The sequence below is a fragment of the Carcharhinus amblyrhynchos genome, chromosome 11, assembly GCF_965287045.1.
Source record: "Carcharhinus amblyrhynchos chromosome 11, sCarAmb.v2.hapA, whole genome shotgun sequence".
Taxonomy (NCBI): Eukaryota; Metazoa; Chordata; class Chondrichthyes; order Carcharhiniformes; family Carcharhinidae; genus Carcharhinus; species Carcharhinus amblyrhynchos.
The window spans coordinates 87,273,343-87,557,071 of NC_137334.1; the positions used below are offsets into that span (position 1 = coordinate 87,273,343).

The following is a 283,729-nucleotide window of genomic DNA, read 5'->3' on the forward strand; positions in this document are numbered from 1 at the left end:
AGGTCTGACAGCAAGTGTGGAGTCAGAATAGACCCAATGTTTCGAGTTTGGAATACCCTTCTTCAGAACACAGTCTACAGCTGTTGTGACAGCATCGCCCTTTAAAGGGACAGTTGGTCATGGATCACATGACACTCCCAGGGCCTATTAGATTCAAAATAAGGGGGGGGGTCAGTTTAGATCAGAGTTGAGGAGGAACTTCTTCACTCAAAGGGTGGTGAATCTCTGGAATTCTCTGCCCACTGAAGTGGTGGAGGCTACCTCGTTGAATATGTTTAAGTCACGGGTAGATAGGTTTTTGGTAGGCAAGGGAATTAAGGGTTATGGGGAGCAGGCGGGAAAGTGGAACTGATCCACTTCAGATCAGCCATGATCTTATTGAATGGCGGGGCAGGCTCGAAGGGCTAGATGGCCTACTTCTGCTCCTATTTCTTATGTAGATTGAAGTGTGCAAACATTCTGTTGGGTGCAAGATCAGGAACCCCAAGGTATATGATGAAAGCAGATTAGGCCCCAAATATTTGATATTTTGGCATTAATGTGAGGATAATCTTGCCATCCGTTCATGCTCACGCTGCAGTGAAGATGGAAGGGTGGCATGGTGGCACAGTGGTTAGCGCTGCTGCCTCACTTGCTGGAGACCTGGATTCGATTCCTGGATTGGGTCACTGTCAGTGCAGAGTCTGCACGTTCTCCCTGTGTCTGCGTGGGTTTCCTCTGGTTTCCTCCCACAGTCTGAAAGACTTGCTGGTTGGGTGCATTTGGCCATGCAAAATTCTCCGTCAGTGTGCCCGAACAGGCACTATAGTGTGGCGACTAGGGGATTTTCACAGTAACTTCATTGCAGTGTTGATGTAAGCCTACTTGTGACACTAATAAATAAACTTTGCTTTGACGACAAACTAAATCTCTGTTCACTGCAGTGGGATGGGAAAATTGCACTGGCGTGAACAGTCAGAAAACTGCGGCCTACATTTTCACTCCAGGTGTGATTCCAATGACACACTGGGAACCTTTATCAAAACAAACTTTATCTAGCAACGCCGTTTACTCTTACAGATTGTTGCAGGATGAGATCATGAGCGTTAGGTTTTGGTTGACGCTTAAAAAATATAGATACAGACCAAACTGTCCCAAAACTGCGTGGCACAGTGGTTAGCACTGCTGACTCACAGTGCTAGGGTCCCGGGTTCGAATCCCAACTTGGGTCACTGCCTGCGTGGAGTTTGCACATTCTCTCCGCAGGTTTCTTCTGGGAGCTCCAGTTTCTTCCCTCATTCTAAAAGACGTGCTGGTTAGGTGCACTGGCCATGCTAAGTTTCTCCATAGTGTCAGGGGGGGGGCTAGCTAGGGTAAATGCACGGGGTTATGGGGATAGGGCCTGGGTGGGATTGTGGTCAGTGCAGACTCCATGGGCTGAATGATCCCCTTCTGCACTGTAGGGATTCTATGATTCTATGAAAATAGCTTCAGTCCCCTGACTGGATCAGTCTTGTGAAAATTTCCTGAGGGGAGAAGGTGGAGGGAAATCTTACCAAGTACCAGACAAAATGGGGGAAACCGTCAAAGTGACCAAGCAAAGCAAATTCCAGAAATAAACGGATCTTCAATTTGAAAATTAAACTATCAAAGATGTTGAGTAACTTTGTTGATGAGGTTTGAACACAGGGTTAAGTTTTTATAAGTGTATTCTTTGACAGGATGTGGGCACCACTGGCAAGGCCAGCGTTTGATGCCCATCCCTAATGGCTCCTTGATCTTAGTGGCTTGCTCAGCCCCTTCAGAGGACAGTTAAGAGGCAACCACAGCTGCTGTGGGTCTGGAGTCACATGTAGGCCGGACCAGGTGAGGATGGCAGATTTCCTTCCCTAAAGGGCATTAGTGAACCAGATGAGTTTGTGCAACAATTAATCGCTATCTTGCTCACCATAACTGAGACAACTCAATTCCAGATTTAATTACTGAAATTCCACGGGTTGCCATGGTGATATTTGAACCCACGTCTGCAGGGCCTCTGGTTTGCTGGTCAAGTGATATGCCATGATGTGGAGATGCCGGCATTGGACTGGAGTGGGCACAGTAAGTAATCTCACAACACCGGGTTAGAGTCCAACAGGTTTATTTGGAATCAGGAGCTTTCGGAGCGCTGCTCCTTCATCAGGTGAGTGGGATGAAGTGACATGACCACACCTCCACAATCTTCCCAGGCTTCAAGCAAAGGGCTCCAGACAAACAATTGGTCACTAGTTTTGGTGAGAAAAGGGGACAGAACAGGAATGTGTGCCTCCCTCTGCACCTTAATAGCATTCTGACTATCGCTGATCTGGAGTTTAGTTCCAATTATCCGCCTGAGCTCGGTATCCATAGAACCATAGAACCCTTACAGTGCAAAAGGAGGCCATTTGGCCCACCAACTCTCTGGCAGCATATCTTACCCAGGACCACACCCCTCCCTCTCCTTGGAACTCTGGCTAATCCATCTAAACTATGCATCTTTGAACAATAGGGAGCAATTTCATGTGGCCAATCTACCTGAGCTGTATATGTCTGGACTCTGGAAGAAAACCAGAACACCCAAAGAAAATCCATACTAACCACTTAATGGGGTGTTGGGGGGTGATCTATTGGTATTATCGCTGGATTATTAATCCAAAAACTCAGCTACTGAATCAGGTCAAATCTCACCACGGCAAATTGTGGAATTTGAATTCAATAAACAATGTCTGGAGTTAAGAATCGACTAAAGTCCATGAAGCCATTGTCGGAAAAATTCATTTAGTTCACTAATGTCCTTTAGGGAAGGAAATCTGCCGTCCTTACCCGGTTTGGCCTACTTGTGACTCCAGAGTAATGCGGTTGGTTGACTCTCAACTGCTCTCTGAAAAGAACCATCAAGCCACTCAGTAAGGGCAACGAGAGATGGGCAATAAATGCTGGCCAGCCACGAATAAATAAAAAAAAACTCTACAAAGCCTCTACCATCCCTTCACCTCTCCACCCGACATCCTCCGCCTCATGAGCCATACAGGAAAGAAAATTCCAGACTTCTGCCACACTTTCTAACTTCCCTCCTGAATGGTCTGCCTACTAAAATTGAGATTATGTCCCCTGATCCAGACCTAACCCTTTCGAAGGAATAATTGCTTTTTTGTTTTTATCTGGAGTAACAAAGGCAGTGACGCACTATTTTTTTTGCTGTGGTATGTAATTTTCCTGAGTGCAGTTCTGTTGTTCTCCATTCCGCTTTCGCATTCATTCGTAATAATTGCACAAATCTTTTGCCGGTGATCCAGTTTGCTGGGGTGGAAACTATTAATATGATTCATCGCACCAAACAACACACGCGCGCTCGCTGAAGTAATAGGCAGTGCACTTCTACTGCCATTCGATACTTAAAGGAAATTATTGACAAGAAATAAAGCGTACATTTAATTTAATTCACTGGTGGCTGCTGTTGAGAAATAGTCATTACTGTAGGCATTGTGTGCAGAGCTTGTTACCACTGTAAAGCTAACGGAATGGAATCTAATCAAAAAGGAATTTAGGGTTTTCAGTGTAAACCTTCAGAAAGTAGTTTGTTTTATATCACAAGCTGGCTGTATCTGTGCAAGGTAATGGAATCCTTGGCAGGATCGTCACGTCGTTCCTGTCAGTGGGATATTGTGGTCCCACTCAAGGTTCCCCCACAAACCACATAGGAACTAAGGAATTAAGAGCAGAATTTAGCAAATTCAGCCATTTGAGCCTGCCTCACCGTACAATCAGATTATGGCTATTTTTAAAAATGTCTACCTTGATCATGTATTCGTAATGACTTTAATCAGCCAATTGAGGAGGGCCTGTTAGAATATGAGCTCCCTGATTGAGGGCCGTATTGATGGGCCGATCAGGGATCCCCTTGCTTTTTCCTTAACCAGGCGTGTCAGTTCCTCTGGGGCTCCTAGTCTAGACGGCACACTCTGCATGCAGTGGTCAGACTTGTCAATAAAGGGATTTTGGTGAAGGGTTTCTGCCTCTGAAGGCTTATTACAGTGTTGTAAAGCAATGCATCTCTGTATGATTAGTCACAAGGATGCTGTGACGTCAGCAAAGGCATTTGCGGTGTTGATCACTCTTCCAATCAGGTAATACAATGAAACATAAGAATTAGGAGCAAAAGTCGGTAAATTTTGCCCTTCGAGCCTGCTCTGCCATTCAATCAGATCATGGCTGATCTCTCCCTGGTCTCAAATCCACCTCCGCGCCTGTTCCCCATATTCCTTTCACGCAGTTTTAAGAATCAGAAATGTATCTATCTCTTTTTTGACTCCATTGCGCAGCAAGTTCCACAACTTCACCACCCTCTGCAAGAAGTAGTTCCTCCCCATCTCAGTGTTAAATCTACCACCTCTCAAGCCATACTGAGACCTCTTGTTTGAGACTGCCCCACAAGTTGGTCTTACTTTATCAATCCCTTTTAGTACTTTGTGTACCCCGAACAGATCCCCAGTCGTCTGTCCAAACTCCACCGTGTATCAACCCAGACTGTTTAACCTCTCCTCGCAAAGGCTTCAGCGGGACTGGAAGATACCGCCGGCAGCCAAGGGCGAGCCGCTTCCACCGCGAGGAACCACAACACAGGGGCAGGGCGTGGTGTGGGAGTGGGGTGAAAGATCCCAGCCGTAGATTTTTTAGAAAAACAATATATCCTCATCAGATATTTGACAAGCGGTGTCAAACTATTGTCACTTCTGATGTCAAAGGGCATGGGTTCAACTCATTGAATACAAAATTCAAGGCTGGTATTCCGGGGAGTGCTGCACTGTCAGAGGTTTATTATCGTCACATATATTAGTACACAGTGAAAAGTGTTGTTTTCTTGAGCACTGTGGTGACAAAGCATACCGTTCCTAGAGAAGAAAATGAGAGAGTGCTGAATATCGTGTTACAGTCGCAGCTAGGGTTTAGAGAAAGATCAACTTTGTGCGAGGTAGGTCCATTCAAAAGTCTGACAGCAGCAGAGAAGAAGCTGTTCTTGAGTTTGCTGGTATGTGACCTCAGACTTTTGTACCCTTTTCCTGACGGAAGAAGGTGGAAGAGAGAATGTCCGGTACGCGTGGGGTCCTTGATTATGCTGGCTGCTTTTCCAAGGCAGCAGGAAGTGTAGACAGAGTCAATGGATGGGAGGTTGGTTCGCGTGATGGATTGAGCTACAGTCAGAACATTTTGTAGTTCCTTGTGGTCTTGGGCAGAGCAGGAGCCATACCAAGCTGTGATACAACCAGAAAGAATGTTCTCTGTGGCGCATCTGTAAAGAAACCCTCCCCCTCTTTGGGTTTCCTATGGCCTGATTGAGTTGATATTCAACACCGCGACTGCAGTTGATTCTGCAACTTTCAAACTATCAGCAGCACAGAGCCTACTGCTGGGAAAATCTGATATGAATTCCCATTATCGAAGTGAAGGGAAGGAAACGCATCATTCCATTACAGCGAATCCCGCAGCACCGACTGCTCTCGTTCCCCAGCCTCGTAAATAATTCCAGCAATATTTTCTTTCTCCGCAGTGCAGTTTAATGTTCCTCAACTTGCTCTCCACCACACGGTCTCAGAAACATCCACTCCAGCTGCGTGATCATTTTTATTCCATATTCTAAGTTTAACATTTATTTATCAGTGTCACAAGTAGGCTTACATTAACACTGCAATGAAGTTACTGTCAAAATCTCCTAGTCGCCACACTCCGGCACCTGTTCGGGTACACTGAAGGAGGATTTAGCACAGCCAATGCACCTAACCAGCACGGCTCTCAGACTGTGGGAGGAAACCGGAGCACCCAGAGGAAACCCACGGAGATATGGGCAGAACATGCAGTTTCCACACGGACAGTGACCCGAGGCCGGGAATCGAACCCAGGTCCCTGGCGCTAAGGCAGCAGTGCTAACCACTGATGCAACCATGCAGTTGATAATCAGAAGAAAGGCCAGCTGAGCCAAGATCCAGGATTGCGATAAACAATAGAGACGCTATCAGGAGTAGCCCTGGGGCGGACAGTGGGTGTAAGGATGGTGGAGGAGATGAGATGGGGTAGAGGGTGGGGTAGGGCAGGTGTGTTGGTGTGGAACAACGCTCCATGAAGCAACATCTCCCAGCATGGAAGCCCTGCCCCTGCAAAATCAACTCCGACAGACAGGCAATCATTGCATTCGGATGCCTGGAAACCACCTCCCTCGGATAGTTCCCTTCTCCCAGCTCCCCAAAACTCTAAGTGTGGCCAGACGAAAAGGTATAAGGATACGCTCAAGTCCACCCGAAAGCACGGAGGCATTAACGCCACTGACTGGAAGGACAAGGCTGTAGACTGCTCCATAAGGCTCCAAGGCACGGTGGCACAGTGGTTAGCATTGCTGCCTCACAACTCCAGGGACCAGGGTTCAATCCCAGCTTGGGGCACTGGCTGTGTGGAATGGTTTGAGAGATTAGCGGGTAAATATGTGAGATTACACCTGGGTAGGATGTCTCAGTAGAGACTTGATGGGCCAATTGGCCTCCTTCTGCACCATAGGGATTCTACGATTCTACAATTCTACGATCTGGTCCATCAAGGTGAAAGCTGCTTCAAGGCTCATGGTGAATGGTGGCGGCGGAGGAAGGAGAGGGGAGCCAATCCGAGGCTGTGAATTCCATCTGACCCCCCTCCTCCAATCACCTGCACAACAGCATCGCGGATGAACCTGTGGCTCCACATTCAAGCCCCTCAGTCATCCGAGGACTCATCAAGCCTGATGGACGTCATCCTGGATCTTGAGGGACTGCTGCTGATGTTGTATTGCCGATCTCTAATTACCCCTTAGAAGATGGCAGCAGGCCAACTCCTTGAATCACTGCAGTCCATCTGGTGTAAGCACCTTCTGCACGATCCTAAACTAAATCTTTCAGCCTCTGAAGAAAGAACAAAGAAAATTGTAGCGCAGGAATAGGCCCTTCGGCCCTCCAAGCCTGCACTGACCGTACTGTCTCTCTGAACTAAAACCTCCTACCCTTCTGAGGACCATATGCCCCCAATCCTATCATGCATTTGTCAAGACGCCTCTTAAAACTCTCTATCGTATCTGCTTCCACAACTTCCCCTGGCAGCAAGTTCCAAGCACCCACCACCCTCTGCATAAAAAAAATGCCTCGTACATCTCCTTTAAACATTACCCCTCGCACCCTAGACCCGTGCCCCCCTAGTAATTGACCCTTCTATCCAGGGAAAAAGCTTCTGACTATCCACTCTCTCCACGCCCCTCATAATCCTGCAGGCTTCTATCAGTGCTGCCTCTCCCTTTCACTTTTAAACGACCCTTGAAAGCTACCTGATGTAACTCGGTGTCAAATTTTATTTAATCTGAAGCGCCTTGGGATGTTTTACTGTGTTGGAGTTGTTCAATAAATGCAAATTACTGATTCACTTTTTGCTCTGAATACATTTGTGTTTGTTGAAGAGTGTTAATGATAATGAGGGGGCTGGCTGCCTTCCGCTTGACAAAATGATTGCGATCCCATGCTTAAAATCTAATTACACCATTGCTGAAGCTCTTTAAAATGCTCAGAGTAACGCAAGCATGAAGGTAATCTTCGAAAATAATCCCCCCAAAAAAACCAAGAGTATTCTTCCATTGTCCACCTCAATCCTTGCACTGATCTGATAACACTTTGCTTTTTATCTTCCTAACTTGTTACAGTTTTAAAGTTTGAAGTTTATTAGTGTCACAAGTTGGCTTACATTAACACTGCAATGAAGTTACTGTGAAAATCCCCGAGACGCCACACTCCAGCCCCTGTTCAGGTACACTTAGCATGGCCAATGCGCCTAACCAGCACGTCTTTCGGACTGTGGGAGGAAACCGGAGGACCCCCACACAGACATGGGGAGAACATTCAAACTCCACACAGACGGTGACCCAAGCCGGGAATCGAACCCGGGTCCCTGGCGCTGTGAGGCAGCAGTGCTCACCACTGTGCCACCATGCCATAAACTTCCTGAATTCACCATTTAAAGTGTTCTTTCTTGCCTCTAGAACCTGATTAAGATGGTTTGGGGAGAGGGGTTATTGTAAACAAGTGATCCCCATAAATATTAATTAAGGTAAATGAAAAATCTTATACCATTACAAACGATTTTCCCCTTTCTACCTTAACTTTAGTACCTGGCAGGCAACATAACCTTCAGGACTGTCATCCTTGGCTGCAGAGAATCACTAACTATACTGTCCCCGAGTACAACAATCTTCTTCTCCCGACTTGAAGGGCTCTCTGCATCATTGTCCAACGCTCATTTTGTGCATCCTCCACATAGCCCCTGTTTTCATTCACAAAAGCTGCAAGATTCCTAATGATGTTGGACAATAGCAGAGTATCTACTCCTCTATCATAGAATCATAGAACCCCCATGGTGCAGAAAGAGGCCATTTGGCCCATCGAGTCTGCCCCGACCACAATCCCACCCAGGCCCTATCCCTGTAACCCATGTATTTACCATGCGAGTCCCCCTGACTCTAAGGGGCAATGTAGCATGGCCAATCAACCAACACCGCACATCTTTGGATTGTGGGAGGAAACCGGAGCACCCGGAGGAAACCCATGCAGGCACGGAGAGAACGTGTAAACTCCACACAGACAGTGACCAAGTCTGGAATTGAACCTGGATCCCTGGCGCTGTGAGGCAGCAGTGCTAACCCACTGTGCCACCGTGCCGCCACCCTCTGGTTTGCCATCCTGCCTCATTCGCAAATGCATCCTTCTATCCCTGACCAAGGACCAGATAAGAAATGTCTAGTCTCAGAGGTGTGATTGACTTCTGGAACAAAGTAGACCCCTCTCTCCCTGAGGCATTGCAGCCATTTTGTCACCTCCACTGAAGTCATCATCATTAACGTTAATCCTTTACTCTACACCATGTTGCCCTCATATTATCAACAAAGGACTTACGTTGAATTGTGAATAATTTTCAGCCATACATTGACCATTGGGTTAAGTATCCAGTTATTTGTATCTGTTGTGTATTTAGTTTGTATTTTTTCATGGGATGGCGGCATCTCTGGCCTATCCCTAATTTCCCATCCCTAATTGTCCTTGTACTGATTGGCTTGCTAGGCTGTTTCCCAGGGCAATTAAGAGTCAACCATATTGCTATGGGTCTGGAGTCACATGTAAACCAGGCCAGGTGAGGATGACAGACTTCCTTCCCTGAACAAGATAGGTTTTCGTGACAATTGATGTTAGCGTTATGGTCACCATTACTGAGACTAGTTTTATATTCCAGATTGATTTAAGTTCGCCCAGCTGCAGTAGTGGGATATAGCATAATGGATTGACTTGAGACTGCCCGTAATCCAGAGTTCAGATGGTTAGGACACATCTGGAATAATGAATGAAGGTTTCAGAGCGGGAGCAGAGAGTGGAGAGAGTGAGGGCTGAGCGTTGTGAAGCACAGACACCAACTCGGGAAATCTACGCAGAAGAGGTGCTGCTTTTTATACCTTTTTCAGCCTCTAGTAGATGGTGAGTTTTCACAGACATGAATTAGATGAACAATCAGGTGATTGGGTGGCTAGTTTCAAGATTGGTGGCACAGTGGTTGGCACCAGGGACCCAGATTCAATTCCAGCCTTAGATCACTGTCTGTGTGGAGTTTGCACATTCTCCCTGTGTCTGTGTGGGGTCCCCTCTGGGTGCCCCGGTTTCCTCCCACACTCCAAAGATGTGCGGGTTAGGTGGATTGGCCATGCTATGTTGCGTCCTCGTGTCAGAGGGACTAGCTAGGGTAAATGCATGTGGTTATGGGGATAGGGTTTGAGTGGGATTGTGGTCAGTGCCGACACGATGGGCCAAATGGCCCCCTTCTGCACTGTAAGTTTCTATGATTTTATCCTTCTAAAGTGGGAGTGGGAAGTAAATTGAGGGCATATAAAAGTATTGTATTATATTATAGCTTAATTAGTTAAACTACATAATAATAAATGTAGTTAACAGTTGAGTGATATTTCTAAAGGTGGTAGGGTTGGTGATGTGTTGCAGCTGTAGTATGTGGGATGGCATGCGCATCACATCTGAAATAAGTGGCTGAAGGTCCAGGGACTTTAATGAGCTGGAATCCAAACCTCTGCAGGGATAATTCACCTCGCACCATTTGCTCACCTTCTCCCCGTACCCCCGCACATTTTTCATTTTCAGATAATGCTCCAATTCCCTCTTGAATGTTTCGATTGACCCTGCCTCCACCACACTCTCAGGCAGCACATTCCAAAACCTAGCCACTCGTTGCACAAGAAAGTTTTCCTCGTGTCGCCATTGCTTCTTTTGTCCATGACCTTAAATCCACGGCCTCTGGTTTTCAATCCTTCCACCAACGGAAACAATTCTCCCCTATTTACACTGGCCAGGATTCTCTGACCTCACCCACGGCTGGGATTCTCCGCTGATCCTGCAGTGAATGGGGTTTTGTCTGACATAAGTGTCTTTGTTATCCAGGTGTTCCAGGGTTGAGTGTAGGGCCAAGGAAATGGTGTCTGCTGTGGACCTGTTGCAGCGGTAGACAAATTGTAGTGGATCCAGGCAGTCTGGGAGGCCGGGATTGATTCATGACATGGCTAACCTTTCAAAGCATTTCATAATGATGGATGCCAACGTCACCAGACGAAAGTCATTCAGGCAGACTGCGGGGACTTTCTTTGATATCAGGATAATGGACATCCTCTTGAAGCAGATAGGGACCTCAGTTTGTTGTAAAGAAAGATTAAAGATGTGTGCGAATACCCCGCATGCAGGATCTGAGTGCACGTCCAGGTACCCCATCTGGGCCGGTCTCTTTCCGTGGATTGACTTTCGAGAAGGCTACTCTGACATCTGCAATGGTGACCTTGGATACAAGTTCGCCCAAGGTTTATGGGTGGAGGGTGTGCTCTCACTGACCTCTTACTCAAAATGAGCATAGAATGCGTTGAGCTCATTGGGGAGGGATGAACTGGAGCCAGCGATTTTACACACACACTTTCATATCCTACCTAAAGAACAGTGCCCAGAGCTGGATACAATGCTGAGAACACAGCAGTGTTTTATACAAGCTTATAATTGATGTTTTTGCACTCTATGCCCCTATCTATGAAGCCCAGAGTGCAGATTCCATTATAAACCACTCTCTCAGTCTGTCCTGCCATCTTCAATGATTTATGCACACATACATCTCAGTTCCTCTGCCCTGCACCTCATCAACACTCGCATCAACCCTCTCTATACCTCATCAAAAAACTCAGGCAGCTTAGTTAAACGATGCTTTTTCCCTTAACAAATCGCTGTTGAATTTCTCCAGTTAACCCACATTTTCCCAAATGACTATTAATTTTTACCCAAATGATTGCTTTTAAAATTTTCCCATCACCGAGATTAAACTGGTTGGCTGGGCTTGTCTTTAAACCCTGAACAAGGGTGTGACATGTGCAATACTCCAGTCACCCTGCAATTATTGTGGCCACTCATAGAATCCCTACAGTGCAGAAGGAGTCCATTCAGCCCATCGATCACATCCCACCCAGGCCCAATTCCCATAACTCTGCACGTTTACTCTGCTAACTCCCCTCACACTACAGTCAATTTAGCATGGCCAATCAACTTAACCCGCACATTTTTGGACTGTGGGAGGAAGCCAGAGCACCCGGAGGAAACCCACGCAGACATGGGGAGAAAGTGCAAACTCCACACAGACAGTCACCCGAGGCCGGAATTGAACCGGCGCTGCAAGGCAACAGCGCTAACCGCGAGCCACTGTGCCCACCCGACATTCATTCAGTAGCAGTCAACTTATGGGCCAGCAGTTAAGGTTGGCAACCTTCCAGGAATGGCTAGAATTAACTGGATTTGCCATCATAGAGTCTTACAACATAGAAAGAGGCCCTTCGGTCCACCGTGTCTGTGCTGGCCATCAAAAACCTATCTATTCTAATCCCATTTTCCAGTACTCAATCCATAGCCTTGTCACGTCATTCCAAGTGCACATCTCAATGTTTCTTAAATGTAGTGAGGGTTCCCACCTCTACCACCCTTTCAGGCAGTGAGTTCCAGACTCCCATCTTCCCCTGGGTGAAAAAGTGTTTCCTGAAATCTCTAAATCTCCTGAACTTTAATTTGAATCTCTGCCTCTTGGTTATTGAAGCCTCGACTAGGGGGAGATGTTGCTTCCCATCTACTCCACCTACATCCCTCATAATTTTTCACACCTCAATCAGATCCCCCCTCAGCCTTCTCTGTTCTAAGGAAAGTAACCCCAGCCTAACCAGCCTCTCTTCCTAACAGCCCAGGCAACATCCTGGTGAACCTCCTCTGCACCCTCTCTGGTGCAATCAAATGTTTCCTATAATGTGGTGACCAGAACTGTACACAGTACTCTAGCTCTGGCCTAACAAGCATTTTGTCCAGCTACAGCACAACCACCCTCCTCTTATATTCCATGCCTTGACTAATAAAGGCAAATATCCCATATGCCTTCTTAACCACCTTATCTTCCTGTCCTCTTGGGATCTATAAGCATGCACCCCAAGGTCCATCTGATCTTCTCCAGTGGCTTTTGAAAGCTATTTTGGAGATGCTAAAAGGCAGACGGTTAATTTTCACCCCTCTTTGTACTTGTTGCCAGGAAAAGAATGAACAGTTTGATGATACAACTGTGTTGGTTCACTTGTGTCCCTGTGTTACCGGGGGCAAGACACGCATTGCTGAAATAAGATCATTCACTTCTTTCAGATGCTCAGAAAATCTCAGGCCAGTAATTTATTTTTCATTCATTCATGGATCATGGGCATCGCTGACTGGGCCAGCATTTATTGCCCATCCCTAGTTATCCTTGAGAAGGTGGTGGTGGTGAGCTGCCTCCTTGAATCGCTGCAGTCCATATTCTGTGGGTTGATCCACAATGCCATTAGGGAGGGAATTGCAGGATTTTGACCCAGCGATTACAAAGGAACAGCAGCGATATATTTCCAAGCCAGGACAGTGAGTAGCTTGGAGGGGAACTTGCAGGTGGTGGTGATCCCATGTGTCTACCGCCCTTGTCCTTCTAGTTGGAAGTGGTCATGGGTTTGGAAGGTGTTGTCTAAGGAACTTTGATGAATAGCTGCATCTTGTAGACAGTAAACACTGCTGCTACAGAGTATCGATGGTGGAGAGACTGAATATTTGTGGATATGGTGCCAGTCAAGCAGGCTGTTTTGTCCTAGATGGTGTCAAGCTTCTTGAGTGTTGTTGGAGCTGCACCCATCCAAGCAAGTACCCTCCTGACTTGGGCCTTGTACATGGTGGGTAGGCTTTGGGGAATCAGGAGGTGAGTTACTTGCCACACTATTCCTAACCTCTGACCTGCTCTTGTAGCCATTGTGTTTATGTGGTGAGTCCAGTTGAGTTTCTGGTCAATGGTAACCCCAAGGATGTGGGGGAGTCAGTAATGGTTACACCATTGAATATCAAGGGGCAATGACTAGAGTGTCTCTTATTGATGATGGTCACTGCCTGGTATTTGTGTGGCACGAATGTTACTTGCCAATTGTCAGCTCAAGCCTGGATATTGTCCAGATCTTGTTGCATTTGAACACGGACTGCTTCAGTATCTGACGACTTGCAAATAGTGCTGAACATTGTGCAATCATCAGTGAACACCCCCAGATTTGACCTTATGACAGAGGGAAGGTCATTGATGAAGCAACTGAAGATTTTGGGCCGAGGACACTCCCCTGAGAGATTCCTGTAGAGATGTCCCGGAGCTGAGGTGACTGATCCTCCACAACCCCAACAATGTGACCGATATTTGTGGTTGCATTTTGGCAGAGAGTCCGATACCAATACCAATAACGACAGGGGCCTAGGCTGACAGGGCTGAAGCAAAGCTCTGAGCTACTGCTGCAACGTGGACTCAGGACAAGCACTGAACACTCATGGGTTGTGAGAATGGATTTGGGATGGAGCTCATGGCTTAGCCACTTCGTGCCATGAGCAAAAGGTGATTAAAGATGAAAACAATTAAATATCGACATTTCCAACACAGCTCAGATTGAGTCGATCTGACAGAAGTGAGATAGAGAGATTGGATCCATGCTGAGACCTGCCTGCCTCAGTTAAAGACTCTCTTCAACTTATTCATATCACTGAACTGAGGGGGCAATCGAGGACATTATAAAGTTTTATATCACATCGGTCCAAAGTTAGGTGGATTTGTCACGTTAAATTGTCCTCAAGCATCCAAAGATGTGCAATTTAGGTGGATTGGCTGTGCTAAATTGCCCCTTAGCGTCGGAGAGGAGGCATTAGCTAGAGTAAATGCATGGGGTTATGGGGATAGGGCATAGGTGGAATTGTGGTCAGTAGACTCGATGGGGCGAATGGCCTCCTTCTGCACTGTCAGGATTCTATGATTCTACGAATTGCAGTTGTAGCCAAATTCGATGCAGTCAGTGCAACCCTCGGTGTTGTTTTAGTTTATTCTCTTCTCACCTTGAAATAACGAAACAACTCACGTTGGAAGGCGGAATTAAACATTTGTAACACCCTGATCTTGTTATTACGGGGCAGAGAAAGAAGAATCCAAACAGGGGAATAAATATCGAGTAAACTGAACCTGGGACAGTGACCGAGTGAAGTAGGGTGAGGTGGGTGAGGAATTCGCCGGCCAGCTATCTGTGAAGTTTTAAGTTTGTTTATTTATTAGTGTCACAGCTAGGTTTACATTAACACTTCAATGAGGTTACTGTGAAAATCCCCTAGTCACCACATTCCTTTGAAAAAAGCAGAGAGAGGGAGAGACATTAATTTCACACACTGGCAGACACAAAGGCTTTGCGAAAGACTTTTCCAGAGAGAGAAAAACAAGTGATAACATGTCTTTCGATCCTTAAAAACCCTCAGACAAAATGGTCGAACAGTGAGAGGGACAATGGTTAGGTTATTCTAAAGGCCACACATTTTCTTTTAAAATAGACTTAGCAAGGGAGAAGAAGTCAGTGAGATTTGCACAACTATCAGTGAAGCAAGACCTTATATAATTTCCTCTCCATCTGAGACAAAGTCAGCAGAAAACTACGCTTTAGACTTTTGATTGTGATTATGAAAAAGTAAGTTATTATTTGTTTGGATATCTTATTTTTACTCTGTAAGTGGCTTTGAATCCTTCATTTACTTTTAAGTACATTTACACTTTGTACTTAGATAGATGAATTGGTTTGTTTTGCATTTATATGCTGCAATATTTAAAACAATACAATAATGTAATCCAAGCTATAAACTTCCAATGAAGTACTGTTAAGTAACCATCATTAAAAAGTTATAGACTCACTCAATAAAAGTCATGGACCCTAATGAGTTCTACCTTAAGGATTCTACGTTCTGAGGTAAACTCTTCAGTGAATTATTTTCTGTTATAACCTACCTGTGAAGTGTATGCTTCATTCTGAGGTTTAGTCTAAATACTCCTGGGAGAGAGGGCGTTTTCTCACTCGAGTATAACAAGGGCTGCTGGATCTTCATGAATACTATTGTATTGTTCTGTTAATTTAATGCCTGTAAGGCATTGGGCAGGATTTTCCCATCCTGTCCGCAGCCGGGATTTTCCCATCCCACCGAGAGTCAATGGACTTTTTGGCTCCCTCTCCAGATTTTCCATTCCTGCCCGTGATGGTTCCCACAGCGGCAAGATCCTGGCCAGTGTGTTCTTTTAAACTTCAAAATGGATGAAGGGTGTAGCTGAGATGAGTCTATCGCATTGATCCCACAGCACAGAGACAGGCCATTCAGCCCAAAGGGCCTTTGCTGGCTTTTATGCTCCAAAGAAGCCTTCTCCTTCGTTGTTTCATCCTACTCCATCAGCCTATCCTTCTATTTCTTGCCACCTCCTGTGTTTATCTGGCTTAGCTTTAAATGTGCCCGTAATTTTATGCCAGCAGTTACTTGTGATAGTGGGTTCCATGTTCTACCCATATAAAGAATTTTGTCCTGAATTCTCCACTTTTTTATTCGTGACTATCTTATATTTATGACCCCCTAGCTTTGGATTTCCCTGTGACACAGGAAAGATGTGCGGGTTAGGTTGATTGACCGTGCTAAATTGGCCCTTAGTGTCAGGGGGACAAGGAGGGTAAATATGTGGGGTTATGGGGATAGGACCTGGGTAAGATTGTTGTCAGTGCAGGCTTGATGGGCCGAATGGCCTCCTTATGCACTGTAGATTCTATGATAAGAACCTAAGAAATAGGAGCAGGAGTAGGCCATCTAGCTCTTCGAGCCTGCCCCGCCATTCAATAAGATCATGGCTAATCTAAAGTGGATCAGTTCTACTTTCCTGCTTTCTCCCCAGAACCCTTAATTCCCCTGTCTATCAGAAACCTATCTACCCGTGACTTAAATATATTCAGCGAGGTAGCCTCCACCACTTCAATGGGCAGAGAATTCCAGAGACTCACCACCCTTTGAGTGAAGAAGTTCCTCCTCAACTCCGACCTAAACAGCTCTCCCCCGTTATTTTGGGACTGTGCCCTCTAGTTCTGCTATCCTTTCTAAGCGGGAAAAATCTCCCTACCTTTACCCTATCTATCCCCTTCATTATCTCTATAAGATCCCCCCTCCAACGAGTACAGACCCAGTCTATTCAACCTCTAATATGATTCTATAAATATATGAATTAGGAGCAGAAATCGGCAAATTCAACCCTTCAAACCTGCACCGCCGTTCAACCAGATCATGGCTGATCGCTCCCTGCTCTCAAACCCATCTCCCCACCTGTTCCCCATATCCCCTTATCCTTTTTTATAATTAGAAATTTATCTATCTCCTTCTTGGAACCATTCTACAATTCAGACTCCACCGCGCTATGGGGCAGCAAGTTCCACAAATCTACCAGCAAGAAGTAGTTCCTCCTCACCTCAGAAACATTTTCTCTCTACCCTATCAAGCCCTTTATCATTTTAAAGACCTCTGCGGCGTCAGCCTCCAACCCCTGCTTCTCAAGAGAAACGAGCCCCAGCCTTCCCTGTGTCCATATTCCATTATCCTACCTAAATAAGGTGAGCAGTCTATATCTTGGTGATGAATGACTTTCTCAGCCCTCTCCCATTCTGCATCATTTGCCAGGCAGATTACCAACCCAAGCGGCCACAGGGTATTGCAAAATACACGGGGAACCGTTAATTTTACAGAACGCGGCTGAAATGAGCAGTCGTTGAGGTGACCATTGGAGCGTCATTTTTCAATCCAACTGTCGCCATGCAGAATGATGCGATTAGCAATTGCCAAGCGAGGACAGAATTACAACTGGAGCGAAGGCAAAACATCGACATCCACCCTGTGTAACAGGTTTCAGATTCATCGGTAAAAAGCAGCACTTTCTGGAGCCGGTTTAAAGTTAAAAGTTTATTTATTAGTCACAAGTAGGCTTACACTTGACTAGTTAGACATGGAACCATTGGACCAGGAATAGCCCAGATCCAATTCCCAATTCCTCAAGCTACAGAGCTTGAGGGAGATACAATTAGTCAGAGTGATCTTGAACTGATAAGGATGAGAAAATATCTAGCAAGACTTCACTTTTTGCTATCGACTGAGCCTCAATATCCTTTAGGATATCGAGACTCAGTGATATTTTAAGTCACAGATAGACAGGTTTTTGACCAGTAAGGGAATTAAGGGTTATGGGGAGTAGGCGGGTAAGTGGAACTGAACCACTATCAGATCAGCCATGATCTTATTGAATGGCGGAGCAGGCTTGAGGGGCTAGATGGCCTACTCCTGCTCCTATTTCTTATGTTCTTATCCTTTCAAAGCGATCTTTCACAGCGTTCAGTGAAAGTATATACCAGTGATAAGGAAGGGCTACAGAGAAAGAGATAACCAGCCATGGATATCTAAGGAAATAAAGGAGGGTATCAAATTGAAAGAAAATACATACAAAGCGAGAAAGATTAATGGGAACCTCGAGGATTGGGAAATCTTTAAAGATCAGCAGAAAGCCACGAAAAAGCAAGAAGAGAAATATGATGAATTATGAGAGTAAACTAGCTCAGAGTATAAAAATAGACAGCAAAAGTTTCTACAACTATATAAAATGAAAAACTAAAAACTTTGTCCTTTAGAGGATGAGAAGGAGGATGTGATAACTGGAAATTAGAAAATGGCTGAGGCATTGAACAGATATTCACAGTGGAAGACACAAATAACATGCCAAAAATTGATGACAGAAGGTTATGGCAGGTGAGAACGTCAAAACTAATATTATCACAAAAGAGGTAGTGTTGGGCTAAAGGTAGACAAGTCTCCTGGTCCTGATGGAGTGCGGGAGAAACAGAAAATACACTAGTGGTAATTTGCCAAAATTCGCTGGACTCTGGGGTAGTTCCTGCAGATTGGAAAACAGCAAATGTGACGCCACTGTTTAAAAAAGGAGATAGACAAAAGGCAGGTAACTTTAGGCTGGTTAACTTAACTTCTATAGTAGGTCTGTAGTAGCTTGAATCTATCATCAAGGAAGAAATAGTGAGACTTCTAGATATAAATTGTCTCATTGGTAAGATGCAGCATGGGTTCATGAAGGACAGGTCGTGTTTGACTAATTTGGTGGAATCTTTGAGAACATTACATGTGCAGTGGACAATGGGGAGCCTGTGGATGTGGTGTATCTAGATTTTTAGAAGGCATTTGACAAGGTGTTGCACCAAAGACTGCTACGTATGATAAAGGTGCAGTGTTACGGGTAATGTATTAGCATGGATAGAGGATTGGTTAACTAACAGAAAGCAAAGATCAGGAAGTAAAGGGGTGTTTTTTTGGTTGGCGATCTGTGACTAGTGGTGTGCCTCAGGGATCAGAGTTGGGACTTCAATTGTTTACGATTTACACAGATGATTTGGAATTGGGGACCAAGTGTAGTGTGTCAAAATTCACAGATGACAGTAAGATGAGTGGCAGAGCAAACTGCGCAAAGGATGCAGAAAGTCTGCAAAGGGATATAGATAGTCTAAGTCAGTGGCAAGGGTTTGGCAGATGGAGTACAATGTTGGTAAATGTGAGGTCATCCATTTTGGTAGGAATAACAGCAAAATGGATTATTATTTAAATGGTAAAAAATTGCAGCATGCTGCTGTGCAGAGGGACCTGGATGTCCTCGTGCAGGAATCTCAAGGAGTTGGTTTACAAGTGCAGCAGGTAATTAAGAAGGCGAATGGAATTTTGTCCTTCATTGCTAGAGGGATGGAATTTAAAAACAGGGAGGTTCTGTTGCAGCTGTATAAGGTGCTGGTGAGGCCACACCTGGAGTACTGTGTGCAGTTTTGGTCTCCTTACTTGAGAAAGGATATACTGACACTGGAGGGGGTGCAGAGGAGATTCATTAGGTTGATTCCAGAGTTGAGAGGGTTGGCTTATGAGGAGAAACTGAGTAGACTAAAGCTATACTCATTGGAATTCAGAAGAATGAGGGGAAATCTTATAGAAACATATAAGATTATGAAGGGAATAGATAAGATAAAAGCAGGCAAGTTGTTTCCACTGGCAAGTGAAACTAGAACTAGGGGGCATAGATTCAAAATAAGGGGAAGCAGATTTGGGACTGAGTTGAGGAGGAACTTCTTCACACAAAGGGTTGTGAATCTGTGGAATTCCTGCCCAGTGAAGCAGTTGAGGCTTCCTCATTGAATGTTTTTAAGGCAAGGATAGATAAATTTTTGGACAGTAAAGGAATTAAGGGTTATGGTGATCGGGCAGGTAAGTAGAGCTGAGTCCACAAGAAGATCAGTCATGATCTTATTGAAAAGCAGAGCAGGCTCGAGGGGCCAGATGGCCCGCTCCTGCTCCTAATTCTTATGTTCTTATGTTCTATTGATATTCAGGTCCACCTGTGAGTGTCAGGCACGGTTCAAAGATTCAAAGTAAAAAGTTTATTTATTAGTCACAAGTGGTCTTACATTCACGCTGCAATGAAGTTACAGTGACAATCCCCTCATTGCCACACTCCGATGCCTGTTCAGCTACACTGAGAGAGAATTTAGCATAGCCAATTTACCTAACCTGCACATCTTTGGACTGTGGGAGGAAACCAGAGCACCCAAAGGGAACACAACCAGGCACAGGAAGGATTTGCAGACTGTACACAGACAGTGACCTAAGCCGGGAATCGAACCCCGGGCCCCTGGCACTGTGAGGCAGCAATGCTAACCACTGTTACTCTGTGCCGCTCCAGCAATTCGGTCCAGTCCAGTCCAAATTACAGTCCAGCAATTTTGTTTTAGAATTTATCTTGGAAAAAAAAGTGTCCTGAAACACTAAGCATCAGAATATAAATGTCTGATTTTTTAAAATTCATTTGTGGGACATGGGCATCACTGGGTGCCCATCCCTAGTTGCCCATGGAGAGCAGTTGAGAGTTAACCACATTGCTGTGTCCCTGGAGTCACATGTGGGCCAGACCAGGTAAGGACGGCAGATTTCCTTCCCTAAAGGACATCAACGAACCAGATGTGTTTTTCTGACAATCGACAATGGTTTCCTGGTCATCTTAATTCCAGATATTTTTTATTGAACTTAAATTCCACTGTCTGCATTGGCGGGATTTGATGCCGGGTCCCCAGAACATTAGCTGAGTTTCTTTAACAGTCTAGCAATAAAACCACTAGGCCATCACCTCCCCTTAATGATGAGGAAATGTTTGATCTCTCCATCCAAACACCGGATCGTAGCCACTTGCGAGTGGGAGAATATCTACCAGCTTCCAGGTCTTTCCATGATCAAAACCCTGGACCGAATTTCCCGGAACCTTAAAATTCCACCCGAGGTCAACGGATCTTCCCATTGTCCGCCCCTCGCCCACTCTGCTTCCTGTGGCGGGCGGGCGGTAAAATTCCGAGCCATTGCTTTCACATTTTACCAAACTATGGCGGGATTTTCCAGCTGCGCTCGCCCCTAGATCGGAAAATCCCACCTGAGGTCAACCTTTGCTTGGTCCACCCCCGGCCTGCTATGATTTCTGTGGCGGACAGTAAGGGAAAATTCTGCCCATAGAATCCCTACAGTGCAGAGGGAGGTCAAATACAGCCCTTCAGGTCAAATTTAAATTCACTCAAAGAGTGGTGAGCCTGTGGAATTCATTACCACAGGAAGTAGTTGATGCCAAAGCATTGAATGCAGTCAAGAGGTGGCTGGATATTATATTTGGAGTGAATGGGATCAAAGGTTATGGGGAGAAAGCAAGATTAGACTACGGAGTTGGATGACTGGCCATGATCATGATGAATGGCAGAGCAGGCTCGAAGGGCTAAATGGCCTCCTCCTGCTCCTATGTCATTTGGCCCAGTGAGACAACAATCCCATCCTGGCTCTATCCCCATAACCCCCATGTATTTACCCTAGCTAATTCCCTCTGACACTAAGGGCCATTTTATCATGGCCAATCCACCTAACCCGCACATCTTTGGAGTGTGGGAGCACCCGGAGGAAACCTACGCAGACACAGGGGAAGAACGTGCAAACTCCTCAGAGGCAGTGACCCGAGGCCGGAATTGAACCCGGGTCCCTGGCGCTGCGAGGCAGCAGAGCTAAACCACTGTGCCATTGTGCCATCCACAATTCTTCCCTAAGCTACACTGCTTTTGCCCAAAGGGGTATGTTTTAATGAAAAGTGGAAAAGCAAGTAGCGAGGCAGAAAGATTTAGTGCGGGAAGGGTGGAGCCCAAGGCCTTGGGAAGCTGAAGCCATGGTGGTCAGTGATGGAGCGATGGAAATGGGATTGCGCATAAGAACGGAATTAAAGGATTGCAGATCTCCGGTGGATTTGGCGAGGTTACTGAGAAAGGAAGCATCAGGACCTGGGGATTTGTAAACAAGTGCAAGAGTTTGAAATTGAGGCATTGATGGACTGAGAGCCAATGTCAGTCAACAGGTAGAGGAGAGATTTAAGATTAAGAGACTGATTATTTCCCAAAGCAAATCTTGGTTTTGACCGACTATGCTTTTTGAGTTGACCACAAGTTCCGCTCCCACATTATATGATCTGTAACTGGTGATACTAAATGAATTTTAAAAGCACAAGTGCAGAAATGGAGAGGAGGAAGTCAGATGGGTTCACTCTGTTAACTAACAATGCAAGGCATTTTACGGGTATGTTGATTTTATGATTCCAAGACTGGTTATGCTTGTTTCTCTTCCTTCTGATTCATGGTCTTCCTGCATCAAACATTGTTAACATTGAAACACTCCCTTGAAAAGATTGACTCATGTTCAGAAGAAGTCCATGTCCAAATGCATCAAAATCTAGACAGTAACCAGGCTTGGTCTTGCCAGATCATTGACACGGATGCCATCATCTCACGTGAGAACACCATCCACCAGATACATACTCTTGCAACTCAGCCTGATTGTCTACCTGATTAGCTGCAGGAAAGGATGTCCCCAGGCTTGGTACATTGGGGAGACCATGCAGACGCTACGACAACAGATGAATGAACATCGTTCAACAATCACCAGGCAAGAGTGTTCTCTTCTGTTGGGGAACACTTCAGCGGTCACAGGCATTTGGCCTCTGATCTTCAGCCAAGCATTCTCCAAGGCGGCCTTCACAACACACATCAACTCAGAGTTGCTGAGCAGAGACTGATAGCCAAGTTCCGCACACGTGAGGATGGCCTCAACCGGGATCTTGGGTTCAAATCACATTGTTTGTAACCCCCACGATTTGCCTGGGCTTGCAAAATTTCACTAACTGTCCTGTCTGGAGACAATACACATCTCTTTAACCTGTGCTTAATGCTCTCTCCACTCACATTGTCTGTACCCTTAAGAATTGATGACCTATAAAGACTCACATTCCAACCATTACTTTGTAAATTGAGTTTGTGTCTTTAAATGCCCTGTTTGTGAACAGAACTCCCACTTACCTGATGAAGGGGCAGCACTCCGAAAGCTAGTGGCTTTTGCTACCAAATAAACCTGTTGGGTTTTAACCTGGTGTTGTGAGACTTCTTAGTGTGTTTACCCCAGTCCAACGCCGGCATCTCCACATTGTGATCAGGGACCAGACAGGGTAAGGACAGTAATTGTATTTATATAGCACAATTAGCATCAAATTAAACTGATCTTTCTCTATACTCTAGCTATGACTTTAACACTATATTCTGCACTCTCTATTTTCCTTCTCCACTATATACTCACTTGATGAAGGAGCAGTGCTCTGAAAGCTCGTGATTCCGCATAAACCTGTTGGACTTCAACCTGGTGATGTGAGACTTCCTACTGTGCCCACTCCAGTCCAACACCAGCATCTCCATATTATATATGCTCTATGAATGGTATGCTTTGCCAGTTCGCATGAAACAATACTTTTCACTGTATTCCAGTACATGTGACAATAATAAATTAATTCAATTCAATTCAATATTGGGTAGGATTTTCCACACATCCCATCACTTATTACCCAGCAGAGGAGGTGGCCAGCCATTATTTGATTTGATTTGATTTATTATTGTCACATGTATTAGCATACAGTGAAAAGTATCAATTCTTGCGCACTCTACAGACAAAACATACCGTTCATAGAGAAGGAAATGAGAGAGTGCGGCGTGTAATGAGTTAGAATGAAGTTTTAGAAGCACAGAACCAGAGTAAAAGATAGAATTAGAAGGTATGCTGGGCACACCTTACAAGGAATCGCCTCACTCTGGCGCCATCTTGGAAATAGCCCATAGCGGGATCTTCCTGTCCTGCCATTGTCAAAGGGGTTGAACGTACCCCACACCGCATGGAAACACGCAGCAAGGGTGCACCGACGGCGGGACTGGAAGACCCTGCCGATGCGAACTGCCGGAAAATTCCAGCCATTTTCTTCTACGACACTCCTGTGAACTCCCTTCATTACGGTAACGACACCACAACAATGTCGGCTGCCGCTTCCCGGATTGTGATTCAAGTGAGGTCGATTCGTTTTGATTTGAATATTCTGCTGGAAATGAATAACTCATTTTCCAATTAATGTCAGGCTCAGCTCAGGAATTTTATTAACAGCAGATGCAAAATAGACCATTTACAAGTCTTTGTCTCACAGACCTGAAGTTATTTCATTCAGCAACTCCGGGAGTCCAACTACACAAATCATTAAAAGCTAGCAGACAGGTACAAAAAGCAATCAAAGGGGCTAATGAAATGTTGGCCTTTAGCTCAGAGGACATGAATACAAATGAGAGGAAGTTATGCCTCAGCGTACAGGAGTCGTGATCAGATCCCACCTGGGGTGCTGTGTTTGTTTTTTGACACCGCACCTCAAGCTATCGTTCATTTTTGTTTGTATTTGCACTTGGGATGTGAGTGTCACTAGCAGAGTCAGCATTACTCATCCCTGGAGAAGGTGGCGATGGCTGAGCTGTCTTTTTGAACCTCTGCAGGTTAATTGGTGCAGATACACCCTCAGCACTTTTTCAGGTTTTCAGCCAGGGGACAATGAAGGAAGTTTGGCTTTGGTGGGCTGATGGCAGAGGTGTGGAGAAACCTGTGGCGTTGGAATCGCTCACGTTAAGCAGAGATCTCGGCCGAGATTTTTGGGACTCCCTGCAGGGAGCGTGGGGGGGGGGGGGTGGTACGGGGATGCAGTGGGCCAGCCGTAGCCCCGCAGCAGGATGGGGGGCTGGATTAGGGGCTGGAGAATCCTGACCCTTAAGTGGAGATTTGATGATGAAAAGTAAATAGGTAGAAAATAGTTTCCACTGGCAAGTGAGTTGATAACAAAAGGATTTTGTGGGTGGCACTGCTGCTTCACAGTGCCTTGGCCCCGGGTTCAGTTCCAGGCTTGAATCACTGTCTGTGGGTTTCTCCCCGTGGGTTTCCTCTGGGTGCTCTTGCAGTCCAAAAGATGTGCTTACTAGGCACTAAAATTGGAGGGGTATGTTCCAAGTGCAGGTCAGTGGGACTAGGCAAAAAATGGTTCGACACAGACAAAAAGGGCCAAAAGGCCTGTTTCTGAGCTGTAATTTTCTATAGTTCTAATTCTCTCGCAATGTAACCGAACAGGCATTGGAGTGTGGCGACTAGGGGATTTTCACAGTAACTTCATTGCAGTGTTAATGTAAGCCTATTTGTGACACTAATAAATAAACTTTAGAACTGATTGGAAGGAAGTGAAGAGGAAGTTCAATTTTACCTTGGGCACCCTGACTCAATATTATTACAATTACACTGTTCTTCCTTGAGTTCTTTTTTTGCCTGGTTGTTGCCGTGCAACTGCGAAGCTGGAAGAAATACAATGTTTTATTGAGAGCTCCCATCTGAGGGATCCTGAGTGTGTGTGGCCTGTCTGCTTCAGTCGATGCAAAGACTTCATTTTAAGATATTCCTGCCAATGCACAATTACATTTAAATGCTAGACCACAGGGATTAGCTAACTCTGCTAAGTTGAACAATTGTAGCTAGCTTGACAACATGACTATATGTGGAATCAGAAGGCACGATGGGTTAGTGAAAAATTGACTGCATTCCTGAAGGGTACACAGTGCAGGCAAACAACAGCAGCTGCAGGGATTGTCTTTCCCAGATGGAGACAGCCTGAAAAAAAACATTTCCAATAACAAAATAAGGGTTGGAGACAGCATGTGAAGAACACTTCCAATAACGAGATAAGGGTTGAAATATATTTTTGATTTTGGACTGTGTGTGTTCAGTTTTGTGATCGAGTTCAGTTTAGTTCAGCACAGTTCAAGGGCTTGGCTGAGAAGCCAGTCCCCAAGTTCACTTTTTGGCTTCTATCATGTTAACTTTTTAAAGTTATTTTCAATAAAAGGAAACCATTTTTAAAACTCTGCATTATCAGTGCTGTCCTGTCAGCTCTTCAAATGAATGAATGAACCCAACACATCTCACCGAGGAGGCAACCTGTCTCTCAATGCTCACGTTCAACTGTTTAAAAGGTTCCAGGATCTGGATCGCATCTTGCCAGAAACAGATCATTTCTTCCATGAGCTTTGCCCTATCTGTGTACTAAGTTCTGCTGAAATCCATTCATTAGTTTTCACACTGTGGACAGACAAACAGGAACAAAGAAGTAATTTTCAGTGGCAGGTGTACCAGTTGACAAAACAATCAAAGAGGAGATGAGATTTTTTTCATGCAATGAGTGGTCATGAGCTGGAATGTCCTGTCCTAAACAGTAGTGGAATGAGAGAGCCAGATTCTCCGACCTTGCCCCCAGCTGGGATTCCCCAGTCCCACTGCAACGAACGGGTATTTGGCTGAGTGCCAAAATTTTCCACTCTCACTGGCAGCGGTGGCCAGAGTTGAGAGTAAAAGCAGCCAGCCTAATCAATGACCCCACGCAACCTGGCATTCTCTCTTCCACCTTCTTCCATCGGGAAAAAGACACAAAGGTCAGAGGTCACATACCAACCAACTCAAGAACAGCTTCTTCCCTGCTGCTGTCAGTCTTTTGAATGGACCTAAGTTGATTTTTTTTTCTACACCCTAGCGATGATTGTAACATTACATTTTCTCCTTTCCTTCTCTATGAACAGTATACTTTGTCTGTACAGAGTACAAGAAATAACACTTTTCACCAGATACTAATACATTTGACAATAATAAATCAAATCAAATCAAAAGGGAAGTGTATAACATACTTGTAAAGACAAAATTTGCAAGGCTATGGGGAAAAGGGAGGGAGAGAGGGACTAATTAGACAGATCTTTCAAAGAGTTGTCATAGGGACAAGGGACTGAATAACATCTTTCCATTTCATTCAAATCTATGATGTATTCAAAAGCATTGTATTTAATCAAACTGAATCAACATCTCTGATCCCACAATCTCACAGTGAGACTATCTCGAAGAATGTAAACTCATATTTAAAAGGAACCTCTGCTGGCATTGAGGCATCGCTCCCGGAAACACAATTGGCAGAACGGTGTGGAATTTATGTGTCTCCTGGCGTGGAAGCTGACACATTAAATTAATGTCGGAAATATAAAGAGAATTGTGAATGGCTCCAGATAACACGCTATCAAGGGGACGGCGCAGAAAATGAAAAGGAAACTTCTCCAAATCAGCCACATCGTAAAAAAAAATAACATTAGATAAAAGAGAGGAGAACCGTACATGAAAGCGGAATCTTTTATGAGGTATTGTTGCCTAAGTGCGGCTCGTCTTCCCGGAGCCTCTTGATAAATGGTTCAGCAAAGCAAGTGAACAAGGCCCATTGTAATCTCTCAAAGGAGAACTGTGATGACAGGCCAAGCTATTCATTGTGAGTTGTGAACAAAGTAAAATGGAAATCAGATGGGAAACTTGGGAAGTGCGGTAATGGAGGGGAGGGGGGTCGTTGGGGTTGGGGGGGGGTGGGGGGGGGGGCAGTGATGGGGGTGGTGGAGATAAAAGCAATCACAAAGATGATGCATAGAATATCCTTACTTGAAGATCTCGTGTCTTAACGGCAGAATGAACATTAGGGACTGGAGCAGGTCGTTGGGTCCCTCGGCTCTGCGCCACCATTTGGGGGAGGCGGTGGCCTAGTGGTATTATCACTAGAATATTAATCCAGAAACACAGCTAATGTTCTGGGGACTTGGGTTCGAATCCCGCCACGGCAGCTGATGGAATTTGAATTCAATTAAAAAATCTGGAATTAAGAATCTACTCATGACCATGAAACCATTGTTGGAAAAACCCATCTGATTCACTAACGCCCTTAAGGGAAGGAAATCTGCCGTCCTTACCCAGTCTGGCCTACATGTAACTCTAGAGCCACAGCAATGTGGTTGACTCTTAACTGCTCTCCAAGGGTAACTAGGGATGGGCAATAAATGCTGGCCAGCCAGCGACACCCATGTCCAATGAATAAAAAAAATTTCAAACAGATTGCTTGACCTGGGCCTCAGCCCCAGTTACCTGCCTAAGCTTCATCGCTCTTAATGCCCTCATCCAATAAAAAGAATCTATCCATTGTGAAAGTTAATTGCCCCATCTGCAAACTTTTGAGGGAAAGAATTCTACTTTTCTGTGAAAAAGTATTTGCTTTTGTTCAACGTTAAAGACTTGGTGCTCATTTTATGCGTGTGTGTCCTTGCTCATAATTCTCCCACCGGATCAACTGGATTCTCTTTATCTATCCCATCAAATCATTCTTGCCTCAGAGCCTTTAAAAACTGGCCTGGGCGAACCCTTGGGATGTCATAACGTTCAAGGCTGAGTCCTAGTAAATGGGATTAGGTGGGAGATCAGGTGTTTCTCCTGTGTCAGGGCATAGACTTGAAGGGCCAAAGGGCCTCTTCTGCAATGTAGGAGTCTATGATTTTGAACACCTTGATCAGATCATGCCTCGATCTCAGATACTCAAGCCAAGCCTTTGGGTGGAATTCCCCGATCTCTTTTGCCCTGCCCCCGCGCCCAGCGAGAACGGAAAATTTGGCACTCAGCCAAAACTCCATTCACTGCAGCGGGGCTGGAGAATCCCAGCCGCGGGCCAGGCTAGAGGTTTTCAGTCAAATCTACAACAGGATAGTAACTTTCAATTTCTTTGTGGGATCTGAGCACCGCTGGCAAGGCCAGCATTAGATTAGCATTCGTTGCCCATCCCTAATTGCTCTTGAGTGAGTCCAGAGGGGCAATGTTTTCACACAGAGGGTGGTGAGTGTCTGCAACAAGCTGCCAGAGGTAATAGTGGAGGTGGATACAATTTTGTCTTTTAATAAGCGTTAAGACAGTTGTAGAGGGATTTGGCCAAATGTGGGCAATTGGGACTAGCTTAGCTCTTTAAAGAAAAAGGGCAGCATGGACAATTTGGGCTGAAGGGCCTGTTTCCATGCTGTAAACCTCTATGACTCTGTGAGCGGATGAGAATGAGCTGCCTTCCTGGGCCACTGCACTTGACGTGGTGAAGGTACATCCACAGTGCTGGGAGATTTGATTTGATTTTTATTGTCACATGTGTTACTATGCAGTGAAAAGTATTGTTTCTTGTACGTTATAGACAAAGCATAACCTTCATTGAGTACTTAAGGGAGAAGGAAAGGAGAGGGTGCAGAATGTAGTGTTACAGTCATAGCTAGGGTGTAGAGAAAGATCAACTTAATCTACGAAATGTCCATTCAAAAGTCTGATGGCAACAGGGAAGAGGCTGTTCTTGAGTTGGTTGGCACGCGACCTCAGGCTTTTGTATCTTTTTCCCAGAGGAAGAATTCGGAAGAGAGTATGTCTGAGGTGCGTGGGGTCCTTGATTATGCTGGCTGCTTTTCTGAGGCAGCGGGAAGTGTAGACAGAGCCAATGGATGGGAGACTGGTTTGCGTGATGGGTAAAAAGCAGGTTTGAGGAGTTCGACCCAGCAGCGGTGAAAATTGTGACTCACGGGCTCCAGAGATAAGAAATGACAGAAAGGATGCAGGGTATGTTCAAATTAAATTTGAGTTGAGTGGACCCAACCATCCAGAGGGAGGGAGAAGCCATTACACTGTGACGAGGGACTAGAAATTCAGGCAGCACTGAGGAATCTGCTTGGAGACTGTTGACAGGAAATGTGAATGAGTGATGGACATGGAGTGGCTGCAGAGCTGAAGTAGATGATTGAGATGTGTAGAACAGGCAGCCTTATTTAAAGCGAAGGTTTAGAGAAATAAAAGCATAATGTTGAATCCTCCCCACATAGCCAGTGCATGAAGGCACCATTTAAACATTTAAACAAAAACAAACCATTTTTCAGGATTCTTAACCAACCCTTGTTTACAAATAGTCTTCAAACCGCTAACCAAGATAAGATCATGCGGTTCTATATCCCTTCAAAATTCAATACAGAATGTACAGGCCCCCTGTACACCAGCTGATGAAGAACAAAGAATCGTCGACATTGCAGATCATTATACAGTTGATTAACTTATTGTGATTAACTTATCGCAAATTTCTTCATGTTCCACTTACCTCTTAATTTTCCGCATAGCCAACCAAGCAGGGATACCCTGAAATTATGTCTGTTCTTCTCCTCGATTCTGCTGAGCTAAGGCAGGACAAGTACACATCTCCCGTGATTGGAAAATGTGTTCACTGGAACTCAACCGTGCAACCCACTGCGTGGAGCTCCCTCTTCGCAGTGTTGGAAGGTGGTGAGGCTCTTTCTCCCGCAGCCGTACCCCCCCAACCCAGACCAGTAATCCAAAGGCCCAGGTTAATGCTTCAAGGTCGTGGGTTCAAATCCCAACACGGCATTTGAATTCAGTTAATAAATCTCAAATTGAAAGCGAGACTTGGTGACCATGACAACTATTGTTGAGTGTCGTTAAGAAAAAGTCAATTCCCTTAAGGAAGGAAACAAGGAAAATCGTTCCTACTTACCATTGGGCCTATGTGTGACTCCAGACCTCACAACAATGTGATTGCCTCTTAACTGCCCTCTGAAACGGCCAAAGGCAATTAGGGAGAGGCAACAAATGCCCACTGGGTGGCATGGTACCACTCACAGAGCCAGGGACCCGGGTTTGATTCGCAACTTGGATCATTGTCTGCGTGGAGTTTGCACATTTTCCCTGTGTCTGCGAGGGTTTCCTCCGGGTGCTCCGGTTTTATAAGAACATAAGAACATAAGAAATAGGAGCAGGAGTAGGCCATCTAGCCCTTCGAGCCTGCCCCGCCATTCAATAAGATCATGGCTGATCTGTCGTGGCTCAGTTCCACTTTCCGGCCCTCTCCCCATAACCCTTAATCCCCTCTCTTATCAAAAACCCATCAACCCGCGTCTTAAAAATATTTAGCGAGGCAGCCTCCACCACTTCAACGGGCAGAGAATTCCAGAGATTCACCACCCTTTGAGTGAAGAAGTTCCTCCTCAACTCCGTTCTAAACCGCCCCCCCTTTATCATGAGGCTGTGCCCCCTAGTCCTACTGTCCTTTCTGAGCGGGAAGAGTCTCTCCACCTCTATCCTATCCATCCCATTCATCATCTTATACGTCTCAATGAGATCTCCCCTCATTCTTCATGGACCATGCTAAATTCTCCCTCAGTGTACCCGAACAGTGTAGCAACTAGGTGATTTTCACAGTAACTTCACTACATCTTAACACCACCAGTCCCCCCCTCCACCCATGACCCTTATCTAATGTTTTATGGCCATCCACATTGAGGGAAACTAATTTAGGGACAATTTATTACTGCCAATCAGCCTAACAACACATCTTTGGGGTGTGGGAGGAAACCAGAGCACCCGGAGAAAACCCACGCAAGCACGGGGAGAATGCACAAACTCCCACAGAGACCGGCCCAATCCATGTGTCTGCACAGCAAACAGTGATAGTCACTGAGCCGTCGTCTTGCCCAGTATCTGGTCCAGTTTAGGCACACACTAACGACATGAAGCACTAGGCCAATCTCGAACAACCAAGAGCAGCCCAAGTACGACCCATCGCGTGTATGCCCCTCGTTGGACACAAGGCGGACCGACTTAAAACCTGTGAATGAAAAGAGAAAAAAAAACATTATTGTACTGTATTCACTTGCCTTACCAGGGACGCCCCAATGCTAATGACCCTTATTTAAAACAATCCCCTATATCCACCCATCTCCAACCCAGTCATGTGCCTGTCTAAGTTACTCTTAAATGACTCTAGCGTGTTTGCCTCCACCACCTTACTTGGCAGAGCATTCCATACCCCCACTACCCTCTGTGTGAAAAACCATTGTGCCACTATGATAACCATGCACGATGCTGTAAAAACTCTCTGTTACTAACAGCACCCGCCACCCGCTCTTTGGTTAAAATAAATTCCCCTTTAATCCTTCAACATATCACTTTTAATCTAAGCCCCCTAGTGACTCACTGGGGTGGCATGGTGGCACAGTGGTTAGCACTGTGGCCTCAGAGAGCCAAGGATCTGGGGCTCAGTTCCCAGCTCGGGTCACTGTCTGTGCAGAGTCTGCACATTCTCCCCATGTCTGCGTGAGTTTCCTCCGGGTGCTCCGATTTCCTCCCACAGTCTGAAAGATGTGCTGGTTAGGTGCATTGATCCGAAGAGGCACTGGAGTGTGGCGACTAGGGGATTTTCACAGTAGCTTCATTGCAGTGCTAATGTAAGCCTTGCTTGTGACTAATCAGTAAACTTTAAGCTTTAGACTCTGCTTTTAGAAGTTGGCCTTTCCCAGTTAGTGTTTCCTTAGCCTCCTCTACCCTAAAGACAAAACTCCAGCCCACACAATTCTGAAGCGCGGCAGAGTTATAGAAGAAACAGTCAGAGAAAAAAGCAGGAACATGAAGCTTCTGGCTTCAGTGACAAGTTTTCAGGACAGGAAAGTGAGTCAGTGTGAAAAAAGGCTGATATTGGAAAAGCTTACATACTTTCTAAGGACAGTCAGAGACTTGAAAAAATAACGCAGCGTTGAAAAGATGAGGCCAGACAGATAAGGTGCAGTAAAAAGAGGAAGCTCTTCAGACTTAGTGTAGTGGGAACTGATCGATGGGCGGAGTGAGCTGGCAAAACCGTGCGAGAACCGAGTAATCAGGATCGCATCTGATTTCCCCGTTCTCGCATCTTACAAGAGCTGGATTTCCCGCGGGGTCCACCTCTCACCAGAAATCAGAGAGAAGCTGAATAAATTATTTCAGTGCAATATAATGCCGATTTACGAGGCATCAGCGAGCCTAATCGTCCGGGCTCACTTGTCTTCATGGTCTCACTGGAAGAGATTCTCTCCAGCAAGGAAAATACTGGCTCCCAATGAATGGGGAATATTGGTGTTGGCCTTGCTGGTGGAACCGGAGCCATTGAGGCCTCCTAGGGAGGCCAGTGGCAAGGAGGATGCTCCTTGAGCAGTACCATCCTAGCACCCTGACACCTTGGCACTGCCACACTGGCACCTTGGCAATGCCCCCCAGGCAAAGATGGATCCTAGAGGGGCAGGAGTGGGGCCTATAGAGGCTGGGGCAGAGGTGGGGCTTGTGGGACATGGCCCATACAGGATGGGGACAATTGTGGTGGGGACGAAGGGGCAGGGCCTTTAGGGGCTATGGAGACGGGGTATATAGGGCTAGGGCTTGAAGGGGCAGCCAAATCAGGGAGGGAGGGGAGTCTGCTGCGCATTTTGCCTGCATTTGGACCGGGGTTGGGGGGGGGTGGAATCTGCTGTGGCTCTGTGTGTGATCGGATGAGGAGTAAAGGGGGGGGAAGTGATTGGTCTGGGTGCTCTGGTTTCCTCCCACACTCCAAAGACGTGTGGGTTAGGTTCACTTGCCATGCTAAATTGACCCCAGTGTACCCAAACAGGCACCAAAGTGTGGCGATAAGGGAACTTTCACAATAACTTCATTGCAGTGTTAATGCAATGTTAAAAAAATGCAGTCTGGGAGTATGGCTCCCATTTTGGATGTTTGAGTTACCAAGTCACAATATCCCTTTCCTAGGCTATGAGTGTCAAACTAAAATTATCTTCTGAAACCACATTTTTGTCATAAGTTCATTTGTTTGAGTGTGCTGAAATAAGGCAATATCAAATCTCTCTCAAGGTAGGTTTTCGGGAGAGGCAGCTAATCATTACAAGCACCACTGGATAAAGCAAATCAGAAATTCTCTCAAGTCTTTGAAATGTTAAATGAATGACAAAGTTGCCAGATACCTGTAGTGCACTCAAAGTTAGTTCTCATTTGATATGTCACTTGGGTATTGGATAGAAACAGACAACCGAGAGGTTGTTCTTCACACTTGCTGAACCCAAAAGTTAAAATTAATTAATAACATGCTTGCCTGTCTTTTGGGAAAGTACTGGCTTGATCTGGGAAATTCTGCAAAGAAGCTGTCATTCACTTCAAAGAAAACAATGAGTATTTTTTCCCTCGCTGACAAGGCCAGCATTTATTGCCCATTTCCGCTCAGTGGCTCCAGACTTCCAATCATCTACCCAAATCGACTTGGATCGAATTTATTTCAATGACAATGCCTTTAGAACATAAGAAATAGGAGCAGGAGTAGGCCATCTAGCCCTTCGAGCCTGCCCCGCCTTTCAATAAGGTCATGGCTGATCTGAAGTGGATCAGTTCCACTTTCCTGCCTGTTCCCCATAACCCTTAATTCCCTTAGCTATCAGAAATCTATCTACACGTGACTTAAACATACTCAACGAGGTAGCCTCCACCACTTCAACGGGCAGAGAATTCCAGAGACTCACCACCTTCTGAATGAAGAAGTTTCTCCTCAACTCTGTTCTCAACTGCCCCCACCCCCCCACCCCTTATTTTGAGGCTGTGCCCTCTAGTTCTGGTTTCCTTTCTAAGTGGAAAGAATCGCTCTACCTCTATCCTATCTAGCCCCTTCATTATCTTATAAGTCTCTATAAGATCACACCTCAGCCTTCTAAACTCCAACGAGTACAGGCCCAGTCTATTCAATCTCTCCTCATAAGCTAATCCCCTATGATTCAGAGTCATAGAATCCCTATAGTGTAGAAGGAGGACATTCAGCCCATCGAGTCTGCACCAATCGCAATCCCACCCAGGCCTTATCCCCATAATCCCATGTATTTACCCTAGCTCGCCCCCCGTGACATTAAGGGGCAATTTTGCATGGCCAATCCACCTAGCCCGCACATCATTCGGACTGTGGGAGGGAACCGGAATGCCCAGCAGAAACCCATGCAGACATGGGGAGAATGTGCAAACTCGGCACAGACAGTGACCCGGGCCAGGAATCGAACCCGCATCCCTGGCATTGTGAAGCAGCAGTGCTAATGACTGTGCTACCAGGCCACCCCACGTTTTGAAGGAAGTTAGCTAAGGTTGAATCGCATGAAACCGAAGGTAAACTATTGTCCCAGTTGGGAAATTGGTTAAGTGTCAGGAGATAAAGAGATTGGTTATTGGCCAGGTAATCTAATTGGCAAGATGCGAATAGTGGTGACAGAACCTCAACTATTCACCGTATTTATTAACAACTGAAGGTGGTAGGACCAGCGGTAGGACAATCTCACAGTGCCAGGGACCCAAGTTCAATCCCATGTATCCAAATTTGCCATGACATAAAGATAGGTGGCATTGCAAGCAGTAAAGATGGAAACATAAAATTACAATGTGGTATTTGTCAGTTAAGGAGTTTTTGGGGTGCAGTGGGTAGAATGTCTACCTCACAATCAGAACCTCCAGATTCAAGTCCTGCTTCTGGACTTGATGACTATAATCTCCTAACTATGTTAGGGGTTGCTGGTTTTGAGAGGAAAAGGGAAGATATGGTTTGCACATGTTTTATTAAAAGAGATGCTCTCTGCACTGCGGCAAGTACGAAACTGAAAGTAAAACAGCCAACCTGTGCAAACACCCTAATGATATCACCATCAAATCATGTGGTCAACTCTTAAAGCAATCTGCAACCCTTTTAAATATATAACAATGGCCAAGGAAGGTGCAATCATAATGTGAACAGGAAAATTGAGCATCAACCCAGAAATCCTTCCAACACAGGCCAATAGCAGGCAGTGAGAGTGGGAGAGGTTCCTGGTGAATCACGTAATGGAAAAGAAATTGGAGCCTCTGCCATCTCCACGCTACAACATACCTGTGTCTTGTTACCACAGCAACTCAGATTCCTTGGGGGGCAATTGGCTGTATGGCTAGCACAGATCAAATTGGTGTCAATAGGACAAGGTTCATTCCCCATCCTGGCTGGGGTGGATTTGGTCTCTGTGGGTCGGACCTTGGGAATGCAAGAAGAGATGAGTAGGTTGTGAACTGCCAGTAATATAGAAAATGGATTTCAATGAAGGAAAATGTGAGGTCATCCACTTTGGACCTAAAAGGAGAGAATGGAGTACTTTCTCAATGATGAAAAGTTTATAAAGTTTATTTATTTATCAATCACAAATAAGGCTTACATTAACACTGCAATGAAGTTACTATGAAATATCCCAATTGCCACAGTACGGCATCTGTTTGGGTAAATGCACCTAACCAGCATGTCTTTTAGAGTGTGGGAGGAAACCGGAGTACCCAGGGGAAACGCACGCAGATACAAGGAGAATATGCAAACTCCACGTACACAGTGACCCAAGAGGGGAATCAAATCTGGGTCCCTGGCGCTATGAAGCAGCTGTGTTAACCACTGTACCACTGTGCCAAAAGTTAAGAACAGTGGAGGTCCAAAGAGTTTGGAGGATTCAGATACATAGATCATTGTCTATCTTTTGTAGCCATACATTTTACTTCTACACTTATAAGGGAAGTGGTGGCATTGTGATACTGACAATGGAATAGTAATCCAGAGACACAGGGTAATGTTCTGGGGACCTGGATTCGAATCCTGCCATAGCAGATGGTGAAATTTGAATTCAATAAAAAATCTGGAATTAAAGATCTAATGATGACTATAAAACCATTGCCGATTGTTGTAAAAGTCCATCTGGTTCACTACTATCCTTGAGGGAAGGGAATCTGCTGTCCTGGTCTGGCCTATATGAGACTCTTGATCTGCAACAATGTAGTTGACTCTGAACTGCCCTCTGAAATGGCCTAGCAAACCATTCAGTTCATCAGGGATAAGCAACAATAGCTGGTCCAGCCAGCTTTGCCCATATCCCATGACTGAATACAAAAAAGAAAAAAATATTCTTTCTCTGATTACAGGAGACGAAAGGAAGGGAACTGAGGGGAACCCTGCCGTCATGGGCACCTTGGCTGCTATGAAGAAGGAGGAGGCATAGGACATCAGCAAGTTCACACAGTCAATGAAGATATGGGGTTTCCCAGAGGTCTGGTGGCAGATTCAGATACCACACTGCCACTTGGCACATTCATGTTGTATTGCTGTCACCACCAGCTCAATACAGAATCTGAGCATTTTAAACACATCAGTTCATGTCTTTAATCTCACGCACTTCCTTCAAGTATGATGAAGGGGATGAAACAGAAGGTGTTGTGTTGTTATAATGATTTAATGGCACCAATCTTTCATAAGAGATTGGATAAACATGCTGTAGGTTCATATATAGAGACCAGGCACATGGGAACAGATATATGTGGATATAAAGCTTAAAGACACCAGCAATTGAGTTGACTGTCATGTGCTCTGCTGAATGCACAAATGAAACTAAGACTGGATCGCACGACACATTTCCTTTCTAGTGGTGTTATGCTGCAATCCTTTAAAGGCAAATTACAACAGGATGAAGCCAAGGACTTCACCGGAGGTTGTGTGCTCTGAAGGGACATCATCGTACAGCTCATGCATTCTATACCAGCTCAAAAAGATACATCTTAGTGAAAAACCCAATAAAAATAAGCAGGGTGGTCACAGGGTGAGCAGCATGCCACAGGTTAACAGGAGTGGGTGTGCGAGACAGCAATAGAAAGTCTCTGTTGTATGGCGGAGACACTTCAAGGTCTACAGAGGATAAAACTCTTAGATTGTCAACAGATCGTCAGTAAACCAAAGAAGATATTCATCGACTTCAGAAAGCAGAGTGGAGGACATGCTCCTGTCTATATCATTGGGGATAAAGTGAAAATAGTCAAGAACTTCAAATTTCTAGGTGTCTAGATCATTAACAACCTGTTCTGGTCTAGCCACGCCAATGCTATAGTTAAAAAACGGTAAGAAATCTCACAACACCAGATTAAAGTCCGACAGGTTTATTTGGTATCACGAACTTTCAGAGTGCTTTTCCTTCATCAACCTGGTATTGTGAGACTTCTTACTGTTCCCAACCCAGTCCAATGCCGGCATCTCCACTTCATCGTTAAGAAAGCCTCTACTTTCTCAGGAGACAAAGGAAATTTGGCACGTCAGCTTCAACTCTCACCAATTCTTACAGATGCACCATAGAAAGCTTTCTTTCTGGTTATATCACAGGTTGGTATGGCTCCTGCTCTGACCAAAACCACAAGAAACTTCAAAGGGTCATGAACGAAGCCCATCACACAAATCAGCTTCCCATCCATTGATTCTGTCTACACTTCCCGCTGCCTCGGAAAAGCAGCCCAGCATAACCAAGGACTCCACACTCCATACTCTCTTCCACCTTCTTCCGAGGGGAAAAAGATACAAAAATCTGAGATCATGTGCCAACCAACTCATGAATAGCTTCTTCCCTGCTGCCATCAGACTCTTGAATGGACCTACCATATACTAAATTGGTCTTTCTCTACACCTTAGCTGTGGCTGTAACACTACTTTCTGCACCCTCTCTCTCCTTTCCTTCTTCCCTATGTACTCTATGAGTGGTATGATCAAAGAAGAAAGAACATTACAGCACAGGAACAGGCCGTTCGGCCTTCCAAGCCTGCACCGACCTTGCTGCCCATGTGAACTAAAACCCCTATCCTTCTGGGGACCGTATCCCTCTATTCCCATCCGATTCATGTGTGTTTTGTCTGTATAACAGGCAAGAAGTAATGCTTTTCGCTGTATGCCAATACATGTGACAATAATAAATCAAATCAAATCAAATCAGAGGGGATATATCTGGAGCAGCAACGGGAAACATGTGAGGCTCTGTTCGTATTCCATGGCGCTGCACAAGGCAGGAGCGAGATCGGAAGACTTTGTCTCCGCAATGAGTGCCATGATTAAAGAGAATTGAGAGAAAGCTCAGATCTTGACCGCACTCCTTAAAGGCATTCGAGATCACAGTCAGATGCCTATCTAGTCTGCCCTTATTAGTCTACCAGGAACACAGGCACTTTGATGTGACTCTTGTTGACTGAATCATACAAGGGAGGCTATAAAAACTTCTTTAATGGAAACGTGTTGGAATACGTTGATTTTCTGCCACAAGTTGTCACTGAGGCAATGTCACAACTTTCTTTCAAAGAGAATTAAACAGTTGATTCAAAAATGGGCAGGGTCATTAAATAGTAAAGTGGCTGGATTGGAGAGTGAGATTAGACTGTATGCTTCATGAACAAGTACTTTGACACTAACTTCCTCTTATACAAGTGTCTGTATGTACGCACATTATACACGGAGAACATTAGCAGCATAATTATATGATAGCTAGTCTCTACCAATAGCGCAATTAAAACCCAGAGAACCATGCAGCATGGAAATAGACCATTCAGCCCTTTATTGTTGCGCTAGCTATTTCAGATTCCATCAGTTGTCCAACGAGGGGCATACACGCGACGGGTCGTACTAGAGCTGCCCTTGGATGTTCGAGAATAGCCTGGTGCTTCATGTCGTTAGTGTGTGCTTAAACTGGACCAGATGCTGGGCAAGACGACAGCTCAGTGACTATTACTGTTTGCTGTGCAGACACATGGATATGGGTCAGTGTTTGTGGGGGTTTGCGCATTCTCCCCGTGCCTGCGTGGGTTTTCTCCGGGTGCTCCGGGTTCCTCCCACACCCCAAAGATGTGCTATTAGGCTGATTGGAGGTAATAAATCGTCCCTAAATTAGTTTCCCTCAATGTGGAATGCCATAAGCGTAGATAAGGGTCATGGGTGGAGGGGGGACTGGTGATGTTAAAATGGCGGTGCAGGCTCGTTGGGCCGAAGGGCCTGTTTCCCGGGCTGTTTTTGTTCTTTGTTCTTTTAGTTCTTTTTGTTATTCCTTCCTGGGGTGTGGGTATCACTGGTTAAGTAAGCATTTATTGCCCATCTCTTATTACAGCTCCTTGACAAGGTGGTGGTGAGCTGCCTTCTCAAACCACAGCAGTCCCGGAGGAGTAGGCACACCCAGAGTGCTGTTAGGGAGGCTACTCCAGGGTTTTGACACAGTGATCATGAGGGGATGGAAATATCTTTCTAAGTCAGGATGTTGAGTGACTTGGAGGTAAATTTGGAGGTGGAGGTTTCCTCTTGCCCTTCCAGGTGGTGGAGGTTATGGATTTGCAAGCAGCATTTGAAGGAATCTTGGCAGGTTTCTGCAGCGTATCTTGCATTGAATACATTCCGCTGTCACTGTGCACCACTGCTGAAGAGAGTGAAAGTTTAAAATGTGGCAGCTTCGTCCTGGATGGTGTCAAACTTCTTGAGTGTTGTTGAGCTGCACTCACGTGTAACTCCCGACCCACAGAAACGTAGTTGACTCCGAACTGCACCGACCACAATCTCACCCAGGCCCTCCTCCCCATATCCCTACATATTTACCCATTAACACACTCATCTCAGGACACTAGGGGCAATTTTAGCATGGCCAATCAACCTAACCCGCACATCTTTGGACTGTGGGAGGAAACCGGAGCACCCAGACAAAACCCACGCAGACAATGTGCAAATGCCACACAGACAGTGACCCGAGCTGAGAATCGAACCCAGGTCCCTGGAGCTGTGAAGCAACAGTGCTAACCACTATACTACCATGCCACCCCAGTTATTTGTGATATATTTCTGTTGTCGCTACTCTTGATGAATACTTGATGAAGACATGAAGCAGTCTTGTATAAATTACAAGGAAGTCTTTATTAGCAATCCTTAACCATATATATATATTTACAGTAGATTTGGAGAGATCTCCGTAGTAGACCCTTACACATTGCTACCCATCCCTAGACAAGCCTTCGTTCTAGTTTATGTGTCCTCTTATATCACCATGTGAGTGGTACTATGCTCATGTTAACCCTTGAAGTACCAGACCTTTCTACTACACAAGTACAATTGCAGCAAGACATCATGTATTGAAGTATGGATTTTGCAGAGTGGGGCTTGATTGGGGTCATTGGCAGGTATGGTCATATGACTGAGTACAGCTAGGTTTACGCAACATATACAAGCTTGGCTGCTGCTTTTGGAGTTGAGAGAGAGAGCAGTGTCTCTTTTCTCCCCTCTCTGAAGTTGGAGACTGGGATCTGGCAGGAGATTTTTTTTTGAGATTCTGCGGAATGAATGTACATCTTTCTGAAAAAGTTACTGTTTTGGAAGCTGCAGAGAGAGAGAGGGAGAGAGAATCTGTCTCTGGAGTCTGGAGACCGGGAGCTGCTGGAGGCTCCATTTGTTTCTCTGAGGCTTTACTGTCTTTAGGATCTATTCTTCTCTGCAAACTGCAGATGGGATCGCTGTCCAAAAAGTGTTAAAAATATGAAAATTGGCATCGCACAAGCATACTTGTTTTTGTGTTAACTAATTCTGAAAAAGGGTGTATATCGCTAGGGTTTTGTTTTAAATTGGAACAACAGAGATAGCTAGCTGTTAAACATTAAACTTTGCCATGTCTAAGTATTTTAATTGGTAAAAGTTATACTAATTCTTTTTGTTATATTCCAACTGTGTTCTTAAATAGAGTTTATTTTGATAAAAACTTCCTAGTGGATAACTTGAAACATATGTGGAGTGAGACACCTTAGGCTCACCCTAATGCTAAAATCAACTGTAAGTGTTGAGGTTAATCCTAACTGCATAATATAGCGGGTGGCACGGTCGCACAGTGGTTAGCACTGCTGCCTCACAGCGCCAGGTTCGATTCCCGGCTTGGGTCACTGTCTGTGGGGAATTTGCACATTCTCCCCGTGTCTGCATGCGTTTCCTCTGGATGCTCTGGTTTCCTCCCACACTCAGAAAGACTTGCTCATTCAATGCATTGACCTGAACAGGCACCGGAGTGTGGGCGACTAGGGGAATTTCACAGTAACTTCATTGCAGTGTTAATGTAAGCCTTACTTGTGATTTAAAAAAATGTTAACTTTAGAATAGAATCCCTACAGTGCAGAAGGAGGCCATTAGGCCCATCGAGCCTGTACTTGCTCTCCTAGAGAGCATTTTACCCAGGCTCTATGCCCACATATTTACCCTTCTTACTCCCCCTAACCTGTACACAAAGGGGCAATTTAACATGGCCAATCCACCTACCCTGCACAACTTTGAATATCCCTTGGAGTTTCTGGTCTAGATCTTAACAGCTAACGGCGCTACTGAATAAGCTGTGTTGACAGGACTGGGAGGGAGTGGCTGTGACGTTCTCCGTTGCCCACCAACAACCAGTATCTCCACTCACAGACAGAGGCCACTTGCTAAGCAATGGCAACAATAGTGGATTTGTCCTTTACCATTAATCAGTAGAGGAGACGGAAGAATTACGGATAATTGGGGAGAAACTTGTACCTGAGATTCTTCAGGTTTACAAAGAAAATAGGTCTCTGGACAGGACAGAACCTTAATCCACTGAGTCAGGCTCATTAAAGGTGACAGGGATGATGCTTGGTTTGCCGTAAGCCAGTCTGATTGGAGCTGCTTGCGATGTGTTCTTGGTCTGGCTGCCAACTTACAGAGGGTAATAAATTGATCCAACAGTGCTAACGTACTTAGCCAAGGTAGCTCCGAGCTCTTAAAATCAATATGTACGCAACATGATTTATCATAGATCAAAGCAAATGTGCACTTTATGTGAAAGTATGTCATCCACTCATTAATGATTCCAGATAGTGTTCCTCATCGCCTGTGATTGGGCCTTACTGAGTTCAAACCCAGCGACAGGCAACAGAGAATAACATACTTTTAATTCAAGTTGCGGATCCTCGAGAGTGTTGAACAAGAATTAAGTCTCATTTTAAGGGCGCCACAGTGCAGATATAAGGGACCTCGGGGCTTGTTCATCAAGTTACCCAATCACTGCACAGCAGAAATCAATATCGAAAGTAGGGCGCTGAGTAAGAGAGATGTGAATTTCTACAGCACAGTTCACTAATGCCATTAACAGGGAGATGATGGCCTAGTGGTATTACCACTAGACTATTAATCCGGAAACTCAGCTAATGTCCTGGGGACCTGGGTTCGAATCTCAACGCAGCAGATGGTGGAATTTGAATTCAATAAAAAATAGCAGGAATTAAGAATCTACTCATGACCATGAAACCATTGTCGATTGTCGGAAAAATCCACTTGGTTCACTGATGCCTTTTAGGGAAGGAAATCTGCCGTCCTTACCTGGTCTGGCCTACATGTGACCCCAGAGCCACAACAATGTGGTTGACTCTCAACTGCCCTCCAAGGGCATCTAGGGGATGGACAATAAATGCTGGCCAACCAGTGATGCCTACGTGTTACAAATGAATTTTAAAAACTCAGGATGTCTCAAAGCACTTTGTAACCAATGACGTCCAAAGATGTACAGTTTAGGCCGTGTTAAATTACCCCTAAGATGTGTGGGTTAGGTGGATTGGCCATGCTAAATCGCCCCTTAATGTCCAAAGAAGTGCAGGTCAGGTGGACTGGCCATAGTGAATTGCCCCTTAGTTTCCAAAGATGTGGAGGTTAGGGGCATGGTAAATGTATGGGTTTGCAGGGATGGTGAGGAGGGGGGAGGTGGCCGTGGTGTAAACTCGATGAGCCAAATGGCTTCCTTCTGCACTGTAGGGATTCTATGATTCTATGATTTTATGAAATACGTACCTTCTTAACCAGTACTCATTGGTGAAATACAGGACAGAGAAATAGAACATAGAACATAGAACATAGAACATTACAGCGCAGAACAGGCCCTTCGGCCCACGATGTTGCGCCGACCAGTTACAAAACAATGACCCACTAGCCTAAACCAATCCCTTCTCGTCCATAAACCTATCCACGGATCTCTTAAACGCCCCCAAACTAGGCGCATTTACAACTGCAGCAGGCAGGGCATTCCAATCCCTCACCACCCTCTGGGTAAAGAACCTACCCCTGACATCCGTCCTATAACTACCGCCCCTTAATTTAAAGCCATGCCCCCTCGTGCTAGATTTCTCCAATCATGTTTAATCCAGCCATGTTCCACTGATGGCTGATGTCCCAGCTTGCATTGCAGTGTCGGCATCATCCAACAAAGGTCTGAGTATAAATGGGAGTCAGACTAGTTCCTAGACTGCAGCCAATATGGTGCAGCTGCCGTGTGGGTCACCACCAGACCAACAATTTGCCCTCTGACAGATTGCTACGATGGTGGAGACATCAACTCATGAAGCTGTGATCCTCCCTCAGGTTGACAGGGTTCAGCCTCCTGTTGCTGTGACCCACCACCAGTGTTTGCCCGTCAGCTAACCACCCCAGCCTGCAGCTGCAGCAGCCAGACCCGGAGCGGCTCCAGGGTGTTCTACAAGGCCATCTATAAGACCATAAGACATAGAACAGAATTAGGCCACTCGGCCCATCAAGTCTGCTCCGTCATTCAATCATGGCTGATATTTTTCTCATCCCCATTCTCCTGCCTTTTCCCCATAACCCCTGATCCCCTTATGAATCAAGAACCTACCTATCTCCGTTTTAAAGACATGCAATAAGATGGCCTCCACAGCCTTCTGCAGCAAAGGGCTCCACAGATTCACCACTCCCTGGCTGAAGAAACTCCTCCTCATCTCTGTTTTAAAGGATCATCCTTTCACCTGAGATTATGCCCTCTGGTTCTAGTTTTTCCTACTGAACATGGAAATATCCTCTCCATGTCCACTCTATCCAGGGTTTTCTCCAGATGCTCCGGTTGCCTCCCACAGTCCAAAGACATTGATTGATAATTGGCTATGCTAAAATTACCCCTTAGTGTCCTGAGATGTGTAGGTTAGAGGGATTAGCGGGTAAATGTGTTGGGATCTGGAGGTAGGTCCTGGGTGGGATTGTGGTCAGTGCAGACTCGATGGGCCGAATGGCCTCCTTCTGTACTGTAGGGTCTCTATGACATCTATGAGGCCTCGCAGTATCCTGTAAGTTTCAATAAGATGCCCCCTCATCCTTCTAAACTCCAACGAGTACAGACCCAGAGTTCTCAACTGTTCCTCACACAACAAGCACCCGGTAAACAACAGCCTTCCGGCTGCCCACACCTGACCTGTAGTCACTGCAAGGGGAGCATTAGATCAGCTAAAGTCACAGGGAAGAAGTAGAATACCTACTGTGCAGAAGGAGTCCATTCGGCCCATCGAGTCTGTGCTAGCCACAATCACTCCTACCCTATTCCTGCAACCCGACACGAAGGGTCAATATAATGTGGCTAATTAAACTAACCTGCACATCTTTGGAATGTGGGAGGAAACTGGAGCACCCAAAGTAAACCCATGCAGAGATGGGGAGAATAAGCAAACTTCACACAGACAGTCACCCGAGGCCAGAATTGAACCTGGGCCCCTGATGCTGTGAGGCAGAAATACTAAACACTGTGCTTCCCTAGTCAGCTGTCCTCCCTCAAAGGAGAAGGCAGCCTATGGAGCTCTGGTGACGTTCCATTCTCTTCTAGTGCTCCTCCTCATCAAGTTCCCTCATGATAGTGAGGGTGTGCAGCATGGAGCTACCCGCCACAGATACTGAGATCCACACGGGCCTCTGTAAGGCGGGGCTTGTAAATCGGGGAATCAATTCTTTAGGACACGAAATGGTCGGCTCTGACACATTGCTTGTAGCAGTAGCAAGGATCTCAAAGCATGCTTACTCGTAATTACTTTACTCAAACAATACTTCCTGGCTTAACCCTTCAGATCTTCTTTGAAGAGCATTAACATTTTCTGTTTTTAGTTGAGGTTTCCAGCGTCCAGTTCACCTGCTTTTCGATCTCCTGCTATTTGAAAGTTTGACTATTTTAATACTTGTTTGCGCAAAGTTCCCTCTGGGAGACACAGGCTCAGATCCAAACAGGAGGGCAAGGTTTTAATAGAATAAATAGGATTAAATAGAATAGAACACTGTCAATGGGTGGGAGCCTGGTTTGAGTGATGGACTGGGCTTCATTCATGACTCTTTGTAGTTTCTTGCAGTCTTAGGCAGAGCAGGAGACATAGCAAGAATTCTGGTTGCATTCTTTCCTTACAACCAGAAAGAATGTTTTCTATGGCGCATCTGTAGAAGTTGGTGAGAGTCACAATAGACAAATTCCCTTCGTCTTCTGAGAAAGGTTTGGTGGTCTTTCTTAACTATAGTGTCGGCATGGGGGGGACCAGGACAGGTTGTTGGTGATCTGGACACCTAAAATATTGAAGCACTTGACCATTTCTACTTTGTCCCCATTGATATAGACAGGGGATATGTTCTCCACTAAGCTTCTTGAAGTCGATGAGTATCTCCTTCGTTTTGTTGACATTGAGGGAAAGATTATTCTCATCGCACCAGTTCACCAGATTCTCTATCTCATTCCAGTACCCCATTACTTACATTATTTTTTACATGACTAGTTAATGGATCATTCTACCTGTAACTCTAACACCAGAGTTATATCTCGAGGTCATCATCATGACCATCACTTATTCCATCAACGGGGAGGCATTTCTTGCCTCAGAGGGTCATTAATCTTTGGAATCCAATGCCCCAGAGGAGGCTGTGGGTCATTGAATATATTCAAGACTCCGTTAGACGGATTTTTAAGTGACCAGGGCTTAACGGGCGACAGGCGGTAAAGTGTACTGAGGCCACAATCAGCTCAACCACCATCTTATTGAATGGTGGAGGATGCTCGAGGGCACAAATGGCCTATTCCCGCTCTTACTTCTTATGTCCTTAAGCTTCTCACTCAAGCTAATTTGGTGTCAGAAGCCAAGCTCTTTGCGACATTTCGAAACCATCCTAATTATATAGAAGAGCCAGGCACTTGGAACAGAAAGAGAAAGTGGTGGGAAGACTCAGCAGGTTATAATGGTGGCTGTGGAGAGAGAAACCAGAGCTTCTGAAGCATTCTAGTCAAAGGTTGCAGACCTGGAACGTTAACTCTGTTACTCTCTCCACAGGCCCTGCTGAGTGTTTCCAGCATTTTCTGTTTTTAGTTGAGGTTTCCAGCATCCAGTTCAACTGCTTTTCGATCTCCTGCTATTTGAAAGTTTGGCTATTTTAATACTTGTCTGCGCAAAGTTCCCTCTGGGAGACACAGGCTCAGATCCAAACAGGAGGGCAAGGTTTTAATAGAATAAATAGGATTAAATAGAATAGAATAGAATCCTACAGAGCAGAAGGAGGCCATTTGGCCCATCAAGTCTGTACCAACTGCAATCCCACCCAGGCCCTATCCCCACAACCCCATGCAATTACCCTAGCTAGTCCTCCTGACACTAAGGAGCAATTTAGCCTGGTCAAATCAGCTAACCCGCACACCTTTGGACTGTGGTAGGAACAGTTAGAAGTTTCACAACACCAAGTCCATCAGGTTTATTCGGCAGCACTAGCTTTTGGAGTCTCAAGCTCCTTCATCAGGTGGGTGAGGACTTGTCAGGTGAGGGACAACACAAGTTCTCACTCACCCGATGAAGCAGCTTGAGACTCGAAAGCCTGTGCTGCCGAATAAACCTGTTGGTCTTTAACCTGGTCTTGTGAGACTTCTTACTGTGCTTACCCCGAGTCCAACGCCGGCATCTCCACATCTGTGGGAGGAAACCATAGGGAAACCCGCACAGACACGGGGAGAATGTGCAAACTCCGCACAGACGGTGACCCAAGCCGGGAATCGAACCCGAGTCCCTGGCGCGGTGAGGCAGCAGTGCTCACCGCTGTGCCACCGTGCCGGAGAAAGGGGATGTTGACAGGGTGAGATGAAGAGGGGCAGCAGGAGGCTAGACAGAAGCTCACACACGAGCGATACACTAGATGGGCCGAACAGACTCCTGCTGTGCTGTGGAAATTCTGTCAGTCGTTCTGATCCGGAATGTCCCCGCCTGGAAGCAGCTCTGATGGTAACTTTCAAAAAGGAATTGGATAAATATTTAGGAGTTTATTTGCAGGGCTATGGGGAACGAGAAAAGAGTGGAGCTAATTGGATTGACAGCGTAGATTTTCCCAGTGGGAAAACGATCCCGTAGTCTTTCTGACTCAGGGGCAAAAGCGAGCTCTGGCAGACGCACCACACAGCTGTCTGCAACTGCATCCCAGTTTGGGAAGGAAAAGACAGCCTCAGGCACCTCCTATTGGTCACCCTGACCGAGGCGTGTGAACAAGCTGCGAACCTGTTTACCATCCACAATAAGAACATAAGAACATAAGAAATAGGAGCAGGAGTAGGCCATCCAGCCCTTCGAGCCTGCCCCGCCATTCAATAAGATCATGGCTGATCTGTCGTGGCTCAGTTCCACTTTCTCGCTTTCTCCCCATAACCCTTAATCCCCTCTCTTATCAAAAACCCATCAACCCGCGTCTTAAAAATATTTAGCGAGGCAGCCTCCACCACTTCAACGGGCAGAGAATTCCAGAGATTCACCACCCTTTGAGTGAAGAAGTTCCTCCTCAACTCCGTTCTAAACCGCCCCCCTTTTATCTTGAGGCTGTGCCCCCTAGTCCTACTGTCTTTTTTGAGCGGGAAGAGTCTCTCAACCTCTATCCTATCCATCCCATTCATCATCTTATACGTCTCAATGAGATCTCCCCTCATTCTTCTAAACTCTAACGAGTACAAGCCCAGTTTATTCAGCCTCTCCTCATAGCTCAACCCCCTCAACTCCAGTATCAGCCTAGTAAACCTCCTCTGCACTCCCTCCAGGGCCAAAATATCCTTGCGCAGGTGCGGCACCCAAAACTGCACACAGTACTCCAGCTGCGGCCTCACCAATGCCCTATACAGCTGCAGCAAGACCTCCCTACTTTTATATTCAATCCCCCTCGCTATGAAGGCCAGCATCCCATTCACCTTCCTGACCACCTGCTGCACCTGCAAGCTGGGTTTTTGCAACTCATGCACAAGGACCCCGAGGTCCCTCTGCACCATCGCCTGCTGCAGTTTTTCGCCCCGTAAGTAATAGTCCTTCCTACCATTCTTCCTACCAAAGTGGACCACCTCACACTTGTTCTCCCAGTCCTGAATATGGACTGAAGATGGAATACAATCCTAATGAGTATGAGGTGATGCATTTTGGGATAAGGGTAAGATATAGATAATGAACGGTAGGTCCCTCAGATGTACTGAGGAACTAAGGGAACTTGCTGAACAAGCCCATAGATCCTTGAAGGTGACAGCATGGGTAGATAGGGTGGTGAAGAAGGCATAGGGAATGTTTCATTAGCTGGGGCATAGAACATAAGAATCGGGAGGGCTGGGTGCAACTTTATAAAATATTAGTTAGGCCACTGATGGAATATTCTGTGCAGTTTCTGATCACCACACTATCAGAAAGACATGATTGCACTGGAGAGGGTACAGAGAGGGTACAGAGGAGATTCACCAGGGTTGCCTGTTGCTTCAGAAGGATCTCTTCAAATGCAGACAATAAAAATAAAACAAAACTTACTCCAACTTATAAATCAAAGGAAGGGTTTAATAAAGAAACTTCATTACTCCAAACGTGGGGCCTCCCCTTAGGCCAATCCAAGCTTCCCACAATTCCAAACAGGTTCTTATTTATAGTGAGTCAGCTGGTCAGCTGACTATTACATAATTCTGTAATTTGTTCCTGGGTCAGCTGACCCTTGCAGCTTATTACCATTGGCCACATTACGTCCAATACAAATTTGTCACCGGTTACATTCTATTATCGAATAGGATGGCAAGTTTCAGCTTTGAGGACAGGCTGAGGTTGTTTTCCCTGGAGCAGGGGCGGCTGGAGGAGGACCCCTTAGAGGTGTACAAAATTACGAGAGGCATGGACAGGGTAGATCTTAATCATTTTCTTCGCCATGGCAGAGGCGTCTAAAATCAGAGGGCATCGGCTGAAGGTGAGGAGTAAATGGTTCAGAGGGGATCTGAGGAAAAGTTTTTTCACCCACAGAGTAGTAGAAATATGAAACATGCTATGTGAGAGGGTGGTAGGGGCAGGGACTCTCATAACATTTAAGAAGTATCATGACAAGCATAAATTGATATTTGATGGTTGGCTTTGATATGTTGAGCCGAAGGTCCTGGACTGTATGAGTCACTGACTGTATGATGCTGTCATCTCTCATTCTTCTAAACTGAAGAGAGTATACCCAAACCCAGTCTCCTTAACTAAATCTCCCATCATAGGAAGAAGTCCATTGAATTCTTATTGTATCATCTCTTCTAAGGACAGATTATTTGATCACTATCATATTACAGTTTGTGGAACCCACCAATGTGAAAATTTGTGTCCTACTTTCCTAGATTACACACTTCCAAAGGTCTTTGTAGCTGCGTAAAGCTTAGCTGAGAAGATCAAAGGTGCACACACTACGCCAAGTGTGACAGGTCTCTATTTTATATCCGGGCTCCACGCAGAGATGACACCAGTGCGTGTAACAGTTTTTATTTGCAATGCTTTGAAACGTCTGTCCCGCGCTTCAGCTATAGTTTCCTGCTCTTTTTACAGCTTTGTTGATTTTTCTGAGCTCACACCCAGGCTGAGCCAATCGAGCACAGTGAGCATCAGGCTCACGTAATCAAGGACACAGCAGTTGAATACTCGAGTGGCCTCCATAAACGCCTTCTTTATTTTTATACACCAACTCCCTTACAATAAATCTTTACATACTATTTGTTTTCCTAATGGTTGCTGTACCTGCATCTTAACTTTCTGCGATTTGCACAGCAGCGCACCCCCCTGCATTCTAACTCGGAGGCAGAGCAGGGGCAGGTTCACCCGCACATTTTGCATTTTGTTTGACATTGTTTACGAGCGCCTCTCTCAGCAACTCAGCGACCGGCACGTTCTAGAATCAACATCGAGTAGCAACCTGAACATCTCGCCAACATAAAGCCAGGCTAATTAGTTTTCCATGAAGCGCGCTGACACCATCTCAGTGAGTGGTGCCCAGCTCCGGGGAAAGGACACGTAATTTTCCCCAACTCGCAGCCACATAAATCAACCGAAAGAGTTAGGAGTTGAATCTTAAGCGCCACGCGTTAAGCATTAAGCATGTTGAAAGCAGCTGTTTGGTATTTAAACAGTGTCACGATAATTAAATACTGGAGTGTGACTGTAGCAATCCGTTTGAATTATTTGTTGCTAAGGTGATAACAATTTGTCTTCTTTTGTTCCATTTAATTGTGTTGCTGTTATCTGTTACAATTATAAATGTTGCCCATCATCACCGTGCATTTGGGCAGAGGATACAACTAATAGAATCATTTGCACGTATAATTTGAGTCTCTGATCAGCTCCCTGAGTCTGTATATAGGACACCAGACCCAATGCAGCTGTATCCATTTGGACTGTTTGCAAAACAAGCTGAGTCTGGCAGTGGTACAGTCGCTTTTCATTTTGAACATCAGCGGTTCAAGTCCCACCTCAGATACTTGAGCGTAGAGTTTCAGCTGGGCCTTCCTGTCCAGTCCTGAGGGAGTGGTGCATTGTCTGTGGCACCACCTCGATGAGATGTCAAACCGGAAGCCCCACCTTGTCTCTCGGGTAGCACGGTGGCACAGTGGTTAGCACTGCTGCCTCACAGCGTCTGGGACCTGGGTTCAATTCCCAGCTTGGGTCACAGTCTGTACGGAGTTTGCACATTCTCCTTGTGTCTGCGTGGGTTTACAAACAGCATAATTAAGGACCCCACGCACCCCGGATATCCCCTCTTTCACCTTCTACCATTGGGAAAAAGATACAAAAGTCTGCGATTACGTACCAACCGACTCAAGAACAGCTTCTTCCTTACTGCCATCAGGCGTTTGAATGGCGCTAAGCTGATCTTTCTCTACACTTTAGCTATAACCATAACACTATAATCCTGCACTCTCTCCTTTCCTTCTCTATGAACGGTATGCCTTGTTTGTGTCAGAGAAGGACGGGAAATGAGGCGAGCTGTTTTTGGTGAAGGGATACATGTTGAGCAAACACCAGAGAACGCCTCCCCCCCTCACACCTCCCCCCCGACCCCCCACCAGCCCCTCCATCCCCCCCCCCCGCTGTTCTTTGCAACTGTACATAGCATTGCAAGAAACAATACTTTTCACTGTTTACTATGTGACAACAATAAATCAAATCAAATCAAAATCAAAACTAAATCCTCCGTGTGCTCTGCTTTCTTCCCACAGTCTGAAAGACGTGCTAGTTAGATGCTAAATTCTCCCTCAGTGTAGCTGAACAGGCGTGAGGTGTGGCGACTAGTGGAGTTTCACTGTAATTTCATTGCAGTGTTAATGTTAGCCTATTTGTGACACTGTTGCAAAGATCAGCCGGGGGGGTGGGGGGGGCTGGTGGGGGGTCGGGGAGGGGGGCTGGGGGTGGGGTGAGAGGTGAGTGGGGGGGGAGGCGTTCTCTGGTGTTTGCTCAACATGTATCCCTCCACCAAAAACAGCTCGCCGCATTTGCTGTGTTTCTCTTATTCATTCACAGAATGTGGTGTCGCTATTAAGCTTTATAAATATTTCCCATTGTTTAGTTGTCACTGAGAAGGTGGTGGTGAGCTGCCTTCCTGAATACAGCTGAGTGGTTTGCTGGACCATTGTCAGAGGGCAGTTAAGAGCCACGTTGCTGCAGGTCTGGAGTCACATGTAGGCCAGGCCAAGTAAGGACAGCAGATTTCCTTCCCTGAAGTACGTTGGTGAACATTCTCTCTTCCACCTTCCTCTGTCAGGAGAAAGATACAAAAGTCTGAGGTCACATACCAACCGACTCAAGAACAGCTTCTTCTCTGCTGCTGTCAGACTTTTAAATGGACCTACCTTGCATTAGGATCTTTCTCTACACCCTAGCTATGGCTAACACTACGTTCTGCACTGTCTCTTCTCTATGAACAGTATGCTTTTTCTGTGTGGTGCACAAGAAACAATACCTCTCACTGTATGTTAATACATATGATAATAATAAATCAAATTACAATCTAGTATTTTTGTGATTACCATTACGAACACTAGCTTTTTTGTAAATTCCATTCATCAATTGAATTGAAATCCCCTGGTTGCCACAGTGGGATTTGAATTCTTAACCCTGGATCATTAATTCAGTTCTTCAGATCACTAGCATTCAGATTGAGCCACCGTGCCCCCAACTTTCTGTGAATTCCAGCTGTACACTAATTGCTGTCGCATTTCAGGTGTTACAACAATGAAGGCACCTTGGTGACTGGGAAGAGTTGAAAGGCACTATATCAACGCAAGGGTCTTCTTATTGCAACAAGAAGTATTTTACCACCAACGGGTTTTGTCTCCTGTTCTGTCACTGCTGGAGTTCAGCAAATGCAGCATCTAATCTTCACTCAGCAAGATACTGCAAAGAGAAAATAAATGAAAGAAGTGTGTACATACAGGAACCTGCATGTAGGGACAAGCACAGAGCATCAATGCTGACACCGGTTGAAGAGAGGACAGAGGGATTAATGGAGAAGCGAAGAGATGATCCAGTCTTGGGTTTTAACCCAAGAAGGAAAGGTAGCAAGGTGGAAAGGTAGAGCCAGGGAAAGGTTTCTTATCTCAAAGGTGTTGTGGTGAGGAGTTAGATCAGTAATGGACAACCTGCAGCCCGGGGGTCACATGCAGCCCATCTGGGTCCTGAGTGCGGCCCATGAGACATTTTATTGTCTGCTGGCCACGCATGGGCCTGTCACATTCCACTGGCTTCTGCCCATGTAATATTTTTCCTACTGGTGTGACTGGAGTGATTCACACGTAAAGCAAAGACAAGTGAAGTGAGATGTGCGCTGATTGTTCGCAACATTTTGATTTGATTTGATTTACTATTGTCGGATGTATTAATATATAGTGCAAGTATAGTTTCTTGCTATACAAAGCATACCGTTCATAGAGAAGGAAAGGAGAGGGTGCAGAATGTGGTGTTACAGTCATAGCTAGGGTGTAGAGAAAGATCAACTTAATGTTAGAAATGTCCATTCAAAAGTCTGATGGCAGCAGGGAAGAATATGTTCTTGAGTCGGTTGATGCCTGACCTGAGACTTCTGTATCTTTTTCCCGAAGGAAGGTGGAAGAGAGAATGTCCAGGGTGCAGGGGATCCTTAATTATGCTGGCTGCTTTGTCGAGGTAGTTGAAAGTGTAGACAGAGTCAATGGACAGGAGGCTGGTTTGCGAGATGGATTGGGCTACGTTCACAATCTTTTGTAGTTTCTTGCAGTCTTGTGCAGAGCAGGTGAAGTGCAGAGAAAGATCAACTTAGTGCGAGGTTGGTCCATTCAAAGTCTGATGGCAGCAGGGAAGAAGCTGTTCTTGAGTCGACTGGTACGTGACCTCAGACTTTTGTACCTTTTTCCTGGCGGAAGAAGGTGGAAGAGAGAATGTCCAGGGTGCGTGTGAGGTCCTTAGTTATGCTGGTTGCTTTTCCCAAGGCAGCAGGAAGTGTAGACAGAGTCAATGGATGGGAGGCTGGTTTGCGTGATAGATTGGGCTACATTCTTCATTTTTCGTTGTAGTTTCTTGCGGTTTTGGGCTGAGCAGGAGCCATAACAAACTATGGTATAACTAAAAAGAAAACTTTCTATGACGTATCGGTAATAGTTGGTGAGATCACAGCACCATGCGCTCCCCCTGCAGCTGAAGCTTAATTATTTCTTTTGTTTTTACCTCTTGAAGTTAGTTCTACTAATACATAAATGATGAAACATTTTCTATAACTCGTTTTGAAATGTTTGATGTGTATAAATGTGTTTAATCTTATTCATGCGCTCATGATTAGTGAACAAGCCTGATTTCAATCTTGCAACCCGCTGAGATGAAGGCGGGCCACTCATGTGACCCACTCACTAGTCTAGGTTACCTGGGTTAGATGGTCTGTAGGAGGGGCCTCATTGCATTACAGTGTGGATGTAGAAACCAGAAAAAGAGCATCTTACCCATGCCCACCCTATCCGCATAACTCCACACATTTACCATGGCTAATCCACCTAACCTGAACACTTTGGGTACTAAGGGAAATTTAGTGTGGCCAATCCACCTAACCTGCACATCATCAGCTACTAAGGGCCACTTTAGCATGGTCAGTCTAAAAGTGCGAAGGATGGAATGTCTGGAACTGCAGAGGAACAAGAGTGGGCACAGTGGGGATCTGCCCATAGTACGAATGATCAAACATAGAGAGAGTGGGCAGCTTCACAGCTCCAGGGCCCTGGGTTCGATTCCCTGCTCAGGTCACTGTCTGTGTGGAGTTTGCACATTCTCCACATGTCTGCATGTGTTACCTCCGGGTGCTCCGGTTTCCTCCCACAGCCCAAAGATGTGCAGGTTAGATTGACTGGCTATGCTAAGAAATTGTCCCTTAGCATCCAAGGATGCGTAGGTTAGAGGGATTAGTGGGTATAGTATGTGGGGGTAGGGCCTGGGTGGGATTGTGTTCAGTGCAGACTCGATGGGCTGAAGGGCCTCTTTCTGCACTGAAGGGTTCTATGATTCTATGATAAGTTGAAAGGGGAGAAAGAACAAGATTGAGGGCATCAGACAAACATTTTCCTGTCAAGTTTTCCTGGCACATTTCACCAGTAATATAATGCATGAATAAATAATCTCCCTCCAATTCTCCCGGGATTCTCAATCTAACACATTAACTGAGGCTCCTCTGACTTACTGGAGGTGACTTAATAAATTTGCAACCACATCGATTTGGAAATGAATCATCAGGCATCTCTCTCGATCGCTCTGTAAGTGATCAGCAGAAATCTGGATCAACTGATTACCCTCTGTTCCCCCTCAGTTGATGAAACATTCATTCCTGAGGCTCCTCCCAAATTCTCTCCAGTATTTATAGCTCCATTCACCCACACCCTCCTGCTCCGGTATAACAACACCCCCCCCACCCCCCCCACGCCCACTCCCCCTTTTAGTTCAGTTCTGGTGCATTCACTCAAATCAGAAGCTGGATAAATGACTGCTGCTTGGTTTGACACAATAAAGAATTAGTTTTACCTCCATGACGTAAAGTCAATGAATACTTGAACTTCAATTGTAACCTTGCACTCCAGTCGGGACACGATAATTTATTAAATATAAAAATGTTTGTCTTGCGGCTAAAAAGTAAATGACTGCCGAGTATAAATTAATTTCACTGTTTTCTGTCTATTAGTCAACTCACATCCCAACCTCCGTATTCATTTGCTTCTTTTTTCATAACTGCTATGACCTCATCCTCTCTCTCTTTTTCCTTTCAGGTTCCTGTGCGTTGCTCTCGAGGTTGTTTAGTTTCCTCTTATCACCTCTGCTGCTCCACCTGACATTCATTACTATTGTTGTTGCTTCCTCTGACACCTCCAATTCATCCTTCCCAGCTCTGTGTCCTTCAGCCTGATCTATCTCTGCACTAAATCCTCCCGCCGTTTACAAGGCATTCGGACCCTGTTTTCCGACCAATCATGACTTTTGCTCGAAAGGGGAAGAGCGATGGCCTAGTGGTGTTATCACTAGACTGTTAACCCAGAGGCTCGGCTAATAGAAGCATAGGAACTAGAAGCAAGAGCAGGCCATTCGGCCCTTTGAGCTTGCTCTACCATTAATTTTCATCATGACTAGTCATTGAATTCAATATCTTGATCCTTCCTTCCCCCATGTCCTTTGATCCCCTTAGCTCCAAGAACTATATCTAATTTCCTCTGGAAATCAGACAACATTTTGGCTTCAACTACATTCTGTGGGAGTGAATTCCACACATTCACCACCGTCTGGGTGAAGAATTTCCCCTCACTTCAGTTCTAAAAGATTTACCCCTTATCCTCAAACTATGTTTGGGACTCCCCCACTATTGGGAACATTCTTTCTGAATTTACCCTGTCTAACCCTGTTAGAATTTTATAAGTGTCTATGAGATCCCCTCTCACTCTTCTAAACTCCAGTGAATATAATCCTAACTGACTTAGTTTCTCCTCATATTACAGACCTGCCATCCCAGGAATTGGCCTTATAAACTTTCGCTGTACTCCCTCTATAGCAAGGACATCTTTCCTCAGATAAGGACACCAAAACTGCGCACAATAATGTTCTGGGGACCCGGGTTCCAATCCCACCACGGCAGATGATAGAATTTGAATTCCATTTAAAAAATCTGGAATTAAGAATCTACTGATGACCATGAAACCATTGGCAGGAAAAACCCATCTGGTTCACTAATGTCCCTTAGGGAAGGAAATCTACCGTCCTGTCTGGCCTACATTTGACTCCAGAACCATAGTAACATGGTTGACTCTCAACTTCCCTCGAGCAACCAGAGATGGGCAATAAATGCTGGCCAGCCAGTGGCGACCATGTTCCACGAATGAATAACAAAAAACTGCTAATCATTCACTACCTCACAGCATGTATCTTCAGCCATTCCCTTGGATCCACAACTGAGAGGTCAAGGATATTACGTTGCTAATAGTTGAGCTGCTCAGATGGCGAATTAGCCAATCGTGGTCAGTCAGCAATCTTGCTTGCATCTCAGCCTTGCTTAAATGTCACTTCCAAGAAAACAGCACCTCCGACAGTGTGGTACTCCATCCTACTGCACCCGTGTGTCCGGCTTGACTTTGTGCTTAAGTCTCTGGCTTTTTGGCTAAGATCAATCATTGGATCGAACCAGAGAGCAGGTGTAATCCATGTTCTTGTCAGTTTGGATCTAGTGTGTCTCTTTAATGAGGATCACGAATTGGATTCAGTTTGGATTTGGTTTTTGGAGCAAGCAAGGAGATGGGTAAAGGAATTTGCCATGTCCATTCCGCACACCGGCTTTGTAAACTCTGAGAAAGGGATAACATTTCTTTTTAAACGTCTCTGGCTTGGGCTTTGAACTCACGACCTTCCAACTCAACAGACAGCTGGCTGAATGGCCTGCAAGAAACCAGTTCCAAAGAAAAGAGTGACCTGAAGGGAGACTGAGCAATGAGCTTGCTGACTAACATGGTTCTCACTGTGGGGAATGGAAGCAAGACATGCGACAGAAGTCTTGGTGATCGGAAGAAAAGAGCAAAGAGAAATATATCACAGTGAGAGACAGAAAGGCTGCAGAGGAGGGAAACATCGCAAAGAAGCATTACCTATCAAAACAGAATATTTTTATTCTGGAAAAGCAAGAGATTTTGAAGAGTGTTCATGAATACTAAAACAATCTGTAAGTCACTCTCATCTTTTCTGGGTGAAATTTCCAATTTTCTTACATTGATAATTCCTTTCTTTGTTCTGTACAGATTTTATTATCGTTTAACTTAATGTCAAAACTTCAGTGAAACGAAACTCGTTATGTTTCCCCTGCACGTGACCTGATTTATCCAGCTTTTGGAATCTCCTCCCTCCATTGTTTCCTCCCGTGTCCAGTTCCTCGCAGTTCTTATATCATCGCCCTTTCTCTCCAGGCACAAGCCCCTTTCACACATCTTGTTTCTCACAACCCTGCAATTCAGAGAAATAGTGAGAGGTGGTGCAAATACCGGGGGCGGCACGGTGGCACAGTGGTTAGCGCTGCTGCCTCACAGTGCCAGGGACCCGTGTTCAATTCCTGATTCGGGTCACAGTCTGTGTGGCGATTGCACGTTCTCACCATGTCAGCGTGGGTTTCCTCCAGGTGCTCCAGTTTCCTCCCACAGTCCAAAGATATGCGGGTTAGGTTGATTGGCCATGCTAAATTGTCCCCTGCTGTCAGGGGGACTAGCAGGGTAAATATGTGGGGTTACAGGAATAGGGCCTGGGTGGGATTGTGGTCAATACAGATATGATGGGCTGAATAACCTCCTTCTGCACTATAGGGATGCTATGATAAAGGGCAACTTCTACAGTTTTACAATTTTATAGTATTTGATGAGACCACAGCTTGAGTAGTTTTGGCGTCTATGTTTATGGAAGGATATATCTGTATTGGAGTCGGTACAAGGAAAATTCATTGGGTTAGTTCCTGGGGGTGAGAAGTTTGACTTTGTAGAGTGATTGAGAAAGTTGGTTCTATATTCTTTGGGGTTTAGAAGAGTGAGGGACAGTCTCATTGAAAGATAGAAGATTCCAAAGTGGTTTGTCAAGGTGAACACTGAGAGATTCTTTCCAGTGACTGGTAACCTGGAACACAGGGAGAGATTTATCCTTTAGGATGGCGATGAGGTGGAATTTCTTCATCTGGAAGGTTGGAAATCTTTGGAATTCTCTACTTCAGAAGAGAGTGGATTCTCCATGGTCAAACACATCCGAGGCTGAAAGAGAATGGGATTTGATCTTTCAGAGACTCAGGGAATTATAGAATCCCTACAGTACAGAAGGAGGCCATTCAGCCCATTGAGTCTGCACCAACAACAATCCCACCCTGGCTCTATCCCTGCAAGTCCTCGTATTTACTTCACTAATCTCTCTAACCTAGGCATCCCTACCCACTGAGGGGCAATTTGGCACGGCCAATCAACCTAACCCGCACATCTTTGGACTGTGGGAGAAATCCGGAGCGCCCGGAGGAAATCCACGCAGACAAGGGGGAAAATGTGCAAAAGCCACACAGACAGTGACCCAAGCCGGGGATCGAACCCGGGTCCCTGGAGCTGTGAGGCAGTGGTGAGCAGTGCTAACCATTGTGCCACTGTGCTGCCCCAGAATGTTGGGCAGGAAGGTGAAGTTAAAGGAGGGGAGATTATCATATTGAATGGCAAAGCAGGTTCAAGGGGCTTATGATCACTGCTCCTATTAATGTCCCCATGTTCTGTAAGAGTTAATCAAATAGAGTTAATGATGCTGCCATAGACTTCTCCTCATTCAGCTGATTAACTGCTTTCACTAATTCAGTGACCCTCTCAAATAGAGGCAGCACTTGGATGACAGAGTGTGATGCAGGTGGTGTCTTATGGGCATTTACAGCTCCTCAAATGTAGTTGACAGTGTTTTATAAAGTATTGTACAACAACCAGAATTAAACTAATCGGCCCTTACTTTAAAAAGTTAAAAAAAAAAGTTTATCTATTAGGCACAGGTGGGCTTACCTTAACATTGCAATGAAGTTACTGTGGAAACCCCCTAGTCGCCGCACTCTGATGCCTGTTCGGGTACACTGAGGGAGACCTTATTCATAGAATCCCTGCAATGCAGAAAGAAATGGCCCATTGAGTTTGCACCAGCCACAATCCCATCCAGATCCGATTCCCATAACCCCACATCTTTACCCTGTTGGGCCCCCGATACTAGATTCCTGATTTATAACTGCCTCTGAGATGTTACTTGTATCCTCTATAGTGAAGACTGATGTAAAATACATGTTCAATTCAACTGTCATCTCCATACTTTCCATTATTAATTCCCCAGACTCACTTTCTATAAAACCAACAGTCACTTTGTTAACTCTTCTTTAAATATTTATAGAAACTTTTACCATCTGTTTTTATATTTCTGGCTATCTTTCTCTTATACTCTAAATTTTCCCTCCTTACTAACCTTTTAGTCATCCTTTGCAATGCCTTTTATGTTCTGTTGAATCTTCTAACCTGTCTTTATACAATGATATGTTTTTTTCTTTAACTTTGATGCTGTCTTTAACCTATGGAAAGGGTTAAGCAGCCAGCATTGTTGCATCCACAAACTACAAATAACTATTTCTCAGATGGCACTATAACAGTCACACCCCAGGTGGTATCACTCCAAGGTTACAACAACCATATGAGAATTGATAACACTTATCAAGGCTCCAAAAGGAACAGTTGTGCCTCTGAAAACTTAATCAAATATCCAGGGGATGGGACAGTTAACACGCCATCAAGATCAGTTTGACAAGCATGACACTTAGATATTGTAAACAGGTAGACAGGAGATGCCCAGAAAACCATTAAAAACTAAAGCACACAAGACAATGGAACCACATAATGTCATCAAAAACAGAACTGTAACTAATTCAACGTAACAATATGATGATCTGCTGTAGATGTAATGTTTTGCTATGTAAATAAAGGGAAATCTGTAAGAGCCAATGTTCAATAGAATAGCTCAGAAACAAGCTGTAGTTCTGCTCTCCCTTATGCATGTGGAATAAAATCATTTTTTGTTGAAGTTCTACACGATCTCGGAAGAATCAGTTCGTTCATTCCCTCCTACAGTAGGGAATGTCCCTTGGACTTTTTCCTAACTCCTTGGAATATAAACAGAACAAGGATAAACAGCAGATGACTTATTACTTTATGGTTCTGCAATTAGGCAACACTTATTAAACAATCCTGATTGTGGTAAGAATTATACCAATTTAAGATTATCAGCCAAGTTTGTAGTCTATTTCACTTACATTGCTAGAAGCTACATACATTCACGTACTTTGCAAACAGAAAGAATATGTCCACACATTGCACCTTTTTCAACAAACCAAAACACTGGTAAATAACCATTCCCTATTTCACTCCTCATAGCAATGCCTTAGCCAATCAGAGTCCACCTACCTGGTTTAACTTTAAACAAAAACTTGGCAGTTAACTATTCCCTAGTGCATTCTCTACAGCAATGCCTCTGCCAAACAGAGTGCTCTTGCCAACCAATCAGCACTCTCTCCTCATGCCCTATAAATTGTTGGATATTCTTGTGAATCTTTCTGATGAGAGTGAGGCAAAAACCTTCAACAACATATCCCCATGTACAGTACTCCAGTTCTGTACGACCAAGTGACTTTTTTTTATTAGTGTCACAAGTAGGATTAACACTGCAATGAAGTTACTGTGAAAATTCTCTAGTTGCCACACTCCAGTGCCTGTTCGGGTACACTGAGGGAGAATTTAGCATGGCCAATGCACCCAACCAGCATTTTCAGACTGTGAGAGGAAACTGGAGTAACCAGAGGAATCCCACATGGACTCGAGAAGAAAGTGTAGACTCCACACAGTCAGTAACCCAAGCTAGGAATCGAACCCAATCCCTGATGCTGTGAGGCAGCAGTGCTAACCACTGTGCCACCGTGCCACCAGGCTACAAAATGTTTTTTGGAAAACAATAGTTCTTGTGCTCAGGTTATGGTTCTATAAAATGTGTGTAGCACGGTGGTTAGCACTGCTGCCTCCCGGCACCAGGGGCCTGGGTTCGATTCCTGCCTGCAGGGATTCTACCTGTGACAGATCAGAAGGGATTGGCATTGATTGGAGGAGTTGGGTTTACATTCTGATATTTTTCATAATTATTTTGGAGGTTAGTGAGCAAGTGTATCATTGTATCTTCTTGGAGGTTTTGACTTTAGTCAATTGTCCCCACCTCGGATATTGTAGGGATTAGAGAAAGTCTAGAGCCTGTGGAGGGGGCAGAGCTGATTGGTTGAAAGTAGTTGGGTTAAGTGCTTTTTAGTCCGTATTTTAGATTAGCTCAGTGAATGTGTTGGCGAAGCAAGCACATTAATCTTCTAAAGAAGATGGATGATCTTAGGATCTGCGGCAAATTACTTGTCTGATTGAACATCAGTTAGCAAGCAGAGTAAGATAGGAATGGATCGGCCTTAGAACCAGTAGATTTCCATGATCTGTGTTTTCCCAATGCAAAGATTCACACTATCAAAGTTGACAATCAGTGCCAAGTGAGGATGTCTGGTGACCAGTGGAAGAAAAATGTTACGTTCAGTGGGCAGATTGACTGGATGAAATAGTAGAGCTCGTCAGGGACTTGGAATTGTAAAGCAGTACACACTGAAACGGAATCTCTGGAATGTGTGTTCGCAGTCCCTGGGGGTCGACTGGCCAAAGTCGCAAGATAAAATTATCAAGCGTGCATACTTAATACTGAAAGTCCCTGTGTCAGGCTATTGTTCCCAAGGTTAATCAGTGCAAATATGACTCCCAGAGGACACTTAATTACAAGTCAAACCAGGTTCATTTAACCTCCCATGACTCCATATTCCAAAATGTGCCAATGTCACATTTAAGATGATCTTCAGTTTGAGGTATCACATCTTTGAGTGGATATTGATCGCCTGTAAGCAGGACAGAGGGATGGAGAAGGTTGGTGCTGAATCTTAATGTTCTTCATAATTAGACAGACCTGTGTTTACAGAACGTATTATCAGATTTCTCAGAAATACTTCAGAGTATTTAATGCGCTATGAATTATCATCATAGAATCCCTACGGTGCAGGAAGAAGTCACTCGGCTCATCGAACCAGCACCAACAACAATCCCAATCAGGTTCTATCCCCATAACCCCATGTATTTACTCTGCTAGTCCTCCTGACACTAAGGGGCAATTTAGCATGGCCAATCCACCTAACCCGTGTATCTTTGGACTGTGAGAGGAAACCGGAGCACCAGGAGGAAACTCACGCAGACACAGAAAGAACGTACAAACTCCACACAGCCAGTCACCCGAAGCTGGAATTGAACCCAGATCCCTGACGCTGTGAGGTAGCAGAGCTAACCACGGTGCCACCATGCCACCCAATTACCGTATTCAGAAGAACAGTGACTGCTGCTTTGTAGGCAAACGTGCAGCCGTTCTATGCACAGGAAGATCCCACTAACAAATTAATGACACCGTACTTACACAGCACAGAAACAGGCCATTCAGCCCAACATGTCTGTACCTGGTGTTTATGCTCCACATCAGCCCCACTCCCGTATGTCAACTCCATGTCCCACATGCTAATCACTGGCCGATTAAAGATGTTTCTCCTGAATTCCTTGTCGGATTTATTAGTAACTAATATTTATGGTATCTGGCTTTGAGCTTCCCAGAAAGTGGAAACTTGTTCTCGACGTCTAACCCATCATTACTTACAGACCTCGGTCAGGACATTCTATCATGGTATACACGGGGTTAGATAGAATTACACGCAGTCAGCAACACAGAAATAACAACACTTCACAGGAGCCCACGCCTCCCCCAACCTTCATCTAAACCCATGACGATAGCTTTCATTCTTAACTCTGCTATGTGCACCTATGCAAATCACTTCAACTACCACTGATGGTGGTAGCAAGTTGCACATTCTTACCACTTTCCAGGTAAAGATGGTTCTCCTAATTGGATTCATGAGTGGCTATTGTATACGGTTTCTGGTTTTCATAGAATCATCGAACCCTACAATGCAGAAAGAGGCCCTTCGGCCCATCGAGTCTGCACTGAACACAATCCCACCCAGACCCTACCCCCGTATCCCTGCATATTGTGCCCACTAATCCCTCTAACCTACGTATCCCTAGACACTAAGGGTCAATTTCTTAACATGGCCAATCAACCTAACCCGCACATCTTTGGAAAGTGGGAGGGAACCACAGTACCCGGAGGAAACCCACGCAGACACGAGGAGAATGTGCAAACTCCACACAGACAGTGACCCGAGCCAGGAATCGAACCCAGGACCTTGGAGCTGTGAAGCAGCAGTGCTAACCACTGTGCTACTGTGCTGCATGCCACACAAGTGCCACACAAGTGGAACTGATGTCAACGCTGCCAATGTCTTCCAGAAGCTTTACAGCCTCTGTCAGGTCACCTCCCAGTCTCCCCACTCCGAGTGGAAAGTGCCCAGTCTATTCCAAATTTACTGATAGTCACAGCCTCCCAACTCTGGCCTCATCCTTGCCCATCTGCATCCTCTGCGGGCTGGCCCTACATCCTTTCTCTAACACAGAAGAGAGATTTGTACACGCTATTCCAGATGTAGTCTAACCAAAGTCTGAATAATTCATTTCTGATGGTTCTGGTTAAGTGTCCAGTACAGGGAAGGCGGAGTACTGAGAGAAACGTGGCTAAGTACATTCTCCCCATGTCTGCGGGGGTTTACTCCCACACTCCAAAGATGTGCTGGTTAGGTGGTTGGCCATGCTAAATTGCCCCTTAGTGTCAGGGGATTAGCAGGGTAAATACAATCGGTTATGGAGATAGGGCCTGGGTGGGATAGTTGTAGGTGTGCAGAGTGAGATGGAGTGAATGGCCTCCTTCTGTACTAGAGAGATTCCATACTTTGATTTTGATTTGACTTGATTTGATTTATTATTGTCAGATTATTAACATATAGTGAAAAGTATTGTTTCTTGCATGCTATACCGACAAAGCATGCCGTTCATAGAGAAGGAAAGGAGATCGTGAAGGCAGGCACAGCGAATGGAGTAAATCAGACAGAAAGTGAATGACTCTGTCTCTCTGAAAGTAACCCTCCTGGAACCCCAGGGAACAGGGGTAATTAACAAGCCTCAATATTCCCCATTCCGTGACTTTTCCAGTTATTTTTATGAGTGGTTCGCTAGCACAGCAGCCAAAGAGAGAGAGTAGGATTATCTTGGTCTCTCTCTCTTCCATCCCTGTGAATCTCAGGCTACAAATAAAAAACTGGGGAAAATCAATATTTAATTTGCAGATTTGAGCGCAGTAGCAGAGCCACCTGTTAATAAGCAGAGCATATGCCATCTGAGTGTTCATTCACCCTGTGCAGCCCTCACTCCCAAGTCAAACGGACAAACTTAACCTGCTGATCCGTCCTGCAATATTATTAAAATTCGCTCCCCTAAACCCCTCGGTTAATTAAAACGCTGTAATAAATAACTCTCGCAGGCCTTCTTGAGACGTTTTCCATAATGCTCATTAAATTGCCAATGTTATCTTTTGTGGGCACTGCTCAATTTAACCGTTCGCTTGGCACAATAGTGTGGTCCTGAATTTCTCCATGAGGAGCAGGGTACCTGAGGGGAGGGGTAAGGGGATGGTGGGCGGGGGGGGGGGGGAGGAGCGGTTTGAGGATGATGGCAGACCAAACTTTTCAAGAACGCCATGGAGGTATACAGCACAGAAACAGGCCCAACTCGTCCATATCGATCAGGTTTCCTGAACTGAACTAATCCCATTGGCTTGTGTTTGGCTCACATCCCCCTTAACCCTTCCCATCCATGTACCTGTCCAAGTGTCTTTTAAATGTTAATAAGAACATAAGAACCAGGAGCAGGAGTGGGCCATCTGGCCCCTCGAGCCTGCTCCGCCATTCAATAAAATCATGGCTTATCTTTTCGCGCACTCAGCCCCACTTACCCGCCCACTCACCATAACCCTTAATTCCTTTACTGTTCAAAACTTTATCCGTTCTTGCTGTAAAAAAACATTCAATGAGGTAGCCTCAACTGCTACACTGGGCAGGGAATTCCACAGGTTCACAACCCTTTGGGTGAAGAAGTTCCTCCTCAACTCAGTCCTAAATCTACTCCCCCTTATTTTGAGATCATGCCCCTTAGTTCCAGTTTCACCCACCTGTGGAAACAACCTCCCTGCTTCTATCTTATCTACTCCCCTCATAATCTTATATGTTTCTATAAGATTTCCCCTCATTTTTCTGAATTCCAGTGAGTATAACCCCAGTCTGCTCAATCTCTCCTCATAAACCAACCCTCTCAACTCCGGAATCTCTAATGTTGTAATTGTACTGGCCTCTACCACCTCCCCTGACAGCTCATTCCACACACGCACCACGCTCTGTGTGAAAAAGTTGACCTTCAGGTCTCTTTTAAATCTTTCCCTTCTCCACTTAGACCTATGCCCTCTAGTTTTGGACTCCCCCACCCTGGGGAAAAAGATCCCAGCTTATTAATGCCCCCCACGACTTTATAAACCTCTGCAAGGTCATCCCTCAGCCTCCTTGAAAAAAAAATGCCACCTCCCCAACGATTTGTGGGACTGTCTTGCTCAAGGCTGTCCGAACTGGAAAAGAAGCTTCGGTGAACGTGCAGAACATTTGGAGCCTCTCCGACAGACCCCGGGCAAAGGGCAAACGCAAACAGCGGACCAAAGTCCGAGACCCACCCAACCACCGCCACATCAAACACTACTTGCCCCGTCTGTGGCAGAGTCTGCCTGTGGGTCCAGCATTGGGCCTTCCAGTCATCTCGGAACCCACAGTCCAGGATTGGAAGAAAATCACCGTTCCTCTACTTTCTCAGGAGGCAAAGGAAATTTGGCATGTCAGCTACAACTCCCATCAACTTCTACAGACACAGAAAGCATTCTTTCTGGTTGTATCACAGCTTGGTATGGGCTCCTGCTCTGCCCAAGACCATAAGAAACAGCAAAGTTTTGTGAACTTAGCCCAGTCCATCACACAAACCACCCTCCCATCCATTGACTCTGTCTACACTTCCCACTGCCTCAGAAAAGTAGCCAGTATAATCAGGGACGCCACACAGCACAGACATCCTCTCTTCCATCTAATTCCATGGGGAAAAGGATACAAAAGTCTGAGGTTACGTACCAACTAACTCAAGAACAGCTTCTTTCCTGCTACTATAAGACTTTTGAATGGACCGACTTCCCACTTAGTGGGATCTTTCTCTACGCCCTTGCTATGACTGTAACATTACATTCTGCACTCTTTCCTCTCTATGAATGGCATGTGCAACAACCAATACTTTTCACAGTATATTAATACATGTGACAATAATAAATCAAATCAAATCAAAGTCCCCAGAGACTGCCTAAGCAGTAGAAGCACCGCCAAGGTTGAAACTTCAAAGCAGGCTTTAGAATTTCACACAGAAGGGGCAGGCATGGTGGCACAGTGGTTAGCACTGCTGCCTCACAGTGCCAGGATCCAGGTTCGATCCCCGGCTTGGGTCACTGTCTGTGTGGAGTCTGCACATTCTCCCCGTGTCTGCATGAGTTTCCTCCGGGTGCTCTGCTTTCCTCCCACACTCCAAAGATGTGTGTGTTAGGTGGATTGGCCATGCTAAATTGCCCCTTAGTGTCAAGGGGACTAGGTGTGGTGGATATATGGTGTTGTGGGGATAGGGTCTGGGTGGGATTGTGGTCGGTGCAGACCTGATGGGCTGAATGGCCTCCTTCTGCACTGTAAGGATTCTATGGTACAGGCCCTTAGGCCCAGAAGCCTAAGTTGGAGTTTGTGCTCCATCTTTCACTCTGATTTGTCCTCTGAACTTCCCCTCAGGTTGGGGTTGCGAACTGCGACCAAATGTAATCCTGGGGGTTTGTCACACACAACCTGCCTCCGTGACCCAATCATTAATCAGTCAACACACCCACCCCCATGGTATAATGTCTGTCTACACCAATCAGAAAGCAAATAGACCCAATTAGATGATATTTACCAGTCAGCCCTTTTCCCCCATTTGCTATCTTTTTTATATCTGGGACAGGGAAACGCCGGAAGAAAATTACGGACAAAAGCGATCCTTTTTAATGATTTTCTTTCTCCAGGGCCGCCCACAGCAGTGCCCTGCAGTCTGCTCTTCAATTCCAGGAGACCCCAGGCCGTTCCTGGAGGGTCGGTGACCCTGAGTCAACCACAGCCGGGGTTTCTCCCATGTCTCTGCCCCACATCGCCTGACAGCGAGAACGGAGAATCTGGCGCTCGGCCAAATCTCCATTCGCTGCAGCGGGACTGGAGAATCCCAGCCGCGAGAGAGATGGGAGAATTCTGGCCAACCTCCACGCTAAGCAGCTGCGCTATTCCTTGAGGTAGTGAGTTCCACATTCCACCAATTCCCTGGGCAAGAGACAACTTCCAGGATTCCTTCTTGCGTCAATAAACGACTATCTCATACTCACAATGAAGCTTTGATTTTATCCATTGGTTTTGGTCTTTTATCCGTTGGCTCGGCTTTGTCCGGTTGAGTGCTGATCCCACGGTTTAGCGTTCGCTTTGCTTCACCAGCTTAAGGGTTTTGAGGGAAGGATGGTGGGGAGGGGTGCATGGCTGACACGGGTGAATACTGCAAGTGGGAGAGGGAGGGTGGGGGGGGGGGGTGGTGAGCACTCTCAGTGTGGGAGGGGTGAACGCTCAGTGTGGGGATGGGGTGAGGGAGTAAACACTCTCAGTTGGGGGGGGGGGGGCGAACGCTGTCAGTGGGGGGTGGGAGGGTGGTCTGGGGGTGAGGCTCTGCAGCCGTGGAAGCTGACCGCCCCGTTCAAAACAATATCAATGACCCGGAAACAGGACCTTCCAAAGGCCCGACTGCCCCACAATCACACGGGACTGCGTTTCCCCCCTTCCTGGAGCCCCCTCGGGAAGGTGCAGAGGCTCCAGGCTGGCATGGCAAATGGGCAGTCTAAATCCGAGTCAGGGCGGGGCACACCCTCAACCTCACCCCCACCCCCACCCAGAACATCGGTGCCAACGCCGTCAACCCCCCCCCAAGAGGCTGCAGTTCCGCCCAACCTCCTGCTGATGGTGCTGCTGAGACCAGTGAGCCCACCGGGGGGGACAGCAGCGCCACTGCCAGGATGGTGGAGCTATTGCAGCTACCAGGATGGAGACCAAGGGTGAGGTTGTCTTGCCAGGAAGGAATTAAGCTGGCTGCAATATCTCAGAGATTCCTCATGACAGGAAACCATTGGAAAGACATTAATTGCCCGTGTAACCACCCCATAGCCTGGAGGAGAATTCAGGTGGGATCATTTAGTCACTAACTCAATGGTGGTGGCCATCCAGCCTGAATCATTGCTATTAATGAGAAGTTAACAGTTTAATGTTATGGGCAAATCATGACTCATATCCCGGCTAATAATTCAACTACATTCATAATGGTGGCAGCTGCGATCATTGGTGTTTATTCAGTCTGACTGTAGAAACAAGATCAAGTAGTAATTATTCCCAGAGATAAATGTGTTGCCTAATGAACGCGTTTCGAAACCTGCAGTGAATTTATGTTGACTTAAGATGTTTACTGAGCTGCCTGAGGGGGAGATGTCTCCAGAATTATTCTGTGTATCGTAACAAAGGATATTATTGATGGGATCTTTACAGGTTTCCACAGGGAGAGAGAATGGGAGAAACACTAGCGAGCTTCCATCCCCGTTTCCCACTGCTCATTTGCTTCCCGTGATTCTGATCCATGATAATTATCACCTAAATATTCCACTGGGGGGGTGGGGAGAAGAAAAATATATTTGCATGGGAGAGGATCCCACGCCGCTTAATTTATGATATGGAGATGCAGACGTTAGACTGGGGTGGGCACAGTATGAAGGGGCGGCATGGTGGCACAGTGGTTAGCACTGCTGCCTCACAGCGCCAGGGACCCCGATTTGATTCCCAGCTCGGGCCACTGTCTGTGTGGAGTTTACACGTTCTCCCTGCGTCTGCGTGGGTTTCCTCCGGGGGCTCCGGTTTCCTCCCACAGTCCAAACGTGTGCGGGTTAGGTGGACTGGCCATGCTAAGTTGCCCCTTAGTGTCAGGGGGATTAGCTAGAGCACGGGGTTTATGGGATAGGGCCTGGGTGGCATTGTGGTCGGTGAAAACCCGATGGGCCGAATGACCTCCTTCTGCACTGTAGGGACTCTACGATTCTATTCTATGAAGTCTCGCAATACCAGGTTAAAGTCCAACAGATTTATCTGGTATCACGAGTTTTCGGAGCGTTGTTCCTTCGTCAGGTGAGTGGAGTGGATAGTCATCGACGTCAGGAAGCGTAGTGGTGGACAGGCTCCTGTCCATATCAATGGGGATAAAGTGAAAATAGTCAAGAAATTCAAATTTCTAGGTGTGCAGATCACCAACAACCTATCCTGGTCCCTCCACACCGATGCTATAGTTAAGTAACAGTAAGAAGTCTCGCAGCATTAGACGTGAACAGAAGACTCGCCTGATGAAACAGCAGCACTCGGAAAGCACCAAATAGACCTGTTGGACTTTAACCTGATGTTGTGCCACTTCTTACTGCTTAATTTACCATCCCATAATGTACGGGACTTGACTGTAGGGTGGAAGTCACTGACCTGAGACATTAGTTCTGCTTTTCTCGCCACTAATCTTGCCAAAGCTGCTGAGATTTTCTGTTATATTTCTTACTGAGATTTGCACCACCCACAGTTCCCCTTGTACTTGTGTTTTCATCCTGCTTCCCTGTGTGCTGTAATTAGAACTCTGCCCTAGGGAAGGTGGTGGTGTAGAGGTATTGTCACCAGATTAATAATGCAGAGACCCAGCGTAATGTCCGGGGGGCCTGCGTTCGAATCCCACCACAGCAGATGGTGAAATTTAAATTCAATGTATCAAAACACGAACACGGAACCATTGACGTAATAAACCTATCCGGTTCACTGACATCTCACGACACCAGGTTAAAGTCCAACAGGTTTATTTGTAGTAAATGCCACTAGTTTTCGGAACTGGCTGTTCCTTCGTCAGGTGGGTGGAAATTCTGACGAAGGAACAGCCAGTTCCGAAAGCTAGTGGCGCTTGTTACAAATAAACCTGTTGGATTTTAACCTGATGCTGTGAGATTTCTTACTGTGTCTGCCCCAGATTAACGCCGGCATCTCCACACCATCACTGACATCCTTCAGGGAAGGAAATCCGCCATTATTACTCGGTCTGACCCACACGTGACTCCAGAACCACAGCAATATGATTGACTCTTACATACCCTCTGAACAAGGGCAATTAGGGTTGGATAATAAATGCTGGCCTCGCCAGCAACACCCACATCCCATGAATGAATAACAAGGAAATATGAGTACGATTGATGTCTGCATGGTTACTCAGTGCTCTCACAGAGAGGGGGAAGGCGGGTTCAATTTAAACTGCCCTGAATTTTCCACTCTTATTTTTAATTCATGGATCTGGCCGTCACTGGCTGACCAGCATTTATTGCCCACCCCTAGTTGCCCTTGAAACTGAGTGTCTCAATAGCCCATTTCAGAGGGCAGTTGAGAGTCAACCACATTGCTGTGGCTTTGGAGTCACACGTAGGCCAGACCAGGTAAAGACGGCAGATTTCCTTCCCTAAAGGACATTAGTGAACCAGATGAGTTTTTCCAACAGTGGTTTCATGGTTATCAGTGAATTCTTAATTCCAGATTTTTCTTTCTATTGAATTTAAATTCCACTGCCTGCCGTGGCGGGATTCGAACCCAGGTCCCCAGAACGTTAGCTGGGTTTTCTGGATTAATAGTCTAGTGGTAATACCACTAGGCCATCGCTCACCACCCACTGGTAAACACAAAGGTGTTCATTTTTACCCTGACTTTCCCTTTGATAAAAGGTGATGTATTTTCCCCCACATTTAAATTTCGGAATGTTCTCAGCTAAACTCTCGGTGAGCAACTTGCAAACTCGAGGGAAGGTGAAATAAAAAGTGCTGGTTTTATTTTCACACATAAATGTGCGAGAGAGGGTTTTGCAACACCCACTCCCTTCTACAAACGAGGGAATAAGGGAAAAGGGAGAGGGTTCAGAGCACGATCAAGATAAAATACAATGAGGGATTCACGCGTCCAGAGTCCAGAATCAGAAATCAACCAAAGTGTTCCTGCTGAGGAGAAGGTAACTGATTGTAGAGTGATCTTTCTTCCCAGAGTGAGATTGCCATGGCGGGAGAAGATATGCAGAATGAGCTAATCCAGAGGCACAAGTTCCAAGGCTCCTGCAGTCGGCAGAGCTGATGAAATAAGAAGTCTCACAACGCCAGGTTAAAGTCCAACAGGTTTATTTGGTAGCAAACGCCACTAGCTTTTGGAACGCAGCTCCTTCATCAGGTGAATGGGAGTTCCCATTCACTGGTTTGAGGTTAACTCCCATTCACCTGATGAAGGAGCTGGGTTCCAAAAGCTAGTGGTGTTTGCTACCAAATAAACCTGTTGGACTTTAACCTAGTGTTGTGAGACTTCTTATTGTGTTTACCCCAGTCTAATGCCAGCATCTCCACATCAGAGCCGATGAAGGCCAGAGTTCTTTTTCCTGCCACTGGCTTGATGGTAGACGGCTGTTGCCTGGACTTCTACTGAGGTTGGAAGTCAAACAACGGCTGCCTGAGTTCTGTTCCACCGGACAATAAGACAGTGCAGCTTGGGAGAGGTTATGGGGCGTACCTCCTCAATGCTGGACAAAGGACAGCTGGAATCTTCAAGTGTTTAATTGGAGCCAGAGGATTGCCTTTTGTTCTCAGAGACACTGGTATGAGGCTAACTAAATGAAGCCCTCCTGACAAAACTGTTGTGTCAGAACAACTAACGCTAGCACCGTGATGGGGATTACTGAGACTTGCTAAAGATTGTCTTTGTCCAAAGCTGGCTGGAACAGAACCATCGTCCATGGGGCTATTGTTGCCTTGAAACTGCTGGAAGGCATCATGTGACCAGCAGGAGACACCTTGCCAGCTCAGCAATTTCCATTTTGAAAAGCACAAAAAGACAAGACTTTATAAAAGAGTCCAGCTGATGAATTATATATACCTTTAATCACTCAATCGTGACAGCGGGGAGACAGCCCCCTTCACTGATGGGAGTTGACAAAACATTGACAGAAGTGTGTCAGCAATTGAAAGAAAAGTTTGGTTAAAGTTCCGCATTCCAGTATCCTGAGATAAGCCAAAGGAACAAAGGCTTGCATTTGTGTAGCACCTCTCGCAATCTCAGGGCATCCCAAGGCGCCGTCCAGTCGATAAATACTCTTTGGGCGCATGGTGACAGTAGTTAACTTGCAAGTACAATTAACTTGCAACAAGCTCTCCCAGACAGCAATCCGACAACAAGGGGGTGATCTGTTTGGTTTATGGGACAAATATTGACAGGAGAATGATTTTCCTGCCCCTGCGCTCGAGTCCTCACGCTATGAAGGCCAACATACCATCTGCCTATTTTACTGCCTGCTGAACCTTCAGTGACTGGTGTACGAGGACAGTAGAAAGATCACGCATATCGAGACTTCTTACTGTGCTTACCCCAGTCCAACGCCGGCATCTCCACATCATGGGCACGGGGACACCCAGGTCGCATTGCACATTCTCCTCTCTCCTAATTTATGGCCAGATGCTAACCTGCCTTCCTGTTTTTGCTACTGAAGTGGATAACCTCACATTTATCCACATTATACTGCATCTGCCATTCACTCACCTCGTCCAAATCACACTGAAGCATCTCTGAGTCCTCCTCACAGCTCTTCACCCACCCATCTTTGTGTCACCTGCAAATTTGGAGATTGAATTAATTCATTTAAATCATTTATTTTTATATATGCAGTTGGGATTCTAACTATTCACTATTACAATATATATGTTATATATGGTGAATAGCTGGAATCCCAACTGCAGTATCCCACTAGTCACTGCTTGTCTATTGGAAAAAGATCGGTTCATTCTTACTCTTTGTTTCCTCTCTGCCAACCAATTTTCTATCCACCTCAATACACAACCCCCAATCCCGTCTGCCTTAATGTTACACGCTAATATCTAATGTCGGACCTTGTTGAAAGCCTCCTGAAAGTCCGAATAAATCAACATCAACTGGTTTCCCCTCATCAACTCTACTAGTTACATCCAGTAAATTTGTCAAGCATGATTCCCTTTTTGTAAATCCATACTGACTCTGTCCAATCCAACTGTGATGCTTTTAAATCTTTGATAATAGATTCTAGGATTTTCCCCACTACTGACACTGGGCTGACTAGTCTACAATTCTCTATTTTCTCTCTATCTCCCTTTTTAAATAGGGTTACATTAGCTACCCTCCAAGCTATGGGAGCTGTTCTAGAGTCTATCGGATCTTAGAAGATGATCACCAACGCATCCACTATTTCTTGGGCCAGTTCCTTAATAACTCTGGGATGTAGATGGTCAAGCCCTGGGGATTTGTCCACCTTCAATCCCATTTCTTTCCCCCAAACCATTTCCCTGCTAACACTGATTTCCTTCAGTTCCTTCCTCTCACTAAATCCCTACTGGAGAAAAGAGAGAAATGGAGGGGCTTGGGAAGGAAGTTCCATTGCTTAGGGTCTAGATGGTGGAAGGGACAGCACTAATGGGGTGCAGATTGTTGGAGCAATGTCTTCTATTGATCTTTGTAAATATTGCATTGGTCTAGATTAAAAATAACAGTAATTGCAGAGGTAATCACAGTGCACTGATACAGGCACATTACAGTGAGGCAGGAAGCTATCTGGCACCCTCTAGTGGCTGCCACAGATATGTTCAGGGAACAAATCCTGACATCCCCGAACCAAGTGAAAAAAAATCCCTTCTTGCAGCTTTTGCATTGCGGCTTACTGAAAACGGGGAAGCGAACATGGAAAGTGCCCAATCTCCCATCACTAAACTTACAGTAACGTACAGCCATTCATCCCAGTGCGTCTGTGTTAGCCCTTTGTAAGATCAAGGACCCCACGTCCCCCAGACATTCTCTCTTCCGCCTTCTTCCGTCATGGAAAAAGACACAAAACTCTGAGGACACGTACCAACTGACTCAAGAACAACAACTTTGCTGCTGCATTAATTTGATCTTTCTCTACACCCTGCCTACAACACTACATTCTGCACCCTCTCCCTTCCTTCTCTACGAATGGTAAGAAGTCTCACAGCACCAGGTTAAAGTCCAACAGGTTTATTTGGTAGCACGAGCTTTCAGAGCACTGCCCCTTCATCAAGCGAGTTACCTGATGAAGGGGCAGCGCTCCGGAAGTTCGTGCTACCAAATGAACCTGTTGGGCTTTAACCTAGTATTGAGACTTTTTACTGTGCCCAACCCAGTCCAAAGCTGGCAACTCCACATCTTCTCTATGAATGGTATGCTTTGTCCGTATAGCACATAAGAAACAATACCTTTCACTATATCCCAATACGTGACAATAACAAATCAAATTGAAAAATTCAAATGACAATCCTATTAACCCCACTCTCATCTGTCTTCCCCGGACCCTCCACACTGCCCTTTAAAGGAAAATGAGGGTGCCACAGTGGTTAGCACTGCTGCCTCACGGCGTCAAGGACCCAGGTTCAATTCCAGCCTCGGGTGACTGTGCAGAGTTTGGACAATCCCCCCATGTCTGCGTGGGTTTCATCCGGGTGCTCCAATTCTCTCTCACATTCAAAGATGTGTGGGTTAGTTTGATTGGCTATGCTAAATTGCCCCTTAGTGTCATGGCGATTAGCAAGGTAAATACGTGGTAAATATGCGGATAGAGCCTGGGTGGGATTGTTGCTGGTGCGGACTTAATGGGCTGAATGGCCTCCTTCTGCACTGTAGGGATTCAATATCAAATTTTGTTACCTCGATTAAACTCCGGCTCAATTTCCTTGCTGGCGACTTTTGCCTATCCTGTGTAAGCACAATTTAATAAGATGTAAACGGTTGGAAGAATTTAATGATTTGGGCCTGACAACACAATGATCTATGGATTTGAATATAAAATGCAGAGTGTAGTAAATCTCTCGTTTTTGTTTTGTAAATTAAGGAGAACTGCAATTTGTGGCCTATTGTAGCTATTTGTATTGCTTAAATGTTTGTGATTGCGCAAAACTTTCATTAGTTTGTACTTTAATTTTATTTCAATCATTGTCCTTAATTACGTTATAAATTATGATTACTCATTTTATTTGTGGCAGCTGTTGCCATGATGATTTTTCAATAAACCAACCAATTATATCAGGCTGGACCTGCATCCACTGCTGGTTAAAATTGCCGCTTAGTCTTCTAGAGTCACAGGGCAAACAGAACAGACACAGGACCTTTGGCCCAACCAGTCCATGCTGACCATTATGCCCTCCCAGCTTGTCCCAATTGCATTTGACCCATATCCCACAAATCCTTTCCCATCCACCTACTTATCCAAATGCTTTTTAAATGTTCCTATCGCACCCGCCTCAACCACTTTCTCTGGCAACTCATTCCATTCACGCACCACCCTCTGTGTGGAGAAGTTGCCCCTCAGGTTCCTGTCAACTCTTTCCCCTCTCGCCTTAGTTTTCAATTCCCCTACTTTGGGAAAAAGACTTTAGGCAGGATTTTCCGACCTCGCTCACCCCAAAACTGGAAAATCCTGCCCGAGCTTAACGGACCTTTCCATGGTCCGTCCCCCTCCCACTCCAATTACCACGGCGGGCGGGACTGTAAAATTCGCCCCCATGTGCATTCATCCTATCAATCCCCTTATAATTTTATACGCCTCAGTAAAATCATCCCTCATTCTCTTATGTTCCCTTGCCTAGCCAATCACTCCCTATAATTCAGGTCCACTAGTCCTGGCAACATCCTTGTAAACCTTCTTTGTACACTCCTCAATTTATCAAAGTCATTCCTACACTTAGAGTATTGTCCACAATACGCCAACTGCGCCCTCACCAACGACTTATGCAACTGTAACATAATGTCCCAACTCTCACTAACTGATAAAGGCCAGTGTGCTAAACACCTTCTTCACCACCCTGTCTAACTGTGACACCATTTCCAACAAACTACAGACTTGTACTCATAGAAACATAGCAGACAGGAGCAGGAGGAGATCATTTGGCCCTTCGAACCTGCTCCACCATTCATCACAATCATAGCTGATCATCCAACTCAATAGCCTAAATCCTGCTTTCTCCCCATAGCCCATTCACTCCAAATGCTGTATCTAGCCACCTCATTCAATGTTTTGACATTAACCACTTCTTGTGTAATGAACTCCACAGGCTCACCACTCTTTGGGTGAAGAAATGTCTTCTCGTTTCCTTCCTAAATGGTCTACCCTGAATCCTCAGACTGTGACCCCTGGTTCTAGACTCACCCACCACTGGGAACATCCTCCCTGCATCTACCCTGTCTAGTCCTGTTAGAATTTTATAAGTCTCTATGAGATCCTCTCTCATTCGTCTGAACTCCAGCAAAAACAGTCCTAACCTAGTCAATCTCTCCTCATACATCAGTCCCGCCATCCCAGGAATCAGCCTGGTAAACCTTCGCTGCACTCCCTCGAGAGCAAGGACATCCTTCCTCAGAAAAAGAGACCAAAACTGCACACAATAATCCAGGTGTGGCCTCACCAAGGCCCTGTATAATTGCAACAATACATCTCTGCTCCAATACTCAAAACCTCTCACAATGAAGGCCAACATACATTTGCCTTCTTCACTGCCTGTTGCACCTGCATGCTTACCTTCAGCGACTGATGCACAAGGACAGCCAGGTCCTCTCCCAATTTACAGCTATTCAGGTCCCTCTGTTCCTCAACGTTCCTATGGCCCTACTATTCACTGTACAAATCATGCCCTGATTTGACTTTCCAAAATGCAACACCTCACACTTATTTCTATTGAAATCTATTTGCCAATTCTCTGCCCATTTCTCTAACTGATCAAGATCACCCTGTAAGTTTTGATAACCTTTTGCTATCAACGATGCCTCCTGATTTAGTATTGTCCACAAACTGACTCACCATGTACCTTCACATCCACATCATTTATATAAATAACAAATAACAAGGGTTCCAACACTGACTCCTGAGGCACACCACTAGTCACAGGCATCCAGTCCAAAAAACAACCATCACCCTCTGCTTTCCACCATTGAGACAATTTTCAATCCAATTTGTTAGCTCTCCCTGGATCCCATGCAACCTGGCCTTCCAGACTAGGCTGCCACTTGGAACCTCGTCAAAGGCCTTGTTAAACCCACATAGACATGGGGAGAACATGCAGCTGCTGCACTCAGTAACCCAAGCCGGGAATCGAACCCGGGTCCCTGGTGCTGTGAGACAGCAGTGCTAACCACTGTGCCACCCCATAGGCAGAATGTAGAGTTGAGCCACAATCAGGCCAGTCATCATAGCAGATCGTGTTTGACGGGTCAAATAGCCTGCTCTAATTCAAATGTATTTATGTTTAACAGGATTAGAAAAATGATCATCAGATTTACAACTGCAATTTATCTTAGAAAATGATCAACTGAAAGAATGCTTGTGTATTTTTTTTTTTACGCACCTTATTTCCCTTCTGCATTTCCCACCTGATGTAGCCAAATGGATACAAAATTGGCTTGATGACAAAAGATAGAGGGTTGTTTTTCCAAACTGGAGGCCTGTGACCAGCAATGTGTCTCAGGGATCAGTGCTGGGCCCACTGTTATTTGTCATTTATATTAATGATTTGAATGAGAATATAGGAAGCATGGTTAGTAAGTCTGCAGATGACAAGATTGATGGTATAGTGGACAGTGAAGGTGGTTATCTGGGATTGCAATGGGACCTTGATTAATTGGGCCAGTGGACTGACGAATGGCAGATGGAGTTTAATTTAGATAAATGCGAGGTGATGCATTTTGATAGATTGAACCAGGGCTGGACTTACTCAATTAATGGTAGGACATTGGGGTGAGTTACAGAACGGAGAGATCTAGGGGTACAGGTTCATAGCTCCTTGGAAGTGGAGTCACAAGTGGATAGAGTGGTGAAGAAGGCATTCAGCATGCTGGGTTTCATTGGTCAGAACATTGAATACAGGAGTTGGGATGTCTTATTGAAGTTTGTACAAGATATTGGTAAGGTCACACTTGGAATGCTGTGTACAGTTATGGTCCACTCTATTATCGAAAGAATATTAAATTCGAAAGCATGCATAAAAAATTTACTAGGATGCTAACGGAACTTGATGGATTGAGTTACAAGGAGAGGCTGAATAGACTGGGACTTTTTCTCTGGAGCGAAGGAGGTGGAGGGGTGACCTTATAGAGGTCTGTAAAATGAGTGGCATAGATCAGCCAGATGGTCAAGATCTTTTCCCAAAGGTAAGGGAGTCTAAAACTAGAGGGCATAGGTTTAAGGTGAGAAGGGAGGAATACAAAAGGATTCAGAGGGGCAATTTTTTTCATGCAGAAGGTGGTGTGTGTCTGGAACAAGCTGCCAGAGGTAGTAGTGGAGGTGGGTACAATTCTGTCTTTTAAAAAGCACTTAGATAGTTACATGGGTAAGATGGGTATAAAGGGATATGGGGCAAACGCAGGCAATTGGGACTAGCTTACCGGTTTAAAAAAGGGACAGCATGGACAAGTTGGGCCAAAGGGCCTGTTTCAATGCTGTAAACCTCTATGACTGTGACATTTTAAGAGTAGATAGTTCAAGGCTCAGTCTTAAGTGGCGACTGCACAGCAACTCACCAGCACCTGTTAGTCTACATTGCAAAGTTCTAAACAAGGGAGTTAGAATCACAGAATCCATACAGTGCAGAAGGAGGCCAATCAAGTCCGCACTGGCCTCAATTCCACCCAGACCCTATTTCTGTAACCCCTCATATTTACCCCTGGCACGAAAGGGCAATTTAGCATGGCCAATCCACCTAATCCACACATCCTTGGAGTGCGGGAGGAAATCGGAGCACTCAGAGAAAAACCATACAGACACGGGGAGAATGTGCAAACTCCACACAGTTGTAGTGATATAGGATGCACTGATGGTCATTTTCCAAAGTTCCCTAAGTTCTATCGTGGAGCCCCCATGGATTGGAAATCAGTAAATGCAACCAGGAGTAAACAGGGGCATACAGGACAGTTAGTCTGATAAGTCAGTGGGAAGGTGCAGTTATTATGAAGAAAGTCTCAACAACGCAATCCCAGTGTAAATCATTAAGATCAGATAAGGTCAAAACAGTTTTATGCAAGGGGAAAAAAAAATCACCTGACAAATATATTAGGCTTTTTTTTGAGAATGTAATTAACAGCATAAATAAAGGGGAACCAGTACGTGGGATATCTGGATTTTCAGAAGGCATTTAACAAGGTGCCACACAAAAGGCTTTCGCACAAAAGGACCTAGAAGATTGGCGGTAATATATTAGCGTGAGCTGAGGATTGGTTAGCAAAAAAAAGCGGCATTTTCAAGCTGGGAGGATATAACCATTTGTTTACCGCAGGGATCAATACTTGGGCCTCAGCTACTCATCATCTACATTATTCCTCTTCATCTAAGTCAGCAATGTAAACAAGTTTGCAGACATTACAATACCAGATAGGACAGTAAACTGCCAGAACTTTGACAGAGCAGCAGAGGAATTCTCCTCAGTGTTCTGATCAATATTTATCCCACACTTCAACAAAACCAATTAATTGCTCATCACATTGCCATTTCCTACATGGCACAGAGTGGCACAATAACATGAAGGTGGCACAATGCTGCCTCAGTGCCAGGGATGAAAGTTTGATTCCAGTCTTGGGTGACTGTCTGGGTGAAGTTTGTATGTTCTCCCCGTGTCTGTGAGATTTCCTCCCGCTGCTCCAGTTTCCGCCCACACTTCAAGGATTTGCAGGTTGGGGGGGATTAGCCAAGGTGTGTGGGGAGTTACATGGATAGGACCTGGGTAAGACACTTGGTCGAAGAGCCAGTGTAGACACAATGGGCTGAATGGCCTCCTTCTGCACTGTAGCGATTCTATGTTTATTTACTAGTGTCACAAGTAGGCTTATATCACTGCAACAAAGTTAGTGTGAAAATGTCCTAGTTGACACACTCCAGTATCCGTTTGGTACACAGAGGGAGAAGTTAGGATGTAGGGATTCTACATTAAAGACACCTACATCTCAAAGTATTTCACTGGCTGTAAAGTGAGGCGTGACATCCCAGGGTTGTGAAAGATCAGAATGTAGGAACAGATACAGGCCATCCACCCACTGAGTCTGTGCCGCTATTCAATGAGATCACAGCTGGTCTAATCCTCAACTTCACTCTCCCACCTAATCCCCATCACCCTCGATTCCCTTACTAAAAATCTGTCCATCTCTGCCATTAACCATCATCAACAACCCCAGCATCCAGAGGTGCTCTGTAAATGCAAGTATCCTTTTTCATAGTTACATTTATATCCCTTTCCATCTGTCCCGTTTGTGTTAAACCGGCTGCAGAAATTGGGAATGAAGTCAGGGGTGAACATTGAGGGAAGTTGCCAGTGCTGTGAAGGAAGAGCGGGATAGTGAAGAACAAGAAAGGAGAAATAAAGGACCAGCAACATTACCCACCTCCTTTTGTGAAATTGCTTCACCTGAGAAGTTGCTTTCGAAAGGTAGGCTTGCGTTTCTGTAGCATCTTTCTCGACACCAGGATTTCCCAAGATACTTTACAATGAAGCACTTTGCAATGTTTAGTTATTGATATAGCATAACCACTTGGCTCACAGCAAGGTCTAAACAACCACTTGGCTCACAGCAATGTCTAAACAATGAGCTAACCACCAGATTTGAAAGGGGAAATGTAACAAATAAAACAGGAAGAGGATTTATTAAATTTAATCAGTGTCCTCAAAATGGAGGAAAGTTACTTGAAACAGATGGCAGATGACCACAAGGTCCCGAGTCTGTGTTTTGGGGATGAACTTGATCTTCACTAGGGATCACTGGAGCAGCCAGTTTAAATGAAGGACAAAGGACCTGGACACTGACCGTGCAGGGAGACAGGTGTATTCACAATGGTCCCATGATTGAAATAATTTACAAGGGCGGTCTGTGGTTGATTTATGTAACACAACGCCATTTAAAATAACCCATGGAACAATGATCAGAGAGCTCACGTCTCAGCAAGTGTGGTTCCCTTTGCTCATGCCTAAATGAACAGCTGAAAAGGTGCTATAGAAATGCAACAGCTGTGATCAGGAGATTTGATTTCTACCAAATTGATAGTCAGTTTTTAAGTTGATTGATCAGTGTCACAAGTCGACTTACATTAACACTGCAATGAAGTTACTGTGAAAACCCCGAGTTGCCACACTCTCACGCCTGCTCAGGTTCACTGAGGGAGAATTTAGCACGGTTGAGGCACCTAACCAGCACATCTTTCGGACTGAGTGGGAGAAACCGGAACACCCGGAGGGGACAGGCAGAATGTGCAGACTCCACACAGTCACCCAAGCCAGGAACTGAACCCATGTACCTGGTACTGAGAGGCAGCAGTGCTGCAATAGTGTCACAAAAAATTAAGCAAGCCCAAATTCATCTGTTAAACTATTAACTTGTCTTATGTCATTACGCACACTGGTGCGCTATATCAGGTTCTCACCCAGTCTTTAGACAGAGGGTGCCAGTGCGTGTGAATCTGGGACCCTGAGTGGTAATGGAAAGAGTAAATGAAGTGACTAGTTCAAATATACTGGCCCCGGAGGGAGTGCAGAGGAGGTTTACTAGGCTGATACCGGAGTTGAGGGGATTGAGCTATGAGGAGAGGCTGAATAAACTAGGCTTGTACTCGTTAGAGTTTAGAAGAATGAGGGGAGATCTCATTGAGACGTATAAGATGATGAATGGGATGGATAGGATAGAGGTGGAGAGACTCTTCCCGCTCAAAAAAGACAGTAGGACTAGGGGGCACAGCCTCAAGATAAAGGGGAGGCGGTTTAGAACGGAGTTGAGGAGGAACTTCTTCACTCAAAGGGTGGTGAATCTCTGGAATTCTCTGCCCATTGAAGTGGTGGAGGCTGCCTCGCTAAATATTTTTAAGAAGCGGGTTGATGGGTTCTTGATAAGACAGGGGATTAAGGGTTATGGGGAGAGGGCGGGAAAGTGGAACTGAGCCACAACAGATCAGCCATGATCTTATTGAATGGCGGGGCAGGCTCGAAGGGCTAGATAAGAACATAAGAACATAAGAAATAGGAGCAGGAGTAGGCCATCTAGCCCTTCGAGCCTGCCCCGCCATTCAATAAGATCATGGCTGATCTGTTGTGGCTCAGTTCCACTTTCCCGCCCTCTCCCCATAACCCTTAATCCCCTCTCTTATCAAGAACCCATCAACCCGCTTCTTAAAAATATTTAGCGAGGCAGCCTCCACCACTTCAACGGGCAGAGAATTCCAGAGATTCACCACCCTTTGAGTGAAGAAGTTCCTCCTCAACTCCGTTCTAAACCGCCTCCCCTTTATCTTGAGGCTGTGCCCCCTAGTCCTACTGTCTTTTTTGAGCGGGAAGAGTCTCTCCACCTCTATCCTATCCATCCCATTCATCATCTTATACGTCTCAATGGCCTACTCCTGCTCCTATTTCTTATGTTCTTATGTTCTTAACTAAACTGCACTTAGAATTTCTGCCTTCGACCCTTCCCCATAGCAGTATTCAATCTTCACCCGTGGGATTACCAGCGAACTTGAATCACCTCACATTGATTGCCTTTCTCTCTCCTCTGGGTGGAAAGTGTGAAGACCCCACTCCAGCCCAACAATTTCAGTGGGAGTTGGAGGAAGTGCTACGCAGGCCTGACCTGGGGTCTTACAGTTGACACTTTGGGATCCTGTAAATCCAGCTCAGTTCAAAGTATGACGTACATTTTTTTATTGCAGGGTTGTCACGCATGTATTTATCACTAGCTTGGCTGGTCTTTCATCTCCCCTTACAATTTGCACTAGCTAGTGACAACACATCAAGGAGGACTACATAGGGCTGAAGAGCACTTGGGGCATCCTAAATTGCTCTACATTAACAAAAAATTTTCCCCCACCCCTTCAAATTTTACTTATGGACTCCTGCGGCTGGGCTGGCGGAGCCATTTAGCAGAGCGGCCTGTGAACATTTTTGAAACAAGCCCCATTTAGAAGCAAAAATAAAAGGGAAGACAAGTGACCAGAGACCAGTTTTATTTCTTTGCGCATTAGCTATGAACAGAGCAATTCCAACTGCATTGCATACATCACTGGGGATGAGCGATTTCACAGGGCTGCAACACCACACAGAAATGAACATCAGGGCTGCTGGCGAGTGAACCAAATATTCAAGACAGCGGATGCTCGTGGAAGACACCATGAAATAATTCACCAACAGAAAGCTCATCAATTAACTAACCAATGTTCCAGTATTGGGATTTTAGCCATACCTCTTTTAAATAATGCAATACTGAAACTAACCACTTCAAAAATGATCAGACTATTGGGAAACTATTATATTTACATACACACATACAGATGGCAGTGCTGACTTGCATATTAAACATAATCGACTCGAGCCAAGGTGAAGTACACAGATGGCTAATTTAAAAGAAAACCCTCGATTGCAAGGTCAACTAATATCTCACTCAAGAATACATGGTCGTAGGATTTACAATAATTAAAATACTGCTACGTCAGGTCCTAATAGTTGGAGACTGACCAGCTGAGGCTACGACAGCATTTAAAAAAAAACTAAAAGATGATCAACATCTTAATTCAGACCGCTTGCAATGATCAGGGCAGGTTTATAATTATTTTGACAAGAGCTCAAATAGGGCTGATGGGTGCATTTGGCATCAGTTGTCCCTGGGTTAGGGGCCGAGGGGTAGAATTAAAGTGCAGACGAGAGTCCTCAATCCAGATTGTTAACCCCATGACCCTGCTGGATATGTGCATAATGTAGGGACATCAAAGATTAGCTAGCTCCACCATCACGTTCACCTCCCATCCCCCATGAACATGCTTGAAAAAGCCTGCAGTTCCTCACTACCAAGGTTCATCTTCAATAGACCTCTTGGCCAGGCTGCAGTGCTGGCAGCAATTGTGGAACCATCTCTTGCTTTACCTTTATGGGAATGAGTGCGCAAGGCAGAGGAAAGAGAGAGGGGAAAAGACACCAAAAGGTATGCTGTGTGCCATGCTTAGAGAATGAGTCATCAATGCTCCACGTAAAACAGATTGCAGCCAGGGTTAGTAAACCAGCCAATTTTTCAATCTTAACTGACAACAAATTAGTCGTGACAAAGACTGAATGATTGATGGCAATTTGGTTTCACCCAGACTGTCAACATTCCCGATTACTCTGCGGTCTCCAGGAACTGAAGAATAATCACCTGACAGAGAAGAAAAAATAATTTCCTTTCAACACTTGATGGTTTAGTTATTAAAAAAGATTTTGGAATTGGGAAGGGGAAGTCTGTTTGTGCAACAGTCAAGGATCAGTCCAATTGAGTAATGAAGAACCTCCTTACTTTCCCCATCAGTCAGGGGAAGGCATAGCAGTGCAGGGATGAACGTGCTGAATGGCCAATGGGAGGGAAGTCAGATGAAGAAGCAGCCAGGGATGGCAATCCTTCCTAGACAGCAGCTGCAGACTAATCTCTACCACTGCTCCAGCCCACAAGAAACGCCCACAGAAAAAGAAATGGAGAGTCTGAACACCATCAGAATTCTCAATGGTGATCAGTCTTCCTGCCCTGTGACAAAGACTACCAATGAAGGTTATGACTTCCTTCAACTCACTGGTTATAGCGACCCATCTACTACAGTAACCCAATGTTTCTTTTATGGATTCACTTCTAGCTTTCTAGTGACAGGACTGCCTGTGAAAATAATGAATGGTTAATAAGCCAGAAGGCATTCCTTTTTAAGAAATTGCACAAAAGCAAATTTAAAATAAAGTAGGAGAACCAAATCCAAAATAGCTTCATACGATTCGGTTCTCAACTGCCCATCCCAACGCCATCAGACTAATCAACCCAAACAATAGTCAAGATCGAAATTGGCCATTTTCCAAAAAAGGTCACACATAACTGCATCGCATAAAATGACACTGCAGCGTCAAGATTACCGCTTGACCTGTGGAAGCATTCTGAAGGTCGGCTCAAAAGGACCCCTAAAAGCATCACCAGTAGCTTTAAAGATGTCAATCGCCCTTCGCCCACTCTAACCTTGATATCACATAATACCATTGGATATATCTGACCTTCCTGTACGCTCAAATTGCCACAACAGAATTTCATGCAATGTAAAAACTAAATTGCTGTTTCAATAGTAGAACTGCTTGTTCCAGGGACCAGCTGCACTTTTTTTTTAAAAAAACTAACATTCAAAGCACCATAACCAGAATAGGTAAACATGAACCACAAGTTGAAATGTTTCACATTTACAATGGCAACTTCTGCATTGCGGTTGAGTGTTTGAGGAAATTGCACTGGTGCGGGTCTTCCACCTCAGGCCTCAGGCGCCTCCTCCCCACCTCGCTGGTCTCCCGTTTCCAACCCAATTATTGAACACGCTCGGTAAAGTTCTCTGGGAACACACTCCTGGCGGACTTCAGATCTTTCCGTTGGATCCAGTCGATCTCCTTTATACCCATTAGCCAGCCCTCATCCTGTGAGGAAATTACAAATAAAAAAAAAAGTGACCTAACATTAGTAAAAGCCAGCCTTGCCACTTAGTTTGAGCTGGAAATCAATTTGTACTTGGCAAAGAGCATTAAACATGGGAGCGTGGTCATTTGGGACCTCAAGGAGTGGTCATCCCAGTCCTTAGGCAAATTTCCCCAGATCCAGTAAGAGTACTGTGCTCAGTGGTCAACAACGCAATCAGCAAATTGTCACTGGTATTGGCTGAAGAGCTAAAACAAGGGACATTAGCTGCCAACAGGCGAAGGAGGATCCTTCAAGGAGGGGACCAGAGTTTCCTCTGAGCACATGAAGGCAATGGGAAACCACCTCTCATTCTTTTGCTGTATCACATTGTCCGTTGAAATTGAGAGTACAGAGGTTGATTCTATGAGCAGGTTCCTATAAGCACCAAAGAACAAGGCCACACAGGTTGGAGGAATGATAAGCTCTACCCTTGGTCAGATAGATTACTACTGCAACAGAAAGTATTAGATATGTCGCTTGAAATACAACATTCAGACCATTTATTACAGAGTTGGCTTCCAATTTGTGTTTTAAAAAACTTTCAAATTGGGTTTCAGGTGGCAATCCAATATGGTTTAGGGATATAGGGATGCACCAACTGGGGAACCTTCTGACAGGACCTAAAATGTTAAAATTACTGTACACTTAAAGGAAAACCAGTTGCATTTATACAGAACCTTTCACAACCTCAGGGTGTTAAAACTTATTTCCATTCGATGTTCCATCGGCTGCAGGAGATGACCGATGTATGGAGAGAAATCGACAAAGGACAGGAATATTTTAAAATTAATTTGTTGGAATTTGGATAGTTCAGTGAGACAACAAAAAGGATTGTGGGGATTAATAAGGAGGACAAATCTAACACTGCAGTCTAAGTGATTAGAGAAGAACTGGACAGCGGCTTTGTGAATATTCATCTCTCAAACACCATCACTAAAAAAAAACTCTTGTAGAGGCACTATAAAAATGAAAATCTTTCCTCCTCTTTCTTCCATCACTGCACAATATTCCAGACCCAACAGAACATGCATCGCTAACCACAACTAGAAAGACAAAACTCCTTACTTGTTCCTCGGGGTTTTCATGGGCAACGACAAAAATGACATCGCCTGCTTTAAGACTTAGCTCATCAGTGTCTGTTGCATTGTAATCGTGAAGAGCTCGAACCTGAGACAACAGCAGCAGAAAGCGTATTAATGGAACAGTGCATCATACTCAATGAGTTACTGCAGTTTTATTTCTACATGAACTTATCCTCTTAACTCAGCAACTAATCCTCATCAATCCTGAACACCAATATTATCATCGTGTGAGCATCAGCAGTCTCAAGGAGTATACATTCTACATTAAAAAGTGATCCTTCAGGTGGAGATGCATAGAGATATTTGAAAATAATGACTGCCAAATTTTAAACTGAGGTGCCCTCAGACTAGGAGCCAATGTCAGCGGATATTAAACACTGCAATACTGGTTTCAGTAGAGTTGAAATAAGCTATGTTGTTTGCACCCACCCCACTTTCTAGTCTGGCATGGTTTTCAACACCAGTCAAAATTGGAATTACTAAATCCGGTTACAGCTCAAGACCAGAGGAAAATGTAGGGGTTTTTAAACAGGTGGCAAAAAAAAAATCAGTCATCTTTTGCTAGGACGTTGAGAGGTCACAGCACCTGGTGGTGGCTACAGTTCATCATATGAAAGGTGCCCAAACCCCTCCAATGCTGAAGGGGTCAAACAGCAGCCCTTGGGGTCTTGCTAATAAAACCCATGAACCCAGGGCACTGAATTCCATATTCATTAGTTTGCCAGATTTCAATTCCACCAGTCTTTAGCAGAACAATTCTTGGTTCCAGAGCAGTGCCATTAGTTCAAGTTAGCGCTGGCATTATTAGATGGTTATTGTGCCACTCTCTGCCCATCATTATTGGTACACACTCAAAATGAGGAGGATGCTTGCCATGGAGCACACTTGCCATGCAGCACAGCCCGGGGCAACAGCCTACATAACATAAGAACATAAGAAATAGGAGCAGGAGTAGGCCATCTAGCCCTTTGAGCCTGCCCCGCCATTCAATAAGATCATGGCTGATCTGTCGTGGCTCAGTTCCACATTCCCGCCCACTCCCCATAACCCTCAATCCCCTCTCTTATCAAAAACCCATCAACCCGCGTCTTAAAAATATTTAGCGAGGTAGCCTCCACCACTTCAATGGGCAGAGAATTCCAGAGATTCACCACCCTTTGAGTGAAGAAATTCTTCCTCAACTCCGTTCTAAACCGCCCCCCCTTTATCTTGAGGCTGTGCCCCCTAGTCCTACTGTCCTTTCTGAGCAGGAAGAGTCTCTCCACCTCTATCCTATCCATCCCATTCATCATCTTATACGTCTCAATGAGATCTCCCCTCATTCTTCTAAACTCTAACGAGTACAAGCCTAGTTTATTCAGCCTCTCCTCATAGCTCAACCCCCTCAACTCCGGCATCAGCCTAGTAAACCTCCTCTGCACTCCCTCCAAGGCTAAAATATCCTTGCGTAAGTACGGCGCCCAAAACTGCACACAGTACTCCAGCTGCGGCCTCACCAATGCCCTATACAGCCACAGCAAGACCTCCCTACTTTTATATTCAAACCCCCTCGCTATGAAGGCCAGCATCCCATTCACCTTCCTGACCACCTGCTGCACCTGCAGGCTGGGTTTTTGCGACTCATGCACAAGGACCCCGAGGTCCCTCTGCACCGTCGCCTGCTGCAGTTTTTCGCCACGTAAGTAATAGTCCTTCCTACCATTATTCCTACCAAAGTGGACCACCTCGCACTTGCCAACATTAAATTCCATTTGCCATTTCCTGGTGTTTAATGTGGGGAAATCTGTTGTCTTGTAGCTACTGCACACTTCTGGCTGACCAGAATACTCTCCCATTCTTATTGCCTGGCAGAGTTTTATCAGAAGGATTTACAGATTGATCCTCAACTCCCTAGGCAATGTTATGAAAATGCCTTCCTTGCCCATCAAGTCCTAGAGTGGGACTTGAACACAGAAGTCCTGGCCCAGATGCAGGGATACTGCCCACCCTGCCACAAGATCTCTGGGCCAAGAACATAGGACTGTATTGTTGGAATGGGTCTAGACAAAACAAACAACAGTTATTCATCCTAGCCAGATTTTTAAAAAAAAATCCCGATTATACATTAGCTGGCAGATTTTGTGTTTTTTTTGGTTAGTCTTGACAGAAGTTTGATAGTAGCTGCTTCAATTCATTGCTATTAAAATAACCAACCTAACACCCACCTTAAACTGAAATCCAGGGGGCATTTCAATCTCCTCAGAAGGGACGGTATCATACAAGGCTCCATTGGTGGTTGCTGGAAGCGTCTCCATTACCACAGCTGGCAAAACATCCTTCGGCTTGAAATGCAAGATGGCATAATGTCAGCGAAACTGTGGTGGTGTTGAAAAATCAAAATATAACACTCCACTACTCCTGTCTGCATTTACATTACCAATGTTCCAAGGCAATAGGAGAATTTGGCACAATTATATATGCAGGTACTGGAGATGCCCAAAAAGTTTGGTCAGAGAGGTGAGTTTTAAGCAGCACATTAAAGCAGCATTAGGGTGGCACAGTGTTAGCACTGCTGCCTCTCAGCACCAGGGATCCAGGTTCAATTCTCAGCTTGGCTCACTGTCTGTGTGGAGTCTGCACATTCTCTGTGTCTGCATAAGTTTCCTCCGGGTGCTCCAGCTTCCTCCCACAGTCCGAAAGACATGTTGGTTAGATGCATTGGCCATGCTAAATCCTCCCTCAGTGTAGCTGAACAGTTACCAGAGTGTGGCAGCTAGGGGATTTTCACAATAACTTCATTGCAGTGTTATTGTAAGCCACTTGCAACACTAATAAATAAACTTGAACTTAAGGGAGGGCCATGTGCACAGGCCCATGAGGACGAGCTTTTATGGAGGGGATTCCAGAGCTTGGGGCTCAGGCATCTGAAGGCACAGCCTTCAATGGTGGAGATATATAAAATCAAGGATGCCGAAGAGGTCCGATTTGCGGAAGTGCTGATATCCCAGAGCTGTGCAGAGCTGGAGAAGGTTGAGAGGTAGGAGACAGAGCAAAGGGAGCAATTCAGAAACTAATTTTTAAGATAAGGCATTGCTGGACCAGGAGCCAATTTAGACTACAAGCACACGGGCATTGGGAGATTGCGAGTTGGAGTTAGCAAAGGGTGAGCAGAATCTCGGATGACTCTAAGCTCATGAGAGTTCAGCCACACTCATGTCATGAAGCCCTGGGATTAAAACCCACTTCAGAAGCTAAGCACGTACCCGAACTAGCACATCAGTAAGTTACCAAGAGAAATGATGTCGCTGTTCAGAGGAGACATTAAACTCACACTTAGTCAGTAAAAGGAAATCCCACTGCACTACCCCATGATAATAGGAGTTCTCCTGGTATATTCTAATCAACAATGATCCTCCAATCACTCAATCAGCATCAAATCAGATTAACTAGGCCTGCATCTCATTTTCCAATTGTGGGATCTTGCTGTGTGCAAAATGGCTGCCATATTTTCCTACAAAACAATAGTGACCATACTATATTAGGCACAAAGCTCTTTGGGAAATTTGGAGGATGTTAAAAGGTGCTATACAAGTTCTACCCCACCCCCACCCACATTTAACTCCTCCTCCTCTCTGCCCTGCCATTAAATGCCTTAAAAAAGGCAGATTGAACCGGGCACTAACCTAAAGCACAGAGTCTAAATCAATGGGGAAGTAAAAAAAAGGGCTGGTGCAAATGAGCCAGAGGGATGACACATGGTTTTTGAGCATTGTAGAACTGGGGGATGGTTAGAAGTAGCAAGGCCTTAGAGGGATTTAAGCACAAGAATGTCCTTTTTATTTAAAAATATTGAGATGGGAGACCAAGGACCCCAAATGTTGGGCAATGAGAGCAAATCGCACTCTTAAAAATGGCTCCCTCCTGGTGAATCCTGCCAAAGATTAGTAAGCCTTCAGTTCTGTCAAATGTCAACAGACTTTTTTTTAAAGCACTTACATTTTTTAACAAAACTTCAGATTGGGTTACTTTCTCCTGGGGGAATGGAATGGAGATAATAGCACAATGAGAACAATCACAGGGCATGATTTCATACAGCTGTTGCCAGCTGTGTGGAGGAACATTTGAAAATGTTAGACAGGAGAGAGAAAAACCAGCTGGGATGAGCAAGAGACAAGCTGGACCAGCATCTTCAATCCAATTTCCTGGAAACACAACAGTTTATTAAGAATGCTATTAAGCCTTGCAGAACCAAGACAGGTAGATGGACAAGAGGACTGATCAGCCACGATGTAATTGACGTTCAAGGCTGAATGCCTTGATAGAAGTGAACTATTCAACTTACTGTAGCAATGTCAATTCCAGTCTCATTTTCCAAAACTACTTCCTTTCGTTCCTGTTGTCCCTCTGACTGAAATTCAGGGAAATATTTGATTAGATAGAAGACTGGTATCTAGAGATGGTGGTTAATGATATACAGAATCCCTACAGTGCAGAAGGAGACCATTCAGCCCATCAATTCTGAACCAACCACAATCCCACCCAGGTTTTATTCCTGTAACCCTTCATATTTACTCTGCTAATCCCCCTGAAACTAAGGTTAATTTAACATGGCCAATCAACCCAACCCATACATCGTTGGATTGTGGGAGGAAACGGGAGCACCCAGAGGAAACCCACACAGACAGTGACCTGAGGCCAGATTTGAACCCAGGTCCCTGGCGCTGTGAGACAGCAGTACTAACCACTGTGCCACCCAAATTTATAAACAAACATAGTATTAATGTTTTGGTTACTCCAGTATGGTGGCATAGCAGTAATATTACTGCACTAGCAATCCAGAGGTTTAGACGCATGCTCCAGACGCACAATTCAGTTCTTAGCTGGGGGAATTTAAATTCAGCTGATCTGGAATAAAAGGCTACTCTCAATAATAAGTCAGAATAATTCATCTGGTTCACTAAATACCTTTCATAGGTGGAAACTCAAAGGTTCACTAGGCTGATACCGGAGATGAGGGGGTTGAACTATGAAGAGAGGCTGGATAGACTGGGTTTGTACTCGTTGGAGTTTAGAAGGATGAGGGGGGATCTTATAGAGACGTATAAGATAATGAAGGGGATGGATAGGGTAGAGGTAGAGAGGTTCTTCCCGCTCTGAAAGGACAGCAGGACTAGAGGGCACAGCCTCAAGATAAGAGGGGGGGGCAGTTTAGAACGGAGTTGAGGAGGAACTTCTTCACTCAAAGGGTGGTGAATCTCTGGAATTCTCTGCCCGTTGATGTGGTGGAGGCTACCTCGCTAAATATATTTAAGACACGGGTAGATAGGTTTTTGGTAAGCAAAGGAATTGAGGGTTATGGGGAGAGGGCGGGAAAGTGGAACTGAGCCACTTCAGATCAGCCATGATCTTATTGAATGGCGGGGCAGGCTCGAGAGGCCAGATGGCCTACTCCTGCTCCTATTTCTTATGTTCTTAAATATTGATTAATAGAAGACCAGTATCGAGAGATGGTGGTTAATGATATATCCTCTGCTGGTCTGGCCTAATGCAACTCCATCACTCGCAACGTGCTTGATTCTTAACGCCCTCTGGAAGTGGTCACGGTAAACCACCCAGTTACATCAAACTGCTACAGAAAAAATAAAGAACTGTGGGTGTACCTACATCACACATGCTGCAGGAGACCAAGGCAGGGCTCATCCTCACCTTCGCTGGGACAATTAGGAATGGACAATAAATGCTGGCCTTGTCAGTGATGCTTATGCTTCCAGAGAAAACAAGTTTTTTTTAAAACTTGTGTTCCTTGGTCTATCTGCCCTACATGCAAAAATATCTGCTCTCTCAAAGTATAAGCAGGTTTAAGACTGAATTGAGGAGGAACTTCTTCACACAAAGGGTTGTGAATCTGTGGAATTCCCTGCCCAGTGAAGCAGTTGAGGCTACCTCATTGAATGTTTTTATGGCAAAGATAGATAAATTTTTGAACAGTAAAGGAATTAAGGGTTATGGTGAGCAGATGGGTAAGTGGAGCTGACTCCACCAAAAGATCAGCCATGATCTTATTGAATGGCAAAGTAGGCTCAAGGGGCTAGATGGCCTACTCCTGCTCCTAGTTCATATGTTCTTATAAATGTACCACAGTTCAGACAGAATCACACTTAACAGGGGTGACTGCAGACTTTATTCTAGTTCAGGCATCTGATCATAGCCACAATATCAACTCTCCAATTAGCCTCAAAATCCATGGGGGGGGTGGTTAGAGTTAGGGTCAAGGCTCCTGACTGCTGCTCAGAGCATATCACTCTCACCAGAATCAACATTTCAAGGCCCACTAGAGACTGGAGTACATAAACTAGGTTGACACTCCAGTGTAGTGAGGTGCGTGCTTTCTGTTGAATTTGAGATTTAAGCCTCATGTGGGCATAAAATACCTCATAGCCCTAATATGAAGACAAACAATGGAGATCACCCCAGTGTCTTGAGTAATTCAACCAATAATCCCTAAAACACTAAGCCCTCACATAAAAATGACTCAAATGACTATGTACAAATTGGCTGGATCCTACAACACTACCCAAGTGGTTCATTGGACACAAAACATTTTCTGTGTCCAGGAAACCCAGTGTTAAACTGTATAACCAGTAAAGCTGCCAAAGAGCCAGCACAGGCATGATGGACAGAGTGGTCACCATCTATATAGCGTCAATTCATTGTGTCTGCACCAACAATAATAACAAGCAAAGGCACACTAATCTCTCAAGATTCAATGATCAAGCTCATCTGTACCAACTTGTACTCAGGTACTGGTCTACATGATATTTTTTATTCTTTCATGGGATGTGCATGTGACTTGGCTGGATCAGCATGTGTTGCCTATTCCTAATTGCCCTTGAACTGAGTGGCTTGCAAGGTTACTGCAGTGGATCTGAAGTCACATGTAGGCCAGACCTGGTCAGGACAACAGATTTCCTTTCTTAAAAAGGACATGAATGAACCAGATGGGTTATTACGACAATTGTTTCATGTTAACCTTTAGGCTTTTAATTGCAGATTTTTATTGAATTCAAATTTCACCATCTGCCATGGTGGGATTTGAACAGAGATTGGGTCTATGGATTACTAAGTGAAGGTAACTCTGCCACCACCTCCTTCATTAGCAGTACCTTCAGTGCAAGAGGTGAGAGGAAAAAAAATTCTCTATGTCTGGAAACTCTCAAATAATAATCACCTCTCAAGTCTTGGGAATTAACATCAGAGTTGCTGGTGTTGGGGGGCGGGTGGTGAAAGAACTGGAAGACCTTTTGAAGCTCTACTCTCAACAACTAGCCTTCAAAAATGTTCACTATCTAAAAGGAGGAATAATCCCTCAACCTTCTCATATCTTTGCCATGACCCAACATGTGCCCTCCATTCTTTTCAATGAATCAGCAACTTAAAAAGAAAGCTGATCAGCAGTGTAATGTAAGCAATCTTACGTTTGGCTGCAAAATCTCCAACATTGCAGCCTCTGCTTTCTACTTTACATTATTTGGCATATTATTATTGTCAGTCAATGGACAAACACAGATCCAATGTCTGCAATGCTAGCCATGAGTTTGTACAGTAACAGACTCTGCTTAACTCAAATGCTTAATTACAAGGATGATCAAAGTGCCTGATAAGTCTATCAGCGAAGAAATCCATTCTTCAAACTGCTCGCCTTAATAGTTCTGGCCCTAAGTTAGTCCAACTTACTCCTCATTTAAAGAGGAGCACAAGCAATTCCGATAACAGATATTACAAAAGTCAGGCACAAAACAAAATGATTGATTAAGAGTTGCCAAGATCCATCCCCACAACATCAGACCAACATCAGACCAATTAAAAAAATAATCCTGGTTCCTACAGTAGCAGATGCTGCTTTATCTTCAGCTGGTTTCTCTGTAGCAGCACTGCTGGCGTTTTCTTGTTGCACTGCCTGCAAGACAATAAAGTATAAAGACCCCTCAGTTAAAAATCAGAACTATACTGCTACCATTGGAGATCAATGCTATCAACAACTTGTCTTTATACAGTGCCATTAAATACAATGAAACAACCCAGGGTGATTCATAGGAGCATCATAAAACAAAGCGAGACACCAAGCCATGCAAGGAGATACAAGTCAGGTGACCATAGGTTTAGTCAAACAGGTAGGTTTTACAAAGTGTCTGAGGAGGAAAGTGAGGTGGAAAGGCTTCAAAAAAAAAGGTACCGTTAAATCCTTATAATTGGGAACAGATTGCATACTTCCATCTGAGCTAGCCCTAAATAGGCAGCTCGGTGGTGCAGAGATTAGCGCTGCTGCTTCTCAGTTTTAGGGACCATGTTTGATTCCTGGCTTGGGTCGCTGTCTGCGTGGAGTTTGCACATTCTCCATGTGTCTACATGGGTTTCCTCCGGGTACTCCAGTTTCCTCCCAGTCTGAAAGACGTGCTGGTTAGGGTGCATTGACCCAAACAGGTGCAAGACTGTGGCGACTAGGGGAATTTCACACCAACTTCACCGCAATGTTAATATAAGCCTTACTTGTGACTAATAAGTAAACTTTACTTTTATTTTACTTTATATTAAGGGCAAGAGAAGTCACATTTTACCCTCTGCCATCCAAAATATTCTGAGAGAGTTTTCTAGACTTTACAAGAGACTTGAGTTGCAAATGTAGACTTCCACATTCTCTTTTCAAAAGAGTCTTACTGCATTCCTTGGGAGAGATTTGGATGCGTACGGGCAATGAAAGTCCAGAAACACTCAAGTCACAGCTAATACCCAGGTTCATTGTGGGGGAGTGGCAGAATTCACATAATTGGAATAAAACCATGAAATGATCACAATTCGCCCTAAGGTCCCCACCTCTGTAGCACCCAAGTGAAAGCCCACCAACCTCAACTTTCTCAGGAGCTAAGGAAATTTGGCATGTCAGCTATGACTCTCACCAACTTTCACAGATGCGTCGTAGAAAGTACTCTCTCTGGTTGTATCGCAGGTTGATATGGCTCCTGTTTTGCTCAAGACCACAAGAAGCTACTAAGGGTCGCAAATTAAGCCCAACCCATCATGCAAACCAGCCTCCCATCCACTGACTCTGTCTACAGTTTCTGCTGCCTCGGAAAAGCAGCCAGCATAATTAATGACTCCACACAACCCGGACATTCTCTCTTCCGCCTTCTTCTGCCAGGAAAAAAGATACAAACGTCTGAGGTCACATACCAACCGACTCAAGAATAGCTTCTTCCTTGTTGTCATTAGACTTTTGAACAGACCTACCTTGCACTAAGTTGATTTTTCTCTACACCCTAGCTGTAACTGTAACACTACATTCTGCACTCTTATTTCCTTCTCTATGAACGATATGCTTTCTTACAGCATGCAAAAATAATACTTTTCACTGTATACTAATACATGTGACAATAAATCAAATCAAACGTGGCTCTCAAACAATTCCAGGATTTTCTCAAGAATCCACTGAGAACACTAAATTGTTAACCACCAGTTTAATTGGATAGTTCTTTCTTCTAATTAATTTTCTGGATTGAGCTTTCGGATACTATTTGCAATTTTGTTCAATCTGCCTTTGAATGAAATATTGGGAAGATGACAAGCCCACGTTTCTCCAACCTTTGGTAACTGGGAACACCTTTGTTACTATTCTCTGCAATGTCTTCAGCGCTCGAATGTCTCTTGCGTGTCTCAGGTGATCAAAAGCAGACAATACTCCATCTTCTGGCACTGACTCAGATCAGTAATATACCCCAGGGATCAACACAACTGGCACAACAGCTAACTGCAGCCACTTACAAGACAAACTTCTTCAATCCTGGCACTGGGGCAAGAAATTACGTACTCATTGACACCAACCACCACACCCAGGACACAAAAATCACAGTCCGTGTCATGTGTATAGAAATCTGCCAAATCCATTGCACCAAATCACGAGAATTAAGCAAACTAGGTAGTTTTCAGCCCGAGTCAGATGGTTATTGTAACTCCAAATAACAGCCAATTCTGCAGCCCCCCAAATCAGTTGCAAATGGCATTTTCCTTTTACAGGCGAGACTGGATATCAGGTTAAAATTCAGGTAAATATCAAAAGCCCAGATTAGGAGACCCATGCACACAGAACACAGCTAGACCACAGGGATGAAAAGATCTCCTTTCTACTTGCAAACAGTTCCAGGAACGAGATGACACTGCCGCACAAGGCCACTTTATCAACCTGCATTAGAGGGCAATTGCACAGTACATGCAGTAAATCAGAGGACAGCCGAGGCAAATTATTCGGATACGACATCTGGGAGTGTTGAAGAGGGAACAGTTTCTAAATTAGAATTGTATTCACGTCAATGAAAGAAGAAAGCAAAAAGAAAATCTATGATAATACTTGCACGGTCTCCCCGTGTCTGCATGGGTTTCCTCCAAGTGCTTGGGTTTCCTCAGATGTGCAGGTTAGGTGGACTGGCCATGCTAAATTGCCCCTTAAGTGTCAGGGGGATTAGCAGGGTAGATATGTGGAGTTACAAGGATAGGGCCTGGGTGGAATTGTACAGACTCAATGGGCCAAATGGGCCTCTTTCTGCACTGTAGGGATTCTAATGTTCAGTATGAACAGCCAGATTAGGTATTATACAAGGTTGAAGACAGAGAGGCAGACAGTAAATAATGATGCAAATTTGTGCTCAGTAGCAGAGTGCAAAAACCTATCCTACTTCAGGAATGTCGACAGAAGCTGATTCCAATACAAACACTAGACAGATATGCTGCATACTGGGTGAATACTATTCCGTGCATCATTCAAGATATGGATTTTACCAGACTCTAGATGGCACTGCAGAGCAAATGTCAAAACATTCACAAAAATAACTGCAAAAGATGCAAGCTAGTGCATGCACATCAGCATTAAACAAACCGATCTTAGCATTATATTCAAAGTAAATAACTTGCAAGCAACATGGGGAATGGCAGTGTAGCGGACCACAAGTCTGGAAAGACTAGTGCAATTCCTAGTATAGCAGCTGGTGAATTTAAAATTCAGGCACTTAAATTAGCTTTAAGGCCTGCATCAGGAAGAGATCAAAATTTAAAACCCATCCGGTTAGCTAATGCCTTGTATGGAAGGAAATCTGCTATCCTTATTTCGTCTGGTCTATGTGCAATTCCAGGCCACAGCAAACACTACACTCTGAAACAGTCTATCAAGCCAGTCAGAGATGGACAATAAACGCAGGCCTCACCGGTTACGCTTACAGCCAGTGAATGATTAAAATAATGAAATGTCAAGTGGACATTCACCTCTTTAAATGTCTGGATCTATCCAAACTCTTTCACCTCTTCCAGCCTTTTTTTTTAATGCCCTCATTTCCATAAAGCAATGCGTTGGACAAGTGACAGTATAGTAATTCCCCCCTTAATACTCTGGTTGCATTCCTGAAAAATGCAACTGTTGAATGAAGCAACTTAAAGTGAATCGGATTTTCTTATCACAACTACGTAAAAGCTTTAGTGAGGTGCTATCCAAATCTTAAGTCAAAAAGAACACCATTAAAACATTATCTGTGCAAGTTGAAATGTTCCAATTCCCAAGGAGTAGGGGCAAGAGATCAAATTTGGGAAGATGCAGTGAATCAAAAAGCAGAGACAAGGCAAAAAAGTGGCAAAAAAGTTCCCAAAAAGTGGCGTCACAGGTAGATAGGGTCGTAAAGGGTGTTTTTGGAACATTGGCCTTTATAAATCAAAGTATTGAGTATAAGAGTTGGAATGTTATGGTGAGGTTATATAAGACATTGGTGAGACCAAATTTAGAGTATTACGTGCAGTTTTGGTCATCTAATTACAGGAACGATATTAATAAGGTTGAATGAGTGCAGAGAAGGTTTACAAGGATATTGCCGGAACTTGAGAAACTGAGTTTCAGAGAAAGGTTGAATAGATCAGGACTTTATTCCGTGGAGTGTAGAAGAACGAGGGGAGATTTAATAGAGGTGTATAAAATTGTGATGGGTATAGATAAGAGTGAATGCAAGCAGGCTTTTTCCACTGAGGCTAGGGGAGAAAAAAAACTAGAGGACATGGGTTAAGGGTGAAGGGGGAGAAGTTTAAAGGGAATATTGGGGGTGGGGGGGGGGGCTTCAGAGAGTGGTGGGAGCGTGGAATGAGCTGTCAGATGAAGTGGTAAATGCGGGCTCACTTTTAACATTCAAGAAAAACTTGGACATGGATGAGAGGGAGTGAAGGGATATGATCCAGGTGCAGGTCAGTGAGACTAGGCAGAAAAATGGTTGGGCACCGCCAAAAAGGGCCAAAAGGCCTGTTTCTGTGCTGCAGTATTCTATGTTCTATGAAAAGTGTTATTACAGATAAAAGCAGGCACGACAGGAAGGGATTGAGAACGAGGTGAAGAGTAGAAATCTAACGGTACATCAATACATGAAACAAAAGACTAATAATAAAAATATTAAGACTGCCCGAATGCACAAAGCATTCAAAAACAAATGAGAGTGCACATAGAAATAAATAAGTATGATTTGACAGCCATTACTGAGACATGGCCGCAAGAGAACACAGATTAGAAGCCAAATGTTGAAGAGTGCTGGGCATTTTGGAAGGCCAGGAAGCAAGGAAAAGGTGTGTGGGGTGACTCCATTAACGATGGCATTAGCACACAGGGCTGACTCGAGTTGAGGAAACTAGGATGTGGAAAGAGTTTGGGTAGAGATGAGAAATGGCAAAGGCAAGAAGTCACATGTGAGAGTAAGGTAATAGCCCCCAGTAGCAACCACATGATAGGATGAGGTATAAAAGGAAGAAATAATGAGGTATAAAGGAAGAAATAGCAAGTCAGAAGGTAAAGCGATAATCATGAGATTTTAATCGACATATAGACTGATAAAGTCAAATGGGCAACAGTAGCTTAGATGTTCAATGGTTTTGTACTTTTAGAATGGCATGTTTAGAGCCACCCAGAGAGCAAGCTATACTAGAACCTGCTATTGTGCAATGAGATGGAATTAATGAACTCAGTGAAGGTGCTCCTAAGTAGCAGCAATCAAAATATGATTGAATTTTACATTCAGTTTGTGGAAGAAAGGAGGGCAATTGTGTGGGAATAAAAGGTAAATAAAAGGAAATAAAAGATTACGTTAAAGGATAGGTCAACAGAGATGTAATGGCAAACATTTAAGGGGATATTTCAGTATACACAATACATTCAGATGAGTAAGAAATACATTCCAAACAGAAGAAAAATCCAAACGATGGACTCCATCCATGGTTAACTGGTAAGATTAAAGATCAAAGACAGGTAGAAGGTCAGGAGATTGGGCAGAATACAAGAAAGAGCGATGGATGAGTAAAATATTACCAAAAGAGGGAAAAATAGAGTATGAGAGAAAACTGGCCAGAAATTAAAAAGATAACAGGAATTTCTATAAATATTTTTAAAAAGGAACAAGTTGCCAGTGAGCAGTGGTCCTACAGGATGAGAACCTGAAGAATTAATAATGGAAAACAAGGAGATGGCAGATGAACAGCTACTTTGCTGGTACATACTTATTTATCATCTTGTGAGCACATAGAAGCTACTCCTGTTGCTCTTCATTGAACCCTTTCCTAATGTGGCCTGCAAGTGCAGCCTAAAGCCTCAGCTCCCCAACTTAGAGGAAAATAGAAACCAGCACATGAGCAAATAAATGAAGGAAAAGTAAATTTATATCACATTACAATTACCAAAATTACATGCAAATCTGTATCTTCCTTCCCTATACCAAGCGAAAGAACAAATTTGATGCTTAAACATAAAAATCTAGCATTGTTTTACTTCCGGATAAAGATGACAACAAATTGCTTCCCTTAGTAACCAAATATATTTAGTTCACCAAGAAGACCAGAGTGTTAGCTCCTGAAATTATTCTAAATTGCAAAGTAAAGAATAAAGTGTCAATGTGGAAACCAGTGCAAACTACACAGAGGTCAATTGGCCCAACCAGTCCACATTAGTGTTCATGCAGCATTCTCTCTGCTCATACTTCCTCATCTGAGCCTGCCAGTTAGTCCTTGCTCCCTCTTAAGTTTATCTAACTTATCTGTAAATGCATCACTGCTATTCACCTCAACCACTGTGGTAGAAAGTTCCACATTCTGTTTGGAAAAAGTTGTTCCTTTGGAATTTCCTGTTAGATTTCTTGGTGACTATCTTATACTGATGGCCTCTAGTTAAGCTCTATGCTACAAGAGAAGAATTCTCTTTGTATCCATTCCATCAAAACCTTTCACTATTTTGAAGACTGTATTAGGTCATCCCTCTATATGGAGATGCCGGTGTTCGTTTGGAATGGGCACAGTAAGAAGTCTCACAACACCAAGTTAAAGTCTAACAGGTTTATTTGGTAGCATGGGCTTTTGGAGCACTGCTCCTTCATCAGTGAGTGGGTCCCCATTCACCTGAAGGAGCAGCACTCAAAGTTCGAGATTCCAAATAAACCTGTTGGACTTTAACTTGGTGTTGTGAGCCTTCTTACTGAGGTCATCCCTCAACCTTGTTGCAAGAGAGTATTTCCCACTGGAACAGGCAACCCAAACTCAGCCCATAGTTATAATAAATTGCAAGTCATCTTTAAATTCTTTGCCTACAAAATGGTCTATTCTGCATCAACAGAATATCCAGTCATGAAAATACATACATATGAAAAATTAAGCAAACAATTATTTACACTTACTTCAGCAGTGATACCTTCATTCCCTTGGAGCAGGTTAGGCTGGGCTGACCAGTCCACTGCAAAACTGCTCTCACCAGGGCCATCCCCCATGGCCATACTTGGAGAGTGGTCCAAAGACATGCTGTTAGATGCACTCTTTTCAGGCTGTACAATCCAGTGAAAAAACAAAGAGAAGTACAGTAAAAAATAAAGACAGGTATGGAGTGAAGAGACCCACACAAATGAGAATGGAATGCAAGAGCACCAGGTTTTATCAACTGCTATTGCCAAATGTCGCTCCCAACAAATCTCAAATTACCCAATTTTCCTTTCCCAAGATGATTCATACTCTACCTGATATCTAGGCTGGTGAGTTTTTGCACAAATCACACATGACCTACTTATAACCTTTGTCCAGAACCAATTTAAAGCACTTGTGAATTGCAATCAGAACCTTTGCAAGGTTTCCAGGAAGTCCATGGTGCAAGAAGCACCGTGTGTAGTTTTCCAGCCACCAGTTAAAAGGAAATGCACTAACAGCCACAAATTCTTGTCAACTGATGGTTAATGACCCCACAAGTTCCTCAAATTCTCCTGAAGGGCATAACTGGATGAGAGATTCTTTCATAGGGAGACATTGATTTGTGCCAGATAGAGCTCCTCTTGACAATAAAAGAACAGTCCCCTTTTTTTCTACTGAAGTGTAATTTCTTCTTTTCAAGGCGTTCCCACCACTTAACAGTTGGCTAAGTGTTAAGTCTTCTCAGACAACACGATTGCGTGAGAAGAGTATACAAATGACACACATATTGCCTCACTATGTTATTCAGTGCGTAATCAAAGGGATAGATCAATAAATAACTGCCACTGCATCTCTAAAGGTATATTTTAGAATGGGTACCTGCAAGTTCCCCTCCAAGCCACTCACCATCCTGACTTGTAAATATAATCGCCGTTTCTTCTCAAATCCTGGAATTCCCTCCCTAATGGCATATTAGGTTAATCCATAGCACGTGGACTGCAGCGATTCAAGATGGCAGCTCATCACCACCTTCTCAAGGGCAACAAGGGATGGGCCATACATGCTGGCCAGCCAGCATTGCCCATGTCCCATAAACAAATAAAAACAGAAGGGAGGGAGGAACTCACGATTGCCAGGGAAGTGGCACTAAGCAAATGGTTGGAGCTGTAGCTGGTAGTCAATCTTCATCCAAGGGTCTTAAAAAGGTGGCTAGGAAGAGATGGTTGATGTATTGGTTTCAATTTTCCAAAATTTCCTAGACTCCAGCAAGAGATTGGAAAATAGCTAATGTAATTCCTTCATTCAAAAAAAAGAGGGAGACAAAGCTACAGGCCAGTTAGATTAACATCTGTCATAACGAAACTGCTGGAAGTTAATAAGGCATGACAGGGACTTGGGGAAGGAAAAAATCAGGGAGAATCAACATGGTTTGTGAAAGGGAAATCATATTGCTCCAATAAATTGGTTAAACATAAGCTGTGGATAAAAGTGAGCCAGAGGGCGTATCGTATTTAAATAATTCACCAGTCAGCACTCCTTCAAAGTGGAGAGCAGCCTACGATCATCTGGGACTACGGCTACGACTTACGATTTGGAGATGCCGGCTTTGGACCAGGGTGGGCGTAGCAAGAAGTCCCACAACACCAGTTAAAGTCCAACAGGTTTATTTGGTAGCACAAATTTTTGGAGCACTGCCCCTTCATGACACACAACGCAGAATGGCTGAGCAGAAACTGATAGCCAAGTTCCACACACGAGAACGGCCTCAACCAGGATCTTGTCACACTATCTGTAACCCCCACGACCTGCCTGGGCTTGCAAAATCTCACTAACTGTCCTGTCTGGAGACAATACACCCCTCCTGTGGGCAAACACCTGTGCTTAACCCTCTCTTCACTTGCATTGTCCGTACTTTTAAGACTTGATTACCCGTAAAGACTTACATTCCAACTATTATCTAGTAAATTGAGTATGTGTCTGTAGATGTCCTGTTTGTGAACACAACTCCCACTCACCTGATAAAGGGGCAGTGCTCCAAAGGCTTGTGCTACAAATAAATTTGGTGTTGTGAGGTTTTGTACTGTACATGATTTATAGCAACTGGGAGAATGTAAATTCAGCTAAATAAATTAATCTGGAATATAAAGTTCATAACAGTGTGGTGACCATGAAAACGATCAGATTGTTGTAGAAAACTTTCTGGTTCACTAATTTCCTTTAGGAAGGGAAATATGCTGTCTTTAGCCAGCATGGCTGACTTGACTCCACAACAATGCACCTGCGCTCTGATGACCTAACAAACCACTCTGTTAAAGACAATTAGAGATAGGCAATAAATGCTAGCCTTGCTATTGCCACCCACATCCCAAAATGTTAAAAAAGAGCATTTTTCATCATGCCAAAATTGGCACTAGTTTACTAGCGAAGTGGAGGATCAGCTTTAGCACCACAAGATGAGAGCAGCAATCTTAGGATTAGCAATCATGGGAAATAGAATTAAGCCTGGTTTTAAATATATCTCAAGAATTTCCTCGTCGCCCAAGGGTATGTTTCTATGTGCTAGTTCCACTAAATCGCTGCCCTCCATATTTCATCCATTAGTCATACTCAAATAGGTTCCTGACTTGCATATTTTCAGAAGGAACCTTGCCTTCATGCCGTGCCTGAGTGGACTTCAACAAGGATCGCTGCAGAATAATGACTAGAAACTCTGGCTACATTCTGTTCTCCCCCCAATATTCTTCATCCAGGGTTAACTGAAGCCAATTAAAGATGAACCTTTATTGTTACTCAGATCAGATAAAAACACTAGACACACAATACCAGTTAACTGACAAATTATACTGGGTGGCAGAAGACTGAGGCACTTGGTGTAAGTTCTACACTCAATTCTCTGCGACTTAATTCATGCAAGCTTAAGGTAAATCAATACAGTAAAATAGGTTTGAGCATATTATGTTGAAAATCCTAATAGATCTTGTTCATCTAATTTAGTGATTAAAACAACTGATAGGCCAACATCCACAATCCCACTGATGCTGTGCTGCAGCAGCCATGGAATGTAGAAAGCAGAGAAGCCTTCTAAAGTTGTCATTCAATGCAACTTGGTCACAATTCCTTACAGCTGGGGGAGGAAGTTACCAGCCATAAAATAACAACATGAAAAGTGAGTCCAATCTTACAGCATTTCTGAGTGATTGTCTATGTGGGAGGCTGGAAAAGATGCTATTGTGTGTACAAATCCTATCTGGGTTTCTATTCATGAGAAATTGTACTTTTATCAAGTAAATAGGCCACACAGTTGAACATTGCAACAAATTTTGCCAAGGCTTCTAATATCAACAAGTTTTCTAGTGAAGGAAAGTAACAGCAACATAAACCCCACCTAAACATAAGCAACTATTTCAACGAGATGAGTAGAACCACAAATCTGTTTAGACCGAATAAGGCAGGTCCCACCCACTCCGTGAATGGGAACCCAATCCAACAAGACTCAGCTTGTTGCTTGCATTGCACACCCATTGAAGCCATGTTTACAGGTACCCAAGATGTGGAGATGCCGGTATTGGACTGGGGTAAACACAGTAAGAAGTCTGACAACACCAGGTTCAAGTCCAACCAATTTATTTGATAGTAAACTCTCAAGCTTTCGGGGTTTGCCCCTCTTGGGCAAACCCCGAAAGCTTGTGAGTTTACTATCAAATAAATTGGTTGGACTTGAACCTGGTGTTGTCAGACTTCTTACAAGTACCCAAGGCAGTGCCCAGGTATTCCAATTTAGTCTGCATTTTTTAGGGAAAAAAATGCCGTGACAAACAAACGCTTTTACTCATGAATGGATATTCAAAAAAGTTATAACCAATGGGTGCACCACAGCCTGCAACTGGCAAAAGAAAATAGAACTCAGACTGGTTATATTAAATAAAAATAGGATTACTTAAGTCAGCTGCTTAACGAAGAATTCACCTCATCTTAAAAAGGTCTTTTCCAATTTGACCACAAAGTGAAACAGAAAATTTTAAAAAGAATAATATCTCGACATGACAGCCATGCTGCAACATAAGTAAAGCCATCGTTGGCTACAGAAACTGAGGTACAGAAAGACTGGCACAGACATAGAATAGTAACATTTACTCATAGACAAGACAGGCTGGGCTTTAATACAAAGCAACTGTGTGCAAGCTGCTTGAGTCTGAGGCTGGATACAGGAGGGATGAAGTGATTTTAGAGAAGGAGGAACAAACAAGCGTAGGAAGAGGACCTAAAGCTCTGATTCTGCCAGCAGCTGTTGAGAGCAATGCATATATAAACTGTGTACATAAAAAAAGGTGCAGACATCAGCTGGATGGGCAGTGACAAAGGCGAGACTTGTACATGCTGAATGTTAGGTGTGTTTTAAAATAATGATCTATGTTGCTTACCTCCCACAAATCCCAAGGTAAAGACTAGCATGTTGAATAAAATACATAAAACATGTAAATTGAGCAGGCGTTAGTTACACCTTATATTAAGTATATATTACACACCCTCTCCCCATTTCAGAGACAATATCAGTAAACACACAAGTTAATGACAGTTAAATAAAACCTAGCTCTAAGTCAGCAGCTAACAAAATATGGCAACATCTTAAAATGTTCAGTGCTGGAAAGAAAGCTCAATCTTCATAGAATTTTATGGCACAAAGGAAGCCCTTCAGCCCATTGCACCAAGGCAACTCAGCTCCAATCCCTTTTAAATTTTTCCTATTTTACTTCTTGGGAGGGGAGGGGAGGAGAGGGAAGAAACTAACTGGGTTTCACGCAGCAGTCCCCAAACTGCATTGCTTGGCTGTGGAGGGTATCGACAGAAAAGAAAAAGGAGCCATGGCTGAAACAATGCCGCCCCCATCCAGATTCCTACGGGCAACCAGGGGCAATGGCACCACACTGCACACGTGCCTTCAGCCACTGGAGGGATGATGGGGGTAAGACCAGAGACAGTACATTGAAAAGCAATGAGAAAGTGTGTGGCAGAGAATAAGAGAAAAAAATCTTTCACTCCTTCAGTTTCAATGGGGTGAGATCTATTGTAAGTGGCATGTTCAAAATGCCTCTTTCACACGCTGATTGGACACAGCAAAGGCTTGTTGGACCACTTAATAATGCTCAAAAATTAGAATTTTCAAAAAATTTCTCTTAAGCACTTTGAATGGTGAACATCCACTGTTAAAAAACATACATTCAACCACTGCAGTCAGTTTGGCTTAATTTCTCATGTTGTCCTTTGGTACAGTTTTTAAAAACCTCATGCAGCTAAAATCTACAAACTATAGTTAGTGAATGCTCTACAGCCATTAACTCTAGTTTGATGGGAACAAAATTGCAACCTGCAATGATTTTATAGCTGCTGGGATGGGTGTCAGGTTAGTATTTTGCAGGAATGGTGATATGGACTAGTAACAATAGGTCTACAACAGTGATCCATTCGGTTCAATCCTCGCCATGGCAGCCTGCAAATTTAAATTCAACTTAATTAAATAAATCAAGGTGACGACACCATAAATGGTGGCTGTGAAACCATGAGGCTGTTGTAAACACATCTGGTCTACCAATGTCCTCCAGAGAAGGAAGTCTGCTGTCCTTACCTCCTCTGGACTGTGAGACTCCAGACCCAAAGCAATGTGGTTTACTCTTATGGGGTGAGGGGAAAGCGTTGGAGTATCACCAACATGTTGAATGACAGAGCAGGCTCGAAGGGCCGAATGGCCAGCTCCTATTTTCTATGTTTCTATTAGCTACCCTAATGGTCTAGCAAGCCACTCAGTTGAACAGGGATGGGCAATAAAGTGGCTTCACCACAGCCCTGGGAATGAATTAAGAGAAATCCTGGCATTCCCTGCTCCACACCGTCGCAGGAGCACTGTCACCCCATGGAGTGCACTGGGGTGCCCAAGGCTCCATCCTCTTGGTGCAACGAGGCAATTAATGAACATTCAAGTCTCTCACTTCTCAAAAAGGGAAAAAAGTCTAAATTTCAAAGTGTATCATTCTCCACAAAACTAGCATCTTCCCCTCCCCACAATTCTTTCTGGAGGCCAACAGCGTTTTCTACGGCTGGAATGGCTGGGTCACTAATCAGAGAAAAGACTGAGCTAAACAAACCTGAGAGACTGGAGAAGCTGCTCTCCCTACTGGACTGGACTCTGGCTTCAGAGGATCAAAGTCCAATAGGCTTCCTTCATCCTGCAGAGGCCCAGGAGCCTCAAACTAGGCAGGAATGGAGAGAAGGGGGAAAAAGGAGAAACAAAGAGAAAGTATTTTACTCATTTGCTACACAGGTTATGTTAAAATGAAGTGTTGAATAGCTGAACACAAAAAAAAACACGAGTAGACTTTAAAACAGGAAAGACAAATTAGATGAAACAACATTAAAAGACAACAATAATATTTAACAAGTATGACTTCAAAGAACTCATTGAAGACGACAACACACGAAAACCATCTATTTACCAACAGTAATTTTGCCTCAATCTACACATAATCCAGATAAGCCAAAGACTTTATTGGGCACTACACTGAGGTGGGTGCATATTATCTTTGATGAAAACATCCATTTTGATTTGCCACACATCTTTGACAAGGTAGAACAATCCTCAGTGAATAAGCAACATTGGACAAAAGATGTATTTGCATTTTCTTGCTGCTGCCAGTAGAGTGGAACAGTGAGGGAAGGGAAGGAAAGTTGTTGACATAACCTCACACGGGATATTCCAAATATTTAGGTAGGACACAGGGCTAACTCACAAAGAGAAGATACATATAAAAAGTGTCCTGGCCAGATCAGATAACTATAATCAGTGAAAAGGACACAGAAGAGCATCAGATAATAGAATAGATTTCTCAGAATTTTATGCTTGTGGCCATCCTGTTCATTGAGTGGGACATGGCTCAAGACAATTGTTTATAAATCAGCTGTTACTCAAGTCCTTTGAATTAGCCTGGAATCAATTACTGGATGGCATCTAAACAGTTCCACAGCAAAAAGAAAGATCAGGGTCTTTTGAAAGTTTAGCTCTGCAATCATAAAGCACATTGAACAAACAGACTGGATGTGACTACCTCGTAAAATTCAATGACATTCCTGTTTCAGTACCAGCTTATTTACATTCATTTGAAACTTTGGCCAGATAGCTAGAGGTGTGCTGAACAGAACAATCAGTTCTGGCAGTGGAGAGCTACACTCCTGTTCAAATCTGTATTCGTCACATAATCACATCTTAGAATCACAGAATCCCCTCCAGTGCAGCAGGGGGCCACTTGTCGTATCAAGCCTGAATTGACAACAATCCCACCCGGCCCTACCCCTGTAACTCCACCTATTTATGCTGCTAATCCCCTGACACTAAGTGGCAATTTAGCATGGTCAATTGACCTAACCCGCACATCTTTGGACTGTGGGCGGAAACCCACACAGACAAGTAGAGAATGTGCACATTCCATAGTCACCCAAGGCTGGAATTGAACCCAGGTCCCTTGTGCTGAGAGGCAGCAGTGCTGATCACTGCCACCGTGCCACCTTTCTATGGTATCTTAAGTGGGTTGATTAACGACCTGTTCTCCCTTGGTGGGACTGGTTGAAACACTTCTACAAACCTTCAGGGAATCAGTGAAACATTACATGGTTACTCATAACTAGGAAAGAAGTAGGATCCCAAACATTCCCTGTAGGAGTCACACTTCTCATTAGCATGGCGAGAAGCCTAGGGAATCACACCCAGCTGACCCAGAGGTAGTAGTGAGGCAGTAGAGGAATTTAAGCCCAGCTCTTGATGCTGAATGCCCTCTCTTTTTCCAAAAGGACAACCTCTTCCCTCTAGCTCCCCATCCAGGCTAAGAGAAAGGAAGACTACATTTTGATCAATGAAAACAACTGTTTCGTTGAATTGGGCTCTCATGCCACAGGATCTGATGCTCACATGCCGAAGAGCCTCCCATCTGTTTCAGGAACATTCAAGTACCTTCCTCCAGCCAACAATAGGCAGTAGTCCAAGGAATGTAGATTTACTACCAAAGTCCTCCCTGGATGGTCCATCAGTGAATCTGGAAGATGGGGCTAACCAAAGGAAAAGAAACAGATTCCATCCAACATTCCATTCGATATTCCCGGCAGATGCCAGCAAACTCATCAGGACGACCTTGCACTCCAATTTGCATGCTTATGGAAAAGAGTTGAATATTGGTCTCCACCATTTTCAAAGAAAGGATAAGATGAATTAGAAATCAAATTTATGAAAAATACAGGTTTAGAAGAGATTGTGTAGGCCTTCAGGAGGAATGCCAAGCCTCCACACCGATGCAGTGTCAACCTACAGTGATTGTACTCATCACATGCATTCGCTTATGCGCCTGAGAGATCAACAATTAGAATCAAGCCCAAACTTCTGTAGGGATGCTGAGAAGGCCTGCTCCATCTTATCAATGCAATTAAAATTAAAGCAAAATACTGTTTTCTATTTCAGATTTTCAGCATCCACAAAGTGTGGAGAAGTTCAACAGGTCTGGCAGCAACTGTGGAGAAAGAAGAGTCCAATTAGACTTTGCTTCAGAACTCCAAGGAGTCATATTGGACTAAAATTGTTTCTCTCCACAGATGCTGCCACCACCTTATCCTTTCGTACACATGTTCACTTCCCTATCTTATCCCCTGGAATAGGTAAGCAATCTACAACTAAGTCAGGAAATCCTTGTGGAGATTATTTGACTCAAAGCCCTCAAAGGCAACATGCGGCTTCAGTTGCTCATAGCTCAAATCTCAATCCTTTCCATACCCAATATTTAAGGTTTAAGTACCTCTTTCTTTCTAAAAGACCATAACAACTGCATACTTACCTCATACTTACTTACATGCATATCTCACCTCAGCAGTCTATCCAAAGGGCACTTAACCCCATGCTTTGCATATAGATTTTTAATAAAGCCTAGCCCTTAACCATTTCAAACAGGCCAACCAGCCATACCATATCCAATTACTGTCATTTTAAAAAAATCATAACATTCTCAATATGCCAAACTTAGTGTAACCACAGATTTTAAAAATGATTCCCTATGCAAAGCATTTCATTACAATTTGAGCACTGAGTAAAGGAACACTTGAAATTAACTTTGTCTCTTGTATAAAAATAAAACTTCCTGCTTTAGATAAACCACAAATCTTCCCCCATTTCTGGGCAGACTCTTGAACCGTTACCAACTGTTGAAAGCCGCTCAAGTTGATATCAATTCTGTATAAGTGCTTCGGTTAAAAAAGAAATAGCTGTTCATGAAACAAAAGCCCATTAGACACTCTCGAACTAGATAACAACCAGTTTCCTCCAAGTGTTACAAGAACAAGCACTCTGAGGAACAATTAGTATTTTGACTTTGCAGTATTTGGTAAGGCCCATTAGAAACCTACATAAACAGCCACAGACAGTGGGCAAAATATTCTACAAGACTTGGAGTTGCCACAAATTGCATGTGCCTGAAATATAGCAGTCAGGTATCTTTCTCCCCGACTTGCAAATTACTTTTTGACAATACTGCCATTTTGACTTTTTTTTCATGATTTTTGAAAATTTGACCCATCACAGATTAGAACCTTTTACCATCTTTACGTTGGTTAGGAAAGGTGGCAACTCCAGTCTAGTTTGAACAAAGATAGGACTAATAGTCTTGGATGAGTAACTGAAGGAAGGGATCAGACAAGAAGCTACTCAACTAACCCAAAGCATGCTTCATGCACAATGGATAGGTGAAGATTAGTCGAAAGTGGTGATGAAGATGGGGGTTGTTAAAATGGTGATGAAGATCACAACAAGGCTGTTGTGAGGGGGAATGGCTAACCTGTGAAGGTGTCGTCACACTTATCTCGGGAATGAAACTGTCGTCAAACAAATTGAGGATATTTTCTTGCTTGATGTCCTTTGACGGTGTGACCTTTGGTGGAGGGGGCACTGGAGGGCCTTTCCTTTGCTGCATATGCACAAAAATACATCAATAGCAAAAAGCAGGAATAGAAAGCAAGGCAGGACAATCAACGCTAAACTTCATAACAATCTAGCGATCAAGTGGATTGAGGAGCAGAAACAGCAGAGCAGGCTGGACCCTATAGGAAAGGTAGAACACAGATCAGACAGGCAGATAAAGGGAAATTTGCTGTTCAGTTCTGTTTAAACTATCAGTACAGATGGCAGCCACTTGGCCCATCATGGCAGTGCTGGTCAGAAACTAAAGTTCGCGTGTCATTCCACTATTAACCTCTGTCACACGATGACGATTCTCCTCTTCAGCTGAGTGAGTTTCAGATCCCCATCTTCCTCTGGGTGAAAATACTCCCCAAATCCCCTCTAATCCTTCCAAGTACTTTAAATCTTTCCCTTTAGTTGGCTCCTCTGCTAATGAAAATAGATCCTTCCTATCCAATGTCTGGGCCCTTCAACTTCAAAGGATAGCAAGAGTTTTTATAAATATATAAAAAGGAAGAGGCTGGCTAGGGTGAACGTTGGACCCTTAGAGGATGAGAGGGGGGACTTAGTGGTAGGGGATGGGGAAATGGCTGAGGTCTTGAATAACTTTTTTGTTTCGGTCTTCATGGAGGAAGACGAGAATAATCTGCCCGGTGTTAGCGATGGAAAGGTGGTAGGACTGGAGGGTCTCAATGACATTATTGTTACTAGAGAGGCGGTGCTCGGCAGACTGGAGGGACTGATTGTGGACAAGTCGCCAGGACCGGATGGAATGCATCCGAGGGTTCTGAAAGAAATGGCGCAGGTGATAGTGGATGCCTTGGTGGTTATTTTCCAAACGTCGCTGGATTCCGGGGAAGTGCCGGAAGATTGGAAAACGGCTAATGTTACGCCGTTGTTTAAGAAGGGTGCCAGGCAAAAGGCAGGGAATTATAGGCCAGTTAGTTTAACGTCTGTTGTAGGTAAAATGTTAGAATTCGTCATCAAGGAGGAAATAGCGAGGCATCTTGAGGGGAATTGCTTGATAGAGCAGACGCAGCACGGTTTTGTTAAGGGGAAGTCCTGTCAGACAAATTTATTGGAGTTCTATGAGGACGTGTCTAGGGCGGTGGATAGAGGAGAACCGGTGGATGTGGTCTTTCTTGATTTTCAGAAGGCGTTTGACAAGGTACCTCACAAGAGGTTATTGCAGAAGGTAACGGGGCATGGAGTTGGGGGTAGGGTGTTAGCGTGGATAGAGGATTGGTTGTCAAATAGGAGGCAGAGAGTGGGGGTTAATGGGTGCTATTCGGATTGGCGGTTGGTGACTAGTGGAGTGCCCCAGGGGTCGGTGCTGGGGCCTCAGCTATTTACCATTTATATAGATGATCTGGAGGAGGGAACCGAGTGTATGGTGTCGAAATTTGCTGATGACACCACGATTGGTGGAACGGCAAATTGCGCGGAGGGTGTGGAGAGTCTGCAGAAGGATCTAGATAGGCTGGACGAATGGGCCAGGAACTGGCAAATGGAATTTAATGTTGGCAAGTGCGAGGTGGTCCACTTTGGTAGGAATAATGGTAGGAAGGACTATTACTTTCGTGGCGAAAAACTGCAGCAGGCGACGGTGCAGAGGGACCTCGGGGTCCTTGTGCATGAGTCGCAAAAACCCAGCCTGCAGGTGGTCAGGAAGGCTAATGGGATGCTGGCCTTCATAGCGAGGGGGATTGAATATAAAAGTAGGGAGGTCTTGCTGCAGCTGTATAGGGCATTGGTGAGGCCGCAGCTGGAGTACTATGTGCAGTTTTGGTCGCCGTACTTACGCAAGGATATTTTGGCCTTGGAGGGAGTGCAGAGGAGGTTTACTAGGCTGATACCCGAGTTGAGGGGGTTGAGCTATGAGGAGAGGCTGAATAAACTAGGCTTGTACTCATTAGAGTTTAGAAGAATGAGGGGAGATCTCATTGAGACATATAAGATGATGAATGGGATGGATAGGATAGAGGTGGAGAGAGTCTTCCCGCTCAGAAAGGACAGTAGGACTAGGGGGCACAGCCTCAAGATAAAGGGGGGGCGGTTTAGAACGGAGTTGAGGAGGAACTTCTTCACTCAAAGGGTGGTGAATCTCTGGAATTCTCTGCCCGTTGAGGTGGTGGAGGCTGCCTCGCTAAATATTTTTAAGACGCGGGTTGATGGATTTTTGATAAGCGAGGGGATTAAGGGTTATGGGGAGAGGGCGGGAATGTGGAACTGAGCCACGACAGATCAGCCATGATCTTATTGAATGGCGGGGCAGGCTCGAAGGGCTAGATGGCCTACTCCTGCTCCTATTTCTTATGTTCTCATGTTCTTATGTTCTTATACACCTCTATGAATTCTCTCCTCAACTTACTCTGCTCCAGAGAAAACTAGTCCTGCCTAAGCAATCTTAGCACAGTACTACGTATTTTCCTTGTCTCCACGTTAAGTGGATATGGAGCATGGGAGAAGGTACACAACATCAACCCTTCATTTTAAAAACATCAGATCCATCTTCTCCACCTGTTTTTTTTTAAACCAGAATAAACAAATGTCCTTATCCATTAACAAGTGGTGATAAACAAAAATCTTTTGCAGCCTCCATGAACTCACTGGTACCCACTGAGCCACAGCCAATATTTACTCACATTACCTCTGGTTCTTTTGCCAATCGCCTTAAACCAGTTCCCTCAGCTTCCTGATTCTCTTGCCACTGGAATCAGTTTACTCCCTTGTCTATTTTATCAAAATCTTACAATCATGAACTCTGAGGAAATTTCCCCTTTAGCAAGGGTAGAAAAAAAAGTTACATCAACCCCACTAATCGTGAACCACAGTACAAAATAAGGACATGGTCAATCCATCAGTGAAATCATGAGTTCAAATAATGTACACTCGTGTTCAGGAAACAAAACTTATAAGACAGAAGGGGAAGTCCTAGGTTACAGTTGACTGGAGAATACTTCATACAGCCATTGGTGATAAACCAAGCAAGACACCAAGTACACTCTTACATAAATCATCCCTCATCATTCAAACCTGCGTGGTTATAAATTAAAAACCGCATTTTCAGCAAGTGTCTTTCAAGTTGAATAGTTGTAAAACTGTATTCATGCTTTGAGCAAGGGTTACACAATTAAATAAACCTTTACACCATACATAGGCCATTCAACCCTAACAAACAATGCTGGTGTTTATGATGTACATCTCACCCACAACCTTCCACTGCTTTCTTCCCCATGTTCCCATTCTACATATCTCTTCCCAAGGTAATTATATAAATGCTGGTCGAGCCAGCAAGGCCCACATCCCATGAATGAATTTAAAAAATATACATCAATGCCATTTGCCTCAGCTCCCATGTTGCAGAGAATCCCACATTTTCACCATTCTTGGCAGATTTCAATTGGCAAGGCCCAAGTCACTGAAGGGGCCAAAAGATTTTTTATTTGAACTGCACCCAAAGGTATGGCTTAGTATTCAATGGCAACTCTGGAAGCAATTAGATGGTTTTACTCAATTACTGGAGTAAGCCACATGGGACCATCCTGCAGCAGAGGCTCAACACCTTGAGAGAGTGTGGCAAACATGGGTGGGGGCACAGTTTATAAACTCCCAAGATTATCCTTCCCACCAGGATCATACAGTGGTAAAGATGCCAATTTGGGTTGGATATTGTCCATGCCAAAGGGGTTGGAACTCTGGAGTGTGGAGGTACAAATATATTACAAGAAAACCATTCAGGGGAAAGACTAGGAAGTAGTTCTTCACACAAAAGGATGGCAGAAATCCATAGTCTATGAAACCAAGATGGGCAAGTTAAGGTAAACATCAGGTTTGAAAAAAAAACTGGATAGAGGAGCATGCTTGAGGGGCTGAATGGCCTCCTTCTGTTCTTTCTTTGGTTAAGCAGGCAAGTCTCATCTCCTTTGCTAGCACTCTCACAAATCAAACAGATGGTAGAATGGGACGCATGGCAAAAAAGAATAAAAAATGCATATTTTAACTTGCTTTCAATCCTCTCAAGCGTCAAAATACAATTGGAGATTCATTTATTCAAATTAATATTAGCCATTTTTAATTCAAGATAGCAAATTAATCCATGCAGGGCTAGTGGAACCAAATGACACACATCTAATCAGCTATTTATACTTTTCACATGCTAATCTCTCTGCAGCCAGCTCAGGCTTCATGCCATCATCTAAAATTACCAAATCCTTATCCACCGTAACAACTGGGATTCATTCTCCATTTATAATAAGCAGGCTAACCTTCACTAACAGTCACACACTACTTTGTCCCCGTCATACACAAAAAGAAACAACTGTAGCAAGCTCTACATTTTAATCATAAAAGGGTTTCGTCCAAATCCCTCAGTGGGTTTATTAGTGGTCATCTTGATATTCAAGGCACCTCACTCACCATCACTCTGCTTTACTTTAACAAAAATCACTGATCATAAAATCACAGATCATTTTCCCACCTTCCAATGCATGGGACATTACAGTCATGCAATGGAGAAGGCTGAATTAAGTGCAATAGGGCAATGTTTCAGTTAAAAGTTTTACAGGCAACTCTCATCAGGTACACTCAATCCTCAAAGGAAAACAGTTTAGCAGAATACAAACAATTTTGATGATCTGGTACCACACTCAGCACAAGTATAATCAGCAAATGGCTTAAGAATTGGAGAGACTGCTTATTCACTGGCCAGTATAAAGCAAAACCCACAAATTTTATACAATGATGAACAAAGTTCAGATGTTCTCATTACAGCTGCAAAATTCCAAACCAAACCATTCCACTCCCTGCATTCCATCACAATTCCCAACCACCAATACATATCCTTAGTGTTGATGCACTGAAAACTTTAACACCAATTACTAGATTGAAGAATATAATCAGGAGACAGCATGCCATCACAAAGACAACTGACGAACTACATTACCTGGGATGGCGACTTTGGCATAGGAGGGACATGTGGTGCGGGAGAGGTTGCAGGTACATGGTTGTCATTCTTTGTCGTGGGACTGCCTGGAGGAGACTCTTCCACTGCTGGTGATGCAGACTTCTCTGGTTTCACAGGGGTACTGTTGGAACAACACAACTCTTTAAAATTCACAATATAATGCTCACTAGAATAGAGTGAGCATACGTACAACTGATGCAGTATAATGTGGGTAAACGTGAGGTTATCCACTTCGGTAGTAATAATGGGAAGGCAGATTATCTGAATGGGTGCAAACTGAGAGGGGTGGGTACTCAGTGACACCCTGGCACCCTTGTGCATCAGTTGCTGAAAGTAAGCGCGCAGGTACAGCAGGCAGTGAAGAACGCAAATGGTATGTTAGCCACAGAGAGAGGATGAGAATATAGGAGTAGGGATGTTTCACTGCAACTGTATAGAGTGCTGGTGAAGCCGCACCTGGAATGCGTGTGCAGCAGCTTTGGTGTCCTTACCTGAGGAACGACATTGTTGCTACAGAGGGAAGGCAGCAAAGGTTGACCAGGCAGATTCCTGGGATGGCAGGACGGTCATATGAGGAGAAACTAATTCACTTAGAATTATGTTCTAGAAGAGTGAGACGAGATCTTTAATTCCAACAATATTACACAGGTTAGATTCAGAAAGAATGGTAGTGGTGGTGTTGTTTTGGGGTGGGGGGGGGGGGGGGGGCTGTGTGTGTGTGTGTGTGTGTGTGTGTGTGTGTGTGTGTGTGTGTATATATATGGGGTGGGGGGAGCGGTTCCAGTACTAGGGGCCAAAGTTTGAGGACAGGTGGTAAACTTTTTATGGCTGTGTTGAGGAGAAATTTCTTCAAAGTGGTGAATGCATGGAATTCACTTCCTCAGAAAATAAGAGGCCAAAACATCGAGAGATTTAAAGGAGGAATGAGAAATAGCTCTTGGAGCTAAAAGGATCAAAGGATATCAAAGCCAAAGGGTATGGGGAAGAAAACAACAAAACAGAAGATGTACTAAAGCAGGTGTACTGGAAGTAAGGAAATAAAATGGAGGTTACAATCTGAAATTATTGAACTCATGTCAAGTACAGAACGTTGTAAAGTGCCTAATTAAAGATGTGCTGCTGTTTCTCAAGTTTACACTGAGTTTCACTGGAACAGTGCAGAGGACCATGGACAGAAACGTCAGCCTGAGAGCAAGGTGAAGAATTAGAATTCAGAATCGGCATCACGGTTGTGGACCAGGGAAAGATGTTCTGAAAAGCAGTCATCCAATCTGCATGATGTGTTCGATACAAAGGAGACCACACTTTAAGCAGCGAGTACAATATGCTGGATGAAGCATGCAAGCCATGAAAGGATTCCTCACTTTCCACCTCAGCAGCCCAACAGACTGTTTTCCACCATTGTTACTAACTCCAGCATGATGTCCACATCGCCCTCCCACTTTTAGCATTCCCATATGCTCCCTCCATGATATCCTGGTCCACTCCTCAGTCAACCCCAACACTCTGTCCTTTTCCTGCAGCACTCATTAATGCAAACGCAACACCTGCCACCATTTCCACACTCTCCTCCAAAGTGTACAAAGCCTCAAACACGCCTTCCAGGTGAAGCAGAGATTTGCATATACTTTTAACCCAGTATGTTCTAATCATTGCTCAAAATGCAATCTCCTCCACGTTGGCTGAGACCAACAGCAGATTGCAAAACACTCTAGACCACAGGAACGACAGAGCTTCAAGGAGCCTGCAATTTTAATTCTCCACCTAGATTTAAAAGATCAGGCAGGTGCCAAAAATGTAGTGACGTACTTAATACCACTTAATCAGGTTAGCAGCAACAGGTCATTAAAAAAATTACAGCACTTTTCGTAATTGCAACCACACGTCATGGGTCATCACCTTATTGAGAATTGTTAATAGCACTCAAGGACAGAGATGGCAACAATGTTGAACATATGGTGCATGAAATAACCAAATGGACTTGGAATTTAGGTGCTCAGGTCTTCCATTATCCATCTGGCTTCTACAAACCAGAGGTCATTTAAAAGACTGTTGCAGTGTCCTAACTTCTACCAAGACCCATTGACCCAGCATCTCATGTTCACTGATCTACACTGGCTCTCGCTCAAGCCAGAGTCTCAATTTCAAAAATCTCATCCTTTCCTCTGGGATGCAGCATTTGTATTTTTTTTATTCTGGCAAGACGAACATTTGTTGCCCATCCTGAGAGTCCACCACCTTGCTGCGGGTCTGCAGTGACACAGCGTCAGGCAAGGGTGCCAGACTGAGTGCTGTGTAGCAGATGGGATTCAGTCATGGCCAGCGTTACTAACTTTCAATTCAGACTTTTTTTAAAAAATGAGCTGTCTTGACAAACACATGAATAGGATGGGAATAGAGGGATATGGTACCTGGCAGGATAGGTGGTTTTAGTTCAGACAGGCAGCATAGCGGGTGCAGCCTAAGGGCCTGTTCTGGTGCTGTAATTTTCTTTGTTGTGGTGGGATTTGAATCTGAGTTCCAGAGCAATAGGCTAGGCCTCTGATTACTAGTTCATTTGACATTATAAAAATGTATGAACCTGGGCTCCCAGTGAAGCTGTTCAATATTAAACAATGCACTGAAGCTGTCTTACAGGTCGATGATCACTGACTGAAATCAGCCAAGATAGTTGCAGCCCTCAGTGACTCATGATGGAGATCAGTCACCCATGAGTTGCGCTAACAGTTCTGGCAAAATTGAACTGAAACCAAATAAACACTCAGCAGAGCCCAATATTCAAAAAACTATTACAGTCAATTGAATCAAGTGCAGTATAGGTTTTGTGTGCAAGAGCACAAAGAAGTGGCCCATGTCAGCATTTCCAGGAGGATAATGCAGTTTGTTTTCTTTAGGAACAGTCTTTAGTGTGCCATCTCAATACACAAGGAGAGAGAGAGAGAGAGAGAGACTGACTGTTTACACACCTTACAGTATCAGGATGCGTCAGAAATGTTTTATAACCAAAGTAATCACCGGTGTTGGAATGTAGAAAACAGCAGCCAATTTGCACACAGTAAACTCTCCAAACAGCAAGGCAAAATGACCTAAACTGCCTTTGCTGCTGATTGTGGAACAAATAGTGACCTGGTAAGTTCCCTGCTCTTCAAAATACTGCTGTGGAAGCTTTTATCTGAGTGACAGGCAGGATCCTGGTCCACCATCTCAGCCAGAAGATGGTACCTGTGACAATGCAGCAGACTTCCATCTCAATCCATTCCAGGTTTTACCGGAACAAGTTGCTGGTCTATCATCGGACACTTGTAGCTTGAGGGACCACGCCACACCAAGCATGGCTGATCAGGAGCTCCTGCTCTTACCACCAGCCACTGGCTTATGGAAGGATTTTGCAGGTCGATACTTAATCGATTGGCCACGTTATGGTTGCACCTTCCTTGGCCATCAAATCCTGGGTGGGAGTCTAACCTGGAGCTACTGACTCAGAGGTTGGGACACTACTCACCCACTGGGCCACAAGACCTCCATTCTCCTCCTGACATCAATTCAATCTAAAATAAAGCCTTAGATTATTAAAATATCCAAACGGGAATTCAATAAAGAATCACACAGGAAGTCTAAGTGTCAAGAAGGTTTCTACATAAGGGAAAAAGAAGAAACATAAGAACATAAGAACATAAGAAATAGGAGCAGGAGTAGGCCATCCAGCCCTTCGAGCCTGCCCCGCCATTCAATAAGATCATGGCTGATCTGTCGCTGCTCAGTTCCACTTTCCCGCCCTCTCCCCATAACCCTTAATCCCCTCTCCTATCAAAAACCCATCAACCCGCGTCTTAAAAATATTTAGCGAGGCAGCCTCCACCACTTCAACGGGCAGAGAATTCCAGAGATTCACCACCCTTTGAGTGAAGAAGTTCCTCCTCAACTCCGTTCTAAACCGTCCCCCTTTTATCTTGAGGCTGTGCCCCCTAGTCCTATTGTCTTTTTTGAGCGGGAAGAGTCTTTCCACCTCTATCCTATCCATCCCATTCATCATCTTATACGTCTCAATGAGATCTCCCCTCATTCTTCTAAACTCTAACGAGTACAAGCCCAGTTTATTCAGCCTCTCCTCATAGCTCAACCCCCTCAACTCCGGTATCAGCCTAGTAAACCTCCTCTGCACTCCCTCCAAGGCCAAAATATCTTTGCGCAGGTGCGGCGCCCAAAAATGCACACAGTACTCCAGTTGCGGCCTCACCAATGCCCTATACAGCTGCAGCAAGACCTCCCTACTTTTATATTCAATCCCCTTCGCTATGAAGGCCAGCATCCCATTCGCCTTCCTGACCACCTGCTGCACCTGCAAGCTGGGTTTTTGCGACTCATGCACAAGGACCCCGAGGTCCCTCTGTACCGTCGCCTGCTGCAGTTTTTCGCCTCGTAAGTAATAGTCCTTCCTACCATTTTTCCTACCAAAGTGGACCACCTCACACTTGCCAACATTAAATTCCATTTGCCATTTCCTGACCAATCCACACAAGTCAACTAGCTCCAACTAAACCACCACAAACGTCAGCACAAACCTTCGAACAGGCCGACAACCTGCCTTCTTCACCTTCAGGTAATTGCTTCTGACAGATCTGCTTGGGGTCAGGGAAGGAAAGAAATGAAATAAAAGAAGCTGGTACAAACTGATGGAGAACTGTCCTCATTTTCCAGGGTGTAAGAATTGCTTTTGTTCCAAACAGCTCATCCTTCCCAAAGCGCCTACCCTTAAACTTCGCACAGCTGGGCATCAAATCTTACATCGCACTGTGCTCAGTAAACTATTCAGGAATGAAATCACTCGCCTGTCACACAAAGGGCAGTGAAACGCTCAAACAAACTCTCTTTTCCAAACGGTTCTGGTGTTCAATTAAAACTAGAGACTGAAGATTGAATTTTTTTTTATTACAATGGTAAGTATGGATTGAAACTGGGGAAATGGAATTGAAACAAATCGGCCATGACTTGATGGAATGGCAGAACAGGCTCAAGCAGCTGATCCTTGATGCTTTGCGAAAAGAGGCCAAAATGAACACCTGCTTCGTGGCCCAAGTGAAACGTGGTCAAGTTGATGGACAGTGATTGAACCCATTAATAGGTGGATTTGTCAAAGCTCTTCAGTACATAATATAAGGTCAGATTAAGATCCGCATGACTGATCTTCTGCTTTTAGTGGCAGAGTGTTATGTACAAGAAACGCTTGGGCAAAGAAATAAGCAGCAATAACAAGTTTATGCACAAGTAATTAAAGTGTTACTTTAATGCTTAGGGCAATGAGTAGAGGGATCCTCTAACTATAATATGCAAAGCTAACTGTTAATTAAACTTGCTCTAAAGAGAAACAGCTTTGAAGTAAACAACAGATAAAAGCAAATTACTGCGAGTGCTAGAATTTGAAACCAGAAAATGCTGGAAAATCTCAGGAGACTTGGCAGCATCTGTAAGGAGAGAAAAGAGCTGGCGCTGAGTCCAGATGTCCCTTTGTCAAAGCTTTGACTAAGTAAAGTAGTAAACAACTGCTTACATGATGTCTTTATCCAGCACATGCATCCTTGATGTCGGGAAATTTTTGGTGTGAGAAAGGAGAAAAGTGTTCTTCAGGGGACTCAAAAGGCAAAAAGCCGGAGCTGCATGTGAATCAAGTCTATCTACCAAATGCCCCATGTTTAGTGTTGCGTTGTGAACCACAGGCAGAAGGAAGTTTATGAACTGTTAACATGCAGCCGGCAGAATCCAGAGATTTATACGCCAGCTTTCTGGGTGTGCACTCTCCTCCCTCCCTTCAAAAGGGGCAGCACGGCAGCACAGTGTGGGGTGGCACAGTAGCTAGTACTGCTGCTTCACAGCTCCAGGGTCCTGGGTTCAATTCTCAGCTCAAGTCACTGTCTGTGTGGAATTTGCATATTCTCCTCGTGTCTGCGTGGGTTTCCTCCGGGTACTCTGGTTTCCTCCCACAGTCCAGAAGATATGTGGGTTAGGTTAATTGGCCATGCTAAGAAATTGCCCCTTAGTGTCCAGGGTAGCCGAGGTTAGAGGGATTAATGGGTATAATATGTAAGGATATGCGGGTAGAGCCTGGGTGGGACGGTGTTCGGTGCAGACTTGACAGGCCGAAGGGCCTCCTTCTGCACTGTGGTGTTCTATGAAAACTACTAAAATGGTTGCACCCTGAACTCATCTTTCCTCTTGACATCAGGTACCAGGGCAACACAGTGGTTACCACTGCTGGCTCACAGTGCCAGGGACCCAGAATCGATTCCCGGCTTGGATCACTGACTGTGCCAATTTTGCACATTCTCCCTGTGTTTGTGTGGGTTTCCACCCACAGTCCAAAGCTGTGCAGGTTAGGTGGACTGGCCATGCTCAATTGTTCATCAGTCAGAGGGATTAGCGGGGTAAATAAAAACAATTTCAATCTCCCACAGATTACAATCTTTAAAACACAATTAAAAGCCATCCCTGCACGCCACCCACCACCCCCACCCCCGCCCATCCACCACCCCTCCCAATTCAAGACAAACAGATAGGACAAATTGCCTTTTAGGTTAGCCTTGCAGAGAAAGTTGAAATGAAATACAGATTTCACTGTCTCCGAGCACCAGTCTCAGTCTGACATATTCTCATTAACATGATACTTGAGAAGACGTGGTTGAAACAGCTGAACTCTCAAAAGCTCGATAGGGATGGGGGCCCGAGTGGGATTGTGGTTGGTGCAGGCTCAATGGGCTGAGTAATCTCCTTCTCCACTGTAGAGATTCTACCTTCAGCTTTCCTCATTTTATTCTGGATTTCCAAGAGAAGTTTTCTTGCCTCCTTCAGCTAGTGTCATGTTAAGTGCAAGCCTCCTTACTGAAATATCATTCAGCAGCTTTCAGAACCAAAAAAATCCCCTGCACTTAAGCCAACCAACCAGCAATCAAACATTGGCTAATGGCACTGCGGAAGTCAACAAGAATGTGAATAAGCCAGCGAGCAGGTAGTTTCCTCAGCTCAACAACTTCCTGCTGAGAAGCCAGTGAAAGATTGCCACAGATCCCAAGTCATACAAGAGACCCATCTACAAACATTTTGGCTCAAAATCATAACCACATGGGTTACAAGCCACAGTTTTCTGCAGCATTACAGTCAAGTGATGTAATCCTTCAGAAGGCAATCTGATAACGAGTGTGCATGATGTGGTGTGACAAAACTGTACAATCAGGAAACATGACTCTGAGCATGCTACCAGCAGTTCAAAACTGACTTAAAGCTACAGGCAAATTTCCCACAATATGGGTCAGAGTCAAAGGTTGCACTGGAGTATAGGACTGCAGAGCAAGTCTACTGAAAAGCACGCATGTCCCTTTAAGCTAAATGCAACAATGCTTAGAAAAGTTTCCATCAAGATTAACATAGCAAAGGCACAGGGTAACTGGATGCCAGACTAGCACAGAATTTTAAATCTGGCTTCTAAAGATATTTTAAAGAGATGGGTAGTCAAATTCTTCATACATAGAACTTTCTAGGGGTTCTCTATATAATAGAAGGGATAGGAAAGCAGAAATCGTTCAAGAAGTGCTTGAATTTGCATACAGAGAAGTGGTGCCAAATGTCCACCACACCTGTTATATTAGAGGTGTTTCATTTCCTGACAGAAGACGCAATGACATTAAAACTGTTCCACGGCAGGTTATCTGTAGCCCACAAGATAATCTGATCAAGTGAGCTCAACATGCATTTCACTTCAAGAGTTATTATGGCACAATAGGCCATTCAGCCCATCAGGTGCATACAAGCCTTCTGCACAGCAATCCAGTCAGTCCTGTTCCCTCACTCCATCCCCATTTCCACTCAAGTCTATTTGTCTCAATGCCCATCTCACATTTTGAAATCGTTGATATTCTCCGCCTCTGTATCCACTCTACAGAAAAGATGTGGACAGCCCTTCAGTGATGTTTACAACATAGCTTAAAAAAACCAAACATGGCTCCAAAAGCCTTCTCATAACTAAACTCTGACCAGGGTGGTGCAGGAGCGCAGTGGTAAGCACTGCTGCCTCTCAGCACCAGGAACCTGGGTTTGATTCCTGCTCGGGTCACTGCCTGTGTGAAGTTTGCACATTCTCCCTGTGTCTGCATGGGTTTCTTCCAGGAGCTCAGGTTTCCTCCCACAGGCCAAAGGTGTGCAGGTTAGGTGAATTGGCCATGCTAAATTGCCCCTTAGTGTCAGGGGGACTAGCTATGGTAAATGCATGGGGTTATGGGAATGGGGACTGGGTGGGATTGTGGTTGGTGCAGACTTGATGGGCTGAATTGTTTCCTTCTGCACTGTAGGATCCTATGACTTCTATTTCTTTGGGCAAAACTGCCACGCAAGTCATTATTAATCACAGTTTTACATAATGCATTAAACAGATGGATAAGTGAACTGAGTGGGATGCAAGGTTTCATGCATTAAATTGGTCACTTTTCATAAAGATTCCTGAAGCACCAGGTCCAAATCACCTGGAAGTGGGAAATCGTATTTTTTGAAATGTTAGAGTATTAATCATCTTAAAGTTAGAAAAATCAAGGGTATGAATTGCAGCTATCTAGAATATAATTATAGAATCTATTTGCAAATGCTGAAGCAGGGCTTTCTTGCAACTGAACAGTTTTGATGCTTTTGTTCACAATTATCCACTGTGATGGAAACAAATCTGGGCTGGTAGAGGTCCAGTACATCAGAGCGCACACAGGCAACGTTTAATGACTAGGACTTTTCCCCATGCTGTCTGGTCTTCCTGTATGTCATACGGAGAAGCAAAAGTAAACTAAAGCTTTCTACATCATTACTTTCTACCTTCCCAACTGCCCCCTCAAACTGCCATGTGTCTGTAACCACTCAAATATCCCACCAAGCAGCATACCCCAGGCTACAATATAAGACACACTTATAAGCACTTATCAGGAGGTCCTCAAAGCTGCTTAGGGACAGTCTTTCAGATAAAACAGGAAGCAGAGGCCCATCTGGCCTCCCACACAGAGATTAAAAGGCGTTATGGCACTATTTCAAAAAGTATCCTGACTAACATGTGTCCCTCAATTTATCACAAAACAGATTATCTGGTCATTGGCACACTGCTGTCTGTCTGTGGGAGCTTGCAATGGAAATTTCTGGAGGGGCAGCAGGGTGGCACAGTGGTTAGCACTGCTGCCTCACAGCACCAGGGACCTGGGTTCAATTCCAGCCTTGGTCACTGTCTGTGTGAAGTTTGCACACTCTCCCCGTGTCTGTGTGGGTTTCCTCCCACAGTCCAAAGGTGTGCAGGTTAGGTTGATTGGACATGCTACATTGTCCCTCATATCAGGGAGATTAGCAGGGTAAATATGAGGGGTTACAAGTCTGGGTGGGATTGTGTTTGGTGCAGATGTGATATGCCAAATGGCCTCCTTCTGCACTGTCGGGATTCTATGATACTGGTTGTTGGGTTTCCTACATTACAACAATGATTATACTTCACTGCCTGCAGAGCACTTTAGGACATCCTGGAAGGTGTTGTATAAAATGCAAGTCTGCCATTTCTTTTTTTAAAACCAGGTCAATGGAAGTGGGAACCCCATCCCTCAATGCAGTGCCTGAAGACAAGGTCAACTACCTCAGAGGAGCAAGCACACACAGTGGCAAGTTTAGCAACTGAGGCAAGAGACCTGTTTATATTTTCAAAGATTCAAAATATAAAAACATTCCAAAGTAATCTTCAGACTTTTTTTAAACAAAAGAGATGTTACATAAAACTAACCTCTGTGCTCCCTTGACTGGTGTCACGGACTTGCCCACGTGTTGGTTTTCCAGTTGATTCATTGTTTCACCTAGATTTTGGTTCAACTGTGGAAGGGGAGAAATAAAAACAGTGTTCAGGATGGAGAGCATCACAACTAGGGGTGATAAGATAGTCAGAATGAGTTATTAGAACGTGTAACTCACTACATGAATTGTCAAGGCAAAAAGCTTAGGTGTATTTAAATGGGGAGCCAGATAAACACTCGTGGGGGAAAGGAATAAGGCACAGTGATTAGCACTGCTGCCTCACAGCACCAGGCACCTGGGTTTAATTCCCAGATTGGGTCATTGTCATGTGGAGTCTGCACATTCTCCCCATGTCTGCATGGGTTTGCTCTGGGTACTCCGTCTTCCTCTCCGAAAGATTCCTGGTCAGGTGCATTGGCCGTGCCACATTCTCTGTGTGTCCGAACAAGTGCCAGAGTGTGGTGACTAGGGGATTTTCACAGTAACTGTACTGGTGGCACTAATAAATAAACAAACAAACACAGTGGGGAAAGAGACGAAGCACAGTGTGAAGGAACTTGCATGGAATGGCAGGACTGAATATTCCACTTACGTTGTGTAAATTTACATTGAAACTTCAGTAAGGAAAAAAGCAAAGAGCACACACAAGCCAAAGAGCCTGCAAGCAAGAGAAGAACAGCAGCCCTGAGAGGAGACTGCTGGGTTGCCTTTTACATTTCTCTGCAGAAGTTTGAGTGTGAGCAATGGAAGTTGGGAGTTCAGGAAAGAGCAGAGAACAATGTGAATATTCAGACATTGAACCATTGTCAATCAGATTCTGGATGACAGGTTTTGCGCAAGTCCATGCAGCTGTGTTTCTTTTTCTTTCAAGAAAATGCAAGGCTGGCATTTGTTTCCCATCCCCAATTTCCCTTGAAATAAGTGGCTTTTTAGGCCATTGTAGAGGATAGTTAACAGTCAACCATGTTATTGTACGCCTGGATTCACATGTAGACAGATGGAAGTTTACAATAGTCGATGGTTGCCATTATCACCAGATTGCAGCTTTTTACATTAAATAAATTCCACAGATTCGTTACAGTACACAAGGCCCAACGTGTTTGCACAAGCTCTCCAAGTGAGCATGATAACTTATCCCCAGCCTTTTCCCATAACCCTGCACACTTCCTATTGTAATCATCTAATGCCTCCTTTACAGATTTTAGACAACAAAACTTTTATACAGCCCTTTTATTGCAATCATTGTCCCAAGGCACTTCACAGGAACATAAAAATGACATTGAACACCTCAAGGTGCAAGCCAGATGGCCTAACGCTCAGTCAGAAAGGTAGGCACATTTCAATATAGGAAAGAGTTAAAAGGCAGAGATTCCGGGTGTGAATTTTTGAGGTTGGGTGCCAAGGCAATTGAAGGCACAGCCACCAGTGGGGGAGAAATTACAAATGGGAATGCACAAACAGCAATAAATTAGATGAGTGTAGATATCTGCAAGGATTGCAGGACTGGAAGAAACTACAAGGGGAGGACCAAGCAGGTGGAAGGGAGAAGATTTATAAATCACGACTTTGCTTGACTTGAGTAAAATGTAGGACAGCGAGTTGAGGGATGAAGATACAAGCAGAGTTTGGGACAACCTCAAATCTACACTTTCAAAATGTTAGAATCCAAAACATCAAGCCAAGTAATTACCTCATACCTTGCTCATTTCTTTATGAAATGTTTCCTCCAGACCAGCTATACTTTGGAATGTGTTCACATAAAAACCAACGCGGCTGTAAGAAAAATCAAATAGACTTGTTCAGAAAGAGCACATTGATACACAGTATAGCACCAAATTAAAAACTGCATTCACTAACGCTAGATTACCGCAAGTCAATTGTTCGGACCAAAAGATAGATCAAAGGCTCTGTAAATGAGTGAGTAGTAGTGAAGGTCCAAATACATAGTTTAATAAAGTGTTCTGGACAAGTACAAACAAGACAAAGAGGCTACTGTACTGTCAGCTTTTATATATAGATGACCAAAATACAAGGAGATAGAAATCATGCACAAGCATTTGGTCCTGGTTAGACCACTCCCAGATTACACTGAACAATTTTGGAATTTAAAGGATTAAGCGGTGATCTGATGCAAATTTGAGGTATGAATGATTTCCTATAGAGCCGGCCAGACAAGTATTTACTGCCCATCCCTCAATGCCCTTGAGAAGTTGGCAGTGAGCTGCCTTCTTGAAGCACTGCCATTTCTGCTGTGTAAGTATACCTGGTGTTGCAGGAATTTACCTCAAAGACAGTGAAGGAATGGCAATATAGTTCCAAATAAGGACGGCAAGTGACTTGGGAGGGAAGCTTCCAGATGATGCTCCCATGTCTCTGCTGTCTCATCCTTCCAGATGGCAATGGTCATGGGTTTGGAAAGTGCTGCCCAAAGAGCTCCAGCACAGGAGGAATTTTCAGCAAAGGGATCAGGTACTAAATTATCAACATTTGGAAAAGCTGGATTACATTTTTAAAAACTGTCCATTAGCTTCACTCCACTGAATATCCTCGTAGAAGAATTTTGTTTAAGCCAGGGCCATGGATGCCAGCAAAGGACTCAGTGAATTTTAATTCCTACTTTAGAGCTTATAATTTTGTGTGTCTATTTAGGATAGGACCTGGGTTTACCTGTTTGGATTTTTATCTGAATAAAAATACTAACTTTTTGCAAAGGAACAAGTCTGACAGGCATTCCATGTAAATACAAACAGATAAAGTGTAGGCATAGACATTAAGTTAATACCTCCACCCTTATAAATTCACAAAAAACCCTGTTACAGTCAGGCATGGAGGGAGAGAACAGACAAGTCATTTCACCTCCCATCTCATGTGGTTGTAACAAATACAAGATTATGGGTAGGCAACGCAGTCTCTCAAGTCTGTTCTGCCCTTCAGCAAGATAACTCAGTTTTTTCCCCACATCCCTTTTTCCCATAGTACCCAAAATTCTCTCATCCTGAGTCTTGAACATACTCAGAATTTTAAAGGCTCACTGAAAAAATTTTGCCATGTGTCCTAATTTGCTAATTTTTTTTTAATCCCGAGACTGTGAGCCTTTGTTGTGGACTTTACCTCAGGTTTCCCAGAATTTGCACTTGCTCTTTCTATTCCACCATCTTTTCTGTGGGCCTGGGTTACAATATGTAGGTCACAAATACATCTTTGCCACTTTTCTTCTGAACCATTTTTTGGAACATGTGGAAACTAAACCTGGCACTTGCAGGGTGTGGGGAGGGAGGGGCACAAAAAAGGAAGTAGGAAAGCACAAGTGAGCATCACCGTAAGAACAACCCAATTTGGCCAATGCTAGCATTGGCCAAATTGGGTTGTTCATTTATGTCCCAGATATCCCTCCCTTGAAAATTCACATCCTGTCCTGTTCTTGCATCAACAGGCAACTGAAAACAGACAGAGCACTAGAGGAATACAAAGAAAGTAGGAAAGAACTCAAACGGGGAGTTAGAAGGGCAAAAAAGGGTCATGAAATGTTCTAGGCAGCAGGATTAAGGAGAATCCTAAGGCATTTTATTCATACATTAGGAACAAGAGTGTTGTCAGGGAAAAAAAAAGGACCTCTCAGGGACAAAAGAGGTGAATTTTACTTAGAGCCCAAGGAAGTAGGGGAGATTCTAAATGAATACTTTGCATCAGTATTCACAAAGGAGAGGGACATGTTGACTGGGAGTGTCTCAGAGGAAAGTGTTGACCCGTTAGAGAAAATCTCCATTACAAGGGAGAAAGTGTAAGGTTTTTTAGGGAACATTAAAACTGACAAATCCCCAGGGCCTGATGGCGTCTATCCTAGACTGCTCAGGGAGACAAGAGATGAAATTGCTGGGCCTGTGACAGAAATCTTTGTCTCTTCATTGGACACAGGTGAGGTCCCCGAGGATTGAAGGATAGCGAATGTGGTTGTTTCAGAAGGCTAGCAAGGATAACCCGGATAATTATAGGCCAGTGAGCTTGACGTCTGTGATAGGGAAATTGTTGGAGAGGATTCTTGGAGATAGAATGTATGCACATTTAGAACGGAATAATCTCATTAGTGATAGACAACATGGTTTTGTAAGAGGAGGTCATGCTTCACAAATTTGGGGGAGTTTGTTAAGGAGATGACAAAAATAGTTGACGAGGGAAGAGCCGTGGACGTCACCTATATGGATTTTAGTGAAGCGTTTGATAAAGTCCCTCATGGCAGGTGGGTGCAAAAGGTTAAATCTCATGAGATAAAAGGAGGTGGCTAGATGGGTAGAGAACTGGCTTGGCCACAGAAGACAGAGTAGCACTGGAAGGGTCTTTTTCGGGCTGGAGGTCTGTGACCAGTGGTGTTCCGCAGGGCTCTGTATTGGGACCTCTGCTGTTTGTGATGTATATAAATGATTTGGAAGAAGGTGTAACTGGTGTGATCAGTAAGTTTGCGGATGACACAAAGACGGCTGGACTTGCGGATAGCGATGAACATTGTCGAGAATGCAGCAGGATATAGATAGGCTGGAAAACTGGGCGGAGAAATGGCAGATGGAATTTAATCCAGATAAATGAGAAGTGATGCACTTTGGTAGAACTAACGTAGGGGGAAGCTATACAATAAATGGCAGAACCATCAAAAGTATAGACACACAGAGGGACCTGGGTGTGCAAGTCTACAGATCCTTGAAGGTGGCAGCACAGGTGGAGGTGGTGGTGAAGGTGGCATATGGCATGCTTGCCTTTATAGGACGGGATATAGAGTATAAAAATTGGCGTCTGATGTTACAGCTGTATAGAACGGTGGTTAGGCCACATTTGGAGTACTGTATCCAGTTCTGGTCGCTGCACTACCAGAAGAACATGGACACTTCGGAGAGGGTACAGAGAAGGTTTATCAGGATGTTGCCTGGTATGGAGGGTCTTAGCTATGAGGAGAGATTGGGTAAACTGGGGTTGTTCTCCATGGAAAGATGAAGAACAAGGGGAGACCTAATAGAGGTGTATAAACTTGAGGAGTATGGATAGGGTGAACAGTGGGAAGCTTTTTCCCAGGTCGGAGGTGACAAACACGAGGGGTCACAGGTTCAAGGTGAGAGGAGGAGAGGTTTAACTCAGATATCAGAGGAACGTATTTTATACAGAGGATGGTGGGGGCCTGGAATGCACTGCCAAGCAGGGTGGTGGAGGCAGACATGCTGGGATCGTTTAAGACTTATCTGGATAGTCACATGAGCAGACTGGGAATGGAGGGATACAAAAGAATGGTCTAGTTGAACCAATGAACGGTGCAGGCTTGGGGGGGGCTGAAGGGCCTGTTTCCTGTGCTGTATCGTTCTTTGTTCTTTAACACTGCCAAGTCAGCGAAATCGAGGGGTGAGGGGTGCTTCACCCATGTGGGAAACGTGCTCAAGTTTTGACCGTTACTCAAACAGGAAAATACCATGATTAAGGTTAAAAGTAGGAATCCAACAAAACTGAACAATTTCTTTGCTGACCTACTCTACTAAGCTACCCTTGAGTGAGCACATGCTGCGAAACCGACTAATAATCCAGGAAACCAAGTCATACGCCTGAACCTTATCGGACTTTGGGCAACAGATGCTACACATTCGATCTCACTTACGGCAGCAATTCTTCACCCCACCTGGGTCCAATTTGGAGATGAGTAATGTTAGTGTAGGCAGCATGGAGTCAGATTGTAGCACCTCCTCCCACTCTCCCTGCACTGCCAGAGAACTATCCATAATATAGTGTTGGAAAAACACTTCACCAAACTTGCAGAATGTTTTGAAGATCTTGACAGTAATAAAAGAAAAACATCAGTCCCCAACTGATTCCTTCTGGATATTGGAGTACGGTGTCACATAGGAGGGGAGAAACAAAGTGTAGGCCATTCTGCCTCTTGGGCATATTCTGTCATTCACAGAACATGGCTGATCTGAATCTCAATTCCATATCCTTTTAAATCCTTGTCAAAGTTTATTGACTGCCTTCCACTGCCCCTGGATGATTTGCTTAGATCTTGAACAGATATATTGGTCTGTATAGCTTAGCAAGAGAATATCTTAGACCAACTAAGCTGCATTAGGATGGAAACGGACTACGACGCATTCTGATAGAATGTCCAAACCCACTGGCAAGGAGGAACAGTAACCAGAGGACACAGTTTTAACTAATTAGCAAAAAACATCAAAGGCAAGGGGAGATTTTTTTTAAACTATTATAAAAAAAACTGAGCTACGATGCACTGCCTGAAATAATAATGTAAATTCAACAGTAGCATTCCAGAAGGGGAATTGGGCATTACTCAGTTACTGGAAAATTGCAGTTAAATGGATATTAATTGAATCAGAATCGCTACGGTGCAAAAGGAGGCCATTTGGCCCCTCGAGCCTGCAACTAAAATCCCACCCAGGCCCTATCCCACATGGACAGCACAATGGCACAGCGGTTAGCATTGTTGCCTCTCAGCGCCAGGGACTGGGCTCAATTCCCAGCTTGGGTAACCATCTGTGTGGAGTTTGCACATTCTACCCATGTCTGCACCCTCTGGGTGCTCTGGCTTCCTCCCACAGTCCAAAGATGTGCAAGTTAGGTGGATTGGCCATGCTAAATTGCCCCTCAGTGTCAGGGAGTCTAGCTAGGGTAAATGCATACGGTTATGGGTAGTGGGGATAGGGCTGGGTGGGATTGTGGTCAGTGCAGACTTGATGGACCAAATGGCCTTCTTCTGCACAGTAGAATTCTATGATTCTAGGATATTTACTGCTAATTCCTCTAACATTAACAGGCAATTTAGCAAGGCCCATCCACCTAACCTGTGGGAGGAAGCCCACAAAGACACAGGGAGAACATGCAAACTCCACACAGTCACCCAAGGCCAGAATCGAACCTGGGTCCCTGGCTCTGAGACAGCAGTGCTAACCACTGTTAGCAAGCATGACAGGCGGAATGACCTGTTGCTGTGCGACAAGATTCTATAATTCTATGCAAGGTTTAAAAAAGGGAGACAAACATTGTCTACTGCTGACTAGAGAGTTTCAGAAACAATTGAAAAGCAGAACATCTGAACTAAAAACAGAAAATGTTGGAAACAATGGCCTGGTGAATCTATGGCAAGAAATAGAGTTAATGTTTCAGGTTGATGAGCTTTTATCAGAACTAAGAAAAGCAGGAATAAGTTTCAACAAGTAAAAGAGGCTTGGAAATTTCTGGAGAGCAAAAAGTGAAGGTCTTTAGTTGGGTGGAAAACAGCAGAGATTGAATGAGAGTTAATGATGTAAGCCTAAGGGGAGTGGTAACAGAACAGGTAAGGAACCAAATGTCATCTCTAGGCATGGTGTGAATGGCAGAAAGATGTGAACAGCTTCTGTCTGAATGAAACAAAACAAAATACCAAGTAAAAGTGAAACCTGCAAAAATTAAAATGATGTGGAGATGTTGGCGTTGGACTGGGTTGGGTTGGACTTTAACTTGGTGTTGTCAGACTTCTTACAAGATTAAAGTGAACAGGGCAGAGGTCGAAATTAGGATTGCAGTTAAATGCAGAAGATTACAAAGTGCCTAATCAAAAGGTTGAGTTTATATTGATCTTCAATGAAATAAGATCAACTCTGTCTCACCACAGATACTGCTTGACCTTCAGAGTGTTTGCAGCATTTTCTGTTCTTACTACATTAACAGCAATGTTACAATGGGGTGGCACAGTGGTTTGGACTGTGCATCTCAGTCCTAGGGTCCCAGTTTCGATTCCCGGCTTGGGTGACTGCCTGCGTGGAGCTTGCACTCTCCCCATGTCTGCTCCGGTTTCCTCCCACAGTGCAAAGATGTGCGGGTTAGGTTGATTGGCCATGCTAAATTGTCCTTTAGTGTCAGGGGGACTATCTAGGGTCCCCATGGGATAGGACCTAGGTGGGATTGTGGATGGTGCAGAATCAATGGGCCGAATGGCCTCCTTCAACACTGCAGGATTCAATGATTCTATGACTTGGGAAAACCAGGGCCACTATTACAAAAAGTACAGATTTCATCTCTTCATTAAAAAAACTTCTTCTGCTAACGAGCTAGATCAGCACCAACGTCAGTACAATAGAAAAACACTCAATACACCAAGCACTCACCTGTTCCATAGTGATGGCAATTCTTCCTGCAAATCAATATTAATTTCCTCAAACACTTTTTGGGCTTTTAAAAATTCTTCTTCTGCCTTCAAACACAAAGAAAATATGCAGTAAATAACTGAATTGACATTTCAAGAACGACCAAGGTAGATGGAAGATCTAAGCTAAAACATTAGCTAATTCACAAAGACTGCTTACCGGACTAAATGTCACACACGTAGGAAACTTAAGAGACTTCAACATATGGTAGCACATGTGGCCAGGCCAATATTTATTTCTCCAACAATCTCCATCTCCCTCAATCACCAACTTACTCCACTCAGGTATTGTACGTAGCTGGTCAGTAAAGTGATTGGCTGTTTCAACGCTCAGTGCGCTACACACTTTACACTAAAGTACAAGTTTTTATTCAAAATTACTTGTTGTAGGTCACAACAATCAAATGCACTCCCATCAGAACTGTCTGATAGGAATGTTGCTGATTATAGTTTAAACCCAAATCCTCCTCGAGGCCACTTCACCAGCAAAACTGATTTTTGCAAATAACGGAGCTTTTTAAGTAGCTCTTAAGTTGGCACTATCAGGAAAGAACGAACATACCAGGGCTCTCTTCTTGTGGGAAAAAAGTCAGAGCTAATTAAATTTTTTAAAGCGATGAAGGGGTTCAATAGTGAAGTGATAGCAAAAAAGAGATCTTGCATACGAGTTCAAACTCAGGGACGTAAGTCATCGAATAGGGAATTCAGGAAAAACTACCCCGGAAATGGTGAGAATGTAGAACTCATCACCACAGGGAATAGTTGAGGCAAATAGCACAGAAGGAATTAACAAAAACCTAGATTAGCATCAAGGAGAATTTACCTTCTACTCCATGATATACAAGTTCATTTCCAGCATAAATACTAACATTGTTATTGAGTTACTGCAACAGGTTTATGTATTTGCCAAGTTAAAGAGAGAAAAGATCTCACCAGGCCTCTAAAGCTATCTATACTTTCGGCTTGCCCACAAATATTTCACAAGTGTTTCTTTCTTTTTTGGTTCTTTTAGAACAAAAGCAAAGAAAATTACAGCACAAGAACAGGCCCTGTGGCCCTCCTATATTCCAAGGTTTTAGTGACTGAACTAAAACCCCCTACCTTTTCGGGAACCACATCCCCCCATTCCCACCCTAGTCATGTATTTGTCAAGACACCCCTTAAAAGTCACGTCCACTACCTCCTCCGGCAGCGAGTTCTAGGTACCCACAACCCTGTGTGTAAAAAATAAACTTGCCTCATACATCTCCTTGAAGCATTGCCCACTAGTAATTCTTTCACTCTGTCCATAAACCTCAATCTTGTAGACTTCTATCAGGTCTCCCCTCGACCTCCATCGTTCCAGTGAAAACAAACCAAGTTCCTCCAACCTCTCCTCATAGCTAATACCCTCTATAACAGGCAACATCCTGGTAAATCTTCTCCAAAGCCTCCAAATCCTTTGGGCAGTGCGGTGAGCAGAATTGAATACTATATTCCAAGTGCTGCCTAACTAAGGTTCTTTGAAGTTGCAACCTGACTTGCCAATTTTTAAATTTGGTGCCCCAGCCGATGAAGGCAACCACACTATGCCTTCTTGACTACCTTCTCCACCTGCATTATCACTTTGTGACCTGTGTATCTGTACACCCAGATCCCTCTGCCTATCAATACTCTTAAGAGTTCTGCCATTTTCTGCATATTTCCTATCTGTATTAGACCTTCCAAAATGTATTCTCTCACATTTGTCCAGATTAAATTCCATCTGCCATCTCTCCATCCAACTTTCCAACTGATCTATATCCTGCCGTATCCTCTGATGGTCCTCATCGTTATCCGCAAATCCACCAACCTTTGTCGTCCACAAACTTACTAATCATTCCTGCAAATCATACAATATATATTAGAAATGACATCCCAAAGCTTTACATACAATCAAGTCATTTTGATGTAGGTTTTGCTATATTGTAGGAAACATGGCATCTAATAATCACACAGCCAACTCTATGCGGCAGCATAGATAGATCTCTTCTCCCAAGCCCCTGCTTTATCCGGATAAAAGCAAATTACTGCGGATGCTGGAATCTGAAACCAAAAGAGAAGATGTTGGAAAATCTCAGCAGGTCTGGCAGCATCTGTAAGGAGAAAAGAGCTGACGTTTCAATTCCAAATGACCCTTCTGGCTTTCATCTAGACTTGAAACCTCAGTTCTTTTCTCTCTCCTTACAGATGCTGCCATACCTGCTGAGATTTTCCAACGTCTCCTCTTTTGGCCTCTGCTTTAACTGGAGACTTCTCACTTCTCTTTCTAGTCTCAAATTTTAAAAATTCATCGTTACCCCTCGGCGTAGACTAGTCAAGTTCATTTTTGTCTGTTCCTGCAAAGTGCAGGAAATCACATATGGTTTGCAGCCAAGAACTTCAGACACAAAAATTCCAACATGGTCAGACAGCTTTGGATCCCCAGTGCAGCTTGCATTGACAGTGGAGAATTTATAGCCCAATTGGTTGATGCCAGCTTTCTCCCACTTCCTCTTCATCCAACCCCATCAGCATATCCTCCTGTTCCTTCCCCCCTCTTGTGTATCGTTATTCTTTCAGTTCTCTGCCTGATGGCAGACCCAACCCTCAACGCCACAAACCCCACCATGGGTAAGGAAAGGGAAGCAAGTCACAAATCCAGCCCAGCCACAATGGGGAAATCAAACCCTGTGCCACTGACATCAGTCTGATCCAGACTGACCATCCAGCCAACCAGCACTCACAGTCAGGATTGCTCTGGCAACATAGCTTAACATGAAAGTTATAGCCTGCAGCTAGTTATGGCAGAGGTGAAGTATATACAACTTTCCCCTGAAATGCATCCATGCTATCCAATTAATTATTCTGGTAGCAAAGCGTTTCACATTTTCCCCACTTCCTGGGTAAAAATATCCCTCCCAAATTTCATATTGGGGTTATTCCGGTGACTCACTCTAGTACTGGATACACATGGAAATGTTTTCCATTTCTCCCCCCCTTTACAGAATGGAAATTTTCTAATGTTGATAATCTTATCAATTAGGATTAGGTTTGTGGTGTATAGTTCCATGCTCCTTCACAGGCAGAAAACATCTCAATCTGGGCAGGCCTCAAAGCCAGTGGTTAGAAATAAAACTCACTGCAGGGTCCAGATTGCATATCTAAAAAGGGAGCTGAAAATTCAGACTGGACACAGTGGTGAAGCAGATAATAGAGGGGGCTGGACTAGAAACAGATGGACTGCAGTGGTTTGAGAAGGCATCTCATCACCACCACTATCTTGAGGCAATTAGGAAGAGGCAACAAATGCTGCCCTTGCCAGTGTCACTGGCACCTCATAAAAGATTAATTTTAAAAAGCCCATCATGATAGTTTAAAATCAGACTACTTTCGAAGTTATTATTAGATTGGAAGGGTTGCAAAAATACAGCTGGTTGTCCAACATCTTTCAAAGAATTCTGCCATCCTTGCCCAGTCCAGCCTATATAAGCTACCCCAGTGCCCCGATTAAAACCTGGAAATACACAAGCCAGGCAGCGTCTGGGGAGTGAAACAAGAGTTACCGTTTCACGGTGGAACAAAAAGGTTATTGAATAGAAACATTAATAGCTTCTCTTCCCACATTCTCCGCAGCCTCCTGACTATTTGCAGCATGTTAAGTGGTTACTTTGATTTCCAGCTATCCTTAAGCTTGCCAACTCTTCAGGATTGGCCTGGAGTCTCCAAGAACGAGAACATCAAATCTCCATAACATCAATGTGCAACCCCGGAAAATAAATGTGACATTAAGAATTGCTCATTTTTTGATCATTTCTCGTGACCTGGTCAAGTATCATCCAGCTGGGTAATGAATCTTTTTGCTTTCCAATTGCCATGGGAAGTGTGTCACAATGACGGACGTGTTCACTGACTAATGACAGAGAGAGAGAGAGAGAGAGAGAGGGGTAGAGAAAGTCATGTGGCAAAACCTCCAGGAATACATTCAATCACAGTTGGCAACCCTAACCATCATAGTATTTTCCACTTCAACTGGCAGCTGGCTGTCAAGCATCCTCAGACAGCCAAGTCACTCAGCTGTGAAAAAATACCACAAAGAACAGCCACAAGGGCTCCTGTTGGAGTCCATCACCAATTTTCTTGGGGCAACTCAGGATGGGAAATAAATGATTGTCTTGCAAAGCTACATCTAGAAAATTATTTTAAAAAGAAAAAAACTGTCGCAGGGCCTGTTACTGTTGCTGTTCCTTCAATTGGCTTTCATAGCAAGAGGATTTGAGTAGAGGAGTAAGAATGTCTTGATATACAGGGCCTTGATGAGGCCACACCTTGAGTATAGTGTACAGCTTTGGTCTCCTAGTCTTGACGACATTCTTGGGATTGAGGGAGTCCAACAAAGATTCACCAGATGGATTCCCGAAATGACAGGACTGACACATGGACAGACTGGATTGACTGGGCTTGTACTCACTGGAATTTAGAAGCATGAGAGAGGATGTCATAGAAACAAAATCCTGATGGGACTAGAGTGGTTAGATGCGGGAAGAATGCTCCTGATGTCAAGGAAATCTGGACCTAGGGAGTCACAGTCCCAAGAATAAGGGGTAAGCCATTCAGGACCATGGAGGGGGGGGGGGGGTGAAGTTTAGATCAGAGTTGAGGAGGAACTTCTTCACTCAAAGGGTGGTGAATCTCTGGAATTCTCTGCCCGTTGAAGTGGTGGAGGCTACCTCGCTAAATATATTTAAGTCACGGGTAGATAGGTTTTTGATAGTCAGGGGAATTAAGGGTTATGGGGAGAAAGCGGGAAAGTGGAACTGATCCACTTCAGATCAGCCATGATCTTATTGAATGGCGGGGCAGGCTCGAAGGGCTAGATGGCCTACTCCTGCTCCTATTTACGTTCTTATGAGATGAGGAAGAACTTCACTCAATTGTGAACCTGTGGGACTCTCTATCACAGAAAACTGTTGGGTCCAGTTTGTTAGATATTTTCAAGAGGGAGCTGGACATGGCAATTACAGTAAAGGGATCAAGAGGTATGGATAGAAAGCAGGAGTGAGATACTGAAAGCGCGTGATCAGCCATGGCATATTTAATAGTGATGCAGGCTTGAAGGGCCAAATGGGCTACTCTTGCACCTCTTTTCTATGTTTACGTTTCTATGGATTTGGTGGTTGAACAGCACAAGGATGAAAAACTTGCTTAGTTTGTTAGTAATATAAAAATACCTGGCTGTAAAGCCCTCCCTCTACTTGCGCCCCAACCACTGGTCGGGTACTGGCTTATCCGGCTTTCCATGATCCAGTGATCACTTTCTCCTCCTCCTCCTCAACTACCCACATCCTGCCCAACAGAGCAGGTTAACACTCGAGATGATTCCCATTGAGTTAGGAAGGAATCAATAGAAGCACAATCAACTAGTCACAGACCAAGTTTACAACAGTTTCAACAATGGGCTTCATAGAGATTGGAGCAGGATTTCCTGAAAATATGAGGCTTCTGTTAAATATCAACTTGCTTTCAACTCAGCATGATTAACATTAATCAGTGAAATGACCTCAATTCCAAACTTGGGCACAAATATCAAACGACTTGCACAAAACCATAGGACAAGAACTAGCTAGCTTTTTATCCCCCCCCCAGGTCTGTTAAGGGTCTTTGTTCGCTATTGCACTGCTAAATATATATTTCTCGTAGAGACAGGGAAAGAAACAAAATTGGTTTATCTATAATCTCACACACAAAAGACGGAGCTACACCGTCTGCCACGAACTGCAGCTTTTGAAGTGTTCGAGATGAAAACACAGAGCTTAAAACATCTATCACATCACAAACAGGTGGACAGTAAAGCACAGCTACAGATACACCACACCAAGGCAAAAAAGGGAACAACGTGGTCACCTGATTTCGGAGCAGGTTGGACTGAGCAACGATATGCGCCACAAGTTTCCCCTGGCACCACTGAGGTGCAGCTTTCTCAAGCAACGAGACAGGCTAGGGAGGAAAATAAACACAAAAAAAGCACACAGAAAGATTACAGCAAGAGCAACAGCTTGGTAAATTGGAATTGAGGGAGTGGGGAGGTGAGAGAGGGAGCAAGGTACAAGAAGGGCAGGGAGGAACAACATTGTATTAATCAACAGCACCGAGCCACAGATACACCAGCTTCTCATAGACTTCCCAGCAACACAATTAAACAAGAGCAGGTCAGCTGCAAAGAATAGTTAATAAGACAGAAGAGCAGTTAGTCACAATAAGTTACCAATCTCAATAATGCAACACATTTAGCATGTGGCTGCAAAGTCCAGGCTCCCCAGATGACTCTCAAGAGCAAGCTGACAACGTGCTTAGTTGGGAGGAGAGGCAACAAGGCCATAAACTTGAGTGCACAAGGCGAGTGATTTGCAGATAACTCATGTGGTGTAAGCAGTCAGGATTGGCTTTAGTCCAGGATTCACATGTAGAGGTTTGACCACCACTACAACCATTTGTTATAGTGTTCCAGGCAACAAGGAGGAGTTGGGGGAGCAGGGGGTGGTGTATGAAAAAGTTTGCATTCAGTTTTACACAACAGGTTAGTAGCAGTAACAAATCTCTAAACACAGTCGGCCTCTTGCTCCAATGGGTCAGTTTCTGCACTGCACACTTTGAGGATTCCCAGTGGGACAAGAGTCTGCCGAAGAAGGCTCTTGCACCCATATCTCTGGGGCATTTGGTAGCCAGAACTGCACTGTCACTTTTGACTTATGCATTTCCCCATGCTGCCAACCCCGTGCCCCAACCACAAAAATCTATTTGCCATTAATGAAAATGCAGAAATATCTTGGTGCTTGTACACAATCCTGCAGCGACTAGTGTGACAGCAGTTTTGAAAAAGGGCCAGAAGACAGAATCTTCATACTTGTAATCTTATAATTCCACTGACTCAGTAATGAGTCTGAAAATATTCTGATCTGATCAGAATTTCATCCAGAGATGAAGATAGCAACTTAGGAAATATGGTTCCTTCACACAAATGAGTCTTTCTTTACACAATCAGCAAGTACTGACAGATACCCCCAATTCTATCTGTACCCCAAAGTCCACACACATGAACCTTGCTGAAGGGATCCCTGGAGAGATATGCAGAGGAGCAGCCTTGGGCTGTTTTTCCGTTTTCCCAGACGGCAGACTACGCAGTTTTTAAAAACTGCCATTCTTCTGGCAAGCAGCTTCTTGGGGTCTCTGAACAACACACAGCTGTCAAGAGGAGTATCATGTGTCACCAACATGCATTTTAATCTTCCACTGGGATTGGAGGGGTGCAAATGAGAGCACATCAGCTCCAACAAAATTTCCCAGCCAGAAGCAACAGGTACTGAAATGCAAGAAAAGGCTGGGGATCAGAGAGAACAGAAGGAGCAGCCAATAATGCCTAAAAAAAAGTCAAAACAAGATTTCATTTCAATATTGCATTCTCAGATTCAAAATAATTGACAGATACAAGGAAATATTTTCCCCCAAAAGGAAGTTGGAGTTTGGAATGAACTTCCCGAGGAGATGATGGAGGCAGGATCAATTGGGAACTGGATTGTGCAATGTCCCAATTATGTTAGGAGCAGTGGATTATAAAGAAAAAGTGTGGTTTGCCCACATAGATCCAAAGTAACACACAACAGGTTTATTTTAGGAGTTCTTGCCCGTACAGAGTACCAACTGAAACTAAAACAGCAGCCTGTGCAACAGGCCTGTATTCACTGGAGTTTAGAAGGCTGAGGGGAGATCTTAGAGACATACAAGATAGTGAAGGGGCTAGACAGGGTAGAAACAATGAGATTATTTCCACTTAAAATGGAAACAAAAACTACAGGGCACAGCCTCAAAATAAGAGGGAGTCAATTTAGAACAGAGTTGAGGAGGAACTTCTTCTCCCAAAGGGTAGCAAATCTTTGGAATTTTCTGCCCATTGAAGCAGTGGAGGCTACCTCGATAAATGTGTTTAAGTCACAGATAGATAGATTTTTGACCAATAAGCGAATTAAGGGTTATGGGGAATGGGCAGTTAAGTGGAACTGAACCATTATCAGATCAGCCATGATCTAACTGAATGGCGGGGCAGGCTGGAGGGGCTAGGTGGCCTACTCCTGCTCCTATTTCTTATGTTATGTTCTAACGACGTCACCATCAAATCATGCGATTGGCTCTTAAAATCTGCAATTGCTTAAATATATAACAGATGACTATCTGAACAGAAATAATGTGCAGTTACGTGGATAAGGCAGGGGGGGAGGGACTAGGTAGAATGCTATCAGAGCTAGTGTAGACTCATCAGGCCAAATGGTCACCTTCTACACTACAGATTCTGCGATTTCTTTTGCTGAAAAACAAAAAAAAACTGGAATTGGTTAAATTCTCATTTTGGAAGGTTGGGAAAAGAGGGGTAAAAGTATATGTTCTTAAAATTCAATTCTCTCCACAGAAGCTCTGTATACAAGGACTTGTGTACTTTCCATGTAGAGATGCAACACGATTGAATGCAGATTAAAACGTCAACCTCACTTTCATACTATGTACATTCAGGATCACAGTTAACAAGTCACATATATAACCCACATCCTCCAAGTCAAAACACAGCCCCACAAGCACGTTCATCCAATGAGACTATGGTTGCACTGCATATTAATACAGGGAGATGGTGGCATTGTGGTAATGCATTAGTAATCCAGAAGGTCAAGCCTAATGCACTGGAGTCACGGGTTCAAATCACACCACAGCAGCTGGAGGAATTTAAATTGAATTAACACAATATGCAACCAAAAATTAGTTTCAGTAATGGTGACCATGAAGCTATGATTGTCACAGAAACCCTACAGTACAGGTAGTTGTCATTCGGCCCATCGAGTCTGCATCGACAACAATCCCACCCTCTTCCCATCACTCCATATATTTATCCTGCTAATCCCTCTAACCTACGTATCCGAGGATGCTAAAGGACAATTTAGCACAGCCAATCCCTCTAGCTTGCACATCTTATTGTCGTAAAAACCCTTCTGGTTCAGTCATGTCTTTTAGGGATGGAAACCTGCCATCCTTACCCAATCTGGTCGACATGGGACTTTAAACCTTCAGCAACATGGTTGACTGTTTGAAATGGTCTAGCAAGTCAGTCAACAAATGCTGGCCTTACCAGAGATGCTGACACCTGTTGGATACCTCTGTTTCAAACCCTTTAATATGCTTGCCTATTTCAACAACAATCGCAAGTCTTTAAATTTCTATTTGCCCTGCTTTACTGGGGAGGGAGTTCCAGATTTTCATTCTTCATATTAAGGGGGCATTGCCTGCAACATTAATGCAATGTGAACTGGACAAGGTGGTGATGTGGCACCATGGGTAGCATCCCTCCCTCTGAGCAAGAAGCTCTAGGTTTGAGTTCCACCCTAGCACTTAATGATCAAGGAACATTGTTAATGCAGCCAATCAGATTATCAACCTGAAAATCCTTATAAGAATAAGAGGGTGGCATAGTGGCACTGTGGTTAGCACTGCTGTCTCAGCGTCAGGGACCCAGGCTTGAGACACTGTGCAAACTCCACGCACATTCTCCTCTTGTCTGTGTGGGTTTCCTCCGGGTATTCCAATTTTCTCCCACAGTCCAAAGATGTGCGGGTTAGGTGGATTGGCCATGCTAAATTGCCCCTTAGTGTCAAGGGGACTAGCTAGGATAAATGCATGGGTGGTATTGTGGTCAACGCAGCCTCAATGGGCAGAACCACCTCCTTCTGCACTCTAAGATTTTAAACAGTAGGCAGAGTTGGAGAGAATCCTGATCAGCCACACATGGCAAGAACGTTGAAGCTTCTTACCATCACTATCCATAGATTCATAACCCAGACTGAGTGAACTTTAACACATCAACACCAGACACAACTGCATACAGAAACCAAAGTGGGCTCTCCTCTCCATCCTTCCTGGCGATGGTTACAAGAATCTCCATATTCAGACATTTCTTTGCATCGGTTCTATCCATTGGTACAGTGCAATCAAGATTTAGGCCCCCCTGATAAATTTTGAACAACATATCAGTGGAATGCACTGCCTGCAAGGATGGAGGAGGCCAGATGCCTCATATCCTTCAAAAAATACCCGGATGAGTACTTGGCACACCATAACATTCAAGGCTACGGGCCAAGTGCTGGCAAGTGGGATTAGGTGGGCAGATTAGGGCATTTTATGCATCAGTGCAGACTCGATGGGGCCTCTTCTGCACATAGTCTTCTGCGATTCTGAGTAACTTTGAATGCCAATAGTCATGTGGACTTGCAATCATCTAGTTTCACGATTTCTCTCTGGACCAGTAAATCAAGTCGCTCAGAAAGTTTTAGGATTTGATGTGCAAATCAGCCATGATCTAACAATGGCAGAACAGGCTTGACCAACTCATTACTCATCTACCAAATTATAAAGTTTATTTACATAGTGGCATGACATGTTGCAAAAATATTCTACGTCATTACACAAAAATATAGTTACTAAGAATTTGACAGGTGAATTGAGACAGTCTGGCACCATTGTGCAAACAACACTTCAGAGTGAAAATCTCAAGAGCTGCCAGCCAAGCACGACAGGTTAGGGTTAGAGTCCATTTCGACTGCAAACTACATAAGAACAGAAGTTTGTCAAATACATTTTCAGGATTATCCAGCAACAACATTTCCTGGAGTGAAAGGAAACACAGAGGAAAATTAGCTTGAGTATGCGACTCTTTTGGAAAGACCAGACAAATGCAAGGATGAAGGATTGCGTAATTTAGCACTGTTTTCTGAGCAAAAAATTCATTATCAAAATGACAGATGACATTTCAATTTTTTAAGTGTCAACCCATTCAGGTGATCTCCAAGGATCTGCCAATTTGCAGCAAATCAACACAAGCAAAGTGTTGGCGATGCAGAACAAAATAAATCACTGCAGTTCCATCAGATTACTCCCTGGTTTCTCAGGCACATCATTATAACCAGTCATGTCATTATCAAATACTTTCCCATGCTCATTTCTGGTCATCATAATTAAAACTTCAGCAAGTGCTTCCATCCCTGTGCAATATAAATAAGCATTTCAAGTTAACAAATGAATTAACTATTTTATCAAATCTTGCACACATTACCTACCACAGAACAAGTGAGGTGGCTGAGAAACTGAGGGTGACAGACAGGAAGGTCAGTAACTGTAGGACACACAAGATATGTAACAGAAGGGAGATTTTTTTTTTAAATTGGACAGATTTGCCATCACCTTGAATTCCTGCAAAAAGATAACTTTAAAAGAGGAATTGGATAAATACTTGAAAGAGGATGGAAGTTGGCCTAATTGAATTGCTCAGAAGACCAGCACAGACATGACAGGCCAAATTGCCTCCTTCTGAATAAATATACAAGATATTTACCTTGGCTATTTTTACATCATCTTTCTTTTTTGCACCTTGGAGAGATTCGTAATGATGCCTTGCACTGTCGTAGTCAACAAGCTTCCTGCCACGTTTCGCAATGCGAGTCTACACAAGAAATGCAGTTGGTAAAATGGAGCGTCACGAAAAGATTTCACTTATCAAGGTGAATAGGCACAACCCTTTCCATATTGAAGTTGTCAAATATCTCACTCTATCTCACTGTCTGCTGTGCAGTTACAGGGACCCGGGTCAGATCTCCGGCTTGGATCAGTCTGTGGGCGTTTGCACATTCTCCCCATGCTTGTGTGGGTTTTCTCCGTGGGGCTCCGGTTTCCTCCCGCATCCCAAAAACGTGCTTTTTAGTCTGACTGGTGACAATAAGTTGTCCCTGAATTGGATCTCCCTTAATCTGGCGCACATATAATTCCCTAAATTTGCACCCATTTATTGTGGAGTCCACTAGAGGTAGACAAAACGGCGATCGACAAAAGACTTGAATAGGGCACTCAGCGTTAAAATGGGCGGCGTGGGCTTGTACGGCTGAAGGGCCCGTTTCCTGTGCTGTGCAGTTCTTTGTTCATTTTGTTATCTGGATCTCATTATTCAATGACAATAAACGTGTAATTTGTTGTATTGAAAGTAATGCGCAGGAGCGAGAAAGAACATCAGCTGGCAATGGGCAGCAGAGAAAAGAGACTGTGGGTGTTTCACCAAGCCAGATGCGGGTGGGCAGGAAACAGTCTTTTGTTAAAAAGCGAGCCATCTAAATAAAAATCTGGGACATTAGTCCTGATGTGACCGGGGAGGGAGAAAATAGGGTGGGAATGGAGAAGAATCATTGGAGCAGGTTTTAGTGTCAGTGAAGGGTTTGGAAAATTCTCCCAAGACTGAGGGTACAGCCTGAAGATTATCACTCACCACAGCTAGACAGGAAATTATGTAACTGAAGTCACTGTGGACTGCAACTCCATGGGGAGTGCAAGCTTTGGGAGCATTGCTCCTTCATCATTCATCCGAGGAAGGAGCAGCATTCTGAAAATTTGTGATACCAAATAAATGTGTTGGACTTACTGTGCCCACTCCAGTCCAAAGCCAACATCTCCACATCATGGGGAGTACGATATGAGAGTAAGTATAAGCAACTTTTTCCCTTTCACATAAGTTGCATGCAAAAAGAATATAGTGCTGTAACTAGTCCTTTTAGTCATTTGTTACGATAAAAGTTTTAAATGTGAAAATTTGTCACATCATTCTTTGCAGTTTTCAACTGGTGGATCAAACATAAATCAGTCTCAACAGAGGCAACAACAATATCCTCCCTCCTAACTAGTGTTCAATCAGAACATTTGTAACCCGATCTCTTCTCCTTCAACATTGCAAATTAGAAGCTTCATCATTGCTCAAATAAATATGTAGTAACTGTTCCATAAAGATGTAACCCAGTAATCTACAAACACCTTTGAAATATTTCACAGCAACACAATTTAAAGGAAATGTCAAAACTATTTACAATTTCATCAATAAACAATAAACATTTGAGAATGTTAGTCACGTATTAAGAAGTGGGAATAATGAATTTTGTTCATTTACTAATTTGACTCACTTTGATATCTGGAAATTGGCCAAGATAAGTATCTAATGTCAAGAGAGCTTGATCCACCAGCTTCTGATGATAGTCAGTCCAGAGAAGATCACCATTCTGAAATTAGACAAGATTTGTGCAAAAATGAGAACAGAACACAAGAATGGCGAGCAGGCCACAGTAAGCCGATTCCATCATTCCTGACTGAATTTTCATCTAGATGGCACTTTATTGTAGAAATAAAATATTGTAGAAATAGAAATAGTCGAAAGTTTCAAGATTTTAAGTGTCCAGATCCCTAACAACCTGTCCTGATCCCCCCCATGCTCACACAATAGTTAAGAAAGCCCACAAACACCTCTATTTTCTCAGGAGACTAAGGAAATTTGGCATGTCAGCTACCACTCTCGTGCATTCTACATATGCACCATAGAAAGCGTTCTTTCTGGTTATATCATAGATTGGTATGGCTCCTGCTCTGCCCAAGACTGCAAGAAGTTACAAAAAGTCGTGAAAGTAGCCCAATCCATCACGCCTCCCATTCGTTGACACTGTCTATTCTACCTTTTGCAAAGTAGCCAGCATAACTAAAGACCCCAAGCACCCTGGACATTCTCTCTTCCACCTTCTTCTGCCGGGAAAAAGATACAAAAGTCTGAGGTCACATACTAACTGAGTCAAGAACAGCTGCTTCCCTGCTGCCATCAGGACTTTTGAATGCACCTACCTTGAATTAAGTTGATCTTTCTCTACACCCTAGTTATGACTGTAACACTACATTCTGCATTTGCTCCTTTCTTTCTCTAGGAATGGTATGCTTTGTCTGTATAGCGTGCAAGAAAATACTTTTCACTGTGAAGTTTATTATTAATACGGGCTTACATTAACACAGCAATGAATTTACTGTGAAATTCCCCTAGTATCCACAGTCCAATGCCTGTTTGGGTCAACGCACCTAACCAGCACGTCTTTCACACTGGAAGAAAACTGGAACACCTGGAGGAAACCCATGCTGACATGGGGACAATGTACAGAATCCACAGAAAGTGACCCAAGCTGAGAATCGAACCTGGGTGCCTGGTGCTGTGAGGCTGCTGTGCTAACCACTGTGCTGCCCATATATACTAATACATGTGACAATAGTACATTAAATTATTGCTTTATCCCTTGACTCATGCCCAAAAATCTGTTGCAAAAGAACTTTCTCATCTTAATCCCAAATAACTGGCCCCTTATTCTGAGAGTACGGCCCCTAGTTTTAGATTCCCCAACCGAGAGTAAAAGACTCTCAGCATTTACCCTGAAAAGTGCTCTCAGAACTTTGTTTCAACAAGATTTTCATTCTTAAGAACTCAAGGGAAATAGCAAAGTTGTTTTATTTCTCCTCCACTTGTAAAACGAGTTATAACAGGACAAGAAGGATTACACAAGTCATTAACAGGCCAAGGAGGATTACACAGCCAAAATTAGTTACATCAGCAGGTACAGAAACAAATCTACTGTTCCTAAAAGTGCTTAAAGCAACTGTCATTTTAAACAAGATAACAGCTTATTCAGAGGTAAATGCAGATGTCAGTCCCTGCTTTTTATTTTCATACTGATTCCGATAGATTGGTGCTGAAGACAGCAAAGCTCAAGGCTGCCCCTGAACTCAAGATGGAGATATGGGGGAAGCAAGTGGCATGAAAGCATGCAAACAGTGAAAAAAAGCACCTAACCTCTACAATCGAATGAATATCTTCTCTGCCAACCCAGTCTGGCTCGTAAATTTCCTCCAACAATTCCGACAGCTTCTTGGTGGCTTCGTGCATAGCTTTAGAACAAAATTTAAATTTGCAGGTCAGTTATATTTCAGCTGCTTAGAACATCAGATTAGAAATAAGAGCAATAGACCATTTGGCTCATCAATCGTGCTCCGCCACTGAATAGGATCATGGCTGATCTTCTAATTCTTGCTTCTTGCCTATCCCCATATCCCAGGATTCCCTTCTAGTCACCAAACATCTGTCTTGCATTTACTCAACCGGGCACTGACAATTCTCTGCAGTGGAGAATTCCATAGCTTCACATTTTTTCCAATCCTAAATGACGGACCCCTAATAGTTACCTTATGTTCAAGACTCCTCAGCCTGTGGAAACAATTATTCAGTGTCTACCCTGTCAAGTCCTTGTTTAAATTAGATCACCACTGATGCTAAATTCCAAGAAAATATAGATCTAATCTACTTATATTCTCCTCGAGGACAATTCCCTCATCTCAGGAAGTCAAATGAACCTTCACTAGACTCCCTCAAAACCAAGGAAGGATGTAGCCGCTCAAGAGACCAAAAGACTAGTGTTTCAGGTGTGGTCTGACCAAGGCCGTCTATAAAACTATAGCAAGACTTCTTCACACACATACCTCAATCCACTCTTGGTATAAAAAACTAGTGAGCCATTTACTTTCCAAATTACTGGCTGTACCTGTGGTTCATGCACAAGTGGATAATTTCACACTTACTGATTGAATATGCCATAGTTATTTGTAGAAACTTAGTGCAGAAGGGGAACCATTCGGCCCATCGAGTCTGCACTGATCACAATTCCACGCATAACCCCATGCATTTACCCTGCTTGTCCCCCTGACACTATGAGGCAATTTAGCATGCCCAATCCACCTAACCCACACATCTTTCAACTGTGGAAGGAAATCAGAGCACCCAGAACAAACTCTCAGACACAGGGAGAATGTGTAAATTCCACAATAACCCAAGCAGGGATTCGAACCCAGGACCCTGGTGCTGACAGTCAGCAGTGCTAACCACTGTGTCACTGTGCCACTCTAATGTTAATGGCCCAAACACTTACCTAATATTCCTTGAGAACCGGGTCCTCCTCATCTTATTTTCCCACCTAATGTTGCAAGATTAGCAAACTTGGGTAAATGTTACACTTTCAGAATCACTACAGTGCAGGAGGCAACCATTCTGCCCATCATGTCTGCACTGACATTCCAAAGAACACCTACCCAAGTCCTGTCCCATCACCTCACATGTTCACCCTGCCGATGTCCCTCACTTACACCCCTTGGGATACCCATAGGGGATTTAGCACAGCCAATCCACCTAACCTGCACATCGTTGGACTATAGGAGGAAACAGGAGCACCCAGAGGAAACCCATACAGACAAGAGGAGCACATGCAAACTCCACACAGGCAATCACCCAAAAGGCAGAATTGAATCCAGGTCCCTGGTATTGTGAGGCTAAGTGCTAACAAGTGCACCACCACTTGTTCCCCTCAAGTCGTTGAGGGGTTGCTTGAGCCTCAGCTTCTTGCACTGATCCTTAAAACTAAAACAATTAATTTAGTATTACAAGTAGGTTTACATTAACAATGCAATTAAGCTACTGTGAAAATCCCCTAGTTGCCACACTCCGGTAACTGTTCAGGTACAGTGAGGGAAAATTTAGCATGGCCAATGCACCTAACCAGATCGTCTTTTGGACTGTGGGAGAAAACCTGAGCACCCGGTGAAAACCAATGCAGGGAGAATGTGCAGACGCCACATGGACAGTGACCAAAATCAGGAATTGAACCTGGGTCCCTGGCACTGCAAGGCAGCAGTACCAACCACTTTTGGTGTCCTTGTGGCACCCCGTATAGTTTTATATATGTATAACCTTCAATTCCACAAGTCCTAGTTTGTTAATTTTAATTAATCCAGCTTTTTTTTTAACTTCATGAACACAACCTTGTATCAGAGGAGACTCCAAACCTGTCACGGTTAAGCTAAGGACGGCAGGTCCTTTATCCGGCATAGGAAATTTGGTCAGGTATCTCACTGGGAAATTACAACTTGAGGCCACTTAGCCTCAAGCCTGTTTCACCATTCAATGATGATTATGGTCAATCTGACTCCATAAATCCCTCAACTCCTATGGAACATGGGGCTCCATTTCAAACGAGAGCTGCAATATTTCAGAAGCGTTCTCAGTAGAAATTTCTGAACATCCTACCTTTTACAGCAGCCAGATACGTTCGCAAATCTTTCTGAAGTCTACTTCCTTCGTTCTGTGGCAAAAAAAATTTAATTTTGTTTGTGTTGGACATTTATACACAAAACAATATGCTAAAAGTGCGTAACACTGGCAAATGCCTGACCAGTCACTGAGCAGCGTTCGCTTGCAAAATTTTCCCCCGGTAATAGATTGTCAAAAGCAAACAGCATTATTATTAAGAGATTGAGAAACAAAAAGGTTTGAATTATCATTACAACCTAGAGCAGTTTACAGCCATTGCAGTAGTTCTTGCTGTCACTGTTGTAATGTATGAAACATAGCAGTCAATTTGCAAACAGCAATGTAATAATCACCAGATAATTTGTTTTGTGATGTTGATTCATGGATAAGTATTGGGCAGGACACTAGGAATAACTTCTGTGCTGTGCTTTGAAATATTGTAATCAACATCTTGTAAACAAAATTGTAATCTAAATATTGTAAACGACATCTTCGCTGGAGCCTTCAGCGTGTCATCAAAGGCGACGAACATCTCGCCAAAGCCATCCCCGTATCCCCACTTCTTGCCTTCAAACAACTGCACAACCTCAAACAGACATCTGTCCACAGCAAACTACTTCAGGAAACAGTGACCATGACACCACACAACCCTGCCACAGCAAGTATACTCCCAACTGTCCAGGCCCCAAGCTCTGGAATTTCCTCCCTAGACCTCTCCACTTTCCTTCTTTAAAATTCTCCTTCGGGGGAGGAAACAACAGGCTTTTCATCAACTGTCCCGATAATATGAGTGGTTCGGAATTGTTCAAGTACTCCCATTGTGTGACGTAACTTGGACATATTGCGACACTAAAAACAGCACACAAACAAAACACAGCTCACAGAAAAGCATTTCAACTGAAATTAACAATGTTCAACTAATTTCAGAATAGATTTAAATTAATGAATTTCCTTCCATTTGCAAACACTGATACCTGATGAGCAGTGTTAAGAATGATTGAATCAGTATGGTTTTGTTTTTGCACTGCTGGACTGCAATGCAAGGAGAGCAGGCCCCAAACAACTCACAATGTTTGCCAGATCAGATCTACAAGAGTGACTCAATTGCAACTGGGGAGGTTCTCCCAAGGCTGCTGAAGAAGCAATCTACAGAAGAGCATCAAAATCCAGGAGAGACGGTACAGCTCAAAAATGATTTATAAATCAAGGATAAAACTGCTATTAAGTTTTTTTAAATTCTAGGATAGCAAAGGAAAAAGTACTAAAAGCTAGAATTACTCCTTTAGACTTTTTGGGATTCCCATGAAATAGCATTGCATTTGGACAAAAGTATGGTTTTTATTTCTCCATTTACTAAAACAGCCCCACATTCAACTCAGCACAGAAGAACCCATTCAGCCCATCACGCTATGCTAGCTTCAAATTAGCCTACTGACAAAATTTTACAATCACAGGTCATTTATGCCACTGAGCCATTAGAAGATCCAAACTTCCCAAGATGATGTCTTGGATTCTGACTATTTCTCTCTCCAGATACTGCCAGACTTGAGTTTTTTCAGCAAGTTATCAAGTCCATGGTGTGCTGTTTCGTTAATTTTCTGATGAGCACTGTATGTGTGCGTGGGTAGTAACAGATGGGAAAGCTAACCATTCTGTACCAGCAATAACAGTGCATGAATCAAATGCACTAATGCCAGTCTGCTCCTCGCAACGTCAAGCTCTGGAATTTCTAACATTTTCCTGACACCTAGGCGAATGTTCTCAACACGTGACTTGAAACGAGATGCTGTTAGAAGGTACTATGGATTTTAAACCAAGCAGTGCCGGGCTGGTTGAACACTACCCCTCTGTACAGCAGTGTCTTAAATTTGAGTTCCATTGTTCAGCTTATGCAATGCAATTCAACTGATGCAGAACAAAAAAAAAATCAGAGAGAGGGAGTGAAATTCTCTCCTCCAGTGGAGTGTTCAGAACAAGACGGATATACAGATTTAGAAGTAGGCTGTCAAAAGCGACATCAGGACACGTGTATATTTCCTCAAAAAGCTATTGTGGTCAGATGTCAGGTCACTCAACCATTTCAAGAGTTGGCTAGGAACGGATAGATGTCATTAACTTACAGATGAGTCATGATCTTATTGAATAGATTCAAGGGGTTTGAATGGCACCTTCCATACTCAGTCATGGGATTAAAATGAAAATGTTCACCTATTCATTGTTGCTGCCCACAGTCAGTTGTGCAAGCATCGATATTATCAGCTTGAGTCAGACACAGGATATTCAATTATTGACATTCCTGCCCATTATGGTACAATGCTGACCAACATCCATTTTCTCCTGGACAGACAGTACATTATACACAGAAGTCCCATTTCCAATTGTGATTCTTTCAAACCACAATACACTGGGAAATCAGCCACTTCCCCAAATAGATTTACAGAAGAACTGAGTAAATACCTCAGCCAACTTGCAGGGTGCCAAATCCACTGCAATGAACAACTTTCATCGCAGGCATAATACCAATCAGCAGTATCCGCTCAGGTGGGCAGAAAGATCAATAGCAGTGCTGCTCAGGTGTCACATGACTTACCAAGTCAATAGTTCTCATGACCTTCAGACAGCAAGGATAGAGAAAAGGCTCAGATGAGACAGTAAGAATTGTTTCCTGTATTCACCTCCCTTCAGCATGCTACTTCAGGCCATTTTTATTAACTGAATTGGCAAGCTCAATTTGCAGCACTCTTGCCTCAGCGTCAGTGGGATTTGGGTTGAAGTTTCACTCCAGAATGAAATAACCATCTAGGCTGACACTTTAGTGCAGTGCTGGAACCTCAAGAGGTGCCAGTCTTTGTCGAAACAAAATACCCTACAACATTATTCAAGATGTTTTTCCTGAGCATCTTGGTCAAAATCTATTTCTCAAGAACCACTGAAATGGATTGCTGTTTGTGGGAGCTTATGATGTGGTTCTCTCCAAAACCTCAAATACTTCTTTGGCCATAAAGCACTTTGGGATTTGTTGCAATTCAATTAAATATAGAAAAAAAAGAAAATCAAAGGGAAGGAGTGAAATTCCTGAGGATGCAAAAGACTTCATTCTTTTTCCATCTCTAATCAACCATGGCCCCACATCTTTAATTGTTGGGCTCAAATCAGTAGCTGTGCTGATCAAGTCAGAAGGTGGTTTGAGTCACATTCCAAGATTGGACCACAAATCAACGCCGACACTCCAATCTAATACAGAGGGAGTGCTGCACTGTCAGGGGTGCCCTTCAAATAAAATGTCAAAGGACCCATCATCCCTCGAAGAGACACAAAAAATCCCAGTGCAGTATTTGGAAGAGCAACAAGGAAGTTATTGCCAGTATGCTGGAGGATGTTTATGTCTTCACATCACAAAGGAGACTGTCATTTGTGGGAGTTTGCTGCCCAGTTTCCTACAAGTCATAAGAGGTGCTATACAAATGCTTTAAATTGAAGCACTTACCAGCTGTCTGTTGAAGTTCTGCACACACTGTTCAAATTGTTCATCTTTTGTCTCATCTGCTTTGCCTAGTTTCTGGAGGACCTGCAAGAATTAAGGAGATTATAATGAAAACCAGCATGACAACAGACTCGTTCTTTTGGGGTGCGATATACAGAAAAGCAATGGATAACAAAGAGCATACATATTAGGAACGGGAGTACGCTATTCTGCCCCTCAAGCCTGCTTTGCCATTCAGTAAGGTCATAGGTGATCAGATTGTGACTGAAATGTCACTTCCTATTCATTATCATGCATAATCTAATCACTTAACGTAGAAACATTTAATTAGCAGTATTCAGTTTTTGCAATGAAAACTATTAGCATTTCCAGCTTGTATTGACCTCTTTACTATTTTAAATGCACTATGTGAAATTATTGTTGAAAACAAAATATTAGCATTACAGGGTCACCAGTCACATGACAACTTGTCACGCTAGGTGCCCAAAAATGTGGTAAAAGCTAATTCAGTACTTTCAGCTACATGTATAATTTCTGAGATTAAGAATTTATAGCAACGGAGTCAATCATTCAGGCCATAATATACCAGCTAAAGTAATTACCCAGCTATTCCCACTTTCCAATTCTTGGTCTATATTTCCAACATATAGATCCTGCTCCAGGGCCTTGCAGGTTACCCCTCCTTTGGCAGTCCCTCAGTGTCAAGGCTAACTTGCTTCCACTCCAGGGAGATGGGTTATGTGGTGGTGAATAGTCCAAATCAGGAGCTGCAGCCTCTGCCATAGGCTTGTTAGATGGTGTTTGATGGGGTGGACAGGTAGGTAGCTCTGGATTCTGTGCTCTCTCTGCTGGTTACAGCTTGCCCGATGCTATCGGCTCACGGATTCTCCGGCAGTTTGTACGTTCTAAGGCAAGCGACTTCCGTGTGTCAAAAGGGAGGCTTTGAGCATCCTTGTAGCATTTTCTCTGTCCTCCTAGTGATCACTTGCCATTGCGGAACTGAGAAAACCATTTGTGCAGACAACCGCCCACCTCAGCTGAATGAGCATATCAGTGCCTCTATACTGGGTACGCCGGCCTGGGAGGGGAGACTCATATTGGTACACCTATCCTGCCAGTGGATTTACAGGATTTTGCAGAAGCAGATTGTTGGTCTCTCCAGAGATTTCAAGGGTCTGCTCCACATTGTCCATGTTTCTGATGCATACAAGAGAGCAGGGACCACAGCTGCACTGTAGATCACTAACTTGGTACTGGGTTTGAAGTCTTGGCCATTGAACACTGATCATCAAGGAGTCCGAAGACTGCACTGGCACGTTGGAATTGATGCTGGATTTAATCGGTGTCTGCTCAATACACAGGCTCCTGAGCTATGGGAAATTATCCACATTGTCATGGGGAATTTGAAAAGGTTGTTCCACAATCCCTCACGGTTAAAGTCAAAGGTCTTTGCTCGATCAAAGGCAGCTATGTACAGAGTATTGCTGTTTCTTGTATTTCTCACAGTCTGAAGATTACGCCCATTGTGCCTCTTGATTGGCGGAAGCAGTTGAGGAGGATTCACTCAAAGACCTTTCCCATGGCAGAGAGTAAGGAAATCCCTTTAATTTTCGCAGTCAGACCTGTCTCCTTTCTGCAGGATGGATCCTCAGGTATGTTCCCTTCTTCCAGACAAAGGGTGGTGAATGCCTCTCCACTGCATTTTAATACTTCAGTGGCATTCCATCTGTGCCAGAAGCCTTATTTTCTAAACGTTGGATGGCTTTTTCAACCTTGTGGCAAGCTAGGGTTGTGTTGAGATGGTGGCAGGCTAGTGTGTTGCGGGATGGCATCAAGGGCATTTGTGAAGGCTGTGTCTTGTTTGAGAAGTCCTCCAAGTGCTCTCCAGCAGGATTTGACTGCCTCTCTGATCAATGCTTCTAAGTTCTGGGACCATAGAATTGTGCTGAAGCCATGCATGTGACTGCCAGCGGGTTGCTGAGTCTCTTGCACTCTTTCCACCCACCATCTGTCCTTTAGGTCACAGATTCTTTGTTGCACTTTGGCCTTCAGTTGCCCATAGGCCTGGTGCCCTGCAGTTTTGCTGAAACTGCCACTTCAGGAATGTCTTGCAGTCAAGATCCTAAATTGATAGTTCTCATCAAACCAGCCTACTCTGGAGCTCAGATGTCTTTTCGCAGGTGCTGATGATGATGGCCTTTTACAGCGGACCAGGCACTGTAGGTGCTCTGCAGCGGCTCGTTGTTTGTCAGCAGATGTGAGGCACCAAATGAGCAGCTCTTTCTTCTCAGGGTCTGAGAGTCCAGTGACATTGAGTCTGCGGCAGGGTTTTTTCTGTCTCGACCGGTTTGAGGCCAGGGTGAGGGAAATGGTAGAGCTACTACACTCAAGGTATTTATCCAAGTGCTTTGAGTGTTTTGCCACCACCACCATTTCTGATATTGAGCTCCAGTCCGCCACAGAAATCTCAATTCTCCGAATCCTCCTGCCAATTACTTTATGCCTTGTGGTTATTGATTTTTCCGCCAACAAAAGTAGGCCTTTTCTATCTACTATCCAGACCCCTCAGCCTCCTCTGTTCCAAAGAGAGCAAACCAAGCCTATCTAATCTTTGATCGTAGATAAAATTCTCTATTCCTAGCAAATCCTCATAAATCTTCTCTGTACAATCACATCCTTCCTGTAATGTGGTCACCAGACTATACGCAGTCCTGTAGCTGCAGTATAAATGTTTTATACAGTTTTGAGCATAACAACCTCATGATCTAAACCTTGACTTAGAAGGAAACAACCTGCAGGGTATTGCTTAAAAAAAAGTTGGCATAGCCAAATGGCCTCCTCCATGCAGTAAGATTCTGACTTTCAGTAAATGTCAAGACATCACATATTTAGACGCAGTGCATCAGCACAAAGGCAGCAACGCTGCTAAGTGCAAACTCAAGGTGCTACTACAAACAGCAGGCTTTTCAAATTCACTGTCTGCATTTTCCACATGCAAGAAGCTTCCAAGAAGCTATTGCTAACATTGCAGGCACTCACTCAAGATAGAGAGTGCAAGTAAATCTCAACCCTTTTTTCACCCAATACAGTCTACATTCAAACATCTTTCAGACAACGGTGCTGACAATTCAATGACTAAGAAAATTAAAGACAACCGCGATAAGGACAAAATTAATTCTCACTCAGGAGAAGCATGGACTAACAAGGGAAGGCAGCACAGATCCAAAGGTTAATCATGTCTGACAAACCTGACTAGTTCCTTGAGGAGGAGTTAATGAAGCCAGTGCAGTAGATGATGGACTGACATTCAAGTCAAGTGCCACACAATGAGTAAATAATTGGCTAAAGGATAGATAGCAGATAATAGTTCTACACGGTTTCCCACCCCCTCCACCCCCACCTTAAGAAGAATGCTGTGGGAGGGTTCCGTTGGGATTCACAATTAGGAGCATAGGAACAAACACAGGCCATTTAGTACCTCAAACAGGTTCTGCCACTCAAATGGAGGATATGACCTAAGTCAGCTAAAGTTACTAAAGGGAATGAACAAACAAAAATCAGTCTCAAGTTTTAAAAATTAATTGATACAGCATCAACAGCCATTTCTGGAGGAATGTTCCAAACTTCTACCATCGTTTTTTGCACATTTCCCAATGTCTCTCCTAAAATGGCTAGCTCTTTTTTTTTGAATGCTTATGCTCGAGTCCGAGCCTCCCCAACCAGCATAAATTGCTTTCCCTCCCAACCCATCCCGCCAGGTCACTCCTTAAATCTTCTACATTCCGGGGAATACAATTCTAGCTGGTGTAACCTCCCGTCTGCTTAACACAAATGACAGGCACGACTCTACTAAATCTTCATAGGTTCATCAGATTCAGGAGCAGAATTAGGCCATTCGGCCCACCGAGTCTGCTTTCCATTCGATCATGGCTGATATGCTCCTGATCCCCATTTTTCTGCCTTCTCCCCATAACCCCTCAACCCATTACCAATTAAAAATCTGTCTAAATTCTCCTTAAATTTACTCACTATCTCAGCATCCGCCGCACTTTGGGGTAGCAAATCCCAAATTCACAACTCTTAGGGAGAAGCAGTTTCTCCTCAACTCTGTTTCAAATTTGCTAACCCTCATCCGAAGATTATGACCTCTTGCCCTAGAATGCCCACAAAGGAAGCATCCGCTCCACATCTTCTTTATCCATATTTTTCATCATCATATATACCTCAATTTGATCTCACCTCAATCATTTAAATTCCAGAGAGTATATGCCTAAACTAAATCTATACACTTATTTTTCCTTAAAGCGTGGTGCACTGTGAGCAAGTGTGATGTCATTTGTATAACCAAAGCACTATGATACTCTCGCTTCCTAGAAAGAAAAGGAAAGAGCTGCATTTCATTAGTGCTTTTTGATTATATTTTAATACTAGCTTATGACATTTTAATGGTGTACCTGTAAGCCCCACTCCCAAAACATGCCCCCCCTGCCCCACTCCCCACAAAAATGTCTCTTTGGGCCCAAGTCTAAATTTTTAAGTTTATTTATTAGTGTAAGTAGGCTTACATTAATACTGTAATGAAGTTGCTGTGAAAATCCCTTAGCAGCCACATTCCAGTACCTGTTTGGGTATGCGGAGGGAGAATTTAGCATGGCCAATGCAACTAACCAGCACATCATCTTTCGGACTGTGGGAGGAAATCCACACAAAGGAGAACATGCAGACTCAAGCCAGGAACTGAACCTGGATCCCTGGCACTGTAAGGCAGCAGTGCTAACCACTGTGCCACCCGTGGACATCCAACGTTTCTAATTTCTTTTCCAATTAATGATCATGTTCTATCCTTTTTAGAGCCAAAGTGGATGACATCACATTTAACAGAATTGCTCTGTCAATTTAGTAATGTTACATTCCCATTTACAATGCCACCCATCTTTGGGCCATCTGCAGATTTAGACACTCAGTGATCTCAAAGTCATTAATGAATACAACGAATAGTTTAAGGCCCCAACATGGTCCTTGGTGCGACACCACTAATCACATCCTTCCAGCTGAAGTGCCTGTCCACTTATACTTACACTGCTTCCACTCAAGCCAATTCCCTAACCATTTTGGCATTATTGCTTGGACATAGTATAAGGAGCACAATTCAAGTTTGCGGATAATGCAAAAAACCTAAAAAGTGAACAGGATAATGACATTCAGGAGGAAACCAAGTATGAAGCTGTGTTAGTAGGAATATGGAAGGACAGTATAATCTAAAATGTGCCACTTTGATTACAGGATGAATTTTCACATATCCCTGAACCTGATGTCCCAAGGTGATAAAGTTGGTTAAGACAACTATGGGATACTTGTAATTAGGGGCAATGACTGCAAAAAGAATGAGCTCAGCATAAACCTTTACAAATCTCTGGGTAGAAATCTCAACTGTAGGAAGTACTCAGTTGGGTACAGTACTAAAGTGCAGGACAAGCGAGAGATGGGAGAAGCTAGATTTGTTCTGCCTGGATAGTGTTATTCAAAAGTGGATGCATTTTGATAAAGCAAGCAAGCATAAATTGTTTCACCTGGTAAGTGGGTAAATAACCAGGTCATAGATGTAAAATAATTAGGGGGTATTCATAGAGCATTAAGATCTGGAAAGTACTCTTGGAAAGAATAAAGCATTCCAAAAGGGAATGTTAAAAGGCAATTGGATACGTACTGAAGAGAACTAATTTGCAGGATTATAGAGAAAAGCTGGAGGTTGGGACTAATTCAACAGAACTGGCATTGATATGATGGGTCAAACTATGACCCATGTAGTATGAGGAATATATATGCTTCATCCAATGGACACTGGCACACTGAAGACTATTAAATCCAACCAAAGAGGTTAGTTTAACAGTGCTGAGTTCTAGGATCACAAAAAGTGCAGAATGAACAGCAGAGGCTTTAGGGGTGGTGGTTAAAATGCAATTTTTAAACCATGATGCCACCTAGCAAAGGCACAAATTTTATTTCCATTAAATAGGCCCCGGTATTGTTGGGTAAGCTAGTTCTTATACAAGTAGACCAATCAGCCATGTCAGGTGGGCGAATTCCCCACCAGGGTTTCAATCAGGACATTCTCCCAGTGTCCTGGCCCATATTTAGCCCTCATAACTTCAGGAAGCTGATGTGAAAAAGGGGTTGTATTATGGAAGTTGTTCATATACTAGAAGTACAGAAATATGTACATGATTCAATAGAGATTTCTTCCACACAAACATTTTTTTAAATTTTATTTATCAATCACAAGTAGGCTTACATTAACACTGCAAAGTTACTGTGAAAATCTCCTAGTTGTCACACTCCAGCAGTGTTCAGGTACACTGAGGGAGAATTTAGCATGGTCAATGCACCTAACCAGCATGTCTTTCAGACTGTGGGAGGAAACGCACGCAGACATGGGGAGAATGTGCAAACCCCACACAGGCAGTGAACCCTAGCCGCGAATCAAACCCAGGTCAATAGTACTGTGAGCCACCTTGCCACCATGAAATAAAAGATTTGGAGTTTTGTAGTCAGCCGCTATCTGGGTTCGGGTCCCTGCAGTTAAATTTGTTTGTTCAGTTTTCCCTCCAATGCCTCATGTTCAGTGAGCAGATTAAACATGTCACAAGGGATGACCCTTAAATCTTGCACAGTTCCCAGATCTGCACAAAAATTATGCTTGCTGCAAAATAACACTAACAAAAGCAAAGATTAATAATGCAGCTTTTGCCACAGAACATGCTCAAAGCTTAAAGTGCCCCCTGAATACCAGCAAAATAATCTCAGCTTGATGACTCAATGGAAACACCCACTATCCTGTGCAGCATTGAGTCATTCAAAACAGCAAGGTCAATGCTTCAATCTCAGTCTTACAGCACTTAAAAGGGGGAGTATTAAAACAAACCAGGGCTGTATTCCCAGAATAACCCAAATCTAAGATAATAAAAGCAAACAGGGTAGAGAAACAATTTCCAAGGGTCATCAAGGGCTAGGGCACGGCCCAAAAATTAAAATCAACGCCTTCACTAATGAAATTGGAGGTGCATCTCCCATAGAGGTTTGCTATTCATCCAAATATAGCAATTAATATTGATTGAATTTTAAAGTTAACAATCAAAGATGAATAGATTGTTATCCCAGCATATTAAGTGACACAGGGCAACGGTTAGATTGCAGATCTGCTGCAGGCCACAGCTGGAATACTGTGTACAGTTCTGATCACCCTATTATAGAAAGGATGTTATTAAACTAGAAAGAGTGCAAAAAAGATTTACTCTGATGCTACTGGGACTTAACAGTTTGAATTATAAGGAGGTTGGATAGACTGGGACTTTTTTCCTGGAGCATAGATCAGCTAGATAGTCAATACCTTTTCTCAAAGGTAAGGGAGTCTAAAACTAGAGGGCACAGGTTTAAAGGTGAGAGGAGAGAAATTCAAAAGGGTCCAGAGGGGTAATTTTTTTCAGAGGGTGGTGAGTGTCTGGAACAAGTTGCCAGAAGCAGCAGTAGAGGCAGGTACAATTTTGTCTTTTAAAAAAGCATTTAGATAATTACATAGGTAAGATGGATAAAGAGGTACACGGGCCAAATGCAGGCAATTGGAACTAGCTTAGTGGCTTAAAAATATGGACAAGTTGGGCCAAAGGGCCTGCTTCCATGCTGTAAACCTCTACCTATGAGATCAGCCACAACTTCGTTGAGTAGCAGTAAGAGGCTCAAGGAGCTGAAATGGCCATCTTCCTTCTGACCATTACCCAATTCCACAACTCTCAGCAGCCCTGCAAAATTCTCCTTTTCATGTTATGATTCCAAATTCCTTGGGAATTACTATTGAATCTGGCTCCACCACTCAGGTGGCGATGATATAAAAACAATCCCTGCCCCCCCGCCCCCATCGCCACACCCTCGCACCTTCTTCCCCAGTTTTTCCAGCAATTCTTGTATCCTCTGCCAGTGGAAACAAGTAAATCCCCACAGATTTGAGCATAAATATTAAGGTTTGACACTCCAGTGCCGTACTAAGGGAATGTTGCACTCAGGTGCATCTTTTGAAGAGATATTAAACCGAGGCCGAATCTAACCTCAGGTTAAGTTTATTTATTAGTGTCACAAGTAGGCTTACATTAACACTGCAATGAAGTTACTGTGGAAATCCCCTAGTCGCCATAATCCGGCACTGTTGGGTACACAGAATTTGGCATAGCCAATTCACTTAACTAGCAGGTCTTTCAGACTGTGGGAGGAAACCCACATGGACAGGACAATGTGCAGGCTCTGCACAGACAGTGACCCAAGCCAGCAATCAAACCCAGGCCCCTGGCGCTGAGAGACAAGCAGTGCTAACCACTGTTCCACCACATAGATGTAAAGGCAATGGTAGTAATCTTAGAGACCTAGGGTAATGCTTGGGAACCTGGCTTCAAATCCCACCATGGTAGATGGCAAAATTTAAATTCAGTAAAAGTCTGGATTTAAAAGTCAAATGATGACCATGAATTCACAGTTTACTGATGACCACGAATCTTCTGTTGACTGTGGTAAAAAACCACCCGGTTCACTAACGTCCTTTAGGGATGGAAATCTGCCACCCTTATTTGGTCTGGCCTACATGGCTCCAGACCCACAGCAATGTGGTTGACTCTTAAATGCCCTCTGGAGTTGAGGGCAGTCTGGAATGGGTAATAAATGCTGGTCCAACCAGCATCACCCACATCTCATGAAAGAATTAAAATCCCAAAGTGCTATTTCTAAGAGGGGCAGGAGTTAGAGTATCCAGGCCAATTATTTAATCCCCCTGCAAAAATTTTAAATAGTATTGTGATAGCCCTTCGTCAGTAGATATAGTTACAAGTAGTTGTTTCCGCTTGAATCTACAAACTTTCTCAAAGCAAGCCTCCTTCACCAGGAAGTTTGACCCCTCAGTTAAACTTCCAGAGAAAATTATTTGAGAACAGAAGACAAAACATCTTAGCCAATAGTGTGGGTGTAATCCAGGAGCTTTCAAATTTGTATGGCTTAATTGCTGTGTTTACCAGACAAGAGAACAGAACCAAATATTCAAAACTATAAAATTTGGATATTATCCAATTCTCTTTGCTCAAGAGGGGGACACAAGATCAATGCAAGGTAATAGGTTTGATCCGTTCAGTTTTATAATTGATCATGTCATCCAATATTATTACCAAGTCAAACAGCTTTAAAAAAAGGATAAACCAAATAAAATTCAGTCTTAATTCACAACATACAAATACTCCTAGATACCAAGGGGAAAGAACATGAACATGGAGTTAGCTCCTGAAGCCTGCTGCACCATTTAACTAAATCATGGCTGATTGGAACTCCACTTTCTACTGCTCCCTGTAAAGTGAAAGAGGGAGTCTTAACAATGCATTAGTTTTGCTAATGAAATGAGCCCACCTTCTGCAACCAACCAACGCCCCCCCCAGCATTTTGGTCAACATAGCTCTACCTTAATCCTGAGCCCAGAGGGCTGTCTCAGGCCAAAATACCATCTCCTCCAAAGGATCAGCACATCATTACCATGTTCAAGATTTTGTCCTACAACAATGAAGGCATTGTGTAGGTGGAGGAGGGGTGAGTTGGAGTGGTGGATGGAAGCTACTCAAGCTACAAAGGGCTGTAGGACACTCCAAAGTCTTCTTTCAAAATTAATGGCATAATGCAGATTGATATATACTGTACATCTTTCATTGAAGGCATTAAATTTGAAGAACTGGTTTATATGATGACTCAATTGATGGCCAACTGTCAAAAGCTATTCTTAGCATTTGCGCTGTGCAAGCTGCAGCATCTTTTCAGCTTTAACATCTTACCCATCAGGTTCAGTGCCAGGCCACAATAACTCCTCCAAGCTGTTGGAAAGAGATTGAGGAATGCACAAATGCAAAACCATGTCACCCCACACTATTTTTCCCAGCTATCTGCAGCTGGTAATCCAATTCATTCCAGCAACCACTGTAAAAATAGAAAAAAAACAAATCAGAGTAGGCCACACAGCTACTCAAGCCTACTCTGCCATTCAAAATCATACTCCTGTCCTCTCCCCATCGATACTTTTAGTGGTCTACAAATCTACTTCTTCTTTAAATATATTCAATGACTTGGACTCCACAGCCTTCTTGGTAGAGAATTTCATAGATTCACCACTGAGTGAAGTTTATCCTCACGTCAATCTAGAAACTTGTTCTAAATCCACCCCCACACCCCCTCCTCCATTTCACATTCAGGGAAGCATCCCAGTATCCCAATCCCATGTGCTTTAATTTTGCACACATGCATGACTTTGTCAGAAGATTTCTGAAAGTCCAAATATATCATATCCATTGGTTCTCCTTTATCTATTCTAGTAGTTACATCCTCAAAAAGTCTTCAGAAGGTCTGTGGATTTCCCTTTCATAAATCCACTTTGACTTTGGCTCATCCTATTGATATCATCAAGCTCAGTAAGGGCTGGGACTAATGACAACCCTGGAGGAAAGGCCCTCATTTTTTTTTAAAAGGCACCATCTCTTGTGAAGATATGGGCAGTGGGGGGAGCCGAAGGGGAAGTGTGGCTTGGCTGCTTTCCAATATAAATGAGGTTTGAGTGGTGAGCAGGAAGTAATAGCGTGGGATCTAATCCTTACCCAAACACCCAGTTACACTTTCCATTCCCACTGGATAACATTTTGGGAATTAACAATTAGCCAATTGTGCTGCCACCTATAGAATCCCTGTAGAGGTCATTTAGCCCAGTGAGTTTGCACCAACTAAGTACCTTACCCAAGCCCTCTTCCCCACCCTATGCCCATAACACCACATATTTACCATGGCTAATCCATCTGACCTAAATATCTTGGGACACTAAGAAGCAATTTAACATGGCAATCCATCTAACCTGCACACCTTTGTACTGTGCGAGGAGCACCTAGAGAAAATCCATGTAGACATGGGGAGAACAGTCACCCCAAGACCAGAACTGAACCCAGGTTACAGTGATAGGGAGTTAAGATTTTCATACAAACCTAAATTTGTAGTTTTGGTTTGTAGGTTTGGGGGGCGCGGCGGAGGTGTGTACTTGATGTGGCATTTCTGTACATGTACTGCACTAGCCTCGTCCTTCCAAACTGTGATGAATTTGGGATAAGGAGTTGCTACAGTGCATCTTATAAATGGCGTACACTGCAGCCACGGTGCCCAAGTTTAAGTTAAACAGCAAGACAAAGCAGTCCATTGGATCAGCCACTTACTTGTGTGGTTTCCATCAAGGCAAATAGAGAGCCTTTCATCACACTCCTGAATTGTGCCCAGTTGTGGAACTGTACAGGACCACGCAAGTTCAGCTAACTGAATAGCTTGAGAACTAATCCTTGATTCTCACTGGCTTTCAGATTGTGCTTTGTAACGACCAGTACACATTGTCAATGCTCAACAGAAGAAGAGGCCAAGAGATATTTACAAGTACCCAACCCATACAAGAGCTATATCAGAAACCCCTCAAGTGTGAAAGGGGGAATAATCCGAAGCCTCATGTCAAATTGGCCAATCTTATTCAAGTGATATAATTAAACTTGATAATGCTAGCGTGTGGGTGGGAAACCCAGAGCATCTTTGGTTGGTGGCCTCACTGATAAAGATGCCAGGTGTGTCTCCAGTAGCAGGTGAAAGTTGATCCAAAACATGACACCCGAACCCATTTAATCCAGAAAATACAAGCATTAGCTATCATGAATGCAAATACTGAATTCCTTACTTGGCAACCAAGCAAGAATCATGATGAGTCAACAGCATCACCCCAGAGGTACAAGTGCAAATAAGGGGTAAGGCAATCTTGCACCCAAACTGTGGCACTTCATGCATTGTAAGCAACACAGGCTTAGCAAGGCTGAACATCACTCTTGACTGGAACAAGCGTGCCCTGGCAAGAACGTTTTTTTTTCTGCGACTCTCCCCATTTAAAACTATAAAAAACACCAGAATAGAGTTACCAATCCTGGGCATCACACTTCAGGAAGGATATCAAGGCGTTGGGGAGGATGTAGAAGAGATTTAATTGGAATGCCAATGAAGGGTTTCAGTTAAATGAGGATAGGAGAGAAGCTGGGATTGTTCTCCTTTGAATACAGAAGGTTAGTTAGCATTTTCAAATTTGTGTTTTTGTAAGAAGAGGAGCTTCCCACCATCAAGAGCACCGCTAACCTGAGGTCACAGATTTAAAGTTATTGGCAAAACAAAATCAGAAAAACTGTTCCACGTAGTTTTATGGCAATCTAGAAAGGAACTGCTTTAAAAAGAGCCTTGGAAGGAAATTTGATAACTTTAAAGGTAATCTATGGAGTTTAGAAGGCTGAGGGGGGATCTTATAGAGACATAAGGTAATAAAGGGGATAGATAGGGTAGAGGTAGAGAGATCCTTCCCGCTCAGAAAGGAAAGCAGAACTAGAGGGCACAGCCTCAAAATAAGGGGCGGGGAGCAGTTTAGATCAGAGTTGAGGAGGAACTTCTTCACTCAAAGGGTGGAGAGTCTCTGGAATTCTCTGCTCATTGAAGTGGTGGAGGCTGCCTCGCTGAATATATTTAAGTCACGGGTAGATAGGTTTCTGATAGACAAAGGAATTAAGGGTTATGGGGAGAAAGCGGGAAAGTGGAACTGATCCACTTTAGACCAGCCATCATCTTGTTGAATGGCGGGGCAGGCTCGAAGGGTTAGATGGCCTACTCCTGCTCCTATTTCTTATGTTCTTATGTTCTTATCCAAAGGCAGGTCTTCTGTACATTTCAAAGTGTCTGCGTGATTTTATCCTTCTCTTCAATTAGGAGGCTCCAGTTTCCAATTTCCAGTTGTCTCTTTCCATCTCTTGATCTACATCTTCTAACATTCCCTTAATCATCTCTCGTTAGTTAGTTCTCACCGCTCAGAATGTGGGCCGTCCCCCCTTGCCTTTGATATTCACCAATAATTTTTCCTTACTGTCCAGAGAACACTCATTGCTCAAACTGTCCTGTTCCATCGTTCTCCAAATTATACTTCAGAATTTTCTAGCCTTTGAATGCCTACTTTTCTAAAAGATCCATGTTTCAGTCACATTGTATTTGACACTGAAAATCATAATCTTGGTAATTCTTTTAAATCTCTATTCATTCATTTTCTTGAGAAACTCTTACATTAGGAGAATGAACTTTTTGTCATTGATATCCTAGCACTGCCTTTATGGCAGTAGTAAGAAGTCTCATAACATTGACAGTAATGATCTTCTGACAAAAGCACCTCCTAGGTACTTCAAGGGTGTTACTGGTTCCACTTATCTGGATCTGTGTTTTCCCAGATATCTGAGAACATTGATGGGCTATGAGGAAAGAGGATGCAATTGGACAAGTTTTTCAAAACTGCCAGCATAGATAGCTGAACAAATGATTTCTGTTGCAAGATTGTATGCACCAATTATAAAACTAGTTTTACAGCACGGTGGCACAGTGGTTAGCGCTGCTGCCTCATAGTGCCAGGGATCTGAGTTCGATTGCCGGCTTGGGTCACTGTCTGTGCGGAGTCTGCACATGCTCCGTGTCTGCGTGGGTCTCCTCTGGGTGCTCCAGTTTCCTCCTACAGTCTGAAAAGATGCACTGGTTAGGTGCACTGGCCATGCCAAATTCTCCCTCAGTATAGATGTTCAAGTGTGTCGACTAGGTGGTTTGCACAGCAACATCGTGGCTACCTACTTGTGACATGAGTGATGACTACAGTAGCATTGGGTGAAGAGGCAATGCAAAGGTAGGGCACAGATTGGAGCATTTAAACTAACAGGTTTGCATGTTGCAAGTGCGTAGAATTAGGCACAAATGATCAAACTCACTCAGGTAGGTCACAATATAAACAGTGAAGTGCAACCTGCAAAAAAGGTCTCATTAATACAGTAATGAGGGCCCTGATAAGAGGGCAATGCAGATCTCAACCTAGTCAAATTCAGTTCTTTTGCTGTAATAATTTGACAAGCTGCAGAAGCTTTTCAATTACTGCAGAGGTACACCTACGTTTGCTCCATCACTGCATCTGTTCTAGGAGTGATTTTACACATTATATATACACAAGCTGTTCAGTTCAACAAGTCTGTGTCCATGCTGCTTTCTATCTGGACCACTAATCATACAGTCTCCCACTTGTTTGTCATAAATTTTTAAAGTTCAATTATTTAAATCATTCAATTCCTTCTTAAAATAATTAATGGACACTGCGTCATGAACTTTGCAGCATAGAATTCCACATTTTATGCATTATGAAATAGTACTTTCAATGTCCCTCATTAATTTCCTTGATCAAGCCAATGACCAAACATGGTTTGTACACGTTCATGGTCACCATTGGGTCACTCCTCAATCCCTTTCAGCTTAGAGTGAAAATCCTTTTTGTGACTGTGATCTGCTCACCCAGCAACATCTCAACCCTGGTGGAACATATTTTGATATTTCATCCGTGGCGCCCCAGTTCATATGGTCAGTCCAAAAAAAGCAGGTGGTGATCTGTGGGTGCACAGCCAAATGGATAAAGGTGTCTGACTTCAGAATACATCGTGCTGCTGTGAAGTTGCAGGTTCGAGTCCTGCCACGGTTGTTGGCGACGACAAGGCAAGGCCCAACAGTGAGGTCACTAGATAATAAGCAAAAGGCAAAAAGGATGGCTGATTTCCTCTTTGCTAACCTATGGACCGCTGAAGCCAATTGCAATTGTCCAACCCATCATTGGCTTTATCTTGGAGTCATCTAGTATACAGATTGAGAACAAAAGTGCATAGATTTAGATAATTAGTTCAAAAAAATAATAGGTTAGTTGGGATGCTTGAAGGAAATCGGAATAGAATGGGCACATGGAATGAAGAATGACAGAACGCCAGAAACAAGCCATTTGAACCAGCTGGTTTACCAGTGTTAATGCTCCACATGAATCACTCCCCACCCTACTTTATATCCTTCCCTTCCCCTCATGTGTTGATCTAGCATACTCTGCTTACAGTGAGGATACAAACCTTAGTTATACAACGGGAATTAATAGATGAAAATAAATTGGGTAAAATAGGACCAATATAGAGGCTTTAATTACAGGAGTGTAACAAAATGGTCAACGGGCCTCAATGCCACGTTCAATGTCAGATGAAATGCAAACATAAACAGCATTATACAGGAGATCAAATAAAACAAAGCTTAAAGGCTGATGGAAAAGGAATTATGTTCACACTATTGATTCAAAACTCCACACAAATAGCCATGACTAATCCACCTGACCTACACATCTTTTACACAAGGGGCAATTTAGCATGGCCAATCCACCCAACCTGCATATCGTTGGATTATAAGAAACCCAAGTACCCAGCGGAAACTCATGAGTTTCGTGCAAACTCCACATAGTCACCCAAGGCTGGAATCGAACAGGTCCCCGGCATTGCCAAGAAGTAGTGCTAACCATTGTGCCGCCTTTGAGCTTGCGTATACACAAATTAGCTACCGTATTTCCTGTGCTGCAGTGGATACAATTGAAAGGTAGTTCATAGAATTCCTACAGTATAGAAGGAGCCCGTTCAGCCCATCAAGTCTGCACTGACCACAATCCTACCCAGGCCCTATCCCTGTAAGCCCACCTATTTATCCTGCAAAACCCCCCACACTAAGGGGCAATCGAGCATTGCCAATCAACCTAACCGGCACATCTGGATAGGATAGAGGTGGAGAGACTCTTCCCGCTCAGAAAGAATAATAGGACTAGGGGGCACAGCCTCAAGATAGAGGGGGGGCGGTTTAGAACAGAGTTGAGGAGGAACTTCTTCACTCAAAGGGTGGTGAATCTCTGGAATTCTCTGCCCATTGAAGTGGTGGAGGCTACCTCGCTAAATATTTTTAAGACGCGGGTTGATGGGTTTTTGATAAGAGAGGGGATTAAGGGTTATGGGGAGAGGGCGGGAATGTGGAACTGAGCCACGACAGATCAGCCATGATCTTATTGAATGGCGGGGCAGGCTCGAAGGGCTAGATGGCCTACTCCTGCTCCTATTTCTTATGTTCTTATGTTCTTAGGAGAGTGGGGGGAAACCGGTGCACCCGGAGGAAACCCACATAGACACAGGTAGAATGTGCAAACTCTATACAGGCAGTGACCCGAGGCTGGAATTGAACACAGTTCCTCGTGCAGTGAGGCAATAGTCTTAATCACTGTTGCGCCCCATTTGGCATTTTGGAACAACCTGATGAAAGCTGTGACGTAAATGCATTTTTTCGTACTGCTAGAACAATCAACCTGCTGCATGTCATAGATTCAGAAAACCCTCCACCACATTCAGTTATAGACATCAATGCCACTCCATTTACCAAGCTCCTAATCAGAGAAACTCTTCAAAAATCTACTTCTAAATGAAAAGGTTGAAAGGCAAGCATAGCTTTACTTGAAAAACAAGGTCATGTCTTTTTCCACTTAATTCTGACCATCAGAACCACAATGGAAACCAGACCGACAGAACTTACTACTCAGGGCGGCTGGTCACTTCACAGGTGTAGACAGCTAGCAAGGCAGTCGTTAAACTACAAAGCTGTGCAGCTTCAGCACAGGACAGGTCAAATGAGATAAGACGAAAAAAGTGTGAATACTCAAAGTGGACGACATAAGGCATTTTTTTTATGTTGAACTTTGGACTCAATCTTACAAAGAAGGGATATTGAAGCATTGGAGAAAGTGCTAGAGGTCTACAAGTGGATACCAAACTGTTGGGTTATAACTATCAAGAAAAGAACGAACAGAGAGCCCTTCCTCTTGGAAAATGAGTTAACATGGTCTGGTATTAAGTTACGAAGAGGGCTTGATGAGGGAAATGCAGAGACGTTAGTACTACAAGTAGTAATCTGAAACAAGGGGCCATAGATACAAGGTAGTCACTAATAAATCCGGTAGGGAATTTAGGACAATGGCATTTGTTACAATGAGTGGTTGGTATATTAAAATACCATGGTATTTAATATACCATGAGTATATTAAAAGGAAGTGCGATATGCATAGGAAGAACATGTTGATTGGATGATGTTCACAGGGAGCATAAACACTGGAACAAACCAGTTGGTTTGAATGCTTGTAAACTCGATGCAATGTTTTGGACAACTGCTACGAGGCTCCAGCTCTAAAACCTAATGACAAAGCAACTGTAATGAAACACTCACCAAAATTAAAAAAGGGCCACAAAGCAACAGGCCTAGAATTTCACATTTTGCAGCTGGCTGAACGCTAGTATTTCACCAGCCCAGAGTCACGAGTTTAAACCTCAAGTTTAAAATAGTGCATCATGAAAGAAGAGGGGCGGTGGTGGTCAGCAACTGTGACTAATTAATTACAAAGTCTCATGCAACATTCACCCTGGCACCCTTTTTCTAAAAAAGGTAGTCATAGTATCACTCCAGTCAGTTTTCAATGGGGGGGGAGTCTATCACCCAAATTTCACACAAGCGAGGGAATGGATGAGTAGGGAGAGAGGAAAACAAGTGAAGACAGGCTTGCATTTGTTTCATTATCAAACGCGCTAAAGTGCTACACAGCAAAATGAACTCCCCAAAAAAAAAACACACACTGGACCAGATATTGTGAGTGCAAGACATGTTGGTTGTGGAATGAGTATTGCCCAGGAAACCAGCTGTTCTCACCTGCTTCTGCTCTTCTTCCAATTAGATCCATGGGATCCTTTACATCCACTCAAGGTCACAATGGGGTCTTATCTCAACATCTCAGCCGAAACAACACCTACGACAGTGCAGCACTCCATAGTGTAAGTGAAATGTCAGCCATGAGTGACACTTGAACCCAGATCCTTGTGACTGAGGTGCGTGCGCTATCAAATGATCCGCAATAAGGAGTTCTAGGCTCCACTTTTGTGATCCCTACAAAAATGGGACTGGCTCCGTTGGATATATAGAATTAAAACCAGTCCCCTTAACCCAACAACAGAATCCGGTGCACAGATTCCTGGTTTTACACTGTTCACTGAATCCATAAGAACTAGGAGCAGTTGATGACCATCTGGCCCCTTGGGCCTGCTCCACCATTCAATAAGATCATGGCTGATCTTTTTGTGGACTCAGCTCCATTTACCCACCCGCTCACCATAATCCTTAATTGCTTTACTGTTCAAAAACTTATCTATCCTTGCCTTAAATACTGCAATTAACATAAGAACATAAGAAATAGGAGCAGGAGTAGGCCATCTAGCCCTTCGAGCCTGCCCCGCCATTCAATAAGATCATGGCTGATCTGTCACTGCTCAGTTCCATTTTCCCGCCCTCTCCCCATAACCCTTAATCCCCTCTCTTATCAAAAATCCATCAACCCGCGTCTTAAAAATATTTAGCGAGGCAGCCTCCACCACTTCAACGGGCAGAGAATTCCAGAGATTCACCACCCTTTGAGTGAAGAAGTTCCCAATGGCAAATTTGGTAGCTGGACAGAAGTCAGACTTGCAGACACATAGTACAAACCACTGAAAAGATGTTTTACAGCCTACCCCATTCTGTTAATTTTCCAAGTCAAACAAGTGATTTCCCAGGAATTTTTTTTTTGCTGGAAGGAAGTTGGATGATATTGTTTCTTTAGGCAATTTTCCCAGTTGGTCAGCCAAAAGTAGTAAAAACGAGAGCCGAGAAATCAGAGGACCTGATCACTTCTCCAAATAGTTTGTTGGTTGGCCACTTCCACAAATGCCAAATTGAAACAAACGGTCAAGCTGCCTCAAGAGTCGCTTAGAGAATTTTTTTAAAAATTGAACCACAAAATTGACAAGAGTTCAAAACCTGGGAGCAAAAAACAGCTTGCGAGCAATTCTTACTGCCAGCTGCGTAGGTTCTCTTGCAGATAGCCTTCTAGCCTCAACATTGAATTTAACAAATTTAGATCACAATCTTTGTCTTAACTTCTGTTCTGCCGGTTTGTTTTTCCTCACCACTATTTTTAATCTATTCTGAAAGCATCCGGGGCACTGCTACCCAGTTATTCACATATCCTCTGTACACTGGTCCCATATACCATTCCATTTGGCCTGATACCATGCAAACTAATTGTCACTTATCACTCCTGCCCTCCTCCACCTGTTTCCACCGGGTGCTCCAGTTTCCTCCCACAGTCCAAAGTTGTGCAGGTTAGGTTGACAGGCCGTGCTAGATTGATCCTAGTGTCAGGGAATTAGCAGGGTGAATATGTGAGGTTATGAGAATAGAACCTGGGTGGAATTGTGGGCGGTGCAGACTTTATGGGCGAAATGGCCTCCTTCTGCGCTGGAGGGATTCTATAATTTCTAACCTCAGTTTGGAAAGGTCACTGATCTGAAAAGTCAGCCCTCCTTCTCCTCAGATGCTGCCTGGACTGCTGAGCATGGCCTTGTATTTCAGATTTCCAGGATCTGCAGCATTTTGCTTCTGGATTAGGGACTCAACTCCTTGCATGGCTTCCTTGTCCCTGAAGTGTAGATAATGCATCAAAATTGCAGCAGGCCTTGCAGTTAACTTTATGGCTCTGTAGCATCAAAGTTGAAACTATTTGCCCAAGAACAAAAACTTTAATGAACTTTTGAGAGAACAAAAATAAGCCTTGCAAAAAATAAAAAATGGCGCCAGCCATTTTTAGTTCTGACTCCTTTTTAGCGAAGTGGGAAAATAGACAAGATTGAAAGGACACATGGCAAACTGGAGGTTCAATCTTCAACCTCAATCACGTCTCCATGTCGGTCAGATAAGGGAAGCACAGGAGTTACAAGGTAGATTACTGCTACCAGCTGAAACCCTCTTCAAACTACATATTAAACCTTTGACCAGCTGAAATGTTCGTTATGCCCCTATTTTGAGATCCATTGAGGAAAGCGTCATAAAATTCTTAAAATGAGACTCAACTATTTGGGTTTTTGGCAAAAATTTGGCTGTCTGCCCCATCACCCACAAAAAGATGGAGCTTCACTACAAAAAAAAGCAATCTAGATCATCCCTCAACGCAAAATATTAATCCCTCATTTTGTAATGACTGTGGTGGAAGGAACAGTGAGCAGTTTATCTAGATGTGGAGTTGCTGGAATTGGACTCTGGTAGGCAATGTGGTAGATGATGTTTGAACCAAGAACACCACCCCAGGAACTTGTGCAATGATATCCTGGAACTGAGACTACTGACCTCCAAAACCACAACCTTTTTCCTTTATGCTTGGTATGACTTCAACTAACAGACAGTTTTCCCCAATTCCTAATGACTCCAGTTTTGCTAGGCTCCTTGATGCCATACTTAGTCAAATGCTGCTTTGACGTCAAGGGCAGTCACCCCTCACCTCTGGAGTTCAGCTCTTTTGCCCATTTTTGAACCAAGGCTGTAATGAGATCAGGATCTGAGTGATTCTGGCAGAACCCAAACTGAACAATCAACAGGTTATTACCCAGCAAGTGCTGTTGATGATCCCTCCCATTCCTTCTCTAATGATGGAGTGTAAACTGATGGGACATTAATTGGCCAGGTTGGAATAGTCCTGCTTTGAGAGCGGACATCGTTCTATTGCCAATACATTGTCAGGGTCCCATAGCCTTTTAAGTATCCAACAACTTCAGCCATTTTTTGGAAATGTGGAGTGAATCAATTTAGTTGAAGACTGGCATCCAGAGGAAGTAGAGCTAGATCATTCACCTGGCACTTCCGGCTAAGGATTGCTGCAGATGCTTCAGTCTCAACTTTTGCACTGATGTGCTGGGCTCCCACATCACATTGGATGACGATATTTGTGGACCCTCCTTTCCCAATCCACCACTATTCACAACCACGTGGCAGGACATTAGAGCTTAAGATTTGACCTGTTGGTTGTGGAATTGTTTAGATCGGCCTATTGCTTACTGCACATGCCAAGATGTCTGATATTGTGGCTCCACAAGATTAACCTCATTTTTAGGTATGCCTGGTGCTGTACTTGGCATGCCCTCCTGTACTATTCATTGAACTAGGTGAGGGATATGCCAGGTCATGAGGTTACAGTTTGTGGTGGAGCACAATGCTGCTGTTGCTGATCGCCCACAGCATTTCATGGTTGCCTAATCCAAAGTTGCTTTATCTGTTCTAAATCTAATCCAATTAATAGTGGTAATGTCACAAAACATGGAGGGAATCCTCAATGCAAAAACTGAACTGTCTTCACCAGTCTGGGCAGTGGTCACTCCTACCAAAATTGTCATGATCAGATAATTTGCAGCAGGTAGGGTGGTGAGGTCAAGTATGCTTTCTCCCCCCTCTTGTTGGCTCCTTTACCACCTGCTAGTTCCTTGGAGATCAGCAAACTCAGTATGTAGTGAAGCTATCGAGCCTTAGGGGACATGATGATGCCCTTCACTCAATAAATTCTGCATCCTTGTCCATCCTCAGTGCTTCCTCCAAGTGATGTTCAACATGGAAGGACACACTACCAGGGCAACTCCCCCTCGACTGTATATCACCCCCTCAGTCTGAGGGATAGGGATGGTGGTATCTGGGGCAATCATACCTTACATGTCAGCTATTGCTTGATTAGAGAGAGACAGCTCTCCCAATTTTTGCACAAGCCCCAGCTGTTAGTAAGGAAGGGTCAACAGGGCTAAATTTGCCCTAGTCACTTGCACTGCCTCGGTGGATGCCAGGTTGTCCATCGGGTTTTATTACTTATTTACAACTGAGTGGCTTGCTGAGCCATTTAAGAGTCAACCACATTGCCATAGGTCTGGGGACACCAGTAAGGATGGCAGATTTCCTTCCCTAAAGGTTTCAAGGTTATCATTAGACTTTTGCCATGGTGGGGCTCAAATCTGAGTATCTGGATTACTCGTCAAATGACAATGCCCCCACACCACAGCCTCCCCAGTGCTACAGTGGTTCAATTTTTTAAAATATAAACAAATTCACTCATTCACCCAGAAAAAGAACAGAGCTCACCACACATTTCCTCAGCCACAGCAACCAATTGTTAAAACAAGGCAGCTTTTTGTCTCCTTTACCCACATTACAGAGAGTCAGAACCTTTGGTCACAGTTGGCTTTACAAATGTACAAAGAATATGCAGGTTACTGCAGTTAAGATTCCACTATTAATTATCATAGTCATTTCCTGTTGGCACTTCAGCCAAATATCAGCGCCAACAGCAACAGAAAGGCAGAATCAGTGCAGGAAACGGCTGGAGCAAGGACAAGAGGAATCATCTTTGCAGCAACCTCAAATAGCACTACAGCATTGTCTAAAGTTCAAAAAAAGGACTTTGTCTCAACGGAAGCTCTCAACTGGGCCCACTTCCTGATCCACTCTGCTGGATGCCATTCCCACCCAATAATTACTTGTATTTAGATTCCTAAAAGTGTAATCACATCATCTCTGTACTGCCCACACAAGATAGCAGGATAAGAGCTCTGACCAACTGGTATGTCTTACAAAGCAGGCAACCTTCTACTTGCCTTCATTACGCTCATGTGTGAAGAAAATACCGTATTCCAATTTGAGATTGAATTACTGCAGAATCTTGAACCAACAGATAAGAGCTGATCAAGATTTCACATTAAGCAACACACTCCCCCCCACCACCCCCCCATCAAAAAGTCTAATACCATGAAAACTCAGACCATGTAAGAATCATTTGCCCTCATACTACCATAAAGGACTTCACTTTTTAACCCCTCATGCTGTCTTGGTTTATGGGTGAAAGTCATTTTACAGTGATCTCGTCGCATGTTTGAAGAAGCAACAGCAAAGTGGACAGAAGTGTCACCGGATGTTGTTCAGAATGACATTAGTAAAAAATTAGCACAGGAAATGGGGGAAACCTTATATGAATCAGCAATTAGGAGATGGGAGTCTGGATTGACCAGATATATTCTGAGGGATATGAACTGTGTCCTTTGCTCTACATATTAGCATTCAGGTATGTTTTAGAGCCAATTTTGCAAGTACTTGATTTGACCAAAGTAAGTTTCCAACCTTTTAAGAACATAATAAGAACATAAGAACATAAGAAATAGGAGCAGGAGTAGGCCATCCAGCCCGTCGAGCCTGCCCCGCCATTCAATAAGATCATGGCTGATCTGTCGCTGCTCAGTTCCACTTTCCCGCCCTCTCCCCATAACCCTTAATCCCCTCTCCTATCAAAAACCCATCAACCCGCGTCTTAAAAATATTTAGCGAGGCAGCCTCCACCACTTCAACGGGCAGAGAATTCCAGAGATTCACCAACCTTTGAGTGAAGAAGTTCCTCCTCAACTCCGTTTACCTCCATCTGACTTGGTTGCATATCATCCATCAATCTAAGAAATCTGGAACTCACTCCTCCAAAATGTTGTACACAGTGGATGAATTAAAAGCTTGAAGATAGATGCATACAGGCTGAACAGCCTACCTCTTCATATGTTCCAAGGCATTGAGTAAAATTAATGGTGAATGCAGACAGAGTGAGTCTAATTTCACTACTGAAAATATAAGATTCCATATTGTCATGGCCTGAACTGAAGACAATAAATGGCATGACAAGTCCAAATACAAAGTGTAGGGATGCAAAAACCTCAAAGGCCAAGTATTTAGAAAGATACCCAGCTCCCTTGAATCAGATGCTATATTTTCTGTGTTTATAGTGCTAGAGTTTATCAGCTGCTTGGACTCCAGAGTGAAACTAAAATCACCAGTACGTCAGATTACTGCAATATTAAGGAATATATCCAGGTTGTCACTGAAGAATTAACTTCCATTTATTGGCACCATTCACATGCTCGGGTCTCATCACTTCGCAGCAATAAATGACATGGTGTCCATGTGCAAGTGAGGGGAATCGATAAGGTAAATAATCAACATCTTTTCCCAAAGGGAAAGGTAGGGGAGTCTAAAACTACAGGGCATAGGTTTAAGCTGAGGAAGGAAGAGATCCAAAAAGGTCCAGAGGGACATTTTTTTTTAAAACAGAGAGTAGTGGTGAGTGCCTAAAACGAGCTGCCAAAATGGTGCATCCAATTTTGTCTTCTAAAAAGCATTTAGACAGTTACATGGGTTAGATGGGTATAGAGGGATAAGGGCCAAACACAGGCAGTTGGGACTAGTTTAGTGGTTAAAGCTAAGCAGCATGGACAAGTTGGGCTGAAGGGCCCGTTTCCATGCTGTAAACCTCTATGATTCTAAGTAAATTTGCATATATCAAGGTCTCCCAAACAGCACAAGATAAACTGGCAGATCGTGGCGAGAGGAATCTTGTCTAGAATGTTAGAATTCCTGTGCCATGGAACATCCAACCAAACTCAATATAGTAGCCTCTCAGTACTGCACAGAACTGGGACATGTACATTCTGAATGAGGTTTAAACCATAATCTCCCGACTGAAGAGATTAGCATCACCTAAAGAAGATTTGCCTCAGGTGCAATCTCTTTTTGTTGCAATTTATTGATACCACACACCAGAATGTCTAATCATGACACCGTTATTGAAATAACTATTTATATAACGCCTCTCCCTCGGGACATTCCAAAGTACTTTAGAAACAGAGTTACTGTTGCAACAACAGTAGCCAATTCACACACAGAAACAGTGATACGATACATGGTAGCAAAGTTAGCACTGCTGTTTCACATTACCAGCAATTCGAGTTCAATTCCTAGCTTGGGTCACTGTCAGTGTGGAGTTTACGCGCGTTCCCGACCCCCACCCCGCACCCCCGCTTGGCACCACCCCTCCCGTGTCTGCATGGGTTTCTTCTGGATGCTCCAGTTTCCTCTCTCATTCTGAAAGATGGACTGGTTAGGTGTATTAGAACATAGAACATAGAACATTACAGCGCAGAACAGGCCCTTCGGCCCACGATGTTGCGCCGACCAGTTAAAAAACAATGACCCTCTAACCTAAACCAAACTCTTTCCATCCATAAACCTATCCACGGATCTCTTAAACGCCCCCAAACTAGGCGCATTTACAACTGCAGCAGGCAAGGCATTCCAATCCCTCACCACCCTAGGTATTGACCTGAACAGTCGTCAGAGTGTGGCGACTAGTGGAATTTCACAGTAACTTCATTGCAGTGTTAATGTAAGCCTTACTTGTGACTAATGAATAAACAAACTTTATAAAATGACAATAAAAACTGAAAATGCTGGAACACTCGAGTTTGGCAACATGTGTGAAAAGGAGGGACTTTTTTTTTTTACGCAGAGGGTGGTGGGGGCCTGGAATGCGCTGCCAAGTAGGGTGGTGGAGGTGGACACGCTGGCATCATTTAAGAATTACCTGGACAGTCACATGAGCAGCCTGGGAATGGAGGGATACAAACAAATGGTCTAGTTGGACCAGTGCGTGGCACAGGCTTGGAGGGCTGAAGGGCCTGTTTCCTGTGCTGTACTGTTCTTTGTTTGTTCTTTTTGAATGTTTAAATCCATAGGACCCTTCAGAATTGAAGTGTGGTACGAATGTGATGGGTTTTATGTTGTAGAAAAAGATGGCGGTGTGGTCTCTTTTAAGGTCAAACCAAATAAACAAACTCAAGTTAAATCAGGACAAATGGAAAGAAGGCAGGAGAGATTAAAAGATAAAGATATCATGGAACAAAACAAAGGAAGCAACATTCATAGTAATACTGTCAAATCCAGAGTAGGTACTAATAGCAGCATAAGGTCAACACTGTTTTGAAAGCAAAACAGCAGAACTTGTTAATAGCAGAAAAAGCAAACAGCACAAAAACAAAATGCAGACTGGGGATGCAGAAGAGAGGGGGCAGAAGATTCCATGGTCTGAAGTTGTTAAACTCAAATGTTGAGTCCAGAGGATGAGGTGTTAACCTTTCAGCTTGCATCGGGCTTCACTGGAACACTGCAGGAGGCAGAGGATTGAAATGAGCGCAAGGTGGTGAATTGAGATGGCAAACGACTGGAAGGTTTGGGTGGGGAGGGGGAAAAAAAAACAAAAGGGGGTCACCTCTGCAGGCCAAGTGAAGACATTACACCAGTCACCCAGTCTGCATTTTGCCTTCCCAATACAGAGACCACTGCTTTACCTAGGAGTGTCCGGGGCCTTGGGCGTTGGACAGTGAGGCGGCGAAAGGGACAGATGCTGCACCTCCTGCAAAGAGAAGTGGGGCAAGGCGTGAGGGAGCAAGAGGAGCAGACCAGGATACAAGAGGGAAAATTCACTTTTGAATGCTGAGGGAAGGATGCATTTAGTGGAAACATACTAGAGTTCAGAAATAATATGAAGTCTGATAGAGTGGAAAGTGAGAACCCTGCCATGGTTCTGGAAGCAAGAGGAAGGACAAGGGCAGAAATGCAGGAAATATAGTCAAGGGCTCCAGTCAACCATACTGATCTTCTCTCTGTTAATAACAGGTCCTGCTAGTTAGCTTTCAAACAATGCTGACCTTTACTTTGCTACATTGACTCCAGACCAAATCTTTAGACCTTCAGTACCATCATTACCATCCCCTTTGTCTCATGTTCAATTACATGCCAAACATTTTCCAACAGCATAAAACCCATCACATTTCTACCTCTCTCTGGTTCCAAAGAATAGACATATCAGATTTGAAACATGTCTCTCTCTCCCTCCACTGAAACTGCCAGACCAACTGAGATTTTTTTCAGCATTTTCTGTATCAGATTTCCAGCATCTGCAGTATTTTGCAATACGATAATGACAAGATAATCTGCTTTAGTGACCTTGACTGAGGGACAAACACAGGAAAACTTCCTTGTTCTTTGAATCAGTGCCACGGGATCCTTTACATCCCAAGGAGAGTAGACAGGGATCCCTGTTCAATACTGAACCCGAACGATGGGAAAACTTATCAAGCGAGGGGATACTTTCCAAGAGTCAAAATCAATTCAGCCTAAAGAAAGGAAATTAAAATGACAAGCAAGTCTAACACTTAGGAAAAGCCAAAGCACCCCTTATATGAAATCATGTGGGTTGGCTACTGTTCTTGACAAGAATCGCTTCTCGACCTTTTGGCTAACATCAAGTGTAGTATCAACATGCTGTGCTTGGTTGAAGTCCTTAGGTTACATTTTAGCTTCATTTGAAGCAATTTTTAAAAGCAGCATCTCAGCCTTTTGGCTAAGATGCAAATAAGATCAAGCCTTGGAGGAGAACTATGCCTACTCCAATCAGCTTGAATCATGTAGATCAAGCCCAAGACTGGAGGTGAGAGCCCTGTCTTGTGAGCTCGGCTCAGGAACGTCTCAACTTGTTGAGACTCTGAATTGGAATAAAAACTAAAAAAAAGGAAACAAGCTATCCATCAACTCATTATATCCTTAAGTACTTCAACACAGGAACAATTCTGGTTCCCTTACTTTAACAAGTCAGGATGCACAAAAAAGATTTATATTGAATATGTGCAGGAATCATAAAACCCTTAAGGTGCAGGAGGCAGCCATTCGGCACATCTAACCTACACGATCAAAAATCCCACCAAGACCCCATCCCCGTAACTCTGCATATTTACCCTGATCCCCTGACACTAAGGAACAATTTAGCGTAGCCAATCCACCAAACCCATGCATCAGAGTGTGGAAGGATACTAGAGCACCCAGAGGAAACCCACACAGACACAGGGAGGACGTGTAAACTCCAGAGTCACCCAAGGCCAGAGTTGAACCCTGGTCCCTGGCGCTGTGAGGCAGCAAAGCTAACCACTGTGCCACCATACCAACTTAGGTCTCCTTGCTGCTGAAAGGAAAAAGCAGAAGGAAAATTCTAATCGAAAGGTCAAGTAAGAGTGAATGATGTAGGTTTCTACTTGTCGGGAAAGCGAAACTAAAGAATTTAGGAGAAACTGCTTTATCCAGATAAAGGAATTTGCTACCACAGGGTGTGGTCAAAGAAAATAGGATAGATATACTTTTGGGAAGTTGGATTATAAGAACATAAGAAATAGGAGCAGGAGTAGGCCATCTAGCCCCTCAAGCCTGCCCTGTCATTCAACAAGATCATGGCTGATCTGAAGTGGATCAGTTCCACTTTCCCGCTTTCTCCCCATAACCCTTAATTCCCTTGTCTATCAGAAACCTATCTACCCGTGACTTAAATATATTCAGCGAGGTAGCCTCCACCACTTCAATGGGTAGAGAATTCCAGAGACTCACCACCCTTTGAGTGAAGAAGTTCCTCAACTCTGATCTAAACTGCAACCCCCCCTCCCCCCTTATTTTGAGCAGGAAGAATCTCTCTACCTCTATCCTATCTAGTCCCTTCGTTATCTTATACGTCTCTATAAGATTCCCCCTCAGCCTTCTAAACTCCAGTGAGTACAGACCCAGTCTATTCAATCTCTCCTCATAGGCTAACCCCCTCATCTCCGGTATCAGCCTAGTGAACCTTCTCTGCACTCCCTCCAAGGCCAATATATCCTTGCAGACGTGGCAACCAAAACTGCACACAGTACTCGGCCAGAGTGCAGCACTGTGAGCATGGATTGCTTAGGCCCAAATGTTGTGTTACATTTTTTTTTAATTCATTTGTGGGACATGGGCATCACTGGCTGGCCATCCCCTGTTTAGAGGGCAGTTGAGAGTCAAACACATTGCTGTGGCTCTGGAGTCACATGTAGGCCAGACCAGGGTAAGCACAGCTGATTTCCTTCCCCACAGGACATTCATGAACTAATGGGGTTTTTAGACAATTGACAATGGTTTCATGGTTATCAGAAGGTTCTTAATTTGAGATTTTTTTTATTGAATTCAAATTCCACCAGCTGCCATAGCGGGATTTGAACCCTGATCCCCAGAACATTAGCTGAGTTTCTGGATTAATACGCTAGCGATAATACCACTAGGCCATCACCTCACTAAAATATTCAATTTAAATCACAAGGCATCAGCTGTATGAGTCTGAAGGTTGTGGACTAAAATCCCAGTCCAGAGATTTGAATGTAAAGCCTCGGCCCAGGGTATGGAGAAGGTGCAGCACAATTTGGGGGGTGCCACCTATCGGATCAGACAGACACACAGCTCCAGTGGCATTATTGCACAGAATTCTCCCTAGCGTACTAGCAATGTTTTTCTTAAAACTAACACTGCATTATCGCATTGTTATTTGAGACCTTGATGTGTGCAAAATCTGGTTGTATACGTCAGGAAAATACTGCATTTGCTATGAAGTGATTTGGGATAACCAAGGATCTTAGAAGTTGCTACAGAAATACAAGCTCTTTCTTGCTATATTCACACCAAGACGATAGCCAAACCACAAGACATTTACAGTAAACAGTCCCCATTTAAAACACACACCGAAGTGTTACAGCTTGGTCAGTCTTTAACCAAGACGGAGCAATACAATAAAGAATTGCAGCTGAAGCTGCCTCTTCACCACTGAACTTGGGGGCTACCAACACGAAAATCCAAATTGCATTCTCAAGAAACAACAAGTTTAACAATAGTGAATAGAGGCTTTCTAAAAAAAAATCTATTGCATCATACAAATGACTGACCTCTTCAGAAACAAATACAGCATGAAAAACTGTTCTAGGAAGAAAGGAAAATTCTTGAGCAGATTTTCAGTGGGACCAGCTTGGGGTGATTAGAGGAGAACAAGAAAAAAGTATTGGGAGTGTCATTTTCCAAACCTTATTTTCAAATACCTCTGAAGATCTCCTCCCTTCCCTGCAGCAACCTCACATATCCCAACCACTCACCTATCCACCCAACTCCACTAATCTTATAACCACCAGAGATTTCAGCTTTTCTCCAATTCTGGTATCTTGGTGATGGTGCTTTCAACAGCTTCAACCACAAGGGGTAATAATTATAGGATGGATGTCAGAGGTAGGTTCTTTACCCAGAGGGTAGTAAGGGCGTGGAATGCGCTGACTGCAGCAGTTGTGGACTCGCCAACATTAAGGGCATGCAAATGGTCATTGGATAGGCACATGGATAATATTGGAATAGTTTAGGCTAGAGGGTCATTAAATTCGTTCCACTGGTTGGCGCAACATCGAGGGCCAAAGGGCCTGTACTGCGCTGTAATGTTCTATGTTCTACAAGCTCTGTAATTCCCTGTAGACATCCCCTTATTAATTACATACTACTTTGACCAAGCATCCGATCAATTTTATTTGGCAAAACTCCTATTTTATTGTACTGATAGCATTGTAAAAATGTTGTTGGTGGCAGTCATTACCCAGACTTTACTCTGCAATTTCACTCTTGTTCCCAGTAGAATGGACCACAACGCACAACTAACAGGTTCGACAGAACGGCTTTGAAGTTGTTTTGCAAAATAAGTGCCCCACTTCCACTCACTGCAACAACAACCAAAACCAATTCAGAACTTATCAGAAAGAAAACCAGTGAACACCATTAGTGCTCATAAAGGCAAGGAGGTTTGATAACCACAGCTTTGTTCATGTAGATTTTGAATATCACTAATTCTACCACATGCTTTACTTTGAACAAAGCCAGTGTTTTTGTTTTTTCTGCCTGGAGTTATTTAAATACAAGTAGCTTGTGCACATCCAGACTGCTACCATGCAACATAACTTTATTGACAATACAAATTGTACAGAATCATAGAAGACAGGAGGAGGAGGAAGCCATTTGGCCCTTCATTATGATCATGGCTGATCATCCAATTCCGTAGTCTAATCCTGCTTTCTCCCCATAACCTTTGATCCCATTTGTCTCAAGTTCTATACCTAGCCACCTCTTGTATAAGCAAGTTGCTGAAAATTCATCAATGCAGCGAGGGATGAAAGACTTATCAACGCAAGTTAAGGACTGATATGATTAAGCCACCATAGTAAATAGATTAATGACAGAAATGAGACTGAGGTTTGCAGTTAGACTAGGCTTCAAATTGCCTGTATGTGAAAACAAAAACTTCACATTATTTTGAGTTCATAGAATGCAGTAATCTGTTTACAGAGCAAGATCTCACAAATAGCCAGTTGTATTATTTGGCAATAGTGGAGAAAGGAATTTGAGGACATGGGGTGAACTTCCCACTCTTTCAATAGCACCAGGGAATCCTTAGCATGTGTGTGGGAAAGGCTTGGTCAAATTCCCAAACTCCACTATCATAATCTCAGCACATCTGGCATGGCTACTAGCTTGCTTAGAGTCACGTACATTAATTCCAATGTATGGGCAGCAAGTTGGCACAGTAGTTAGCACTGCTACCTCACAGCGCCAGGGACCCAGGTTCGATTTTTGGCTTGGGTCACTGTCTGTGCAGAGTCCACACATTCTCCCGTGTCTGTGTGGGTTTCCTCCAGGTGCTCCAGTTTCCTCCCACTGTCCAAAACACATGTTGGTTAGGTGCATTGGCCAAGCTAAATTCTCCCTCAGTGTATCTGAACAGGCATGAGAGTGTGGTGACAAGGGGATTTTCACAGTAACTTCATTGAAGTGTTAATGTAAGCCAACTCGTGACACTAATAAATAAACTTTAAACTTTTAGTTGGGGCTGGACACTTATCCAGGCCCAGAATGAGTAAAAGACAAGGTTGCCTTCTCCGAAAAAAGGACATGAGCTATTTATCAAGGGGGAGGGAAAACGGTGCATCAACCTTTACATTTTTGTTCTTCCTGGCTGTTGCAAGCAACTTATCAGTAGTGTAAGCATACACCTCAACTGCTCAAACAGTGCTAGGCACCAACAGCAAAAGAATAGATTAAGCAAACAGATTGACAGGAGGTCTGCATAAATGATAAATACCAAGTACTCTCCTCTTGTCTTGCAAATTCGAGGTCTCCAGCACACGTACAAGAAAGTTATCATTTAATGGCCCCCAGTTGGCAGTGATTACCTTCATTTCAGCTTTTATACAATGGTCAGGAAAAAACACTTGAGCACATTAAGGAGAATTCATTTCTCACTCCAAAGTTAATAATCTAGAAAAATGGCATTCAATCATCTCATGTTTAATCATTTTGTCACAATAAACGCCATTAAGCCTCCACAGCATCTGTACAAAAATTAGGGGCAAAGAGTACTCATTATGCTGTTTGATCTGTTCCTTCACACAGCCTGCTCAACTCATCTTCCCACCCACACTGGATTATACAAAGACAAAATAATGGCCCTCTGACATTTATTGGCTCATTATAATTCATTGTACAACAACTCTAACATTAATGTTTTGAGAATAGCGGGGTGAATATCTCATCCATTTTGTTTTGCATGGTTATTCAGTACCCATTTAGTCCCCAGCACAAAAGGTAAAACATCTCACTTCTGATCAAAGCATCTATATAAAGAACATAAGAACCAGGAGGAGTAAGCCATCTGGCCCCTCGAGCCTGCTGTCATTCAATGAGATCATGGCTGATCTTTGCGTGGACTCAGTTCCACTTACCCGCCCACTCACCATAACACTTAATTCCTGCCACTATAATCACAGTTCATATCAGGTGATTCCTGTGCAATTCAGCGCTGGTTCAAAGTCCTGGAATCTGTGTATTGCTCTGAAAAAGACATTTGCGCCTTGCATTCATCAGGACAACTTCAAGAATAATATCAGGGGAAATACTGTACAAAAATTAGGGGCAAAGAGTTGGTTGGCAAGTGAATTCTCATTGGCAGATGCATGATCATAGAGAATGCACCAGATAATGGTGAATGATTCCCAAACATTTTGAAAATTTAAATCAGGAAGCTAGACTCTGCAGTGAACCAGAAACTGGTGCTCTTATTTCGTTTACCTGAAACAGGGAGCGTGTGTAAATGTTAATGCTCTTTGCCTGCAAAGAACAGGGTCTGGCTTAATATTGTAGTAGCTCCCAGTACATGCAAATGTGCCACACTGCAATCAAAGTAAAGTTTATTGGTCACAAGTAGGCTTACATTCACACTGCAGTGAAGTTACTGTGAAAGTCCCCTGGTCATAAGAACATAAGAAATAGGAGCAGGAGTAGGCCATCTAACCCTTCGAGCCTGCCCCGCCATTCAATAAGATCATGGCTGATCTGTCGTGGCTCAGTTCCACATTCCCGCCCTCTCCCCATAACCCTTAATCCCCTCGCTTATCAAAAACCCATCAACCCGCGTCTTAAAAATATTTAGCGAGGCAGCCTCCACCACCTCAACGGGCAGAGAATTCCAGGGATTCACCACCCTTTGAGTGAAGAAGTTCCTCCTCAACTCCGTTCTAAACCGCCCCCCCTTTATCTTGAGGCTGTGCCCCCTAGTCCTACTGTCCTTTCTGAGCGGGAAGAGTCTCTCCACCTCTATCCTATCCATCCCATTCATCATCTTATATGTCTCAATGAGATCTCCCCTCATTCTTCTAAACTCTAACGAGTACAAGCCGCCACAGTCCAGCATCTGCTCGGGTACACAGGGAGAATTCAGCACGGCCAATTCACCTAACCTGCACATCTTTAGATGGTGGGAGGAAAGTGGAGCATCCTGAGAAAACCCAAAGACGCTGGGAGAACATGCAAGCTCCACACAGTGAGCGAAGCTGGGAATCGAACCCAGGTCCCTGGCGCCACGAGGGAGCAGTGTTAATCACTGTGCTACCATGTTGCCCCTTCTTAAATTTGACTGTCAGCGTAATTTTTAAACACATTTGAGGATTAAGTCATTGTGTCTTTTGAGTTTTGCAAGCATGCAAACTGTGGAAGGGACACGAGTTTGACACAAACCATCAATCTTTAGGATGCACGGCCTACATACCTAGCACCACATCAAAACTCATACAGCATATTACTCATTCAGAGATGGGCAGAACATCGTTATAGTTTGATGAACATCGTTATAGTTTGATGAGCACTTGCTCAACTAACAGCAACCAATACGACAAGGATGGCAGAGATTAAAGGTGGCAGTTCACCATCCATTATCAAGGGTGAATGAGCAATAAACAATGGTCTTGTTTGAAATGCCCACATGAAATGCCCACATGAAATGATACCTTTTTTAAATCCTTTAATCCAACCAGTATTTCAAAATGGGACACATGGAAAGGAGAAAAAAGTTTAAAGTTAAAGTTAATTTATTAATCACAAGTAGGCTTACATTAACACTGTAATAGAGGTACTGTGAAAATCCCCTAGTCACCACACTGGCGCCCGTTTGGATACACTGAGGGAGAATTTAGCATAACCTGGTGTTGAAAGACTTCTTACTGTGTTTACCCCAGTCCATCGCCGGTATCTCCACATCATATCTTTAATTATCTTTGGAGTTCTATCTTTGGCTGCTCTTTTCTCTTCTTTGGCAATTTGTTGAAATGGTACTCGATCCCTCTTTATGATCCCATTGCTCGTTTATAGATCTCTGCTGTGGCGTCCTTCCAATCTTTTGTTTCCAATCTAGCTGGGCTAGATTCTCTTTCAAATCTCTGAAATTCAGGTGAATGTTTTCACGTCTGATAGAGCAGTGGACGTGGAACTTCCACTTTCCTCCCACCATCTAAAGATGTGCAGGTTAGGTGAACTGGTCGTGCTGAATTCTCCCTGTGTACCCAAGCAGACGCTGGACTGTGGCGACCAGCGGACTTTCACAGTAACTTCACTGCAGTGTGAATGTAAGCCTACTTGTGACCAATAAACTTTACTTCAATTGCAGTGTGGCACATTTGCATGTACTGGGAGCTACTACAATATTAAGCCAGACCCTGTTCTTTGCAGGCACCTGACCAGCCGCCTTCCGGACTGTGGGAAGAAAATGGAACACACGGGAGGAAACTCATGCAGAAGCCAGGAGAACGTGCATACACTGCAGAGATAGTAACCCAAGCCAGAAATCGAAACAGGGTCCCTGGCACTGTGAAGCAGCAGTGCTAACCACTGTGCCAAAATTTTGTTTAAAGTCAGGGATAGCCAAGGTGAATAGCTCTAAAGGGAAAGCTGGATAAGCACGTGGATTAAGAGGATAGAAGGTTATGTGGAAAGCGAGAGATTCATGTGGGACATAAGGACCATATCACTGAGCATTTCAGAAATGGTGATCATATCATTGTTCCATGTCCACTGCTCTATCAGACGTGAAAACATTCACCTGAATTTCAGAGATTTGAAAGAGAATCTAGCCCAGCTAGATTGGAAACAAAAGATTGGAAGGACACCTCAGCAGAAATCTATAAACGAGCAATGGGATCATAAAGAGGGATCGAGTACCATTTCAACAAATTGCCAAAGAAGAGAAAAGAGCAGCCAAAGATAGAACTCCAAAGATAATTAAAGATATGATGTGGAGATACCGGCGATGGACTTGGGTAAACACAGTAAGAAGTCTCTCAACACCAGGTTAAGTCCAACAGGTTTATTTGGTAGCACATGCCACTAGCTTTCGGAGCGCCACTCCATCAGGTGAGTGGGATTTCAGTTCACTAACAGGACATATAAAGACACAAACTCAATCTACAAAATAATGGTTGGAATGCAAGTCTTAAAAGTACACATAATGTGAGTGGAGAGAACATTAAGCACAGGTTAAAGAGATGTGTATTGTCTCCAACAATGACAGTTAGTGAGATTTTGCAAGCCTAGGCAAGTTGTGGAGGTTACAAGTAGTGTGACATGAACACAAGGTCCCAGTTGAGGCCGTCCTCATGCGTGCGGAACTTGGCTATCAGTCTCTGCTCAGCAACTCTGCACTGTTGTGTGTCGTGAAGGCTGCTTTGGAGAATGCTTACCTGAAGATCAGAGGCCAAACGCCCATCAGCATTGAAATGTTCCCCAACAGGGAAGAGAACACTCTTGCCTTGTGATTGTCAAGCAGCGTTCATTCATCTGTTGTCATCGCGTCGTAGCTTCTCCCCAGAGCGAAGCTACGACATCTTCTCCAGAGCCTTCAACAAGACAAACATCTCGCCAAGGATATCCCCACACCCTCACTTCTTGCCTTCAAACATCCGCACAACCTCAAACAGACCATTGTCCACAGCAAACTACCCAGCCTTCAGGAGAACAGTGACCACGACACCACACAACCCTGCCGCAGCAACTCTGCAAGACATGCCGGATCATCGACACAATGTCATCATCTCGCGTAAGAACACCATCCACCAGGTACACGGTGCATACACTTGCAACTCGGCCAACATTGTCTACCTGATATGCTGCAGGAAGGAATGTCCTGAGGCATGGTACATTGGGGAGACCATGCAAATGCTACGACAACAGATGAACGAACACCGCTCGACAATCACCGGGCAAGAGTGTTCTCTTCCTATTGGGGAACACTTCAGCAGTTACGAGTATTCGGCCTTTGATCTTCAGATAACTGTTCTTCAAGGCGGCCTTCACGACACACGACAACGCAGAGTCACTGAGCAGAGACTGATAGCCAAGTTCTGCACACAAGGACGGCCTCAATCAGGATCTTGGGATCATGTCACACTATCTGTAATCCCCACAACTTGCCTGGGCTTGCAAAATCTTACTAACTGTCCTGCCTGGAGACAATACACACCTCTTTAACCTGTGCTTAACTCTCTCTCCTCTCTCATTGTCTGTACCTTTAAGACTTGATTACCTGTAAAGACTCGCATTCCAACCATTACTTTGTAAATTGAGTGTGTCTTTATATGCTCCGTTTGTGAACAGAACTCCCACTCACCTGATGAAGGGGCAGCGCTCCAAAAGCTAGTGGCTTGTGCTAACGAATAAACCTGTTGGACTTTAACCTGGTGTTGAGAGACTTCTTACTGTAATTAAAAACTGAGGGATCAGCTCAAGAAAATACAGGAGAACTGAAAAAAGAAACAAAGTCAAGGGGAGTATGAAAACAAAATGAGTCGATAACTGAAAAGGGAACCAAAAAGTGTATTTTATGAACTTACTGGGTCACTTGGATCAGTAATGAAAGACTTCCATTATACGGATCCAGAAACTTGTCTGCATGAAACCACAATAGGGAAGTTGCAGCAAGATTGCAAACTGGAGAAACATTACAATCTGGAGCAACCACAGAATTTAAGTTGACTGAAGGAATCGAGGTTACTTCAAACTCTGCTTTGTTGCCCCATCTCACCCATCAAGGCACTTAATGGGCTCTTTCTTAACACTGTCCTGCAAGTCTTCATCCTAGAGATCAGAAAGATCCCAGATTCATTAATCTCAGTAAGGCCAGGTAAAGGAGACTCTTGACTGCCAGTTACTGGCACTCACATAGGCAGCAGGTATTCTCAGGTGCATTCAGGGCAAGACAGGTATAGGAATTGATGCTCTCTATCCATGATGCTAAAACAGCTAATTCACTATTTGACAAGTTCATCGTATGGCTGGGAAGGATATGGAAAGGAACATACTGGCTGCAGTGATGTTGGACGTCAAGCCAAGCAGTGGAACAAAGATCAAGTTCAAGTGTACATCACCAGGCCAGTGGCCAATTTACATGCATCATTCTAGATATCCATTCATGTCCTTCCTCAACCATGAGGTTAGGTGTTCTCCTCCTGCCTCATAAACAGAAAGTACGCATAAGATCGCCACGTCAGCCTTTGCCTTGTCCGCAATTCTCGTCATTTCAAAAATCCTGCCTAGTTACCATCACTCCCAGACCTTCCTGTTAACGGACTTCAAAACTCCACATGTAACTCATTAGGCCCCTATCCTAAAAATGCCCCCTTTAATCCTCACCGCAATCCCCATTTTATCCTTGTGAAAATGCAAACATGTTCCTGCTAGTTACAGTAGCCATCTCCCTGGGCAACAGAATGAGCTCTCCCCATTAGACGGGATATTCAAGTGGAGGCCAGGACTTTGGTTTAGTATAGCATTCAGTTCACAGGTGTCAAAGATCCACTGTTATCCCAAATTGTCAAATTGACCATAATACAAAGAAGTAAATTGAACAAAAAACCATTTGGAATGTCCCAATTACATCATATGTCTTTTATACATATCTCTCGCATTGGACAAATCTTTAAGGGACTTTTGTATGTTAAAATATGCATGCCAAGGCATGGTTTTGGAAAAAGTGAGTTAGATCCAAAGCCTTGCAGTAAAAAAAAGCAGCTGTGCACTTCAATCTTGATAAATTGCCCTTGTTCTATACAGTGCATCAGGAGTATCCTTTACAACAATATCACTGCAGTCCCTTTACCACGCTGCAGGAGTTCCAACAAGCAGTGCCCTTGGCACAGCCAACTTCAGCTGTCGCAATAACTTGCTTACCAGCTTAAATCAGACACGAAGCCATTCACTCATAACTCCACAGCACTGAGCCTCAACCACAACAATCACAATGGACTTTGTGCAATTACAAGGTTTAAGATGGTTATGTTTTGGGATTTGGAGCATGCTGAAGGGGTGTGTGTGTGTGTGTGGGGAGGGGGGGAGCGGAGAAGAGAGAAAGAGAGAGACGAACAACATTTAGTTTGTTCTGCAATACGCCTGACATCAGATCTGGGTGAGATAGCTGTCAAAGGTGTGAGGGAAGCCCAGATGTGTTTTGGGAAGGAAAGCACAAGTTGCTCACATTTATGGTTAGGCTGAGTCCAAAGTTCTAGAAAATGTCAGGTTCCTTCCAAGATTAAAAAAAAAGTAGGCTCTCAAAAATAGCTGATAAGCATTTCTACATGGATACAAGGCCTGTGCAGTGTTGCCATGGAGATGAATTTTTGTGAGGGTTTCCCTGAAACTGTCTGCCAAGATCTGAGCGACAGCAAGTAGCCAGAGTCCTAAATCCCAACATTCACCACACAGGTGGAAGCTTGCATTTGGATTGAAAAGACATTCGTGAGTTAATGAGACTGGAAGATTTGTCTGGCTTTAGCTCAAGATTCTCCATAAAAATCCTCAATGTCACTGGAGGTTAAATGTTACCAGTTGAGAAAGGAGGTAAACCTTCAAGAGCCTAAAATCACTTTGGACTGGTTCCAGGACAAAATATCCACTTAAAGGCCAGTGTAATCTATACCTAAGAGAGTTTTCTTTTGGTGTTAAAAATGTGAGAGAGACTTGGGTTCTGCAGTGCAAAATAAAAGTTCCCTACAAAAGTAGTGATTAATCAATAGTGCTTTTAGTTTGTTTAATACAGTAATAAGCCTTAAAACAAGAAAGAAAATGACAACACGATTTCATGTTAACTATCTATGAGGATTGTAACACATACCTTTAAGAGTTTAACAATCATCTTTTCATTTTGATATTCAGCAGTACCCAACATTTGGCAGGATTAGTGACCAGAACACTTAACTGGACCAGCCATCAAGACTTGGGCATTCTTTGAATAGCTCTCCTGCCGACATCTTGAACACCTGTCCACCATACATTTGATGTAGTGAAGTGGCCCAAAAAGTGTGTTACCAAAGTGTGACAGAGCCACATTAGGGCCACTGGCCAAAAGATTGGTCAAAATAGAAGATTAAGCGCTTGCTTGAGTGAGATCATAAGACTCGAGCTTGATCACCATCCAAGGCAGATTAATTAACTTGATCAACCCCCATGCTATTGGGGACCAAATCTGCTAACACAATGGTCACATCATCTAGCTACACCACAAAGAAGAACAGCATGATCTCTCTTTGCACACCATCCTATCTTGGACAAATACTGTACTTTCATCCCCAGGTGCAATGCGATAATTTCCTTCCCAAGGACTTATCAATTATTCTAGTTCCTCCCAACCTACACATTTTGGGACACTAAAGGGGCAATTTAGCATGGCCAATCAACCTAATCTGCACATCTTTGGACTATGGGAGGAAACTGGAGTATCTGGAGGAAACCCATGCAGGCACAGAAGAATGTGCAAGCTCCACGCAGACTGTTACCCAAAGCTGGAATTGAACCTGGGTCTCTGGCACTGTGATGCAGCAGTGTTAACCACTGTTTACAGTGCTGCCCCATGAATACAGCTTCCCTCATAACCATGTCCACGGTGAGTTATTAAACAACAGATCAGACCACCAATGGAGACCAATCTAAACAAGAGCCATAAAACGGCAGGAGGCCGCCATTTGGCCCCAATTCATGTCATGTCACAGTCAGTCCCAACTTTTTCATTCTTGCTTCGTAGCCCTGCAAGTTTATTTCCTTTTGAAATCCTTGATCAACTCTGCTTCCACCACCCTCACACCAGCAAGTTTCAGGTCATTACTACTCAACGTATGTCCTCTGCCCCATTTGCCCAAAATCTTCCAAATCATTGCATCAGCAACCAAACGCAACCATCTGATTTACCTAAATATGGCATACACTCCCTTCAATCATTGCTCCAAGGAGGGCAGTCACAGATTCACTGACTTAATCTTGTAGCTAAAATCCCTCATCCCTAGAATGAACTGGATGTTAAGCAGTTCTTTATTCACCCCAGAGAACAGTGAGCTCCAAATGCACTGCCAATAGATGGGAGCCAACTCTGTAGCCTTCTCCAGACCAGTTTCTGGATGGGGCAAAGATCACAAAGAATTTCTCCAGAGTATGTTCACCCTAATCATAAAAAAAAATTGGATTTAATCTGCTTTTTAATAACTCACCGCGGACATGGTTATGAGGGAAGATATATTCATGGGGCAGCACGGTGAACAGTGGTTAGCGCTGCTGCACAGTGCCAGAGACCCAGGTTCAATTCCAGTCTTGGGTAACAGTCTGTGTGGAGTTTGCACAGTCTTCTGTGTCTGCATGGGTTTCCTCCAGTTTCCTCCCATAGTCCAAAGATGTGCAGGTTAGGTTGACTGGCCATGCTAAATTGCCCCTTAGTGTCCCAAAATGTGTAGGTTGGGAGGAATTAGCATGGTTAAAACAGGGGTTATTGGGTATGGGCTGGGTGGGATTATTGTCCATGAAGGTACATTAAGATTTCTATAACACAGACAGGCTAAAAAGTGTCTGGGCTTTTTTTTATGTCTACAGGACCAAAAGGTGGTAGGTATCTCACCATCCTCAGCTGAGCTGTGGCTTAGTGGGTAGCACTCTCACCCAAGTCTGAAGGTCATTCAAGACGCACTTCAGAGGCTGCACCATCACCCTGCTCAGCCAAGTGAGAACCAGTTATAGATGCAATTCCCTACAAGCACCATGCAGATCTAGGAGGCCAAATATATACTTCTAAAAATTGAAGCCTGGAGAGCTTCCAGTTGTAGAAACTGCACAGCTGGCAGATTATTTGCTGAATCATCAACTCCCGCAGGATATACTTCTAGACAACACAGCATCTTATTACCAAGATGAGGGCCATCTACAGTGTTTGTTTTCAAACCAGTTACACAAGACCCATACGTCACCACCACCAGTGTAATACAGAAACTGTTTCAGCCTTTCCAATGTTTTGCAGCTCGACATCAGACTTTGCAGTTATTATAGTACAGTGGCACAGTGGTTAGCACTGCTGCCTCAGTGCCAGCAGGATGCGATTCCTGGCTTGAATCACTGTCTGTGTAGACTCTGCACATTCTCTACATGTGTTTCCTCTGGGTGCTCTGGTTTCCTCCCACAGTCCAAGAGACGTGCTGGTCAGGTGCATTGGCCATGTTAAATTCTTCCTCAGTTTATCAAAACGGGTGCCGGAGTGTGGTGACTAGGGGATTTTCACTGTAACTTCATTGCAGTGTTAATGTAAGACTACTTGTGACACTAACAAAAAAAACTTGAACCTTTAGTAAAAATCTCTATGTAGTGAGAATATTCACAAGTATTGGGGGGCTGCAGGGAGAAGAGAGAATAGAAGAAGGGTTATATATGAAGAGGAGACAGAGAGATGGCTCCTGAGCACAACTACAGAAACAATCCAGTAAAGGTAAATGGTCTGACTGCATTACAATTTCTACACCATTCTCCAGGTTATTCCTTTCAAAGTGAAAATTATTTAAATCAGATCATCTGCTGCCTTCTAAGAAAAGTTTTTGCTACTGAAAGCAAATTAATTTGATTTTGATTAATTGTCACATTATATAGTGAAAAGCATTGTTTCTTGCATGCTATACAAAGCATTCAGAGAAGGAAAGGAGAGGGTGCAGAATGTAATGTTACAGTCATTGCTAGGGTATACAGAAAGGTCAATTTAGTGCAAGGTAGGTCCAATCAATTAATACTAAAGAATTGGCAACGACAATCCCATCTTTAGATAATCTAGATTGCTACTACTCATGCACACACATCTATGCAGGAAGAGATTAAAATTTACTCATTATCCTAGTAACTTCATCATGGAAAATGCAGGATTGGTCACAGCCACCTCCGAGGAGATTTCCAGGTTTGCTTTATTACTGGATTACTTATTTACAAGAAACTAACATGGAAAACTAACACTTATGGTGCAGTGCATCCCCAGGAGTGTGCACTTAACACTGAAATGAAATCACAGAAAGAAAACCTTATTAGGAGACAAAGCCCATTATAAATGCAGATTTAATAACTTATACTGCCAATCCAGGAAGGCAAGGCACATGACAACAGACAATTACTCCGCACCTTATAACCCAACTTCCCGAAGATGACACTTGGTCGTGACAGTTCAATGCCATGAGAGATTGATCACCCAGTGACTGTATGAAAACACTTTGCATTATTTAAGAAGATACCACTTTTATTGTTCAAATGGCGAGGTTTCATTGCCAAGTGGAGACAGGATGATCAGCAGCCCGAAGACAAAGTGAACAACACCGGCAATGAGACTGCCTCCATTTGTTTTCCTCTTGCTGTTATTTGGGTTAGGAGTGCATTGGTGATGTAGCTTGCCTCAGGAGGTTAAGCCCCATACCAGATACTTCAACCCACTGTCACTCCAGCACAGTACTGATGAGTTAATCCAAGGGACCACATGCCTCTCAGGTGAATGTAAAAGATTCCATGGTCCCACTTCACTGTCTCCCAAGGCCCCTGGGCAAAATTTACCCCCCCGCCCCCCATAAAATTCTCAGGTCACTGCTATGCAGACAAACGGCTCTTAAAATTCCCTGGACAACAACACTGGTTATAATTCAGAAGTACATTGTTAGTTGCCAAGCAGTTTGAGTTTGATTGCTATATACAAATCCTTTTCACCCTCTCAATGGGTGACAGTGGTTAGCACTGCCGCCTCACAGCGCCAGGGACCTGGGTTCAATTCCCGGCTTGGGTCATTGTCTGTGTGTTGTCCCTGTGTCTGCTTGGGTTTCCTCCGGGTGCTCCAGTTTCGTCCCATAGTCCAAAGATGTGCAGATTAGGTGGATTGGCCGTGCTAAATTGCCCCTTAGTGTCAGGGGGACTAGCTAGGATAAATGCATAGAGTTACAGGGATAGGGGCTGGGTGGGATTGTGGTCAGTGCAGACTCAATTGGCCAAATGGCCTCCTTCTGCACTGTAGGGTCCTATGACTCAACGACCACATGGCTTTTGCTATAAGTATTGTTGCCAAGTGGGGCACAAGTCACATACTGTGAGCTGATATTATAGACATAAACAGGGGAAACTTGCAATGGAAACTCATTGCAAACCTGTTCCATCATGTAGCCTGATCTTTGTTTAAAAGAGAACCTGGTAATAAATGAAACCAGAAATAGAATTTTGGACTGCCTCTAATCTTTGGAACAACTGCAGCACCTGTCTGTCCTGCTTAAAACTGGTCACAACTGGTAGTATGAAAATAACTACATGGCTCTTGTGCATTAGGGAAAATCAGCTCAGTAACAGATGCACACAAAGATCAAATGGCAGCAGCAATGCGACAGCAATCTAAACTCACCCCAGTGCTGCACCAACAGATCAGACAGCCCACGGCTAACATATCAAAGCAAAAGATCAATTCAATCCCATGTGTTTTTGACGAATTCATCTATTTTTCCAGCCTGGATTTATAATACTTCGCTTTATACCTGCATGAGGTATTAAGTGCGCAACCAATTTCTACCTTCTACCAATACCATCTACAGCTCTCCCTTTTCCTCGAGTAGGGAAAGGAGCCTGGTTTCCATTAAACTCTTCTCCCAGCTCACAAAAATCACAAACCCGCCTTTTGTTGAGGGAATCTACTATGCCAAGCCCCAAGTTCAATGCCCATGGGGTCAACACACACAAGTGGCTGCCATTTTGGAATGCACTTGGACACTAGGGAAGTCGATGGTACCATTCAAATTAGAACACTTTTAAAGTATAAATTCAGTGGTATTTTATTTTAAAGCACTCAACACATCCAGAGACTGATAAAAGTCATAAATGCAAATCTTTCTTATTTCAGGCACTAGTCACGGTAACTCCTGACTACAGCATTCAGAATTTTTACTCAAGGGGGCAAGGATAAGGAAGGTGGAAAGAAGCTCACACAAAATCACCAGCATCCAGCAGCTGGGCTGAATGGAGTGTTCCACGTTGTAACTTGTAGGTGGAGAAAAGTTCAATTCCTTGATATACCTCATCATAAACCACAAGACCTACATCAGTGCGACTTTCGTACCAGTCATTTTATTACTAGATTGTACAGGCTAAAGGTAATCAAACCAGAAATTGTCTTGTGCAATAGAGGTGGTGGCATAGTGATAATGTCACTGCACTAGTAAGCCAGAGGCCCAGACTAATGCTTAGGGGCAGGGGTTCGAATCCCACCGTGGACATTGCGAATCAAGTAAAAAATATACTCTCCTCTGTGTACCCATGGAACTCCTGAGAGATGAAAAATGTTTGTCACCTCTTCCATAATTTGACAGTTGTGTGGATAAGTCGCTATGAATATCCTAAGGTAAATTTCTAAATCTAGCCCATTTACTGACAAACCACTGGACCAGGAGACTCATCTAGCCTCTTCATTCCATTCCCCTCAACTCTTCCAGACAAATGGTCTCCTTTAACCTTTTCTCTCCCAGCTCAATTTACACAACCTTCTTTAAAGAACACGATATACCCCACATGTAAAAAAATCCATACTCAACACATCCCAAAAGAGGCTTACAACCAATGAGCTGAAAGGTCATCACTGCTGAGCATAAAAATACAGCATCCACAAACATGATAGCAAGATAAACACAAGATGGCAATTCAGTCCATCATGCTCGATCTTGGAAAGCTATCCAATTCACCCACTTCCTTACCATAGCTCCTCAGAGGACAGTAATATTTTTAAGCATTTTATATCCAATTTGGTTTTGAAAGTTACTGTTCCTGCTGCCCTTTCAGGCAGCACATTCAAGATCATAACACTAAAAGTCCATCTTGATTCTGCTATACCAATGCATCTGATGTTAAAGCCCACAAAGAGAAACCTGCACTAGACCAATAAGCCACACTCCAAACATTTTTCTTTGTGTAACTATTGATTGAAGGAACAGCCCGGAGAGCAGAACTGTTCTGTACTTCAAGATCCATGAGATCTTTCATTTTCGCCCAAGAGAGCAGAAGCCTCAGTTTAAAGTCAGGTCCCCACTTCTGAGAACACCGTGTGTTGTCCCTAAAGACAGCATTGGAATGCCAGGCTATACTGACTGCTCAAGTCTCTGGAGCAGGATTTGAAACTATGATAATAAACTACAAACAGCTGACATCATCCTCAGGGCACGTCCCTTAAGTCAAAATAGTGCACTTTGCATAAGAAGCCAAAAAAAGCAAAACAATTTATGCAACTATAAATGGGTCCAGGCTCAAGTAAACAAATTTGAAATGGGGGGACATTCAGCCCTGAGCCAAGATCTAAGGGGTAAGCCGTCCAGGACTGAGATGAGGAACAACTTCTTCACTCAGCTGTGTACCTGTGGAATTCTCTACCACTGAAAGCTGTTGGGACCAGTTTGTTAAATATGTTCAAAAGGGAGCTGGACATGGCCCTTATGGCTAAAGGGGTCAAGGAGTGTGAAGAGAAAATGGGAGTGGGCTTAAAGGGCCAAATGGCTTACTCCTGCATATAATTTCTATGTTTCTAAGATCATGAAGAACCTGTACCAGAACTCCATTATCTGCCCCACAAACCATCAGCACACCTCCCCCACCGCCTCCCCCTTTTTCCTTGATATCTTCAACAAATCACCATTCCTTCAGTCACTGGGTCAAAATTCTGGAACTCCTTTTCCCAAAAGCACTGTGGGTGTACCTACACCTCGGACTGCAATATTTCAAGAAGGCAGCCCAGCACCACCTTCACAAGGGCAACAAGGAATAGACAATAAATGCTGGCTCTGCCAGCAATACCCAAATCACGTAAATGAATATAAATTGAGGTACAGAACAAGATTTTCAGCTTCTCACTCTCCTGAATGACCTCGCACTAATTTTACCCATAATGTCCGTTTATTATTCTATTCCCCAGAGGGAATCTTTTGATGGCAGTGGTTACCACTGCTGCCTCACAGCGCTAGGGACCCAGGTTTGATTCCTGGCTTGGGTCAGACTTCGTACAGACTGTGCACGGGTTTCCTCCAGGTGGATCTGTTTCCTCTCAGTCCAAAAGACATGCTGGGTAGGTGCATTGGCCATACTAAATTTTCCCTCAGTGTACCTAGACAGGTGCCGGAGTGCAGCGACAAGGGGATTGTCACAGTAGCTTCACTGTGCTGTAAATGCACACCTACTGGTGATGGTAATAAACTTTAAATTTTTGCAAACACCTCAATCGCCCAAATGCTAATGCACGTTTAGACCCTCAACGAGAAACTTGCAGCCTTGTTAATTATGACAACGCTACTACAAAGGCGATGGAGTGGATAACAATGTGGTTTAAATGTACCATTAATGATCGCTGCCATAGCCAATTAATTTGAAACAAGTGGTTCCATTCCTTCAAACACCATCAGAACTGGAGAAAAAATGTTGGCTTGGATACCTCACCTTGTCAGTCATTGCTCAGGTCATTGGCTGCCCCTCAGTCAAGGATGGCATCTATTCAGGGTCACAAGTTTCTGCCATGTGACTGAAGAGACCAATTGTCAACCCACAGATCATTGGACCCATGGGGACAGGACGTCCCACAGGGTAGTGGGATCCGGAGAATATAATCTGTTTCCTTTCCTTCCTCCTCTACCTTGTCATTAAGACACTCACTCAAACTTGAAGTCATATGGTGGACAAGTTGTCCCCATTCTGAATGATGGTAGCAAGCTTCTCCAAAGTCACTGAATGTTAATGCTGCCATGCTGCAAGGAGTGTTTCTGAAGCATTTTCTTTGTCCTTTACTGGAATGCTGACATTTTTGAGAAATGAGAAAAGAGTTTGAAGCCATCTAGAAAATATCCAGTTCAAAGTTGATTTTATAGGAGTTTTGCCCAAAGCAGTGGGGGCAGTAACATTTATTCTAAAGCTCTCCCATTCAAGAATGCAGCGAAAGGCTTACTTGAGAAATTCCTCTAGCAGTCTTTATGTGTCGCTGATACATAGTCCAGGTCTCACTGCAGTACAGGAGGGTAGGAATATTCTGGTGACAACTGTACACTAAGATTTTTGCTTCAAACACTTGCAGTTTGTAGAAGTCTAAGCAGGTGCAGCTGATTTGATGTTCAATGCCTCAATCCATAAGGTTGCAACAGCTGGAAAATGGGGATCCAGTCAATTCAGCTGGGGCTGAGGGCCTGTGCATTGGGTGATATCCCTGGGATCCATCACATTCAGTCTATATTAAAATGGCACAGTGGCAAAGCGGTTTGCATTGCTGCCTTGTGGTGCCAGCAGGATTAGCAGGGTAAATGTGTGGGGTTACGGCAATAAAGTCTGGGTGGGATTGTGGTCAGTGTAGACTCAATGGGCCGAATGGCCTTCTTCTGCACTGTAGGGATTCTATAAAATCTACTGCGAGTGCCATGCCAAGGGGACTGCAGCAGTGTGAGCTTTCAGGTGAAACATGAAACAAATCCCATCTGTTCTCTCAAATGGGCAGATCCCAGAATATGATCTGAACAGCAGGGGTGCTCTCCCCAGTGTCATAGCCAATTTTTAACCTTTAAACTGATAATTTGATAAATATCATATTACTGTTTACCAACCTGCTGCATAAATGACTCCACATGTATTGCATTATATGGAGTCATGAAAAGTGAGATACATATATGCAAATATTGTTCAAGCATAACATTTTCAGAAGAATTTGATCAGAATAATCAGCTTCAAGCTGGCAGCAGCTGTAATCTGTCTCCTGCCTAGAATGATGAATCTAGCATGTACAACACCCATGCTGATTTAAGAGATTATACTGCAGCCCAATCATACAAAGATAATGAGTACAGACAATTAACAGCTGTTTTATATTTTTACCCATTGCACTAAAGTTTCAATTCATCTTCAACTACTACAATCCTGAAGGAATCAAGAGTAGTAGCAATTTCACCAGTATGGCATGGATTTAACACCTACTCCAAACACGAAACAAACACAATCTAGAGGCACACTTCAGTGCAGCGCTGAGAAGATAGAACGTTAATCTTTCATCCTGTCTGCCCTTTCAATTGGCGATGAAATATCCCAGGGAACCGCTTCAAAGAACAGGAGTGTTGTGCCCATACCATGGCCAATACATATCTCTCAACCAACCCAATTTATATAAATTACCCAATCCTTTATCTGATTCTGGAATCTTGCCAAATGAAATTTTCCTACACTGCAACTGTCACCACAGCTCAAGAAGATTTCACATTGCCAAGGCCTAAAATGCTAAGGAGAACCTTATTATGTCAATGCAAGTCTCTCCTTGGATAAATTCCACCTTGCCTCCAACTCACTGGCTGACTCAGTGGTATTGCTATTCACTCTTTCTGTTTGTGTCAGATCATTCACATTATGGAACATAGCAACAATGCTAACACTCCACTCCACCCAAAGTTTCCAGTAATTCTTAAGTTACATGTTCCAGAATCCACACCACTCCCCAATTCACTCTTCTCCCAAACGCAGTGGCTTGTGTCAGGAAAGCAATGGAGCCTTGATGTTACGATAACTAACTGATCATTTTTCCTGTGCAAGTCTAGAGTGGAGTTTCAACAGGTAATTCAACTACTGGTGGCATCAAGCCCAATTCCATCCATTGTCAGTTTGTCAGCCGGGTATCACCGCTTCATCATAGTATCAGAAGAAGCGTACCTGATTTGAGCTTCTCCACACCATAGGTCAAATCCACAGATGACACTCTCTGGCAATGAGGAGATACTAAATTGGTTAGGATTATATTCACTGGAGTTTAGAAGAGAGGTGATCTCATAGACACTTACAAAATTCTAACAGGGTTAGACAGGGTGGATTCAGAAATAATGTTCCCAATGGTGTGGGAGTCCAGGGGTCATAACTTATGGGTAAAGGGTAAACCTTTTAGAACTGCGGAGAAATTTCTTCACCCCGAGTGGTAATATGTGGAATTCCGTACCACAGAAAGTACTTCAGGCCGAAACATGTGTGATTTCAAGAAGGAATTAGATATAGCTCTTGGAGCTAAAGGGATCAAGGGGTAAGGGGGAAGGTGGGATCAGGATATTGAATCTGATGATCAGCCATGATCATAATGGATGGTGGATCAGGCTGAAAGAGTCGAATAGTCTATTCCTGCTTCTAGTTTTTTTCGTTTCTATGTCATCATGTTCGTTTTGAGCAAGAGGGCAGTGAGAGCACACTCTCCATCCCGGAAGCCTCGGACAAACCTGTATCCAAGGTTACCACTGCTGATATCAGAGCAGCCTTCTCAAAAGTCAACCCACGGAAAGCAACTAGCCCAGATGGAGTACCTGAATGAGCACTCAGGTCCTGAGTGGACTAACTGGCAGCAATATTCGCATGGTGGCACAACAGGTAGCATAGCTGCCTCACAGTGCCAGGGACCGGGTTGGGTCACTCTGTGGAGTTGCACATTCTCTCCGTGTCTGCGTGGGTTTCCTCCAGGTGCTCCGGTGTCCTCCCACAGTTCAAAGGAATGCTGGTTAGGTGCATTGGCATTCTAAATTCTCCCTCAGTGTACCCAAACAGTTGCAGGAGTGTGGTGACTAGGCAATTTTCACACTGCAGTGTTAATGGAAGCCAACTTGTGACTAATAAATAAACTTTATGCACAGACATCTTCAACCTCTCTTTACACCAATCTAAGGTCCCTAACTACTTCAAGAAGATGACTACCAGCCTGGCACCAAAGAAAAATCAGGCAGTGTGCTTTAATGACTATCGTCCGGTGACTCTGATATCCATTATGAAAAGCTTCAATAGGTTAGTCATGGCACAAATTAATTCCTGTCTCCCAGACTGCCTGGATCCATTACAGTCTGGCTATTGCAGCATAAGGTCCACAGCAGACACCATCTCCCTGGGCCTACGCTCAACCCTGGAACACCTAGATAATAAGGATACCTATGACAGGCTCCTATTAAGACCTTAAGACATAGGAGAAGAATTAGGTCACTCGGCCCTTCGGGTCTGCTCCACCATTCAATCACGGCTGAAAGCTTTCTCATCTCCATTCTTCTGCCTTTCCACCATAACCCCAATATCCTTTATAAGATTCTATTCATAGACTACAGCTCAGCCTGCAACACTATTCCTACGAGATGCATCTCAGAACGTCATGGCCTGGGGCACAGCTCTTCTCTCTGCAACTGGATCCTAGGGCTTCCTAATCCACAAACTGCAGTCAGTAAGGATAGGCAACAACACATTCTCCATAACCATCCTCAACAGCAGTGTTTCACAAGGCTGTGTTCTCAGCCCCTTACGCACCTTCGACCGTGTGGCCAAACTCCCCCCAAAAACTTGATTTTCAAGTTTACTGATAACCACCGTTGTAGGTCAATCTCAAACAATGACGAGACAGGAATGAGATATAGAATCTGGTGAACTGGTGCAACAACAATAATCCCTACCACCAAGTCAACAAAATGAAGTAGATAGTCATCAATTTCAAGAAGCGCAGTGGAGCGTGTCTCTGTCTACATCAATGGGGGTAAAGAAGAAATGGTCAAAAGCTTCACATTTTTAAGCCTCCAGATCACCAACCTGCCCTGGTCCCTCCACACCAACACCATAGTTAAGAAAGCCCACCAATGCCTCAACTTTCTCAGGAGACCAAGGAAGTTTGGCATGTGCACGACAACTCTCACCAATGTCTAGAAGTGCACCATAGAAAGCATTCTTTCTGGTTGTATGGCTGTACCTCCGACCAAGGCCACGAGAAACTACAAAAGGTTGTGAACAAAGCCCAGTCCATCACTGAAACCAGCCTCCCATCCACTGACACCGTCTACACTTCTCACTAACTTGGAAAAGCAGCCAGCATAATTAAGGACCCCACGCACTCCAGACATTCTCTCTTCCACCTATTTCCATCGAAAAAAAATACAAAAGTCCGAGGATACGTACCAACCAATTCAAAAACAGCTTCTTTCCTGCTGCAGTCAGACTTTTGAATGGACCTACCTCACATTAAGTTGATCTTTCTCTACACTCTAGCTATGACTGTAACACCACATTCTGCGCTCTCTCCTTTCCTTCTCTATGAACAGTATGCTTTGTCTGTTATAATGTGCAAGAAACAATACTTTTCACTGTATACGAATGCATGTGAAAATAATAAAGCAAATCAACTATGATTAAATTAACAAATTAAACCTTGGATGTTCATGACACATGTAGTTCAGCATCACCCTGCTAACTAAGATCAGGGTAGGTCCAAATTTAATTTCTATTCACTCTAGGTACAAAGCAACATGAAGTTGAACACTGAAAAAAGTACATTTTAGTTCCTACCACTTCATATTCCAACATAACTCACTTTTCTTAAACATAATACTAATCTAAGGACTGAATCCAATATTAACGGTGAGTTATTTGTCTAAAGATGAATCAACTCATCTGCCAGTGCCAAGAGACATTGTAAAAGAGGAGCACACATTTCACAATATTCCAGATTACACAACAAGGATGATTGAGTATTGTCTGAATCTGCTGGCATACTGACAAAAAGCTATCCAGTCACTGTCCCACCAATAGGCAAGGGAGAAACTAACCTTTCCTTCAAATAAAAGCTTTTAATTCTGCCTTTTTCTAAAACAAAAGTGGGATAGGCTAGGTAAGTCCACTTATGTGCATGATCATTTATGACAAGTGTGTCACTTCCAACATGAAGTAGCCCAAAGCGCGAAGAGTTTTCTCAGTAAACGTCTTGGGAAGAGTCTTGTGAAGAAAATAATAGTGGAAGTTTTGGAGAGCACAGATGAAAGCCACTTCAAAAATAAGAAACGCAATCCAAAGACATCCAAAGGCATCAAATAGAATGATTGAGATCACAGTTAACCTACAGCAGCTTAGGGGGGACAAAGTATGGCACCATCAGCTGTTCTCATTCTTCCAGGCAGACACTTAAGCCCTTAATGCAAATAACAGGCAAGCTGGAGGGTGAAGAAACGCAAGACCAAGTGTTACTGGGGTGACGGGACCTTAAAACCTGGAGGCCGAAGATTTGAGAATAGGATACTTTTAAAAATCTCAGTAGCACTAGGAAAAACAAAAGATTCACCAATGGAGATTAAGAGTTTGGGAGGATACAGCTTCGTGCCAAATCCAGGGAGAAAGAAGAATAATCCATGACCAAAAAAATGAATGTTGCTTGCTCTGAGAGAAAAAGAGAGGAGATTCACAAGGCCATTGCCAAGAATGGGAAGTTTTAACCATAAGGAAAGCGCGGATATTCTGAGGTTAGTAGAGCAAATGGGGGTGTCAATAATTAGGGGCCAAAATCCTACAGTAACTTGGGAAAGGGTTAGATTTGAGAAGTTTTTTTTTCACCCCAGAGCATATTTGGAGTCTGCAACTCATTACTAGAAAAGAGGCAGAAATGCAGGTCACTTTATGTTTTTAAAATCACTAATGTGCACTTGAGTTACCAAAATCTAAAGGGCTCCTCTCCCCCAAAAAGTGGACAAACTCTTCTTCCTTTAAACTCCACTGTGTTGACCTACAGGAGATTTTGACAAATAGAGACAGGTCCCCTCCGTGGCAGTTACAAAGGGTCACGCCTCCCTCCCCTTCAGAACCACAGATCCTCCTTCACCCCCATCCGCAAAAAAAAGTCACACTGTTTCTCACCCCCTCCTCCTCCCTCATCCTGACACCCCCAATCCCCCCTCCTTCCTCATCCTGACCCCCTCATTCTGACCCCTCCACACACTCCCCCCTCATTCACACCCCTCCTCATTCTGATCTCCCCCCCTCATTCACACCCCCCCATCATTCTGATCCCTCCCCCGTCATTCTGATCCCCCCCCGTTCTGATCCCCCTCCCTCTCATTCTGATTCCCCCCTCACACACCTCCGCTCATTCTGATTCCCCCCCCTCATTCTGATTCCCCCCCTCATTCTGATCCCCCCCCTCATTCTGATTCCCCCCCCTCATTCACAACCCCCCTCATTCTGATTCCCCCCCCTCATTCACACCCCCCCTCATTCTGATCCCCCCCTCATTCTGATTCCCCCCCCCTCATTCTGATCCCCCCCTCATTCTGATCCCCCCTCATTCACAACCCCCCTCATTCTGATTCCCCCCCTCATTCACAACCCCCCTCATTCTGATTCCCCCCCTCATTCAGATTCCCCCCTCATTCAGATTCCCCACTCATTCACGCCCCCTCTCATTCACACCCCCCCTCATTCTGATCACCCCCTCCCGTCATTCTGATTCCCCCCCTTTCACACCCCCCTGATTCTGATCCCCCCTCATTCACACCCCCCCTCATTATCACGCCCCTTCCCCCTGATTCTGACCCCCCCCCATCCAAAAGCACACACTCCTGTCACCACCCCCCCCCCCCCGCCCCCCACCATCCCCTCTCTAGCCCATCCCCCCAGCCCCCGCCTCTCTCTCTCCGCTGCGGCTCGGCGGGGCCGGGGATTCCTGTCAGATGGGCCCGGGGCCGCACTCACACAGCCCGCTCCCCGCGGGCTAATCCCACCCCCAGACCCGGCCCCAGCCCCCGCACCTTCTCCTGGGCCCGGCTGATCTTCTTCTGGACATTCTTGGCGATGAATCCGGCGCTCACTCCCTTGCCCGGCTCCGCCATCTTCCCTCAGCCCGGGGAGGGGGCGGGGCCAGCTATTTAAAGGGACTGCATCACAGCGGGATAGGGAATCCAGAACCTGCAGAGGGATTTAAAGGGGCCACACCATCACAGAACAGGGAATCCAGAACCTGCAGAGGGATTTAAAGGGACCACACCATCACAGAACAGGGAATCCAGAACCTGCAGAGGGATTTAAAGGGACCACACCACCACAGAACAGGGAATCCAGAACCTGCAGAGGGATTTAAAGGGACCGTGTCACTGCAGGAGAGGGGATCAAGAACCTGCAGAGGGATTTAAAAGGACCGTGTCACTGCAGGAGAGGGGATCAAGAACCTGCAGAGGGATTTAAAGGGACCGTGTCACTGCAGGAGAGGGGATCAAGAACCTGCAGAGGGATTTAAAGGGACCACATCACCGCAGAATAGGAGATTGAGAGCCTGCAGAAACATTTAAAGGGACCACGCCATTGCGGGATAGGGGATCTAGAACGTGCGGAGGGATTTAAAGGGACCGCACCATAGCAGGATGGGGATCCAGAACTTGTAGAGGGATTTAAAGGGACCACGCCACTGTAGGATAGGGAATCCAGAACCTGTAGAGGATTTAAAGGGACCGCACCACCACGGAATAGGGTATCCAGAACCTGCAGAGCGATTTAAAGGGACTGCACCACTGCAGGATAGGTGATCTCGAACCTGCAGTGAATTTTAAAGGGACCACACCACTACGGAATTGGGGATCTAGGATCTGCAGAGCGATTTAAAGGGACTACACCACCGCAGGATAGGGGATCTAGAACCTGCAGAAGGATTTAAAGGAAACACACCACATTGGACTTCGGAACTAGAATCTGCAGGGGGATTTAAAGGGACTGAACCACCTCGGGAAGGTGATTTGAAACCTGAAGAGGGATTTAAAAGGACTGCACCGCCCTGGGATAGGGGCTGTGGAACTTCAGGAGGATTTAAAGGGACCCCAACCACCCCAGGATAGGTGCTCTGGAGGTGCAGAGAGATTTAAAGAGACCACACCATTCCCCAGGAGGTGAGGCTTTGGAACCTGCAGACAGATCTGAAAAGACCGCCCGGAGTTGTTGTCGCTGTTTTCAAGCACTTTCCTAAGTTACATTCACAAAGATGAAATGAAGTGGGAGTGCACCACGGAGTTATGGCGCCAATTCAATTTATTGCTTAGCAACCCCGAATATAGCCCATTGTACTGAAACATTCTCTGGCCAGATTTTTATGACGTTTTTTCCTTTTTTATTTGACTCTTACTTGCTCGAGGCATTTGAACTTATGGAGGGAATTAAAGCACGGCCCAACTGGATGGGCACTGGAATCTAAAGCATTTCTTAAAGGGGCAGTATCAGCCAGTTGGATGGACATTGGAATCTGGAACAAATCTTAAAGGGAAGCTACCACACCAAACATGGCACATCTCTTAAAGTGATGACACTACAAAAGGGAAGGGGTATTGTGGACCTGAAAGGATCTTTAAAGGGACCATACTGCAAAAGGCAAAATACATTAGGGAGCACACTACTCAGAGGGCAATGCCCTGGGAAACACACAATGCCCTTAAAGAGATGCACTCATACCACCGCCCCAGGGGAGTGGCTTTGAAACCTGCAAATTGATTTAAAGAGACTACACCAAACTGGATTGAGGGGGTAAGGGTATTGGAAACCAGGGACATTTGTTAATAGGACCACGCCACACTGAAAAGTTAAAATTTAAAGTTTATCTATTAATGTTACAAGTAGGCTTACATTAACGCTGCAATGAAGTTACTGTGAAAAATCCCCTCGTCGCCACATTCCAGTGCCTGTTTGAGGGAGAATTTAGCATGGCCAATGCACCTAACCAGCACATCTTTCGGACTGTGGGAGGAAGCCGAAGCTCCCAGAGGAAACCCATGCAGAAACAAGGAGAATGTGCTAACTCCACACAGGCAGTGACCCAACCAGGGAATCAAATTTGGGTCCCTGGCGCCGTGAGGCAGCAGTGCTAACCACCGTGCCACCACATGCGGGTCTTAAAGGGTCCATGCTGCCTGGTTAAGTTTAAGTTAAGCTTTATTTATTAGTCACAAGTGAGGCTTACATTAACACTTCAATGAAGTTACTGTGAAATTCACCTAGTCGCCACAGTTCAGTGCCTGTTCAGGTCAATGCATCTAACCAGCACATCTTTCAGAATGTGGGAGGAAACCCACGAAGACACGGGAGAACGTACAAATTCCACACAGACTCCCAAGCCAGGAATCGAACCCGGGTCCCTGGCATTGTAAAGCAGCAGTGCTAACCACTGTGCTACCATGCCGCCCCGGAAAACTGCAGGAATTTTGACCAACGCTTAAAGAAAACTCACTGCATGAGGTAATTGAGAATCACACTCCACCTTTAAAGAGACAACATCACCCAAGGAGAAGAACACTGGAAAGCTGGCGCAGAGTTTAATTGAACCATTAATCTTGTATCTAACAAGACCACACCATGCATGGTTTGGCATTGGAAACAAAAAGATTTCTTAAAGGACCGCTGCAAACAAAATATGAATTCATTGAATTGGGGAATCAGAATGAATAAAAATTAATAGGAAAATCTGGCTCACCATGTTTATATATAACATATAGTGAAGTATATCTACAGAAATCTTTCCTATGAAGGTTCAGTGAAATTCTGAAAGGTCTTCTCCTTTAAAACATAGAAACTAAAAGCAGGAATAGTCCATTCGGCCCTTCAAGTCTGCTCCACCATTCATTATGATCATGGCTGTTCATCAAATTCAATATCCTGATCCTCCCTTCCCCCAAAAGGAAGATAAGGGCGGCACAGTGGTACAGTCACTAACCTTGCTGCCTCACAGCGACAGGGATCCGAGTTCAATTCCGGCCTTGGGTCACTGTCTGTGTGGAGTTTGCACGTTCTCCCTGTGCCTACATGGGTTTCCTCTGGGTTCCTCCCACATACCAAAGATGTGTGGGTTAGGTTAATTGGCCATGCTCAATTGACCCGAGGGTCGGGGAGTAGCAGGGTAAATATATGGTGGGGTTAGGGGAATAGGGCCTAGGTGGGATTGTTGTTGGTACGGACTCGATGGGCCAAATGGCTTCCTTCCATACTGTAGGGATTCCATGATTCTAAGGTAGATGTAGAGAGAACATTCCCACTTGTGGCAGAAGGCGGGATGACTAAAACTGGGGGATTCAAGTATAGGTTTGTCACAAATAATTTGACTCAGAGATTGAGGAGAAGCTTCTCTATCCAAAGGGTAGACGGATTGTGGAACTTGCTATGAAAGGATTGTTGAGGTGAAAAACATGGCTGTCTTTAAGAGAATGCTATATGAACACACAAGGGAGAAAGGAATAGATGATTAGGATAGAAGCAAAGTACTGAGGATGCTGGAATCTGGATCAAAAACAGAAAATGCAGGGAAATCTCAGCAGGTCTAACAGCATCAGTGGAGAGAGAATAGAGCCAACATTTCGATGACCCCTTGCCTGTGATGATTATAATGGTTGGGTTCGATGAAGAGGAATGGGAGGAGGCTTGTGTGAGAATAAACATCTGCGTAGAGCAATTGGACTGAATGCCTTTTTTTTGTGTTGTACGTTCTATGGAATGTGATGTTCATCTACCTACAGAGGTAGATTTCAACTACCTACAGAGATGGAAAGACATCAGAAAGCTTAAACACTCAGAATGATTGTTCATCCATCATCATCGATGAGGACCTCGACACCATTAGTCGTTTTGAGGCTGGTTGCGGTGTGTTTGAAGATGATCAGGGCCAATTTGGTCACGGAATGCCCTGGCACATATTGGACAGACTTGTGTAGACACTGTAGTTGTTGCACTGGTGGCTCTGGACTTGTGCAGATCACGTTTAAGTTGTGCTTCAGCAATGCACCTTGCTTTGTGAGCTTGACAGCCTTTGTGGATGAGGCAGTGCCAGCGTTTCCCAGATGGTCGTGTCTTTGTCTAACGACTTCAGGGAGGCTTTGAGTTTGTCTTTGAAACGTTTCTTCTGCCCTCCATGCGAGCGTCTTCCAGCAGAGAGTTCCCCAAAAAGGAGCTGCTTGGGTATGCATTCGTCTGACATACAGATGACATGACCTGTCCACCGGGTCTGCGCTCTCATCAGCAGTGTGTGGACTGATGGTAGACTTGCTCTAGAGAGAACTTCAGTGACTGGTACTTTGTCTTGCCATAGGATGTGTAATATTATGCGAAGACAAGTCACGTAGAAATGACTGAGCTGTCTTGCATGCCTTCAATACACATGGAAATGACTGAGCTGTCTTGCATGCCTTCAATACACGTTTCACAGGCATACAGGAGAGTAGTGAGTACCACGGCACTGGAGACCTTCAGTTTTGTTGCTGGGCTAATTCCTTGACGTTCCCATACAGTAGAGCGCAGTCTATTGAAAGCAAAACTTGCCTTTGCTATTCTGCAGTTAACTTCTGCATCAATAATCACTGCTTGGGAGAGGGTGCTGCCAAGATAAGTGAACTGGTCCACTGCCTGTAGTTTCTGCCCTTTGATTGTGATTATGGGTTCCGTGTGCAGTGCATGAGGAGCAGGCTGGTGCATGGCTTCGGTCTTTTTAATGTTGATGGTGAGTCCAAAGTTGTCACAAGCTGTGGAAAATTTGTCCATATTGACTTGCATCTCTGGTTCTGAGCCAGTGTACAGGGTGTAGTCCATCAGCAAAGAGGAAATCTGGCAGAATAGTCTCTTTCACTTTGGTAATAGCTTGAAGTCTCCTCAGGTTGAAAAGCTTCCCATCCACTCTGTACTTGAGGCTGATTCCAGCAACACTGTCCTGGAAGGCATCATTCAGCGTGGCAGTAAACATCACGCTGAACAGTGTGGGTGTGAGCACACAGCCCTGTTTGACACCATTGGTGACTGGGAATGCTTCAGAGGATTCTCTGCCATCCAGTACTCTGGTCATCATGGAACTGGCGTACCATCTGAGTGAATTTGGGGGGCAGCCGAACTTTGACATGATCCTCCACAGGCCTTGTCGGCTTACAGTATCGAAGGCTTTCGCGAGGTCAACAAAGGTTGTGTAGCCACAATGAACAACTCGGACGAGATGAAAGACAAGTTCTACAAAGAACTAGACGCCCTACTGTCAGCAGTGAGTAGTACCGACAAGCGGATCTTGTTTGGCAATTTCAGTGCAAGAGTTGGGTGTGACTGCGCAACTGGCAGGGAGTCATTGGGAGGCATGGAGTGGGCAAGCGTAACAGTAACAACCTACTCTTACTGAAGACCTGTGCGGCACATAACCTCCTCATCACCAACAAAACCTTCCATCTACCTACCTGTAACAAGACCTCCTGGATGCACCCTCGCTCTAAGCATTGGCATCTTATCGACTATGTCTTTGTCAGGAGAAGAGACAGGCAGGATGTCAGAATCACCAAGGCCATGTGTGGTGCTGACTGCTGGACAGATCACAGGCTCATTGTCTCCAAAATGAGACTCCGCATCAGACCCAAGAGGTGACTACAAGGCAGCAAGGTTATGAAAAGAATCAATGCGGCCAAGCTAAAGAACCCCAGCATAGCTTCAGCACTGGCTGAAGACTTAGAAATCAAGCTTGCTGACCTACACCTCGCAGGCAGCTCTGAGGACGACTGGGAATGCTTCAGGGATGCTATCCATACATCCGCACTGAAGACACTCGGGCCCTCTACTCGCAAGCAGCAATGATTGGTTCGATGAAAATGATGAGGAAATACAGGCTCTACCTGTTGAAAAGCACCGTCTTCATCGGGCCTGTCAGAATGACCCATCTTCAGCTGCCAAGAAAAAAGCTTTTACCAGTGCTCGCAGGACAGTCCAGAATAAACTGCGTAAAATGCAGGATGCCTGGCTGAGCCCTAACGCAGATGAAATACAGGGATACACTGACAGAAACGACTTGAAATGGTTCTATGAAGCCCTTAACACTCTCTATCTCTCGGGAGATCCCCCTCTCCTGAGTACAGATGGTATAACTCTCATTACAGAGGAGGCTAAGATCCTGCAGTGATGGGCTGAACCCTTCGAAGCCGTCCTCAACCAACCGTCATCTATTAACGATGAGGCAATAGACAGGATTCCCCAGGGTGATATCAACAGCGCCATGGATGACCCACCGGTAGTAGCCAAAGTCACGAAGGCTGTCAGCCAGCTATCCAGTGGCAAAGCCCCAGGGGCAGATGCCATACCCGCAGACATCTATAAAGCTGCTGGTCCTGCACTTATCAAGAAGCTCACCGAGTTGTTCCAGTCCTTTTGGAAGCAAGGATCCATTCCTCAGGGACTTAAAGACGCTTCCATCCTCCATCTCTACAAGAGGAAGGGCAATCGGCAAGTATGCGACAACCACCGAGGAATCTCACTGCTCTCTATCACAGGAAAAACCCTCGCAAGAGTCCTGCTAAATTGTCTGGTTACTCACCTGGAGCCGGGCCTACTTCCAGAGTCACAGTGTGACTTCCACAAAGGTCGTGGGACTACTGACATGATTTTTGCTGCGTGTCAACTTCAGGCGAAGTGTCAGGAGCAGAATCGCAAGTGTTACATCATTGCTAGGGTATAGAGAAAGATCAGCTCAATGGCAGTGAAGGGTGAAGCTGATCTTAAGTTGGTGATCTCAGACAGATTCAGATGTGATGTTGCTGCCTCCCAGACTGATATCTGTGTGATGAAGTCTATTTCTTCTTAGCTTTTTTTTTGTTTATATCCAATTCAATGCAATCAAAGTCCAGTTCAAAGTCTCAGCAAGTGAGACATTCCAGATCCAAACTGACAAGACAGGCTTACCACTTCCTGTCTTGGGCTTGATTGACATGATCCAAGCTGATTGGAGCAGGCATTGCACCTTCTCCAAGGCTTGATCTCATTAGCATCTTAAAAAAAGCCAAGATGTCACTTTAAAAAATTGCTTCAAGTGAAGCCTCAGTGTAACCTCATGGCTTGAACCAAGTGCAGGATGCCAAAACTATACTTCATCTTAGCCAAAAGGCCGAGAAACTGCTCGTTTGTATAATGGTTATATAGTTGGGCGGCACGGTAGCACAATGGTTAGCACTGCTGCTTCACAGCTCCAGGAACCTGGGTTTGATTCCCGGCTCGGGTCACTGCCTGTGTGGAGTTTGCACATTCTCCTCGTGTCTGCGTGGGTTTCCTCCGGGTACTCCGGTTTCCTCCCACATTCCAAAGATACGTGGGTTAGGTTGATTGGCCACGTTAAAATTGCTCCTTAGTGTACTAGGTGCTTAGGTTAGAGGGATTAGCGGATAAAATATGTAGGAATTTGGGGGTAGGGCCTGGGTGGGATTGTGGTTGGTGCAGACTTGACGGGCCAAAGGGCCTCAGTCTGCACTGTAGGATCCTATAATACTAATGGTTGTTGCCTGGGACCATCAGCTCTGATGGTCTCCCATTTTCTTTAGTTGGATTGTCTAATGGCCACTGTTTAAGATGCTAATGTTCCAGTGTCTTGGTTTCAGTATCGATGTGAAGATTGATCCTTTCCAGTATAGTTGAGGTTTGGCCTGTTTGGTTCCAGTGTTTATGTCCACGAAGTTTTTAGGGTTTTATATTTAATAGAAGTCCTGTTGGAAGGGATTCCTATCCGACATGAATAATAATTTATTTTCTAAAACTTTTGGGGCTGAAGGGGAAAAGTGGGTTCAGGATATTGAGTTTGATTTCATAGAATCTCTACAGTGCAGAAAGAGGCCATTCAGCCCATCGGAGGAACGGCAAATTGTGCGGAGGGTGTGGAGAGTCTGCAGAAGGATCTAGATAGGCTGGGCGAATGGGCCAGGAACTGGCAAATGGAATTTAATGTTGGCAAGTGCGAGGTGGTCCACTTTGGTAGGAATAATGGTAGGAAGGATTATTACTTATGTGGAGAAAAACTGCAGCAGGCGACGGTGCAGAGGGACCTCGGGGTCCTTGTGCATGAGTCGCAAAAACCCAGCTTGCAGGTGCAGCAGGTGGTCAGGAAGGCGAATGGGATGCTGGCCTTCATAGCGAGGGGGATTGAATATAAAAGTAGGGAGGTCTTGCTGCGGCTGTATAGGGCATTGGTGAGGCCGCAGCTGAAGTACTGTGTGCAGTTTTGGGCGCCGTACTTACACAAGGATATTTTGGCCTTGGAGGGAGTGCAGAGGAGGTTTACTAGGCTGATACCGGAGTTGAGGGAGTTGAGCTATGAGGAGAGGCTGAATAAATTAGGCTTGTACTCGTTAGAGTTTAGAAGAATGAGGGGAGATCTCATTGAGACGTATAAGATGATGAATGGGATGGATAGGATAGAGGTGGAAAGACTCTTCCCGCTCAGAAAGGACAGTAGGACTAGGGGGCACAGCCTCAAGGTAAAGGGGGGGCGGTTTAGAACGGAGTTGAGGAGGAACTTCTTCACTCAAAGGGTGGCGAATCTCTGGAATTCTCTGCCCGTTGAAGTGGTGGAGGCTGCCTCGCTAAATATTTTTAAGACGCGGGTTGATGGGTTTCTGATAAGAGAGGGGATTAAGGGTTATGGGGAGAGGGCGGGAATGTGGAACTGAGCCACGACAGATCAGCCATGATCTTATTGAATGGCGGGGCAGGCTCAAAGGGCTAGATGGCCTACTCCTGCTCCTATTTCTTATGTTCTTATGTTCTTAAGTCTGCACCAACAATAATCCCACCCAGGCCCTAGCCCTGAAACCCCACATATTTACCCTGCTAATCCTTCTAACATGCATATCCTGGGACATCAAGAGGCAATTTAACATGGCCAAGCGGCCTAACCTGCAAGTCTTTGGACTGTGGGAGGAAACCAGGACACCTGGAGGAAACCCACTCAGAGAATGTGCAGATTCCACACAGAAAGTGACCCAAGCTGGGAATTGAACCTAAGACCTTGGATCTATGAGGCAACCACTGAGCCACCGTACCACCCATTATCTAATGCTGGCTCCTCTCTGCGGCATTTTCTGAGCTTGAGCGTCTCTTTTCCCTATCTGTTTTCCCAGCCTTAAATGGAATAAAGAATTCCAAATATTTATGGTGTGGGAACGGCTACTGATGGAACAGATAAGATAATTAAACTTACAGCAACAAACAAAAACTTGCACTGATATTGTGCCACTAACATAGTACAATGTGCCAAGGTATTTCACCAGAATGAATTCAGATAAAATTGAATACCAAGCTACTTAAGAAGATACGAGAGTAGAGGACAAAAAGCTTGGCTGTAGAGGCAGATTTCAATCAGAGCCTTAAAGGAAGGGTGGAAAGAAAGCAGGGAGAAATTCCAGAGTTTGGGGCCTAGGCAGCTGAAGGCATGACCACAAATGATGAAGCAATGCAAACTGGGGATGAACAGGAGGCCACAACTGCAAAGACACAAAGATCTTGGAGGCTTTTAGGTCTTCGGGGAAAAGGTTAAAGTGACAGGGATAGGGTGAAGCCACAGAAAGATTTTGAAATGAGGATGAAAAATAATCAAGGCATTGCTCAAATGAGATCCAACGTCAATTTATTTGGAAGACACAGGAAGAGAGGGCCCCTTCAATCTGTTTTGCCTTAGATCATCAACTCCATTTGCCCACCTTTGTTTCATATCCCTTTGCCTAACAAAAATATACAAACGGCAAATCCTCAACAGCTTGAGGTTCAGTTGAGGACTCTGGATACGTACTCATTGGAGTTTAGAAGGACGAGGGGAGATCTTGTTGAAACTTACAGGATACTGCGAGGCCTGGATACAGTGGACATGGTGAGAATGTCTCCACTAGTAGGAAAAACTAGACCTTCAGGGCACAACCTCAGGCAAAAGGGATGATCCCTTAAAACAGAGATAAGGAGGAATTTCTTCAGCCAGAGTGGTGAATCTGTGGAACTCTTTGCCGCAGAAAGCTGTGGAGGACAGGTTATTGTTGTTTAAGACAGAGATAGATAGGTTCTTGATTAATAAGGGGATCAGGGGTTATGGGGAAAAGGCAGGAGGATGTGGATAAGAAAAATATCAACCACGATTGAATGGCGGAGCAGACTCGATGGGCCGATTGGCCTAATTCTGCTCCTGTGTCTTACAGCCTTTCGAGGGATAGTTCCATAGTTTTACTAACAACAAGATGCACTACGGGAACTCACCAAGGTTCCTTAGGCAGGGGAGGGGTGGTTGGGAAGGTGAGGGGGTGGCTGGAGAGGTGAGGAGATGGTTGGGGGGGGGGTGCAGGGTGAGGGGATTAGAGTGGGAGGGGGGAGAGTTGGACCTGGGCTGGGTGAGATAGTCTTTTGGAGGGTCAGTGCTGACTTGAGGGGCTGAATGGCTTCCTTCTGGAAAGTAGGGATTCTATAACTATAAGGGAGTGTTTTAGCTAAGCATCAACTGCAATAGCAAAGGGCAACCCTTCAGCCTGTCAGCATCCAGTAATGGATGAAAATACCTCCCATTTCCAATTTGGGGATCGAATTCAGAAGATTATTGTAGAAGATCTTTGGCCGTTGACTGAGTATTTACAAAGGAGAATTTGAAACCAGAAGGGAGAAGTTCAGCCAGAGTGCACCCACTCTGACCTCTCTGTTTGGCTTGCTACACTGTCCCAATTATGTTCAACACAAGCCTGAGGAACGTCATTAGTTTGGTATTCAACAGCCTTCTGGGCTCAATATTGAGTTCAAAAATATTAGGTCATAATCTCTGCTCCACTTTTCCACATAGTTTTGTTCTGCTACTTTGGTTTTTGGTTTATTTCTTCCTGAATCCGCTTGCTTTGCTGTCCTACCATTCACCCCTTTTGTTTCTTTAACACCACCACTCTCTTTGGCTCTTGTTCCATGAAGCTTTTTGCTACTTAATCTCCCCCACCCTCCGCTCAATCCCAGATCTTCCCATTTGTTGCTTCTTTGCTCCCCCCCAAAGCCCACTTTTCACTTGCTCAAAACCAGCAATGGCCTAGTGGTATTATCATTAGACTATTAATCCAGAAGTTCAGTTAACATTCTGGGGACCTGGGTTCGAATCCCACCATGGCAGATGGTGGAATTTGAATTCAGTCAAAAAAATCTGGAATTAACCATTGTTGATAGTCAGAAAAATCCACCTGGTTCACTGATGTCCCTCGGGGAAGGAAATCTACCATCCTTTCCTTGGCTGGCCTACATGTGACTCTAGAGCCACAGCAATGTGCTTGACTCTCAACTGCCCTTGAGCAATTAGGGATGGGCAATGAGTGCTGGCCAGCCAGCAACGTCCATGTCCCACGAATGAAAAGCAGCCAGCATAATCAAAAACCCCATGCACCCCAGACATTCCCTCTTTCATCGGGAAAATTATTCAAAATCAGATCTGCAGAACTCGTGGAAAAATGGGGCAGAGGTGATGATCTAATATTTTTGAACTCAATATTGAGATCACGCACCAACCGACTCAAGGACAACTTCTTCCCTGCTGCCATCAGACTTTTGAATGGACCTACCTCGCACTAAGGCGGCACGGTGGTTAGCACTGCTGCCTCACAGCACCAGGGACCCGGGTTCGATTCCCAGTTTGGGTCACTGCCTGTGTGGAGTTTACACATTCCTCCTGTGTCTGCGTGGCTTCTTCACACAGTCTGAAAGATGCGCTGGTTAGGGCATTGACCTAAACAGGCACCGGAGTGTGGTGACTAGGGGAAGTTTACAGCAACTTCATTGCAGTGTCAATGTAAGCCTTATTTGTGACTTTAAAAGTTGACCTTTCTCTACACCCTAGCTATGACTGTAACACTACATTCCTCACTCTCTCCTTACCTTCTCTATGCTTTGTCTGTATAGCGCGCAAGAAACAATGCTTTCCACTGCATGCTAATACATGTGACAAAAATAAATCAAATCGGATCAAAAAAAATTAAAATGACATTTCATTGCTGACTTTCCTCAGTTCTGATAAAAGGTCCCTGACCTGAAAGGTTAACTCTGTTTTTCTCTACAGAAGTGACCAGACCTACTAAATATTTCCAGCATTTTCTGTTTTTATCTCAGCTGGAGCGCTGTCCAAATCCTCTCCCAGATCAAGTGTTGGTTTAGATTAGATTCAATCATTCCATCTGTTGCTTGCATGAGCCACAGCCCCTCTTGCATGAGTGCTGTTCAATCTTCTTTTTTTTAGCTCAGTCAGGCAGCAATAACAGCACTCACTATTGTGAAAGACTCACATCACAAAGGGAACATTTCTGTTTATTTGTACACAAAGGCAGTGCTGAAACCCTTTTTGCATACAAAAAGCAGCATCAAACAAATCCCCGCCCGTTTAACAACACTCCAGCACCCAACAGTGATGGCAGCTGCTGTTCCTCATCAGTGCCAGAGACAGAGGGAGACTCGCGTATAATTTCAGCCTTCTGAATTAACAGAAAATGATGGGTTTGGAAAGTGGATGCTGCAGAGTAGCGGAGCAGATTTGGCTGGAACCAATCAAGGACCTTTATCATTTATAAGACCCTTGTCAGACCCCATTTGGAGTACTGTGTGCAGTTCTGGTCGCTTCACTACAGGAAGGATGTGGAAGCTATTGAGAGGGTGCAGAGGAGATTTACAAGGATGTTGCCTGGATTGGGAGGCATGCCTTATGAAGATAGGTTGAGGGAGCTAGGTCTCTTCTCCCTGGAGAGACGAAGGTTGAGAGGTGACCTGATAGAGGTTTATAAAATGTTGAGAGGTACGGATAGGGTGGATTCTCGGAGGCTGTTTCCCAGGGCTGAAATGGTCGCTACGAGAGGAAACAGGTTTAAGGTGCTGGGAAGCAAGTACAGAGGAGATGTCAGGGGAAAGTTTTTCACTCAGAGGGTGGTGAGTGAGTGGAATTGGCTGCTGTCGGTGGTGGTAGAGGCAAACTTGCTGGGGTCTTTTAAAAGACTTCTGGATGAGCATATGGGATCTACTGGGATTGGGAGTTACAGATAGTTCTATGGCTTGGTAGGCATAGATGTGAGCGGCGCAACTTGTGGGCCAAAGGGCCTGTTTGTGCTGTAGTGTTCGGGGGTAGGGTGTTAGCGTGGATAGAGGATTGGTTGTCAAATAGGAGGCAGAGAGTGGGGGTCAATGGGTGCTATTCGGATTGGCGGTTGGTGACTAGTGGGGTGCCCCAGGGGTCGGTGCTGGGGCCTCAGCTATTTACCATTTATATAGATGATCTGGAGGAGGGAACCGAGTGTAGGGTGTCGAAATTTGCTGATGACACCAAGATTGGGGGAAAGGCAAATTGTGTGGAGGGTGTGGAGAGTCTGCAGAAGGATCTAGATAGGCTGGGCGAATGGGCCAGGAAATGGCAAATGGAATTTAATGTTGGCAAGTGTGAGGTGGTCCACTTTGGTAGGAAGAATGGTAGGAAGGACTATTACTTACGTGGCGAAAAACTGCAGCAGGCGACGGTGCAGAGGGACCTCGGGGTCCTTGTGCATGAGTCGCAAAAACCCAGCCTGCAGGTGCAGCAGGTGGTCAGGAAGGCGAATGGGATGCTGGCCTTCATAGCGAGGGGGATTGAATATAAAAGTAGGGAGGTCTTGCTGCAGCTGTATAGGGCATTGGTGAGGCCGCAGCTGGAGTACTGTGTGCAGTTTTGGGCGCCGCACCTGCGCAAGGATATTTTGGCCTTGGAGGGAGTGCAGAGGAGGTTTACTAGGCTGATACCGGAGTTGAGGGGGTTGAGCTATGAGGAGAGGCTGAATAAACTAGGCTTGTACTCGTTAGAGTTTAGAAGAATGAGGGGAGATCTCATTGAGACGTATAAGATGATGAATGGGATGGATAGGATAGAGGTGGAAAGACTCTTCCCGCTCAAAAAAGACAGTAGGACTAGGGGGCACAGCCTCAAGATAAAGGGGGGGCGGTTCAGAACGGAGTTGAGGAGGAACTTCTTCACTCAAAGGGTGGTGAATCTCTGGAATTCTCTGCCCGTTGAAGTGGTGGAGGCTGCCTCGCTAAATATTTTTAAGAAGCGGGTTGATGGGTTTTTGATAAGAGAGGGGATTAAGGGTTATGGGGAGAGGGCGGGAAAGTGGAACTGAGCCACGACAGATCAGCCATGATCTTATTGAATGGCGGGGCAGGCTCGAAGGGCCAGATGGCCTACTCCTGCTCCTATTTCTTATGTTCTTATGTTCTTATGTTCTATGTTCTAAGGAATAAGACTTGCGTTTGTATCGCGACTTTCAGGACCACAGGATGTGCCAAAGCACTTTACAGACAAGTGTAGTCATGGTTGTAATATAGTAAACACAGCTCCCTCCCACAAACTTCAATGAGACAATGGCTATCTAATCAGTTTTAGTTACAAAGCACATTACAGACAAGTGTAGTTATGGTTGTAACATAATAAACACAGCACCCTCCCACAAACTGCAATGAGATAATGGCTATCTAATCAGTTTGAGTTACATTGGCCATCCAACATTCTCTTAGTGCGGCTTTGATTATCAGTCTAGATCATAGAATAGAATCTCTACAGGGCAAAAGGAGGCCATTTGGCCCATCAAGCCTGCACCTGTAACCCCACACATTTACCCTGTTAATTCCCCTCACACTAAAGGACAATTTACCAGGGCCAATTAACCAAACCCATACATTTTTGGAATCTCCACAGTACAGTAGGGGGCCATTTGGCCCATGGAATCTACACCAACTTTCCGACAGAGCATCTCACCCGGGCTGTCTCGCCCACCCTATCCCTATAACCCATGTAGCCATTTATCCCTGTAGTCATTTGCCATGGCTAATCCCCCTAATATACACATTTTGGAATGCTGAAGGGCAATTTAGCATGGCCAATCCACCAAACCCCCACACCTCTGGACTGTGGAAGGAAACCAGAGCACCCGGAGGAAACCCATGCAGACATGGGGAGAAAGTGCAAACTCTACACAGAGTGACCCAAGGCCAGAATTGTACCTGGGTCCTTGGCGCTGTGCAACAGCAGTGCTAACTACTGTGCTACTTTGCTGCCCATTGGGTGTGACATTGTTATACGATGAGATGGAGAGATAAGAACATAAGAACATAAGAAATAGGAGCAGGAGTAGGCCATCTAGCCCTTCGAGCCTGCCCCGCCATTCAATAAGATCATGGCTGATCTGTCGTGGCTCAGTTCCACTTTCCCGCCCTCTCCCCATAACCCTTAATCCCCTCTCTTATCAAGAACCCATCAACCCGCTTCTTAAAAATATTTAGCGAGGCAGCCTCCACCACTTCAACGGGCAGAGAATTCCAGAGATTCACCACCCTTTGAGTGAAGAAGTTCCTCCTCAACTCCGTTCTAAACCGCCTCCCCTTTATCTTGAGGCTGTGCCCCCTAGTCCTACTATCTTTTTTGAGCGGGAAGAGTCTCTCCACCTCTATCCTATCCATTGGGTGTGAGACACTTCCTCAGTGGAGAGGGTGGGTGCACCTGCATGGTTTGTTGCTCTGAGGGGTAATGTGTTGGAGAAGATTGAGCAAGGCAATGTGAGGGGTTTTGTGGTTGTCTGTGCCTTGCCACTCACCTTTCCTGCCTGGTTCAGGCCATTGAACTCATTCCAGCCATGTCATGTCCATGAGGAACAGTATCCCCCTTATGGGATGCTGATTTTCCACGTTCTGTCTCTATCTGGATAGTTCCTGACTCAATCATGATAGGAAGCAGTTTGACATTTCATCCGAAGGACGGCACCTGCAAAGTGGCAGCATTCCCCCAGTACGGCCTCGATTATAGGCTCAGCGCTTTGAGGTGGACCTGTGATCCTACACTCTTGATTTCAAGGGCCAGAGCTGCCCAACTGAGCCCTCACACACTCTCCCTCTCTGCAACTCTCAAATGCTCTCTGAAAATGGCCTAACAAGCCACTCAGCTCAAGGGCAAGTCGGGATGGACAATAAATGTTGGCCCAGCTAGCTATGGCCATGCCTCATGAACAAATAAATAAATAAACAATAAATAAACACTTTTCTCAGTCCAGCCATCTTTTCCATATATCCCTTCAAATCTTGCTCCAGGAAGAGTCGCTACTGCCGTCAGGGTGGGAAAATGTATCATTTTGCTAAGTGATGGCTCTTTTTCCCAAAGAATGTTTATTTTAAAACCACAAGCATTGTCACAGAGGTCAGTAAGAGCCTGTGTACGTCCTCACACTCTTGTGTTCAGAATAGTAAGATGTCTGGTAATGTCAACCAGGAAGGTAAGGCATACCATTCAGTATCCTATCGTTTAGCTACAAACTTACCCTTCTTGTTCATAAATTCTTCCATCCCATGTCTCCTTTCTAAGAAGTTCTTCAACACCGCCCTGGGACTCAGTCAGTGCACATCAGCGTAGTGAGGTAACCCATCTAACAATCAGCTTCCTACGTTAGCTGATTCAATTGACAGTAGTTGAGGGATAGAATCCTACAATGCAGGAGGCCATTCAGCCCACTGAGTATGCACAGACCGCAATCCCACCCAGCCCCTATCCCCATAACCCCATGTATTTACCCTATCTAGTCCCTCTGACACTAGGGGACAATTTAACATGGCCAATCCACCTAAAATAGAACATAGAACATTACGGCACAGTACAGGCCCTGCGGCCCTCAATGTTGTGCCAAGTATGCCCAATCCTGAGATCAAGCTATCCCACTCCCTATAATTCTGGTGTGCTCCATGTGCCTATCCAATAACCGCTTGAAAGTTCCTAAAGTGTCCGACTCCACTATCACAGCAGGCAGTCCATTCCACAACCCAACCACTCTCAGAGTGAAGAATCTACCTCGGATATCCCTCCTATATCTCCCACCTAACCCCCACATCTTTGGACTGTGGGAGGGAACTGGAGCACCTGGAGGAAACTCACGCAGGCACAGGGGAGAATGTGCACAGACAGTGGCCCAAGGCCAGACTTAAACCCAGGTCCCTGGTGCTGTGAGGCAGCAGTGCTAACCACTGTGTCACCCACGGATTGTCTCTCAGGGTTTTTAGTTTTAATCCTGCAGCTTCTCCTGCCTTTCTGCCCACCATCGTCTGTTGCGAAGCTCACCATCCCACTCCAATCCGCAATTAATTTATCCAATACTGTTTTTACACTATTAAATATATCCTCTCCCTTGGTCGTATCATTCCTCAGCACGAGCTCCGCAAATTCCTCTGCCCAATTCATATTTTCATCAGCCCCGAGAATAAACACAGCTCTACGTCACATGCCTTCGTGAATCACTATTGAAAGTTTATTTATTAGGGTCACTAGTCGGCCTACATTAACACTGCAATGAAGTTACTGTGAAAATCATCTAGTCGCCACTCTGGTGCCTGTTCGGGTACTCTGAGGGAGAACTTAGCATGGCCAATGCACCATGTCTTTCGGACTGTAGGAGGGAACCAGATCACCTGGACGAAACCCACGCAGACATGGGGAGAACGTACAGATTCCGCAAAGACAGTGACCCAAGGAATCGAACCCAGGTCCCTAGTGCTGTGAGGCAGCAGTGCTAATCTCCGTGCCACCGTGCTGCTAGGCTGCATTTCACCTTATCCTGGTGTTGATTTGTGAAATTTTCTGATAATTCACCAATTCTGTCGGCAACCAAGTTTCCCAAAAGACGAATATTTTGAAAAGACTGTTGCGTCTGTGGACACACAACGTCCACTGCTTTCATTCTGCATTTTCTTCTCATTAACGCCCCCTCAGAAAACGCCTTTGAAGATGCTGCGATTTCCCGAGCAATTGCAAAACTTGTTTTAATTCCGGCAGTTACGGCACGCACATTTCCAAGCTCACATGTAAAGGAGGCACTATGGTGCAGTGGTTAGCATTGCAGCCTCACAGCAGGAGGGACCCAGGTTCAATGCTGGCCTTGGGCTACTATCTGTGTGGAGTCTGCACATTCTCCCTGTGTCTGCGTGAGTTTCCTCTGGGTGCTCCGGTTTCCTCCCAGGGTCCAAAGATGTACGGGTTAGGCTGATTGGCTGTGCTAAATTGACCCTAGTGTCAGGGGGATTAGTAGCGTAAATATGTGGGGTTGAGGGAATAGGGTGGGATTGTAGCCGGTGCAGACTCGATGGGCCGAATTTCTGCACTGTAGGACTTCTCTGACTCTACATTGATGCTTTTCCAATGATTATCCCAATCATGCCAACTTGCCTCTGTACTTGCCATGTTTATCAATGCGGCATGATTCACAAACGTCTTTTAATATTGTATTTGTTGGCACTGGAGACTGTTTGCAAACATATTACGCAGAACGGCATTCCACTAGCTTCATTAATAAAGTACGACTATTTCCATTTGATTTAAAAAGCACGACATTCATTTTCTACCTTCCTCTTCATGGACATGGTTAAGTACATTTATATTTACTACAAGTAATGTAATATTTATAGGACAAGTAAACTATCTCCAAATGCACTTAAAGCATGCCCAAGCAGGGAGAACATGATTCCTGATTAAAAGTTCACATATGTATGTGCCTTGCCGTGAATCAAGCCCAATCCATCACGCAAACCAACCTCCCATCCTTTGACTCTTGTCTACATTTCCAGCTGCCTCGGAAAAGCAGCCAGCGCAATTAAGGACCCCTCGCATCTCGGACATTTTCTCTTCCACCTTCTTCCGTTGGGAAAAAGATGCAAAAGTCTGAGGTCACGTACCAACCGACTCAAGAACAGCTTCTTCCCTGCTGCTGGTAGACTTTTGAATGGGCCTACCTTGCATTAAGTTGACCTTTCTCTACACCCTAGCTGTGACTGTAACACTACATTCTGCACCCTCTCCTTTCCTTCTCTATGAATGGTATGTTTTGTCTGTAGAGCGTGCAAGAAACAATACTTTTCACCGTATGTTAATACATGTGACAATAATGAATCAAATCAAGTCAAATTAGACTATTAATACTTGTACCAGTAAAATTTATATTATTTTTATCAATGTTTGGTGGGACACAGAGACGCGTAAGTCCCTTTCTCAATTTAATTAATTGAATTCAGGGGCGTCCTTTGTAAGATTTGAACTTGTGTCCCCAGGCCATTAACTTCGTCCTATGGATTACAGGCCCATTGACACTACCATTGCGCCCCCTTGTGGTAGTGGGCTCCATATTCCAACCAAATTCTCTGACTCAAGAAATCCACCTGACTTCCTGACTAACCTATATTTACAGCCCCTGGATTTGTACTCCGCCTCTAGTGGAAACATTTTTGCCCTATCAAACCCCGTAACAAGTGGAAGGACCATTATTCCTTTCAGACTTCTGTTTGCCAAAAAGAAAGAACATCAACTTGTTCGGTTTTCCCTGATAGTTACAAACTATTAACTCTTGCGCTACCCATTCTTCTGTTTTTGCACATTCTCCGATGTCTTTTCATAGCAGGGCAACCAGGACTGCTTAGGAGGCAGTGGCACAATGGGATTGTTGCTGGATTAGTAATCCAGAGCCTCTGGGTAATGTGCTGGGGAGGTGGGTTTGGTTCCCACCATGGAAGGTGGTGAATTTTTCTAAATTTCATTTGTGTGGACATGGGCATCATTGGCCGGCCAGCATTTATTGCCCATCTCTAGCTGCCCTTGAGAAGGTGAGCTGCCTTCTGCAGTCCACGTGCTGTGGGTTGTCCCGAAATACCACTAGGGAGGGAATTCCAGGACTTTGACCCAGCAAGTACAAAGCAATGGCAATACATTTCCAAGTCAGGATGGTGAGTGGCTTGGAGTGGAACCTGTAGATGGTGGTGTTCCCGTGGATCTGCTGCCCTTGTCCTTCTAGATGGAAATAATCCAGGGTTTGGAAGGAAAGTATGGGGCCCGATCCTCCCAAAGAAATCCTAAATGCTGAATTGGCGAGAAAAATGGTGTAAATCACAATTTTTTTTTCAGTGGGGGTTCAGACTCGAATCTCCCACACTCTGTGCAATGCAGAGGTCACAATCGTGGATATCATTAAAAGCTCGGGGGGGGACCTATTTACCACAGAGTCTCGCAGTCCTGAAACTCTGCGCATGTGCAGACGCCCCGAACTGTTACATCACCGTCTGCTGGCTACCTTGATTGCAGTCCAGCCCGCCATCCCGCAGTGCTACCCCTCGTCACACCCCCCATGACTCGATCACAGCCATGTTGCAGCCTGCGCGAGTATTTCTGGGCCAACCCCGATCCCGCCCCACCGTCCCAGAGCAACGCAGTCTCCGGCACCCTCCCCCATCCCCCCACCAATGACGATCCCCTCCCACCTACCCCCTCCCCACCCGCCCACCCCCCCCCCCCTCCACCCCCGGTGACCCTCCCACCGGGAGGCAGACCGACCCCCTGGCGGACCACCCGATCCCCCAGCCTGCTCCCATCGTTGGCTTCCCTCCAGCCCCGACCACTCCTACCTTGCAGAGTGGCAGTGGAACCCCTCACCCCCACTGACTGCCCCCTAGGCCCTGCCCACAATAGGCCCCACCCCTTGGCCACACCTCCTCGGCACTACCCAATCCCCGGTGAGCGTGCCAAGGTGCCCCCTGGGCATGGGCTCTTTGCCTCTCGGGCGGTGCTGGGGGCACAGGTTAACACTGCCAGGATGCTCATGCCCGGGGGGTGGGGGCACCACCCCCCCACCACCTGACCCCCTGGGAGCCCCGATTGCACCCCCCCTCCCCCCCCCCCTTTACTCCGGTGGGTTCTCCCACGACTATAATACCCACCGGAGTGAAATACTCCAGCTTGGGAAATGTTATCGGGTCCAGAGAATTCCGCGCCGGGCCCGATAATGACATTTAAATAACATTAAAAACAGATTTAAATCACTTACCTCGTCTCTCCCCCACCCCCAAGGTTTCCAGCGTGGTCCCAACTGCACCAGCTCTCCAGCTGCGGGAGACGTGCATGTGTCAGGAATGCACGCGCGAACCCTACAAAATGGCCGACAGGCGCCATCTCCCAACCCAAAGCGCTAAAAAAACGTGCGTGTCGGGATGGGAGAACTGGGCCCGTGAAGTCTATATTAAAAAAAAACCTGGAATTAAAAATCTACTGATGGCCATGAAAACCCTCTGGTTCACTAATACCCTTCAGGGAAGGAAATCTACCATCCTTACCCGGTCTGGCCTACACGTGACTCCAGAGAGCCACAGCAATGTGGTTGACTCAGGCCCAGTTCGCAGCACCCACATCCCATGAACAGGGAAAAATAAATATCCCTTGGAAAAGACCGCAGGGAAAATAGCGGAGAGTTTTGCTTGTTGAGCTGACGGTCTAATAGCTGCGCTAAATGGCTCCTGTGCCACTTTTAAAGACTACCATTCTCTGCAGGATTTGGCAGAGACAGCCAAAGCAGGAAGCAGAGCACGACTAAAAACAAAGAACCCATTATTTCCATCAGACTGACCTACTAATTCTCACTGTTGAGATTCAGCACGCAAGAGATAGATTGCTGAGTCCCTGTTGGAAGAAGTTGTTCGGAAAGTGTTCTGTGTCACAATTTTGGGGGGGGGGGGTGTGGGGTGGTGGGGAAGGAGTGCCAGCTTTCTCATCCCCACTGATGCAAGGTATGCAACAACCTGGCCGGTGCAGGTGAGGTAAGACACGGGCCAGTCCCCCTCCCTCATCTCCCTCGGGCCACTAGTGCGCTGCTCATGGCTTCCCACATTGCCAGCTGCACAAACAACCCTCCCCAGTGATCTCTGGTCAAGTAAACCAGTAACTAAGGGTCTGTCCGTGTTGCCAACTCTCTCGGACAACAACTGCCTCAATGCTTTCAAACCTGAATCGCAAAACGTCTTCCGCCACTTCGTCAACAACAACACGCAGAATTTGCATTTATATAGCATGTTTCATGCAGGGGAATTTCCTGGAAGCTTCACAAGAATATTTTTCAAACAAAATTTGACGTTGGAACACCATGGGCGGGATTTTCTGGCCACGCTCGCCCCAAGACCGGAAACCTCTGCCTGAGTTCAACGAACCTTTGCGTGGTCTGTGGCCGACCCACTATGACTCCCATGGGAGATGGAATGGGAAAAATACCACCCAGTGAGGTGAATTTTTGCTCCCGCATTGGGTGTGCGAAGTGGGAAATTTTCCCAACTCTGGAAATGAATTGATTCGGGAGAAAGTGCCCTGGACCTTTGGATTTTTGTTCCTGGGGGATGGGATGGGTTGGGGGAGGGGAAGAAGGTGACGGCATTTAATGGGAGTCTGGCCCACCAAACTCCGGAATGTTGAGAAGGCAGTCACAAGGGCTGCCAAGTGCCTAGGCAGGCTTTTTAAAAGGCCTACCTTGGTACTCTAGAGCTTTTGTTCCAGTTACAATGAAAACAATGAAACAAAGCATGAACCCTCTAACCCTCATACCCTCAAACTCCCTCGCCTTCCATGCACTCCTATGACCCCATCTATGCCAACTCATTCCACCTCATGCCTTCCCATCCATTACCTTTTTCACTTTACCCTTGTGTGCCGACTCACCCAGTATCCATCATGGACAGAATAATGGAATTATGCTGAGATTAGATAAAATGAAATTTATGCATCTATTACAAGCATCACTATATAAAAAAAACAATGTAGTTGATAAAAGCCCATTCAAAATATTTCAATTTCTTAAAGTATTTAATCCCTTGGAAAACTATTTCTCTCATGTACTTAATCCCTGATGAAAACAAACATTTTCTTCAAGTACTTAATCCCTTATTAATACAGATATTTATTACTATTTACATTCCACATCAAAGACATCAACTAGTTGAAGCTACAATCAAATAGTAGGCTTATAAGACTCCTTTTTGAAAATTAGAGGTTTTGGAAGCAGTTTGGAAACACTTAAGCAGTGTTAACCCTATAATGATAACCCTTAACAAATAACTGTTGAAATTGCAATCACTACTCTTTTTGACCAAAAATCACAGCCAGCTGTTCGCCCCCACTCCTTTCCCCATCCCTAATTTAAAGGGTGAGGAGTTGAAATGATTTAACTGTTTAGCAGGCCCACAGAGCTTTTTCCATCTTTTATGGATGTTAAGAATTTAAGAACATAAGAACTAGGAGCAGCAGTAGGCCATCCAGCCCCTCGAGCCTACTCCACCATTCAATAAGATCATTGCTGATTTTTTCATGGACTCAGATCCACTTATCTGCCAGCTCACCACAACCCTTAATTCCTTTACTGATCAAAAATGTATTTATTCTTGCCTTAAAAACATTCAATGAGGTAGCCTCAACTACTTCACTGGGCAGGGAGTTCCACAGATTCACAACGCTTTGTGTGTAGTTCCTCCTCAACTCAGTCCTAAACCTGCTTGTAAAATTAAAGTTTACTTCTTAGTCACTAATAAATAAACTTTAACTTTACCTCAAGCGCACATCCGAGAAAGCAATGAGGTTTCCTGTCCCGGCTACCCTTTCACTGAGCAAGTTAACATTATAAGAACATAAGAACGTAAGAAACAGGAGCAGGAGTAGGCCATCTAGCCCCTCGAGCCTGCCTCGCCATTCAATAAGATCATGGCTGATCTGATAGTGGTTCAGTTCCATTTACCCGCCTGCTCCCCATAACCCTTAACTCCCTTATTGATCAGAAATCTATCTATCTGTGATTTAAACACATTTAACGAGGTAGCCTCCACTGCTTCAATGGGTAGAGAATTCCAAAGATTCACTACCCTCTGGGAGAAGAAGTTCCTCCTCAACTCTGTTCTAAATTGACCCCCCCTTATTTTGAGGCTGTGTCCTCTAGTTCTTGTTTCCTTTCTAAGTGGAAATAATCTCCCTGTTTCTACCCCATCTAGCCCCTTCATTATCTTATATGTCTCTATAAGATCACCCCTCAGCCTTCTAAACTCCAATGAGTACAGGCCCCATCTACTCAATCTCTCCTCATAAGCTAACCCCCTCATCTCCGGAATCAACCTATTATTGTTAATGGCCCCAGTGATTTCTACCCAGTGTTTCGCTCTGGATATGAATCTGGAGACGACAGGGCAATCTTGCCAACCTTGCCGATGAAAGTGCTGAAATGATGACGTTTCATGGTAGGACTACATCCATGCTTTATCGGAGAAGTAAAAGCAAAATTCTGTGAATGCTGGAATCTGAAAAAAACCCCACAGAAAATGCTGGATAATCTCAGCAGATCTGACAGCATCTGTGGAGAGATGGCACAGTGGTTAGCATTGCTGCCTCACAGCTCCAGGGACCTGGGTTCGATTCCAGCCTTGGGTCACTGTCTGTCTGGAGTTTGCATGTTCTTCCGTGTCTGCGTGGGTTTTCGCCGGGTGCTCTGATTCCCTCCCACGGTCCAAAGATTAGGTAGATTGGTCATGCTGAATTGCCCTTTAGTGTCCCAAGATGTGTAGGTTAGAATAATTAGCCATGATAAATGTGTGGGATTACTTGGATAGTAAAGGGGAGGGGGCTCTGTCAGCGAGTTGGTGCAGATTTGATGGGATGAATGGCCTTCTCCTGCACTGTAGGAATTCTATGATTCTATAATCTCTCTCCACAGATGCTGTCGGACTTGCTGAGATTTTCCAGCATGTTCTGCTTGTGTTGATATATGAGAAGTAAATAATTTTAAATAGATTGAATTAAGCATCTGGCCAAAACCTGTAAACATGCTACATCCAATCCTGAACGGCCCTGGACAGTTAAGCAACAATAAGACCATAAGACATAGGAAAAGAATTAGGCCACTCGGCCCATCGAGTCTGCTACGCCATTCAATCGTGGCTGATATTAACTAATACGAGGGGCAGGCTCCATGAACATGCCCGCCCTCAATGAGCCCAGAATATGACTGCAAAAGGACATCTTCAGGCAGGAGATCCAAGTACCAGCATTAATTGCAAATTCATTTGCCCAAACTTGGGGGGGTAAATTGGTGAGGTGGCAATTGATTGGGTTGGATTTGTGCTGCTAGGAAAGTTACACCTTTGAGATATGAGATGTTAGCCTTTGTTCACTGCTCAGAAGCTTCCAGAAGCCAGCATGTGACCAGCCGCAGCCATCTTGGGCAATTTTCCACCATGTTGCGTAGATGCCAATGTTGCAGCTGTGGTGGAAGAGCTTGGCTAAAGCTTGGCTAACTCGAGAGCACCTTTCATTATCTGGTACATTGCAACTTATCTGGTGCCCAGTGACACTGATCGTAAAGCCAAGGCACACCCTTGAACAACAGGTCCATGTAGTCCCAACGTGTAAAGCAAGGAACAGCTGCAGTTTCCCATGTTAACACTAGATGAAGCCAAAAGTTAACAAACCTGAAACCCCGCTTCAAATCTATTGTGGCTCCTAAATCTGGGGAGGGTTTTGTTTTTCTTGTTAAGTTGATGTTTCTGTCTTCAAGGAGGAAGCAGAGCCAGCAGAATGTTACCATAGAACTGTAGAAAAGTTACAGCACAGAAGGAGGCCATCCAGCCCATCTTGTCCATGCTGACCCAAAGACACCCTGGTGACTTTCCTAGTCCTACCTTCCTGTGCCCGTGCCAAAGCCCTGTTGCTTACAGCACTTCAGGTGCAGATCCAGCTACTTTTTAAAGAGTCTCTGCCTCCAGCACCAACTCAGGCAACGAATTCCAGACACCCAACACCCTCTGCGTAAAAAAAAGTTCTTCCTCGTGTCCCCTCTACACCTACTGCCATTTATTTTGAATCGATGTCCCCTGGTTCTAGAATTCTCACCAACAGAAAAAAATTATTCTGTCCACTCTATCTCTTATCCTCATAATGTTGTACACCTCTATCAAGTCACCCTTCTTTAGTCACCCTCAACCTTCTTTATTCCAAGAAAAACGCTTTTCTAGCCCTAGCAATTCATCAGAGAATCATGGAATCCCCACAGTGCTACAGGAGGCCATTCAGCCCATCGAGCCTGCATTGACTCTCCAACAGAACTGTAACATAAGCAGGGCTTAGTTTTATGGCTGATAAAACTGGATATCCTAAATTAAAGAATTGGGCGTATTAAAACTCAAACACAGTCAAACCTCAGGCAGGCTAGTTGTACAATACACAAACCTGTCTGGGCCTGACTCATCAACCTCCTACCAAAGGTCGTTGCACCCTACTGATACTTAGCAGGAGATCATTGCACTCCATTGAAATGCACCAGCCTATTGTTAGAAGCCCAGGTCAGGCCAGACTTTCTGTCGCCGAGAGTTCCTGCAGTTGGCTTAATCTGATAACAGGTTACATGTAAGCAGCAGCATGGAGATGGACACCTGGGGGCGGACCCTGGTGTCCTGTCAGGCAGACATCAAGAAACCCATTGGGTATTGGAACCCCCTCCTGGGACCTCATTGGCCAGAAGCCAGAGAAGCTTCTGGAAAGGCAGGCAGGCAGGGGGATAAAGGAACACACTTGCAGACACCAGGGGAGAAGACTGGAGAAGACTCGATGAAGGAGGCGACCCTTGACCATTCGGAAGACTGACCAGAGAAGAAGCTGCCATCGAGACTCACCTTCGTGACGACGGACCAGAGGGACTCAGGGAATCGAGCCTGCAGTTTTAGCCAAACAATCTTTGCGGGTAGTATATTTGATTTTGGGGTATCCTCTTGTTTTATGTGGGTAATTTAAGGGTTAGTAGTGTTATTGTTAATAAACTTGTTGAACCTTTACTTGTGTTTGTCGTTTGTCCACCTTGCAAATAAGGGCACTGGGGTAAAACATTGCAGTAAGCAAGCTGGTCTAAAGAATCAGAGGTATTTTAACATTTCAATAGAACATCTTACCCAGGCCAAACACCTACAATATCCCCATTACCTCATTTATTTACCTCGCTAATTCCCATAACCTTCACATCCATGGATACTCAGGGGTAATTAAGTATAGCCAATCCACCTAATCCATACATCTTTGGAGTGTGGGAGGAAATCGGAGCACCCGGAGGAGACCCACGCAAACATGGGGAGAACATGCAGACTCTGCATGGACTGTCACCCGAGGTTAGAATTGAACCCGGGTCACTGGCACTGTGAGGCAGCAGTGCTAGCCACTGTGTCACCGTGCTACCTAAGGTATTCACAGATTTTGTTTTAGATTTAAATCCTGCAAGTTGCTCTGACCTGGATACACAAAGGAAACAGATTCCATTGTAACTCTCAACATTGAAAAGTCAAAACTTTACAAAGTGATAGAAGAAAAGCAGGGATACCTATGGTTCTTCAAAAGGAGCATTTCAAAGACAGACATGGAAGATAGAACAAAACTTATTCTAAATTATAAATCAGAGAAAACATTTAATAAAGAAACTTCATTACTCCAAACCTGAGGCCTTGCCCTGGGCCACTCCAAGTTTCCCCACAATTCCCAACAGGCTCTTCTTTATGGTGAGTTGGCTGGTCAGTTGACCATCACCTCATTCTGTAATTGGTTCCATCGTTTACTAGGTCAGCTGACTCTTACAGCCTTGGTCACACTACATCCAATACAAAGTTGTCACCTGTTACATTCTAACAATTCAGGTAGTTCTTTCAAAAGAGCCAGAATAGGGGAGATGGGCCACTCCTTGTGATGCATAATTTTGTGAAATAAAATATGCATCATCAATTCTCCAATGCACTGCATCAAATCTGCCCTAGTGTCTTCTCCACAGGGACCCACGGGTCCAATACCCATTCTTTGCATGAGCATATTTCTAACATCGGCTTACCCACGGTGGGGGAGTGAGTTGGTGACAATTGACTGGGTCAGATTTATCCTGCTCTTTATGGACAGGACGTACTGAGGCAATTTCCACATTTCCAGGTCGATGCCAGTGCTCTAGCTTTACTGGAACAGCTTGGCTGAGGGCTCAGCGAGTTCTTGAGCACAAGGCTTCATTATTGCAGCCAGGATGTTGTCAGACCAGTGTGAAAATCCTTACAGGAGATTAAAATCTATTGTTTGGCTTTGAAATTGTTGTCTTGAATATAAATTTATTGTGGTGTCAAGCTAATCTTGCATCGATTTGATTTGATTTGATTTATTATTGTCACATGTATTAGTATACAGTTAAAAGTATCATTTCTTGCACACTAAACAGACAAAGCATACCATTCATAGAGAAGGAAAGGAGAGAGTGCAAAATGTAGTGTTACAGTCGTAGCTAGGGTGTGAGAGAAAGAGCAGCTTAGTGCAGGTAGGTCCATTCAAAAGTCTGATGGCAGCAGGGAAGAAGCTATTCGTGAGTCAGTTGGTATGTGATCTCAGACTTATGTATCTTTTTCCCAACCAAAGAAGATGGAAGAGAGTATGTCTAAGGTGTGTGGGGTCCTTGATTATGTGGCCACTTTCTCAAGGCAGCAGGAAATATAGACAGAGTCAATGGATGGGAGGTTGGTTTGCGTGATGAGCTTTTGTGTTTTTTGAGGTCTTGGGCAGAGCAGGAGCCATTCCAAGCCGTGATACAACCAGAAAGAATGTTTTCTATGGTGCATCTCTGAAAGTTGGTGAGAGTCGTGGCTGACATGCCAAATTTCCTTAATCTTCTGAGAAAGTAGAGGCGTCAGTGGGCTTTCTTAACTATAATGTCAGCATGGGGGGGAACCAGGACAGGCTGCTGGTGATATTTACACGGAAAAACCTGAAGCTCTCACCCCTTTCTACTTTGTCCCGATTGGTGTAGACAAGGCTCTACATGCTTAGCCTGTTTACTCTCTGTCCAAGTGTTTGATGTCTCCTTTAGCTTGGTGTCTATTTTTTATCTGATTATGCCCCTTGAAGCATTTCACAATGTTTTCAAGGCACCTTATAAGGCCTGCAGCCTTTGGATCAAATACCTGAATACTAACGTCTGTCATGGCAGAGACCTGAGGAAGATGTCGAGAAGGGTCATCCACTTGAAGTTGTTCTTTTGCAGTCAGATCCTGGACTCACCATATAAGGAGTTCATCGAGCCCCCACCTCTTTTTCATTGCTTAACTGTTCAGCACCATTCCAAACTGAATGCAACAGGTTTACAGATCCTTGGTAGATGCATTGTTTGTGAGATCACTTCAGTCTGTTCGACGTACAGGTTATCCTATCCTGTAACTTTATCAGGTAGGCACATCATTTTCAGATGTTCTTTGTACAGTCAGTGTTCTGTAGTGCACTCTTCATTGCACTGGGAGCAGTGCTAACACATCAACTTGGGGGGGGATCAGCGGACATTGTTCTATCCATTTACAACCAGAGATGAGGGGACTTGTTGGGACCCAGAGTCAATGTTGAAGACTCCTGACTTTCCACCATTGTATCCTCATCTCTAGCAGCTCTGCTTATCAATGGGGCAAGGCACCCACCAGTCCAAAGGTATGTGGGTTAGGTTGATTGGCCATGCTAAATTGACCTCAGTGTCAGGGGATTGACAGGATAAATGTGTGGGGTTATGGGAATAGAGCCTGGATGGGATTGTGGTCGGTGCAGACTTGATAGGCCAAATGGCCTACTTCTGCACTGTACAGATATATGATTCTATGAAATGGTGATAGTTATATTCACAGAATTGCACTTGGTGTCTTTCCCATATCTGGCTTCATGCGAGGCAGACAAAGAATGTGCTTATGTCTGGTTCCATGGCTGGAACAGGTTACAAGTCTGTTGTCAGACACTATAGCTCATGGGGCTACACTCCGCATCAAGCACAGCTGAGACTCTCCTGTTCCAGCCGCCTGCCCCAGGCATATTGGAAACATTACAGGTTGATAACAGGCGGTACGGTGGCACATGGGTGGCACAGTGGTTAACACAGGTACAATTCCAGCCTCAAGTGACTGCCTGTGAATATTCTGCACATTCTCCCCGTGTCAGAGTGGGTTTCCTCCGGGCGCTCCAGTTTCTTTCCACAGTCTGGTTAGATGCACTGGCCATGCTAAGTTGCTCTTTTAGATGTCTAGATGTAACGGATTAGCCATGGTAAATGTATGGGATTAGAGGGATAGGGCAGACTCGGTAAAATATTGTGGAGTTTGCACGTTCTCCCGGTGCCTGCATGGATTTCCTTTGGGTGCTCCGGTTTCCTCCCACACTCCAAAGATGTGCGGGTTAGATGGATGGGCCGTGCTAAATTTCCCTTTAGTGTTAGGGGGACTAGCTAGGGTAAATATGGGGATAGGGCTTGGGTGGGGTTGTGTTCAGTGCAGACTCGATGAACCAAATGGCCTCCTTCTGCACTGTAGGATTCTATGATACTCTATCAAAGAGTCGGTGCAGATTCAATAAACTGAATGTCCTCTTCTGCACACTAGGGATTCTATGATTATGAATGCAAGTTCCCTTGGCCATCCAGTCGCAGAGTGGAACTCGAACCTGCAGCTTCTGGCTCGGAGCTGGGATGCTGCCCATTGCACTGCAAGACATACATCAGTGTCATACACTGGTGTAAAAATTAATCTGGTGTCAAAGCAATGAGCATGATGCAAACCAGTTCCTATCCTGAGGCTTATTATTTATTTAAAGTTTATTTATTTATTAGTCACAAGTAAGGTTTGCATTAACACTGCAATAAAGTTACTGTGAAATTCCCCTCTTCGCCACACTCCAGTGTCTGTCCGGGTCAACGCACCAAATCAGCAAGTCTTTCAGAAGGTGGGAGAAGCCGGAGCACCCAGAGGAAACCCACGCAGACACGGGGAGAATGTGCAAACTCCACACAGACAGCAACCTAAGCCAGGAATCGAACCCATGTCCCTGACCCTGTGAAGCAGCAGCGCTAACCACTGTGCCACCATGCACACTGTTGTCTGAATCCTGTCCAGTGCTTTTAAAAAGTCTGGATATCGTTCCGCCTCAATCCCCCCTGGAGGAAACAAAATTCCGGTTAAGCGCCATGATTGACCATCAGAGAGCCTTCCCTAACACATCAATAGTGGCTCTTCACTGGACTTGGGGGAGAAAGGCTCCCATTAAAGGAAGAAAGAGGACCTCAGCTGGTCCGCTATGTTTCCGCTGGAGCAGTGGAACGGGAGGAGAGACAAAACATGCAGGAAATAAGAATCATTGGCTAAGTTCATTCAAGGTCCAGGGTTAGAAAGTTAAAACCAGCACAATTTATTGGAGGTGAGAGTGATAAAAAAAAAATCTAACTCACAAACCCCGCCAGAGAGAATGGTTTACAGCTGTAATCTGCCCGTGAGCTGGATGAAACTTGTATTGCTCTGATAGCAGGCAACCCAGAAAGCTGTGTTGCCAGATTCTGGTTTATGGTTTTGCGCGCTTATCTGATGAAGCAACAAACTGCAATTAGTTGTAAACATGGTGACATGGTGAATAATCTCTTCCTCAAAGTCAACAAAACGAAGGAGATTGCCATCGACTTCAGGAAGAATAAAGAAAAACATGCCCCTGTCCATATCAATGGGGATGAAGTAGAAAGGGTCGAGAGCTTCAAGTTTTTAGGTGCCCTGATCACCAACAATTTGTTGTGGTCCCCGCATGCTGACACTATAGTTAAGAAAGCTCACCAACGCCACTACTTTCTCAAAAGACTAAGGAAATTTGGCATGTTAGCTATGACTCTTACCAACTTTTACAGATGCACCACAAAAAGCATTCTTCCTGGTTGTATCATAGCTTGGTATGTCACCTGCTCTGCCCAAGACCACAAGGAACTACAAAAGCTCATGAATGTAGCCCAATCCATCACGTAAATCAGCTTCCCATTCATTGACTCTGTCTACACTTCCCACTGTCTCGGCAAAGCAGCCAGCATAATTAAGGACCCCATGCACCCCCGAAATTCTCTCTTCCAACTTCTTCCGCCAGGAAAAAGATACAAAAACCTGGGGTCATGTATCAATCGACCCAAGAACAGTTTCTTCCCTGCTGCTGTCAGACTTTTGGTTGGACTTACCTTGCATTAATTTGATCTTTCTCTACAACCTACCTATGACTGTACACTACATTCTGTACTCTCTCGTTTCCTTCTCTATGAACAGTATGCTTTGTCTGTATAGCATGCAAGCAACAATACTTTTCATTGCATGTTAATACATGTAGCAATAAGATGATGAGGGGGTTAGATAGAGTGGACGTGCAGAGACTATTTCCTCGGGTGGATGTAGCTGTTACTAGGGGGCATAACTATAAGGTTCATGGTGGAATATGTGGGAGGGATGTCCGAGGTAGATTCTTTACTCAGAGAGTGGTTGGGGTATGGAATGCACAGCCTGCTGTGATAGTGGAGTCGGACACTTCAGGAGCTTTCAAGTGGTTATTGGATAGGGCACATGGAGCACATCAGAATGATAAGGAGTGGGATAGCTTGATCTTGGGTTCGGACATAGCTCGGCACAACATCGAGGGTTGAAGGGCCTGTACTGTGCTGTACTGTTCTTTGTTTAAATCAAATTCAGTGCCAGGATTCCAAAAGCTTAACCATTTGAATTGAGGGGGCAATCATCACACTTCCCCCCTACGTCCACCCACGCCCCAACACCCCCCCAACACCCGGCCCCACCACCCCAGAGCTGCTGCTGTCACTGTGCTACATTCAAAGAAATGGACCACCCAGTGTCAAATTGACTTCTACAAACGAGCAAGGTCTGATAGACTCTGTTTGTTTGATCACTGTTCTTAGCTGGTGCTTAAACTTTCCTTCGGTGACGTGTGGCAGGCAAAGGTGCCTGAGCCTGGCGTAAGTGTCCCTGTGACCAATCAGTATCCAGGAACTTCCTTTCTCTTATTTCTTCCGTGGGACATGAGCATCACAGGTAAGGACAGCCAGACTTGGGACGTTTCCCATCCCTAATTTCCCTTGAACTGAGGACGTTTAAGGGTCAACCACCCTTGTTGTAAGTCTGGAATCATAAGAACATAAGAACATAAGAAATAGGAGCAGGAGTAGGCCATCTAGCCCTTCGAGCCTGCCCCGCCATTCAATAAGATCATGGCTGATCTGAAGTGGATCAGTTCCACTTTCCCACTTTCTCCCCATAACCCTTAATTCCCCTGTCTATCAAAAACCTATTTACCCGTGACTTAAATACATTCAGCGAGGTAGCCTCCACCACTTCAACGGGCAGAGAATTCCAGAGATTCACCACCCTTTGAGTGAAGAAGTTCCTCACTCCGATCTAAACTGCATCCGCCCCCCCATCTTGAGGCTGTGCCCTCTAGTCCTACTGTCCTTTCTAAGCGGGAAGAATCTCTCTACCTCTACGCTATCCATCCCCTTCATCTACCCTTATACGTCTCTATAAGATCCCCCCTCATCCTTCTAAACTCCAACGAGTACAGACCCAGTCTATTTAGTCTCTCTTCATAGTCCAACACCCTCATCTCTGGTATCAGCCTAGTGAACCTCCTCTGCACTCCCTCCAGGACCAATATATCCTTGCGCAAGTGCGGCGACCAAAACTGCACACAGTACTCCAGCTGCAGCCTCACCAGTACCCTGTACAGTTGCAGCAAGACCTCCCTGCTTTTATATTCTATCCCCCTCGCGATGAAGGCCAACATTCCATTCGCCTTCCTGACCAACTGCTGCACCTGCCGACTGGGTTTTTGCGACTCGTGCACAAGGACCCCCAGGTCCCTCTGCACCGTAACATGCTGCAGCTTTTCACCTTTTAAATAATAATCCCTCCTACTATTATTTCTGCCAAAGTGGATAACCTCACACTTGCTAACATTGTACTCCATCTTCCAGGTCCTCGCCCACTCGCTCAGCCTATCCAGATCCCTCTGCAGACTTTCCACACCCTCCACGCAATTTGCTTTTCCACTCATCTTCGTGTCATCAGCAAATTTCGTCACCCTACACTCAGCCCCCTCCTCCAGATCATCTATATAAATGGTAAACAGTTGAGGCCCCAGCACCGATCCCTGCGGCACTCCACTAGTCACCAACTGCCAACCAGAATAGCACCCATTGATACCATGTAACCAGACCCGGTACGAATGGAATTAATGAGCCAAGTGGGTTTTTGCAACAATTGATTTAGTCACTAATACTCCACAAGTCCAAAAATGTGCAGGTTAGATGGATTTGCGATGCTAAATTGCCCTATATTGTCCAAAGTTGTGTAGGTTCAGTGGATTAGCCATGGTGAGTGTGCAGAGTTACAGGGATAGAGCAGGGGGACAGGCTAAGATGCTCTTAGTGAGTCAGTGCTGCCTCGATGGGCCGAATGGGATTCTATGATTCTAAGATTTCTACCTTTCCTCAGTTCTGATGCAAGATCATCAAATTGGAATATTAATTCTGTTTCTCTGCCAGACCTACTGAGTGTTTCCAGTATTTTCTGTTCTTGTTTCCGATTCAGAACTTGACTTTTGCGTAGACGAGGTTTGTGTTTCTTCGAGTGTAGAAAATTAGCGGATGATGTAATCAAGTTATTGGAGATGATTGAAGGATTTTATAGGATAATCGGAAAGAAACTATTTCCTGTGTTGGGAATCGCCCAGAAAGGGAAAACACGGCCTTAAAATTAGAACCAAGTCATTCAGGGGTGATACCAAGAAAGCAGCTTGCTGCCACCCTCTGAAGGGGCAACTCGGGATGGGCAATGAATACTGGCCATGGGCAATAAATGTTGGCCAGCCAGCAATGCCCATGTCCCGTGAATGAATAAAAGAATGTACTTCTCTACGCAAAGGCTGGTGGGATTCTGGAATTCATTCTGCCAAACAGTTGCTGAGGTCAAAAGAAAGCTTTGAAAAAAGGAACATACAAAATAGAAGCGGAAGGAAAGCTTGCAGAGGGATTTGGACCAACTAGAAAAATGGGCTGAAAAATGGCAAATGGAATTTAACGCAGACTAGTGTGAGGTATTGCACTTTGGAAGGACAAACCAAAGTAGAACGTACAGGCTAAATGGTAGGACTCTGAAGGCTGCAGTTGAACCGAGGGATCTGGGAATACAGGTACAGAATTCCCTAAAAGTGACGTCACAGGTGGATAGGGTCGTAAAGAGTGCTCTTGGTACGTTGGCCTTTATAAATCGGAGTATCGAGTGTAAAAGTTGGAGTGTTATGGTAAGGTTATATAAGGCATTGGTGAGGCCGAATTTAGAGTATTGTGTACAGTTTTGGTCACCTAGTTACAGGAAGGATGTAAATAAGGTTGAAAGAGTGCAGAGAAGGTTCACAAGGATGTTGCTGGGACTTGAGAAGCTGAGTTACAGAGAGAGGTTGAATAGGCTAGGACTTTATTCCCTGGAGCGTAGAAGAATGAGGGGAGATTTGATAGAGGTGTATCAGATTTTGCTGGGTAAAGATAGAATGAATGCAAGCAGGCTTTTTCCACTGAGGCTAGGGGAGAAAAAAACCAGAGGGCATGGGTTAAGGGTGAAAGGAGAAAAGTTTAAAGGGAATATTATGGGGGGCTTCTTCACGCAGAGAGTGGTGGGAGTGTGGAATGAGTTGCCGGATAAAGTGGTAAATGCGAGGTCACTTTTAGCATTTAAGAAAATCTTGGACGGGTTCATGGATGAGAGGGGTGTGGAGGGATATGGTTCACGTGCAGGTCAGTGGGACTAGGCAAAAAATGGTTCAGCACAGACAAGAAGGGCCAAAAGGCCTGTTTCTGAGCTGTAATTTTCTATGGTTCTATGGAAGTTCCTCGGTTTTGCTTTCAACAGGATAATGGCTGATCTGTTTGTGTTGAGTTCCTACCTACCCCCTGATAACCTTTAATACCCTTGCCTAACAAGAACCTATCTAGCTCCGCCTTGAGTATTCAGTGACCCCGCCTCCACCGCCTTCTGAGGCAGAGAGTTCCAAAGATGCACAACCCTCTGAAGAAAAACAAACCTCTTCTCGTCTCTATCCTATGTGAGTAACCATTAATTTTAAAACTGCCCCCAGTCCTGGACTCACCCACAAGGAGAAACAGCCTTTTCATGTCCACCATGCCTAGATCATTCAGGATCTAATATACTTCAGTCAAGTTACCCCTCACTCTTCCAAACACCAGTGGAAAACTGTGATTGATAGATTTTTGTTAGAGAAAGCTTTATTATATAACCAAGGCAGTCAGTTGGACATAACATACAGATCACCTATAATGTTCCTAAGGTGATTCAAAGATTTGGATAGAGTCAATAGAAAAACTAATTCCTTCACTGGGGAATCCAGAACAAGGAGGCATAACCTTAAAATGAGAGATAGTTATTCAAATGTGATACCAGGAAGCAGTTCTTCACACAAAGGAAATGGGAGTAGTTGTCTAAGAGTACAAAACTTGAATATTGCTTAAAAAATAGACAACTTGCATCCATCAGGACAGATACAAGAATACCAAATTTCAAAGGAAGCAACAATTTGTACCGCAAGAAAAAAAGAGTGCAGATAGGTTTGGTAGATGATTGGTTGATGTGTTCCCATGGAGAATGTGCAAGAAAACTATCATTCGCCATGGCTTTTGTTTAATTAAAGCAGTGCAATGCCTGGATCTGTACCTCTTGGCTGCAGAGGACACATCCCTGTGTGCGAACATATGTAGGCTGGCATTTTCCAGCCCCAAGTTGAACTGCAGTTGAGACAGTGGGCCAGCCAAAGATCCATTGACTTTGGCAGGACTGGAGGAACCTGCCAATAATTTCCTGCAAGGATAAGCGAGTCATATTGCACTGGCTAGCTACTTAGCTGTGGAGGCCATCACTGTCAAGCCACAAAGTCCACAGACCAGCAACAGCAGCAGTCTACGGACAGCAGTGAGGAGCATGAGATATATTTCATCGCAATCCACCCCCTTCCAACCGTCACATTCCACTAACAGCTCCTGTCCAAGACGTGCGTCACATATTTTTGGCACGTTACCAGATCTTTATTGACATCTGAAATGAATTTTAAAACAGAATCACCCAACTTACAGGACGGGAGGTAGAACAGCCTGTTCCTTGGTCCCTGCCAACCTGCATCTTGGCCCAGGTACTAGGAGGTCTACAGAAGTAACCCAGAGTGAGCCTGTTGCCAATTTACATTCAAAGAAAAAGTATTTTCATTTCGTGACTTCCGGGTGCCCTAAAGCACTGTGCAGTCACCCAGGCACTTTTTTGTTGTAGTCATTGTTCTTATTTAGGAAACACACTGTGGGCAATCTGTGCACAGCAAGCTCCCACAAACAGAAGTGGTCACTTGCACAGGTTCTTTAGATGGTGCAGCAGGCCACAAAGCGTTTCAGCATCAAGGCCACATGATATGGTTGGAAGGTCCATGGAAGATGAATCAAAGGATGTTGTTGTCAGTCACGACCCAGCCAGTGTCCCTGCTACCTCTGAATCAGAAGATTGTTGGTTCAACTCTAACTCCAACCCTAACCTTAACTCTAATCCCTAACCCTAACCCTAATCCTTCTATCAGAAGACTGTGAGCTCAACCCTAACCCTATCCCTAACCCTAATCCCTAACCCTAATCCCTAACCTTAATCCCTAACCCTAATCCCTAACCCTAACCCTAATCCTAATCCTAACCCTAATCCTGAATCAGAAAATTGTGGGTTCAAGTACCACTGCAGAGGCCCAAACACAAAGGGCAGAATCTTCCGGCTGTTCATGCTTACAGGATTTCCTGGTCCCTCTGCAGTGAACGGAGATTTGGCTGTAGACCAAGTTCTCTGACCTCGCTTGCAGCGACAGGAGGGCATGAATAGACAGAGGATACTACCAAAATCTAGGCTGGAAGTCTTTCGCTGCATTGATGGGCTGGACATGTTACACCAAGGCCTTGTGGGTCCCCTCGGTTTGCTGTTTCCCACATTTATTTTAATGAAATGGCGTGCTGGCGTGAGTGTGTCCGGGTGATGGGTTGGATGCTCAATGTCGAGATGAAACTGGCCCAAACCGTACACTGAGTATTCAGCAAATAGCTGCCTCAAAGAAGAGGTGGCCAACACTCTCTGATTCCTCTTCAGCAGCTGTGGTTTCATTGGAATTGCTCCAAAGCCATGTCTCAGCCTGATCTTTCCCAGCTCCATGGGAGCTGAAGCTTTTGTATCCATTGGGAGAAAGATACACAGGTCTAAGGACACGTACTAACCGACTCAAAAACGCTTTTTAAAAGACAAAATTGTACCTGCCTCTATTACTATCTCTGGCAGTTTGTTCCAGACACTCACCACTCTCTGTGTGAAAAAATTGTCCCTCTGGATCATTTTGTATCTCTTCCCTCTCAACTTAAACCTATGCCCTCTAGTTTTAGACTCCCCTATCTTTGGGAAAAGATATTGACTTTCTAGCTGATCTATGCCCCTCATTATTTTACAGACCTCAATAAAATCACCCCTCAGCCCCTACGCTCCAGAGAAAAAAGTCCCAGTCTATCCAGTCTCTCCTTATAAATCAACCATCAAGTTCTGGTAGCATCCTACTAAAACTCTTTTGCACTCTTTCAAGTTTAATAATATCTTTTCTAAACTTGGTGAGCGGAACTGTACACGGTGTTCCAAGTGTAGCCTTACCAACGTCTTGTACAACTTCAGCAAGATGTCCCAGCTCCTGTATTCAATGTTCTGACCAATGAAACCAAGCATGTTGAATGTCTTCTTCACCACTCTGTCCACCTGTGACTCCACTATCAAGGAGCTATGAACCTGTATCCCTAGGTCTCTTTATTATGGTTACATTAGTATACAGTGAAAAGTATTGTTTCTTGTATGCTATACAGACAAAGCATACCGTTCCTGGGGAAGGAAGCGAGAGAGTGCAGAATGTAATGTTATAGTCATAGTCGGGTGTAGAGAAAAGATTAACTTAATGCAAGATAGATCCATTCAAAAGCCAGATGGCAGCAGGGAAGAGGCTTTTAAAAAGCGTTTGGACAGTTACATGGTTAAGATAAATATAGAGGGATATGGGCCAAATGCGGGCAATCGGGAATAGTTCGGAGTTTAAAAAAAAGGCAACATGGACAGGTTGGGCTGAAGGGCTTGTTTCCATGCTGTAAACCTCTATGACTCTAATAAATCAAACGAAATTTGGGCAGCACTATGGCACAGTGGTTAGCACTGCTGCCTCACAGCTCCAGGGGTCTGGGTTCGAGTCCCAACTTGGGTCACTGTCTGGAGTTTGCACATTCTTCCCATGTCTGCGCGGGTTTCCTCTGGGTGCTCCGGTTTCCTCCCACAGTCCAGTGATGTACAGGTTAGGTTGATTGGCCATGTTCAATTGTCCCTTTGTGTCCCGGGATGTGTGGGTTAGAGGGATTAGCAGGGTAAATATGTGGGGTTACAGGGATAGGAACTGGGTGGAATTGTTGCTGGTGCAGGCAAGATGGGCCAAATGGCCTCCTTTGCACTGTAGGGTTTCTATGGAATCAAATCTAATCAGCTTAGAACAAACCCAACTCCACTTTCAGCACAGTGCCAACAATAAGACACTAACAGAACTCCTGTGGCATTGCTCCTGATCAAGTAATGCCCAGTTGTGCAGTCTCAACCCCGGCACTCTTGCCTCTCAGTATGAAGTTTGTGTATTCAAGTCCTACTCCAGAGGTTTGAGCTCATTATCTCGGTCAATGCTGCCCAGTGTGGCACTGAGGGAGTGCCACCTTGTTGGAAGTGCCAACTTTTTGGAGGACGATTTAAACCAAGGACCTCTCAGGGGGACTTAAAGGTGCGTGGCACCATTCTGAAGATGAACAGACTTCTCCCCAGTGCCCCAAGCAATTGATATCCGTTGTTCAACATCACCAAAGCAGTTTGTCTGGTCAATGGCACATTGCTGCTGGTGGGAGCTTGCTGTGCACAAATTGGTTGCTGCATTTTCTAATGTTTTGTCCTGGTGGCTAAAATGAAGTAGTAAGATTCTGCAAAAACACGTTGGAAAGGCATCAAGTAAATGCCTGGCCTTCTTTCATTTTTCTAATAGTTAGCAGTACGTTACCAGGCGGACATAATGAAATATCCTACATGCCAGAAAGTTCCATTTGATAGTTGCAGCTGTGGTTAAACTTTCTTGACCCTTTACAGCCAATAGTCTAGAAGCATAAAATAATTTGCATTTATATAGTGCCTTTCACAACCTGCCCATGAACTTTATTGCTAATGAGGTACTTCTAAAGTGTAGTCACTGATGAACTCTAGAGAAATGTGGCAGCCAAGAGCAATGAACAGATAATTCACTTTACCAATGTTGGTCGGGGAATTAACATTAATACATGCCTTGCTATTTTTCAAAATATCACCATGAGATCTTTTGCACTCCCCCTGAGAGGGCAAATGAAGCATTGAGTTCACACCTCCACCTCTTCAGCACTCCCTGGATATGTTGTGCTCAAGTTTGTGGAATGGGACTTGAACCCTGACCAGGCGAGTGTGACCACTGTGTGTCATGGCTGACACATGACAATAACGAGAGTTTAATTACTTTTTAGTGTTGAGATTTACAAGTGAGCAGGTGCTCGCAAATTATGGATCCACGCCAAATATAATCACATAAAAGCAAATTACTGCTGGAATCTGAAGCAAAGAAAGAGGATGCTGGAAAATCTCAGCGGGTCTGACATCTGTAGAGAATCGTCAGCTCTGACAAAGGGTTATCCAGACTCGAAATGTTAGCTCTATTCTCTCTCTCCACACATTCTGTTCAACCATAAATAATCAACCTCAAATGACTCTCCGTTTGTCTATGCATTTTTATATGTCCAAAACTTTGAAGTTTAAGTTTGATGGACATTATATAATCCCTACAGTGCAGGAGGAGGTCATTCGGCCCATCAAGTCAGCACCGACTACAATCCCATTCAGGTCCTATTCCTGTAACCCCACATATTTACCCTCCAATCCCCCTGGCACTAGGCTCAATGTATCATGACCAGTCAACCTAACCCATATACCTTTGGAGTGTGGGAGGAAACCAGAGCACCCGGAGACAACTGTTAGCGCGAGTGGGCGAAACGAACACTACGGACTCAGGGTGAAGTTTAATGACGGCACAGCTTTATTTTCTTTACGTCGACGGAGAAGCACAGTCAGGACATACAATCGGACTGTCTCGAAAGCGCTCTACAGGCTCCCCCACAACGGGCTACAGTTATACCTGAACTTCGCGTTTCAAATGCTAATCCTTTATTTCCAATATTTGACTTCAGCCATCCTGTTTCGATGTTTTTGAGTGTTGGAGCAATTGTTTTAAGTGTGTGTTAATCATTTTTGTCTGGTTGGTTATTAATGGTCTGGAATCTCTGGGGTTTGAACCGTAGGTGTGTTATTGATCGCAAGACGCTTGAAGGGCTAGGGACGCTTCCTTAACTGTGTTAATTTTAGGTGTCTCCATGGGTTGCTTGACTGGTTTAGAAGTGCTGATTTTGATGGGGTGGGGGATGTGTTCTTTAATTTAGTTCCGGTAGGTGCCATCCTGTCCAATTTCCCTTATGTGCTAGCCCTCATTTGCATTCTAAAAGCATGCTCTTGCCTACTGATCGGTGTCTGTTACTTTGTGATTTTAGTGGAGGGCTCTGAGGGTGGCTTTAGTTTGCTTCCATTTTGTGTGGCCAATTTCATAAAATTTGTTGTCCGATAACACAACTAACGCGGACACAGAGAGAAAGTGCAAACTCCACACAGACAGTGACCCGAGACCAGAATTGAACCCAGGTCCCTGGTGCTGTGAGGCACAGTGAAAAGTCTGACAACACCAGGTTTTAGTCCAACCTATTTATTTGATAATATACCCACAAGCTTTCGGGTTAGTTCCTTCGTCAGGTGAATGGAGAGTTCTGGCCTCAGACAGAGCATATAAAGCACAGACAGTTTAGAGATTACTGATTAGAATGTGAATCCTTACACCTAACCTGCTGTTCAAGACCTGGAGTGGCTGATAATGTGAGTGGAAGGAGCACTGATCACAGTTTAAAGAGATGTGTATTGTCTCCAGACAGTACAGTAAGTGAGGTTTTGCAAACCCAGGCAAGTCACGGGGGTTACAGATAGTGCGACATGAACCCAAGATCCCTGTTGAGACCGTCCTCATGTGTGCTGTGAGGCAGCAGTGCTGACCACTGTGGCACCGTGTGACCTGTTAGATAGATAACTATTGCTACATTAATGTGTGGAAAACCCAGCCCTATGTCTAAGCAAGTTCAAGTCTGAAACTTGTACTGTAACACAAATACACATTTAAGGGCCTCTGCGTAGTTTTCATAAGAAATCAAGGTCTTGTATCATGAAGCTGTAAACACTGATTTTTATCAGTTTAATTGTACAGTTTATGACAGATGAAACATTGTGTGTCTCCAAGGTTTATTACTTTTGACTATCACACTTGTCACTGGACTGGAGAGGCTCAGTAAATGTCCAAAGTTCTCAAGACTGAGATTCCAGAGGTAACAACATATTGTAAAGGATCAGTAATCAAGGAATTCCTGGTCGAAAAACAGAAAGTGCTGACAAAACGCTGATATATGAGACTTAAAGGTGTCATTTTCTTCCCATTCACAGAGAAACAATTACACGTCCTGGGCATTTTTCACACTTTACACAGCTGGAGATCTGGAAGAATGTCGCTGCAGTGAAGAGGAAAGTAAAAGGAGATAGCTCAAATAATTTGTCACTGCAAACCTTTTCTTATTCATCAAAGCCAATCAGAAACATACACGCTCCTGATTTTTAACAGCACTGTTCCATCATAAAATCACACTACGTGTCTTGTCTGCTGCTTCACTAACAGTTAAAGCACTGTCAGAATTTCTTGCTGTTACATTTGCTTGTGCAGGAATGCTTTCTTAACGATCAAAATTTTCCCCAATAACCTTGTTCAGTGGTTTCTCCCTGTTCCTGTGTTGATGAATGATTGAATGGTTACAGCCAAAAAAGGGGCCATTAAACCCATATGTGCCAGCACTCTGCGAGAACAATTCTCCTGGTCCCATTCTCCAGGCCGCGCGGCCCTGTAATTTTCTGTCTCTACATGGGGGTGGCACAGTGGTTAGCACTGCTGCCTCACAGTACCAGGGACCCGGATTCGATTCCTGGCTTGGGTCACTATCTGTGTGGAGTCTGCATGTTCTCCCTGTGTCTGCTTGGGCTTCCTGCGGGTGCTCTGGTTTCCTCCCACAGTCTGAAAGACGTGTTGGTTAAGTGCATTGACCCGACCAGGCGCCGGAGTGTGGCGACTAGAGGAATTTCACAGTAACTTCATTGCAGGGTTAATATAAGCCTCACTTGTGACTAATAAACAAACTTTATTTTACTCTGCTAATTGTCCAATTCTCTTTGTGAAAGCCAGGATTTAACCTGCCTCCAACACATTCCCAGGCAGTGCATTCCAAATCCTAACCACTCGCTGCATAGAAGTTTTTCTTCATGTTGGTATTGGTTCTTAAATCTGTGTCCTCTGGCTCTCAATCCTTCTCTAGTTACTCTTGCAAAACCCCGACTGATTTTGAAAGTATCAATCAAATCTCCTCTGAATCTTCTATTCTCCAAGGAAATCATCTCCAGCTTCTCCAATCTGTTCAGGTGGTTGAAGTTTATCCCTGGAACCATTCTTGTGAACCTATTTTACACCTTGCCTAAGAATGGAAAGCTATCCTTTACTTTGAGTGGAACTTTTTTTTATTCATTTGTGGGACATTGGCATCGCTGGCTGGCCAGCATTTATTGCCCAACCCTAGTTGCCCTTTAACTGAGTGACTTGCTAGGCCATTTCAGAGGGCAGTTGAGAGTCAACCACATTGCTGTGGGCTTTGGAATCTCACGTAGGCCAGACCGGATCAGGACAACAGATTTCCTTCCCTAAAGGACATTAGTGAACCAGATGGGCTTTTCCAACAATTGACGATGGTTTCATGAGCATCAGCAGATTCTGAATTCCAGACATTATTGAATTTAAATTCCACCATCTGATGCGGTGGGATTTGAACCCGGATCCCCAGAACATTAGCTACATTTCTGGATTGATTACAGCACCATTAAGTCATTGACTCTCTATAAGGAATTGAATGTTAAGGTAAGATGTTACGTTTCCATTATACAAAACATCAGTATGATCATACCTGAAATACTGACCAGAATTTTCCAGCCATTCCCGCCAGTGGAGTTTTCCAGGCTCGCCAATGACAAACCCCTGCTGCAGGTTTTTTGGTGGCAGGCAGTGGCTAAAACTGGAAACCACACTGACAGGGCAGGGGATCATCCAGCTGGAGGTGTGGAATGGCACAGTGGTTAGCAGTGCTGCCTCACAGCACCAGGGGCCTGGGTTCAATTCCTAGCTTGGGTCACTGTATGTGTGGAGTCTGCACATTCTCCCCATGTCTGTGTGGGTTTTCTCTGGGTACTCAGGTTTCCTCCCACAGTCCAAAGCCATGCGGATTAGGTGGATTGGTCATGGCAAATTGGCCCTTAGTGTCAGCGGCTAGCTAAAGTAAATGGTAGGAAGAATGGTAGGAAGGACAATTACTTACGTGGCGAAAAACTGCAGCAGGCGACGGTGCAGAGGGACCTCGGGGTCCTTGTGCATGAGTCGCAAAAACCCAGCTTGCAGGTGCAGCAGGTGGTCAGGAAGGCGAATGGGATGCTGGCCTTCATAGCGAGGGGGATTGAATATAAAAGTAGGGAGGTCTTGCTGCAGCTGTATAGGGCATTGGTGAGGCCGCAGCTGGAGTACTGTGTGCAGTTTTGGGCGCCGCACCTGCGCAAGGATATTTTGGCCCTGGAGGGAGTGCAGAGGAGGTTTACTAGGCTGATACCGGAGTTGAGGGGATTGAGCTATGAGGAGAGGCTGAATAAACTAGGCTTGTACTCGTTAGAGTTTAGAAGAATGAGGGGAGATCTCATTGAGACGTATAAGATGATGAATGGGATGGATAGGATAGAGGTGGAGAGACTCTTCCCGCTCAAAAAAGACAGTAGGACTAGGGGGCACAGCCTCAAGATAAGGGGGAGGCGGTTTAGAACGGAGTTGAGGAGGAACTTCTTCATTCAAAGGGTGGTGAATCTCTGGAATTCTCTGCCCGTTGAAGTGGTGGAGGCTGCCTCGCTAAATATTTTTAAGAAGCGGGTTGATGGGTTCTTGATAAGAGAGGGGATTAAGGGTTATGGGGAGAGGGCGGGAAAGTGGAACTGAGCCACGACAGATCAGCCATGATCTTATTGAATGGCGGGGCAGGCTCGAAGGGCTAGATGGCCTACTCCTGCTCCTATTTCTTATGTTCTTATGTTCTTATGTAATGGGATATGGCCAGGGTGGGATTGTGGTCAGTGCAGACTTGCTGGGCCAAATGGCCTCCTTCTGCACTGTAGGATTCTATAATCCTATGAAAACATGGCCCATTTTTTGCAGTTTTGATTTGTAGTTTTTTTAAGGAAGGATACAAGTTCATCGGAGGCGGTTCACAGGAGGTTTATTGGAGTGAAATATGGCATGAGCAAGTTGTTTTATGAGAATAGACGGGAAAGGCTAGATATGTTCCCATTGGAGTTCAGAAGAGTGAGGGGGTGACTTGATTGAAGTTTATAAGATTATGAACAATCTTGACAAGGTGGATGTGGAAAAGATGTTTCCTCTTGTGAGTGAGTCCAGAATTAAAGGGCACTGATTTAAAATTGGGGGGTCACCATTTTAGGACAGAGATGAGGAGAATTTCTTTCTCTCAGAGGGTTGTGTGACTTTGGAACTCTCTGCTTCACAAGGCGGAGGAGGCGGGGTCACTCTATATTGTTCAGGCAGAGGTAGATAGATTCTTGTTAGGCAAAGGAGTCAAATGTTATCGGGGATAGATGGGAATGTGGAACTCAACACAAAATGATCAGCCATGACCTTATTGAATGATGGAGCAAGTTTGAGGGGTTGACTGGCCTACTTCTGTTGCTATCTTGTATTCATATGTTTGTAATGCCTTCGTATCCCTTCACAGGTAGCACGGTGGCATGGTGGTTAGCACTGCTGCCTCACAGCTCCAGGGACCAAGGTTCGATTCCCAGCTTGGGTTACTGTCTGTGCGGAGACTGCATGTTCTCCCCATGTCTGTGTGTGTTTCCTCCGGGTGCTCCAATTTCTTTCCACAGTTCAAAAGACACGCTGGTTAGGTGCATTGGCCATGCTAAATTCTCCCTCAGTCTACCCAAACAGGCGCCGGAGTGTGGCGACTAGGGGATTTTCGTTGCAGTGTTACTGTAAGCCTACTTGTGACACTAACAAATAAACTTAAAAGTTACACTTAAAAATACATCCTTTCACACCCCACCTTGGAACTTGGAGCTCACTACAAGAGGAACAGACACGTACTGAAGTGGGTGAAAAAAAATTTGCAACATATATTTTGTTATATATTTCAAAGTATTCCATGATTGCGTTAAGAGTGAGTCACACGATTTGATGGTGATGTCATTAGGGTGTTTGCACAGGCTGCTGTTTGAGTTTGAGTTTATACTCTGGGCAACAAGGCCTCCTGGAATGAATATGTTGTTGTTGATGTGAAGCTACGGGGGCGATTCTCCCAGCCCATTGCTCTGTTCGTGTAGCACAGTGGGTCAGGAGACATCAGCGGGGGGCCTGGAGCAGGACTCGTGACCAGCGTCCGGCTGAATCTGGGTCTCCCAGGCCTTATTTTTCACAGGTCGTTGAGTGTCTTTAAGATAGTGATGGAATGGAACTTGATCAATAAGGGGATCAGGGGTTATGAGGAAAAGGCAGGAGAATGAGGATGGGAAAAATATCAGCCATAATTGAATGGCAGAGCAGACTCGATGGGCCGAGTGGACTAATTCTGCTTATAATGCTTCTGCTTATAACAATGAGACTTATGGTCTTATGTTTATTGATGTATTAGCCTGCACCAGAAATCAGCGCCTGGCTGATTTTAATATGGAAATGCCGATTTCTGTAACATTAGTAAGCCCAGGACAGTATTCATCAGGCACATGAATATCTCAGCTCTCCCCCCCCGCCCCTCCAGCCACCCTGCCCCCTGGCCAGGAGATGTTCCCACCAGTGGGGATTAAAGCAGGCCCCCACCATCAGGAACCAGGTGTGACCACCCAGCTAGTGCGGACAAATGCCTTCAAGGACCCCCCGGGTGTTCAGGGGCAGGGGGCTACTCCTTGGGCAGTGCCAACCTGGCACTGCCAGCCTGGCACCCTAGCAGTGTCCACCAGGTACCCTGGCACTGTCCACCAGGCACTGGGCAGTGCCAAGAGAGTGAAGCTAGGGGGACAGGGACCACTGGGGGGTAGGGCTGATCGGTGATGGTTGGGCGGAGGGGGGGGAGTGGGGGAGACCAGCAATGCACTCTGCGTTAGGAATTGGTGGATAGGGAGAGAGAGAGAAGGCGATCAGAGCTGCACATGGTGGGGGGGGTCAAGGCTGGTCATGGGGGAGGATGGAGGCTGGGCATGTGATGGATGAATCAAGGCTGCACAGGGAGTTGGGGGATCAGGGCTGTATATGGGGGCTGGCCTGGGATTGGGTCAGATAGGCCAATGACCAAGGTGGGGGGGGAGGTCAGTTGTCCAACAGTTAGGAGTGTTGGGAGGCCGGAGATGGGGGGGAGGCAGTGTGAGTGTGCTAATCCCCACACTGACGGTTCAGTGCATGCGCCGTGGCGCACTCAGCGCTATGCTGCCGGCCTTTAGGGTAGAATTAGGCCCCCTCCCCCCGCCTTACTGCATGAATCCCTCTGTGGCACTCTGTGTATTACATGTATCAATCTAATAAACCTGTTGTGAATAGTAGCGAAGTGGCTAGCACTGCTACTTCATAGCTCCAGGGTCCTGGGTTCGATTGCCAGCTCGGGTCACTGTCTGTGTGGAGTTTGCACATTCTCCTCGTGTCTGTGTGGGTTTCCTCTGGGTACTCCGGTTTCCTCCCACAGTCCAAAGATGTGGGGGTTAAGTTGATTGGCTATGCTCAGAAATTGCCCCTTAGTGTCCAGGGATGCTTAGGTTAGAGGGATTAGTGAGTATAATATGTAGGGATATGGGGGTAGGACCTGGGTGGGATTGTGTTCGGTGTAGACTCGATGGGCCAAAGGGCCTCTTTCTGCACTGTAGGGTTCTATGATTCTAGTACTACAGAAGACCTAGTTGTACCTGAATTGCCTGATGATTGTGTTTCTGCATCTATGATAAAGAACATAAGAACATAAGAAATAGGAGCAGGAGTAGGCCATCTAGCCCTTTGAGCCTGCCCCGCCATTCAATAAGATCATGGCTGATCTGTCGTGGCTCAGTTCCACCTTCCCGCCCTCTCCCCATAACCCTTAATCCCCTCTCTTATCAAAAACCCATCAACCCGCGTCTTAAAAATATTTAGCGAGGCAGCCTCCACCACTTCAACGGGCAGAGAATTCCAGACATTCACCACCCTTTGAGTGAAGAAGTTCCTCCTCAACTCCGTTCTAAACCGCCCCCCCTTTATCTTGAGGCTGTGCCCCCTAGTCCTACTGTCTTTTTTGAGCGGGAAGAGTCTCTCCACCTCTATCCTATCCATCCCATTCATCATCTTATACGTCTCAATGAGATCTCCCCTCATTCTTCTAAACTCTAACGAGTACAAGCCCAGTTTATTCAGCCTCTCCTCATAGCTCAACCCCCTCAACTCCGGTATCAGCCTAGTAAACCTCCTCTGCACTCCCTCCAAGGCCAAAATATCTTTGCGCAGGTGCGGCGCCCAAAACTGCACACAGTACTCCAGCTGCGGCCTCACCAATGCCCTATACAGCCGCAGCAAGACCTCCCTACTTTTATATTCAATCCCCCTCGCTATGAAGGCCAGCATCCCATTCGCCTTCCTGACCACCTGCTGCACCTGCAAGCTGGGTTTTTGCGACTCATGCACAAGGACCCCGAGGTCCCTCTGCACCGTCGCCTGCTGCAGTTTTTCGCCACGTAAGTAATAGTCCTTCCTACCATTCTTCCTACCAAAGTGGACCACCTCACACTTGCCAACATTAAATTCCATTTGCCATTTCCTGGCCCATTCGCCCAGCCTATCTAGATCCTTCTGCAGACTCTCCACACCCTCCACACAATTTGCCGTTCCCCCAATCTTGGTGTCATCAGCAAATTTTGACACCCTACACTCGGTTCCCTCCTCCAGATCATCTATATAACTGGTAAAAAGCTGAGGCCCCAGCACCGACCCCTGGGGCACTCCACTAGTCACCATCCGCCAATCCGAATAGCACCCGTTGACCCCCACTCTCTGCCTCCTATTTGACAACCAATCCTCTATCCACGCTAACACCCTACCCCCAACTCCATGCCCCCTGACCTTCTGCAATAACCTCTTGTGAGGCACTTTGTCAAACGCCTTCTGAAAATCCAGAAAGACCACATCCACCGGCTCTCCTCTATCCACCGCCCTAGACACATCCTCATAGAACTCCAGTAAATTTGTCAGACACGACTTCCCTTTAATGAAACCATGCTGCGTCTGCTCTATCAAGCAATTGTCTTCAAGATGCCTCACAATTTCCTCCTTAATGACAGATTCTAACATTTTCCCTACAACAGACGTTAAACTAACCGGCCTATAATTCCCCGCCTTTTGCCTGGCACCCTTCTTAAACAACGGCGTAACATTAGCCGTTTTCCAATCTTCCGGCACTTCCCCGGAATCCAGCGATGTCTGGAAAATAACCACCAAGGCATCCACTATCACCTCTGCCATTTCTTTCAGAACCCTCGGATGCATTCCATCCGGTCCTGGCGACTTGTCCACAATCAGCCCCTCCAGTCTGTCGAGCACCGCCTCATGATAATGATGAGAATAATACAGATCTAGTCTCAGGAGAAGAAGTGTCTACTGATGTTCCAAATTGTACCTCTAGGATCAAGGACAGCCAAATTCCAGTACGTCAGAGAGAAAGAAGTGAGAGAGTGCAGAATGTACTGTTACAGTTATAGCTAGGATGTAGAGAAAAATCAACATAATGCAAGATAGGTCCATCCAAAGGGGAATAGATGTCTTCCTGATTGACTATCTTACTGCCTATTTATAATGAATAACAATGCATAGTACAGTGTCTGAAGTATTACTGGTCCTATGTATAACATGATAGGAATTTGTTGTCATTATCACAGAAGCAAAGGGGAAGGATGTTAAATATTTAGAAGGGTTGCATGATTGTCTTAAGAGCCAGTCACATGATTTGATGGAGATGTCATTAGGGTGTTGCACAGGCTAGTGTTTTATTTTCAGTTTGTGCAGCAAGACCTCTCAGACTAAGCCTGTTGTGTGTTATTTTGAATCTATGTGAGCAAACCATGTCTTTTCTTTTTCTACAAAACCCATAATACCTAACACAGTTCGGACATTACATTTTGATTTGATTTGATTTATTATTGTCACATGTATTAGCATATAGTGAAAAGTATTGTTTCTTGTGCACTATTCAGACAAAGCATACTGCTCACAGAGACAGAAATGAGAGAGTGCAGAATGTACTGTTACAGTTATAGCTAGGATGTAGAGAAAGATCAACTTAATGCAAGGTATTAGGTCCATTCAAAAGTCTGACAGCAGCAGAGAAGAAGCTGTTCTTGAGTCAGTTGATACGTACCTTCAGACTTTTATATCTTTTTCCTGATGGAAGAAGTGGAAAAGAGAATATCTGGGGTGCAGGGGGTCCTTAACTATGCTGGCTGCTTTGTTGAAGTAGTTGAAAGTGTAGACAGAGTCAATGGATGGGAGGCTGGTTTGAGAGATGGATTGGGCTACGTTCACAACCTTTTGTAGTTTCTTGTGGTCTTGGGCAGAGCAGGAGCCATACCAAGCTATGATACGACCAGAAAGAATGCTTTCTATGGTGCGTCTGTAAAAGTTTTTGAGAATCATAGCTGACATTCCAAATTTCCTTAGTCTCCTGAGAAAGCAGAGGCATTGGTGGGCCGTCTTAACTATAGTGTTGGCATGGGGGACCCAGGACAGGTTGTTGGTGATCTGGACACAAAATCTCGAGGCTCTCGACCCTTTCTACTTCATCCCCGTTGGTGTAAACAGGGGCATTTTCCCCACTACGCTTCCTGAAGTTGATGACAATCCCTAAACCTCAACATTGCAGAGTGGTGTAGTCATGTAAAATATGGTGAAGGCTGGAAATCTGAAACAAAGACAGGAAACATGCAGCAACTGTGGTCGATGGACTTTCACCAGAACTAATAAGTTAGCATGTAACAGGTTGTAAGCAAGTGTGGAAATGAGAAATATTCTAAGAGTAGGGAAGGAATGAAGGGAAAGGAAGTTCCATGAAAGAGTGGTGGGCTGGAGTGACTAAATGGTGCAATGTTAATCACAGTGGGTGGTAATATGACAAGAAAGAAAATAAATGATCAGTCCAGAACAGATGAAAATGGCAAAAGTTAGTCCAGAGAAAGTATTAAGGGCAAGGTACAGGTCTTGAGGAGGTGTTAATGGCAAAGTACAGGACTAGAGGAGATATTAAGGGCAAAGTACAGGTCCAAAGGAGGTGTAAATGGCCAAGTACAGGTCTTGAGAAGACGTAAATGGCAAATTCAGGACTAGAGGAGATGTTAAGGGCAAAGTGGATGTTCAGAGTTGGCGCAAATGGTAAAGAGTAGCCTAGATGAGGTGTAAATGGCAAAAGCAGAATATTACCAGCACCCTGAGAAAAGGGGAGTATTTCTTATGTTCTGAAATTAGATGAACTTCAATGGAAATAAAAATGAGGAGAGATGTAAAACAGATCAAATTTATACTCTTGCGCAGAGTCAAGTTCCCAATGCCATTGGCTGTGCTGAAGGGAACTGTCTAAGCTGAACATAGTGAGTTGGAAGCGGATGGGATGCCGGTGCAAAGGAGAGAAAATTCACCCCTAAAATACTTTGGGAATTTCCTTCAGAAAGCTTTCATGCTCGAGGCTATTAATAACGCTGGAGTGAATGGAGTCATCGGCGCTCGATATCTGATGGGCTTGTGTGTTCTGGGCACATTTTGTAAAACGTAAACTTCATCTAGATGTTTGTACAAGTATCATAATGTGCCTTTCTAAAAGTCAACCTGGATCACGGCATTAGGTACATCACCTGCGGTGAACTCAGTGTGGTGTAAAGTACAATAAGAACCAATAAAAACAAAACAGAAAACTTTGCATTATACCTGGCCATTAAATGCTGCATCGAGTGCTGGAAGTCATTCAAGGAAGGGGCTTAGTTAAATTTTAAAGTTGGATGGTCACCAGTTACAGCCAATATAAGCTAAATCTGTCGAAGCTTTCTCATTCCCCTGTTATAAATGTTCGAATGACTGTGTTTTTGCTATGCCATTTACATCTCAATAAATGCAGGATGATCCAATTAAGTTAGATTGCTCAACCTGAACTCTACACTTTACCAACCTTTACAGGTGCATCGCCAGCAAATATATTCTCCACTGTCTCATCTAAAATTGCACACAGAGACAAATGATGCCACTTTGGCCAATGCTTCCTTGAGAGAGAGGATATAACTGCTTCCGAAGCAGTCCAGAGAAAGTTAACTTGGCTGATTCCGGGGATGAAGGAGGGAAGTGTAATAAATCTTCGGAGGCAGATGTCCCTTCATCAAAATCCCTCTATTTACAAACTCTAACAGCAGTACACAGTGGGCTAGTAGTCAGCAGCCCATCTCCAGGAGGTGTCAGAGGAACTGACACTCCCAGTTATGTACAATTGGATCCTTAATCAGGGAGCTCATACTCCAATAGACCAACCTCAATAGCTCGATTGAAGTCATTACAGAAAGGTTGGGCCTGTATTCAATGGATCTTATTGAAACATGGAAGATCTTGAAGGGCGGAGTTTCCCCTCCAGGAGAGAGTAGAGCTGGGGGAGGTGGGCACAGTTTAAAGATCAGCAATACCCCATCTGAGACAGCGAGAAGGAAAATTGTTTCTGTCAGAGCGCTGTTAGCCTGTGGAACTCAGTTCCCCAGAGAACATTGAAGGCTTTGCAAAACATTGCGGCCTACACGTTAGGTCTGAAGATCCGTGGAGGTGTACATGATAAGGCATGAGTGCCGTTGGCTGGAATAAAAGGTATTTCCCTATTAGGACTGGCGTGATATGACCCTGTCTTGAACACGATTTCAACCCCTGAGTCCAAGTGGAAAACACAGGGGTACATAAAAGGAACCATTTGGTGAAATACAATGAACTCCTGGGGTGTGAGAGCTGAATAGATGGGTGGTTGCAGTTCAGAGTGAACTCAAGCCCAAGCATGCAGCCACCAACCAAAGGGTTCATCTGGGATTGTGTTAGATGGGCTGAGGCTGCAAAGGTGACTAAAGATTGGCATTCCCCTCTCAGATCTACGTGGAGGAGATGAAGTGAAGATTGTGTTATCACTCTGGATTGTTCTATCTTGTTGAGGAATCGCAAAGGTAAAAAGATTCTGATGGGAATTATGTACTGGCCCCGCCAGCAGTGATCAGAATGTAGGGCAGAAAATAAATCAGGAGATAGAAAAGACATATAAAAAGGCAATATTACAATAGTCATGGAGGACTTCAATACACAGGTGGATTGGGAAAATCAGGTAGGTAGTGGATCCCAAGAAACTGTCAAAGAGATGATTTTTTTTGGAGCAGCTTGTAACAGAGCTTACTAGGGAACAGGCTATTCTGGATTTGGTGATATGTAATGAGGCTGACTTGATTAGGGAACTTAAGGTGAAGGAACCCTTAGGGAGCTGTGACCACAATATGATAGAATTTACCCTGCAGTTTGAGAGGGAGAAGCTGGAATCAGATGTAACGGAATTACAATTAAATAAAGGTAACTACAAAGACATGAGGGAGGAGATGGCCAGAGTTGATTGGAGAGGGACCCTAGCGGAGAAGACAATGGAACAGCAATGGCAGGAGTTTTTGAGTTATTTGGGAGGCAGAGCAGAAATTCATCCCAAGGAGGAGGAAACGTGCTAAGGGGAGGATGAGGCATCCATGGCAGGCGAGAGAAGTCAAGGACAGCATAAAAGCAAAAGAAAAAGCATACAAAGTGGGGAGGATTAGTGAGAAGCCAGAGGATTGGGAAGCCTTTAAAAGTGAGCAGAGGACAACTAAAAAAGCAATGGGAGGGAGAAGATGAAATATGGGTGTAAGCTAGCTAGTAATATAAAAGAAGATAGGAAGAGCTTCTTCTCAATATATGAAAGGAAAGAGAAAGGCAAAAATAGACATTGGACCACTGGAAAATGAGGCTGGAGAAGTAATAATAGGAAACAAAGCAATGGCAGAGGAAATCAGAAACGCAAAGGGATTTGGGAGTCATTGTTCAAGATTCTCTTAAAGTTAATGTGTAGGTTCAGTCGACAGTTAGGAAGGGAAATGCAATGTTAGCATTCATGTCCAGAGGGCTAGAATACAAGAACAGGGATGTATCTCTAAAGCTACATAAGGCTCTGGTCAGACCCCATTTGGAGTCTTGTGAGCAATTTTGGGCCTATATCTAAGGAAGGCTGTGGTCCTCCTCTGGAAAAGGTCCAGAGGAGGTTCACAAGAATGATCCCAGGAGTGAAGAGTGTATGAGGAACAGTTGAAGACTCTGGGTCTGTACTCATTGGAGTTTAGAAAAATGAGGGAGGATCTTACTGAAACTTACAGGATACTGCAAGACCTGGATAGAGTGGACGTGGAGAGGATGTTTCCACTAGTAGGAAAAACTAGAAACTTTGCATTTGTCTTCATGGTGGAAGACACCAGCCAGAGCTCCACGAGAGTCAGGGGGCACAGATGAGTGTAGTGGCCATCACGAAGGAGAAGGTTCTGGGGAAAACTAAAAGGTCTGAAGGTGGATAAATCACCTGGAAAGGATGGACTAAACCCCAGGGTTCTAAAAATGATAGCTGAGGAACTTGTGAAGGCATTGGTGATAATCTTTCAGGAAGATCTGGAGACAGGAAAGGTCAGGGTGTAGAGATGCTAGCTTTGGACTGCTATAAACACTAAGAAGTCCCACAACACCAGGTTAAAATCCAACAGGTTTATTTGGTAGTAAAGGGCACTAGCTTTCAGGGTTTGCCCCTTTGTCAGGTGAGTGGGAGTTCTGATCACAAACAGAGCGCATAAAGGCACACACAGTTTACAGAATACTGATTAGAATGTGATCAAGTCTTAATCAAGGCAGGGAGGATACCAAAGGACGGGAAAGTAGCTAATGTAACACTGCTGTTCAAGAAGGGAGGGAGGCAGCAGATGGGAAATTATAGGCCAGTTAGCCTGACTTTTGTCATTGGCAAGATTTTAGAATCCATTATTAAAGACAAGATCACAAAGTACTTGGAATCTCATGATAAAGTAGGACTGAGTCAGCAGGGCTTTGTCAAGGGAAGGTCATGTCTGACAAATCTGTTTGAGTTCTTTGAGGAGGTAACAAGGAAATTAGATAAAGGAGAACCAGTGGGTGTGATTTATTTAGATTTCCAGAAGGCCTTTGACAAGGTGCCGCAGAGGAGACTGTTAAATAAGTTTAGTGCCCATAGTGATAAGAGTAAGATCTTGGGCATAGATAGAGGATTGGCTGACTGGCAGAAGGCGGAGTGGGGATAAAGGGGTTTTTTTCAGGATGGTAGACGGTGACTAGTGGCGTGCCTCAGGGGTCAGTGCTGGATTACAATTTTTCACAATATACATTAACGATTTGGAGGAAGGAACTGAAGGCAGCACTGCTAAGTTTGTAGATGATACAAAGATATGCAGAGGGATAGGTAGTATTGAGGAAGCAGGGGGGATTCAGAATGACTTGGACAGGAAAGTAGAGCAGGCAAAGAAGTGACAGATGGAATACAATGTGGAAAAGTGGGAGATTATGCACTTTGGAAGGAGGGATGGACAATTTTCTAAATGGAAAAATGCTTAGGAAATCAGAAACGCAAAGGGACTTGGGAGTCATTGTTCAAGATTCTCTTAAAGTTAATGTGTAGGTTCAGTCAGCAGTTAGGAAGGCAAACGCAATGTTAGCATTCATGTCCAGAGGGCTAGAATACAAGAACAAGGATGGGATTGGGGGTGATCTAGGGAACTGGATTAGGAATTGGCTAGCGGATAGGAGACAGAGGGTAGTGGTTGACGGTAAATATTCATCATGGAGTTCGGTTACAAGTGGTGTGCCTCAGGGATCTGTGTTGGGGCCACTGCTGTTTGTGATTTTTATTAATGATCTGGATGAGGGTATAGTTGGGTGGATCAGTAAATTTGCTGATGACACCAAAGTCGGAGGTGTGGTAGATAGTGAGTCACTCAAAGGGTGGTGAATCTCTGGAATTCTCTGCCCGTTGAAGTGGTGGAGGCTGCCTCGCTAAATATTTTTAAGAAGCGGGTTGATGGGTTCTTGATAAGAGAGGGGATTAAGGGTTATGGGGAGAGGGTGGGAAAGTGGAACTGAGCCACAACAGATCAGCCATGATCTTATTGAATGGCGGGGCAGGCTCGAAGGGCTAGATGGCCTACTCCTGCTCCTATTTCTTATGTTCTTATGTTCTTATGTGTCATAGTTTGCAGGAAGACTTAGACAGGTTGCAGAGCTGGGCCGAGAGGTGGCGGATGGAGTTTAATGCAGAGAAATGTGAGGTAATTCACTTTGGTAGGAATAACAGATGTGTTAAGTATAGGGCTAACGGGAAGACTTTGAATAGTGTGGAGGAGCAGAAGGATCTAGGTGTATGTGTACATAGATCCCTGAAAGTTGGGAATCAAGTAGATAAGGTTGTTAAGAAGGCATACAGTGTCTTGGCGTTTATTGGTAGGGGGATTGAATTTAGGAGTCGTAGCGTTATGTTGCAACTGTACACAACTCTGGTGCGGCCGCACTTGGAGTATTGTGTGCAGTTCTGGTCCCCACATTACAGGAAGGATGTGGAGGCTTTGGAGAGGGTGCAGAGGAGGTTTACCAGGATGTTGCCTGGTATGGAGGGGAGATCCTATGAGGAGAGGCTGAGGGATTTGGGGTTGTTTTCGCTGGAAAGAAGGCGGCTAAGAGGGGATCTTATTGAAACATATAAGATGATTAGAGGTTTAGATAGGGTGGATAGTGATAGCCTTTTTCCTCTGATGGAAAAATCTAGCATGAGGGGGCATGGCTTTAAACTAAGGGGGGGTAGTTATAGGACAGATGTCAGGGGTAGGTTCTTTACCCAGAGGGTGGTGAGGGATTGGAATGCCCTGCCTGCTGCAGTTGTAAATGCGCCTAGTTTGGGGGCGTTTAAGAGGTCTGTGGACAGGTTTATGGACGAAAAGGGATTGGTTTAGGTTAGTGGGTCATTGTTGTTTTTTTTTTAACTGGTCGGCGCAACATCGTGGGCCGAAGGGCCTGTTCTGCGCTGTAATGTTCTATGTTCTATGTTCTATGTATCTCTAAGGCTACACAAGGCTCTGGTCAGACCCCATTTGGAGTATTGTGAGCAATTTTGGGCCCATATCTAAGGAAGGCTGTGGTCCTCCTCTGGAAAGGGTCCAGAGGAGGTTCACAAGAACGATCCCTGGAATGAAGAGTGTATGAGGAACAGTTGAGGACTCTGGGTCTGTACTCATTGGAGTTTAGAAGGATGAGGGAGGATCTTACTGAAACTTACAGGAGACTGCGAGACCTGGATAGAGTGGACGTTGGGAGGATGTTTCCACTAGTAGGAAAAACTAAAAACCGAGGACACAACCTCAGGCTAAAGGGGCAATCTTTTAAAACAGAGATGAGGAGGAATTTCTTCGGCCAGAGATCTAGGGAACCTTTTGCCACAGAAGGCTGCGGAGGCCAGGTCACTGAGTGCCTTTAAGACAGAGATAGATGGGTTCTTGATTAATAAGGGGATCAAGGGTTATAGGGAAAAGGCAGAGGCTTGGGGATGAGAAAAATATCAGCCATGATTGAATGGCAGAGCAGACTTGATGGGCCGAGTGGCCTAATTCTGTTCCTTTATCTTATGGTCTATCAGTAAATAACTGGGTTTCCCTATTGCAGTGGGAAAATTTTCCTTTACCCCATAGCAACCTGTAATTATTGGAGCAGGCGTATTGTTACCTGTTAATGATCTGTCACAGTAACCAGTGCTGATAGGGACAAGTAGTGTTCAAATTATGGAAAGCATTGTATGACAGTTATTTCTAAGTGTTTAAGTGTTGTATGATATAATACTTGCAATGATTGGCGGCAACAAGGGCGGCATGGTAGCACAGTGGTTAGCACTGCGGCTTTACCGCTCCAGGGACCTGGGTTTGATTCCCGGCTTGGGTCACTGCCTGTGTGGAGTTTGCACGTTCTCCTCGTGTCTGTGTGGGTTTCCTCCGGATGCTCCGGTTTCCTCCCACAGTCCAGAGATGTGCGGGTTAGGTTGATTGGCCATGCTAAAATTGACCCTTAGCGTCCTGGGATGCTTAGGTTGGAGGGATTCATGGGTAAAATGTGTAAGGGTACAGCGGTAGGGCCTGGGTGGGATTGTGGTTGGTACAGACTCGATAGACCGAAGGGCCTCTTTCTGCACTGTAGGGTTCTATGATTCTGATATGTTGTTGACGCTTGGGATATTTGTTGCTCTTCACCAATTTGACTGGCCTTGATTCTATGAGAAGGAATATTGCTCGTATCTGTAGTCAGGCTGTCAGGCAGCCACTTGAGGGAGAACTCTCTAGAGATGAATAAGCTCAAACAGAACATGTAGAGTTGACCATTCTATCTGCCATGCTTTGGGAGTCAGTGGCGTACTGGTAATGTCACTGGACTCGTAATCCAGAGGCATTAGCTCAAGGATTGAGAGGCATTAGCTCAGGGTTGAAACCCCAACACGACAGCTGGTGGAGTTTTATTCCAATCTATAAAAGGGGAGGCGATGGCCTGGTGGTACCAATGCTAAACCATTCACTCAGAAACTCAGTGAAGGTTCTGGGGACCCGGGTTCAAATCCCGGCCGTGGCAGATGGTAGAATTTGAATTCAACAAAAAATATCTGGAATTAAGAATCTACTGATGATCATGAAACCATTGTCGATTGTTGGAAAAACCCATCTGGTTCACTAACCCTCCTTTAGGGAAGGAAATCTGCCGTCCTTACCTGGTCTGGCCTACATGTGACTCCAGAGCAATGTGGATGACTCGCAATTACTCTATGAACAAGGGATGGGCAATAAATGCTGGCCAGCCATCGACACCCAAGTCCCGGTAATTAACAAAATAAAGTGGAATTGAAAGCTAATCTCAGTGACGGCGACAACGAAGCTATCACCAATTGTCGGAAAAACCCATCTAGTTCATGAATGTCCTCTAGGGAAGGAAATCTGCTGTCCTTACCTGGTCAGGCCAAGATGTGACTCCAGAGTCACAGCAATGTGGTTGACTCTGAACTGCCCTCGGAAGCGGTCTGGTAATCAGTTCCAGGACAACTAGGGATGAGCAACAAATGCTGGCCTTGTCCATGGCAACCATCTCTAATGAAAGGATTCTTGAAAACCATCAGACTGAGCTTTCCAAGGGAGAGAAGATGCTTCAAAAGCAGCTCAAACACAATGGATAAAATGTCCCCAAAATCAGGTTAAGTGCCATTTTCAGAATAGAAGCTGGTGCCAATCCCACCGGCATGTTCCAAACCGCAGCTGTTAGACACTTTAAGAACGTGAGAACGCTGTGCCTGTGGCATGGGGCATCTGATTCCCTCCCAGGGTGGGGAGGGGGTCCTCTGAACAGTTCTGTCAAGAGGACGCGGCGTTTAAACGGCTCCACAGCACATGTTCACAGCCAAGTTAGGAGGATGGCAGCAAAGAACATAGAACATTACAGCACAGTACAGGCCCTTCGGCCCTCAATGTTGTGCTGAGCTATGTCCAATCCCAAGATCAAGCTATCCCCTCCATGTTCCTATCCAATAACCTCTTGAAAGTTCCTAAAGTGTCTGACTCCACTATCACAGCAGGCAGTCTATTCCACACCCCAACCACTCTCTGAGTGAAGAATCTACCCCGAACATCGCTCCGATATCTCCCACCATGAACCTTATAGTTATGCCCCCTAGTAACAGCTACATCTACCCGAGGAAATAGTCTCTGCCCGTCCACTCTATCAATTCCTCTCATCATCTTATAAACCTCTAGCAAGTCACCTCTCATCCTCCTCCGCTCCAAAGAGAAAAGCCCCAGCTCCCTCAACCTTTCCTCATAAGACCTACCCTCCAAACCAGGCAGCATCCTGGTAAATCTCCTCTGCACTCTCTCCAATGCCTTCACATCCTTCTTATAATGAGGTGACCAGAACTGAACACAATATTCCAAATGTGGCCTCACTAACGTCCGGTATAGTTGCAGCATAACCCCACGGCTCTTAAACTCAAACCCCCTGTTAATAAACACTAAAAGAAGCCAGTTCCCCGCTTCTCCGCGGGGGCCTTTACACATATACTGGTTGCATTGGAGGAGAGAAGGCACTGGTGGCACAATGGTTAGCACTGCTGCCTCACAGCGCCAGGGACCCGGGTTCAATTCTGGCCTCGGGTCACTGTCTGTGCGGAGTTTGCACATTTCCACCGTGTCTGTGTGGGTTTCCTCCGGGTGCTCCGGTTTCCTTCCACAGTCAAAAGAGGTGCGGGGTAGGTTGATTGGCCATGCTAAAACTGACCTTGCGGTCAGGGGATTAGCAGGGTAAATAAGTGTGGTTACAGGAATACGGCCTGGGTGGGCTTGTGGTCAGTGCAGGCTCGATGGGCCAAATGGCATTCTTCTGCGCTGTAAGGATTCTATGAATCTACCTGCAGATAGAGGGGAGACTTTCTGGTAAGGTCACCAACTGCGCCTAGGAGATGATGGCTGTGTCGATATGTTGAGGGTGTTAGAAGCAATGTTAAGCTGACTGATTATATTATAATGCATTCAAATCTATGCAAATCAGGAGTGTGGCCTTCCTGGGGTTGAACCTGATCACGCCATGGGATGGGAGTGCGAGTTAGGAAAATTGCATTCCAAAACCCCACCTGCACAAATCCCATTTTAGGCCTCTTGGGAGATTGAACAACATGGAACAACAAAGGAAATTACAACACGGGAACAGGCCCTTGGACCCTCCAAGCCTGCACTGACCATGCTGCCCATCTGAACTACAACCTCCTATCCTTCCGTGGACTGTCTCCTTCTATTCCCATCCTATTCATGTATTTGTCCAGACGCCCCTTCAAAATCACTACCATATCTGCTCCTACTATCTCCCTTGGCAACGGGTTAAGAACGTAAGAACATAAGAACATAAGAAATAGGAGCAGGAGTAGGCCATCCAGTCCTTCGAGCCTGCCCCGCCATTCAATAAGATCATGGCTGATCTGTCGTTGCTCAGTTCCACTTTCCCTTAATCCCCTCTCTTATCAAGAACCCATCAACCCGCTTCTTAAAAATATTTAGCGAGGCAGCCTCCACCACTTCAACGGGCAGACAATTCCAGAGATTCACCACCCTTTGAGTGAAGAAGTTCCTCCTCAACTCCGTTCTAAACCGCCCCCCCTTTATCTTGAGGCTGTGCCCCCTAGTCCTACTGTCTTTTTTGAGCGGGAAGAGTCTCTCCACCTCTATCCTATCCATCCCATTCATCATCTTATACGTCTCAATGAGATCTCCCCTCATTCTTCTAAACTCTAACGAGTACAAGCCTAATCCATTCAGCCTCTCCTCATAGCTCAACCCCCTCAACTCCGGTATCAGCCTAGTAAACCTCCTCTGCACTCCCTCCAAGGCCAAAATATCTTTGCGCAGGTGCGGCGCCCAAAACTGCACACAGTACTCCAGCTGCGGCCTCACCAATGCCCTATACAGCTGCAGCAAGACCTCCCTACTTTTATATTCAATCCCCCTCGCTATGAAGGCCAGCATCCCATTCTCCTTCCTGACCACCTGCTGCACCTGCAAGCTGGGTTTTTGCGACTCATGCACAAGGACCCCGAGGTCCCTCTGCACCGTCGCCTGCTGCAGTTTTTCGCCACGTAAGTAATAGTCCTTCCTACCATTCTTCCTACCAAAGTGGACCACCTCACACTTGCCAACATTAAATTCCATTTGCCATTTCCTGGCCCATTCGCCCAGCCTATCTAGATCCTTCTGCAGACTCTCCACACCCTCCGCACAATTTGCCTTTCCACCAATCTTGGTGTCATCAGCAAATTTCGACACCCTACACTCGGTTCCCTCCTCCAGATCATCTATATAAATGGTAAAAAGCTGAGGCCCCAGCACCGACCCCTGGGGCACCCCACTAGTCACCAACCGCCAATCCGAATAGCACCCATTGACCCCCACTCTCTGCCTCCTATTTGACAACCAATCCTCTATCCACGCTAACACCCTACCCCCAATTCCATGTCCCCTGACCTTCTGCAATAACCTCTTGTGAGGTACCTTGTCAAACGCCTTCTGAAAATCCAGAAAGACCACATCCACCAGCTCTCCTCTATCCACTGCCCTAGACACATGCTCATAGAACTCCAGTAAATTTGTCAACTCCAGTAAATTTGTTAAGAACATAAGAACATAAGAAATAGGAGCAGGAGTAGGCCATCTAGCCCTTCGAGCCTGCCCCGCCATTCAATAAGATCATGGCTGATCTGTCGCTGCTCAGTTCCACATTCCCGCCCTCTCCCCATAACCCTTAATCCCCTCTCTTATCAAAAACCCATCAACCCGCGTCTTAAAAATATTTAGCGAGGTAGCCTCCACCACTTCAACGGGCAGAGAATTCCAGAGATTCACCACCCTTTGAGTGAAGAAGTTCCTCCTCAACTCCGTTCTAAACCGCCCCCCTTTTATCTTGAGGCTGTGCCCCCACCACCACCCGCTGTGTAAAAAAAACCTGCCTCGTACATCTTTATGCGATGCCCCTACACCCCGAATGAATTTTAAAAAATCCAAGAACATCCAACAAATAACTGCACTTCTGAAACCGTGGAGGGGCCATCATATCAGTATAAGTAATGAGATAAATGCTTGTTAAATAGGCGAAAGAGAGGAAATCAATCCATGATAAGCTCACAATCTCAAGTATCAGTTAAAATGCCTGGTCACCCACAGTAGGTTAGTGTAAATAGAAACACTTCTATCAACATGCTGTTGGCAAACACCTATCGTACATAGCGCACTTGAAGCTGCTCCTCAGGGAGTTTGCTTTGTCAACATGCAGCGCTGTTAAACTCATACCCTTGTCCCCAATAGCACTCCTGGTGTTTGAAAGAAAATTCATCACACGACACAAAAAAAACCATGGTAACCAAGCGCCGAGCTGATTGTCTGGTTTCTAAAACGAATCTTACAATGGGCTAATAATTTGGTCGGAACTATAATGTGCCCTCTGAAGGGACCTAGCAATCCACTCAGAGGCCCTCGGGCCCAGCGATGCCCGTATAGACTCGTAGAGGTTTACAACAGGGAAACAGGCCCTTCGGCCCAACTTGTCCATGCCACCCTTTTTTTTTAACCATTACGCCAGTTCCAGTTGCCTGTGTTTGGCCCATCTTACCCATGCAACTGTCTAAGTGGTTTTTAAAAGGACATTCCCATGAATGAATAAAATAAAAGGATAAGTGTGCGAGCGGACAACCTAAATACCATTGCATCCTTTGTAATGGCCATTTTGAAATGTCTGCAATGTTTATTGGGTTACACTGAAGCACCTCAGAGCGGTCGATGTAGAAAACTGGAATATTATTTGTACTTTGTGTGATGGTCATTTTGGAATGTTCTTTCAGATATTTTAAGAATGTTATATCCTGAAAAGAACGGCGGCCACCAAGTACAGTAACCGTGTGACTATTTATTAGCGGAATAACTATTTACAGAGAGTGATAATGACGCTACCAATTTCTCTGACTCCACTCTCTGCGATGCCTGCTCTCAGCCCCAGGATTCATTGGCCGAATGGATCACACGACCCTCAGAAACCCCGCCTCTGAAAAGGGCTCACTGCTACAATGAATAAAGTGTATTTTTACAAACAAAAGAGTCTGGTGTAGGAAGGGTTAAGGTTGTACTGGCTGCAGCAGCACAGTGTGATGCAAAGGAACACATGACCTGAGAACAGAGGGCATCAATAAAGAACTGATTCCCTCACCCACACTTTTACTTCTTCATCTCTTGTCACATCTCACGGAAGTCATGTCCTCAGCTTAATAAGTCCACTCCGATGCTGGCATGTTTAACATCTGCTTTGACATCGGTCCTGCTCACCCTCTGTCTTTAATGCAGGAAAAGATGTCCCACAAATACAGAGATAGGTCCCAGACCAGAGAGGAATGCTGGAATTGAGGGCATTTACCCTCTCCAAGGAGCAGAGTTGGCTGGCAAGGATGGGAACTGTACCCGTGTCAAAAGTGAGATTGGCATCCCCCAACAAGCCAGTGAGATTACTCTTCACCCACCTGCCAAAACTCGAGTACTTTTTAACATCAATGATTTATCCAGGTAATCACTAATCATCTCTTCTCTCTATTACAGCCACCAACAAGACAAGAATCATAGAATCTACAGTGCAGAAGGAGGCTATTTGGCCCATCGAGCCTGCACCGATAGAAGGAAGAAGGAAGCAGGCCACCTGTCAACCCATCAGCTCCAACCCCACGCGAGGATTATGAGAACCCACCAGATATAGATCTCTGATTGTGTTCTCCCAATGCAAAGTCCCACATCTTGTTGGGACATAGTTTTGGAGTAGGTTCAGGGTCCCCATCAGGTGTGCACAGCACAGATTTGGGTCCACGGCCAAGGTCACCGACATTTGGTGAAGTACTGGACACCAGACTCCTGTTGAGTCTGATTGTGAGCCTGTGGAATCGGTCCTCAGAGAGATGCTGGAGCAGGCAATGGCACACCAGGCCTGGCAGTCCGAGGCTATCAACAGATTAGAATGGAGGATAAGTCCATCTGCGTTCCATCTGCCACAGTTGTGTCGACTTGCGAGCGCATCGAGATCATCATTGGAAGGGTAGCAGCCACCAATGGGACCTCAGCCTGGCATAATGCTCAGTATCTGGTGGGTACGTGCTCAGACCTGCACACTATCGCTACAGCCATGCGAGCACTCCTGCGGTGGCTAAGTGGGAGAGGGATGGGACATCTCAATCTCCTCCCAGTGCCCCCTGTCTTCAACGAGTCGAAGCGGGGCCCTCTGACACCCACAGGAAGGAGAAGTGTTGCCAGACACCCCAGTAAATCCACCCAGGATTCTCAGCCCTCCAGAGGACATTGACCTCTGGGCATGGCAGTCAGCAGGCTGCCTTCGCCTCTGCTGTGGATGTCAGGGATACACCTAGATGAAGAGACAGGGTAAAAAAAAATTAAGGAATTTTGAGAGCGCAAAGGTGTATATTTGCACATCTGGAAATACATTTTGTTTCCCTGAAATTCTTGTCCAGTGAATGGTTTTCCTCTCTGATGCTTTGATCTGAGGTCATACAAGTCGACAAGACCATAAGACCACAAAGACATAGGAGCAGAATTAGGCCATTCAGCCCATCGAGTCTGCTCTGCCATTCAATCATGGTTGATATTTTTCTCATTCCCATTCTCCTCCCTTTTCCCCATAACCCCTGATTCCCTTATTAATCAAGAACTATCTATCACTGCCTTAAAGACACTCAATGACCTGGCCTCCACAGCCTTCTGAGGCAAAAGGTTCCATAGATTCGCCACTCTCCGGCTGAAGAAATTCTTCCTCATCTCTGTTTTAAAAGATTGCCCCTTTAGCCTGAGGTTGTACCCTCTGCTTCTAGTTTTTCCTACTAGTGGAAACTAGTGCCTGCTTTCCTTACATATCTCCCACCATGTGCCCCATGAGCGTAATAGCCTCTTCCTCTGGGCCCTCAACCTCTTCACCCTCATGAAGCTCATTCCTCTCGGCCTCTCCCTCATCGGAGGAGATGTCCCTCCCTCCTTCCGACATCTTATCCCAGAAAGAACATCAGGTTGTGTGGAGTGCAGCAAGCCACGATGATGCAGGAGACCTTGGGGCCGGGGGAGAGGGGAGAGGAGGAGAGGGGAGTGAGGGGGGGAGACGGTGGAGTGCTGGACAGCAACACCTGGCTATGTACCCCTCCTCTGAAGCACTTTGTAATTGCCGAGACAGCATCTCAAGCCACACATCTTTTGCAGGTAGCCATTGTCACCAAAGGGGCTGAGGGTCCTCAAGGTGCTTAGGGTCTCTCTGGGAATGTTGAACGGAGACATAATTGAACAGAACCCTGTAATGATCACCTTCCATTGCCATGCCGAGGAGTCACTGTTCAGTCCTTGGGCTGCTGCCCTCTTCCCATCCCCTGCCATTGTCACACAGTCTTAAGGATTACAGAAGTGACTGTGCCATCTGCGGCCCAGTACCGAGTCACCAGCCCCCTGGGCTGAAGTGCAGGAGGGACTGACTACACCCTGTGCACCATGCTGCACCTGACTGACACAGGAGGGACAGGCCGCACCTTCCCTACCTCCTCCCCACTCCCTCCCTGGACTGGGACCAGGTTATACATGCATGTACAGCCTTGTAACATGGTGCACAATTGCCCAGGACTGTCTCTATGCTCCCTCCCCCCCACACCCACCATGTGCCTCTGTCCTCCCTTTCCCCATTCATCCCCCCAATCCCTAGACATGTGCCTCTGTCCTCCCTTTCCCCGTCCATCCTCCCTACCCCCAGAAATGTGTCTTCGTCCTGCCCTCTGTTTCTCATCCCTCGCCACCTCCCCCCCACCCTGGCAAACCTCTGCCTCCATTCAAGCTTCTGTGCTCTAGTCAAGTCTTTGCCTTCCAGCCCACCCTACCCACCCTTCCACCACACCCTTGAGGTCACGAGTGAAGTGCAGAGGATTGACTGCACATCTGTTTTACCATGGGTGATGCGATGGCCCAGTGCTATTATTGCTAGACTGTTAATGCAGAAACTCAGCTAATGTTCTGGGGACCCAGGTTCAAATCTCGCCACAGCAGCTGGTGGAATTTGAATTCAATAAAAGAAAATCTGGAATTAACAAGTCTACTGGTGACCATGAAACCATTGTCGATTGTCGTAAAAATCCATCACTAGTGCCCTTTGGAGAACATAAGAACATAAGAACATAAGAAATAGGAGCAGGAGTAGGCCATCCAGCCCTTCGAGCCTGCCCCGCCATTCAATAAGATCATGGCTGATCTGTCGCTGCTCAGTTCCACTTTCCCGCCCTCTCCCCATAACCCTTAATCCCCTCTCCTATCAAAAACCCATCAACCCGCGTCTTAAAAATATTTAGCGAGGCAGCCTCCACCACTTCAACGGGCAGAGAATTCCAGAGATTCACCACCCTTTGAGTGAAGAAGTTCCTCCTCAACTCCATTCTAAACCGCCCCCCCCTTTTATCTTGAGGCTGTGCCCCCTAGTCCTATTGTCTTTTTTGAGCGGGAAGAGTCTTTCCACCAAAAGAAGGAAATCCGCCAGCCTTAGCTGGTCTGGCCTACATGTGACTCCAGAGCTACATCAATGTGGTTGACTCTGAACATGGGATAAGCAGTAAACACTGGCCAGCAACACCCCCATGTCCCACAACTGAATAAGAAAAAGAAAAATAAGTGGAACTGAAAGCTAGTGTCAGTGATGGTGACCATGATCATTGTCATGAAATGTCAGGAAAACCCATCTGGTTCACTCATGTCCTTTAGGGGAGGAAATCTGCTGTCCTTACCCGACCTGGCCCACATATGACTCCAGAGCCACAGCAATGTAGTTGACTCTTAAATGCCCTTGGAAATGGCCTGGTAAGCTATATCAGTGCCAGGGCAATTAGGGTTGGGCAATACATGCTGGCCCAGCCAGCAATGCGCATATCCAATAAATAAATAAAAAAAAACCTGGCTGTGATTCACATCAGGCTAAATATTCATCTGAGTGGGGTGTGTGATTCCGGCGAGTTGGGTTGTTAACGAACGTTCATGATATTCGGATATTATGGTGAAAGATGTGACACAACAGGCTGTCGAACCCGCCACGAGCCCTGGCACTGGAAAACGGCGAACCATCTTTATGCCAACAGGGACCAGGCTTTTGGTCAGACTCCAAACTTTCCTGTTCCTGCTCGCTCACCATGATGCCTGCTGCTGGGTGGACCAGGAAATCCCACCCGGACAACTCCACTGATAAATATTAACAGCATTAATTAGCACATCGCATCGTAAGGTAAACTTTAACTTTGTGTCTCAGGAACCACAGTAAGAAGTCTGACAACACCAGGTTTAAGACTTAAGAGGTTTGAAGACTTTAACCTGGTGTTGTCAGATCTCTTACTATATTTACCCCAGTCCAACGCCGGCATCTCCACATCATAACTCCTCTCAAGAGCAACACCAGTGTCAACACGTCTATTTATAGAAAGGGTTACCTCATGGATCAAGCACAATGTTCACTCTCCAATCAAATTGAAGGTCACCATCGTGGCTTGTCCATTTTTAAACGCTCCCCATTCAGTACAAACAGGCAAGGGTTCAATTTCAAAACGAGTTAAAGCAGATATCTGTCGCTAAGAACTTACTTTGCCTTCCGTAGGACATAGTATGATAATTAAGAATGATAATGTTTTTAATTGTTGCGCAGTTGTCTGGTATTAAGAATTAGAGGCCTAATGCAATACCACCATAAGCTGTGCGATGGGACATTCTGCTCCTTACAATTTAGGGTTAAACGTAGGAGAAGATAGGAGAAGGAGGAGGCCATTTGGCCCTTCGAATCTACTCTGCCATTCATCATGATCATGACTGACCATCCAACTCAATAGCCTAATCCTGTTTTCTCCCCATAGCCTTTGATCCCATTCACCCAAAGTGCAATATCCAACCGTCTCTTGAATACGTTCAATGTTTTGGCATCAACTACTTCCTCTAGTTGATACCCATTCAATTTTTTGTGGAGAGTCTGATTGCTTTCAATGAGGTTTCTGTTATTTTTCCATCTTTCCCAGTTTCCAGGCTGACTTTTATCCCCCGAACAACGTCATTAAAGCTGTTTGTGAGATCTTGCTGTGCCTAAATTAGCTGCCACATTACAATATTGACTCCACAGCATTAGGTTGTAAAGCGACATGAAAGATGCTATATAAATGCAAGTCTTTCGATCATTGTATAATGTAGGATGGTTATGATGATGATTACAGAGAGAGCATTGAGGTGTCAGCTGAGTCTCAGTGGTACACTGTTTGCCTTAGAGTCAGGATTTGTGAGTTCAAGTTCTATTGCGGGGACTTAAGGACAACATCTGGACTTCCGCTCCACTGCAGTATTCAGGGAGTGCTGCACTGTTGGAAGTGCTGTCTTTCCAATAAGCCACTGAGGGCCCATCTGTTCTCTCAGGTGGATCCCATGGCACCATTCCGTAGGCAAGCTCTGCCATTATCAACAAGACATTTCCATCCATTGCCTCTCCCAATTGTCCAGCCATTGTTCTCTTATCATCCTCCAAAAGAAGAAAAGAAAGAGAGACAGAGAGGGCAAAAGAGACAGAGAAGGAAAGAGAGAGGAAGAGAGAAAACAAGAGGGACAGAGACAGAGAAAGAGAAAGACAGAGAGAAAGGGAGAGAAAGAAAGTTAGAAAGAAGAAAAGAGGGAGAGAGAGAAGGAAGAAAGGAAAGGAGGGAGGGAGAGAGGGAGGGAGGGAGGAAAGTGCCGTTATCTAAAGCCTGTCAGATCCGTGGGACATCTTGACATATCTGAAAGCTAATGAAATGGTTGTGATGTTGCAATGTTGGAAACACAGCAATGTGAAAATGATCAGCTCATCCATTGGAGTGATGTGGGTGGAGGCCCCTCTAACACTGAGGCACTGTCTCATTGCCCCTTCCACCTATCCAGCCAGGATGATACAAGGCCTCAGTTCTCTGGAGAGAGATTTGAATCCATAACCTCCTGGCTCAGAGACACGAGGATTATCATCAAATCATATCTGACCCATCCACCCATCTTGAGGTTAACTGCAGTGCCCCTTAACACTAAACTCCACTGCAGTGAGCTAAGCCTGCCTTGTGTTTTCTGGAAGATTAAGGTTTAATTGAATAAGTGTCCTAATTCCGCGCTTTCTTATGATCTTTTGTCTCTTGCATTTCAGCCGTTCTCACTCTCTACTTTACCAGCTTCCTCCACTGGGATGACAATCTGTCCACTGCCATCTACCACGCCTTCTCCGGATTGGCCTATTTCACACCGGTTATGGGAGCCCTCATTGCTGATTCCTGGTTGGGAAAGTTTATGTGTTTTTTATATATATGTATGGAATATCTTTCATTTTCTTTTTATTTTGTGCTGACATGGAATATAAAAGATCATAGCATCCCTATGGTGCAGAAGGAGGCCATTTGGCCCATCGAGTCTGCACCGACAACAACCCCACCCAGGCCCTAGCCCCGTAATCTCACGTATTTAAAGATTAAGGTTTATTTATTAGAGCCACAGATAGACTTACATTAACACGGCAATGAAAATCCTCTCGTTGCCACACTCCGGCGTTTGCTCGGGCACACCGAGGGAGAATTTAGCACGGCTGAACTAGCAGGCTGTGGGAGGAAACCGGAGCACCCGGAGGAAACCCACACAGACACAGGAAGAACAGGTAGTGACCCAAACCAGGAATTGAACACAGGCCCCTGGTGCTTGAACATAGAGAAGCCAAGAGAAACCACTTGGAGAGGTCACCTTGCCCCGATGACTGCTAACAAACTACTTGTGAAATAAATTGCTGCGATTCAGAATCCCAGTGACGGAAGGGAAGGTACAAAGTCTTCTGTATATTTAGCATTTAACTCAAATGTCTTGGCAAATAAGGCACATAGGGAGTCTTCTCCAATGGAAATAAGAAATAAGAACATAAGAAATAGGAGCAGGAGTAGGCCATCTGGCCCTTCGAGCCTGCCCCACCATTCAATAAGATCATGGCTGATCTGTCATGGCTCAGTTCCACATTCCCGCCCTCTCCCCATAACCCTTAATCCCCTCTCTTATCAAAAACCCATCAACCCGCGTCTTAAAAATATTTAGCGAGGCAGCCTCCACCACTTCAATGGGCAGAGAATTCCAGAGATTCACCACCCTTTGAGTGAAGAAGTTCCTCCTCAACTCCGTTCTAAACCGCCCCCCCTTTATCTTGAGGCTGTGCCCCCTAGTCCTACTGTCCTTTCTGAGCAGGAAGAGTCTCTCCACCTCTATCCTATCCATCCCATTCATCATCTTATACGTCTCAATGAGATCTCCCCTCATTCTTCTAAACTCTAACGAGTACAAGCCTAGTTTATTCAGCCTCTCCTCATAGCTCAACCCCCTCAACTCCGGCATCAGCCTAGTAAACCTCCTCTGCACTCCCTCCAAGGCCAAAATATCCTTGCATAAGTACGGCGCCCAAAACTGCACACAGTACTCCAGCTGCGGCCTCACCAATGCCCTATACAGCTGCAGCAAGACCTCCCTACTTTTATATTCAATCCCCCTCGCGATGAAGGCCAGCATCCCATTTGCCTTCCTGACCACCTGCTGCACCTGCAAGCTGGGTTTTTGCGACTCATGCACAAGGACCCCGAGGTCCCTCTGCACCGTCGCCTGCTGCAGTTTTTCTCCACGTAAGTAATAATCCTTCCTACCATTATTCCTACCAAAGTGGACCCCCTCGCACTTGCCAACATTAAATTCCATTTGCCATTTCCTGGCCCATTCGCCCAGCCTATCTAGATCCTTCTGCAGACTCTCCACACCCTCTGCGCAATTTGCCGTTCCACCAATCTTGGTGTCATCAGCAAATTTCGACACCATACACTCAGTTCCCTCCTCCAGATCACGTAAAGGTTGAACCCTGTTCTCACCTTAGCTGATTCAGGGTGTTCCTGATTAGAGAGGAGGTAATCATACGGGTGTTTCCCTCCTCGTTCCCCCTCCTGGGGAGAGGGTGGTATGATGTAAATGTCACTGGGTTAGTAATCTAGGGGGCCCAGCCTAATGCTCTGGCAACGTGGGTTCAGATCCCAACACAGCGGCTGATAAAATTTATATCTGAATAATAAATCTGGAATATAATATGCGTCTCAGTAATAGTGACCACAGCAATTACCAGTTCAATGTTGCCCTTTAGGACAGGAAATCTACTGTCCTTACCCTGGTTTGGTCTACACATTTGGTATCATCAGCATGTTCTGAAATTTTATTTTTGCATGTATTACTACAGACTATAGTTGGATGCCAAATGATATGGACAGGTGGGGGTTTAATTTAGAAAGTACAGATTTCTCCTCTCATTCTGTCTATGAAAGAGTGTTGGTTTGATTTACGAACATAAGGACATAAGAAATAGGAGCAGGAGTAGGCCATCTAGCCCTTCGAGCCTGCCCCGCCATTCAATAAGATCATGGCTGATCTGAAGTGAATCAGTTCCACTTTCCCACTTTCTCCCCATAACCCTTAATTCCCTTGTCTATCAGAAACCTATCTACCCGTGACTTAAATATATTCAGCGAGGTAGCCTCCACCACTTCAACACGCACAGAATTCTAGAGATTCACCACCCTTTGAGTGAAGAAGTTCCTCCTCAACTCTGATCTAAACTGCACCACCCCCCACCCCTTATCTTGAGACTGTGCCCTCTAGTCCTGCTATCCTTTCTAAGCAGGAAGAATCTCCCTACCTCTACCTTATCCATCCCCTTCATTATCCCCTTTCCCCTGAAGGGATTTCCCCCTTCAGAAGCTATGATGTACTTCCCTCAGTTTTTATGTGATTCAATTTTTATCAATAATCCCACAGCAAACTCAAGGTAGGGTAAACTCAGAGGGTTAGTTCATTCAAGCACACTCAAAACACAGGAGAGGGATGCGACTGTGTACCTCCACCCTCCAGTACACTCACGTAATTAAAGAAGGATAGTGAAAGAAAGAACTATGGGGCAAAGATCACAAAGTGATGAATTATTGTATCATATGTGCCCAGAGTCCAGAATCAAAAACCAAATGAGATATTCCTCCACAGAGGTTGGCAGCTTGAAAACTGATGCTAGATAATTGACTTTTACAATAGAGGTGCTTTCCATATTGGATAGATGCCCAGAGATGGATTAGTCTTTTGGGTGATGGTTTAGAGATTCAGAATTTGAAGCAGTGTGGCTGGGGGCTAGGCATTCAACTGGACTGAGCCCTTGTTATGAATGGTTGCTTGCAAGATTGAAGAAGAAAGACTGCTTTGCTGCTCCATGTGGCAATATTACAGTTTCCTCCAGCTAAGGGGGCCATGTCACATGACATCAAATTTCTTCACTTTGACGCTGACAAAGAATGCATATTCGTTTGTCTGGATTCTTGAGATTGTTAACGTTTTCAAGCATTAAGAATTTGCAAGAGGGTTACGGGGTCCTTTGTCCTAGCAGACTAGTAGTCTCTGTTGGCCAAGCCTGGCTTAGGAGATGCAGATGGCCTTTGTATAATTCCCTTTGAATTTGTTTTTTGCAGCTCATGGGGTCACCGGTGTCTCTTCAAAGATAACAGGATGTCCGCTCCTCTGATGCTGCAAGAATGTTCCTTTCAATTGAACGTCACAGCAAGACATAGTTTCAGTCATTTTAAAGTCTTTGTCCAGTTTACCAACTTCTATAAATTAACCATGAAGAAATATACATATAATACAGTGTGAGGTCTTAGCTCTGTTATACAAGAGACAACTAAAAGTACAGCAAGCTGCATGTAGATGGCAGTTTTAACACAGCAAAACATCGCAAGATACTTCACAGGAGCATAATGAGTCGAAAATAATCAGACACTGGACCACATAAGGGGACATTTGATTTTGATTTGATTTGATTTATTATTGTCACATGTATTAACATGCAGTGAATAGTATTGCTTCTTGCGGGCTTTACAGACAAAGCATACTGTTCATAGAGAAGGAAACGAGGGAGTGTTACAGTCATAACTAGGGTGTGGAGAAAGATCAACTTAAGGCAAGCTAGGTCCATTCAAAAGTCTGACAGCAGCAGGGAAGAAGCTGATTTTGAGTCGGTTGGTACCTGACCTCATTCTTTTGTATCCTTTCCCCGAAGGAAGAAAGGGGTAAAGAGAATGTTGAATGTTGGCCACTTTGCCGAGGCAGTGAGAAAGTGTGGACAGAATCAATGGGTGAAGTAGACGGCTGCTCAGTCAAAGAAGCAAGTCTTAGTTGGAGTTTTGAAGCAGAGAGAGGGAGAGAGGCAGAAAGGTTGAGTGAGGGAACTCCAGAGCTTAGGGCTCAGGCAGCTGAAAGGACGGATGCCACTGTTGGAGCGGCTAAAACCGGGGCTGTGTCAGGAGTCAGGATCAGAGTAAAGGCTCTCAGTGAGCGGCTCCTGCAGACTAGGAAAGAGGCCGAGGCCGCAGGGGGTGAAAATGTTTGGTTTATTTTCCATTGTAATGATGGCACTGCTCGGTGCTGCAATTCCTAGAGGCCTGACAGGGCAGGTCTGCCTGGTGGGACAACAGATGAACGTTAAAAAGCACCATGACCCCACAACTGAGATCAGAGCAACCTGGCCCTCCCTCATGCAACACCAAGTAGGACACTCACTCCTTGTTCATTTGGTGTTCCTGGGATCTTGCT

At 44.6% G+C, this 283,729-nt stretch overlaps 1 protein-coding gene and 1 long non-coding RNA gene across 9 annotated transcripts; both read right to left on the reverse strand.

Annotated features, from left to right (window-relative positions):
- Positions 1–57,718: 57,718 nt before the first annotated feature.
- On the reverse strand, positions 57,719–68,234 carry LOC145349769 (uncharacterized). Its single transcript, XR_013888144.1, has 3 exons — positions 68,100–68,234; positions 59,588–59,682; positions 57,719–58,025 (listed from the first exon to the last, which is right to left on the reverse strand). It is a non-coding gene; the product is annotated as an uncharacterized LOC145349769 (long non-coding RNA).
- A 15,594-nt stretch (positions 68,235–83,828) lies between these two features.
- bin1a (bridging integrator 1a) lies at positions 83,829–209,400 on the reverse strand. 8 transcript variants are annotated; one of them, XM_080199497.1, is made up of 20 exons: positions 209,299–209,400; positions 155,540–155,620; positions 152,050–152,104; positions 149,770–149,864; positions 148,073–148,168; positions 146,467–146,574; positions 140,946–141,038; positions 135,007–135,092; positions 128,575–128,650; positions 126,870–126,955; positions 117,065–117,206; positions 111,998–112,126; positions 108,278–108,382; positions 106,559–106,582; positions 102,137–102,280; positions 95,293–95,364; positions 91,750–91,815; positions 89,633–89,749; positions 87,412–87,513; positions 83,829–86,306 (listed from the first exon to the last, which is right to left on the reverse strand). In XM_080199497.1, exons 1-20 carry the CDS (start codon positions 209,377–209,379, stop codon positions 86,199–86,201), a joined length of 1,866 nt encoding a protein of 621 aa, XP_080055623.1. In that variant the 5' UTR covers positions 209,380–209,400; the 3' UTR covers positions 83,829–86,198. The 8 variants fall into 8 exon arrangements, with proteins under 8 accessions (XP_080055623.1, XP_080055626.1, XP_080055628.1 ...); XM_080199500.1 differs by lacking the exon at positions 140,946–141,038; XM_080199502.1 differs by lacking the exon at positions 111,998–112,126.
- Between the last annotated feature and the right edge of the window lie 74,329 nt (positions 209,401–283,729).

What these genes read in the sequence shown, in the direction of transcription:
- bin1a (XM_080199497.1), bottom strand. Translation starts at nt 209,379, where the DNA reads ATGGCGGAGCCGGGCAAGGGAGTGAGCGCCGGATTCATCGCCAAGAAT. An exon ending in ATGATGTAAAAATAGCCAAG is followed by an intron (nt 141,039 to 146,466) that starts GTAAATATCTTG and finishes TTTCCTCCCTAG; the next exon opens with CCTGTCTCGTTGCTTGAGAA. An exon ending in TTCATAAAGAAATGAGCAAG is followed by an intron (nt 126,956 to 128,574) that starts GTATGAGGTAAT and finishes CCCCTTCCACAG; the next exon opens with TTGAACCAAAATCTAGGTGA.